At 44.2% G+C, this 264,269-nt stretch overlaps 17 protein-coding genes across 37 annotated transcripts in view; 14 read left to right on the top strand and 3 right to left on the bottom strand.

Annotated features, from left to right (window-relative positions):
- The window catches only part of LOC133113933 (phospholipid phosphatase-related protein type 5-like), a 43,733-nt gene extending 28,304 nt beyond the window's left edge, over positions 1 to 15,429 (top strand). For 2 of the 4 annotated variants that reach the window (XM_061223094.1, XM_061223096.1), the window contains 5 exons: positions 7,011 to 7,131; positions 8,593 to 8,843; positions 10,236 to 10,412; positions 11,061 to 11,204; positions 11,690 to 15,429. In XM_061223094.1, the coding sequence (XP_061079078.1) occupies positions 7,011 to 7,131; positions 8,593 to 8,843; positions 10,236 to 10,412; positions 11,061 to 11,204; positions 11,690 to 11,731 (735 nt within the window). In that variant the 3' untranslated portion in view covers positions 11,732 to 15,429. The remainder of the gene's footprint in view (positions 1 to 7,010; positions 7,132 to 8,592; positions 8,844 to 10,235; positions 10,413 to 11,060; positions 11,205 to 11,689) is intronic. The other 2 variants (XM_061223093.1, XM_061223095.1) reach the window with 2 other exon arrangements.
- Positions 15,430 to 41,579: 26,150 nt separating this feature from the next.
- LOC133114662 (TLC domain-containing protein 4-B-like) lies at positions 41,580 to 73,539 on the top strand. 2 transcript variants are annotated; one of them, XM_061224220.1, is made up of 7 exons: positions 41,580 to 41,716; positions 55,853 to 56,005; positions 60,185 to 60,274; positions 67,759 to 67,817; positions 68,981 to 69,075; positions 69,498 to 69,571; positions 70,268 to 73,539. In XM_061224220.1, exons 2-7 carry the CDS (start codon positions 55,860 to 55,862, stop codon positions 70,596 to 70,598), a joined length of 795 nt encoding a protein of 264 aa, XP_061080204.1. In that variant the 5' UTR covers positions 41,580 to 41,716; positions 55,853 to 55,859; the 3' UTR covers positions 70,599 to 73,539. The 2 variants fall into 2 exon arrangements, with proteins under 2 accessions (XP_061080204.1, XP_061080203.1); XM_061224219.1 differs by lacking the exon at positions 41,580 to 41,716 and adding an exon at positions 51,450 to 51,805.
- A 5,236-nt stretch (positions 73,540 to 78,775) lies between these two features.
- On the top strand, positions 78,776 to 92,018 carry LOC133114603 (calponin-1-like). Of its 2 annotated transcripts, none has more exons than XM_061224130.1 (7): positions 78,776 to 78,993; positions 85,282 to 85,403; positions 85,711 to 85,777; positions 86,171 to 86,308; positions 87,054 to 87,170; positions 88,055 to 88,201; positions 89,177 to 92,018. In XM_061224130.1, the coding sequence occupies exons 1-7, from the start codon at positions 78,934 to 78,936 to the stop codon at positions 89,435 to 89,437; spliced, it is 912 nt and encodes a 303-aa protein (XP_061080114.1). In that variant the 5' UTR covers positions 78,776 to 78,933; the 3' UTR covers positions 89,438 to 92,018. The 2 variants fall into 2 exon arrangements, with proteins under 2 accessions (XP_061080114.1, XP_061080115.1); XM_061224131.1 differs by lacking the exon at positions 78,776 to 78,993 and adding an exon at positions 85,000 to 85,080.
- Positions 92,019 to 94,701: 2,683 nt separating this feature from the next.
- Positions 94,702 to 97,472, top strand: tmem205 (transmembrane protein 205). 3 transcript variants are annotated; one of them, XM_061224545.1, is made up of 4 exons: positions 94,702 to 94,849; positions 95,630 to 95,735; positions 95,855 to 96,018; positions 96,476 to 97,472. In XM_061224545.1, exons 2-4 carry the CDS (start codon positions 95,636 to 95,638, stop codon positions 96,776 to 96,778), a joined length of 567 nt encoding a protein of 188 aa, XP_061080529.1. In that variant the 5' UTR covers positions 94,702 to 94,849; positions 95,630 to 95,635; the 3' UTR covers positions 96,779 to 97,472. The 3 variants fall into 3 exon arrangements, with proteins under 3 accessions (XP_061080529.1, XP_061080531.1, XP_061080530.1); XM_061224547.1 differs by having other exon boundaries at positions 94,733 to 94,762; XM_061224546.1 differs by having other exon boundaries at positions 94,734 to 94,849; positions 95,580 to 95,735.
- A 2,332-nt stretch (positions 97,473 to 99,804) lies between these two features.
- Positions 99,805 to 112,669, top strand: rab3db (RAB3D, member RAS oncogene family, b). Of its 2 annotated transcripts, XR_009705571.1 has the most exons (6): positions 99,805 to 100,442; positions 103,498 to 103,734; positions 106,856 to 106,974; positions 107,460 to 107,584; positions 109,002 to 109,530; positions 111,425 to 112,669. XR_009705571.1 is itself a non-coding variant. In XM_061224282.1 (5 exons), exons 2-5 carry the CDS (start codon positions 103,498 to 103,500, stop codon positions 109,181 to 109,183), a joined length of 663 nt encoding a protein of 220 aa, XP_061080266.1. In that variant the 5' UTR covers positions 99,805 to 100,442; the 3' UTR covers positions 109,184 to 112,669. The 2 variants fall into 2 exon arrangements, 1 of the variants encoding a protein (XP_061080266.1); XM_061224282.1 differs by having other exon boundaries at positions 109,002 to 112,669.
- Positions 112,670 to 113,762: 1,093 nt separating this feature from the next.
- LOC133114854 (erythropoietin receptor-like) lies at positions 113,763 to 121,040 on the top strand. Of its 3 annotated transcripts, none has more exons than XM_061224529.1 (9): positions 113,763 to 114,028; positions 114,445 to 114,548; positions 114,823 to 114,989; positions 115,633 to 115,784; positions 116,556 to 116,712; positions 117,095 to 117,182; positions 117,923 to 118,010; positions 118,274 to 118,934; positions 120,229 to 121,040. In XM_061224529.1, exons 2-9 carry the CDS (start codon positions 114,472 to 114,474, stop codon positions 120,594 to 120,596), a joined length of 1,758 nt encoding a protein of 585 aa, XP_061080513.1. In that variant the 5' UTR covers positions 113,763 to 114,028; positions 114,445 to 114,471; the 3' UTR covers positions 120,597 to 121,040. The 3 variants fall into 3 exon arrangements, with proteins under 3 accessions (XP_061080513.1, XP_061080512.1, XP_061080514.1); XM_061224528.1 differs by having other exon boundaries at positions 113,764 to 114,028; positions 114,419 to 114,548; XM_061224530.1 differs by lacking the exon at positions 113,763 to 114,028 and having other exon boundaries at positions 114,532 to 114,668.
- Positions 121,041 to 121,468: 428 nt separating this feature from the next.
- znf653 (zinc finger protein 653) lies at positions 121,469 to 129,178 on the top strand. Its single transcript, XM_061223237.1, has 10 exons — positions 121,469 to 122,261; positions 122,815 to 122,855; positions 123,123 to 123,437; positions 123,642 to 124,192; positions 124,316 to 124,499; positions 125,217 to 125,304; positions 125,507 to 125,618; positions 125,855 to 125,969; positions 126,414 to 126,513; positions 127,639 to 129,178. Exons 1-10 carry the CDS (start codon positions 121,873 to 121,875, stop codon positions 127,814 to 127,816), a joined length of 2,073 nt encoding a protein of 690 aa, XP_061079221.1. The 5' UTR covers positions 121,469 to 121,872; the 3' UTR covers positions 127,817 to 129,178.
- A 615-nt stretch (positions 129,179 to 129,793) lies between these two features.
- On the top strand, positions 129,794 to 141,830 carry LOC133114843 (tetraspanin-1-like). Of its 4 annotated transcripts, none has more exons than XM_061224521.1 (9): positions 129,794 to 129,996; positions 130,877 to 131,042; positions 136,355 to 136,428; positions 137,009 to 137,224; positions 137,697 to 137,771; positions 138,055 to 138,162; positions 138,868 to 138,993; positions 139,206 to 139,298; positions 140,279 to 141,830. In XM_061224521.1, exons 3-9 carry the CDS (start codon positions 136,372 to 136,374, stop codon positions 140,327 to 140,329), a joined length of 726 nt encoding a protein of 241 aa, XP_061080505.1. In that variant the 5' UTR covers positions 129,794 to 129,996; positions 130,877 to 131,042; positions 136,355 to 136,371; the 3' UTR covers positions 140,330 to 141,830. The 4 variants fall into 4 exon arrangements, with proteins under 4 accessions (XP_061080505.1, XP_061080504.1, XP_061080501.1 ...); XM_061224520.1 differs by having other exon boundaries at positions 129,795 to 129,996; positions 130,827 to 131,009; positions 140,279 to 141,829; XM_061224517.1 differs by having other exon boundaries at positions 129,795 to 129,996; positions 130,877 to 131,009; positions 140,279 to 141,829.
- A 6,806-nt stretch (positions 141,831 to 148,636) lies between these two features.
- On the top strand, positions 148,637 to 164,868 carry LOC133114592 (tetratricopeptide repeat protein 39A-like). The gene is made up of 18 exons (XM_061224112.1): positions 148,637 to 149,215; positions 150,892 to 150,996; positions 151,869 to 152,000; positions 153,690 to 153,748; positions 154,659 to 154,726; positions 155,337 to 155,401; positions 155,722 to 155,821; positions 156,069 to 156,134; positions 157,333 to 157,441; positions 157,769 to 157,836; positions 158,634 to 158,693; positions 159,135 to 159,296; positions 159,776 to 159,867; positions 160,650 to 160,770; positions 161,020 to 161,131; positions 161,705 to 161,819; positions 162,994 to 163,110; positions 164,075 to 164,868. The coding sequence occupies exons 1-18, from the start codon at positions 149,178 to 149,180 to the stop codon at positions 164,184 to 164,186; spliced, it is 1,701 nt and encodes a 566-aa protein (XP_061080096.1). The 5' UTR covers positions 148,637 to 149,177; the 3' UTR covers positions 164,187 to 164,868.
- A 649-nt stretch (positions 164,869 to 165,517) lies between these two features.
- gadd45gip1 (growth arrest and DNA-damage-inducible, gamma interacting protein 1) lies at positions 165,518 to 167,541 on the bottom strand. The gene is made up of 2 exons (XM_061224113.1): positions 167,066 to 167,541; positions 165,518 to 165,925 (listed from the first exon to the last, which is right to left on the bottom strand). The coding sequence occupies exons 1-2, from the start codon at positions 167,461 to 167,463 to the stop codon at positions 165,634 to 165,636; spliced, it is 690 nt and encodes a 229-aa protein (XP_061080097.1). The 5' UTR covers positions 167,464 to 167,541; the 3' UTR covers positions 165,518 to 165,633.
- Positions 167,542 to 170,810: 3,269 nt separating this feature from the next.
- On the top strand, positions 170,811 to 174,361 carry pdap1b (pdgfa associated protein 1b). Of its 5 annotated transcripts, none has more exons than XM_061224325.1 (7): positions 170,811 to 170,828; positions 171,359 to 171,389; positions 171,816 to 171,907; positions 172,688 to 172,789; positions 172,888 to 173,006; positions 173,388 to 173,539; positions 173,761 to 174,361. In XM_061224325.1, exons 1-7 carry the CDS (start codon positions 170,826 to 170,828, stop codon positions 173,814 to 173,816), a joined length of 555 nt encoding a protein of 184 aa, XP_061080309.1. In that variant the 5' UTR covers positions 170,811 to 170,825; the 3' UTR covers positions 173,817 to 174,361. The 5 variants fall into 5 exon arrangements, with proteins under 5 accessions (XP_061080309.1, XP_061080310.1, XP_061080312.1 ...); XM_061224326.1 differs by having other exon boundaries at positions 172,691 to 172,789; XM_061224329.1 differs by lacking the exon at positions 170,811 to 170,828 and adding an exon at positions 171,074 to 171,193.
- Positions 174,362 to 180,006: 5,645 nt separating this feature from the next.
- LOC133114042 (uncharacterized) lies at positions 180,007 to 187,141 on the top strand. The gene is made up of 7 exons (XM_061223238.1): positions 180,007 to 180,131; positions 184,881 to 185,305; positions 185,443 to 185,502; positions 185,638 to 185,883; positions 186,496 to 186,540; positions 186,722 to 186,778; positions 187,098 to 187,141. The coding sequence occupies exons 1-7, from the start codon at positions 180,088 to 180,090 to the stop codon at positions 187,139 to 187,141; spliced, it is 921 nt and encodes a 306-aa protein (XP_061079222.1). The 5' UTR covers positions 180,007 to 180,087.
- Positions 187,142 to 190,603: 3,462 nt separating this feature from the next.
- On the top strand, positions 190,604 to 202,012 carry shmt1 (serine hydroxymethyltransferase 1 (soluble)). 3 transcript variants are annotated; one of them, XM_061223187.1, is made up of 12 exons: positions 190,604 to 190,729; positions 191,621 to 191,760; positions 192,550 to 192,695; positions 194,057 to 194,172; positions 195,248 to 195,408; positions 195,708 to 195,789; positions 196,047 to 196,259; positions 196,514 to 196,630; positions 198,033 to 198,155; positions 198,934 to 199,050; positions 200,154 to 200,264; positions 200,382 to 202,012. In XM_061223187.1, exons 2-12 carry the CDS (start codon positions 191,668 to 191,670, stop codon positions 200,552 to 200,554), a joined length of 1,452 nt encoding a protein of 483 aa, XP_061079171.1. In that variant the 5' UTR covers positions 190,604 to 190,729; positions 191,621 to 191,667; the 3' UTR covers positions 200,555 to 202,012. The 3 variants fall into 3 exon arrangements, with proteins under 3 accessions (XP_061079171.1, XP_061079170.1, XP_061079169.1); XM_061223186.1 differs by having other exon boundaries at positions 190,657 to 190,781; XM_061223185.1 differs by having other exon boundaries at positions 190,720 to 190,832.
- Positions 201,654 to 208,140, bottom strand: smcr8a (Smith-Magenis syndrome chromosome region, candidate 8a). Its single transcript, XM_061223184.1, has 2 exons — positions 205,397 to 208,140; positions 201,654 to 204,435 (listed from the first exon to the last, which is right to left on the bottom strand). Exons 1-2 carry the CDS (start codon positions 207,664 to 207,666, stop codon positions 203,979 to 203,981), a joined length of 2,727 nt encoding a protein of 908 aa, XP_061079168.1. The 5' UTR covers positions 207,667 to 208,140; the 3' UTR covers positions 201,654 to 203,978.
- A 148-nt stretch (positions 208,141 to 208,288) lies between these two features.
- top3a (DNA topoisomerase III alpha) lies at positions 208,289 to 220,186 on the top strand. 2 transcript variants are annotated; one of them, XM_061223182.1, is made up of 19 exons: positions 208,289 to 209,141; positions 209,368 to 209,427; positions 209,979 to 210,052; positions 210,155 to 210,230; positions 210,489 to 210,597; positions 210,830 to 210,973; positions 211,413 to 211,583; positions 211,727 to 211,827; positions 214,196 to 214,270; positions 214,378 to 214,460; positions 214,553 to 214,760; positions 214,916 to 215,101; positions 215,496 to 215,625; positions 216,464 to 216,577; positions 217,301 to 217,466; positions 217,725 to 217,871; positions 218,459 to 218,581; positions 218,703 to 219,379; positions 219,830 to 220,186. In XM_061223182.1, the coding sequence occupies exons 1-19, from the start codon at positions 208,953 to 208,955 to the stop codon at positions 219,985 to 219,987; spliced, it is 2,991 nt and encodes a 996-aa protein (XP_061079166.1). In that variant the 5' UTR covers positions 208,289 to 208,952; the 3' UTR covers positions 219,988 to 220,186. The 2 variants fall into 2 exon arrangements, with proteins under 2 accessions (XP_061079166.1, XP_061079167.1); XM_061223183.1 differs by having other exon boundaries at positions 208,290 to 209,141; positions 219,833 to 220,186.
- Positions 220,187 to 221,405: 1,219 nt separating this feature from the next.
- flii (FLII actin remodeling protein) lies at positions 221,406 to 238,878 on the top strand. Its single transcript, XM_061224502.1, has 30 exons — positions 221,406 to 221,526; positions 222,469 to 222,579; positions 222,761 to 222,832; positions 223,120 to 223,200; positions 223,747 to 223,832; positions 223,977 to 224,138; positions 224,468 to 224,571; positions 225,078 to 225,253; positions 225,755 to 225,912; positions 226,017 to 226,101; positions 226,262 to 226,409; positions 227,482 to 227,618; positions 228,137 to 228,349; positions 228,467 to 228,646; positions 229,529 to 229,611; positions 230,280 to 230,354; positions 231,216 to 231,299; positions 232,218 to 232,389; positions 233,053 to 233,157; positions 233,375 to 233,566; positions 234,487 to 234,675; positions 235,056 to 235,195; positions 235,617 to 235,842; positions 236,334 to 236,488; positions 236,733 to 236,793; positions 237,115 to 237,243; positions 237,334 to 237,440; positions 237,760 to 237,865; positions 237,998 to 238,063; positions 238,715 to 238,878. The coding sequence occupies exons 1-30, from the start codon at positions 221,464 to 221,466 to the stop codon at positions 238,847 to 238,849; spliced, it is 3,801 nt and encodes a 1,266-aa protein (XP_061080486.1). The 5' UTR covers positions 221,406 to 221,463; the 3' UTR covers positions 238,850 to 238,878.
- A 14,550-nt stretch (positions 238,879 to 253,428) lies between these two features.
- Positions 253,429 to 264,269, bottom strand: part of LOC133114043 (ubiquitin carboxyl-terminal hydrolase 43-like) — a 70,623-nt gene continuing 59,782 nt past the window's right edge. Inside the window, exons 9-15 of the mRNA XM_061223239.1 lie at positions 261,642 to 261,745; positions 260,128 to 260,205; positions 259,598 to 259,727; positions 256,955 to 257,285; positions 256,206 to 256,364; positions 255,650 to 255,811; positions 253,429 to 254,297 (exon numbers count right to left, since the gene is read on the bottom strand). Coding sequence (XP_061079223.1) covers positions 253,429 to 254,297; positions 255,650 to 255,811; positions 256,206 to 256,364; positions 256,955 to 257,285; positions 259,598 to 259,727; positions 260,128 to 260,205; positions 261,642 to 261,745 — 1,833 coding nt within the window. The remainder of the gene's footprint in view (positions 254,298 to 255,649; positions 255,812 to 256,205; positions 256,365 to 256,954; positions 257,286 to 259,597; positions 259,728 to 260,127; positions 260,206 to 261,641; positions 261,746 to 264,269) is intronic.

Here is a 264,269-nt window from a genome sequence, read left to right on the forward strand (position 1 = left end):
CAGATGGGGCAGTCTAGGATGGATTAATGCCGCAGAAAAGGCTTGTTGTCCCGCACTCAGTGAAATGGACTGGTTCCTCAGATGTTCGTTAGCTCCCTATATCCTGAAAGGTGACGTTGCTAAAGTCTGCCGTCTCCTACATGCCAGTCGTCCACAGCAGGTGCCACTTTTACAGAACAATGTTATGCACTTTTAGCTAACTACTTCAGGTCAGTCTACCGTTTATCCATTAAAAGCTTCATAGTCGGCTGCTGTCCCCCACCCAATGAAATCAGAGGGGGCGTCAGTGCTTGCCGCTGGGGGACATCATCTGCGTGTAGTTGCTAGGGGACATCATTGGTGTGTAGTTGCTAGGGGACATCATCTGCGTGTAGTTGCTGGGGGACATCATCTGCGTGTAGTTTCTGGGGGACATCATCTGCGTGTAGTTGCTGGGGGACATCATCTGCGTGTAGTTGCTGGTGTGCAGGCCAAGGGGGTAACGGGAGAACAGAAGCTCTCAGTCTGTGCTCCTTCCTCCATGTCCATCTGAGTTTCTCTCACATACACAGCAGAATGTTCAGTGTTAAATAAGGGTAGATTTTACTCTGATGGAGTATTGTTGATCCCCTTATAAACTCACAACTGTATTAATACTGAGTCAGCTGTATTAATTCCCAACATGTTTCTATAGGGTACCCCAATCTATCTTCTCATGGACCTCATCTCTTATTTCAATACTTTTAATCAGTTCTTGACTTCCACACACTCCGCCTAATCTCCTCTGCTGCCTCCTATTTTCTCTTTCAAAGTGGAAAAGTCCAACCAACGGATTCATTTTCTGTGAAATGACAGGAAGGTTTGCGAGGACTGCAAGTTCCGTGAACTTCTGACGCAAGGCGACTTGAATCGCTAGAGTTCAACCGACGGAACACATTTCATGTGTCAGTGGGTGCGCGTGGACGTGTCTCACTCGATCCGGTTCAGTAAACTGAAACGTTGTATCAGGGATGAGCCCCACACTCTTAGAAAATACCAAACTGATGGCGCTGATTAATATAAGTGAAGCATCCCTGGGGAAATGTACTCTAATTTCCATATGATTTTTACAAAATTGTAAGTTATGGTGAATGAGAAAATATATTTCCATGGCACCTTAAATCGGGCGTTATCAAACGGTCTTTATGCTTTGGGGCAGAATGGGTGTTCAGGGCTGGTTAGTATGCTAGCAGCCGCAGCTGCTCTAGCAGCCAGTAATCTCGTCCTCACGTGGACGGGTCAACTGAGTGGGCGCTGGACGGTCCACTGCGCATCCGAACAGGGGCATGCGTTTATGCTCGTAATCACGTCGGTGCGCCGGTCCGGATCGATGTCTCCTGGAGCCGCTGTGGAGGCGTAGTCACAATTACAGCCAACGTTTTCGCTGTTACAGCCAACGTTTTCGTTGTTCCCGTGCTTGTTATTGCGTTTGTCATTATTGCGCTGCTCGTTACTGAGGTAGCCTATGTCATCTGAGTGATGATTCAATTACAAGTGAATAAATGTTCGTTATTTTTATTAATCCGTGTTATCTATCCATGTATTTTTTGTTTAGCTCTCTCCTGTTTTCTCCTTTATCTCAGCTTCAGATTGTGGTGTTAGGAATATCTCTCGTGTATTTATAAACACGCTGGCATGCGCACACACGCTGAGCGCTGCCCTATCGCTCAGACCTGCTCACTGACTCACTGTTAGACGAGTGAAGAGCCGGGGAACTTCTCCCACTCGCGTCGCCGTCTCCATGCAACGCTCCGCCGCATGTTGGCCTGTGTGATTGGGTCAGGTTATTAATAGCTCCGCAGGACTAACGCCGGGGCTCCCATAACGGGCGCGGATGACAGCTAGACTGGGGAACAGAAACACAGGGAGAGTACTTGGATGGAGAGTGTCGATACGGACATTGTTCTGTGCGCCCACATACAGGCGCCGCAGTGATAAGCACTGTGAGTTTACAGCATCCTTGCCAAATTCCAGCGATCTGCTAAATGTCTGACGGCCAATTCCATTTCAATTCAGCCGTTTCAGGAAATTAACTGGAATTCAACCAGCGAGATGAAAAATGGACATAACATTCTAATGTGGTTTTCAATTCATGAATTACAATTAATTTTCTGAAAATTGTTGACCGACTTTGAACTGACCCAAAATCCTTATTTTGCGGAGTGCTTACAACTCAATGTAAAGCTTTAAGCCCTAATTACATATTTATGCTGAACACCAATGCAAGGGTGAAATACATGCAGTGATTTTGTTTGTTTGTGTGTACATGGTGGTAGTGTTGTGTTATTAAGAGAATGTTTCCATTGTTAATATACTGTACCTTCATTTCCTCAAATAAAAAATGAGGAACACTCCTATAATAATTGATGAAGAATGACATAGGCAGGAGACAGTGACATGTGTGTGCCCAATGACTAATCCAATAATGCTCAATTGGCCATTCTAAATGTGATCCGTGAATAACAGATATTAACTTTAGAGGAAAACCGGCAAACAATCTGTCATTCAAACTTTACAAAATATTATTTAGGATTCTTCATAGGAGCTGGAATCCTGTTTTATAATCTTTTTCTTTTTAATAACAGGCCAAAAACTTGTTTAAGTAAATTTATTGTAGTAACAGATTGTGTTTTGTGAATTTTGGTGAGCAGTGTTGCATTATCCATGAATACAACCAGCACATTCACAATGCATGCATAGTGCTAAGTGCACTATGTCGTTCCAAAATACGACCACTTTAAAGTACAGCCTTGCAGGCAGGGGATTTGCCTCATGCGGGATTCAGACTGGTAAACCCGGAGCTGAGGAGAGGCTCCCATGCATTAACCGGTGCATGGAATGTTTATTCCTTCAGAATTCCAAGTCTGTGTTCTACATTTTTACATTTTACATTTTAGTCATTTGGCAGACGCTTTTAATCCAAAGCGACTTACAAGTGCATAGGTTCTACCACAAGTCAAAGCATCACATCCAGAACAAGAAAAATACACCTGGACTGCTGTTCTAAACATATAGTCGTCATTATAAGTGCAATTTTTTTTTTTTTTTTTTTTTTTTTTTTTTTTTTTGGGGGGGGGGGTTAGACAGGGATAGGGGTATCAGAAGGGGGGGGCGGTAGCTTCCAATTAGCAGTCGTGATTGTGACATCAACTTTAGAATGTTCGGTGAAGAAGAACATTCTAATCGCATATATGTGACATCCCACCTTTAATGGCACATTAGCACCGCATCTGGGATGTAGTGCCTGTGTTTGTAGTGGTGACGAATGTAAATAATTGAGAAGCTGTGAGACAGGACCATGCTAACAGGGGTACCGGGTGAATAATTCATCCGCACTCTTTCTCTCCCCCCCCCCCCATTGTTTGGCAGGGGCGCAGTCCTAGTCCTGTCTTTAGTGATGTAAGATCAGTGATTAACAGTGTGGAAACGTGCTGAGCGAAGCACACTCGCGTACAGTATGCAGCGCTGTAGCTTTTTCCTTTCCGCAACATTAATCCCTCCCAATGTGCTAACGTAACCGACCTTGATGCAGGCTTCAGTTCATTGCAGTTGCACACCGAGGACCGGGGTTCACGTCGGTCTAAAGCCGAGGTTGGCTGGCACACGGAGAGGGGCTCGGCAGGGGCTGTAGGATCACCGTATACAGTAGAGCCCTGATTGCACTCGAAGTCACGGTCGCGGGAAGTTGCGGCTTATAGAAGGCGTATCGTTCTGTCCGGATCTTGAATCTCGGGAAGCGACAGGGCAATTGGAATAGTGCAATTGGCTGCCAAATTGGGAGAAAACGGGAAAAGTCAGAAACCAAAAAAAAAAGTTTCAGTGTTTCATGGTTTGCGTTTTTTCTGCTTTCCATTCTTATGACCCTGGTCCTTGAACATGTGTGAGGAGTTTCATATTTGAATGACTGTTGGGCTCTTGTAAACACTGGGCCTTGGGGGTATCGGTGCCATCCTGGTGCAGTGTGCTGCAGTGGTTGAGCTGGAGCTTGAGTAAGTTTGAGAATCTCTGGGGAAGATCCCTTTTTAAAATGGGTGTCAGGAGGGCACTTACTTTTTGTGGGGCAGAGCTATGGCAGGCATCCGGTGTATTTTTAGTTCAAACGTAGGAGGATAAATTAATGAGGCCTCAGACTGTGAGGAAGAAGCCCTCTCCCCGCAATTCTGAAAGTCTCACAAAGCCTACGGCCATGGCCTCCGTGTGGTCTGGAGCACTGTTAACATAGGACTATATTTCCCACAAGGTATTTGACTAATTGCCCACCTCAATCCCATATGAATTCCCCAGTCAGAGTGTGTTTTTGTTTTTGAGGCTTTTACTTTGACAATCAAATTAACTTTGTATGCAGAGGAATTTTTTTTTTTTAACAACTGTAAATAAATAGGTGTGAACATAACAAATGGAGTTTTGTTCAGTGCAATATCTTTCAGATGTAAAGATTGCCCAGTGATTTCTTTCCTGCGTGTTGTACATTACTGTATTGTTCCATTTATTGTCATCAGTGGGTACGTGTGACCAGCCATTAAATTAAACAGTCAGAATATGAAAGCCTGCAATTATGTGTAGACCACTGCGTATGAGTCATTCTTACTGAAAAGCTGCCATTTTAACAATATTATTAATTATGTAGATGGTACACACTTGTTCGGTCCACACATTTAGAAACATTTAGGCTGCATCCAAAATTGAATACTACACACTACACACTTTACATGTATACTATCATTTGGTGTACAAAAGGCGGTTTTATGTATACTACTAAAAAAGTATGATGGATTTTCGGACACACTACATAGTCATTGAATGCTTTAAACACAGTGCGCGTTGATGACGGCAGCTAGTTGATGTGACTTTGTGTAAAGAACACAGAAAAAAAAGATTTAAAATGTAATTATATACATTGATTTTAACTACGTTCCGCTAAGCGAAGTTAAAGGTAGTACTTGCGTTTAAATTGTTTAACTCTTTGACTGCTTTGGTTTGAACACTGCCCTTCTGTTTGCTCGGGGCTTGACCTAGAGCAATGCACTGTGGGATACCCGTTCAAGTGTTCGCACACTTTGATATGTCGCCGAATGTAGTGTGCCATGTGGGTAGCTTTAGCACACTCATTTATACTGCTATGGTTTCAGACATACTAATACTAATAAATGCTATATAAAATACTAAGTAATAAGATTTTGGATGCTGACTGCATTCCTTGGGGGTTGCCATCAAATATATTTTGACATCACCCAAAAACAGGTAATGATAACAGTCCTAGGTGTCTTTTTAACAGTGTACTGCAATGTGAACTTAAATGTATTGTTCCATATCTTTCTATCTGATCGCTTGGATGCAAATCTTGTTGAGGCACCTACAGCACAGTATCTGTATAGCACAGTCTCCATACAGCACAATCTCCCTGTAGCACAGCCTCCCTACAGCACAGTCTCTCTGTAGCACAGTATCCATACAGCACAGTCTCTCTGTAGCACAGTATCCATACAGCACAGTCTCTCCGTAGCACAGTCTCCCTACAGCAGTCTCTCTGTAGCACAGTATCCATATGGCACAGTCTCTCTGTAGCACAGTATCCATACAGCACAGTCTCTCCGTAGCACAGTCTCCCTACAGCATAGTCTCTCTGTAGCACAGTATCCATATGGCACAGTCTCTCTGTAGCACAGTCTCCCTACAGGTGTGGCGCAAATTTAATGAATTAAAGTTTAAGGTGGGCTGCAAATGTAATTAATAATAAACCAGCATGGCAGGATAAGCATAGTCGATCTGCAAAATCTTAAGTCCTGTGCCTGACACAGCTACTGTGGACCCCATGAATATTTCATCCCCCTGTAAACCCCCATTGATGGCGTTTCAGTGCTGAGGTGGCAGTTCCTACTTTACGGTATGTGACACACGCATTACCTCTGAGGACCTTAGTGTTGTTATTCAGTTGGACAGCTTTCTTTCTGCTTTCAGAGACAACACTCTAGACTCCCGTCCTTTTCCAGAGACCGCGTTGTTTAAGACACCCTTACTTGCCCTACCCGTATTTGATTTTGTGCTGTCACCGGATGTGAAGTTCTCAGTTACCTCGACACAGCACCCCTGACAAACATGGCACCTGTGGACCAGTGGGGCATGTTTCCATGCTCCCATACTAGACTCTGGCCTGTATGGAGACACAATGTTCGGTGAGGCTGGGCAGAGAGAGAGATATGTTTCCTTTGTAATTGATGTGAGGCGAATGCTGTGCTCTAAAGTTAGTCTCACTGGAACATTAAATGCTTGTGTCCGTTTCTCATGCCATACGTCCATAGCAGATTATTAGAAGAAAATTTACATTAATACAAATTTATATTATTTACATTATCTTATTTTTTTTATTATTAGTCCACATGTCGAGGAGCAGCATCCGTTTATTTTTCAGTTCTGTTTTTATTGAACATTTTATCTAAATTAAGAGCTCACAATCCATTAAAAGTTATATTTACGCATGTGAAGTGGTAATAATGATTATCCATTTTTTTGTTGACACTCTTATAGTGCAATTTTGATTTGGTAAAAAATTCTCAGAAAATATTTGTTTTTTATTATTAGCATTGTAGCAACAACAACGTACATTTCCAGAAGCCCTTCACTTCCCATAGGAAGTCCTGTCCCTCAAACCCAGTTCCCTTGCTGGATGAGTGAAGGTAGAGATTGGCCTCCCTTGGAGTGACCAAAATGGCGGCATGGTTGGCTTTCTTGTCAGTCTTTTGGGTGGCCTGTAGCGTAGTGGTTAAGGTACATGACTGGGACCTGCAAGGTCAGTGGTTCGATCCCCAGTGTAGCCACAATAAGATCCGTACAGCCGTTGGGCCCTTGAACAAGGCCCTTAACCCTGCATTGCTCCAGGGGAGCATTGTCTCCTGCTTAGTCTCATCAACTGTACGTCGCTCTGGATAAGAGCCTCTGCCAAATGCCATTAATGTAATGTAATGTAATGTCTTTTTGTTTGGTCGTTTCCCCAGATTCTGATCGGCGAGCTCATGGCCTTCTTCATGAAGGCGGAAGGGACCCAGGAGAAGACCATCGTGGCGGCTGACTGCTGCTTCTTCAACCCCTTACTGCGGCGAATCGTCCGTTTCCTTGGTAACCGCCCACCGCTCGGCTCAGACCGCGAGGGTTTTGGCAGACTGTTGGAAAGCTGGAATTGTCAATGGGGGGAAAATGTGGGAAACGCACTGGCCTACTGGTGTCTTGTTTCCGCCCTCCTGAATCAATAGCGACGTGTTCACAATTGTACTTCGGCATTGTGTTGAAAAGCTGCGGCAACGTGGAAAAAATAGTTTTTTTCTCAGTGCTGCTACAATTAGTCAGTCCCATTTCTGAAGGGCTACGATTACAATACGCAAGGTCCCCAGCTCTTTTTAAACGCCGCCTAAGAACAGTGGAGAGAGTGAACAATCCATCTTGTTTCAGTCAAGACAATGGGCTATATTCAGTTAACATTTGTCATTAACTTTATGTTATGACTTGCAGATAAGACCAAAACACTTTAACATAGAAATGAATGCAATAAATTGCTTTGTTGATTATTTAGCTCATCAAACTGTTAGCGAAAATTGTACACTTGTATGTAGTTGTGAGTCAAAGTTGAGGACAAAGATATTTTGGATGGATTAGCACTCTGTGGCTTTCCATAGCCAGGGTTTAGTTGTCTCACCAGGATAGGCGATTTGGCTGGATTAAAGCTGTCTCATCCCTGATTTTCACGGCAGATTTCAGTTCACCTTTCATCTGCTTTTTTATTTACAGGAGCAAACTACCAACCATTAATAGTTTTTTAAATAATTACTTATTTTTCCTCCTAATTTGGAATGTCCTGTCCTATTTTAACAGCATTCGTTACCATAATCTCTCCTATTGATTCATGAGAGCACAAAGAAACATGAGCTGTCCTCCAAACCTCACTATGGCAGCTGTTGCTTCTTACCACACTCCAGTGTGCAAGTCAGGCTCACACAGACGTGAGTCAGAGGAAGTCCGTTACTATGTGTGCAGCTAAACGGCAGACTCGCGGGCACCTTATCACCCAGCAGGGGTCACTGCTGGGCAATGAGATGTTGTCACCGCAGGTGACTGAAACCCTCTCAGCCCTGGGTGATGCTAGAGCCACCCCGCAGGGCTGCTGTCTGCCGTTAGTGGGGGCACCGTCTGTTTTCGGTACCAGACTGTGGGGCCTGGTGGGTCCTATCTGTACACAGTGCCTTAGCAGGATAAGCCACCTGGCAGTCCTAGTAATTATGTTTATTTCATAATATTAGGGGTTTTACGATTTATCTGCTTGATTTGACTTGAGTTTTTATCCATTATATATTAATTTATTAGTTAGTGTCTTGTAATGTGATCTTGTTTTATGTGCTACGCGAGTGGTCTTCTTTTGGGACTACCCATGAAGAACTGGCTGTTGCTGGCGCATTTCACTCAGTGTGCAAACTGCATCATTAGATGTGTAAACTCTCCTCTCCGCCATCCTATTTCATGCTTCATCCCTTTCTTCTTTTCCTCCCTCACATCCTCCACCCTTTTCCCCACTTTCCCCACTCCCAGGGGTCTATTCGTTCGGCATCTTCACCACCACCATCTTTGCCAACGCTGGGCAGGTAGTCACAGGAAACCAAACTCCCCACTTCCTGTCCACCTGTCGGCCCAACTACACTGCCCTGGGCTGCCAGTCCGCCATGCATTACATCACCGAGCGCCGTGCGTGCACTGGAAACCCCCTCCTCGTCGTGTCCGCCCGCAAATCCTTCCCCTCCAAGGATGCTGCCCTCAGCGTCTACTCTGCTGTCTACACTGTGGTAGGAACCTTTGTTGAGGGACCGCCGGGTCAGATTTTAAGCGATGCACATATGCACACATGTACAAATGATATAGGTTACAAACAATGTACAAACAATGTACAAATTATGTAGGGTACAAACAATGTACAAACCATGTACAAATAATGTACAAATGATGTAGGGTACAAACGATGTACAAACGAAGTACCAACAATGTACAAAAGATGTAGAGTACAAACGATGTGAAAATAATGTGCAAATGTTGTAGGGTACAAATGATGTACAAACAATGTACAAACAGTGTACAAATGATGTACAAACAGTGTACAAATAATGTAGGGTACAAACAATGTACAAACAATGTACAAATGATGTACAAACAGTGTACAAATGATGTAGGGTACAAACGATGTACAAACGATGTACAAACGATGTACAAATGATGTACAAATGATGTACTTGATCACCGATGGCTGAACCTGCTGGCAGAACATACTCACTCCAGAAAAAATAGCTACCACAACTTTTTTCTTTAATTGTTCATTGGTTATTAATCACGGATAAATAAGTACAACGAGCCAGGAAAACCCTTGTTCGAATAAAAAAAAAAGCCAGCCTGTTTTCACGCAAGCATTGCTCATTGCTAAGTAACCTGCTCAGAATCCATAGTGTCGACATCATCTCCTCTTTTTACCACTGAATCCCTATTCAGTGCTCTTTGTAGATGTATGTGGTGTATAGGGAGGGAGTGAATGAGTGTGGCATTCCAAATGCAGCCCCAATATTCTTTGACCCACATCCACCTGGTAGTGAGACAAAAAACACAGACCATAATATTCTCCACACATTAAGTATATCATTTTTTTGTGAGATTGGGGATATCATGCGATAAGTGTTTGCCATATGTTCAGGATGGGCCTTATGTTATTTGGCAGATATGTTTGTGCAGTTTATAGCAGTGGGACACTTCTGGGCTTGTTCTGCTGGGGGAAGGGTGGGTTCGAGCCAGCAGGAGTTCCTCACATTACTGCTGTGTTTGATCTCAGCCGTGCACTAAATGAAGCATATAATTGGTACAGCTTTGGATAAATCTGTGGTTAAATTCCATAAGTGTGTGTGTGTGTGTGTGTGTGTGTGTGTGTGTGTGTGTGCACGCTTGCATGTGTGTATGGCAGCAGGCCAATGTATAAAATCATGCAGATACGGGTCAGGAACTTCAGGTAATGTTCTCATCAAGCATCAGAATGGGGAAAAAATGTGATCTAAGTGACTTTGACTGTGGAATGATTGTTGATGCCAGACAATGGTTTGAGTATCTCAGAAACTGTGTGTGTATGTGATGTGCGTGTGTGTGGTCCGTGTGCGTGCGGGGTGTATCTAAGCGCACGCGTGTGTGTGTTTGTGTTGCAGATGTACGTAACTCTGGTGTTTCGGACGAAGGGCACACGGCTGGCCAAACCCACGCTATGCCTGGCGCTGCTCTCCCTGGCCGTGCTGGTGGGCGTGGTCAGAGTCGCCGAGTACCGCAACCACTGGGCCGATGTGCTGGCCGGATACTTCACCGGAGCCGCCACCGCCGTCTTCCTGGTGGGGTCAGGGGTCAGGCTGAGAGCGGCGGGGTCAGGGGGTCAGCCAGGGGTCAGGCTGAGAGCGGCGGGGTCAGGGGTCAGCCAGGGGTCAGGCTGAGAGCGGCAGGGTCAGGGGTCAGCCAGGGGTCAGGCTGAGAGCGGCAGGGTCAGGGGTCAGGCTGAGAGCGGCAGGATCAGGGATCAGCCAGGGGTCAGGCTGAGAGCGGCAAGGTCAGGGATCAGCCAGGGGTCAGGCTGAGAGCGGCGGGGTCAGGCTGAGAGCGGCGGGGTCAGGGGTCAGCCAGGGGTCAGGCTGAGAGCGGCAAGGGTCAGCAGCCAGCCTGAGAGAGTGCAGGATGGAATTGGATGACAAATGCTAGAGATCCACAGTCCAGCTGGGAGGGGGTGGGGGTGTTTCACCAGCAGACAAATCAAACCTGTAATGCTAAGGGACTCCTGGACCCTGTTTCATGAAGCAGGAATATGGAATTAGTTTGATAACTACCCTGAGTAAACCCCAGTAAAAGTAAAAAGGGCGGTCCAGGGTTTTACATTGCAGATATCCAGCTTAGAACTTAGAAACCCTGAAGTCCTTTATAAACAGTTTGTTTGTCTCCATATATATATTTTTTTTTGCCTAAATGTCACCTCCCTGTCCCTGCTCCAGGTGACCTGTGTGGTGAACAACTTCCAGTGGGCACAGCCTGCCCCTGTGCCCGTGCGGGCCCAGCGCCCTGACTCTGTGCTGGGCATGCCCATGACGGCGCTGCCCTGTGTGGAGAGTCCACTCGAAAAGTTAAGTGGCCCTCAGGTAAGGGGTGAGCAGGAGGGAGTGATGACTGTCCCCCTGAACATGTCCCCTAACACACCCCAACCCCCACTGTCCCCCAGTGCAGTATTTACCCTTCAGTAGTTAAGTGCCCTGAATCAGCAGTGAAACTAATGGCCAATGTTTCTCCCTCACTGTTACTCTCTCTGCCCCCTCACCCCTACCACTCTCTCCTCCCTCACTCTCTCCTCTACCTCCCGCTTCCTCCCTCACTCTCTCCTCTACCTCCCTCACTCTCTCCCTCACTCTCTCCTCTACCTCCCTCTACCTCCCTCACTCTCTCCCTCACTCTCTCCTCTACCTCCCTCACTCTCTCCCTCACTCTCTCCTCTACCTCCCTCTGCCTCTCTCACTCTCTCCCTCACTCTCTCCTCTACCTCCCTCTTCCTCCCTCACTCTCTCCTCTACCTCCCTCTACCTCCCTCACTCTCTCCCTCACTCTCCTCTACCTTTCTCCTCATCCCCAGCTTCCCACCTTCCCTCCTCACTTCTCTCATCCTCTTCCCTGATTTCTGTGAAACATTTAATATTCTCTCTCCTCTCTTTCTCTTTCCATGTCCTCCCTTCCTAATTTCCCCTTTACTCCCTCTCTTTTTCTTCTTCTAATCCGCCTACCTTCCGCCATGCTCATTCACTGGCTCTCTCACTCTTGGTTTCTGTTTTTCTCCCCACTCCATTTCTCTCTCTTTCTCTTTCTCTTTCTCTCTCTCTTCTTCTCTCTTGCTCTCTTGCTCTCTTTCTCTCTCTCTCTTTCTCTTTCTCATTCTTTCTCTCGCTCAATCTCTCTTGTTCTCTCTCGCTCTCTCTCTTTCGCTCTCTCTCACTCTTTCTCTCACTCACTCTCTCTCAATCTCTCTTGCTCTCTCTCGGTGTCTCTCTCTCTCTCTCTCCTCTCTCTCTTTCTGGCCCCTCTCCAGACTCCGGGATCTCCGTTCACTGAGATCACATGACCATCAGCCTTACCGGTTCCCCGCCACTCCAGATGTCCTCATACCGTCTCACTCCATCTCCAGCGAAGTCTAGACCAGCCGCCCGACCACGCCCACCACTGCGCCGCCCACCCCGCCGGGCGACACCCCCTCTACCGCTCGTACTCCACCCAGGTCTAGAGGCCCCGCCCCCCTCCCTCCATCCCTCACTCCTCTCGGCATTTTTCCTGAGGCAACTTCTCAGTGTCGTGAAGCGTAAATTGTGTCTTTCTCACAACGATCTCGGTTTTCAAGCAACATCTCTGCCCCCACCCACACATCTGCCTGTTCTTTCATCTGTAAGGGGCGGAAAGTGGTTCTAACATGTTGCCGAGATGCACTCACCCCGCCCCCTCCCACCCCATTGCTCTTCCTGTCATTTTGAGTGGCAGGTCTGTCAGAAGTCCCACCCACTCAGTAGCTCCGTTGTATAAATTGCCAGAAGAACTGTTTGAGGCAGCCAATAGAAACCAAGGGTTCAACATCCTACTGCTGTGTGGGCATTCCAAGAAACACGGGACAACACAAACCTCTCTTCTCTCATTCTCTAGCTCTCTCTCAATCCATCTATCACTTCAATAAAATGAAAACATGTAGAGATGAAAAGTACAATGCTGCAGGTATCAACAAAAAAAACATGTTTTGAAAAGTATTTTTCCTTATCACTCAGGAACTGAGTCAAAGTTTCATAAAATTTCAACCACTTCATCCAACAAAAAAAGAGCACCAAAAAGCAACCTTGTGAGAGTTTGGGTTCCAGTGGGAGCAGTGACACTATCAGTAGTGATCAGTGATGTTCCTCTCTATTTGCGTTGAAAGTCACATCCTTACTTTGTCTAACCTTGGGCTCTGGTGAAAGCAGGTGCATATGAATATTTATTACTCAATTTATTTTCCAAATCACTATGGGTGTGTGTGTGTGTCAAATCAGTCAAACAAGTCATTTGGAACCACAATATGTTCCCAGTCCACCTGATCATGAATATTCATGTAGACTGGCCATCAGAGGAGCTCTTAAGTCACAGCAGGAACTCTTTAGCTGGGACAGGAAGGAATATGATGTGTGGAGTCTTGGAAGAGATCACGTTTCTTTGGTAAAGTCCTGTATATTCTAAAGGGTGGTACTTTTTATAGTGCTTGCTCCGTGTTGGCATGTGGGGACCTTTGAAATGATCCCATCATTGTTGTTGGGATGTACCTTGATTTTCAGTAAACTCCGCGATACCGCCATTGAGCCAGATCCATGGCACGTTCCTCTGAGTTCAACTCTGCTGGTACTGAACAGTGTGGACTTCAACATGAGACTAAGCCAAGATTTTTTTACATTTCCTTTCCTTCTGAATTGGTTCTGTTTCCTGCCATCTTATCAAATGGTCCATTTTACAATGTTTACATATTTATTGTCTTATATATTCTCTTGTTTATCAGACATGTACATAAGAAATTTGTGCTGTGGCACTCACCTTTACGTGGCATGACAGTTTTGCTGGTTTTGATTTGCACAAAACCCCTGGAGTCCCACTCTGTCCACTTCCTGTCCACTCTGTTCACTTCCTGTCCACTTCCTGTCCAATCTGTTCACTTCCTGTCCACTCTGTCCACTTCCTGTCCATTCTGTTCACTTCATACACTGCGTCCCCCTCTTCTTTCCGCATTTGTAAGTTTTTTGTTTTGCTGGATTCTGTGTTTTCCTGTGCTGTACCAGGGCTGAAGCTTCACTGTGCCAAGCAACTTTTTCTCTCACCTGTTTCCTCCATACCCATCCACCCAAGTCCCTCCCCCTGACCCCCTTCTAAACCATGACTGCCCCCAACCAAATCTTCCTTTTTCTTACACTAAGACTTGTTTCTATCTTCATGTAAATAGTTCTTTTTGTATCAAAAGTGGTTTTACACATTTGCACACACCAGGCACGTGCACACATACACATACTACAGCTGTTATCAGAAAAGAGTAAGAATCATTTATTTATTTGTTTGTTTGTTTGTTTGTTTGTTTGTTTGTTGGTGACTCGATCCTGCGTTCCTGATAAACATTGTGTTGAGTCTCTGTCACTGGTACCTAGTATGTTAACACTCACCATGTACATATTGTGTCAAAAATCAACAAGATGCGTGACATTATATATGTTGTATAATAAAATTTTCAAAAGAAATGGATCTATTTTCTCTATATGGGGTACAGTCTGGCTTGTTCACTGACAGATTCACAGTAGATGAGTACAGAAAGCTGTGGGTTTGATCTCAGTGGGAGTACTCAACATACGCTCAAGAGGCAAACCATTGGGCAAATCGCATGCGTCCAGGCATCCAAATATACAGTTTTCCTGGGGTTCATTGTGGACTATGCTCATGGTCAAATGTATGCTCCCCATTGAGAGAGCTTAGTGTTTTTTTCTACAGGAGAAATTATCTTTAAAGATGTCGTCTGGTTCACACATTTCTGCCGTCTGCTTTTCCACCAGACAGTAAAGTCTGATCTCACCTCTAAAAATGGCATGAAAAGTGAGGAATCTGCCACATTTATTAGCCTAAGATAAACCCATGGACTTGCTTTCCAATGACATGCACATAAAAGATCTTTAAGAGGTCATACACATTATATCAAGATTATTATTATTTTTTGTATCCAGACGGTGGATGCTTACAGTTTTATAAATAGCCATTTATGGATATTGGCTGAACTGACTCAACCTGCTACTAAACTGATCATTAACCCTTTGAAGACTGTGTTCAGGGTTCCATCTGTGTTTGGCCCAAGAATAGATGAGTTCCAAAAATATATTCTAGATACTAAACAGGCATTCATGTCCTAGAAGAACGGTAACTGATAAGAAATCTTAACTTCATGCAAGTTATTTATTTGCCATACATAATTTCCACAGAACTGAAATCTTATGATTCCGTAACCCGCAGCCCTTGCCAGTAGGGTACATGAATATATACATTGTTTTGTTGATTTGTCCTTGTAACATATCCTTCCAAGGGTCAGCCTTTTCCATTAATATTAAAGGGGTCTGTCGGACGTGCAGCAGGTATCAAGTCAGAACACTTGTTATGGTGGCATCTTTTGGCATCTTTGTTCTGCCCATTTTTAATTGATATGACAAAAACAATATTCTGAAATTGATACCGTTTTCTTTTGATGTTTTTGGAAAGTATGATGTTACATAAAGATGTGTCTGATGAGGAATTAAATAGGTACATGTTGCAATAAACGATGCTTCCTTTTGTACCATATGAATAGTTGGTAATAATTCGTTCATCTCAAGTTCGCCTGATCCTTTATTACATAATGACGACACAGCCACAGCAAATCTCCTTTGACAAGAACAATACGAATTACCCATAAATGGGATTATACTACCCCATTGTGGTGTGTGTGTAACAGGACAAGAAGAGCGCGTCATTAAAGGTACGGTGATACATCATGAAATCGTCAACGTGTAATGTATGTTATTTTTTAACTTTAGTTCCAGCTTTCAATGATTTTAGATAGTTTCGAGGAACTATAGTTTAGAATGACTGACGACGGTTCTGAAGCAGATGGAATTCAACAGGGAGCCAACATTTTTACAGTGCTTTGTTTATGAACTCCCGTGCGCAATGTTTGAAAAATGTTCGGTTGTTTGGCTAGACCGTTACCCCGTAGAAAATTAGCGCCGTATCACTCTGAACATGGGTAGGCCTACTGCTCCGTATGAGAATGCTTAGCAATTGGCTTGTTTTCCCCTTTACCATGAAAAATATAAACACCGAATGTGCGCCTTTTCAATTTTTTCTAATCGGACCGTGCCATTGCCTATCCTCTGCAACGCGAGAGAACACCGGCAGCAAATGTATACACTCAGTGAGCACTTCATTAGGAATTTACTAGACTTATTTTATAGATTTATGGGGCTTCTGCTGCTGTAGCCTATCCACTTAAGAGATTTGACGCGTTCAAAGATGCTCGTCTGCATATCACTGTAATGTGTGGTTATTTGAGTTGCTGTCACCTTCCCCGGTTTGACTAGTCTGGCCATTCTCCACTGACCTCTCTCATTAACAAGGCGTTTTTGCCCGCAGAACCGCTGCTCACTGGGTGAGCGAACTCTCAAACTCTAGAGACTGTTTGCGTGAAAATCCCAGGAGATCAGCAGTTTCTGAGATACTACATCCACCCTGTAGGATGTAGTATCATTCTGCAGTCAAAGTCACTTAGATCACGTTTCTTCCCGATTCTGACATTTGGTCTAGAAAAACAGCTGAACCTCTTGACCACGTCTGCATGCTTTTATGCATTTAGTTGCTGCCACGTGGTTGGCTGATTAAATATTTGCATTAACAAGCTGGTGTACAGGTCTACCTAATAAAGTGATCACTGAGTGTATATTTTATATGAAGCATACCTTTAATCTCGACGGGACTTTTATTTTGACACTTTCTTATGGTTCTTGTGGTTTTTATTTTAACAGACCGCGTGGGCAATAAACTTTGTGAACGGGATTTAAAACCTAACGATTCCTTCCAATTTTTAGCACATGGCTGAAATGTAAACAAGGTAATGCATTTTTAATTGATTTATTATTTATGGAAAGGTTTACTATTATTATTTTTTTGAGCGTATATTTTTCACCTGTGTCTTTCGTAAATTTCCGTACGCTATACCTGTTTGTTTGTTATGCGATTCGCGTCTACGTTCTCCGATTTGCCTTTCCACGGTTGGTACATCCTCTTGAACGGTTAATATTAAAATTGTATTGGTTACAATTATTTTAGCTCAATTCATGTCAAGCAAAGCGTGAATGTTTGTGTAGTTATCCAGCAGTCATGTTTTAAACTTACCAAATTAGGCACTTTATTTTACTTTAACTTGAACTGCTATATTTGTGTTCTTTCGCATATACCAGGGGTGCACAACAAGGACCGATCCATTTCAGGATTTTGTGCCCACCTTCTGGTCTTAATTATTTAATTGACTTAATCATATCTTATCTATCAGGTAGTAATCTGAATTCCTGCCTTCCGCCCAATGTATGCTGGGATAGGCTCCAGCCCCCTTACGACCCTGTTCAGGATAAGCGGGTTAAGATAATGGATGGATGGATATCTTATCTATGTGTATGAATACCGGCTCCAGCTGAAGACTGCAAGGGTATCCGAATGATTTTACTGTGTTCAGGTACAGGCTTGAACCAGGGTAATGTATAGAGCTGTCAAAAAATTCAAAACAAAGCAATTGGATGGAACAAAAACCAGTTCGCTGACCTGCCCACGGGGACCGGAGTTGTGCACCCCTGGTATATGCACTGCCGCTTGACTTATTGAAGCATAGGCCTACTTAAGTTAAGTTTAATATTTTAATGTGAAACTGGTTATGGAAAAATGTGGTATTTTTATTATTGCTCACGGGAAATTGATCACATTGTAAGAGCCTTTATTAGCTCTTACGATGTGTTTCCTGACATCTTTAACGCAGTGAAAGTTTTATAAATCATTTCCTGAGTTTTCTATTATTCAGCTGAGTTGCTACATGAAGTAGCTCAAATTTATGTCTGCTGGAGCGACTTGTAGACTTGTTCTAGACTTATCTAAGCGGCGGGTGACATCATGTGCGCTTGGAAGAGAGCACATCTTGTCTGTGTGTCTAAAATCAATAGTGAGATCGCGGCAATGAGCAGTGATGAATACGACTGGGCGTTCCCAACCGGGAGATAGCGTTACATCATTTTTTTGTACAATTGGCATACTCTGGAAATGTACTTAATGGTGTTGCATGGATAATTAAGTCTCTTTGTGCATGCATGGATAATGTTGCATACATACATCTCTGAACTTTAATCTAAATCGCTATTCAAAAGTTTATAGACTGAACTCCGTATTCTTCTTGTAAGCATAGATAGTTCTTTCCACTAGGTGGCGACATTCCTCTTTGGTGTATAGGCCTGCGTGCGTGCGTGTGTGTGTGTGTGTGTGTGATAAGCAAATAATGACATCTCTGAAATAACTCTGACATCTAGGCCCATTGCTAATGCCACAGTCTGCTTTTAGAAAACAAGAATTGTCTGATAATATGTTGCCTGAGTTGGATTTTACAGAACTAACAAAATTGCAAATTGTATTGGTGTCAGGGGAGCTGCATGCATGCATCTGATCTCACTGATTGAACTGTCAAAATGCATTTCTGGTATGAAAAATTGGAAATGTTTCCAGTTATTGCTTTTGGCATCAAGGTACTTTAACTATCAAATTCTTTTTACATACCAAGTTATTTTCTTATAATTGTATTTGACTTCTGTCAGAATCCTCATTATCTGTGCGAGTAAGGAGGTGGTGATTTGAAGAAATACAGTAGCTGTCTCCCTGGACGCAGTATGAACCCACATACGTTTTAAATCGGCAAGTTATATAAAGAGTCTATTTTCCGGACTGCTGAACTGGCGCCCTTCTATCACAAACCCGCTCGGAACGTCCTGCGTCTTGTTTAGGCAATGCAGGGTCACCTCTCTCGCTCTCGTTCTTCAATTCGGTTTTTAAGTGTCACCCGTCTTACAGCCCTGCTCTGAGCATTCGGCAGTGTTTTCTGCCAATACTTTGAGGTTTTAAAGCCCTACGCCTCTGCCTCTGGGGGGTAATAAATGTGCATGTAAACATAGAGGGCTGTGGGGTTTCTGTTGTGGGATGGATGGCAGTTGATGACCGCATGAGGGCGGCGACCACCGGGCGTTGAGTACCCTGATCCGTCTACAGAGCAGGTTTTCTTCTTCAGCCTACTGTCTTCTGTTTCCGCGCAAACAAAAACAACAGCCGCTGAGCAAAAGGAGAAACTCCACAGAAAGCAGGCCTCGCAGAAGTAAATAAAAACCATGTATTAGCTTACGTATAAAACCCTAATTAAAGAGGTCTTAGCTTAATATTTAGTTTATATTAGCTTATTGTTGAGTAGTGACACGGTAGGAATGTGGTGCGATGAGACACACTTTAAACGCACACTTCACACAGCAGCCCCCCCCGCGTCTGATGACTGTCAGGCCCATCGACACCTAACCCATTTCCCCTATTGGCGTCGTTGTATTGGTTCATATAATTACACTGTTCCAAGTCTCCACTGTGTGGAAGTGCCTTTCATCTCCTTCATGAAAAGCTCGGTGCCTCAACGCAGTATGTGGTTGGTGACAAGGTGAACGCGTGCGAGAGAAGAAAGAACTACGGCTCATTCCGGCAAACAGCAAAACTACGAGGGTAAATGATAACGATACTCCCGCACTGCTTTTATCCTGCTTTCCACCAAAGAAAATTTCTGTCACACGCTTGCCAAACAATTTGCGAAATAGTACACCAAAAGGTTCGGTTCTTGTAATGAAGTCTCCTTGCCCCTAAGTACATGTCACATATCGCTGCTAATGAATTACTGTTTGTGCCAATTGTGCTCGGGGCTCTGGTGGAAAAAAACTTGGCAACATTTAAAAAAAACTATTTGAGAACCTAAAGGGTGAGAGAGAAGACGGCGTGGCGCACGGCGTGAGGACCTGGCGTCTCCCTGATGTGCGCGCCCCGCTCAGTGGGGCTTGCGCTCCTCCGAACGCTCGACACTTACCGTCACGCAAACGACTGCCCAGAGAGACCGGCTGTCGTATCCGGGGCCTGTGCGTCCCAGCTCAATTAGGGCAACGCAGGCCTTCTGCTCGTTTACCCAGCCCCGCTCCTGGCTCCCGGCCTCCCGTCTTTACCGACCGATGTTACGCGGCTTTGCTGAATGCTCCATTCCGATTGGTCGCTACTGCTAGCCGGGTATTAACTTCTGATGACTGCCGCCGTGTGTAACGGACCACTTTTGCTTAGAAACATTTTCGTATCACTCCGCAGAAAGAAGTCCTGCTGTCACTTTAAGAAGACCGATACGTCCGCTGTCATGAAATCCACGTGGCTCCACCCACCTGACTTTGCCTGAACATGTGTGGTTAACATTCTGATATCATTTGAATATCAATACGGCCCTGGAGCAGATGCACGGTTGGGCTCCTGATGCCAGCGATGACAACCCCCCTGATGCGGGTGTGTTCTTCCGCCTCACCGTCACCACCGGGAGGGCCCAGGGGCTCCACCTTCTCCCCCAAACTTCATCCCATCTCTGCTCGCTGTGCCAGGGGCAGCCGCTGGGACTCCCTGTCCCACGCAGCTGTGCTTGTGCTGATGGGGTGCTGGGTATTTGGGTTCCTGTGAACTCGCTGTCACTGGCTACGATCAGAACTGCCATGACTCCCATGGGTTGTACTGCCCATGACTGAGTCCGCCAGTGCTGCACTGGGAGAGTTCTTCTATTCCAGCTAGCGATTCCCTGGAGCTGCGCCTGGTGCTGGCATGACGGGTCGCATGGACATGGCTGTTGGGGGCGGGTTGGAGCAGGTGCTGAGGTCATAGTGCCCATGGTTACTCCCCACAGACACACACAGGCAGCCTTGTGGTCAATTTTTACGGTGACATCACGATAGTAGCCAAACAGCATGGCACAGAGCATGCCTAGCTTTTTGGTGGCTAGCTTGGTAACTACTTTAGCCATTGCTAGAATATAAACACATGAGTAATCTTTGTGTAACAAAACTGTGTAGCAACATTGTCTATTTAATGGGATTTTAAGGTCTACTGACTCAGGCTCTGTTATTGCAGACTGCCGCTCTTGCCTTCATCAGTGAGAGACGACATTGGTGTCCAATACAACGTCTTCATTCCAATGTGGGGACCTCGCTGCACATACCATACATGTGGATTGAATCCTACTCCTTTGGATGTTCCTTTAGGGTCGTCAGGGTTGGTGGCTTGTCTCATGATCTTCACCTTTCTACTGGTGTACCCCAAGGCCCTGCACTTGGCCCCTTTCCTTTTCGCCCTTTACATGCAATCTCTTGGGCCTGTCATCTCCTCCCATGGTTTTTTTTCTCCTTCAATAAACAACATATTGCTCTGGATGGCAGACTTGTTTTAAGCTTGGCTTAGCTTAGACCGAGGTACTCTGCATTCCGTCAGGTTCTTCTTTGCATCATCTATGTCCTCTCTCTCTTATTAATGTCTTGTTCAATGTCTTAAGCTCATTATAATTAGCAGGCCTATTTTGTTATTTATATTTCTGTTCTCATCGCCATATCATATCTGTTGGGTGATTCTGTCACAAATAACTGTTATAATCCGGTTCAAATAATCAGTGAATTTTAATTTATTATTTATTTATTAACTTTTATTTGTACAGGGTAGGTTGAGGTTACCCCCCAAGTAGCCTAACCTGCATGCCTTTGTATTTGAATTATTGTTTTGAATTATAACAAATACATGACCTAATAGTTTAATAGATGTATGGCATTTAGGAATCTTGTTGCTTGTTTGGTTTTGTTATCTTTCAGAGAAATCAGCAGTTAATCTGTTGCCACACGCTAAATTCTGATAATACTTGCATGAAAAAACATATCTTTAATGACATACCATATGGTGACCTATGCAAATATGTATCCACCAAAGTCTTGAAATTCATTGGGGCTTGAACTGAAAAAGTCAATAAGTATCTCCAGATGAAACCTTAGAGCAGTGATTGGTTTAACATGCTGGGTGCACTGTCAGTGGATCTGAGAGGAGAGTCCCCTGATAATGGAAACATTAAGTATTTATGAAGTGATAAAACTCAGACATAGCCTTAAATTGACAACAGCAATACAACACACTGAGCAAACTGGCAGCCTCTCACACACACACACACACACACACACACACACATACAATGCACACACTGACACACACAGTCACCCAGAATCACAAACAGACACTCACACACACACGCACAAGCACACAAACGCACACACTCACACAGATGCACACATACACGCACAAGCACACAGAAACGCACACACTGACACACGCACACATACATGCACAAGCACACAAACGCGCACACTCACACACAGACACACAACGCACACACTGACACACACACACACAGTCATCCAGAATCACAAGCAGACACTCACACACACACATAGACAGGGACACACACACTCACAAACTCACACTCACACACCCACGCATGCACACATACAAGCACTAGCACGAAAATGCGCACACTCTCACACATGTACACATACACGCACAAGGACACATACACGCACAAGCACACAAATGAGCACACTAACACACAGACTAAGCTCAACTCTTGCTCGTGCACTTCTGTTTCCCGGAAATTGTGTTTGCAGCGTAGTTGCTGCTACGGTACATTATGAAAAGAGAGCAGTGCGCTTTAACCTTTTTAAAAAGCCATTAGTGAAGTCACCCCCCCCCCCCCCCCCCCCCCCCCCCACAGCTTCACTCATTTATTTGCATTGAGGGCGGGGGGGGCCAGTGTCCGGGTGGGGCGTGAGGGCTGGGTCCAGTGCTGAGGACTCTCCCCGGTCCGATGGAACTCAATCCTTATAAAGCAAATACAGAAAGTGGCCTATGGCAATCACCCAGACCTCTCACAAACCAAATACAGGCAGTCGTCCTTTGTCTATCCGCGTGGCGTGACTGGGGCTGGTCCCTGCCGATCAGGATCTGATTACCCCCGGACCCCGGAGAGCGTTTTTCCTCCCGGATCGGCGGGAGAGGCGGGAACGTTAGAGGAATCCGAGGCAGGCCAGATGCGCAGAGGCACACAGGGTGTAAATCCAATCACAAAAGCCCGGTTCTGGGAAGCAAGCTTAGAGCTGAGCCCAGAATAACCAGAGACGGAGAGAGCTGGAGCTGCCTGCCTGCCCTGTCCTGCCCTGCTCTGCCCTACCCTGTCCTGCCCTGCCCTGCCCTGCCCTGCCCTGCCCTGCTCTGCCCTGCCCTGCCCTGTCTGCTCTGCCCTGCCCTGCCCTGTCTGCTCTGCCCTGCCCTGCCCTGCCCTGCTCTGCTCTGCCCTGCCCTGTCTGCTCTGCCCTGCCTGCCTGCTCTGCCCTGCCCTGCCCTGCGCTGCCCTGCCCTGCCCTGCCCTGCCTGCTCTGCCCTACTCTGCCCTACTCTGCCCTGCTCTGCCCTGTCCTGTCCTGCCTACTCTGCTCTGCTCTGCCATGCCCTGCCCTGTGTGCCCTGCCCTGTCTGCTCTGCCCTGCCCTGCCCTGCCCTGCCCTGCCCTGCTCTGCTCTGCTCTGCCCTGTCTGCTCTGCTCTGCTCTGCTCTGCCCTGCCCTGCCCTGCCCAGCCCTGCCCAGCCCAGCCCTGCCCTGCCCTGCTCTGCTCTGCCCTGTCTGCTCTGCTCTGCGCTGCCCTGCCCTGTCTGCTCTGCCCTGCCCTGCCCTGCCCTGCCCTGCTCTGCCCTGCCCTGTCTGCTCTGCTCTGCCCTGCCCTGCTCTGCTCTGCCCTGTCTGCTCTGCTCTGCTCTACGCTGCCCTGCCCTGCCCTGTCTGCTCTGCCCTGCCCTGCCCTGCCCTGCCCTGCCCTGCCCTGCTCTGCCCTGCCCTGCCCTGCCCTGCCCTGTCTGCTCTGCTCTGCCCTGCCCTGCCTGCTCCACATCTCAGCTACTGAGATCTCTCTCCCTTTCCCTGTCCCGCTGGCCGCTGTTCTCCCTCTCCTGCCGTCCTCAGTCATGTCCCTTTCTGTCATATTGTCATCTGTTCTCTCTCTCATTTCTTTGTGATATTTATTATAAGGGACTGCTGGGTGACTCATCCTGTTCAGCCAGTGTTCTAGTACAGCGGTTTGGAAACCTAGCCTGGTGGCCAAGGTGCTCGATTGGGACCTGTATGGTTGGAGGTTCAAGCATTTAGGAGTATTGTGCAGTTGTTGGCCAGGAAGGATTGGCCCCTGCTTAGTCTAATGTGTAAATCTCTTTGGATGAATGCTGACCCCTGTAAGCGACTGTCATTTTATTGTAAACCTCTATTCAGGATCCAGGTATTTTATGTGTTATTTTATTCACTGATCAAGCTGATGGTTATTTACGTCAGATGTGCTTGAGATGGAACCCGTCAAATCCCTGAATCTGCCTGGGGGAACCCAGGGAGAGGACTGGGACCACTGTTCTGGTGTGTGGATGGTCCCCCTGGTCTGAAATCTGTGCCAGCAGCTCCATATGGTGACGTGTAATTGGCCTTACCCTGCTGACAAGTGGTTTTTGATTTTCAGTCTCTACGAGTTTCCCGCCCGAAAAGGTTCACGAACACCTTATTCTGTTGGATGATCAAGTCGGGGAAAATCGGGATTCTGGACGCAACAGGAATTGGCAGAGTTGTGACATACTCTGTCTTGCCAACATGGTCTAACATAACAGAGTCCTCCGTGAACCGTGAGAAATGTCACACAACAAAGCCAAGTGAACCACCGCTACAAGCTGAAAACAAACAGACACTCTTTGATGACTATAGTACCGCAGTTTTCCGTTCCGTGTGATATTTGCGTTCTTAACCCCCTGGAATAGCCTGGCATTGAGCGTAGCTGGTCGATTGCTCGTCTAGAATGTAAGCGGTCCTGACAAACAGGAGCTGACACACATAATCTTTCTTTCTCTTTTCTTTCAATTGTCCGAACACTGCTTGTACATGGACACAGTGCCAACACTATCAGTGTGTGTCTGTGTGTGCACGTGTGCGCGCGCAAGTGTGTGTGTGTGTGTGTGTGTGTTTATGATTTATTGTAAATGAAAAACAATTAAAAAAGGCAATCCCTTTAAATGAATGCTCAGCCACCCAGCCTTGACTCATTTTCCCCTGATAAGAGGAGAGAACCCCCCCCCCCCCCCCCAGCGTCACCAGCCCCCCGAAGGCCCAGAGGACTGCTTTGGCTGTCTCAGACCATGGTCATAGTCCTCCCCTTCTCCCCACGCACACCTCCTCTTTTCCGCCCCCGCCCTACAGTGACACCCAACCCCTGACAGACACCAGGCGATCGATGCGCTTACATCACCATGCTGCCCAGACGGCGTGAGACAGCAGGGCCCTCAGGTGCTGCGGCTACAAATCAGAGAACATCTTCACATCCCGCCCCACTGCTGTCTGTGTGTCTGTCTGTCTGTCTCACCGGAGCTGGAGAGTGCTGCTGCTACAAATCAGAGAACATCTTCACATCCCGCCCCACTGCTGTCTGTCTGTCTGTGTGTCTGTCTGTGTGTCTCACCGGAGCTGGAGAGTGCTGCTGCTACAAATCAGAGAACATCTTTACATCCCGCCCCACTGCTGTCTGTCTGTCTGTCCGTCTGTGTGTCTGTCTGTCTGTCTCACCGGAGCTGGAGAGTGCTGCTGCTACAAATCAGAGAACATCTTCACATCCCGCCCCACTGCTGTGTGTCCGTCTGTGTGTGTGTGTGTGTGTGTGTGTCTGTCTGTCTCAGCGGGGCCGGAGGGTCACCATGAACCATGAATAGGCGCAAGCTCCACAGGCCAACACCGGACACTGGTGGCAGAACGGGAAAGAAAAAACTTCAAGTCTTATACTGAGACTTAAAATCTTATTTTGCTAAATAAGATTAAAATATTGCCAATGAAGTAAAGACATTTTGTCTCATTTCAAGATTTGCCAATGGAATAAGAAAATCTAATTTTAGCAAACTAGCATTAACTTGAAACGAGCTAATATCTTCTACTTAAAGATTTAAAAAATTGTGCATATTATTACAAGATTAAAACGCTCGTTTAGACAGTCACTGTTTGCAGTGAAGGCGGTGTGTTCACTCGAGCTGAAGGTTTATAGCTTTTCAGCTGAACACCTGCAGCCTCCTCCCAAACAGGGAGGCAGAAATCCACAGGAGCGGACCTTCACCACGCTCCTGTTTGATTTGCTCACATCTCGTCTCACAGTTCCTCAATGAGAGTAACAAACAGTGCCCATTTTAATACAGTATTTACAGTTTATTACGTATCCTGAATTAGAGCAGTGTTTATCGCTTAGTTCACTTGCTTGTCCATCACTTCTGTGTGCAGTCATCTCTGCACGGACATTCTGGAGTCTCTGAATTAAGTGAACGCTGTTTGTTTTATTAAACAGATCATTCTTTGCTCTGCGTTCAATTCCCAGGAAACAAAGAAGTGGGAAAAAATGAAAGAAAAAAAGAAAAAAATGTAAAAATCCAGATACAATCAAGGAGTCCCGGCAGAACGCTCAGGCCTAATGAGGCCCGGGTGGGCCTGTGTTTGTGCGGCTGTCAGTGCTGCTCTCCTCCTCCCCCCTTCAGTCATCCCACACGCTCACACCTGTCCGCCAGGCCCAGACTGCTGCCCTGCCTCTCTCTCAGGCTCTCAGACAAACTCTTACCCCGGGCCGTTTGGCGTTGTGTACGGGTGGGCAGAAAGGCAGGGTGCCACTGGCCTGCTTCTTCTCACGCCGCTAAGGCATATGCGCAGCATTGGCAGGCAGACCGCAGGTGTCCAGTCCACCAGTAGGGGTCACTGGAGAACACAAGCCCCTGCCTGACTGGACCCTGCCATCCCTGACCATGCCAGCTGGGCTGCTGGCCCTTTTCAGCCCTGGTACAGTCCAGATTCAACCTGTGACCATGTTACATTACATTACATTACATTAATGGCATTTGGCAGACGCTCTTATCCAGAGTGACATACAACAAAGTGCGAAGTGCATACCCATAACCCAGGGATAAGTGCGCTGAAAGACCCTAGAGGGAAGTACAATTTCAACTGCTACCTGTACAAGAAAGATAAGGACCTGTACAACTGTGCCTTAACCAGGTGAGCCACCCAGCTTTCCAAGCTTTCCAAAATGGGGGTTTTTCCCCCATTTTGAAAAATGGGGGAAAGTAACCCACAGGATAAAAACTGGCTGAAAAAACTAAATGTGTCCGTTAACATGGTGCCTTCACCTAAACCTGGAATGTCTAAGGTTGTGAGTGGGGTCGAAGGAATGGAAAGCCAGGGGTCCATCCCAGGGTTGTGATTGGCCAGTTCTACACTGCGAAGCATTGCTGTCATTCAATCATATTCGCAGCTGTTTGTCATGCTGTGTCTTATTCCCATCACACCAGTGTGTCACACTGTATCTCACTCCCATCACACCAGTGCATCATGCTGTCTCATTCCCATCACACCAGTGCATCATGCTGTGTCTCCCATCACGCAAGTGCATCATGCTGTGTCTCACTCCCATCACACCAGTGCATCATGCTGTGTCTCATTCCCATCATACCAGTGCATCATGCTGTGTCTCATTCCCATCACACCAGTGCGTCATGCTGTCTCATTCCCATCACACCAGTGCATCATGCTGTGTCTCCGATCACACCAGTGCATCATGTTGTGTCTCATTCCCATCACACCAGTGCATCATGCTGTGTCTCCCATCACACCAGTGCATTATGTTGTGTCTCATTCCCATCACACCAGTGCATCATGCTGTGTCTCCCATCACACCAGTGCATCATGTTGTGTCTCATTCCATCACACCAGGGCATCATGCTGTGTCTCCCATCACACCAGTGCTTCATGCTGTGTCTCATTCCCATCACACCAGTGCATCATGCTGTGTCTCCCATCACACCAGTGCATCATGTTGTGTCTCATTCCCATCACAACAGTGCATCATGCTGTGTCTCCCATCACACCAGTGCATCATGCTGTCTCATTCCCATCACACCAGTGCATCATGCTGTCTCATTCCCATCACACCAGTGCATCATGCTGTCTCATTCCCATCACACCAGTGCATCATGCTGTCTCATTCCCATCACACCAGTGCATCATGCTGTGTCTCCCATCACACCAGTGCATCATGTTGTCTCATTCCCATCACACCAGTGCATCATGCTGTGTCTCCCATCACACCAGTGCATCATGTTGTGTCTCATTCCCATCACACCAGTGCATCATGCTGTGTCTCCCATCACGCAAGTGCATCATGCTATGTCTCATTCCCATCACACCAGTGCATCATGTTGTGTCTCCCATCACACCAGTGCATCATGTTGTGTCTCATTCCCATCACACCAGTGCATCATGCTGTGTCTCCCATCACACCAGTGCTTCATGCTGTGTCTCATTCCCATCACACCAGTGCATCATGCTGTGTCTCCCATCACACCAGTGCATCATGTTGTGTCTCATTCCCATCACGCCAGTGCATCATGCTGTGTCTCTCATCACACCAGTGCTTCATGCTGTGTCTCATTCCCATCACACCAGTGCATCATGCTGTGTCTCCCATCACACCAGTGCATCATGTTGTGTCTCATTCCCATCACACCAGTGCATCATGCTGTCTCATTCCCATCACACCAGTGCATCATGCTGTCTCATCCCATTCCCCCCTCCTGCACAGTCCTGCTCCTGCACAGTCCTGCTCTGGCACACGCCATCGGCGTGGGCGTTACCGCAGGAAGTGTGTTCCTGGCTGTCGAGAGAGAGAGAGAGAGAGAGAGGGCTAGAGAGGAGAAAATAAAACCATTAAAGGCATGTGATATTTCTCCCACACTGTGGCTTTCACTCATTTATAATTTACCATTTCAAATGGGAAACGTACTAATTTGTGTTTTTAAACTTTTTTTATTGAGATTTAATAATTCCAGGAAATCCACCTGCTTACACTTGAGCGGCGAGTGCCAGATCGTGGACAGAAGAGAGTGTTGTGCTGGCCTGGTCTGCTGGCTGCTGGGAGAATGCGGATTACTGCGGCTCTCGTACAGGTCCGTCACAGAAAGAGTACACTTGACAGTGAGCTCCCAGATCAGCAGATGGTGCCATTAGTGATTTGGCAAACCTCTCTGGTTTCAAGTCGGCACAGTTTTATTTCGCAGAAACATATAATGTGTTCGGCGTTTGTTTTGCTTGCTTTTGAACCGAGACCAGTGGGCTGGAAGGGCTTGCAGAGCTGTGTTTAAGCCTGGGAGGGAGAGTAGAGATGGCCAAAGTGGCAGTACCTCAGCATAGTGACCTGGCCTGGATTCAGTCCTGCCTTCCATTCAGTCACATTTCCCTTAACGTTTTTACCTAAAAGATGCCGTCTGGTGCGAACGTTTTGGTTGTGGGGCTTGCCAAACTCAAACTGCGTGAGGAGAAAACCTAACACATTTATCTGTGAGTTAGTTAAGGACGAATGTTGGGTGAATTGGGCTCTGGCATGCCCGTCTCTATTAGGATGGTGGTGACATTCTGCACACCACGGCACCTTATGTGTGTGTACATGTTTGTGCTTGCATGCCTGTGTGTGTGTTTGTGTGTGTGTGTGTGCGTGAGCATATGTGTGTGCATGTGTGTGCTTCTGAGTGATCTTGAGATAAGACAGAGAGGGAGAGAGGGGGTGAGGGAGAAAGACAGTGAGGGAGAGAAGGAGTGAGAGAGAGGGAGAGAGGGTGTGGAGAGAGTGAGGGAGAGGGAGAGGGAGTGAGAGAGAGAGGGACAGAGGGGGGTAAGAGAGAGAGAGGGTGTGGAGAAAAAGAGAGGGAGAGAAAGGGGGGTATTCTCTAGTATTCTCTGTTTTGTAATGCCCTATTTGTGCTCTCCGTTTTGGGATCAGCAGCTGTGCCTATTGAGTCTCTGCTCTGTTCCCCTCACCCACTGAAGGTGCACTCCTCTGCCACGTCCAGCCATACTCCCGCTCAGCACTGAGCCAGCACAGACCGTGGAGCTGTCTGGACACTGGGCCAGGTAATTGGTTGGAACGAAAAGCAGCGCTCAGACCGGCCCTCCAGGACCAGAGTTGGGCAGCCCGCCGGAACGGGGCGGGGGAGAGGTCCGTGACAACGCTGCTGACAGGGCCCATCAAACATCTGATCGCCACCGCTGACTGGAGGCTATATTAAGGCTGACAGCTACCATCCACAACTGCCAAAAAGCCACGGAAGGCACTAGAAATAGCGGGAGTCACCAATGGAAACGCAAAAATCACGGAATCTGTGACACGGAAACGCGGACGGCGGTGAGAAAAGTGGCTGATAGGCTGAAGACCACCCAAAGGACAGCCACACAGTCTCTGTTCTGGGAGTCTCCTGAGTTCAGTCCTTGTCTCCCGCGCTCCCGGGAATCATATGAAATCTCTGGAAATGGAAACATTTCGCTGTCACGCAGCACCTCAGTTTTATTGAAATCTCCTGATTGATTCACTGGTTTGTGCGGTTCAGTGTCACACAACACCTCTGTTATATTGAAATCCTGAAAGATTTGGTGGTTCTCTGACAGCACCCCCCCCTCCCCCGCCCACCCAATCTGCCGAAACGCCGGCTCCCCAGACCTCTCATTGAAATGCTCCGCTGTGTCTCCCAGAAATCAATTTCACCGGGCTGGCCGACCTGCAGTCACTCTCAGAAACAAATACATTATTAACTTCTATTTTATTTATTCAGCTGCTTAATAAAGTATTTGCTTTTGAGAGTGTGCGCGCACTGCCTTCAGTGAAACGTTCATACTTTTAGGGCAGAATCCACTGTTGGCTGTTTGGGAGCAACTCCACTTTTTAGTTTGTTTGTAAAATGAGTTTCTGTTGTTGTTTCTGGCTAGTGGTGCAAGCCTCCATGGACAGAGGGTGAAAATGAGAGAAAGTGTCAGGCATACAGGCTCAGGGCTTCTCTGAGGGCCTCCTGGATTTGGCAGGAGGCACGCGTCTCTGGTTCAGAGGGTTGTTTGGCTTGCCTGGGCTCCAGAACATATTGCCGTATCTGAGAGACTTCTGTCTTTTACACCAAGAATATATGCCATCCTGCCTCAGCCAAGCATGGCCCTGAAGGCCTTTCCTGACCATCCTTGCCAGAAAAAAACTTTCACAATGTTCTGTAAATATCACAGTCTCCATTTTCCTTCGCAAATACCTGTATCCAAGGCAACCTTTGCTGCTTTTATGTTTGTACTATGTACCAATTTACACGCTGTGGGATGAAGGCATACAATCCAGTTTGTTCTGGTCTGTGTTAACTTGGGGTTTTAAGCTTAAAAAATACTTGTAGCTTAACAAATTAAATCATAGCTTAAAAAATTAAATTGTCCTCACTTTCTGCTTTGCCAATGCTACTCATTTTCATCTATTTGTGCACCTTAATCTGTCCTAAGATTATGATTGTTTTGTGCCTCGCTCAAAGAAAGATGCTACTGCACTGTGGACCTGGAACGTACAAACTTCTCAAACATCTCATCCCTCTTCTGATGCCCAACATCGCAACCCGAAATCTAAAGTCTGATTCCTGTTCCCAGAGAGCCCAATGGCTGGTGTATTAGCATGGCATTGAGCAGGTCTTCAGGAGTGAGTGTGGCAGAGGTGAGGAGAAAGGCTTTTAGGACGGGGGCGTGCTGGGTGAAGAGGCTGCCTGTCTTGCGTGGGCCAGGAAAGGAGATTTGGGATTTGGTGATATGGGAAGTGAGCGTCCCATTGGGAGTGCTGCTCCTGGACGTCCCGTGAGATTGGTTAGGGGGCTCTGCCGGGGGGGGGTTGGACAGCTCCTCCAAAACCCACTGCCTCTGTGGTGTACCGGCTCCGGGCCTTCTGTCCAATCGCTGTCCGGAGAGTCCAGCCCCACTGGAGTCATCTCCAAACCAGGCCTTTTCCAACGTTCTCATTGGACGGCCCCTTTCAATGATCTTCCTGTGCGAGCATTTGAGAGGTTTACCACACACCTACAGTGGGCTGTATTCCAGCATGTAGTTCATGAAGTAGCACACCACAGCATGTCTAAACATTGTTTACAAATACATACAGGAATGCGTTACTATGTTCACCATATATTTAACTAAGAATTTATAAATCTGACTTTATTTTATGTAGTTTCTTTATCTCATTTAATCTTATCTGAATTATATAGGATGTGGATGTAAATCTTTTTTTTTTTTTAACATTTTCTCTCATAATGGTCCATTTAAAAGATGTGTGAAAAGGTTCATATTTGTACCAGCCACAATTCAACAAATAAAATAATTGATTTCAACATTTATGCAGATATCTTTTTTGTGTTATGCATTTAAAATTTCACCCACAGTGAGTCATCAGTCACAATAAATACGCATTTTTTCATCTGGATGTTTTGAATGACTTGCGCACACTGTCTATTTTGAGAACATATTTGTACTATAACAAAAAAAGAGGGGAAATCGCTCTGGGAGCGGAAGCCAGGAGACAGAACGGCACATGCACACTTTCAGTCGCCTTTTCTCTTCTTTTTCTTTTCTTTTCACACTTCTGTCACTTTTCAGTCCAAAACGTTCACTATGCTATTCCTGAACCTGAAAATGATACCCACTGCAATTAAAAAAGTTCGATAAAAGTATTCAACACTAATAGTTGATGTAAATGACAGAAGCCCAACGTTTCCGTATAGTGTCCTCTGTGCTGGCGCAAAGTTTGTATCTGAATGTTTTTTGTATTTTCTGTGGTAGCAGGCAATTGATTCTACCACTTAACCTGACAAAGGGCTACTTGAATCCACATTGTCACGAAATCTGGGAGCATGTAATATAGGCCCGTACATACTGTATGTATATGTGTAAAAAAAAAAAAGCTGTGTATACCTAAGAAGACAACGTCTGCACCTGAACTTTCTACACACTCAGGTAACACTCCTCCTTAAAATGAGATTGATGTCTGTCGTATTGGCCATTCAGTTATTTAGGCAGAACTGGAATATGTCACACTCATTTGCTTCATTTCTCTTCTCAATATTCAGAAAAGGCCTAGAATTGAGTGTCGGGCTGTAGCCTATAAAAATCAATGGAACACAAATGCTGTGTAGACTGAGCGTGAGTGTGAGGTGAGGTTTGTGTGAAATGAAGATTAGGTTCATACATTTGATGTGACATCATTATTAGTCTGAAGAGTCTTATGCACGTTTAAAGTGCAAGTAGTCATAAATGCAGGAGGTAGTATTCAAACACGATGGCAGTTGGTTCGATAACTTGTCTTCTAATTATTCTGTGAGCTGGAGTCATTTGGTAGTGCAGTCTATTCCCTTATATTAGCAGAGATTAATGGCTGCCTGATGGCCACTGTTATTAATCTGTTGTGATTGTAATTTCCAGGTACTAAGGCATTTTGAATACACTACATTGGTTTTATATCATTTTTATCATTCCACTGTGAACTCTAGGAACTAAAAGTGCTCAATACTTTTAGCTAACTAATATGCTATTCCTGAATCTGAAAATGATACCCACTGCAATTTAAAAGGTTTGATAAAAGTATTCACCACTAAAAGTTGACACAAATGACAGAAGCCCAGCATTTCCATATAGTGTCCTCTGTGCTGGTGCAAAAGGTGTATCTGAAGGGTTAATTTATTCAATGCAGTTGAATGCGGGTATTTTCTGTGGTAGCAGACAATTGATTCTACCATTAGTTGTAAAATTATACAAATAAATAACATTATTATTAAGTGTGATGGTGATGATTAAGTTTTTGTATAAGATGTAGGAGTGCTATTAAATTACCAATCTTCTGGAGCAAATTATTAATCATCTGAGTTGTTGGGCCCTTGAGCAAGGCCCTCAACACCATATTCCTCCATGGGGGGATTGGCCCCTGCTTAGTCTAATCAACTGTAAGTCGTTTTGGATAAACGCCACAGCTAAATAACTTTAATGTGAATAACTGTAACATAATCAATGGCATTCAACATTTAATTCCCCTTGAATGTTCATAATTCAAATTGACAAAGTGGCATATGCACCCAGCAAGCGTTTCAGTTATTAAAAGGCTAAAAGTATCAGTAACATCATCATCGTTCTTATCGCAGTGAACTCGATTTTCCGACTCCATCTCGATGCTTGGTGTAAACGACGCGCAGTCGACTCCGCCGCCCCATTTGCAGTACATTCTCCACAAGAGGCCGAGATGGTGAAACGTGTTACCGCTGGAGTGTGTGTGTGTGTGTGTGTGTGTGTGCGTGCGTGCGCGCGCGCGCGCTCACGCAGGAGATGGAGGCAGGATAAAGACAGAGACGGGGATCTAACGGCGGATAAGGGTGGGTGGGTGCGCGCGCGCGGCTCGTCACAGTTTAGTCTTTTTTCATATCCTTTTCATTGTATTTCTATCTGAGAAGAAGGAGCGGCTCCAAGCAAAGGGAAATACTGGTGCGAGCGAGAGGGGGGAGAGGAGGGGGAGCGAGGGAGGGGAGGGGGGGGGGCGTTTCCCCGTGGTTTTATTACTACTATTTTTTCCAATACTCTGTCAGATTTGTGTCATCGTGCGTATTATTTGAGACAATGGCAGAACACCAGACAACGGGTGAGTTCTTAAATATATATTTATTAACATTTTCAAATACGTCTCGGAATCAGTGAATTTTCTTTTTGTTGTTCCGATCTCTTGCACACAATCAATACACCGGTGCAGAATCGTTACAAGAACTGCTCTCGGTTTTATTTTTTAAAGCTTTCCCTCCACAAAAGCGTAGTATTTGTCAGGTGTGGTTTACGCGGTCCGTGCCGTTCTGCTTTCCGCGGCTGTCCATTCATTTGTGTAACTGTGCGAACACAGAGTGCAAGTGATTCTTTATAAGCGCTGCTGCATGATAAATAAATTCGATTGACAACATCCAGATACTGGCTTCTACCCTAGGGGTGTTCAGCTTCTAAGCGGACGACTCTGTGCCTCGTGTCGCTTCCGCGTCGATTCATCTACATTTCAACAGATTGTTTGTAAATTTCAAGCCTTGTTGCTTTTTTTTTTTGCTTTTTTTTTTTTTTTCGTTTGGCCGCGGTGGGTTAACCCCACCTTTCTGCCGTAGTCAGGCGTCTTTCTTTCTGCTAGTTGCTAACAGCGTTTTAGACGCGTTCTGGGCCCCCTCAAAGCAAGCTCGCTTTACGTGGTTAAAACGGAGTGACTTCCATTCCGTGATGTCCGTCGTTCCCAGAAAGGAACTGGGAGTACTGACTCAAGCCAACGGTAGGCGGAACAATTAATGGTAATGATAGCTATATAATCTTTTAGCCGCTAGCTCACTTTTTTTCACATTTCAATGAATATTTATTTATTTATTTATTTATAGATGTATTCATTTTTTTATTTATTTGCTCGCTCACTTTGCTTTAGATCAAATAGTTTCCATTCAGCTGGAACTTTAAATCCCAGTCTTAAAAGTTAATGACTTCTTAAATCTTTAAGATTCTGTCTGAGGTAATATATCACTGTATTAAAATGTTTCTGTTTATGTGTTGCTAACAGTGAAAATAATGTGAACATAACGCAATATCTGACCATGGTGATATCAACAGTTGTGCAGACACTTGTGTACTTGTGGTCAAATTTATACTTGTGGTTACATCAGGATTTCAGCACCACCTATCAAAACATTGGTGGTCAGTGCTATATGTGTGGTATAAAATGTGACAGTCATGGATACTGTTAAAAGAACAACAGTTCCGTTGACATCCATTATTAAGGAATATGCTACTGGGTGTGTGTACAGGTATGGTTTGAGAAGGAGAAAAATGAATATGGGGTCAACAGCAAATAGGAGCTTCAGCTTCAGCCAAAGAGAGCCTTTGGATTTAGAAGTTCCTTTATTGTGCACACATAAACTAATGCACACAGTCAAATGCGCATTAAACCAAACCTTATCATATCCACCCCAAAGCTTCCACCTCCGTACCGTTCAGATCCCTCTTTACTCAAACTCCAAAATGACAGCGAATGAGAGAGAGCGATGGAGAGCAGGAAGAGGAAGCGTGGAGTTTACACTGGACGCAGTTTTCAAGCCTGGTGTGCCGTCAGGCGAGGTCTGGCGTGCCATGTGAAAAAGCCTTTTAACAGAATTTATAATGAATTAAAAAAAACTTAAAATGAGAAGAGCCGGAGAAAAAAAAAGAAAAGCCAGAATAGATGTTATTAAGATGCATATTGCTTAATTCAAGCCCCAAGAGAACATTTAGGCCTAGTGTTGACGTGTCATGTCAGTGCCGGTGTGTCGCTCCTTGCCTGGAGACTAGGACAGGCTGTGCTGGATGGAGTGAGAGCATTCAGGGAGGAGTGAGAGTGTTGAGGGAGGAGTGGAAGTGTTGAGGGAGGAGTGGGAGCGTTCAGGGAGGGCTTAGAGTGTTCAGGGAGGGGTTAGATTATTCAGGGAGGGGTTAGAGTGTTCAGGGAGGGGTTAGAGTATTCAGGGAGGAGTGAGAGTGTTCAGGGAGGAGTGGGAGTGTTCAGGGAGGGGTTAGAGTGTTCAGGGAGGGGTTAGAGTGTTCAGGGTGGAGTGAGAGTGTTCAGGGAGGAGTGGGAGCGTTCAGGGAGGAGTGAGAGTGTTCAGGGAGGAGTGGGAGCGTTCAGGGAGGGGTTAGAGTGTTCAGGGAGGGGTTAGAGTGTTCAGGGAGGCGTGAGAGTGTTCAGGGAGGAGTGAGAGTGTTCAGGGAGGGGCTGGAGTGTTCAGGGAGGAGTGAGAGTGTTCAGGGAGGGGCTGGAGTGTTCAGGGAGGAGTGAGAGTGTTCATGGAGGAGTGAGAGTGTTCATGGAGGAGTGAGAGTGTTCAGGGAGGGGCTGGAGTGTTCAGGGAGGGGCTGGAGTGTTCAGGGAGGAGTGAGAGTGTTCATGGAGGAGTGAGAGTGTTCAGGGAGGAGTGAGAGTGTTCAGGGAGGAGTGAGAGTGTTCAGGGAGGAGTGGGACACGCCACAGTCCCGTCGCGATGCTTTACTGTGCAGATGTGCCTTAAACTACAGCCACAGGTTCAGCACTTTAGTCTGTATCCTGCTCCTGAAATCTCAGCCACACCACCCCCAGCCTTTCAGCTCAGCTTGTGTGACTACAGGCCTCTGTATGCACCGCATAACCTCATCTTTATTCCTTCATGTTTCTGCCCATTTTGAATAGGGTTTTTAAATATATATATATATAAATTGATTGCCGCATATTTTGAGGGCCGGTAATCGATACGCCCTGCTTTGTTTAGAGACAGCCGGCGAGCTGGCTTAGATCTATGCTTTCACCCTGTAACCTGTACTTTCAGCACGGTGTGGGTGTCCACATTACGGCAATGATGGGGAATGAACTGCCTCTAAACACAGTTGTTAAGTCTATTGAATAGCTGACAAAACTATCATTATTAGGCTTGTGTGTGTGCTCGCCCGTTTGCGTGTGTTTGCGTGTGAGTGAGTGGGAGTGAGCGTGCGTGTGTGCGTGTGTGGATATGTATGCGTGTCTGATCTGCTTGTGGGTGTGAGACATGGGTCAAAGTCACTGAACTCTATTTCTGTCTATTATAATCATATTGATTAAGGAAGAGAGAGAGAGAGAGTTTAGTCCCATGTGAATGAGACTGGAGGATACTGGTCACATTTACAGCCAACAGAGCAATCTGAGGCACTATGCATTCAAATAACTGAAGTGAGAGAGAGATAAGGAGACAGATAAAGAGACGGAGAGAGAGAGAGACAGACAGAGAGAGAGGCAGAGAGAGAGAGACAGAGAGAAACAGAGGGAGAGACAGACAGAGAGAGAGAGAAAGACAGACACAGAGAAGGAGATAGATAAAGAGACAGAGTGAGAGACAGACAGAGAGAGAGAGAGACAGGGAGATGGAGTGTGGCAGACAGACAGAGAGAGAGACAGAGGGAGAGAAAGACAGACAGAGAGAGAGAGAGGGGATGAGCCAGTCTAGGAAATGTGTATGAGAGGACCAGGGAAGGGTGGAGGAAAGCAAGGGAATCGCTACATGACTGAAGGAAGGTGCTGATGTAAGTCAAGGGAGGAGAGGAGAGGGGGGAAGAAGGGAGAGAAATGTAAAGGGACTGAGAGAAAAGTCTGCGGGCAGTGGGGAAGAATGCTGAGCTGTGGCTATGGCTAGAGCTGGGAGCTGGGAGCTGGGGGCTGGAGCTGGGGCTGTGGCTGTGGCTGTGGCTGGAGGCTGGGAGCCGGGGCCGGGGCTGTGGCTAGAGTTAGAGCTGGGGGCTGTGGCTGTGGCTGTGGCTAGAGCTGGGGGCTGTGGCTGGAGGCTGGAGGCTGGGGGCTGGGGGCTGGAGGCTGGTAGCTGGAGGCTGGGGGCAGGTAGCTGGAGGCTGGGAGCTGGAGGCTGGGAGCTGGGAGCTGGAGCTGGTAGCTGGGATCAGGGAGCTGGAGCTGGGAGCTGGGGCAGGGAGCTGTCTGTGGTGCTGAGTCTTGCCCTCCCTGCCCTGCAGATCAGCGTCTCCACAGAGGGAGGGGGAGGTGCAGGGGGAGGGGGAGCACAGCACTCTGTCATACTGTAATGGGACTGCCTGGGAGGGGGGGAGGGAGGGGAAGGGAAAAGCAAAACATCTGTTTGGTAATTGGGCTCCCTTTAGTATTGTACCATACACACAGACATCTGTTTCATAGAGGGCCTTCCTGGCCCGTTTTGTGCTAAGCGCCCCATGTGGGGTGAAAACAACAGGGGGATGAGGAAGTGGGGTGTGCTGGGAAATGAAGTTTATTTTAAAATATCTCTGTAAAGGATGATGGATTTATGTTTTATATTATTTATCGGTTCTTTTTTCAGCATCCATTCGGAGTGGGTGGAGGTGCACTGTGGTTGTGGGGGGTCGGAATAGGAATACGACTCACAGTAGTCACAGCCCATAAAAACACTTTTGGAGCCTGTTGCCAAATCACTGTTGCCTGCTCTAGCTGTTGAATGAGGTGTGCTTTGTTAGGGTTGGAGTGAATACCTACAGGACGGTAGATCTCCAGGAACAGGGTTGGGCAGCCCTGCTCTAGCTGTTGAATGAGGTGTGCTTTGTTAGGGTTGGAGTGAAAACCTACAGGATGGTAGATCTCCAGGAACAGGGTTGGGCAGCCCTGCTCTAGCTGTTGAATGAGGTGAGCTTTGTTAGGGTTGGAGTGAAAACCTACAGCACGGTAGGTCTCCAGGAACAGGGTTGGGCAGCCCTGCTCTAGCTGTTGAATGAGGTGTGGTTTGTTAGGGTTGGAGTGAAAACCTACAGGACGGTAGATCTCCAGGAACAGGGTTGGGCAGCCCTGCTCTAGCTGTTGAATGAGGTGAGCTTTGTTAGGGTTGGAGTGAATACCTACAGGACGGTAGATCTCCAGGAACAGGGTTGGGCAGCCCTGCTCTAGCTGTTGAATGAGGTGTGCTTTGTTAGGGTTGGAGTGAAAACCTACAGGATGGTAGATCTCCAGGAACAGGGTTGGGCAGCCCTGCTCTAGCTGTTGAATGAGGTGAGCTTTGTTAGGGTTGGAGTGAAAACCTACAGCACGGTAGGTCTCCAGGAACAGGGTTGGGCAGCCCTGCTCTAGCTGTTGAATGAGGTGTGGTTTGTTAGGGTTGGAGTGAAAACCTACAGGACGGTAGATCTCCAGGAACAGGGTTGGGCAGCCCTGCTCTAGCTGTTGAATGAGGTGAGCTTTGTTCGGGTTGGAGTGAATACCTACAGGACGGTAGATCTCCAGGAACAGGGTTGGGCAGCCCTGCTCTAGCTGTTGAATGAGGTGAGCTTTGTTAGGGTTGGAGTGAATACCTACAGGACAGTAGATCTCCAGGAACAGGGTTGGGCAGCCCTGCTCTAGCTGTTGAATGAGGTGAGCTTTGTTAGGGTTGGAGTGAATACCTACAGGACGGTAGATCTCCAGGAACAGGGTTGGGCAGCCCTGCTCTAGCTGTTGAATGAGGTGTGCTTTGTTACGGTTGGAGTGAAAACCTACAGGACGGTAGATCTCCAGGAACAGGGTTGGGCAGCCCTGCTCTAGCTGTTGAATGAGGTATGGTTTGTTAGGGTTGGAGTGAAAACCTACAGGACGGTAGATCTCCAGGAATAGGGTTGGGCAGCCCTGGCTTTTGCAGTGGGATTTCTGCTCAAGAAGAGTGGCATTCTCAGTCCCACTGTTTTCCACTAAATTAATTTGGGGGGGCGCTTTCTATTGTATTCCCCCTCCCCCTTGATCAAGAATCAACAGCTGTTATAACAATTATTAATACCATATGGTAGTTGAAAATCGTATTTTCTACCCATCTCCTGGCACACAGACACACCGACCACTGACCAGTGTGTGCGTGGAGGAGGGTAGAAAATAACGACCTGGACGGGGAAGAGGTCGAAACTAACCCCCCCCATCACCGTGTACAACCTGCGTCCGCTCTCGGGAGCCAGAGCAAACGGTGGCAGTTTGAGTCTCTTCCTCCTCGTGGCCTGCTGTAAGGAGCCCGCTCTCCTCCTCCCCCACACATTCTGTTCAGCGCTGGGGCCCACTGCGCTGGGTGCGTAGGTCACGGCTCACACCCGGCAGGTTTCCGCACCTTCTGAGGACCGTGTTCAGCAGGCCCGGGCGGAGACGGGGCACGGGCACCGGCACCTCCGAGTCACTGGTCCCCAGCCAAACCCAGAGCTCTGCTTTCCTTCTTCACAGCATTTTCTTCATAGCGCAAAAACTCACGATTTGACACATAATACTTGACACGTTGTGGATATTTCAGATGAAATAAAACTGGCCACCTTTCCACATTTCTGCTAATAACGCAATCATTGGACAGCACATTTATTGCATATTTACAATGTACTGAAATTATTTCTGGTATAAGATCTATGGTACTCCGTTAATATGACTTATTGTGTTTAGTTGTTATTGTATTGTAGCCTGTAGTGGTTGTTAGAGGTGAACAAAAGGGGTAGACCGTGAGCAGCGTTATGGAGGTGGAGGGGCCCTAATCTTGGGGGGAATTGGGGTGTAAAAGATTGGGGGACGGGGGTGTGTGCTGTGGGGTTTGGGGGGGGGGGGGGGTCCTGGGAGGGGGGGGCTGAAATTGAAGTGTGTTTTTAGTCGTAGTTGGGCTTTACTGCCCTCAGTGATTAAATACTTTTCAAAGAACGTAGAGGAATGTGAGTGAATTCAGAGGAAATGTAGCAGAGAGCAAACACGCGCAGGGTTTGTGGATAGTGATCTGTGCAGGTTGATGGAGCAGACATTTTGTTTGTTTAATGACGCACGGCTCCTGCAGAAACGTGCTGCGGAGAAACGGCCCTGCTGAGACGTTCGAATATTGAGAATATTGAATAACCGGATATTAAGTCGGCTGAGATTAGTTATACAGCATTATACAATATTGCATTTTCCGTGTGGCGTGGTTTTAAAGCTCGTTCTCCTACAGGCGCTCAGCGAATGAAACGTGGCCTGTGTGTATCATTTTTTTTATGTTTTCTTAATTTGTTGCTTTCCTCAAAAGGACAGTTTGACAGCTAATTATTTGTAACTTTACAACATTGCGATGAGTTTAATGACTTCCCCGCTATTGAACAGGGCTAATAACGGCGGGTTTGAGGTTTGAAGTGAAGCGGGGAAAGGACAGGAGAGCTCCGATTCCCCCGGCGTCACCACGCGCTCTTTCTTTTCCAGGCTGACGATCCTGACTGATCCCCGGACCTCCGCATCCCGCCACCTCTCTCCCGGCGCGGGGGGACCGCCGTGAAAAGCCAGGGAAGGAGAGAGAGAGCGAGAGGAAGGTGCTCCCGGCTCGGTCACGGGTATTCTCGGGTTATAATACAGATGTGGATGTTATTGCTTGAGAATACGCGTAGCTGAGGGGACGCTGCTAGCAGCGCGGAGAGGAAACACGTCGAACCCCTGTCCTCCGCCCCGAACGGGGGACGGGGAGGGTCGCTTCCTGTTCCCCGCTCCTCTCCGTGACGCGGGCAGGGGGGGGGAGGCGGAACCCCAGGGCTCTGACATACCCCCGGGTAAGAAGCTCTTTAAAACGACATTATGTGCCTTCTGCGTTCGCTGCTGTTCTTCTTATTGCTCCTGCTTCATCTGCGAGACAGATACTCTTAACTTGCATTGTGGGTAGCACGAATCTCACGAAGGGTTACGTAAGAGTGGATCCTGAGCCAAGCGAGGAGTTAATGTGACTTGTGGCGTGAGCCAGGCTAATTCGCCAGCGAAGTGGATACGAGCTGGAGCAGGAAGACGGCGGAGCGGAGGATAAATCTTGTTGAGGACCGCGGGGGGGGGAGGTGACTGCACAGAGCCGTATTGATCTGAGGAGGGGCAGGGCTGCGTTGCTCTGCGCCCGTCTGCAGACCGCATGAAGCCGGAGATTTCAGAGTCAAGAGTTCAGCGCTTCTCTGCGCTGCGCATGGAGCGCACGGACAGACGCGTCCGGTTATGTCGAAAACGGCCGGCTGCGTGCCGGTCGGAAGACGGGAGCGGTTTGAGCATTTTCACACGGACCGTTTCAACGTGCGGGTGGAGCCAAACGGTCAGGTGTCACATCCCCACCAACCGGTGCCTAGTATGACTGGCAGCCCCGTAGGGCGATGCGTGATTGGTGGAAGGGTGGCCTTGGATGGCCTTGTCGTATGACACACCAGTGACCCCTTAGAGGTTAATTGGGTGACCACGGTCTGTAGGGTCACATGGAATATGCACTCGCAATTCTCAATGCGGAGAACTGCTGGTTTTCCACCCTCCCTTTACCTGTGAGTCCGGTGTGAGGATAGTCTGACCAGTCAGTAGCACTAATTGTTCAGTTAAAAGCAGGGCCGGATTTGGATTTGATGATCCCTGCTGTAGATGAAGCGTGTGCGTCAGACTCGACTGGTGGACTGCAGAGTGTACAGGAGCAGGGTCTCAGTGGCTCAGAGGATAGAGCGAGCGTATCCGGGCTCTCCACAATCGATGACAGCGACAAAGATGGCTGCTGAATACAGTTGGGAGGAAAGCTGGGAAAAGCAAGAAGAAGAAGAAGAAGAAGAAGAAGAAGAAGTGAAAATGTGTGATTTGTGTCTGTAGGCTGGATTTGGCAGTGAGAGGTCTGTTGTTTGCTGGGTTCCAGGGAAAAATAAAACGCTGTATCTGAAGAGCCGCACGTAGCAGGGAAATGCACAGTCACACAGCCCACAGGGAGAAGATGTTATAGCCCAGGGAAAAGGGGTGGGGGGGGGGTCAAATTATTTATTAATCCCATTATTTAATTTTATAACCCCTGGTTTATAGTTCAGTCCTTTTAAAATGGGGCTTAACCAGATTATGCAAATCCCCTCATTTCACAGTTGAAGACACGGGTTTGATCCACGTACGGTACTCGCCAAGAGCCTGACTTTAGCCGTCTCACCCCCTCTCCCCAACACCAGCACCCCCCCTCCCCCACCCCCTCTCCCCAACACCAGCACCCCCCCTCCCCCACCCCCTCTCCCCAACACCAGCACCCCCCCTCCCCCACCCCCTCTCCCCAACACCAGCACCCCCCCTCCCCCACCCCCTCTCCCCAACGCCAGCACCCCCCCTCCCCCACCCCCTCTCCCCAACGCCAGCAGATCACCCTCCACACCAGCAGATCACCCCCCACACCAGCAGATCACCCCCCACACCAGCAGATCACCCTCCACACCAGCAGATCTCCCCCCACACCAGCAGATCACCCCCCACACCAGCAGATCACCCCCCACACCAGCAGCCCCCCCACTGGTCTCCTGTGGAGTGCATAGAAATGTCTCACTGACACACACACCCCCCTTCACCAACATCACCAACTCCCAGCCAGCCGGGACACCTGCAGAGTGTGTTAAAGCCAACTGTAGTCTTGCAGCAGTAGGGAAGCACACAGACAAGGTGTGTGTATGTTTGTGTGTGTGTGCGTGTGTGTGCACGTGGAGTGGGGGGGGTCATTGGGTGTACTTGTGTAGGTGTGTGTGTGTGTGTGTGTGTGCATGTGTGTGCACGTGGAGTGGGGAGGGGGGTCGTTGGGTGCACTTGTGAGTGAGTGTGTGTGTGCATGTGGGTGTGTGTGCGCGCATGCAAACACGTGTGTATGTGTCGAGGGAAATGTGCTTATGAGCAGTATGACCTGCCTTGCTCTCAGCCTCTTCATCTTCATCCACCAACTCCTTCAAGAAATCTCCAACTTGCCTTTCACACTGGCCCCTCCAGATCCACCATGCTTTCTGCATAGCCAGCCCTCTGCTTATTCATATTGCAGTGAGCTACACTCAATCTCTTCTCTGGCTGCTGCCACACTGCTGCCAGACACAGCCCCCCCACTTTATATGAGTAACTTGTCATAGGCCAGAAGTGGAGCTGAATATGAGGCAAACTTATCCCTGGGCAGCCCATCTTTAAAGAAGCACACACACGAGGAGGCAGAATCTTCCCTGCCAGAGACGTGCCATGGCACTGTGTGCTATAATAAGTTTTCCAAAGTATAACACGTACAGAGGAAAGTACATGTCAAAAATATAGTTGGTTTCATATATTTCTCTTGAACCAATCAGTTATTGTTACATTAGAAATTGTTTATTGTTTGATTGTCCTTGTAGCCATTTTCACGTCCACGTGTCCAGCTGACCTTACCCAGATGCGTCCCAAACGCAAAACCTTCTCACGATGTGGCTGCGACGCAGCGCCAATGTTATAACACTGAGAAAACGTTCAAATAATATTTCGAGAATATTTCATGTTATCCGGGAAGTTCTTCGCTCAGGAACGAACGCGTTCGGTAACGCGTGCATCAACCGGCACGCGTGAGCGATTGGCTTTGACGCGTTCAGTCGCGTTGGTGAGATGCGCTGCTCGGCTTGTGCGCGCTGTACGTTTCCATAGGGACCGGCGCGGGCCTCTCGCTGCCGAGCGGAGCGAGATGTGAATGAACGAGAGCGTTCCGATGCGTCACCGTCGCCGCGCTTCCACTCCTTCCATTCTCATTTTTCTCCCCGTTTTTTCCGGCGCGGAGCCGTTGTCTGGGGAGCCGGGGGGACGGTGATTAACTCTCGTAATTGAATTGTGTCCAAAGACCTGAAAAATATGCAAACATGCGATGAGTTGTGGCAGATGAGCGGGGGAATGAGAGGAGCTGGAGGGATGAGTTATGCTGCCATCGCCGTTATCATAGCCATCTATTAGTCTCTCAACCTGATGCTCTTTCACACGTGATGTGTGTGTGTGTGTGTGTGCTGTACACAAACGCACACACACACATACACACACACACCATACATATCCATGGGCGTACACATGCACACACACACACGCGCGCACACACACACGCATGGATAAGCAAACACACACACACACACCACACACGCGCATGCGCGCACACATGCACACACACCATACATATCCACGCGCGTACACATGCACACCCAACACACGCGCGAACACACATGTGTGGATACGCAAACACACACACACCACACACGCATGCGTGCACACATACACACACACACACACCATACATTTCCACGCGCATACACATGCACACACACAAACACACATGCATGCATACACACACACACGCATGCACACACAGGTGCACACAGACACACACCATACGTATGCACACACGTACACATGCACACACACACACGCACACACACGGATATAAGTGTATATGTGTCATGTGCGTTCTGTATTAAACCATGGAAACAGTGATATTTTATGATATATAACATGCTCTTGCTTGTTCATTATTAGGCGTATGCCTTGAGAATAAATAGATAAAGATAGAAATAAATAAATAACAATCACGCACATAGCTCTGGGTGCCTAGCAACTGAATCCCTTGGTTGCCCAGGCAACGGTTGCTGCAGAATGGGAGGTGATTGGCAACCGTGACAATGAGGAGGGAATGACATTTGACCCTGCATGCAGCCTGAGGGAGAGCTGTGAAAGGAGATACTAATTAATAATCTCTAATTAATAATCATTTACATCTTATCTTCAGACTCCTCCTTCCTCATACACCGCCCTGATTTCTTCCTGTCAACCACACACACTCACTGTCAACACACGCACGCAAACATGCATGTACATAATCATACATACACAAATATGCACACACACACACACACGCATGGACGCGTATATACCACCCGCATATATGAATGCACATTCATATAAGCACTTACACACACACATGCACACACACTCACAAACACACACACACAGGCACACACAAGCAGGTGTAGACCGCAAGCATAATAAAGCATCCTTGAATCAGTCTTGAAGGCATTGTTTTATTCACATGCTCGATAAAACAGGCTTGAAGCAGCCAAGCCAGGAGGGTCTCTTACTCACTCTGGCTTCTTTAATATGTGTGTGATTAATGGGCCACTAATTGCTGTGTAATCTTAACTAATTGGCTTCACGGCTCTTATGGGTGGCGAGGGTCCCTCAGACTGAGGGACGCAGAGGGAGATAAAACGTGAAGGTGCTTGTACGCCAATCAATACCATGAAGGCCTGGTACACCTCAGCCTGTTTACATACAAGTGCAGCCAATTATGTCAATACTGAAGCACTTTCCATTACCTATTCAGTTAATTCCTTTAATTATTTTCTTTTTTTAATATCAGTCATTTTTTATTTGCTGTATTTGAATAATTAAGCCAATAATAATAATAATAGTAACTTTATTTATATAAATGGTTTGCAAAACCTCACAGATAAGCACATTCATGGATAGAACTAAACTAAAACTAGAAGAAATAAATAATATAGAAGTAAAACCAGATATTTTTGACATAATTAATAAATCATTTCTGTTATGCAGGAGAGATCAGTCAGGTGATGTCACCCCGTGGAGCTTCAGGAAGAGTGCGATTGGTTCTGTAGGCTGGTGACCTTTGCCCTTTCGCTCAGTGAAGTAACTGTGTCTCTTGCTGTGTGATATGCCCAGTGAGGGCTGTGGTTCTTGTGCCTGCTGCAGGCCTGCCTCCCGGTTACAGAAGTCCCTCTGCACGTCTCGTTCATTGACATTCGCTGGAAAAAGAATCTGCTACAAATTGTTCAACAGAAGGGCTGGCACCCAAAAATGATAAATTACACTTTATTTTTCGCTATTTTTCTGGTGTGTGATTGGACATTGGGGGTTGCTGTTAAACCCCTCCCTTCCCTAATTGGCTGTGACCATGCACTCTTGACTTTTGACACCCCCACACACAGAATCCAAGATAAGATGAAACCATTAGTCAACAGAATATTCCCAGCGCAATAGCAACCATCCATTTTGCGCTATACTGTATAAGATGCTACAGTACCTGAGAGCCACAGATTTATTTTCTATTTGTTCACCACCCTGACCCTTGAATTCATAATCATCATAATTCTCTATTTTATTGTTCTTTTTGTATTTCATGATTGTTTTATCTTCATCAATTTTATTACTGGCGGCACGGATGGTGCAGTGGGTAGCACTGCCGCCTCACAGCAAGGAGGTCCTGGGTTCGAATCCCCGTTGGCCAGGGCCTCTCTGTGTGGAGTTTGTATGTTCTCCTCGTGTCTACGTGGGTTTCCTCCGGGTATTCCGGTTTCCTCCCACAGTCCAAAGACATGCAGATTAGGCTCCCTGGTGCTGTAGAGGAGGCGCACAGCTCCTCGGGTCCCTGGTGTTGTAGAGGAGGCACACAGCTCCTCAGGTCCCTGGTGTTGTAGAGGAGGCGCACAGCTCCTCAGGTCCCTGGTGTTGTAGAGGAGGCGCACGGCTCCTCAGCTCCCTGGTGCTGTAGAGGAGGCGCACAGCTCCTCAGGTCCCTGGTGTTGTAGAGGAGGCGCACGGCTCCTCAGGTCCCTGGTGTTGTAGAGGAGGCGCACAGCTCAGGTCCCTGGTGTTGTATAGGAGGCGCACAGCTCCTCAGGTCCCTGGTGTTGTAGAGGAGGCGCACAGCTCCTCAGGTCCCTGGTGTTGTAGAGGAGGCGCACAGCTCCTCAGGTCCCTGGTGTTGTATAGGAGGCGCACAGCTCAGGTCCCTGGTGTTGTATAGGAGGCGCACAGCTCCTCAGGTCCCTGGTGTTGTAGAGGAGGCGCACAGCTCCTCAGGTCCCTGGTGTTGTATAGGAGGCGCACAGCTCCTCAGGTCCCTGGTGTTGTAGAGGAGGCGCACAGCTCAGGTCCCTGGTGTTGTAGAGGAGGCGCACAGCTCAGGTCCCTGGTGTTGTAGAGGAGGCGCACAGCTCAGGTCCCTGGTGTTGTATAGGAGGCGCACAGCTCCTCAGGTTGCTGGTGTTGTAGAGGAGGCGCACAGCTCAGGTCCCTGGTGTTGTATAGGAGGCACACAGCTCCTCAGGTCCCTGGTGTTGTAGAGGAGGCGCACAGCTCAGGTCCCTGGTGTTGTAGAGGAGGCGCACAGCTCCTCGCCGTTGTTACCGTTGTAGTGTTCTGGTCTCGCTCAGACACTGAAAGCGCTGTAATACTGTTCATTTGTGCTTCCTGGGGGAGCTGTCCACACTGCAGGTGTGAAGGGGGGGTCGGAAACCCTGCCGGCTGTGCGTCTGAGAGAGAGCACACTGCACACTGCACACTGCACAGTCACATTTCCATTACTCTGTGCTACGACTATCTACTGTTTTTATATTCATTTTATATGAACATGAGGTGCCAGTGACTGGTGGATAAAAGCCTTTATTTTCCTGGGCCCAGTATTTCAAAAGTTATTTGGATAGGATTTTGGTAATCGGATAAGATTAAATCTTAAATTTGGGCATTTCAAAACTAGAATCTGTGATAATTGTGATAAGGATTTTGTAATCCAGTCCTACCTAGAATCTAGATCAAATGTTGGTTTTGGGTATTTCAAAATTCTCAGGTGGATATTTGGATGGATTTGATACTGAAGATCTGGATGATCTTGACCCCACTGAAACAGGATTCAAGATTGAAGTAGGGACATGTGGGACACATCTTTAATCTTTAATTAATTATTTACTGTGTAAATACAGTATGTTCACCCATGTCGCCCCCTTGGGCTGCAAGGTTGTGTGTTCGATTAGGCATGCAGGAATTGACCCTACAATCTACTGGGGCCATACCCCCCAGTAGTTTATCAAAGAGTTCCGGGTGGTCCTTAGCAAAATGGGGAGAAATTGTGTTTCCCTTTTAAATTAAATATGGGATTATAAACAATAAAATGGCTTTGTATTTTAGACATGCTTCCATGTACTGGCCTGTAGCATGTGTCCTATAAAGATATCAGCCATTAACCCGTTTTTTTATTTATTTTGTTTTGTTTTTATTTTAATGAACCATTTTATAGAAAGAAAATGGGTATTCCTTCAGCATTACAATTGCATAATGCTTTAATATAAAGTTTTGATGGCAAACTAAATGAATATTCATACATACAAGTTCTAATTACAATTATTAGTATAATTATTGATATTATTGTTATTTTTATTATTATGACTACTACTACCACTTCATTTAAATGCCTTGGGTGTGTTTCGCACAATTTCGATTTGCATGTGGTCTTCTTAATGCTAAATGATCCGGCTCCCTTGAACTGAGTGTTCACACATACGAGATAAGAATAACTTCCTTTAAAAAGAAAAAAACCGCCTCTCTGAAACGCTTACTCTCAACAAGTCTGTAGGGTACAATATAGTTATGTGTTGACTGAGTATGCCAAAGACAGTTTTTTTGTGTGTTTTTTGTTTTTCTGAAGAACCCACTCTTGCTAAAACAAAATGAACCCATTTTCTCCTTTGAACTATCAAGCATTAGCAGTACAGCGAATCAGTCAGAATTTGTGAACATTCCAGTGCCGGTCTGGTACAACTAATCAGCTGCTATTTTTAAATTGATCCGTTTCTGAGAGTCTGAGGGTTTATATGATGTCATTCAACAAATTAATTCTGACCGTAGCTACATGACATATACAGAATGTTTGGTTGGGTGCTGTATACTTTCTCATCAGTCTTGTGCAGGGTTAGCTTTCTATATTTTATACTTCTGGGGGCTTTGTTTTGCTGTAAAATAAATCATAAAAAATAAGTAAATGAGCAGTAATCGTGCGCAAACGGTTTCGCTAGATGGCGCTATACTTCATACAATTTAGCGTAGGCCGACTTCATTCATGTCTAATATATTTCAGAAAGTATGTCCTTTTAAAAACGGATTACATGTTTATTATGTATAACTCTGGCCAAGCGGGTAAATAAATCGAGTCGTTGATGGGCTTGTGGTGACAAAAGTATGGTGGCGTGGTGACATAATTTGCTGGGCGTAGGCTACAATGCCGTCACATATAAACATCGATCTTTGATTCTGCGGACACACTGTGCAACATTGATCAGGCTATAAATAATCGCAAAGCCATCACGTGGTACAGGTGAGCTTTCGCTCTGTAGCAATGTCCATAGGTTCGCTGCCAACGTCACTGTTTATTCCATTCTAAATCAAATGTGAATCGCATTTTGACGGTAAAATACTTCTTTCTCTTATCATATTGTGAATATAATTTCCCCAAAAATTATTTAATATACTAGATTGTACTTTTTATAATGTTGAGATTACAGTTAGATTAAGTAGTTGACAAGTGTGTAGGTGTAATTATATTTTGTTTTTATAGCTAATTTTGTGACTTTTCTTTATTTAACTAAAACTACATTGTGTTCCATGTGGTGTTATTAAATTGAAAATAAGCTTTGACATTTTGTGTGCTTTCAAAAGTGTTTTTTTTTTCTCTCTCTCTCTTATGTTCAGTTCTGGAACTGCCAAAACATCAGCAAATTGTTTCATCAATTGTTTAACAAAGATACAAAAAAAGTATTCTCCTGCTGTTGTAAGTAATAAAGCCCTTGGTATGTGGAGATTTTCTTCCTCATTCCATTGTCACGTATAGCACAGGGCAGGGCAGGGATTCTGAACCCTGGTCCTACAATTACAATCACAGAATTTTATAATGATGTGCTTTTCAAGTTTTGAGGGATTATTTACCCTCTTAAGCTGCATTATGTGGAAAAAAAATAGCTAAGCATGCCATGAACAATAAATGCCCCATATTCGTATTATTCACGTTAAGGGTCACATTTATTTTAACTTGATTTAATTAAAGACTGAGGTGAATTATTATTTTGACAAAGCAAATGATAATGAGCCGGGGGGGGGGGGGGGGGGGGTATTAAAGAACTTAAACAACTGTGCTCAACAACCTTAATTGAGCAAGAAATTGGCTGTAATGAACTGGGGCCCTAGGACGGAGTTTTAGCATTGGGGACCGTTTTTCCGAGGAAATCAAGGCATTCCACAAAGATCTGTTCCTGCAGGGAGGAGACGAAGATAGACAGATTATTAATCTTTTTCCGTGTCCATTTTACAAAATAATCTTTGTTTTAAGCAAGGGTCCAATTGGTCCATGTACAAACTGTTTTATTTCAGAGAAAAGCTTAAACATAATCATGGGCATATTACAGCACACGATTCTCCTGTGCAAGCTGTTCTGTAAATATTAATTCAAGGACAAAACGGTGCATCTCTGTGCTCAGGCATACGTCAAAAGGCATATCCTATGTCTGTTTTACAATCACCTAGCCCGCATCCACCTGCAAACCCACAGACGAAGCTGAATACAGAAATGTATCTCGTCTTGGGAATTGAGATGAATCCTGAGGAAAGACGTGGCCAGAGGCAGTGGGCGTGTGTTAGAAGCGAGGGTGGTTCCTGCGCCTTCGCGTCATAGGTCAGTCAGCTGTCAGTGCCGAAATAAAAAGCAGTTGGTACTTTAATTTTTAATCAAGAAAGCATTCAGGGATTTGGAAATGTGCATAGAAAGAATCGTGTTCGCAACTCGGCAGCCAGTTCTAAGTGGCTTCGAAAACTAAATAGGTAGTATCCCCAGTTTGTTGATAAAATATCACGGGACGTTGCATTAGCTAGCTACAGAGCCCGCTAGCTAACTTACCTCCACTGTGGTTTTGCAGACTGGGCAGCTAGCTAGCCAACTTTAGTGAAGTGAGCCAGGGAGATAGCTAGTTGGCTAGCTAGATAGTTGGCTTGCTGGCAAACGAAGACGGCTGCACGGAAGTCTCCGCAGTTTAGACCTATGCGACTGTTATCAGGTATGTTCCTACATTTAACGTTAAAACAAAATTGTATCCTTCATTTAGTCAGCATATCATTATATAAACCTTGTGATTGCAACATGACCCTGGTAGCTACATATGATACTGTGATTACAGCAGCATGGAAATTGCATGGAAATGATCCATTCTCGCTAGCTGCAGTCCTGATGGACCTTTGTTGCGATTCATTAGCCGGCCAATTACATTGGTTTTGCAGTGTCATCGAGATTTAGCCAAGGATTGATACGTTACTTGCACCAGGAGTTGTCTCAGCTAGATGGTTAAGTGTCGTTTTGGCTGCTCCACTTGCTGGAAACGTTCATGCTATCCCTAACTCGCAGACAGTCGAACTAACGGCCAGTGTTGATGGGCGATATTGTCTGCCAAACGAATGAAGGTGAGCGAATGGGACGAAAATAAGAAAGGGTAACACTGGGCTCTAAGAAATTTAAAGTGTGGTGGGAAAGATACTATTCGTTAAATTTGTGGGAAAAGTTGCCCATCTGCATTGCCTCACGTGTAGCCTGTGTATCATGGTCTTTACAATGAGAGTATTTTGTGAAGAGGCAATGCAGAGTAACGCTTAAAAATGTTACGTTAAATATCCAGTGGAATGTTTCAGACTTGGAGCGTGTTCTTCGTTTTCAGAATGCAAAGTTATTCATTTCTTTTAGTGCCAGTGAAATGGCCATAGAGTGAGTTGTGGGGAACTGACTATTTACTTTAACTTTGATCTTGCTACCTAGTGACAGTTTGTCTTTTGAATCCGAGTTAGCTATTCGAGTTACTCTTGTGAAACTGTACATTTGAATCTTTGAGTATGACTGCAAACAATATTGTAGATATGTGCGTGGATTTAGTGTAAATGTCCATTCCATTTCATTGTCAATTTTCTTGACGCACAACATTCTGTATTGCTGATTCTAACCTATAATCAGATTAGCAAATATGCCTCATAATGCATTTTGATGTAAAGTATCCCTCAAGGAAATGAATAAAAAAAATAAATACAAAATACTAGTTACAAAAATATCAAATTAAGTGACACAATCTGTTTTTTAAAGTTTCAAAAAGTATTTTTGAGAGTGCAAAAACAAATACATTTTTATAAATAAATATGTTGCATAAATATTTGCCATGCTGGTCACATGGGAGAAAAGTTAAGGATGCTTCTGCAGTCCCTAACTACCCTTGTGTCATTGCAAAGTTTGGACTTAACAGTGGTCTACAAGCACACATGTATTTACTGCAGTTAAACAAGGCTCTTCCTCTGTTGTAACATAAATAATCATAAATAATATTGATAAGGGGGAGCAGAGTTTCCAATAACTGTTATAGCACTAGTCAATCAGAGCTCTTCAGTCAACAGGCCAAGATATTTGCTCCTGTTTTTTATTTATTTAATGTATTTATTATGCAAGTCACAAACATGTCTCATTTAATGTTTTTTTAAACATTTATTGATACAAGATGTACAGTCTAAAGTAAAACATTTTAAGCCAGTAATTGGGTAAATCAATAAAATGCAACATAATAAATATAGGCTATAACTGAAAATCCCAAAAGGTACAAAACACCAATGGGTTTAGATAAGAGATTGAAGGCAGATTGTTGAGGGTGGCTGCGGAACATCAAGGCAGTATTTAAACCATGATGATAAATTGCTAGGAGGATACATGTTATTGAAATGCTGGCCATTCCTTCTTATGGCGTTTCTGACACAATGCCAGGCCATTGAAAGTGCTCACATATGCAGGGATGAGACCAGAGCGATGTACAGTTGATTAGACTAAGCAGGAGACAATCCGCCCCTGGAGCAATGCAGGGTTAAGGGCCTTGCTCAAGGGCCCAACGGCGGGTCTTATTGTGGCTACACCGGGATTAGAACTACCGACCCTGCGTGTCCCAGTTATTTACCTTAACCACTACGCTACAGGCTAGCTAGCATGATACTCGCAAGTGTACTTCAGTTAGCAGTTACACTGCAGCTCCTTGCATTTGGTGGTATTCCTGGCAGGTGCACAATGGACCCAAAATGCAGATCCATCGACACTGCCAGTTTGTGTCGTCATCCTGTCAGCCGGACACCATTGTTCCCCGCCCTGCTTGTTATAAGTTAAGGGCAACAGAGCTGGCTGGGTGACGATATTTCATGATAATCACATATCTTGAAAAGCATCATCAGAATTTCAGGATGGTGAAGTGTTAAAAATACCTGTAGGTGCAACAGGTATTCAACAGTGGTGATTTTATAGAACCAGACTTGATCAGGTTAGACCAGTTTTTCAGGTTTGTTTTTCAAAAGTATTAACCAGCATGTAATGCGTTAAGGGGTATTAAGCAAAATGGGGTGGTTAAAATGGGGGATAGTAGTTGCGGTGTTGACAGGGATTTGAGTACTCACTCTAGTGACAGTGACAGCCTGGTTCTGTCATTTGACATGGCATTTATGAACCTTGATGTCACTCCATTAAGTGTTGTGATTTTGTGTTTTTTTTCAGTAGTTGGAGGGAGGGGAAGAATGTGAAGAGAGAGCGGTTTAGTTCCCTCCGGTCTGTTTGGTTCAGACCTTTACGTTCGAGGTCAGCTCTTGTGTTAACGCTATTGAGCTGGTTAGAGCCCATTTGCACCATATCATTGATTCGTCAGAAGAAGTGCTTGACCATTGATTTATTAGCCTAGCCTGGAATATGGGCGGAATGTGTGATCTCACGTCGAAGCACCAGACGGGATAGGCTCAAGGTGCAGATGAAGAAAATGACATGAAAGGGTTGCTGAATACATTTCCAACCTGTAGCTATTATTTAGCTATCTCTCTCACTCTCCCTCCCTGTTTCACTCTCCCTCCCTCCCTCTCTCCCTCTCTCACTCACTCTCACTCACTCTCACTCACTCTCACTCACTCATTCACTCTCACACTCTCACACTCACACACTCACTCACTCACTCACTCACTCACTCACTCACACACTCACACACACTCACACATTCACACTCACTCACTCACACACTCGCACACTCACTCACACTCACTCATTCTCCGTCCTTCCCTCCCTCCCTCTCACTCCCCCTCCCTCCCTCTCTCTCACTTCCCCTCTCTCTCTCTCTCTCTCTCTCTCTCTCTCTCCCTCTCTCCCTCCCTCCCTCGCTCAGCAGTAGGCCTATATAGTGCTAGCTGTATGCAGCCGTGAAGGGAAATGTTAAGCGTATAAATAGCACAGCTGTACAAGCTTTGAGTTCCATGTGGGACAAAGGGGTTTGAAATGGGGCCGATGTTTCTGATGAATGTCAACAGGCTGCTCATCTGCCTGTCATTCCCCCCCACCCCACCCCCCCACCCCCCGTGTTTAAGTCTCTTCTTATATCGCATCCGCTTCATCAAAAGCTCCTGGGTTTTTAGAAAGGCACTGCCAGGCCCACTGCGGTGGTTGATTGATTGATTGGTTGATTGATTGATTGATTGGTTGATTGATTGATTGATTGATTGATTGATTGATTGATTGATTGATTGATTGATTGATTGATTGATTGATTGATTGATTGATTGATTGATTGATTGATTGAGAGTTCTTACAGCATTGTAGCATTTTTTTTGCAAAAAGACGTAATCGTACTGTATGAAATTGAGGGGCCTTCATATGCTGTCATTGGGTCTCATGAGTGAGAAGGGGGTTAAACTGAAGCATTAGACGTATGCTAATCTTTCTCAAGCTGCTTTTGATTTGTTGGTGATTTCCTCTCACTCATGTAAACAGGAAGTTCCTGTGTTTGATTAGAATGTGCTCAAGTTGAGCAGCTTCAGGGTGAAGAGGCCTGTGAGACGTTGACCTTTTCCCCATGACCGAAGCAACAGCCCACGCCATCTGAACGCTCTCTCGTTCTCCATCTCACTGCATTGGGATAATCCTCTTTGCATTTTTTCTTAAAACCATTTCTCAGTTTTAGCTGTGCTCTTGTGTACTTCCACCCTCCGCAGGGGTGTTCCCTTCCTACCTCTCTCACCCCCCCCCCCCCCCCCCCTTCCTGTCTCCCCTGGCGACGCAGGTTAGTGATGGAGCTGAGAGAGGTTACCGTGGTGAGCGGCAGCTTCGTTGGGTTCCAGCTGCTGTTCTCGGTGGCCAGCCCACTGCTCTCATCTGCCTTCACCACGGGCTACGGCCGCCTGCCCTCCGCCAAGCACACCGAGTGGCACTCCAGGTACAGTAAGCCCCAAACCGCCAAACACACAGAGTGGCACTCCAGGTACAGTAAGCCCCAAACCGCCAGACACACAGAGTGGCACTCCAGGTACAGTAAGCCCCAAACCGCCAGACACACAGAGTGGCACTCCAGGTACAGTAAGCCCCACACCGCCAAACACACCGAGTGGCACTCCAGGTACAGTAAGCCCCAAACCGCCAAACACACCGAGTGGCACTCCAGGTACAGTAAGCCCCACACCGCCAAGCACACCGAGTGGCACTCCAGGTACAGTAAGCCCCAAACCGCCAGACACACTGAGTGGCACTCCAGGTACAGTAAGCCCCAAACCGCCAAACACACAGAGTGGCACTCCAGGTACAGTAAGCCCCAAACCGCCAGACACACCGAGTGACACTCCAGGTACAGTAAGCCCCAAACCGCCAAACACACTGAGTGGCACTCCAGGTACAGTAAGCCCCAAACCGCCAAACACACTGAGTGGCACTCCAGGTACAGTAAGCCCCAAACCGCCAGACACACTGAGTGACACTCCAGGTACAGTATGCCCCAAACCGCCAGGCACACTGAGTGGCACTTCAGGTACAGTAAGCCCCAAACCGCCAAACACACTGAGTGGCACTCCAGGTACAGTAAGCCCCAAACCGCCAAACACACTGAGTGGCACTCCAGGTACAGTAAGCCCCAAAACGCCAGACACACTGAGTGACACTCCAGGTACAGTATGCCCCAAACCGCCAAACACACAGAGTGGCACTTCAGGTACAGTAAGCCCCAAACCGCCAGACACACCGAGTGACACTCCAGGTACAGTAAGCCCCAAACCGCCAAACACTGAGTGGCACTCCAGGTAAGTGACACAAACAATCAAACGCACAGAGTGGCACTCCAGGTAAGTGATACAGTTTCTCCCACTGAAGGGGAAGTGGCTCCACCACAATGCACTGGATTTGAATAGCAAATCAAAGGAGGTGATGCGTCCCTTTGATTTTCCATTGTAGGCACATTTATTTTTGTATATACTGATGATAAATTCCTGATGTCCTGCAAATGAGGAAAGAAAAAGCAAATCACCTGGCCTGCTTAGATTCAGTATGCTGGTAAAGAGAGGGTTATGGACAAACGATGCTTGAGTCTAGACCTTAGCCACTGCCGTTTCTATCTTTAAGGAAATAGTTGCATTTCAATTGAGATTTTAATTAAATTGCAGTAATTACACTGCTCCACTGCGCGTTGACTAATTTGCAGTGACTCCCACTCTGCTGCTCATTGCAGGCAGGATGGGAGCAGTGTTTACCTGGCTGTGTTATGAAGATTTAAGTCTCTGAGAAGTCTCTTTACCTCACAGTTTCCCGTAGCTGTTCTGGCTGGCTGATTCCAGCCCACGCCATCTTTTCTGTCTGGCCGACGAGCCTCTTGGTTTTCCTGTTTTTCTTGTTGTCGGTGTAATTACTGCGCGTCAAAATGGTGTGAGAATAATTGACCGTGCATGTCCCGCTGTGCCGTTCCCTTACGTATGGCGCCTCAGACATTTTACACGGTTAGGAATGTATTCCTACATATGTTACATAAAAAAGAAATATAAAAATATAAAGTTCTGATTTTTCATATAGTGTTCTTTTGTCGGATTGTTTAAAAGCTGTATACAATACTGGCTTCATCATGTGCCTGTGTGTACATACACATATTGTGTGTAGTGCGTGTGTGAAGTTGTGCATCAGATGATAAACACGGAGTTGGTGCATACTTGGGGACACCCTGGTGCTCCCATCCCTGTTCAGTGTCCTGTGACACAGTTCACCCGTTACTGCCGTGGTGATGTCATACGGCCCCTGGCCCTTTGGGGGCGTGTTTCTCCAGTATCCCTGTTATATTATGTGATCAATCCTATATTCTCAGCAAGGAAGAAAGGCATGGGTAAGGAGATTAGTGCGGGTGTAAAGTTGGGTTTATACTCCGTCGGGCTGGTTTATACTCCCTCAGGCTGGTTTATACTCCCTCAGGCTTGTTTATACTCCCTCAGGCTGGTTTATACTCCCTCAGGCTGGTTTATTCTCCCTCAGGCTTGTTTATACTCCCTCAGGCTGGTTTATACTCCCTCAGGCTGGTTTATACTCCCTCAGGCTGGTTTATACTCCGTCAGGCTGGTTTATACTCCCTCAGGCTGGTTTATTCTCCCTCAGGCTGGTTTATTCTCCCTCAGACTTGTTTATACTCCCTCAGGCTGGTTTATACTCCGTCAGGCTGTTCAGTGACATCCGGGTTATACTTCATAAATGAAATGAAACAGCCATAGTCAATGTCCGGCGACGTTTGAACTTTCTTGAACGTTCTGTGATTTCAGTCGCGCGACAGTGTGAACCAGTAATTCCTTGTCCACTTAATGATCGCAGGGCAAAAAAACAACAACATTAAACTCAAAACTCGCCTAAATACGACTACAGAGTGCAAGCAGGCGTACGTGGGCAGGGGCGCAGCTTTTCTGTGTACATCGTGTTTGGTGTTTTTTTTAACAGCACCCCTACCTAGAAATGCGTTGTTAAAAAGAAGCTGAAAGGCTTTCACTGCAGTGCATTGTCTTGTGTTTCCGTGCCTTCGCTTCAGATAATGCACGTTTTCCATTGTGCTCGTCAGAATGCGGTTGTGCATTTTCAGTCAAGCATAAACTACTCTGGAGGGGTTATCAGGGCTGCCTGTGTAATCTTGTGCAGCAGTTCTGTTTCTCAGAACTCGTCGTACGTTTTAGTTTGTCGGTCAAAGGACACTAGTCAAATCCAGCGTAATCTTGATCCTTAGTGCCACGTACCAAATCTTACGTTGTGAAAGTGGCGTTCTTGACCCGACGTTAACCACTTACCGCAAGTAAACAGGGTCTTTACCGCTGAGACTCGTGCAGGGATTTGCATATTGGTCTTAGCTGGATGTGAGCGCATAATCGGTCTTAATAATGGGAGCACACACTGATTGCTGCTCAGTCGTGCTTTATAAAAGGGCATTGTATTTTTTTCTTTTACATCGGACGTGTTTCTGGCTGTTGGGTGGGAAGGGCGGCTTTGAAGCTGAACTGTGTAGCAGATTGTGTGCCGGAGGCGTCAGTCCACACCAGCGAGAATCACGAAAAAGGAAACGTGAAAACCGCAGACCACAGAAGATGGCCCCTCGCACATTAGCTGCTACATTTGCCAGATTGCCACGTCTCTACTACCAAGCCTCGGAGTTTAATGTTTTTTGAGCAGTAATTCCTTGTCCACTTAATGATGTGTTTATGATTAATAAACAGCTACAGATGGTGTTGGTAAAAACAAAATGGCCTCTGAATATTCTGAGTAAGTGATAAGGTTCCTCCGATCGCTTTTAGCCCACCCAGATAAGGGTTCCAAAGTTCTCTGGGATCAAGGTTCTGCCTTCATACGGACTCTCCTTCAGGGATGGTGTCCTTTGTGTTCTGTTGGCAGACAGGGCACTATTACAGAATAGGGTTAATGGTCGTGGTAGTAGATGAATGAGAGTGGCTGGGAGTGCTGGCTGGCTGCATTTGCATAGGATTGTGTTAATTTACATTCAATTTTATTTGTATTGCCCATTTCTCAGAAAACGGTCCCAAAGTGGCTCTACAGAGCAACAGATGGGAAGAAAAAGCGGAAGAATCAGCCCAGAGCCCTTAGCCCCCAAATTGTACAGGAGGGGAACAACTCCCTTATGTGGAGAAAAACCCTCAAACGGTGCAGAGAAAGAACTCCCTGATGGGAAGAGATCTTGGGAGGAACCCAAACCCAGCGATGGGGGGCCATGTCCATCCTCCGCTGGCCTATAGGTTGAGATGGTAGCGCTTGATACATTACACACTAGCAGGTGAACTAGAAAATCCCTAGGGAGGGATGTAGAGTCTGGAGTTCAGAGGGGAGGAGATGAATCTGTAGCTCCTGGATGTGTTGAAGTGTGGGCCGGACCAGGGGAGGAGAAGGAAGGAAAGAAGAAGGAGAAAGAAACAAAGGAGGATGTTCGGCACTACATCACATTACATTAATGGCATTTGGCAGACGCTCTCATGCACTAAAATGTATTAGCACATAGAATAACATTTCCTCATGCGCAGAACAGAACGCACCCACGAGCGGTTGGGAAAGGGGCCTGAGATTTGTGCTCTCCACTCACTGGCTGTGTTTGTGTCCTCAGGTTCGTGTCCACCATCCACGCGCTGATCGTGGGGCTGTTCTGCGTCTACATCCTGTGGTTCGATGACGCCGTCAACGCAGACCCGGTCTGGTAAGGGCAGCCAGGGCGGAGCCCCTGCGGGGGGAGATTCAGGGGGAAACGATTTAAAGACGAACCATGATCGAAGCATTGCAGAACTCTCCGGCCCCTCCCGTGTAACTGCGTACCGCTAGTTCCCTCTTCTTCTTTGGTTTTGTGTCTTACCTCTAGTCTTTGAAACGTGGGTGGAATTGGTGGCTGGAAAAGGAATATTACATGTTCTGTACGTTTGGCTGGTCCTGAAGGGGGAAGTCTGAGCAGACAGGAGGTAGGATGGGTTTTGTAGTTCATTGATCAGGCGCATGTTAGCGTGGTGATGTCACCCCTGCTGAGGGAGGAGAGGTGGCGGCATTAGTGTTAGCATAGTGTTCTGTGAAGCGCGGTAATGGGCTTTCATTGTGATACAGGATGGAGGACCATGGTACTCAGAAGCACTAAAGCAGCACGCATAGAGAGCTATTTTATTTCTCTCTCCCTCCCTCCCTCCCTCCCTCCCTCTCTTTCTTTTCTCTCTCTCTCTGGATCTTGCCATCACTCCTTTTGTCTCTTCCTTCTCCTTGCAACTGCCTCTCAATCTCTCTCAAACCACAGGGTGCCAAGAAAGGGAGAATGATTCCAAGTTGCATTCCTAGTTTGCTTATGGCCCTCTCTCGTTCTGAAATGCAGAATGTTTTGCTGAAACACACTGCTGAAACGCACTGCTGAAACACACACACTGCTGAAACGCACTGCTGAAACACACACACTGCTGAAACGCACTGCTGAAACACACACACTGATGAAACGCACTGCTGAAACACACACACTGCTGAAACACACTCACTGCTGAAACACTGCCAAAACTGAAAGTGGTCAGAAAGTGATAAATACATGGCCAACGGTTTATAACTCTGATATGCAAAAAAAAATAAAAACATGACATCTATGATTACTACTGCTATTAGCACTAAAGTGTATAAAAATCTTTATATGTTGTGATTATTTTTGCAGCCTCTTTTATCTAGTCTTCTGCTGCGCACTCTCCCTCTTTTTTGGGCTCTGAAACAAGGCCCTCTTTCATGGTAAACAACAGCAGCCCAGTCTCCTACCCCCTCCTTCCCATCCCCCCATTTCTCCCTCCGATCAATACCCAGCTCCCTCTCCCATTGTCTCCTCCATACAGGGCCCTGATTGGAGGAGGAGGAGGAGGAAAGGGGAAATCCTCTCTCTCTTTCTCTCTCACTCACTTTCTTTCTCTCCTTTTCTTTCCACCCTGTGGTATTTATCGCATTTCATTAGTGTCTTTCTCTCCCTCTGTCTCACTCACTTGTTCTCGTACTCTCACTCACACTTCCTCATACACACACACACACACACACACACTCCCACTCACACACTCCCTCATGCACTCACACACACACACACACACACACACACTCCCTCATGCACTCACACACACACACACACACACTCCCTCATGCACTCCCACACACACACACACTCCCTCATGCACTCACACACACACGCACACACTCCCTCATGCACTCACACACACACACTCCCTCATGCACTCACACACACACACACACACACACACACACTCACACACTCCCTCATGCACTCACACACACACACACACACACACACTCCCTCATGCACTCACACACACGCACACACACTCCCTCATGCACTCACACACACACACACACACACTCCCTCATGCACTCACACGCACACACACACTCCCTCATGCACTCACACACACACACACTCCCTCATGCACTCTCTCACACACACACACACACTCACACACTCCCTCATGCACTCACACACACACACACACACACACACTCCCTCATGCACTCACACACACACTCCCTCATGCACTCACACACACACACTCCCTCATGCACTCACACACACACACTCCCTCATGCACTCACACACACACACTCCCTCATGCACTCACACACACACACACACACTCCCTCATGCACTCACACACACACACACACACACTCCCTCATGCACTCACACACACACACACACTCCCTCATGCACTCACACACACACACACACACACACTCACACACTCCCTCATGCACTCACACACACGCACACACACTCCCTCATGCACTCACACACACACACACACACACACACTCCCTCATGCACTCACACACACACACACACTCCCTCATGCACTCACACACACACACACTCCCTCATGCACTCTCTCACACACACACACACACACACACACTCACACACTCCCTCATGCACTCACACACACACACACACACACACACACTCCCTCATGCACTCACACACACACTCCCTCATGCACTCACACACACACACTCCCTCATGCACTCACACACACACACTCCCTCATGCACTCACACACACACACACACACACACACACTCCCTCATGCACTCACACACACACACTCCCTCATGCACTCACACACACACACTCCCTCATGCACACACACACACACTCCCTCATGCACTCACACACACACACACACACACACTCCCTCATGCACTCACACACGCTTCCTCCGCACTTGTTTGGACGTTTTCTTGAAGAGTACACAGAGGCGCTCGAGTTGCAAGTTTGAGCTCGCGCTGTGTCATTGGCCTGCTGTGATTGGTTAGCCTTTGTCAGCAGTGAGGCGGGCTCCGCTCATCCAATCACAGCGCATGGTGCACTGACCCTTGTGCAGGTGTAGGGGGGGGATCTTCTGCTGCAGTCGGCAGATGTATAGTGTGGCGTTGGGCAACATCCGCAAAGCACCTTGATCTTGATCGGGTTACACTCACCTGCCAATGCAAAGTGCATGTCCTTTAAATGTCAGCTTCTGCAGTCGAAAAATTCAGAGTCTAAAAGTAAGGGCTGCCATTATTTAAAAATTTTGGTTTCTCCTAAATCAGCAGGTTGGGAGCTACTTCTAGCCTTTGATGAGAACACAGTCCCTGATTCTCTCTAGTTGCAGTCTTTTTCCCCCTATTTACCCCAAATTCCCATTGGTCTCATTCCCATCCACTCATTGGATAAATATAAGGGTTAGGAAGCCTTTGCAGTCCTGAGTGGTATTGGCTCACCGCACATCGACGCCACTAAGAACCGGTCACACGGCAGCGCTATAGACGGCTTTAGTGAATTAAGGACCCCAAACCCCCTCATGTGACAGCTTATGGGGGTTGCTACATCTCGCTGTGTTTACAGCACCACACTGACATTGTTCAGGAGGTCTCAGAAGCGGAATTAGCGGGGGTGCTGCTCCCATACGGGCGGACGTGGGGACCCTCTGAGTAGACGAACATAGACGCTATTGTAGTCCGATTCCCGAAACGCATTGGTAAATGGTCTGCGTTTATATAGCGCCCTTATGTGCAATTGATGCTTCTCATTCACGCATCCATACACACTCATGGCGATTGGCTGCCATGCAAGGCACCAACCAGCTCGTCAGGTCTCTTGCTCAGGGAGTAAATAAATGCTGACCAGTAACATTTCCTATTGCTTACTGGCGACGGTATCTTTGAAATTAACTCGCTTTTTTATTTGCCTTGTTCTAAGCAGGATGGAACACTGTAAAGATCTGAGGCTGTATATATCGTTGTACTGTTGCCGTGCGATAAATAGGGAGTAAGCCTCCCTGTTGATAGCCTGATGTAATTGATATATTTTAGAATTGAGACTGAGCAGTCGCCTATTGGTATATAATCAAAGCCTAGACGTTCTGACAAAATGAACCCCGTATAAAAGTTGTGATCACATTGTAAGGTTTCCCTTATCGGCCCATGTTTTTTCAGGTAGGCGAAGGGGGGAGGGGCCCTCTGATTGTGCCTCGCCCACACGCGTATGACAGGCTAGCTCTGTCACTGGTGGGCCTCCGTAGCTCTTTGAATTCAGTCCTCCTGTAACCGCACGGCTGCCCGATGATTGGTCTGATGTGACGTGATTGTCAGGATGCTCTCGTATGTGGTCCGTTTCTCTTTGCGACGTTGTCCGAACACTGACCGTGTCTGTAGAGCGTAGGTATATGTGTTTGCCGACCAGGCCGAGTTAATGGCGATACGCGTTTGCATACACAGGCATGGGGGCGTGAGTTTTGGCGCGTGAAATTGGTGTCATCAGGGGTTAATCAGGTGAGGGCCTTCTCTTTTCATTCTTTAACTTTACAGTCATCCGAGCAAAACCGCTTTAGCCCGTAAAACTCTACTGTAGAGGCAGAGGAATTATCCCTGTCTCCACTACTGCATGTTGAACCGGGACGGAAATGATAATGAAGTCTTAGAGTCGGCAGAGTTGGGATTTGATCAGAAGGAAATCCATTGGCCAAAACCTAGAGGCCTTGAGCAGCCTTGAGGCTCAGACTCTGATTTGTGGTTTGAGAGAAGGTTAGCTGAATGATGTTTTATCTAGTTTGTCTAGATTTTATTCGACCGGACGGTCTAGAGCAGTGGTCTCCAACCCTGGTCCTGGAGAGCTACTGGGTCTGCTGGTTTTCGTTCTTACCCTGCAATTAACTATAATCAACTGCTCTAATTTAATGAATTAACTCACCTCACCTGGTTACCTGGGTCTCAACAGGTGCTGATTTTAAGGTGAAAACAAAAACCAGCAGACCCAGTAGCTCTCCAGGACCAGGGTTGGAGAGGGAGAGAGAGGTCCGCTGGATTCAGGCCCCTCATGTCACCGGTGGCAGTGAACTCTACCACCTACACCACGATCAATTCTGCTCCATAGGCCTGTGAATGGGTGTGGCTGAGATGGCTCTCACTCATCTGCTGTCCATGACCTGTGAGGTGTCCCAAGTACGAGATGGAGACAACACCAAGTGATTACTGGAGTGTAGAAATGTGTTTGGCGGACATATTTGGGTGTGGTTTAGGGAAATTGCTTTTGCATTTGAGCGTCAAATATGTTATGATGCTGTAAAGATGCAGGTGGATGGAAAAGCCAGATGGAAATAAATAAGAAAGGGGCCAAAACAAGCTTGTGTGCATTTCAGCCTTTGGACAGAAGGCTGGATTAAATCATGGGCGCAGTCCTGTGTCTGTCTGCTCCTAACAAAAGCAGAACATCCCATCACTTTTGTACCAACGCATTTCCCCGATGGCCCAGGGAGTAGAATCCTAATATAGCACACAAATTACGGCTAACAAACGCTTGGGCTGGATGCCTGGAGCTGAACGCCTGACTGAAAGTTCAGATTACATTCAGCAGTCCACGAGGTCACTGAACTTCCACAGCTCGTCCATGAACTCTGCCTGGCCTGGGTCAGGGCCGGGCGGCCATGTTTCATTAAAATTCCCTTCGTCATGCGGGTGTGTTCACACACGCACTGCGAGTGTGAGGCGTGAGTGCGTAGTATATGAAATTTGTTTTAGGTGTAAATCGTATTCACAACCTGATGAGAGACAGGAGTATTATACCATCAAAATAGATTTTCCAATTCATTTACGACAGAGTAAATAGTGGCTTGTGTATGTGTCCTATGAAAGGCCGTATTTATGGCAGACTTGGTTTGTGCATTTCTCTGGATGCAGATGACTGTGCTCTCGGTGTGCCCCAGGACTTCAGTGCTGGGATGTGGACAGGGTTGGTCGGGTCGGGGCTGGGATATGGACGGGGCTGGTCGGGTCCGGGCGGAGCTGGGATTTTGTTTTGCATCCCCATTAGCTCCAGCAGAATCGGCGGCTGTTCTTCCTGGGGTCCGCACAGAACACAGCGTTAAGTACATACAGAAGAACATTATCATACTAAACATCAAGACAACAAGCACAGGAAGCCAATCATTGCTTCACTAAAACCAGCAAAAGGCTTTTCACAGAGAGAAACATTAAAGCCATTCACTGCCGAAATTTGTCATGGCTAAACTTCAAAAACATTATTACATCTGTTACCGACAAGTGGTTGTATTCTCGCTATCCAACTAGCCATACTATATATCACTGTAATAACCATAATGAGTAATAAAAAATACAATACTAATAGCCACAATATTAGAAATTGCATGACAATTCATTAATTGACTAAAGACCACCCTTCTAGGTAGTATTTACTGCATCTCATATCATTGAAAAGAGCATCTCTGCTCTATCCTGTGACACGGGCCGCTGCCCGGATGGGGTGGGGATGTGCGGAGGTGTTGGGGTGCGGGTGAAAGGGTGCTGGTAGTGGGGGGCTGACGGCAGGTGGGGGACCCCGGAGGTCAGGCCAGTGTGTGGTTTCACACAGACGCTCCTTACGAACCCTACACCTGCAGGGCGTGTCTGGGATATGGGTTTCTCATATCACTTTCTCACACACACACACACACACACACACACACACACACACACACGCACACAGATGCACATACACACATACATGTGCACTTACACACACACACAGATACACATACACGCATACATGTGCACTTACACACACACACACACACACAGATACACATACTCGCATACATGTGCACTTACGCACACATACACATACACGCATACCTGTGCACTTACACACACAAGCACGCACCAACTCGTACCCGCATACAAGCATTCTCGGGCACTCATGCATGCATACACACACACAAGCACGCACACAATCCTACATGCATGCTTACACACACATACATACGTACATACATACACACCAGCACACATACACACACCCAATCCTACATGCTGGCTTACACACTCCCACATACATGCGTGCACACACACACACACACACACACATGCATGCACACTTGTGCGCACACACACACACACAGATGCATGTACACACAAAAATGCAATCTGTGCAACATGTGCAACCTCTTTGTGTGTACTTGTGTGGGTAAGAAACTTGGATAGTTCAGAATGTAAACTGTTTATTGAATGCTGAAACTAGATCAGCTGTTATGTAAATGTAGTATAGCACTTGATTGACTTTCTGTACCCACGACAACACAGTAGTGTTTCATGTCACAAGTCAGTGGGCCATTTGCCATTATGCTTGTGGAAGACTACATTACCCAGAGGGACCATGTGCAGGTTGTGGGATGGGACTGTTCTGCAAGCAGACAGGAGCTCCATCTGCTATCTTTAATAAAAGGGCATTTGACCACAGACAAATAAACCAAACATAAACTGGTGTAGTATTGACTGAGCTTGAAAGTACTGCAGTTGCAATTTATATTAAGTGGCCAATTTACCAAAGTAATTACACTGTAGTTAAATCACCAAGTGCTGTTTAACTGCCAGCAAGTGGCCATTTGCGTTCCCCATGAAAACTCTACTGGCTGGAGAACCATAAAAAATTAAAAAGTACTCGCACTTGAATAGACGGCGGGGGAAAGTGTCTGTTTTTCCGGTACGTATGGGAGTACTGGTGTGGGTTTTATGGGTGACTGTATTTGTGTAAATGAATGAGCGCTCGCAGTCTTGAGCGTATGTGTGTATTGACGTGCCTCTGCCCGTGTCTATATTCGTGCGGTATAAACTAATGCATTTCTTCTGCTTGTGTAGGGGGGACCCTGGCCTGGTGAAGCTGAATGTAGCGATAACCTGCGGCTACCTCCTCTATGGTGAGTGTGCAGCCTGCATAGGGTTTAATTAGCATTGCGGCAGCAGCCTGGAACCCTACCCCCCTGTCCTGCTGCATTATTCAGTCACTAAGCAGACCGCGGCAGCCTGCAGACCTCTGGGCTCCTCACACAGCGCGCTCTGGCGGGTGAGCTCCGGTTCTAGGGGGCACGCCGTTCACCTTTCCCGCTGGCGTGAGGGCGGCATCCTGCCGGGAGGACGCGAACCCACACCCTTCCGTATGCATTGACAACTGGCCCGCTCAGTGTGCTGCCCCAAACACCGGCCAGAACCGCTTAATCGCCTGCAGTCAGACATCTTACAGATGTGTGCAGCCTGAGTGCTGAAACCAGATGGTCAGCTGCTGCTGCTGCACTCTGTCATTGTGCTGCTCCAGTGTGTGAGTGTGTGTGAGTGTGTGTGAGTGTGTGTGAGTGTGTGTGAGTGTGTGTGAGTGCTGGGCTCTGTTCCCGACTGTTATTCTGCCCTCATTTTCTAAACTCCTGTAATCTTTGTTTACTTCCACCAGGAATAGATGTTATAGTCTCAGAAATGTCCAAACAAATAAAATATTGAGCTAATTAGATAAACAAAATAGTTCCCAAGAAATCCTGATTTCCACAGACAAAGCAATTCAGAGGCCGTTAGGTCTGTTTTTAATTGTACTTTGTGTCCACTACAAACTTTGTACTCTTGCACTTGTATAAACTGTTGTGTTAATGGCTTATCTTGACTGCGGAACTTTGATCCGGGTCTAAAGTAAATCTAGTCCCTCTAATCCTGTGCGACAGGGTGGTGTTCGAACCGGTGTTATCTGCATGCAATGCTTCATTGCAAATACTCATCTGTAACATTATATCACCAAATAAAGAATGTTTCATAATGCTGACGGCTTACCTTTTTGAAATCTGGGGGAAGGGGATAAGGAATCGTCTTGTACTGTTTTTACGAGCTTGATCGCATTTTCTTATTTATGGGAAGAGGCCCGGTTTCTGGGCATGCAGTCAAGTGCTATAGTCACAAATAAGGAATGGCTCAGACTAAGCAGGGTTTTGGGGGGGGGGTTTTTTGGGGGGGGTTGGTGTTGTAAAGGTGCAGTTACATATAGTGGCCAGTAGAGGGAAATGACCTGCTGCTTACTCCAATCTCTCTCTTTCCCCAACAGACCTTGTGCTGCTGGCCCGTAACTGGGGTACGATGGGCGACAGCTTTTTCGTCTGCCACCACTTGGCGGCGCTGTACGCATACGGATATGTCCTGGTAGGGATCAGTGCATTAACACAAACTTACTTCGCGTTGTACTGCAGGACTCTCGAATCCAAATCCGTCCCTGGTTTTCCATTCTCCCGGTGAATTAACTGAACAATTAGTGCCACTGATTGGCTAGACTGCCTTCAGGGCTGACGCCCAGGTAAAGGGAGGGTGGAAAACCAGCAGTACTCGGCCTTCCAGGACCGTGATTTGACGTTTCCTGGTATACAGTATATAACCAGGGGCCTACGATCTTCTATTAATGTTAATATTGTTGTTATTCCCAGCACATGACTGTAGGGATGTTGTTGTACTGCATTAATAGCTATGTGGATTCGGCTCCAGTACATTGAGTTGGTTAACCTATACATACACCGGTATAGTCTGATATTAGTAGTCTACCTACAAATATTTTTTCCTGTGTTTTGCAGACACAGGGCGTGCTTCCGTATTTTGCCAACTTTCGTCTCATTTCAGAGCTGTCCACACCATTTGTCAACCAGAGGTAAGCCTTGGTGCTGTCTGTGTGTGATCTCTGTACTGTCAATGTTTCCCATGTTTACCTGTGATCTCCCTCCCAACTGAAAACATAGCCGTAGCATTATCGATAGCATTGAGTATTAGAGCTAATATCATTTTATCGTACTACAGCGATTGTTGTTTATAATTTCACTGTAAAGGCAGCCTGCTCTCACTTTACAATAATGGACATGAATTGGCTTCGACGTATGTAGTTGTTAACATGATTTAACATACAAGTGCATTAATAAAGCATAAAATTAACTTTTCATTCGATTATGTACTTGTTACATTAATATTTATACATTAGTAAACCATAGGTTAAATGTTTAGGTTAACAATTCACAAAAATGTTTGCATTTTTTCTTGACATTGACCTTTTCCACTCTTCCTTCCTCTTTCTCCTCTTCCTTTTTCTCTTTCCTTCCTGCTCTCTCACTCTTACCCTCATTCCCTATTCCTCTCTCTCTCTCTCTCTCCCTCCCTCTCTCTCTCTCTGTCTCTCTCTCTCTCTCTCTCTCTCACTCTGTCTCTCTCTCTCTCTCCCCCTCTCCCTCTCTCTCCCTCTCTCTCTCTCTCTCTCTCTCTCTCCCTCTCTCTCTCCCTCTCTCTCCCTCTCTCTCCCTCTCTCTCCCTCTCTCTCCCTCTCTCTCTCTCTCTCTCTCCCTCCCTCTCTCTGTAGGTGGTTCTTTGAAGCTCTGTCGTACCCGCGCTCTGACCGGCTGGTGGTGTTGAACGGCGTTGCCATGGCGGTGGTGTTCTTCCTGGTGCGCATCGCGGTGATGCCTCCGTACTACAGGCGGGTGGTGTCCACGTTCGGCACGCCGGCCTTCGAGAGGCTGGGCCTGGGGCCGCAGGTGGCCTGGATCTCCTCCTGCATCTGCCTGGACATCCTCAACACCATCTGGATGTACAAAATCGCGCGCGGCTGCTACAAGGTCCTGGTGGGCGCGGGCAGGAAGGCCAAGCTGAGCGCCCAGGACGGCACCCACACCAACAACCACCGAGACTGAGCGCGCGGGCCGGGACCACGGACCAATCACGGCGTTTCTTCCTTTCCTGTTTCTTTGTGTTTTAAATCCGCTTCCGGAAGAGAAAGTGGGGCTCTAGAGAAGCGCCTAGCAGCCGATCCGCAGGCCTGGCTCGCCAGAGTGCCTTTCCGGACTCGGGAAACGCGGGCCCTGGTTCTGGTCGTCTGTGATCTCATCTGCCCCCCGCCCCCCAAAGCCCCCCAAAGCCCCCTCCAGGATCCAATCAGTCAAGAATGTCTCAAAGCTGCTAACAACGGAATCACCTCACCCTCTCCCGGCATTACCACCTCCTCATGAAGACTTCAGCGCGCCTGCTTACTGAAGCAGCCACAGAGCCGTCCGCCAGAGACCCGCCCATCAACTCCTCCCTCCATTTCGTGTCTTCTTCTCCTTCCCGCTCGACGGCCCTCTGCCTTACTTCACTTCTGGGAGCCTCTAGCCAAGATGGCCGCCGAACAAAGCCTTCAGCCGCGTTGTGTGTCAAAAAAAAATCCCGCTCCATCCGTCCAGTTTGAGATTCAGTTTGAATGCGGTTCCAGTGCCTCCGCACCGCTTCCTCTCTGTCCTGTCCCCGTTACAAACAGGGGGGGCTCACTGTCTCCAGGGTGTGCTCTGCGGGACTCCATCACCGTGTCCCACGTGTTCGTGACACAAAACATACCGGTAGACGTCCGTCGCTACTCTACTTTTCTTTCAGTCTTTGCAGGTAACACCGCTGTCGTTTCAGGCAGCTGTTCACAGAGCAAACACTAACACTAACTGCCCACTTAAGTCCCCTTCAGCTTCCTGTTTCAGAGCAGAATTCACAGTTTGGTCGGTTTGAGCTGTAAAATTCATACCAAAGAGCCCTGGTCCCTTGGACACCGTAAAGTACTTATCTCTCTCTTCTGTCTGTAACAGAAAACCCAAATCCAAATCGCGTGATTTTAGCTAGCCTCACGGTTCCAGAAATGATATTTGTAGTTGACCGATCGCTCAGTAGAAAGGTGGATTTTGTTCAATATATAAGGTGCAATAGGATGTGCAGTTAGTAGCCTAACAGTTTTCTTAAAGCACTGTTAGCCTTAACACACCCTTAAACTAGTTATTTCACATTTTCCAGTTAATCCACATCTCCAACCTTTTAGAAAAAGCTGTGCTCTTGAGTTTTTACTAAGAAATCGTGGAATTTCAGCAACGTAATTTAAATCAATCAGATTTATTTATTCTGTGGTTTTTTTTTTTTTTTTAGGAAAGGGTACATGATTGGTTTGTACCAGTCAATCTGATGACTCAGTTGCAGGTGTAACACCCAGAAAGGCTGTGGATCGCAAAACAAAACCGCAGAACAAGCCAGACCGGGACCAGTTTTCCCGAAGCACTGTTTTCCGGAGAGTCCTTTCATTTTTCAAGCTGTGAGAAATATTTACTGCATTTCTGGAAATGGCCTAATGGACAAAATATTGATAAAACATTAAGCACAATGGTCCTGTGTAAACGGCCAGCGGGTAAACACTGTGAGTTTATTAAACACCACACCCGCTGTGTGTCCGGGCAGTGTTTCCCTGTCTGGAACTGCATTTAAAACCAACACCCCAATAATACAGACATTATATTTATAGATGTATTCTGTTGAGCTCCAGGTACATAAGGATTTTAAGCTGCAAAAGAGCCCTATGTGCCTTTTTAAATCATGCTTGGGTAATCACTGTTTAGACGGTGTCCTCATTGAGGCTGTGTTCAAATCTGCTTACTTGCCTACTGTTGAGTATGCAACTTGCATACTCAATAGTACGCAATAGTGTAAGCTGTTTGGGACAAGCCCTGGGTCTTCTATGAAGCACTATGTACCTTACATGGTGTGTAAGGCTTACCAGCAGGTAGACCTTTCTCAAACCCTGCATCCTCCACAGGGGTGCTCACAAGTACAGTCGGGTTATACCGCCACCTGGAGGTTGCATAAAGCACTGCACAAGGGTCAGGCAAGTTAGTGCTGGGATTGTGAGGTTTCAGGGATCATGGGCTGTAGATCATGGGCTTGTTTGAACCAATCAAAAAGTCTTTGCTTTCCACAACCAAGGCATTTTATTGGTTCAAATTAGCGAGTGACTAACTGCACGTTGTTCCGCCCATTTCAGGCGTAATGACATCATTCGTCGCCATAGCCCCTTCTCAACGTGCAGCGTAAACGGTTCGTGATTCATATGAAGCCTCTGCGATTGTTAGTGTAGTCATAAAATGAAGTGTGTCTGGGAAATTTGAAAAAGTATTGCAATTATGAAATGTTAATCCTATGCAGGGTAATGTTATTAAAACATTGGCTGCAAAGCTGATATTCGTCAGAGAAGATTTTAGCCATTATGTATAGTAAAAAGATACTGTAATGCTATGTTGTATCTCCTTTATGACAGAATATATACTGAGTCCCTTGTATCTGTTAGAACGTGTACTTAATCGGTACTATATGAACAGGGGTATTGCCTGTGACCTGAGTAATTGATAATGTATTGTATGAGATTGATGCCATCTGGGGCCGTTCGTTCTAATACCAGACTGGATCAGTTTTGAGGATGCGAGCCTCGAATCGTCTAGGTTTGATGAAGTTTTGTAAAGTACGAAAGGTCTGCGAAGTGACGCCTTAAAATAATAACTGTGACAATGGAGAGGGGAAATGCGTAAAATAAGCACAAAACTACAAGCGAAGATCGAATGTCTTGTTTGGTTGTTTATTAGTTTGATTTGTTCTTTTAAAGCAATGCAATTTATCTCTGTCGTTACCACCATTGTCATTATCTGTATTAATGTGAAGTGAACAAAGCCGTCTCGAGGCCACATGACTTAGACTGTTGTGCACAACAACTTTCACTAATGTTGTAGTGGTAGCACTCAAAGGGTAAGACTTACTTGAAAGTATTTTGCTTCAATAAATTTGAAGACAAAATTAGTTTCTGTCTTGTTTCCTTGTCTTTAATGTATTCTGCGTTCCTTCGTTTCAATAGTACCGTAATCGGAATGGGAACAGTTTTACTCTGTTAATTGTGTGATATACTGCCATTCACTATTAATGCAATATTGGATATACTGCTTTGGGTGCTGTCTCAAGTCTGTTTAGGAGGGCCACACTACTATATTATTTTGTTGCGCAAGTCATGGATTGACTACATCGTCCAGGCACTTCGTTTCGGAGGCCCACATTGGCCGTTTAATTCAAAACCACGAAACTCTTCTGATACTGATGCCTCTCTCCCAGGACTGGAGTTCCAGATGCAGAATCTACTTATTTATTTGGTTTCATTTCTCATTTGAGGGTGTGGCTATCACCCTTTTTAAATATTTGTAAATGCACTCACAGAAAGTATGGTCCATTTATCCAGATAAGCGTTCTATAATCAAAGAGAAAGAACGCAGAGCTACCCTGACGCCTCCAAAAAGACGTGCCAACTCAGCAAGCGCATCTCCTGGTTTTGTAACTCCGAAAAAAGACAAGCGGGGGCCGTTCCATTCTGAGTGAATCCAGCTCTCCTCTGTTACACTACGGGACGGTGCGAGGCGAATGACTGTTCCTGCAGTGTTTTCTTTACCAAACATGGGCACGTAAGTAAGTATAGATGGACGAAATCCCCCTGTTACACACTCATAGACACATCAGCTGGCTGTTCTCAGCCTAATAAAAAGCAGTTCTAGCTTTGCAGTGTTGCGTCCGATGTGGATTCCGCTTCCCGCTGCCGTTCTGCAATTGATGCGTGCTTAAGATGCAGCTACAGAGAAAGTAGTTTGCAATAAAACTCGCCTTGAAAGTAAATTTCCGAATCAAGTGTGTCTTGGCAGTTTGCACGCTCTTATGTCATTCTGGAATCATTTTTTAAAAGTGAAGTGGCCCCGTTGCGTTACACAAAAGAAACATTTAGGTGGCGGTGTAGGCTCATTTGTGTTAGATCTCTGGAGCCCGCACCACTGGTTCTTGAAGGCATAGGTCACTTTAGGTTTTATTTATTTATTTATTTACACATTTGAAGAGTAAACAGTGCATCCGATGCATTACTTAGTCTAAAATCTTCGTCTCACCCGAAAACTGGCGGATCTTTTGGAACATAACATGCAATATAAAAAAATAAAATAAAAAGTGAACGCCTTAACTGTTCAGACGCTGAAAAACTTGAGGGCCCATGCATTTCGGCGTCCGTTATCCATAACCTGACTAGGCACAAATGGCACAAATGCAATACAGTGAGTAGCCTAGGGGCAATTCCCATGTTTTTCCGGACAGAAAATTGACCATTCCTAAGGAAAAAGAAAAGACTGATTTAAAGAGGTTTAGTGGATATAAGTGTTGAAAAATATTCAATGGTGTGTCTATCACTCGAAATAGAGAGGGACCCTTCTTCTGCTGGCTGCTGAGTAAAGTAGGGATCGAATGGATGTAGCATGAATTTAGGTACCCTCTGCGTGTGTTTATAGTCCTTAAATTTGGGTTTCAAAATATACAGTTGACGGCCCGACACTCTGTACCAAAACATTGTATAACTGTATTGTAGTTCAAGCTCATTGGTTGATTGGTTCCAATTGCCACAGCCAATGGGATTTCAACGTCAGCACGTTTACAGAGAAGGGGAAGGGATAAACAGTGTTGTGGTTTGTTGCTGCTATTCCTCTCTTGACCGTTAAAAGTCCGAAATTACCTATTGTACCTTTCATAATGGGTCTATCGCAGCAAATAATGGAGTGGGTTGAGCAGGTTACAGCGGAGGTTTACGGATTACGGTAAACCGGCCGGTAGAGTAAAAATGAAGGGATGTGTCGTACGACATTCATAGGACAGGGCAATTCATCTTGGGCTTTAACCTGGGGAGGGACAGAGCAGGAGCGGCCCCCGAGCTGAGCGCTCCGCACACGCAGAGTGAAGGAAGGGCAGGGGCCCCGGGAAAAACGGGAGAAAGGCTGGATAAATAACTGATACCCCATGGCTTTAATAAGCTTTGTTCTTTCGTGACTAGGGCAGCTTCTCACACTTACAGTACTAATGTGTAAAAGTAACAACTATACATAGGCTCAGAATAATTCAGATTTATGCTCCCTTTCTCTCTCGCCCACTGTGCACCAAGGTCTAGCCTCCTGAGTGCTTCCCTGTCTCTTCGGTTAGAGAAGGCTTCTTCCATAAATAGGCAGGCAGCTGGACTGAGGCATACTGGACACGAGGGGCTGAAGCTTTGGGAGTGACCCCTCCTCCTCGTATATTTCTCTCTCTCTCTCTCTCTCTCTCTCTCTCTCTCTCTCTCTCTCTCTCTCTCTCTCTCTCTCTCTCTCTCTCTCTCTCTCTCTCTCTCTCTCTCTCTCTCTCTCTCTCTCTCTCTCTCTCTCTCTCTCTCTCTCTCTCTCTCTCTCTCTCTCTCTCCAATTTGTATTGTCAGTGTTTTAGAACTAAAAATGAGAACATTTAGACTAAAAGCAAATATTACTGCCCCTTAGCCTACTCGATTAGCCATTACCCTTAAATCAATTGAGTACGAATACATCGGAAGAGATGCTTAATAAATGCTTCCCGTCTGGTTGCGTGTCACTCGTTTTCTAGTGTCAGTTTTAAAAATGTAAAATGTAAAAACAATGTATTTCATTCGAATGGTTTATTACCATGTTGTATTACAAAAATTTTGAAGCCCCCTCCTTTGTTATTTTAAAACCCTTTTTTTCTATTTCCCCGAGATTATGCGTGTGGAGTCATTCATCAATGCTTAAACCAACAACACGGCAAAATGCCTACGGAGCACCCAGCGGTGGTGAATAAATTATACATTATTTCCGTTTGTACTTCCACTGTAGTCTTTGACGAGGAAGCAAAATATGTAGGCTATATACATGCAGTGGATCAAGTAGGCCTAGACGGAGTCTCCAAGCAAGTGCGTTCTGTGCATATATTTGCTTAAGCAACTTGTATTTTATATAATTAACTTCACAACCATTTAAGCCCGAAGCATGTACAGTCTCGGAACAGATGGGTTCCCCGGAGCTATGTCCATTTAGGATTATTTGAGTCTACACACCGGTAGCGATGCGATCCAACTTTGGCTTCCGTTTCTATAGTCACCTAGGACTTTTCTGCGCGCTCTCATGCCCAAATAAAGCATCGGCATTCCTTCTGTCACTCTCTCTCTTTGAGATGTTTACAAGACCTCTGCTTGGTCCTTTCTCTGTCTTCTCGCTACCTCACTGCTACTGCGTTTTGATGATCGAGTCCTTTCTAATACTGTCCGTGATATCATCGCATCACTTCTTCACTCTACCTTAATGCGGATTTTTTTTGTGCAAGGGCCAGCAAGTTCATATGCTACTTAAACAACGCTGCGATACCTTCTTAGGGCAACTTGACACGCATTCTCCTGTTAATCTTGCATTTTTATCTGCATCTTTTGTTTCCGAATTATTAAATGTATTCTTAATATTCAGAAATTATTAAAAACGGAACCGCTTTTAACTGAATCCGTAATTATTTTAATAACAAACTTGTTTTACGCATTGAGTGCTTGGCTGCTGTTTAGTTTTGGTATCTAGTCTTTTGTAATACTGACAGGAATTGTCGTTTTGACATACACAAACTAAGTCTGTTAATAGATGTCAGTTAGCCAAAAGCCAAAAGTAGTAAAATGCATCAACCACAGTTTTACCCTTTCAGAATCATTAATCGGGCCCTAGATACACCGATGTCTTGCAAAATGGCTCCCCTGATTCTACTCCTCGCTGTCTCACCCTGTGTCCTATGGATATCTCCAACTCATCTCTGGAAATGTCTCCTAACGTCGGTTAATAGCCTTCTGGTAGGCCTAACCCCAGAGACATGTGGATCCGTCTATCAAGGGGGCTGTAGTGTCTCTCCCCCCCCCCCCCCCCCCCCTCAAATGGCAGCCATTTACCCTGCATTCCATTCCTTTGTTCTGCACCATCGGCACGGTGACACGCAGGCGGGCTAATGGGAAAATGGACTCATTGCTCCCGGCGTTCCTGGTGACATCAGGGCTCTGAGTCGGAGCTCACAGTAATGATCACATCAAACGCATTGGGAATGGGGCAGGGATATTGGGTGAGAGCCTCCGCAGAGGGCCTCGGGTCTTTGATAGTTCTCTGGGGTACAGGGATGCTGTTGATAATTTTAGTGTTGTACGTCGCTCTGGATAAGAGCGTCTGCTAAATGCCACGTAATGTAATGTAATGTAGTTTAGGAAAATGACTGGTAATCAATAACTACTACGTGGCACGATGACTTTCACTACAGTCACAACGCTGCTTCTAAAAAAAAGAACAGAAAAGTTGTGATAGCGCGACAATTAGCACATTAAATATCCAATTATACATGTAAACATTGGTACAAGATAGCCGCCAACAAGATTGCTGTGAAAGGAAAACTTTCGAGGAAGTAATTCACAATATCAACTAACTTTATGGAAGCCTATCAAAAGATAAAGCTAAATTAAATAATACAACTTACAGCAGTTTATGCCTTGGCGAGACTCAATATTTAAAATTACGACCAATAAAATACAAAATCAGAATGATGATGCAAATGAAAGCTATACTGTTACGATAAAATAGCAGGATATAAATTCTTTAAAGGCCTATAAATTGTCAATCACTTTACAACTACGGCAATGCGTAAGCAGTAAATGATGATTAAAAGAGTAAGCAAAGTACTGTAATGTAACTATCAAAGAAATCGCGTTTCTGTGAGGGGGCACAAGATAACAAATGCATTTTGGGTCAATTAAGAGTCAGAAATAAGATTATATTTAATGGCAGTATACACCGTATAAACTCAACTCAACTTTAATGTAGTCAAATAACTGGATTTCCAAGTGATCATGAAGCTGAGATTACATACATTCAATAGTTGGCATGTATAAAAGATTAATCGTAGTAATTTGTTTGAAAGGGAATGCAAGTTGCGATTAGATGAGCAATACAAATCTGACACACATGAAAAGCATCCATTTATTAATCTGATCTGAAGGTGGTGGAAAAACTGACACGACTCGGGGCTAATGCCATGCCGCTGACATCACTGAGAGTAAGAGACAACGTCGTGATTGGACGGTGGCCCTGGTCAATCATTCCACGCTCTGGGCACGCACAGATGGGAAGAGTTTAAAAAAGATTGCGATTGAGAAAAGTTCTGCGAAGTGGTCCAAGCTCACTCCAAGTGAAGCGAAAAGGGGACAGGAACGTGACACATATGTACTATCGTCATCTTTGTCTTTTCCACAGCTGTTCGTAGGAATTTACATCGATTTTCTGCTTTTCAGCCTGCGTTATTGCTAGTTTAATAATCAATTGTTAACGATCAAAGAGCACAATGACAACCCATTTCAGTAGAGGACCTTCTTTTGGAATGTCAGCAGAAGTCAAAATCAAGGTAGGTTGACGAAGAGACGCGAAACCACGCTGAAAACACTGTTTTGCCAAGCCTGGGGCAGCTCAAGAGGATGCTGCGCTAGCCTGCGCAAACCACGCGTCCTCCCTTGGTGCTTTGACGTTAAGCCTTTTCTCAATTCAGGAACCTTTCGCTGAAGAGGCGCACAAGCAAAGTGTAAATGAAATGAAAACCTAACAAATTTGCTACATGTGTTCACAGTTTAAACGTGTGAGAAATAAGATGCCACCAGTTCAAGTGAAGTGCAGGATAACAGTTTAGCTGTTATGTAGTGGCCTGTAACAATATTACTTCGTGAAATGCATCAAGTGACGCATGTCGCAGCAAGTGGAATTGAAAAAGAATCAGATTGTAGTGCTGTAAAATAGGCCGGGAATAATTTGTCATCTGCCAAAATGAATAGCAATTGACAGTGGGCAAACGAGACCACTCCAGAAACGGGTAGAACCAAGCTTTGCCCAGGCCTCTGTAATTTTGAGTACTGTTTATATTCTTGCTGTTATCGGGGCTTTGAATTCTGCGTTCTCGGTGTACTCGGACTGGGCCTAAATGGATAAACCTGATTGAAAGTATTGCTCAAAACAAAACAAAAAAATAAGGTACTACCTAAATACTTAGCAACACGATTGCGCAGCTCATACATGCAGTTTAATTTACTGTGAATATTCATATTCATTTGGAACAGACTTTCAATGCAGTCATGTATCCTGATGCAAAGTCCTCCTGAGTGAGTGAGAGAGGGAGGGTGGGAATCTGCAGGTTGTTCACTGTCTCTTTCCTCAATAGGGGGGCTCCTCTGGTAGATTGGGGGGGTCTGTCTGTGCCAACTGTGTGCCGAGTGTCCAGTGGCACAGTGACTTTGCTGGGTCCAGTGATGCAGTGACTGTCCAGTTGCACTGTGATTGCTGGATTCAGTGACACAGTGACTGTGTCCAGTGGCGCAGTGACTGTGCTGTGTCCAGTTGCACTGTTACTGTGTCTAGTGACTGCTGTGTCCAGTTGTGCTGCGACTCAGTCCAGTGGCTGCCGGGTCCAGTGACGCAGTGACTGTGTCCAGTTGCACTGTGTCTGTGTCCAGTGACGCAGTGACTGTGTCCAGTTGCACTGTGTCTGTGTCCAGTGACGCAGTGACTGGGTCCAGTTGCGCACTGACTGTGCAGCACTGATGGTTGGCTGCAGAGCTAAAGAGGCTGCAGCTTGAGCTCTGGGAGACACACTGAAACCTGTTCTGTCCAATTTAATGGGGCAGCGATGAGGCAGGCCTACAAATAGAATCAACTATTACAGATTTTAAAGTCACTTAGTTCACATTTATTCCCCATTCTGACATTTGGTCTGAAAAACAGTTGAACCTCTTGACCATGTCTGCATGATTTTAGGCATTTAGTTGCTGCCATCTCAGCAGTCATATTGGCTGATTAAATATCTGCATTAACCTGCTGGTGTACAGGTCTACCTAATAAAGTGCTCACTGAGTGTATTACACTTTATTAAGTATTTATTAGACTTATATTTTTAGACTTATTAAGTCTTCTGCTGCTGTAGCCTATCCACTTAGAGTTTTGAAGCGTTGTGTGTTCAGAGATGCATACCACTGTTGTAATGTGTGGTTATTTGCGTTACTGTCACATTCCTATCAGCTTTGACCAGTCTGGCCATTCTCCTCGTACCTCTCTCTTTAAAAAGAATTTCTGCTCGTAGAACTGCTGCTCACTGGATGTTTTTTGTTTTTCATACCATTCTCTGCAAACTCTGGAGACTAGTGTGCCTGAAACTCCCAGGAGATCAGCAGTTTCTGAGATACACTAAATCACCCTGTCTGGCACCAACAATCATTACATGGTCAAAGTCACTTCGATCACATTTCTTCTCAATTCTGATGGTTGATGTGAAGATTACCCGAAGCCATCATTATCCTGACCCATATCTGAATTATTTAATACATTGCACTGCTGCCATATGATTGGCTGTTTAGATAATCACATGAATAAGTAGGTGTGCTAAAGTGCTCAGTGCGTGTATACTAGATGAGCTCACTATTAATCCTATTTTAACCCTAAAGAATGTGCTTTGTGCTATTAGACGGTCACAGGCAGGTAAAATGGGGTGCTCTTCTCTGATCTATGAAATTAATATTGACTGTGCTTTTCTTTCCATCTTGGCAATGTTTGTGCTGTTGCCTGTGAGGGATGGAGTGAAGACTGAGGGAGACCGGCAATAAAAACACACAGATGGCAGCCGCTGTTTAATAACAGCCGTTTCACGTTTCTTATCGACACTTTTCTTTTTTAATTCCCTCTGATACTTCAAGTGCTCTTGCTTCCAAGAGCCTGCCTTTTTATTTTATTTTTATTTGACCTTTTACAGTTTTAACATTTTGAAAGTGTTCCTATACTCTCTCCTTCTGTTGTTCCCTTTTCGCCATTAGTCAGCCTGTCAGAATGTGTCTGTTGCTGATGCACGTTGTGCGGTGGGCCTGATCTCCGTAACTCGCAAGCGCAATCTTTATCCTCGCGTGGAGAATTATTATTGCCAATCCGTGACTATAAAAACACGGTTATTACGTAACTTTATTTTAGCCATCAACTTCATCCTAGGCGGATGGGTTTTTAAGTAATTTTTATAGCGGTCCCCGCAAATGGTGCACGAAGTGCTTGGGTGGCCCACATAAAATGTAGCCGCGTTATCTGACAGGAATAGTTTTTGAGGGGGGGGGGGGGTGAGTTCTGGTACACACTGCCAGGGAAGCCCCTGTCGGGCGGGGGGAGATTGTTCAGCCGTTTCCGCATGACGGCACGGCACAATAAGCCCTTCTTTCAGCAGGAATGTCTGAATCATATGAGCTGACAGCCTTTGTGCGGATCGGTGCTTCTTTTCCCGCCTGTCACTCCGGGGAGAACTTTCTAGAACCCCTGTTTCTTGTCTTGTCACGGGACAATGTGGTCCTCATCGTTAATCTCACGTGCGGTTTTTGCAATTTGGATGTGTGTGAAGTGGGTTAAAAAAAAAAATAGGAAAGGAAAGACTGAGGGTTAAAGAGAGGGAATTGTAATACTTTTTTATGGAAGTAACAGTAGATGTGATAGTCTCTTAGATATAGTTAAAATAACAAGACTTTTGGTTTTCAGTACACGGGAGGGGGAAAATCAAACAGCCACCTTACAGGTCTATATAAATACACATCCATGTATGGTTAGTACTAGCATTGTGAGAACAGATCTTGCAATGTTATGTTAAAAAAAGATTGTGTACCTTTTATTGTGCATTTTAATGAAATGGTTACATGATGTAACATTACAACTTTTCATTGTGCAAGTATAGCATCCCAACTAACCATCTTTGGTTCCCTGAACACCGAACAATGGTGTTACAAGGCAAATTACAAGATTTAATTTCATGTGAAATGTTAGCAATGCTAAACAAATCCTCCATTTCAGGATTTTAATTTAGAACATTTGTAATGATGTGTATCCTGATTTGTAGCATCGATGATGTTTTTTTCAGGACTATATGATAACTATGAGTTACTTGAGTATTTTTCTATGACTGCAAGAGAACTTGAAGAGAAAAATGCTCTTAAGACTGCGTCAAAATGTTATCTCGCAGTCAAATGGGAACTTAACTGCGGCCTTTCCCGGCATTCTGGAGACGTTTCGAGTCGGCAGGGACTCCTCTTTAGCTTGATGAGACGGCCGGGTTTGTGCGGTGGCCGGCAGTGCAGACGCACTTGTTCTGCAGTGAGGTGGTATGTCGTGATGTTGTGCGGTAGAAGAACCGCCCACACTCTGTCTGCTCCCGGAGCCCTCAGTGAGGCATTCACAGATCTATTCCACAGAAACGGCGCTCAGTCACTGGGAAGAAAACGCATGAGAAAGCCTGTGAGAGAAAGGGGGCCTTGTTGCCTCCGTTTCATTTACTTTACATTAGATTACATTACATTACATTATTGGCATTTGGCAGACGCTCTTATCCAGACGCTCAAGGGCCCAACGGCTGTGCGGATCTTATTGTGGCTACACCGGGGATCGAACCACCGACCTTGCAGGTCCCAGTCCTTTACCTTAACCACTACGCTACAGGCCGCCCTTTTACTTTTACATTTTCTTCCTTGGTGATCTCCACACGTGTGTTCATCGAGGGATAGCATAGGATGGAGACGGGCCCACAGATAAGGGGGCTCAACTGGGGCACTGTCCCGGACCTAAGGGGAGCCCAGGGTATGGGGTCTTAACTATTTTTACGTTGCTAGAAAATATATTGAGGTGCGGGGGGGGGACAAGTAAATACTGTGATCTGTACAGGGACTGTGTGTGTCCCACTACAGACCGGATACTAAATAATGACTACGATTTCTTTAAGAAGGTGTACTATATGTACATAGATATAGTAATAATGCATCTTTTTCATACCTTGTTTTATAAGTAGCTTGTGGAGGCTATTTGGTGTATATGCATCACTTTTTCAAAAGACTTTGGCCTTTCAGGAAGAAGCAGTTAAAGAATTCTGGCATCTCATTGGCTGCTACAGCACCGGAGCTACCCAATGCCGATTTTCTTCTAGACGGTTCTCTCAGCTGCTGGATCTGCCATGGTGATGCTTACCAGGCAGGCAGGTGACTTCTGCCTCCTTTTATGGAGTCCTTGCCTCCCTGTGGCATGCGGCTCTGAGGAGGAGGGGGGGGGGGGCCCTGGAGAACGTGCGTCTGAGAGAGAGAGAGAGAGAGAGAGAGAGGGAGGGAGAGAGAGAGAGGGAGGGAGGGAGAGAGAGTGAGAGAGAGAGAGGGAGAGGGAGAGGGAGAGAGAGGGAGGGAAGGAGAGAGAGAGAGAGAGAGAGAACAGAGAGGACAGCCAGCAGCGAGCGCTCGTGCCGTCACAACGGAGCGATTGATTGTGGAAAAAGCAACGCTCGCGGGGCTTTTCATCTTTTCCATCGCTCTTTTCTTTCCCTTTTTCTTCCTTCCAGCTACTCTTAATTTATTTTTGTTTTGAAATCTCGTATGTGGGACGGAGCGATTGGGGGGGGGGTGCAGGCCGATTTCGGTTCTTTGGGCCGGATTTGTGAAGTGGATTTTTTTTCGGAGCGTATTTTCTAGCTCTCTGGCGTTGCCTTCGCTGCCCTGACTCTGCGGGCAGCCTGGCGGGAGGAGGGGGGTTCTGGCAGAGGCCTTGTTGATGACTCGCACACGCACACACACACACACACAAAAACACAAACAACCCTGCAATAAAAAAGTAATAACTCCATGGCAGACCGCAGCTACCGACAGGCCCGGCGGCCTCTGGAGCAGACCCGCTCGGCTTTTCTGCTCGGCTTTCCGACTGTGGCCCGGGCCAAGGAGGGAGCCAGAGATTTCTCCCAAGTTTGGTGTGCTGTACTGGAATGGAACATGAGCCCAAATATCTGTTTGTGTTGGCTCCCCATCACTCTCCCTCTGTTTGCAACCAGAATAATTTCTTGAAAGGAGAGGGAGCAAGCAGAAAGGGGGGGGGGGGGGGATTGCTGAGAATGTCATTTGGGGAGGGATAGCTTTGGGCGGGGCGGGGGGGGTGGGGCTTGCCATGGCATTTCCAACATGAATTCTAATTTCTTCATGCTGCAGTTTCCCAATGACTTTTACCCCTTGTGTGCACTTATTTGTTGCTGGACTTGGGATTTGAACGTAAGGCGTTCCCATGCTCATGTCAGGGCCCAGGGCTGGTGCTGGTTGCTGACAGGCTGTCACGCCACAGGTGTGCAGTGCACACACTATCCACAGGGAGGAGCTGACGAGCACACTACAGCGTAGACGGAATCACCTGCACCTTTCACAGACGATGAGAGAGCTTTATTATCCCAAAGGAAATTGCAATGCATTACATAGTTTTATTCCATTACATTATAATTCCTTATTATAATGGAATTATAATAACAACAAAATCACTCTTTGCAAAAAGGGTTTCTTCATAATAGACAGCTATGTTAACGGACTATAAAACTTTGAATGAGAATGGAATTAAAGCTTAATAAAAGTTTTCAGTGAAATTACTACTTTAAAGTTCAACTGTGAAGATTTATATTTCATCATATGCGGTGAGTTGGCATTTGCGTTGATACAGTAATTATTTTTATCTAATTCCGTGGAATGTAAACATGGCCGCTCCCAAACTACACTCGTCTGTGAGACCGTAAAAAGAGCACCTGCCTTCGGGAAATCGGGGAATGCGAACGGGATTTGAGTGGCGATGCCACGCAACCTTTAACCTTTGACCTCCCTCTGCCCCCTTTGTTCAGCTGGCACAGAAGTATGACCCCCGCAAGGAAGAGGAGCTGAGGCTGTGGATCCAGGAAGTGACCGGCCGCAGGGTTGGTGACCCTTTCATGGAGGGGCTAAAAGATGGTGTCATCCTGTGCGAGTGAGTGACATCACGGCGCCGGAAACTTCTCTCTCCGTTCAGACTCCGTCTCGCGTTCTCACACTACCCAAACACATCAAATGCCAAACGCTACATTTGATTAACTGAAACGAAATGAAATTGGTGACAGGAACCACTCCCACTCCTGTTTGTTTTGATTGATAACGGTATCACCGGTGCAGAGTAATGATGTCATCTTTGGCCGACCGTACAGCTGGCAGTGATGACCCGTCGGCCTGGCTCGGGTCCAGTCCTGTAAATCCATTCTTGCTGTTGTTCTGTTTTTTTTGTTTTTTTTTCCTTCTAGATTAATTAACAAGCTTCAGCCCGGATCTGTGAAAAAGATCAGCAACTCCCCACAGAACTGGCACCAGGTGATCTGCCTCCCGAAACAAACCTGACTGTTTACACTGGGCTTAGAAACATCCTGTCTTCATCGTAATTAGATGGGCCTTACATACCGCCTCTGTCTCAACAATGCTCAGTTCCTCCTTGTGTCGCTTGTCAATCTTAACCCTGCTGGATAGGATAGAATTTTACTTCCAAGCCTGCCTCTGTTTGGTTTGGAGTTACAAATCAATGATCGTTGAAACCAGTGAGTTTTGCTTAGCAACAGGGGGTGTCAGGTGAGGGTACCAAGCAGCATAGTTCATAGTTTTTTATCTCAAAGAATCAGCGGTTCTTAACCTTCAACTGCAGAGAAATGCTGTCTGTCGAGAGACCCATCGAGAGACCCATTTGACGTCATGTCTTTGTCTCCTTTACAGTTAGAAAACATCGGGAACTTCGTCAGAGCCATCACGGAGTACGGACTGAAGCCTCATGACATCTTTGAAGCCAACGATCTGTTCGAGAACATGAACCACACCCAGGTCCAGAGCACCCTCATCACCCTGGCTGGGATGGTGAGCCTAGAGCTGACCGTCTGACTCTTAGAGCTGACCGTCTGAAGCTTAGAGCTGACCGTCTGATGCTTAGAGTTGACCGTCTGAAGCTTAGAGCTGACCGTCTGATGCTTGGAACTGACCGTCCGATGCTTAGAGCTGACCGTCTGACTCTTAGAGCTGACCGTCTGACTCTTAGAGCTGACCGTCTGAAGCTTAGAGCTGACCGTCTGATGCTTAGAGCTGACCGTCTGACTCTTAGAGCTGACCGTCTGAAGCTTAGAGCTGACCGTCTGAAACTTAGAGCTGACCGTCTGATGCTTGGAACTGACCGTCCGATGCTTGGAACTGACCGTCTGATGCTTAGAGCTGACCGTCTGAAGCTTAGAGCTGACCGTCTGACTCTTAGAGCTTACCATCTGATGCTTGGAACTGACCGCCTGAAGCTTAGAGCTGACCGTCTGACTCTCAGAGCTGACCTTCTGACTCTCAGAGCTGACCTTCTGACTCTTAGAGCTGACAGTGTGACGCTTAGAGCTGTCTAACCACATTTTGACCATGTTTGTTCATCTTCACCCTATTTGTAAAGTTCAGCTGATATTGTGATGTGACTCATCATTAGCAGAGATTGAGCAGAATCTGTATCTGTCAGTTCTCTTGCGTTGTGTATGTCTGTGTGTAGTATTATCTCTTTGTGTATATGTCTATACAGGCTTTTAAAAAGCACGAAGCCTGATAACTTTGCTGGCTTTCACTGTGTCTCCAGGCTAAGTCCAAAGGTTATCACTGTAAATATGACATTGGGGTGAAGTATGCTGAGAAGCAGCAGCGGCAGTTCAACCCTTCGCAGCTGAAGGAGGGCCGCAACATCATTGGGCTGCAGGTCAGTGACGTGGATTAATCCAGAGTGAAACCAATTCACTACACGTACGGGTCCATGATACAATGCCATCATTTACTCGTATGTCTATGTACTACACAGTGTGCCGGTTGTTGGGAAAAAAAAGTGTCATAACATTTTTGTCATTACAATTTTATATAGTTTCAATTTCATGAAGCACAAAAGACTATAATTTGTTAGCATAATATTCACAATGCTCGAGAACTATTGTTGAGAGAACCATACATACGGAAATAATACAGGAAAAACAAAGCCACGTTAAAAAATAAACTTTAACTTGAAAACTTAAAAATAAATGTTGATCCACCATGCACATACCGTCCCAAAACTGGGAACAAGCCAGCAGTGCTCTGTGGAATGCTCACTATCGCAAAATATTAACGTTTTCATAAGATGAGGTTTCTCAGCCATAGTTTAGTGGAATTACGGGTGTTTAGTGGTCTCGGGGCCGTGGTTGCGCACAGCTGAAGTAACGGACCTTGATGCAGGCATCAGTTTGTTACAGTTGCACACCGAGGACCGGGGTTCGATTCCCGGTCCTGTGAAAAGCTGAGTTTGACCAGCTCTCATGGAGCAGCATAATTGGCTCGCTGCTCCGAGCGAGGGACTCTGCAGGGACTTGTAGGGATCGCTGTGTGCATGCACCGCGGTGCGCCTCGGAATTACGGTTGCAGGCTGTGAGACGAGACGGCTTGAAGAAGGCGTGTTGTTCTCCCTCTGGGCCGCCGAAGGGACGGGGCCGTAAGCGGTGTATCCCCAGCTAACACTAATTGGATTAGATACCAAATTGGGAGAAAAAGGGAAAAGATTTATTTCAAAAACTATACTAACTGATAAATTCCACTGTTTATCACCTTTCAACCCAGATGGGCACTAATAAGTTTGCCAGTCAGAAAGGCATGACCTCATATGGCACACGACGCCACCTGTACGATCCAAAAGCGGGCATGGACAATCCCCTGGACCAATCAACTATCAGTCTACAGATGGGCACCAACAAGGGAGCCAATCAGGTTGGGAGCATCTTCATGGTTTCCATGTCTACACAGTTCTTAATATGTAAAATCTATACTTATTTGTTTCATCTGTATAATGATAGAAAGTTTTTTTTTTCCCAGTGTTTTGAATTTTTTTTTGCTTCAACTGAGGCCAGAGGAGAGGCCACTTTTCCACTTATACATTATATTAATTTATGTACACAGAAATACATATGTGGGGAGTGAAGTCTACTTTACTGGAGGAAAAGATTATTTATTTCTCTTACAATGATTTATGACCACTCGTGTATATAGTTAGAATGACAATTTGGGCTTTTTAATAAGAATTGCCATTAACTAATGTAGTTGTTAACATGACCTAGAATTGCATTATTTGAGCATGAAATGAACGTTCCATTAGTGTATGTATTAGTGACAGGAATATTTATACATTTATGGCATGGTTTTAAAAAAAGCAGCGCCCTCTAGATGATCTCAGGTTGTATTCCTAGTCTCAGCTCTGTTTGGCAGTTTCCACGTCTTCCACTCACAGACATGCGCAAGCGCCTGTCCTGAAACTGACATCATGCAGATCTGCTCAATTTGGTCAAGTTTTCCTGCCAAAAAAACCCTTAACAACTCCCGTATCTTTGAAATCAAGTTCTCTATCACTATATAATGCATAAAATGTACAGTGTGCATTTATAGTGAGGTTTCCCTCTGAGGGAGAGCCACAGTGGATCGGGACAGAATCGTGTGCGTCCCATATGGATCGAGTCGAACAGGGAAAAGGTGCTTGGTCATGAATGCTCGCACCAGGACAGACTGAAACCTGTATACCAGGGATCAGCAAATGATACTTCTCCAGGGGCTGGGAACCGCTGCTTTTCCACCCTCCCTTTACCTGGGAGTCGGGTGTGGAGATCAGTAGCACTAATTACCCAGGAGAAGGGAGAACCGGGGCTGGGTTTGGAGGTGTTGATGCCCGCTGTGCCTGCTCCTCTGCCCCAGGCCGGGATGACAGCCCCGGGTACGAAGAGGCAGATCTTCGATAAGAAGCTGGACATGGAGTCGTGCGACACGGCCACGGTCTCCCTGCAGATGGGCACCAACAAGGTGGCGTCCCAGACGGGCATGACGGTGTACGGCCTCCCGCGCCAGGTGTACGACAGCAAGTACTGCGTCAACCCCCACGAGCAGGCGGGCGGCGAGGACGCCGGCGAGGACCACGGCTACGGGAGCCAGCAGAACTACCACAACTACTCTGACTAACACCCGCGCCGCCCGCCCGCCCACCATCGCCGGCTCTCCGGCCCCGTTACCGCCGCTGGGGTGGCCCGTACCTCTTCGTTTCATTTCTAAATTCGAGTAATCAGAGCCTTTAATTCCCTACATTTTTCTTATTCCATCCTTCACCTCACTGGGGTGTGGAGGGGGTTATGGGTAAGCCAGGGTTGTTGTTGTTGTTGTTTTTTTCTTCTTTAAAAAAAAAAAATTCTTATTTTAATTATTATTAGAATTTAATTATTTTTAAGGACTGATGAGACAAAGTATTTATGACCCATTCCATATATAAACACAATGTCAGGGTTGTTTGTTTTATTGAACAGTATTATCAATGTTTCATCACCCCAAGAACAAACGGAGAAAAACCCTGGACTCTCCACCTGGAGAGAACATCAAGATGAATTTGGTGAGGGAATTGTTTTTTTTATCTCCTTGATCTGGACTGTGAATTTCTCACTGTTCTGTACTGTTGACCTTTCACCCCTGAGGAAACCAGTAGCTGGAGCACATATCTGCAGACTTTAGGAATCAGGAGAATCCCACACGCTCAGTTTTCTGCCTGGGGATGGCGGCTTACCTGTGTAATGCTGTTCCCTTCCCTGCCGTTTTGAGCAGGGAAAGGCGTGAATCCGGTAGAGATCCTATTACACTCACAGCTGTTGCATGTGTAGTTTTATTAGTCTTCTCACTCGTAGTGATGTAGGCCAGTGCTTCTCCAACTCGGTCCTGGGGTCCTGCTGAGTGCTGCTTTTCATTCCAACATCGCAATCCCAGCATTTCAACAAGCTGTTATTTTTTTAATGAGGTTTTACAGGGATTGTTTACCCTCTCAAGCCACATCATATCAGAAATGATTATGCATGTAGGATAAGCGTACCAGCATACATGGGGGGGGGGGTAAAGTTTGGGAAGCACAGGCCTACCTATTACATTATTACATGTTTTGTGTGTGCAATATCTTGTCTTGGAACAATTTCATATTTAATGCTTATGATTGAGTATGATTGATCAGTGAAACATCTTAACAATGGGATTGCAATGCCACTGGAACTATATGAGCCACAGTTATGTATTTCTTGCCTATGGAATTAATATTTAGGTTGTGGCCCCCCCACCATACATGTGAGCGGAGTTATCAGGGAAAAGCATATCCATAAAGTATATAGTCGGGATATTGCCCAGTGGTATATGAATTCATGCAGTGCTATTGGCTTTGCCACCTGGGGATTTGCTGTTTAGTGCTGGTAGATGTAAGCTTTTGTAGATTTTTTTTTTGTAGAAAGAACATTTCAAAAGGGTTTGCTAATCTGACACGAGGATATATCGTTTATAATGAAGTATGATTGACTAAATAATAAGAAAAATAATAATACCAACCACCATACTAATACTTGGAATAATAACAATAAGTGCATATGTATGTATTACAATTCATATGTTTATGACATTATTATTATTATTATTATTATTATTAAGCTGTCTGACAGGTAAAATTCCTGTGCATTGTGATGTTTAAGGTAGGAGCGAGTAAGTGTCTAACAGACTTGAAATGGTGAAAATCATTTCAGTGGCATCTGTCTGCTGTGTGATAGGTAAAGAAATGGTGTTTACATACAAATCACGATACAATACTGCTAATGCCATTTAGTCTGTACCAAGTAATTTATTACGTGTATGTCCATTACTTAAAGGAGAACTTTAAAAAATGAAATGAGAAGGTTTATGAAATGTATGAAGTATACTATTTATATGTCTGACAGTTGAGACTTAACTCTTATGCGGCCAGGTTTGACTAATTAAGCCAGATAGTCTTATGCAGACCTGGGTCCAATATTTATTTGAAATATACGGTACTTTAGTCCTTTAGACACCAACATAATCCCTGCATATTACAATTCTAAAATAAAGATCTATTTCAGTGATATTAAAATTTAAATTGATGTTCGAAAACAAAATTCTCCTATTTTTTGTATTGTAGAATGTGGTTTTTTTTAATCACAGAAATCTGCAGGCGTGTTTAATTGTGTTGGTGCTTGTTTCTCAAATCCATGTTTTACAGCTCTCTTCTGGGGAAATGGCAGGGGAGGGGCACTTTTGAATTGTAATGCATGTTGGTGTTTGATTAAAATCATAAAACTAATCAAATTTCTATTTTCTATTTTTCAAAGTCCACAAACGTGATTGATCTTTTTAAGTTTGTAAGGAGAGCCGATCGGAACCACGCGCATACACTAAGATGGAGTAAATAACAGCCTTTAATCAGAGTGAACGGAAACGGGTCAATGTGCAGCACTCCGAGTAATACAGGTTACGCAGAATCGTAGTCAAGTCCAGCAGGCAGGGCTCAAGGTCCAAGCAAACCAGAGCAGTACGGAGAAGGCAGGGCAAAGTCCAGGAACAGGCAGAGGTTGGAACTGGGAGATCAGTCAGTGGGACAGGAGAACAGGAGCAGGGCTTGGACAGAGACAGGTCAGGCAGGCAGGAGAGCTGGAGCAGGGTGGGATGACACAGGACTGGAGATAAGCACTCGGGACAGGTAAGGAGCAAGCACGAATAATGGACCATAATGGTCACAAACACGAATGCAGGGCACAAGACAATCTGGGTGAAAAGAAGGCAACAGAGACAATGTACCAATGTTGTCTGTCTCCCGTCAGAACTCAAGTCCTAATGATCAGTAGTTGAGTCTCAGGGCGTCTGTTCAGAATGCTGAACACAGCCAACAATATATGTAAACAATCTACCAGTGGAGGGATCAAAAAATATAGTAACATGGAATTATTGGTGTGGATTCCCTTTAAAAGAATGCTTTCTCACCTTTTGAGTTGTGTGTTCCAAAAGTTTACAACAGTAAAGAGAAATATAATGTAAGCTTCTGACAGTTAGCTGCATGTAGTTCTAACTGAAATTGAATTTTTCAATCTGTTCAAAACAGATTTTACACTTCATGGAATTTAACTAATTCTATGGCTTTGATTTTTTTTTTTAAGCACCAGGTCCCCAAGATATTTCCATTGTATTGATGAAAAAGTGCAATAAAAACACATCAGATGCCAAAAAACTAAATGTGGTTTCATATTCATTTCTGCAAGTACTCTCTTTTCTCTTGCGTTGTCTTTGCAAAAGGGCGACAAGGTTTACTAGCCTACACAGCAGCGATATCAGCACATCAAGTTCTGCCAAAACGCAGAAGCTGAAGGCTGCTGTTGACAGTGGTGGCCAGTAGGTGACAGCAGTGGGCAGAACTGTGCCATCTTTCTGGTGAGACATTAACTTGAGGTCCTGACTCTATTTTAGAGAATATCTTCATTCTCAAATAACAGAGACACCATTATTTCCATGATCAGAGTGTGCAATTTTGGGAACAGGATTTTGTTATATTCCAGCACTAAAGCTACTCATTTAAACTAATCGGGGTATTGCAGAACACAAGGTTTTGTATATTATTGGAATTGTAGGGTGAACTACACCCCCTGACAAACACTGCACCACCCTTTAAGACACTGTGCCACCCTTTAAGACAAACACTGCATTACCCTTTAAGAAAAACACTGTGCCACCCTTTAAGACACTGCACCACCCTTTAAGACAAACACTGCACCGCCCTTTAAAACAAACACTGTGCCACCCTTTAAGACACTGCACCACCCTTTAAGACAAACACTGCATTACCCTTTAAGAAAAACACGGTGCCACCCTTTAAGACACTGCACCACCCTTTAAGACAAACACTGCACCACCCTTTAAGACAAACACTCTGCCACCCTTTAAGACTAACAACAACACTTTTGGTCTAGTAGGAATCAAGATCTTGGAGGAGGACGATGAATGGAAACATCCTTCCTTGTTTTATCTTGACTAGTTCAATTGGTTAACATGGGTGAACACACAAATGTATTTATTTAATCATTGAAACCGGAAAAAATGCATTTGTGTATTGTACGGACATACTAAATCAACCAGTCTCTTCTAAGAAGAGGAAATATCTGGAAACATATCTGAACATACTATGGTTTTGCATGTTTGACATGCATGTGTGTCACAACGCAGTGCTTTGTATACAGAACCTTTCCAGAACACTCTCACGCTTACATTGGTAGCTTGCCAATTATATGTGCGACCACACAGAGAAAACATCCAGTCTGTACATTATTCTCTAGTCTAAATATTAGATGTCACAATAAAACTAAAATGGTGATATGAAACCAATATATTATACCTTCAGCTAAGGATTGTCTGTGAGCTAACCTCTACTGAACATCATCATTGCATACTAGGAGCAAGCATTGAATAACATATTACATATTATCATCCTTTCCACAATTATAAATCTTAATCATACTTTTTAAACATATGCATGAAATAACGATTTCTTGCCCCTATATTTTTGTAATTTTTCCACTACATATTTGCATGGTTTCTTATGACTACAGTGAACTGTGTGTTCAAGATTCTGGCCATCTTTTTGAGAGAAATTTGACATCTCAACATTATACAAATTTGGATAAATATCTACTGTCAAATTTGGAAGTGGGTCATTGATGTACAGTCTCCAGACTTAAATCCCATCAATAAGCGCAAACCAGTATATCAATGATTCTGAAATGTTCTTAATGGAGGTCAAAAATCCCTCCAAATCTGTTCTCTAACCTTATCACAAATTATGGGAAAAGACTTGTGGCTCGTCATCTTTGCCCGGGGTGTTTGCACAAAGTATACAGCATTTCTTGTGCATATTTATCAAAGGTGACAATAATTCTGGAGCCCTCTGTATATGCAGGACTGGAATATGATTTCATAGAAATATTAGATCTGGTCAAAGTGATTATTTGATTTGGGAAATATAATATATATAAATGTAAATTTGAATACTAAACTGCCCTGTTTAATACAATCTTTTAACATTATGTGAAATCTTTGAAACTAATGGACTAATAGACTATAAACAATTATTGTCTAATATCTTCTTTTGTTCCTTGGGGTTATCTCCTGGTAGTTTTGTACCTCTACAGTAATCGATTACATTGTTTTATGTTGCCAAAATAATTATTTTTGTCTTGCTGTATTTTTCTTGTTTCCTGATAATACCCCTGTTTTCGTACATTTGTATGCTAAAAAATATATAAATAAAACCACTTGAAAGTGTATATCGCCACCTACTGTAGAGGGGAGGGTGCAGAAAACCCCTTCGCACACTCTTTATAGATTATGATTGGTTTGATCAGAAAATTCAAATAATTTATTCAAGGGTTTGAAAGGAGATTTGTGGTTTTGGCCAAGGAGGCGGTACATAGAGGGGACGTGAAACAAGTAACGTACTTTCCCATTTATGCTTGCAAGCGCTGGCTGTAACATTTTATATTCGTTGATTGTTTGTGACCCAGTGGCTCTTACAACGTAAGTGACTATTTTGCGATACCGATGTTTTGTTGCACAATTTGGTTGCAGAGTTAGTTAGAGCTCGCTAAGTTACTAGCTAGTAAATTAATCGTTAAATGTGCTGATGGTGACGGTAAGGTTTAATGACACTTCGTGAGCTTTCGCGATATTATTTGCCAGTTAGCTAGCTAATTATGTGCTTGCTAGAATAAGTGCGACTCAAAAGCATTGCTAGTTTGTTAGCTAGTCCCTTAGCTAGCTAGGTAGGTTAGGTAAGAATGTCTAACAGTTAGATGCTAACTAGATAGCTAGCTAACATACTTAAGTTAGGTGAGACATGGAAGGACGATGTCTGTCTGCATTGACATAGACAAGTTAGTCATAAGTAGCTAGTCTGGCCTAAAGTCAACGCTACTGCCAACTACCTGGCGAGTCGTAACCTATTGCCATCTTGCCTGTCAAACTTTAACAGTTAACGTTGCGAGTGTAATACAGCTAGCTTGCTAGCTATGGTTAGTTTTTTTTGCATCTACCACGGTTTGGGTTTTGTGGTTGTTTCTTATCGTAGGAAGCCACTGTCATCTGTTGCCTTACGATGTACGAAACTGGGATGAACGTTAGCTATGTAGCCGACCGTCTTATGCCGAATCCTTGTTAGCTATAACTAGCTAACGTTAGCGCGTGTCTTCACTGAGACTGAGAGGCAAGACGTTACATGTGACAGTTTGGACGTTTTCTGCTTGCCCAGTTTGGAGTCAACCAAAGCAAGAATACACTGTCATTTTTATCCCCTTGGAGGTTGCCATGCCCACTGAAGGCGAACCTATGGATTTGGTGAAGGTGCTGCACTTGCTGGTGATGTCCTTCGCCTGGGGTACACAGGTGTGGGTGTCCTTCATAGGAGGTAAGACTGACAGTGTTGACAAAAATAAAACTGCTTAAGTCAGTGTTGTGTTGCACGTACAGTCTAAATAATAGCTATTTCTCTCTCTCTCCTTCCCTCCCTCCCTGTCCACAAACAAGGGTTTGTCCTGGTGTTCCAGGTGACGAGGCACACTTTTGGCTTGGTGCAGGGCAAGCTGTTCCCAGTGTACTTCCACTGTCTCCTGGCCAGTAATTTCGTCAGTCTGGCTGTGTTTGCTGTGTACCACCCCCGTGAGCTGCTGGACTGGCACGAGTCTGTGCAGGTCTGTTTCAGGGCACATTTCACAATTCTCAGCCAAAGTGACCTTTAATCATTTGGCACAGAAGGGAAAACCCACAGGAATAAACATATCCGGTGGCTTATTACAGTAAACTTAACGTCTCAATTTGACACAGGTGTGGCCATGTCAAGTTACGAAATTAGTATTTTAGTCTAAATGTAGCAGCTCTATTTAGACAACATGAATGTAGGGAGCCGTGACACTAGCAAAGCTCACTATTGAGTTTTTCAAGTTGGAATCTTCCTTGTTCCTTGTTCAAAAGGGCACAACCACAGTCCCCCACCTGGAACAGGAACTCAGCTTCCTGAGTTTCAGCCGAATCCTTTAACCGCTGCAGTACGGCCACGTGGGTGGGGAAATGTCACCAGCGAGTGTGTGTGCGTGTGTGTGTGTGTGTGTGGCTGTAGTAAATGCAGATTGGGCCTTTCTCCTCCCGTAGATGTGCCTGTACTTCGCGGCGGTGGTTCTGGCCGGACTGAACGCGCAGTGGTTTGGGCCTACCGTGTCTGAAGCCGTGGCCAGCATGCACGGGGTGGAGCGGGAGCACGGGCTGGGCGGAGACGTGGGGATGGTCTCCAGGAAGGAGGCCTACGTCAAGCTGCGGGAACAGGACCCCAAGTACAAGGCCTCCGTCACCAACTTCAACCGCTACCACCACCTGTCCCAGCTCTGCAACCTGCTGGGGTTCATATGTAGCACGGTCAATATGGTCTACGCTGGGCTCCACCTGCAAACCATTTAAAAAGGGAAGAACAAAGCATGGTTGTGTCCGATATGGCTCACTATTCACTAAATGGTAAACTAGATTGGCCATCAGCCATCTTGTTCTAGTGTCCGAATTCACTGTTTAATTAGTAAACTATATTGTGCTCTAGATGGGGATTAGTAATTAGTGAATAGTGAGTCATTTCGGACACAGCCGTTGTCTTTCTCTTTCCTTGTTCCTTGCACTAGAAATTAAATGCTTTTTGTTTTGGCTTATCGTTTAAAGCTTGCACGCTACACTAGGTCTGTAGCTTCAAGATTTATTCACCATTTACTTTATGGGTGAACACCAGTAAGTGTTTGACATTGAACCCCAGGGAAAGTTGTTTGGCCATGTCCAAAAGGGAAAGCTCCAAATATATAAATGCCTGGCATGTCTAAACAGAATTCCCAAGTGATTCTTTCTTTAATTATCTAAGCACTTAATGTTTAGCGATTTAATGAATGTCTTTTTTTCCACTATTGCGGGATGAAGCTTAGCTCCTTTTATAGATATTAATATTCATCACCATTGGATAGGCCTTGGATGATGATAATTGACAACAATAAGAATGTTCATCTTATTAATGACAACTATTTCAAAAATACCTGAATCTTACATTCCCTTTACCGCACAGTTATTATAATTCTATATTTTTGTACAATAAATGAAGTGTTTTTCCTTTGTTGAAGCTGGTTGCTTCTTGTCTTTTTTCGCCTCGTGTTTTTGTGATAACCTTTCTTAAAACTGTTTTAAAGTTTTATTTTATTTTACTTGTTTTCAGCTAGACTTGTAGTTGGATGTTCTCCTCCACTAGAGGGTACTGTTCTTGCAGGACATCTGTTTTTCAACAGGTTATTTAGCATGTTGATTATGGTGAACAAAGAAATGAATCTTTACACCATAGGCTACGTCATTATTGATTCGTGCTACACCCGACATACCCACCAAATGTGTTTTTTCGTGCAGAGTTCAAGGTCTTTTGATTGGCTCACACATCTGTGATTGACAGAACTTGGTTCCACCTACTCTGGGGTTCAGGAACTGTAGGCATTCATCACAGCACAACCCTCCAATCAAATGTCTACCTTGAAGATAATTGTGCTAGGTGCGAACAGGGGTTTTCTGGTTATGAGCTATGAGCTCAAACGGTGAAGCGGCAAACCGTGTTGCTTCTCAGCAATCTGTCTTTTTGCAGGAGAGGAAACCAGTTGGGTTTAGACTGCCACTCGGTCAGGTGGTCTTGGCTGCTTAGTCACATCCAAAGCTTGCCGGAGCAAGCTCCTGGAAGCTAAAGGGTTTTTCCTTCTTTCCCCCCCACTGTGTTATTCATAAAAGCCCTGGAGGGGAGGACATGGGGTGGGTGGGGGAGCTCTCTCTCTCTCTCTCTCTCTCTCGGTCTATCTCTCTCACTCTCCCATTCTTTCTCTCCTACTCTCTCTCTCTCCCGCTCTCCCTCTCTTCACTCTTGATAAAGACTTTGATGTATGCAGGACAGTGTCCAAGCCTGAAATGTGATCAGAGAGTGGTGGGGGTGTTTGGGCTGGGATGATGGAGCAGAGCGAGTCCCACACATTTTAGGGTTCGGGTAGGATTGTGAAGCCTAAAATCATATCTTACTGTTACATCACCTGTTGTAAGTGTGACACGGAAAGATTCAAACTTTTTTTTTCTTGTCCCTACGCGGCACAGTGCAATCACAAACTGCTTCTGGATGGATTTTTGTACTGTTGGATGTCAAAACACAAACACTGAATAAATGACCAGCATCTAAAGTTTATGCAGCAAGAAAATATAGGCTGCTGATGGTTGACCAGTTTATTTTCCATTTCTTCCTCAGTTCCAGAAACTTTGGGCTGACTACCAAAAATGGACCCCTCAAAACAGCGGTCTGTGTGAAATCACAATACATAGGCTATTTGATTAGCATACGTCTGTTCCCAAGGCTAACCGTCTCTTGCTTATTTATATTACATCCCATACTGGGGATGTAATATAAATACTACCAAACAGCTGACTTTACTCATGAGCACAATGTCTCCCACATAGCTTTAACAAATGTAGCAAATATTTGTTAATGCAAATATTTAATCAGCCATGTGATTAAATATTTACATTAACAAATATTTGCTACAGCAAATAAATGCATAAAATGCTACAGCAACTAAATGCATAAAAGCATGCAGACATGGTCAAGGGGTTCAGCTGTGTTTCAGAACAAATGTCAGAATGGGGAAGAAATGTGATCTTAGTGACTTTAACCATGGAATGATTATTGGTGCCAGACAGGGTGGTTTGAGTATCTTCGAAACTGCTGATCTCCTTGGATGAGGGAAGGGTCAAAGCTGACAGGAAGGTGACAGTAATGCAAATAACCACACATTACAAAAGTGGTATGCAGAAGAGCATCTCTGAACATACAACATATCAAACCTCTTAAGTGGATAGGCTACAGCAGCAAAGACCAATAAGTAAAAAATAAATTTAAAAGTCTAATAAATACCTAATAAAGTGCACAGTGGGTTTATAATGAGCAAGTCTATAGGCCAGAGGTGCCTTGAGTTGGTCTTGCATTTTGGAGTGGACAGGCCACATACAGTGTTGCCAGATTGAGGAATATTCAATATACTTTGTGTCATATTCACATGGTAAGTATGTATGGAATTGAATGATAGTGGATTTATTGGGAAATAGTCTGTAAAACTTGTATGGAAGTCAGTTCACACATGACAAGGTACAGCATTAACTTTAAAGCCTCGGTATATTACATGCTGACTGTTACATCACCCAATTTATGAATGTCAAAGCAATGTTTATTGTAAGAAACAGTTTTACTCATGGTAAATAACTTACTGATGTAGGTTCCACTGTGTGATCCATTATATGGTTATCATTTTTGTCAATGCAGTGTTAAAAAAAAAAGTAATTCTGCATCTCCGAAGAGGTTCGATTATAAATCATGTGCTTTAATATATGCTGTTGTTTACAGAGCGCGCACGCGCGGACCACACCCGCATGTGCCCCAAAGCCAGCGGCTTCAAGCTCTATGCTTTTCACAAACTTATAAGATTCTTTTTCTGGTGTGCAGAACCATTTCCTGGGATTAGGAAAGGAACAACCTGAATGTAAACTAACTTGTTTATCAGCACCCACCTCTCCCACTCCAGCCATATGCCGCTTAGTTTTTTTTATTGTTCCAGAGGGAGGCTGGTTCAGTGCTACGTAATTAGCTGTATTGATTTGGCTCACGGCGGTCTGAATTCTGAATCCGCCGAAGCAGCAATAACAACAACTGTTGTTTGTAATTGTGTTGTACGCTAGCCTTCTAGCATCTATCTGTACGTCTGGTTTGTATAACTCTTTTTCAGTGGCACAGGGATCCATTTCTTGGGAATGTCGCACTGATTGGGTTCCTCAGATGAAGTTGTAGGAAATCCGGGAACGCACTGTACCACCTTCTCCGCACATCTCAGCGGAAAAGGAGCGTGCGACGCAGTGTGGTCTATAGACAGCGAATGGGAGAGAGTGAGTGAGTGAGACAGACCAAGGTGGCTACTGGCTAGGAAGCAGAGACTCACTGCCTAAAAACAAGCACTTTTGAAGTACATAAGCCTCTCATAAGTTACTAGCGTCAGAAACAGCGATTACATCTCGACCCAAGGTACGTGTTTGTTTGTTTGTTTTTACCTCAAAGTTTTGTTTGTTTTCATTTTTATTATGGAGTATTTAATTATCGTAGGTGTATTTTGTTGGCAACAAAAGCTTATTTTTGTCCGGATGGACTAGCTAGCTTGCGAAAGCAACATAGTAGGTGCAAGTAGCTTGCTAGCAAGATGGCTATAATCATAGTTTGTGATAGATTAATTTTATTTACATTATTAGTTCAACAAGCTATAGGTTAACATCATTTTACGTGTAATGTAGGGGAAAATTCTTTCCTAGACACGACAGTAACTATAGCCTGCATATGTTTCTGTCAAAGGACTACCCAGGTTGCATCCGCTTTTAATTTGTCATTTGCACACTGGGCTGTCTTTATTTCAATATACAGCTATTTTAAATACTTTATAACCTTAGTACAGTAGTATAGTAGTAGGAGCTTAGTCTCACATCACTTTCTCTTGTCTTGCACTCCGCCTGCACAAAATGAAAATACAGTAGGCTAACTGTTACATGACAAACATCTCACTGGTCCAAATAAATATTTTGACAAGAGCACGAACTCCGATACCTTTTTAAGTACCAGTTCACTACAAGCGATTCATACAGGATAATTTACAGACTGCTGATACAATGCTACATTCATCATATTATGCCACATGTCCTTTGCAACGGGGCTAATTCTGTAAAAAGAAGTTGACTTTTGAAGGTATTGCCTAAATTGGAGTGTTCTCGGCTCATCCTCTTTTTTTTCTGAGTAAACTCACGTGTCCTACAAAATCGGCTGCAATGATCTCTGACTGAAACCAGTGTAGAGAGTCATAGCACAATAAGTAGTCTAAACATGTGATTTAACACACTGTTTTTTATGATTGGGATAGACATTGCAATAATAGCCAGCTCACTTCACCCACATCTTGACAACAATAACTGATTGTGAAGGAGGTGGTGACTATGTTAAACCCACATCAAAATTGCAAAATAGTTGTGTGTTGAAATATGTTCATGTGTGGTCATGTTCATTTCAAAACCTGACTTTTTGTTGTAACTTTTAAAATGTAAATGTGGCCTTATTCTTCTGCTACAAACCATCCCTTTGCAGTGGTCAATGAAAATTAGCCCTCCGTTCTTTGTTTAATTGGACATTTTGTGTGTCAGGCACATAATGAAATTAGTAGAGACAGAAAGCAATACACAGTTACAGAAAACGCATGTGCACCTTTAATATGTTGCCAATAAGGCACTTTGAGAGTAAAAGGTGTTTTTTATTGTTCTGTAATGTTTGCTGTTGTAGCACTCTTCACCTTGCTTAGTGTAACTATGTCGTTAGGTCATATACATAGGCATAACAACATAGTTACACTAAGCAAGCATACAGTAATAATAATTAAACATGGGGGCACCCCTGAATAGTGTGTCCGCAGTGGCCATTTGTGTGGGATAATGTGTTTTACCACTTAGTATGTATGTTCTACAGATCTGCAGACTCACGGGCAGAGAAAGGCTGCATTCGGTCTGACATGTGACCTGGCTTTTCAGCAGGCTTACAGTTTAAAGTAGGAGAGAAGAAGCAGCTTGTGATCCTTCCCTGGGCAGTGTGTGGAATGGGGCCAGACCATTAGCACACACCCTGCAGGGAAATACGCTGACTAGAATGGCTCTGCTCATTGGATGCCATGCTGGCCATACTGGCCCAGAAGTACATTCTGATCAAATTAGCATATAGTGCCTTGATAGAAGCTGCTAATGCAATAGTATAGTTGTCCACTGTCTGTGTGTGTGTGTGTGTGTGTGTGTGTGTGTGTTTGTGTGGGTCCGCACATGCTCATGTATGTTGATGCAAGATCTTTCTAAAATGTCCAGATACAAATCAATTTGGTCTGTGTTTGTGCGACCAAATGACTGCATTTCTCACGCCCCTTGAGTGTGAGATTGGAACCTCTTTGAAGATGTGGTTTCAAAACTTGTGTAAGACTTGCACATGCCTTAGCACTGTTTCAAAACCAACAGTACGTGGTAGCATAAGCATTACATTCACTCTACAAACAAGACCCGTGGTTTTATAGAAAGCTCTGGACAAAACAAAATCTGCCAACGATTTTCTGACAAAGAAATAAAAAGTTCAAACATGATTTGTTAGAAAACGAACAAAAATAATATATTATCAAAATTCTTTGCTGCTTCTTCGTATAGATGTTTTAGTCTTGAGATGCTGGTGAATTTTCCTGCCTGCCTCTGCCTAGCTCACAGGGGAGCTTCAAATGATTGTTTTTGCATAAATATTTATTCACTTTTGCCTGGGACAAGATAATGAATTCTCATATTGCCAAAATCAAGGGCCTTTCCTCTTTCCTCTGCTGGTTCCTAAGTGCTGTGGGGCTGGGTGTGTTGTTCAGGATCTCAGATTGTGAGTGCTGACTGCATCCTTTGAGCAGACCGGCTAATGGGCTGGATGCCTCATTCTGGGCTGCTGTCCAGCCTGTCAGTCCTCACCAGGGGGGAGTGGGATCAGACACCTCTGATTTATCACCTGGGCCAGGGAGGGGGGGGTAGAGGTGGAGGCGGGGTTACGCCTCTCTTTTCACCCCTCTGATTGGTCCAGCGCTCACTGGGGCTCCTCGAAGAAATGACTCAATTTACTGGAACACATGGGTTGTGTTCCAAGCATATGCATGCTTTACTGGCATACGTATGTGTCAGCATGTTTAGCTCCCCCCAGTTACCCTTGCTCAATAAACTAACTGCCCCTATATACCAATGCTGGCTCACTTATAGATCAAACCACAGTGAAACATTTCATATAGTGGTACAAGGGTCTTATCAGTAGATTCATCTGAAGTGTTACTGCAAAAGTCAAACAACAGATACTGCCCTCTTTGCCCACCACCACACTTGAACACCCTATGGGTCCCAACTTCTCCTACAGGGACCTGACAGGGTTTTCTATGCATTAGCCGTGGCAGTCTTTAGACCAGCCATCTCACCATTATCGGAGGCCTGGCGTGCTAATAACCCGCCCTCCTCTTCGCATCGTCCTGCCGTGCCTCTCCCACTAGATGGCGTCAGCGAGCGATGCCCGCCAGCCGCAGCAGGCCCAGAAGGACGCGGCGGACCAGAACTTCGACTACATGTTCAAGCTCCTGATCATCGGCAACAGCAGCGTGGGCAAGACCAGCTTCCTGTTCCGCTACGCCGACGACTCCTTCACCTCCGCCTTCGTCAGCACCGTGGGCATCGACTTCAAGGTCAAGACCGTCTTTCGAAACGACAAGAGGGTCAAGCTGCAGATCTGGGTGAGTGGGGGGGGGGGCGGGAGAACAGATGCGGCGGGGAGCGGGGAGCAGGTATGGGCCGGGAGATGATGGAGTCACGAGCAGGTTTGTTTTCACGGCCCACCCGCGTACTGTGGACCTGTGTGCTGCAGTGTTGAAAATGTGACTGCTCTTAGACATCACTGTGATGGTAGTAATAGTGCCAAAACAACGCTGTCACAAAATGATGAAAACATAGGACTTATGGCACAGGGGGTTGGGGTCATATTTGCATCTCCAGGGGCGACATGGCTCAGGCGGTAAGAGCAGTCGTCTGGCAGTCGGAGGGTTGCCGGTTCGATCCCCCGCCCGGGCTGTGTCGAAGTGTCCCTGAGCAAGACACCTAACCCGCAAATGCTCCTGACGAGCTGGTCGGGGCCTTGCATGGCAGCCAATCGCTGTTGGTGTGTGAGTGTGTGTATGAATGAGTGAATGGAGAAGCATCAATTGTACAGCGCTTTGGATAAATGCCGGCCATTTACCATTTACCATTCACACGGCACATTACTTCTGGAGTGTGTATCTTTAAGAGAAGTTGACCCTAGGAGGTGAGGAACCAGGAAGCCGTCATTGAGGAGGGGAGACTTTTTTATTGTTGCAAATTAGTTGAATGTGTGTTAGTCGAGTGTAGCACAAAAATAATATTTGAAAATGAATAGCTGAACTCTCATAAGGAAGAGTGGGGAAAAATGAGCAGCATGTTCCAATTAATTTAAAAAGAAAGACCATCTGGAATGGTCCATTAACTAATAGCCAACCATAGCGAATTAGCAGATAGCTAAATCACTACTTCCTCATCTATGTAGGGAGCTATTGTACCAGTGAAAGGCTTGCCTCTGAGCACCTTGTCTGGCAGGTCTGCAAGTGCCTTTTATACTTTTGCTCTTAATTAGTCTGGTTAATCAGGCGTTTCACAGGGTGTTTTTCTCCTTTCTCTCTTAAGCTCTGTATGACACCAGTGCTGCTTACTTTATTTACTTGCCAGAGTGGGAATTGTCATGTTCATTGAACTATAAGTGAATGAACTTATAGTTAAGCCTTTTGGCCTGGGACACCAGTGATGTGTGTGTCATCGGAAGGGTGTTCGTATTATATTAGGCGAAAGCAATATAATATAATAATTGAGCAAGACACCTAACCCCTAATTTCTCCAAATGAGCTGGTTGGTGCCTTGCATGGTTGCCTTCCTTCATTAGTGTTTGAGTGTGTGTGTGTGTGTGTGTGTGTGTGTGTGTGTGTGAGTGTGAGAATGGGTGAATGAGAGGCATTAATTACAAGGCGCTTTGTGTAGCTGAAAGCCGGTACTTGCTGGACAAAGTACTGTGTGAACGCGGGTCATTTATCATTTATATTGAAAAGGATGTCATACCAAATGGAATATACTGTTACGAGAGTTTTGCCTCTCATAACCAGTAAACCCTCATTTGGCCATACCCCTGCTTACTGGTGTTGCACAGAGGGAGTGTAAACGGATGACTGGTCTCTGATTGGATGAGTGCCTGGTTAGTGGTGGGTGACCCCTGCTGGGTGACACCTGGGCAGCCTTTTGGCTGGGGGGTGGGGGTGAAGAGGCTTGGTGTATATTTAAGCTACCAATGGAACATTCAGAGAGACATGGTGTGGTAAAAAATTAACAATAGAGTAATTTGTAGACATTATCTTGTACAAACATCAGCGGCACTGAAATTAGACAGTAATTTCCTCTGAACTCCAATTGCAAATTGAGGGACCAGGATATTGCGCCTTTTTATAACATACGTAATTTTGTGGAGCCTACCCCATTGTATTCGCATATGAACAATCGCAACATCAGATGCTCCTGTTTACCGTTGTCAGGATCGCTGTTCCTCCCGGTTGTCAGACTTCTAGTTCACTCCCATTCATTTTCTGGTCCTCCCCAAAATTAATAGCTAGGACCTGTATAATTCAAAATTCAGAACTCAGCATTAAGGCCAAAGTGTTTTGCAGGTATACACCACATAATGTCTCATAGAAGAGTAGATTTGAGAGTCAGCTTAGAGTAAAGGCAGAGGAAATTCATGCACCCATATAAACAGAGTTCAATTAACTCTCAATATTTTCCTGTGTAATTTGACCTGGGCCTAAATAATTCATCTAGAACGATAAGCCACACACACACACAAATACTGAGAGAGAGCGAGAGCGAGAGGGAGAGGGAGAGGGAGAGAGAGAGGGAGAGAGAGAGAGAGAGAGAGAGAGAGAGAGAGAGAGAGAGAGAGAGAGAGAGAGAGAGAGAGAGAGAGAGAGAGAGAGAGAGAGAGAGAGAGAGAGAGAGAGAGAGAGAGAGAGAGAGAGAGAGAGAGAGAGAGAGAGAGAGAGAGTTGTCTCTATTGTTGACTCGGAAAACAGCTGCAATTCACCTTCAGTGCCTAAATTGCTCACACACTCATGGCTATAATGGAAAATAATCACATGGAACCCAAGTGACCCACTGTTACCTGGGCAACCCCCCAGTGATGTCAAAGCTCTCAATGCAAATTAGGGACTCAGCCCCCTGTTACCGGGCGACCACGAGTGGTGTCTGGGATAGTTGCCATGTCAACACAATACACTCACCTTTTGTTGCTGTTTGATATTTTTCGTCTTTTTGATAGAGTTTTTATGCCACTGTCGACAAAGAGGCGCTGCAGAAGTAGATAGATAGATTTATTTAGGTAGTCGTCCCTTCAATCTACCCTAAACACCGTCTGCAAGGAATCAACAGAATGAACAAAAAAGAAGAAATTAAAAAGCAAAAAGCAAAGAAACATAGCCTTTCATTTCACATTCTAAATCCCTCACCACTTTCATTTACAATTCTCCCCCAGTCAATGAACACCTCCCCCCCCCTCCCCCCAATTCCTGACACTGTTAATGAACACACCACCCCCCCAATTCCCCACACAGTTAATGAACACAGCCCCCCCAAATCCTCCCCCAGTTAATGAATACCCCCCCCCCCCCCCCATTCCCCACACAGTTTCAAACTCAAATTGCTGTGTAAGCTTTTAATACGTGTATACGTTTAGATAGATAGATGGGAGGCTGGGTTTTGCATTGTTTGAGGTGAGTGCGATGTAATGGCAGGCTCTGTGTGTGGCAGGACACAGCAGGACAGGAGAGGTACAGGACGATCACGACTGCGTACTACAGAGGAGCCATGGGCTTCATCCTCATGTACGACATCACCAGCCAGGACTCCTTCAACGCCGTGCGGGACTGGTAAGGGGAAGGGAAACAGGGGAGCCTACACTAAAAAAAAGTATTACTTGTTGAAATTATTGATGGTGGTTCCACACACTATTGAGTATACGGCACTTCAACTTGCCGTATACTCACTTAATAATTTAATCAGTTGTCTGATATACTTCACAATATTGTGCGCACCACTGGCCATAATGATCTCATATTTTAAGTATATTCAATTATTCATTTTTTGGGGTGAGAGAGCAGTTGTCACAATGTTATATTGCCCCCTGCCTGTCCGATTGTCTGTCTGTCCGCCCGCCTGTCTGAATGATTATCCCTTTTTCTTGCCCTATTTTCTGGTTTTGTGTTATATACTTTATCTGTCCCCTTTAGTGTTGCCCTCTTTTCCTCTCTCTGCCCCCATCTTTATTTATCTCCTTTCCTCCCTCTGTCTCTTTCTCTTTTTCTTTCTCATGTAATTACGGTTGGCCTCTTTCGTTTTTAAAACCTTCCCTCAGGGCCACTCAGATAAAGACGTATTCGTGGGACAACGCCCAGGTCATCCTGGTGGGGAACAAGTGTGACCTGGAGGAAGAGAGGCTGGTCCCCACAGAAGACAGCCAGCGACTGGCAGATGAGCTGGGTACGTATGTACCTTCATCATACACACTGATGCATAAATATATACACACCGATGTATAGACCACTATACACATATACACACTGCTACACAGACCAGTATAAACATATACACACTGCTACACAGACCACTATAAACATATACACTGCTACATAGACCACTATAAACATAAGCACTCACAACATACACCATTACAAACAGAACATGACATAGACCACTATAAACTATGAAATACATACAGTACACATAACATGGAACACAATGAGCATATACATGCATAGCTTGCATTCCTTTTATATGTATTGTATGTAGCTCTGGATAAGAGTGTCTGCTAGATGGCTAATATGAGACTGCCGGGTGCTGAAATCCAGGCTTGTCGGAGTGCCAGATACTCTCTAATGCGCGGGTGAGTGGCTCCATGCAGTTTTCTGCCCTCAACAGCACCCTGGGGGCAGACGGCCGTGTTGTGCTTGATCTTTCTACCGTACACCGTTCTACCGTCTAAACTTGCTCCAATGGACCAATTGCAGTTAAGATTGCCGTTTCCCCAATCCCCCTGGCCTGAGCTGAAAAATATACTTTGCTATATTGTATCATTCTTTTAAAGAAATTAGTAAAACAAAGAGGAAAAAAACTAAATCACAGGAAGCCATTGCTGCCTTTTCGGTCTTCTCTTTTAAAAATATTCCCCTGATTAAACACAGGTGTGAGATTAGAGTGCCAGACAACTTTTTTGAAAGAGCACCCCAGGGTGCTGCTGAGGGCAAAAATATGGCTAATCGGGTGAATGGTAAATATATAATTAACCGGGTGAATAGTAAATATATAATTAACCGGGTGAATAGTAAATATATAATTAACCGGGTAAATGGTAAATATATAATTAACCTGGTGAATGGTAAATATATAATTAACCGGGTGAATGGTAAATATATAATTAACCGGGTGAATGGTAAATATATAATTAACCGGGTGAATGGTAAATATATAATTAACCGGGTGAATGGTAAATATATAGCTAACCGGGTGAATGGCAAGTGCAACACACACTAGATTGCAGATAAAAAGCTGAGCAACCTTGATGCTGGTTCTTATCATCATTACATGTTCTTATTTCCCTAAGTGTCTCACTCCACCCCTTTTTCTATGTAATGTGTGAGTGATTCTGAATTTGCTGGATTGCAGTTAATAATTGAAACTGCTATTAATAATTGAATAAGCCCCATTCATGTGAGCTGGCACTCTCTCTACAGTAACTGATGATTTATAAGCTTGTGAGGGACAGCTGAGGACTGCCCTTATGTCCTTGTGTGAACCTCTTTACTGCGGCCCGATCGGGAGGCGAAACACCCCTGTCCACCGGCTCCCCAGCGCTGACGGAAAGTGCTCTGCGCTGACCGCCCTCTCCCCCCGCCCGCAGGGTATCACTTCTTCGAGGCCAGCGCCAAGGACAACGTGAACGTGAAGCAGGTGTTCGAGCGTCTGGTGGACGTCATCTGCGAGAAGATGAGCGAGAGCGTGGACGGAGAGCTGAGCCCTTCCGGCAAGAGCGCCGCCCTGCAGGACGCGCCCCCCCACAACCAGGGCGGCTGCGCCTGCTAGCCGCTGTGCACCCTGGGACTGCACCGCCCGGTGACCTCCGCCCGCTCTACCCCACCTCAATGGAGCCCGTGTCCCAGCACCCCGCAGTTCCCCCCCCAACACAGCCTCGTAATCCCGCATTAACGCACAGCTTTGCTAAGATATGCTGTGACTCCGCCCCCCCCAAGTCACATCTTATTGCGCAAAGTCACACGGAACAACTGGCACCTTCTCTGTGTACTCCTCCAAACCCCCGAGACCGTTCTTCAGCAACTGTTCCTGAATTTACATTCACCCTGTTGGCCGTCTCTGCCTGCTCCCCACTGCCTGTAGCGTAGTGGTTGTGGTACATGACTGGGACCCAAAAGGTCGGTGGTTCGATCCCCAGTGTGGCCACAATAAGATCCGCTCAGCCGTTGGGCCCTTGAGCAAGGCCCTTAACCCTGCATTGCCCCAGGGGAGGATTGTCTCCTGCTTAGTCTAATCAACTGTATGTCTCTCTGGATAAGAGCATCTGCCAAATGCCATTAATGTAATGTCATGTAATCCAGTCTTGTCAGCAACTTCTCTCCCTCCCCCCCGCTCACTGTTGTTTCTGCTGTCTATCGCTCGATCTTTCCTTTATTTTTGCCATCTAAGCCTTTCCAATGTGGTGGCTTCTTTTTAGTTTTAAAAACGGATGAGCTTCTAGTTTTGGCCAGATATTAAGTCCAGTACTTGAAAATATTTCTATATTTTGGACATCGGTAAGATATATTGATTCTAGTCCATCAAAGTGTTGGCATGTCAAAACATATCTTTTAAATAATTCTGACATCAGAAAGTATTCAGACCCCTTCACTTTTTGCACACTTTATGATGTAGATTTAATTTTAAATGTATACAATTGCTGTTTTTGCCCATCAATCTACACTCATAATAACCCATAATGATTTTTTGCAAATTTATGAAAAATCAGAGACTGAAATCTCCACTGAAATTTATCCATTTAAAATTAAATCTAAAACACAATAAAGTGTGCAGAAATGTGAAGGGGTCAGAATAATTTCTGAAGCCACTGTATGTACTGAATATAAAGTCTTATGCCATAGTCATTCATAACTCATGTTCACTACTTTTTTAAAGAGTGTTTAGCCAAATGACAAGCTTAGCCTACATATTCCTCCCTCACTATGACCTATTGTAGAACCTCCCTATAGAGTCCCAACTGATTGCTGATTGCTTATGTGTGGAAATCAAGCAGCCAAAACCAGGCTTCAGGTTTTGAAGCTCATTTCCTGGTCTTATCCAGAGATGCTGCTCACTAGCGCCACTGTGGTTGGCTATAGTATAGGTGTTTCAGCCACCCTTTCAATGTATGTCAATGGTAACAATATGGTAAAAATACAAAGTCACATTTCTTTTTTTTCCCCACAAGAAAATGTCGGTGCAATCTCTGTTTTTCTTCTTCTTCTTTTTTTTCTTCATCTAATGTATCCCCATGTGCCGATTTTCCTCAAGTTGTTGTTTTATTAGGACAATACAGTAATTATTTTTGGAGGAATCAGGGATGCTTAGTGGAGCAGCCACACTCACCAGACTTCATGCCCACATATGGGTTGCCCGTCTCCCTACTGTGCAGTCTCTGGCTCCGAATTATACAACATTGCGGTGCCCGAGAACTTCACTTGCAAGCTTTCAAAGCGCTTGTCATGAGCCCATGGATAGTCAGTGGGTGAAGTCACTAGCACTCGGTCCATATTTGTTCTACAGTCCGTGGGGGAAATATGCAGGGTTGTGTGCCTAAAGCACGTCACGCTTGTTTCAGCTATGTGACACTCATGTACCTCAACATTTCTTCCAAGAGGAAAGTCACCAATCCCTGTAGGAACGTTTAGGAGCATTGCTATTTTTTAAAATATATTTCTGTCATTTGCTCACTAATATCCTCTCCCACATGACCGCACCCATAAACACTGTCTATTACCAAGGCCCAATCCCCACCATTGTACAATAGTTATTATTTTCCCCTCTGTTTGTTTTCAAGGGCAGTGCAAAGCTGAACTAACCAGTGTGTAAGGACGTGACATCATGACCGTAAACTGTGTTTAGCCGTTTTTCAACCCTCATCTCCCCAGACCCGCAGTCAGTGTTCAAACAGTTTCCCATTAATAATGGGTGGAGGCCATGTGTTTTGTTAAAAGTGTCACTTTTGGCTGACTAAGGCTTTTTTCCTAGCCTGGTCCATTTGGCTCTGTCAAATTATTCATTTTTTTCCAACAGGTCAGCATTAATCGGGATCTAATTCCCGGCTGCAGCCTGCCCGTAGAAGGATGTGTATCGGGGACGAGTCGCAGGCGCACCGACGCACGTAATCGCATGCCTGTAAAAGTGGTTTGATGAAATGCCGGGCTTTGACAGTGGTAGGTCTGGAGTGTCGTTCAGCGGTGTGCCCATTCTCAGGCTCAGAGACCGCAAAATGGGGCGATATGCGACGCATCTGTACTGACTGCCTTATTAAGGCCAAATGAAATGGTCCGTGTCTGTAAGAGGGTGTTTGTATTTCAAACACATATTAATATGCTACTGTAAGGGCTGGAGCATGTGAATGGGGGTTAACTGAGCTCTTCTGCCTGAAGGGGGTCTATCTGGGGCTTCGGGAAAAGCCATTCTTCTGCCAGAGCCATTTTCACCGTAACGTGTAGGTTGAAAATACTGAATTATTGGAGTGCACCCACTTCTCTCTCTCTCTCTTCCCTGTCTTTCATATGGACATGGGTGCTTTTCAGTCACAGTTACCGCTGTATGTGTCCATGGTGACAGAGGTGTGTGATGTTCTGCCAAATCTAGGCAATTGGGCCATGCCTGCCTTAAAGACAGACAGAGAGAGAGAGAGAGAGAGATACTATTAAGTGCCATGTGTAAGCAAGATGAAGCTTATACTGTCTTATACTGTTCTGCCTGGTGTACTGTAAGGATGACCTTTTAGGCTGTTATGTAATTCTGTCAGAGACTGTAAATAAACTGCTGTTCATGTTGGGAATGAATAAGGCACAAATGTACTGTTATCTGTGTTGGGGTCCTGCACATAATTAGTGAAGTTCTTGTACTGAGTGAGTCCTTGATCTTTTGGGGGATGGGCACAGGGGAGTGAATAAGGAATGTGTGCATTTGTCTCTCTGTATACACACGCACACCCGCGCACACACCAAGTAAACCCTTTTCCATACTTGAAGCCTCCTATTTGAAGAGGATGTAATATTTAAATGTATTTATCATGAATTAATTGTTGGATTTTGTTTATCTGTTATGTTTGGTGTGTAGTGTTTATGATGTATATGTTATACTTCTTTTGAGAATGGCTAAAATAACAAGGGAAAATCGATCGTTTTGTATCTTATGTCATTCATGCTTCATTTTGATTTAGGGTGCTTAATTTAGGATGTGTATTTGTTCATAAAGCATGAAAGAAACAAATCATGACATTCGTTTTGGAGAAATAAAGATAGCGTTCATGAAAATGCTCAATTGCATGTCATCATTCTCATTGTATACGATTGAGACAGAGGTTTCTGGAGATAGTCTGGCAGTGGAACGTTGGTTTTAATTTCAGCCAAACTTGTGATCAGTTAAGTTTCTACAGAAAACACTTGCCTGTGTTTTATTATTATTATTTTTTTTTTTGCTTGAACATATTGGCACAATGCAAGTGTGACAATTACCATTTGCTTCCTCTTTGAGCGACTCCACAAATTGTTCAGTTTCAGTGACTAAGTGCTCCACAGCCAATCCCTTAAAATGCTACTTTCTGTTTCCACAGCAGATTACAGGGAAATGAAAGTAGCCTATTAGTTGCGAGAGGACCGTTTCCAAAAAGTATTTCGATTGATTGGGAATATGTCTTTTTTTGTAGCAGGAATATAGCTGGCATAATCATTCAGAGTGCAGATACCTCTAAATATCTTATTTTAAACAATTAAAACGCTATAATTCAGTTGTTACTCTCCCATACGAAAACGCAACATGTTGAAATATTTAATATTTCAGCATAGCCTAGAGTGTACATTTGACAATAAGACAATCTAGTCTAAATATCGTTGTGATAAAGTAGCCTAGGCTACATAAAAATGGACTACTGTTGTTTTTGTAACGCAAAATGAACAATGTCAATCTATTCTAACTGGCCTCTGGTAACCTACACCGTCGGTTTAGCCTTTTGTCAGGATATGTTGAGAGGGATGGGGCTGAAAGCAGGCTATCTCACGTGCCAGGGAAACGACAACCTGCACTACTACTGATAACGTCAGCATTACGCAAAACCATGCTGGTGCGACTCCCTGATAAATGACCGTTTGATTAATGTTAACCGCATAATTCAGATTCGCTCTATAATTTGCACAACTATTTTATAAGCACAGCAGATTCCATTTTATTTCTTATTTCGTACATTAACAACCATTGGTATTGTATATGTATATAGTATTATTGTGCCACGCCGCGAATTGACCAATTCACTCAAAACGAATTCATATAACAAAGTTATAATCAATTAACAAGTTGACTTCCACACCCTGAATGCCGTAAACACGTGGTAGGCTACGGTTCCTACAGAACAGTTTGCGGGTTCACTGTTTAGTTTATCTTCTGTGATGCATGTGTCAAAGAGCAACGTTATCGCCTCTTCGTGAGACACAGAATTGTAACGGTGTGCTGTGCTGCTTTAGACTCGTTCTTTGCGGCAAAATAGAGGGATCAATATGTTTTTTGTTCTCAGTTATGACTAAAATATGACCAAAATCAAAACAACAATGCTTAAGAGATTGTTGGCATTTCTTTTTTTTCAAAGGACTTTCTTCGTGAAGGGGGTTCGGGACTTTGAAACCAAAGGTAAAACCATTTATGTTATGTTAAATGACAAAATCGGTTTACTTTAATCTGTCCTGAACATCAGACCCTTGATTGCAGAATTTTGTTTCTTCCGTTTTTCTAAATGCATACGCACGTGCCCTTTATATTGCCCAGACCAATTATTGAAACAAACTAACCTAAGTGTATTTGAAAGCTGTCTGTTGACATTGTAAGTTTCAAAATGTATTTAATCCGTGAAATAAGTAGAAACTTTTTCCTCAGTGATGACTGTCAATGACCAGTAGCTTTCCCATATGTAAGAGATATTATGGCTCAACCTAGTATATGTAATATTGAGCACTTGTAATGTACGTAGCCTAACCATATAATTTTAGCAAGCCATTTTGGTAACTGATTTTGTTCCCTAAGTGGCGCTATTGACCGCTGTTGAGCAGGAGAACCCTAAATGCTTCGCAGAAGGGATGTTGGACCTCACATGCTTTTGGGAGGAAGACAGCCGCAGTGCCCCTGGCCAGTACACATTCATATACAAATACCAGTGAGTGGCACTGCTTTCTCTGGGTGGAAGGCCATAGCCTGGATCATTCAAAAAACAGCAACCCTGAACATCTTAAAATGATTAATTAATTTGAAGACACTGCAGCATCCTTACAAATATGTAAGAACACAAGAGCTAAAATAACTGTTATGCATCTGCTAAGCTTTTATTTATTTTGTAATAAGTTCTATCTATACTCATTCCTCAGTTTTCAGCAGCCCAGTTAATGGGAATTTGCTTTTGTGGGGGAATAAAATGATCATTTCTTCTCCAGGAATGAGAACAGCACTGCTTGTGCTGTGGCATCCCAGTCAGCAGGGGGCGGTAGGACAAGGTATTTCTGTAAGCTGTCCAAGGTCAAGCACTTCGTTTCCTTGGATCTGCAAGTGTTCCAGAATGGAGCACCACTCCACAACCGCAGCCTTTCCATTGACCTTGTGTGTAAGTGTGAGGGAAAAGCTTCATAATGGCTCGTTTGTCAGATTGATTTTAAATGTATTATATATATAATGTATGTATATAATGTATTATATAAAGAAATGCATTTGTCAGGAATGCATTTGCATATCGTAAGAGCAGTGACAGCATGTGCACAGGTTAGGAAGCTATGCTGGTAACTGGTAGCCATGTCACACGATAACATATTGTATGCATTAGGTACTCTTATGCAAACAAGTATTACTGGGGAACCCATTCCTAAATTGCAGGGGCACACAACAAGAATGAGTCCAAGCAAAAACGAATTGGGCCATTTTAAAGTGCCCATGTCCTTGGTAAAAATGTTTTACTGGTGTTTAATATTGGAGGGAACAAGCACTGGTGTGTCCAACTCTATGGAAAACTAAGAGAGAATATTTGGTTGAAAGAAACAAGAACAAAAGGGCGCACCAGCAAAGAAATGCCAACCATTCTAAGCAGGGCCAGAGACTGGGGGGGGCCCAGGATGTGGGGTGTAACTATTTTTAATTTGTTACCCTCCCAATGTATTTTATCCCCGGGCTGAGGATTGATACAGTAGCTGCAATGCTGACTCTGACTCTTGAGCGACGCACTCTCTGAACATCCGCATCTTGACTTTACTCAGTTCTGCTGGATCCCCCCGCCAACCTGACGGTCAGGAGGACTGAGCAGAGGGGCCAGCTGAGGCTGCGCTGGCTGCCCCCCTCCCTGAAGTACATGGCCGAGAGCATGATGTACGAGGTCCGCTACGCCCTGGCGGGCAGTCCCGCGCGAAAGGTACGGTGCACCTGCAGCGGCCGCTACGAGCGTGCTGCCTTTCAATCAATCCATCTCCATTCTGCACTCACTGGTTTCAAGTGATGCCATTTACTGATGTATTTGGAACTTCTTAAGATCGACAATAAAGGTTTACTCGAGCCGAGCCCGAATGTAGTTCATGTGCAATTGCCCTGTGCAATCAAAAAAATTCATATTATTCATATTATACGTAAGAAAATGAAAATTATAATAATATTATATTAAGTCTCTTATTTAGCCAAGATTTTACTGCCTGACACAGATTAAGTTTAGTCCTCCACTAAAATTATGGAGAATACTCATTCAAAATTCACTTTAGTCTAGGAATAGGCTTAAAGGTACAATAGGTAATATTTTTGTGTTAAAACATTGTTACAAGACCAAGCCCTTCCTATCATTGAAAAAGGCTCACTGACATGTTGACTCACTCTCTGCCTGTATTTATAGTCCTTAAATTCGGGTTTCAAAATATGCAGTTGACGGGCTTGCACTCTGTACCAAAACATCATATAGCTATACAATAATTCAAGATCATTGGTTGAAAATTCGTTCTAATTTCCACAGCCAATGGCGTTTCAACATCAGCGCGTTCACAGAGAAGGGGTGGGATAAACAGTGTTGTGGTTTGAGTGTGTTTGTTGCTGCAATTCCTCTCCTGACCGTTACAAGTCTGAAATTACCTATTATACCTTTAATCTGTGTCTGTGAAACCAGCCCTAAATTAACTCACTAAGTGCTCCTTAACCTCAGCTGGAGGTGGTGCGTGGCAACACAGAGTTCATACTGCGCAGCCTGAATGCTGGCACCAGGTACGAAGTGTGGGTCCGTGCCAAGCCTGACGGCCTCACCTACAACGGCTACTGGAGTGCTTGGACGCCCTCGGTCTCCATGGAAACTCCTCCCAGCGGTGATAAGTTTCTCCAGTTGCCCCCCTTAAAGACCAGTCCACTCCAGGCATCTTCATACTGTAGTTCTGAGAATTGTCAGACCAAAATTGTCCTGTATAGATGCAATGCTAACTGTAGCTAACCGATGAGCCAAACTCAATACAGAGCAGCTACACCTAAATTCAGATCTTTTCTGGCTATTATTTTAGTAATGTTGATTTTCACTTGAGTCAAGATGTGATGGCTTCTTTTTTAAACCTTTAAGGTATAAGACCATGAATATTGGATGAGAATGTTCTTAAGTGAATGATGTAACAATCACAATCACATTGAAAGCAGATCTAGAACTGATTTAACTGTCCCATAAAAGTGTTAAAAGGTGGTCTCCTCCTCCCCAAACAGACCTGGACCCACTCGTGATTGGGCTCTGCCTGGTCATTTCTCTAATCCTGACCCTGCTGTCTCTCATGGCGTTCCTGTCCCATCGCAGGTAAGTCTCCACCCTCTCACAGTCCCTTCGGGCCTGCTCACCTCAGGAGCATTCAGCCCTCCTGCATGTTTGTGGCTTGTAGCCATGAGATGGTCACAAAGCTGCATATACTCAGTACCTTTGAGGCCTTCATTACCACACACATTAGAATCATCTGCCTGACATCTTGTTGTGAACTGGGAGGTGCACAACTTTATTTGCTGTAGGCTTCGACGTTTCTCACTCTTACCCATTGCTCTTGCCAACTTTTCTTTTCTACACAAAACTTTACTTTTTGTTTTCACAGAGAGGAATTCCAACTTTTGTTGTTGGTATTTTTGTTTCCAAGCAATCGATTCAGCAGGATGGTAAATGTATCATGGTTTTGCAGGAAAAGGATATCCCTGCTGAATTATGCCCTCCCATCTTGGATGATACGATAGCTCATTTCTGTGCGGATCATAGTTGGAACTAGTAGTATGGGAAGATTTTGATACCAGACCATGGGGTGTATCATTATATCAAAACAAGTGCTTTAGTAGGATCTGACAGTCCTTAAATTGGTTTTACTGAGCATTTGGTCACAAAAGTGAATATATTAGTCAAATAATTATTAGTCCCTTTCAGACAGAAAAGTTTATGACCAACCTCCCCTCTTCTTAGAATGTGCCACTTTCAGATCTTATGAGTTTTTTTTAATAGGATTTTGAGAGAATATTATTTCTCACCTTTGACTGAACACATCTGCTCCTTGACTTCAGGTACTTATGGAAGATATGGCCTGTCCATATTCCCAGTCCAGAAAACCAGTTTCCAGGTCTCTTCACGGTGTATGGAGGTGACTTTCTGGTAAGTGGGAATGCCACTCAGGCTGTATTCTGACCCTATGACCTGCATGCAGCAAAACTCCATAATACGACTTTGTAATACAAGATTTGTGCACTGAGTGCCCTCAATCAGCAGGATCAATCTTGCACTCAGGATGCTCATCTACATCTATTAAAACCTTGACAGCTCAAAGTGCTTTTAATGGAGAGTACTGTTATATTCCTGGCTATGCATTTGTTCCATTCTGTATCTGGACTCTGAAGTCTCTTCCATCTTATTCTAAGGAGTGGCTGGGCCAAAGCAGTGGATGGTTGCAACTGAGGCCTAGCCTCTTCTACCAGGAAGCAATGTCAGGCCCATTGGAGGTGCTGTCCGAGGCCAGTAATGGGCCCCTCAGCCCTGGTCTCACCCTGCTCCCCAGGGCATCCGGCATGCAGCAGGGGGTGAGTGAGGAAGAGGAGGAAGAAGATGACGGGAGTGTGAAACTGGGCTCCACTTCCATGGAAAGGTCGAAGACACCCTCCTATGAGTGCTGGCTGATGGATCAACTCCAGACTCTGCAGAAGCAGCCCATCCCCAGCCCCTGGCCCTCCCTCCTGCAGTCCCAGGATGCTTATGTGACTCTAGACCAGATCTCCCAGCCTGGCAGCAGAGACGGCGTGCCTTCCCCGCCCTTAATACTAGACGATGTTTCTGAAGAGTTGCACGTCCTCGTCGCAGCCCCCGGGAACGCCACGTCCCGCTCCGAACTCGGGGCCCCTTGCCAGGGTTTCAGATCGGGCAGACTGTCCTCCCATTCTGGCTTTGAGTACCCCCAAAATCCCTGGCTGTCCAAGGGACCTGGGTCGCCCTACCTGGCCGTGGCTGATTCGGGCGTCTCCATGGACTACAGCCCCATGAGTTCCAGTACGACTCGATCGGGTGGGGCTGGAAGCCTCTATGCTAGTGAGTACAAGAACTTACCCCAGCACAAGCAGCATTCCAATGGAGAACCCATCCCCACAAGGGGTTGACTGCTAATTTGCAAGCTGTCATGAGGGATTATGAATGAGGAAGAACTTAAAACATACTCACCTTCATGACATCTATGTGGTAGGTAGACAGGAAACTTACAAGTACCATAGACTGAGTGGAACACAAAACAAGATCTTGTAGTCTCCGTTAATGTGTGCGAATCAGATGGAAGGGCCATCTGTTATATTTAAATAATGTAACACAATCCAAATCTGATATGTAAATATACATGTAACTGTAAGTTTTACACAAGTTTTACATGTACATTTAAGTGTCATGTGGGTAAAGGAAGAAATGTGTGGTAGCTCATAACCGTGTTAAATAATTATGAAAGTCTTAAACCTAAGTGTGTCAAAAATACATTTGAAAAGTTCACTCCAGTTCTTGCTGTAGGCTCTTAGCAGGCCAGTGCTGTTTTTGAAGTGAAGGCATGTTTCCAAGCTGCGCAACTCAGAACATTGGGTTAGCCAAGAAAGCAATTTCTTGCAAGTAAATTTACTTGTTAGCATTTTCTGTCAGAGGGGGATTAAGTTGGCAGAAAAGCCAAAGAAAAGAGTTGGACAGCACTGCTCTGCAGTGTTTGGGTTTGTTATAGTAAAGTTTTACTTTTCCTTCCAAGTTTAGGATTTACTTTCAGTATTACATATTGTGAGCTGCATTCCGGTAAGTACGAACACTGTCAAAGTTATCTTGACTCAAACAGGCTGCAGGGGGCATCTCAACCCATATAACCAAGAGGAGTTTTCATGTGTTCATCACCATCAGGTTATAACTACAGACTGTGGCCTCTCAACATTGACAACAAAAATGTCTGTCTCCTCCTCCCACTCCACTCTTGATACTCCTTTTTCAGAGGATTATGTGTTTACTGACCACATAATATTTGATTCTGTGAAGATTTCACACCTGTTGTGTTGTCAAAACCTGTTCAAAATCTCCACATGCTGAAAACTTGTTGCAACCATTTTTAATCACCACGGTTCTTTCATAAAGGTAATGTCTGCCCATTAAGTCAAAATGTACATTCTAGTTTATTGGATTTGACTGGAAGTATTTTTCCATGGTTCCATGGGTCTTTTTTTATTTTTATTTTTTATAATGTACATATAAATATACTTTATACATTCAGTTGAAACGGGTGCTATGCAGAGCATCCCCCTGGGTCATTCGGTAGTGTATGAGTGTTCATTCCATGGACGCCCATTCTTTTGCTCGGTTCTCTCAGCTGACCAACGAGAACTCCACTGCACCATTTTGGCGAACTTCCAATCGCCACTGCCGTCCGAGTATCGGGCCTTCTCCCTTACCGGCGGCGTGGGTGGCGGTGACGCCCGCACCGGAGAAGTAGATCTGCCAAGCGGCCCCCGGCTCCCCGGCAGTGCCGGGAAGGGCGCAGCTCCAGTCCCGGTCGAGGGTACCCCGTACGGGGAAGTAGCGGTCGAGGACGGAGAGGACGGGATCTGGAGCCGGCAGCTCGCTGCCCGCGTGCCCCTGCCTGCCGGTGTCGAAAGAGACGATGACCCGACAGGGAGCGCAGGCCCCGCCCCTCTCCTCCAGCTTCCCGGTGAGGAAGGCCGCCGTGTCGGCCAATAGGGCCGCGATGTGGGCGGCGGCCAGCTGCTCCTCCGTCTCAGGCCCCGCCCCCGCACCCAGGTAGCGCTCCAGCCCGTCCAAGATGAGCAGGGAGGCGGGGGCGGCGGGCCCACAGGCAGACTCATGCAGCGAGGCCACGTCCTGCAGCAGCTCCTCCCGAGACCTGGGGTACATGAACTTTATTTTCTGGGGGAGGGAAAAAAGCCCAAAATGTCTGTCAGTTCATGAACCATATGATCAAATAAGAAAACTAACTTACTTACAACTTGTTGTTTACTTGCTTGGAGCATTCATTTTCAAGAGGCAACTTAAAACATTTTACAGATATTTTTAGTTTATTCATCTTGATTGTTACTGCTCTAATATGGGATGGCAGTGTTTGATTCTGGGGTGCTGTTGTGCCCTTGTGCTGAATTGCTTCAATAAAATATCCATTTGTATAAATGGGTTGTGTAATCTGTGAATAAGTGTCTGCAAAAAGCCTTTAATATGCTACACAAATATCCTACATAATTATACCTGGCTATTTAATCAGTGTAAAAGTACATTTTACAGAAATTGTGACAATGTCCACGCCTGTATCTGCAGTCAGCAACTCCCACTGATGACAGACCACTTGTAATATAAACAGTAACTTCAAATGGCACCAATACAACATAGTTTAGTAGGCACATATTTTAAGAGGGTATATACAAACATGTAGAATACGTCTTATACGTAGCCTAAATTTTTTCATGAACAGTACTCCGAAACCATATGCACCATTTGAAAAGGAATTTGGTTTTGTCTCTAGGAAAGATAAAAAGACAGCGACCCCTTTTGGGGTGTACAGAGTATGTACCCAAAGTGTGGTTGGGAGGGGACATGGCCACTTTTACCTTCAGACCATCGGGATTCAAGTTGGCGAGCGAGTCTTGAAGCGGTCCGGGGAGTTTCTGGATTGGTGTCGGAGTGAGAAACAGCACTTTCACCCCTAACTCCGACGCAGCTGTAACTGCGGCCAAGAACAAAAGCGACGTTTTAACGCCACAGCGCTCCCCCACAATCATACATGGCGATGTATTCCAGCCAGTAGCAGAGGTGAAACTGAAGTTCTCTAAATCCTGGGGTCGTGCACTATTAAGCTTCAAAACGAGTGCTAAAATATCGGCCATTTTGTGCTAGCTATAGCAACAAAAACGTCGTCCACATATTTCACAAATGTTTAATTTCACTGATAGTGATAACCTAACCGACGACTAGTAGTTTCCCGCGAGGAAATTATATTCGATATTCTATGGTAAATTATGCTCAACTTCCTGGAAGGTACATCTATCAACTTCCGGTAAGGTCAAATCTCTTACCACAACAACAGACAGCTGTTATCAAGATGGCGGACGCTTATAGCGAAGAGACGAGTACCCTGGACAGTGGAGAAGCCGGGGAACAGATTTCGGCTATACTGAGGCGATGCAGAGGTCGCCCTCGGCTCACTGACACCGATCGGGCGAAGAGACGACTGGAGTCGCGGAAAAAGTATGATGTGAGGCGCGTGTACCTCGGGGAGTCGCACAAGGTCTGGAGCGAACTGAGACGGCGGACCAGCTTGAGTGACGCTGGACTCGCTGAGTACTTAATCTTGTTGCACTCAACATACGGGGAGAGGCATCAGCACAAACATATCGGGTAGGTGCATTCAATTTAAATGTGTTAAAGAGAGCTGTGTGTGATGAAATCTTGAGAAGTGGATGTTTAAATGCCATACTATCTCGCTCGATAAGTTGCTAACTAGCTAGTTGGCCAACGTTATTAGTTTCTGATCGACTGTCGTCTTGATAGATGTCCTGCAGACAGTTTTAAGCTTGCCATCTGTCTCGGAAAGAAATGTAAGAGGGCTGGCGTCCACAATGTGTATTTGCAACAATTTACTTCTAGTCGTCAGCCGACTTCTAGTCGATTGGCTGAGGCGGTAAGGATTGCCGGTTCGATCCCCCGCCCGGGCTGTGTCGAAGTGTCCCTGAGCAAGAAATGCTCCTGACGAGCTGGTTGGTGCCTTGCATGGCAGCCAATCGCCGTGGGTATGAATGGCTGAATGAGAAGCATAAATTGTACAGCGCTTTAGTACATGCATTGTTATTAACTGTGATATGGTTGCCAGCTAAGTTCCTGAAGGGTCCCTTCTAAGGAGCTGTTGGATATTAGACGCGCTGTGATTCAAATCTCTATTTCTGCATTCTAGGAAGAAAACGACAGCAGAGCTGTGTATCAAACAAAAAAGTGGTGAGTGGGGTGCTTTTGTAGTTTAGTTGTTATTTTAGCCCACTGACTTTAATTTCAGAGCAAAATGCCTGGCTTCAGTCAGCCCGAATGTGCAGACAAATAACACCCATATCTTTTATGTTTAATGAGGATGCACAGATTTATGCAGGGGAAAAAATTTATATTAATTCGCTTTGCATAATGAGTCTATGAAGCACAATCTCTCTCTGTCTGTATCTGTGCCATGTTGCTTTCTGGTTTTCAAACAGTAGCTATCTTGCTCTGCAGAAAAGAGGGGTGAGGCGAGCAGCCTCCGAAGCCTTGTGCAGTGGTACCAGGATCACACCCGCTCCTGTCCGCATGAACCCCGGCTGCAGGGCCTGGAGCCGGCCCTCGGCCTCTCCACCGCCGCGGTGTGGCAGTGCGATGCGGGCCACTCTTTCGTGCAGCGCTTCCCATCGCCAGCAGCATGCGCCAGCGAGTCTGAGACCGAGGGCGAGGTGGAGGGCAGCGGGCGGGCGCTCGCGCAGACGAGAGGCGTCAGGACGCGGGCGAGGCGGAAGAGGAGGACGGCGGGATCCACCGCTTCCAACCAATTTACAGGTCTGTAGTTTTTTTCAGTCATTTCATTCATAAGTGTAGTGCTGCTTTAGCCACTTCGTTACTCCATTGTTCACCTGTGTGCTTTCCGTGGGATTGAAAACGGCTTGTCAGAATTGCGTTAGGTTGACTGTAGAAAGAGCTGGCCTGCTGCTCTGGCCCCATTGTCCTCTTCCTCTCTGCTTCATTGTGCTCCCTACTTGGCAGACCCTGGCGAGGAGTCAGAGGAGGCTGGTGTGCAGGACGCTGAGGTAACCCTGAACCACGTGGGCAAGGCCACCACCTCGAAGCTGCTTCCAGGCCCCACGTCCCGGAAAGATTCCCCGTCCACCGAGCTCTCCATGGGGGAGCAGTCCATCTGGGAGATGGAGGTGGTGATGGAGGGGGCCAAGTGTTTGGCGCAGGAGTCGGAGAGCGAGGGGCTGTGCCAAGGCGTAGTGATGGAGAATGACACCACGGAGGATGAGAAGGGGGCGCAGGAGGTGCTGGGGAGGTGTGGGGTCCAGGGAGGGGGCACAGCCTTGGGGCAGGGTCAGGAGGGGTACGAGTGTGTGGTGGTGACGGCGGCCATGACGGACCGGCTAGAGAACGGGGATGCGGATGTGCTGAGCAACCACGTCGCCAACGGCAACCATCAGCCCCACCCACCGCCAGCCCCTCCCACCATACAGGGAGACATTTTCGAACCCCAGACTCTGCAGACAGTGGTGGCCAGCTGCCAGATCCCAGATGGGAGGGGGACTTTAGAGGGATCACAGGTAAACAAAAATGCAATGCACAATAAGCTAGCTGGATCAAGCTAGTTGTGGCTGTGGTTTTCTAGGAAGCTCTGGCTTAGCAGAAATGCTCATTGTACTGCGATGCTATTGCCCCCCCTGCAGCAGGTTATCATCATCACTGGCCCTGGGTACGAGGCCCTGACATCAGAGGGCATCCAGCTGAACATGGCTGGTGCGGGCGGGGATGAAGTAACCTGCACCTTTATTGAGGGCGTGGCCTACAATCAGGTGTGCCCAACAGAGGCTGCTCTCAAGGCCCCGGTCCCAGACACAGACGGCATCAGGGGTATGGTTCTCCACTCTCACCACCTTTTATCACACTTTCAGCCGCGTCTACCTGCTGTGTGTTTCCACATTGCACTGGTCCTGCAGTTTGTGATGGTAACATTTTAGGAAATATACTTTCTTATGAAACTATATTATTGCCACTGAGTTGGAAGACAATTTTAATCCATGGTGGTGACTTTGACGCTAATAGTGGTTAGTGGTTACAGCTGCCGTGAGTAAGTCCTGTTTATGGTTATATCTGCAGTGTAACTGCTGTTAGTGGTTATACATGCAGTGTAAGTGCTGTTAGTGGTTATACCTGCAGTGTAAGTGTTGTTAGTGGTTATATCTGCAGTGTGTAATTGCTGTTACTGGTTATACCTGCAATGTAAGTGTTGTTAGTGGTTATATCTGCAGTGAGTAAGTCCTGTTTATGGTTATATCTGCAGTGTAAGTGCTGTTAGTGGTTATACATGCAGTGTAAGTGCTGTTAGTGGTTATACCTGCAGTGTAAGTGTTGTTAGTGGTTATATCTGCAGTGTGTAATTGCTGTTACTGGTTATACCTGCAGTGTAAGTGTTGTTAGTGGTTATATCTGCAGTGTGTAATTGCTGTTAGTGGCTATATCTGCAGTGTAAGTGTTGTTAGTGGTTATATATTCAGTGTAAGTGCTGTTAATGTTTATATCTGCAGTGTGAGTGCTGTAAGTTGCCATTTCTGTTCCTTAACCCCACAGAACTGGGAAACAAACAGCTGCTGCAGCCCAGTGTGGGGCCCCACAGACCTGAGGCCTCTGAGAGGGAGAACCAGAGGAGCCTCAGCAGGTGTGTGAGAGATTGTTCAGCCTACAGGACACAGAGGACCTGTAGTCCTGTTTTAGGTGGGTGGGTGGGTGGATTGATGGGTGGATGGGTGGATGGGTGGGTGGATGGATTGATAGGTGGGTGGATGGATTGATAGGTGGATGGATGGAGTGAGGGTTGGTTTTTGGGGCAGACCATGGCCATCAGCGTTCTGTGTGTTTAGATCCAGGCGGAGCCGGCGGGGTCCAGTGGTGGAGGCGGACGGGATGCTGAAGATGTTCCACTGTCCGTACGAGGGCTGCAGCCAGGTGTACGTGGCCATCAGCAGTTTTCAGGTGAGTAATGGCGCCCCCTGCTGCACACTGCTTGCCATTGACACAATGACATGATTGATCATCTTTCATCTTGTACATGTATATTCTTAAAAGATTAAAGGATTTGTTGTTATTGTACGAATGCCCTCGGACATTAATATCTTGGCCACGTGTTGTTTCGTGTGACTAGGCAGGCACAGGAAGTACTTGGTGTTGTGTTTCTGAGTGCCGGTGTATATGTGTGTCCTCTCCTGCAGAATCACGTGAATCTGGTCCACAGGAAGGGCAGGACTAAGGTGTGCCCTCATCCTGGCTGCGGAAAGAAGTTCTACCTCTCCAACCACCTGCATCGTCACATGATCATCCACTCGGGTACATGCACGCACACACTCTCTCAAACGCACATTTCTGTACTCTGTAGACCCAGTTCCACACATCCACCCTCACTATTCCACACATACTTATTTCTTAGACTGCACCAGCAGGTCATGGGGCACACTGTGGGGCGACATGGCTCAGGCAGTAAGAGCAGTCGTCTGCCGGTTCGATCCCCCGCCCGGGGTGTGTCGAAGTGTCCCTGAGCAAGACACCTAACCGCCAAATGCTCCTGACGAGCTGGTCGGCGCCTTGCATGGCAGCCAATCGCCGTCGGTATGTGAGTGTGTGTATGAATGAGTGAATGAGAAGCATCAATTGTACAGCGCTTTGGATAAAGGCGCTATATAAATTCCAACCATTTACCATTTTACCATTTACACTGTGTATTGACACTGCCTCTCATTCCTGCACCCTGCATTTCCCTCCTCTTGTTGACAGGTGTGCGGGACTTTATCTGTGAGACGTGCGGGAAGTCTTTCAAACGCAAGAATCACCTGGAGGTTCATCGGCGCACGCACACCGGCGAGACACCCCTGCAGTAAGCTCACCACCCCAGATGCTCAAACCCAGGGAAACCACTTGGTTGGCCATGGAGGCTCACTTATTTTCTGTGTTCAACTAAAACCTTTCCCTGGGTTTCTCCAGTTTTGTTATTATGTGGCTTCTTAGGATTGCTCTGAATATATTACTCATTTCATTCACCTTTCAGCAGAAGTGTTCCTGTAATGGTCATGAATGTTGGCTAGATACTATCTAAATGTCTGATCAAAACAACTAACTCACTTTGTGTATAAAGGCGTTACCTACCTGTATAAAAGAGACCATAACTTGGTGAATAACTTAACTCAATGTATACATTAATAATAGAATACTATATAGTAATACACATAACCTTTATAGCATAAATATTTGCTATTCAAGTTATATAAATCAGGGGTGTCAAGTCTTATCTGAAAAAGGGCAGATCAAAAATCTATTATCCGAATTCTCTTTAGCAAGATCTTGATTGAACACTTGATTGCAAAAGCTTTGCAGGTCATTCTGGATAAGAGCCTCCCCTGAAATGCATGTAATGTGATGTAAATACCATGATTAATGAGTTAATTAGTTGAACCAGGGAGGTATTTCATGCAGCAGGATCACTGAGTTAACTAAGCTGTATGAAAGCCATAACAGCACCTTTTTACTTCATGTTTCAGATTTTTAAGGGTCCCGGGTTTCACTCAGTGCCATTATCCAGCTAACTCTGTAATCCTACGTTGTGAAATACCCCCCAGGTGTCATAATACTGGGCAACATTGGCTCAGTAGGTAAGAGCAGTCATCTGGCAGTCGGAGGGTTGCCAGTTCGATTCCTCCCTGTGTGTGTCAAAGTGTCCTTGAGCAAAACACCCCCAAATGCTCCTGACGAACTAGCCACTTGCCGTGCCTTGCATGGCAGCCAATCGCCCTTGGTGTGTGAGTGTGTGGGTGAATGAGTGAATGAGAAGCATCAATTGGATGATTGGATAAAGGTGCTCTATAACCGCCAACCATTTACCATTTATAATGGGCTGAAGCTGAAACAGGAAGCAGGCCCACAATCAGGCCTGTTTGGATGCTTCTGGGCACCCCTGGCATAGATGTTCGTGATTGTGTTCATATTGCGTTCTCCTCCGCTGCAGGTGCGAGATCTGCGGGTACCAGTGCCGCCAGCGGGCCTCGCTCAACTGGCACATGAAGAAGCACACTCCAGAGGCCCTGTACAACTTCACCTGCGAGCACTGCGGCAAGAGGTTCGAGAAGCTGGACAGCGTCAAATTCCACAAACTCAAGAGCCACCCCGACAAGCAGGCCGCCTGAGAGCGGTGCGGCCGGGTCTGCGGAAGCCAACGGAAAGTTCAAACGAGGGAGTAACCAAGGAATGAAGGAGAAGAGAGGATGGGACCGAGATGAAGTGGGATTAAGATGGAGCTCCGTTGGCGTTGGACGGACGTTAAGCCCGCCGCTGTTGGTGGCAAAGCCAGCGAGACTCGTTCGCCGTCAAACCTGCCCCCGAACAAGCCGGGACGAACAATTAACCGCCAGATAACATGAGCCCTGAAGAGGGTCTGTTTGTGTGCACATTTTCCCATGTACTACACTGTACTGTTCCTCTCCTTGAACTTCCAAAGCCCTTTTCAAAGAAAGGGCACAGTTTTCAGTTTGTTGTTTTGATAATAGATATGTGTTGTCTTTGTTACAAATTTGAGAGCAATACCCAAAAACATGTCTAGGAAGGGAGACTTTTTGTAGCCTGGGTGAACACTAACTAACGACTACTACCTTGGTCGACCAGGCTACTGTGCAGTCGCTTCAGCAGCGGAACTGACGATGGCCCGTGCGGTGGAAAGGAAGTGGTTGGCTGCGCCGTTTCGCAGACGGCAAGTGGCTAGTCTGCGGTCCTCCCGAACTGACAGAATGTTGCAGTGATTCGTCAGTGGGACTAGCGATTATGAAAAAAAAAAAAAAAAAAAAAAGCGAAATAATGGTTCTCAAATAATGGGTGCTTGGTGACGTTTTCAGTTTCGTTGCCATGGAAACGTATCGTCTGTGATATTTCACTTACAAATGAGATAAATATTTGCACATTCCACAGTAAAACTAACCATGAATGTGAAACTACGCTGCAGAAGTACGGCCCTTCTGCATAGTGACATGTATCTATTTGCGTGCGTTTCGGGATGATTAGCGAAGGGGCAAAATCATGAATTTCGAAGAGTTATTGTTTTTGAGGTGATCACCCCTTAAATTCTTATCGTAAACGAGCTTTGAAACGCCACGTTTTGCAGAAACGGGTCCTGTCACTCCACACGTGTTGCCATAATGCCTGCTTTCGGACACGGACGCGCTCGAAATCAGGAGAGGAACATTTATCTCAGGAAAGATGCATTAATTTAAATAAATGTTTTTGTTCCAGGCCTGTATGCGTTGAGCACAGTAAATGAGTTTTTACGGTGATTACATTTGCCGATAGCAGTCTATTTGTGAATAATTTTGGGGGAAATATTATGTGGGAGTAGCACTAATGGAACATCATAGCATATATTGCATTTCCCGTTGTTCTTCATGTATCATAGATATTATGAATGTACAATTTGTGAATATGAAATTGAGTCTGTACATAATGCTGAATATGACAAATGTGAAACACATGTACAATAAATAATGTCTTTAGTCGCTAAATGCTGTTCCGAGAAGTTTAAATGAATCCACTGGAGACCGGATTGTATAAAACAATAAATACATAAAATGTTATTTATCTAACTGCTCCCTAGAACGACCATCCTTTTGCTTAGGAGCCCCACCTCCTTCCTGTGGCTACTTTGCAGCGGCAATTTAACACCCCAGGTATTAAGTGTGTTATGCATTTTTGATGTATAGAACAATGGTCACAATATTAGCAAGGATGATAAATCAGGTTCATTTCATCTGAAAGATCTGTAATTCTAAAGTATATAAGTATTAAAAAGTCGAAAGAAAATTCTGTAAGGGAAAAAGAAAAAGATCTCATTTATCTGGGGATTTCTGGGACCTTGGTCTGGAAACCTCTATGCATTCAAATTAAGTAATACATTATTGAATATGAATGTGTCCAACGGAGGAGTAATTTGCAACGGCTTTTGATAGGTATTATCAATTAGGCATTCTTAACCCACTTCACCACCGCCAATACTTAGTAGACGTCGGAGTTATTTTCGGCTAGTTTTGGTGAAAAGTCTTCCGTTTCATGCTTGCAAGGATTGTTGCCTGTAATGTGATGTAAATGTGACCATGTGACCATGATTAATGAGTTAATTAGTTGAACCAGGGAGGTATTTCATGCAGCAGGATCACTGAGTTAGCTAGGCTGTATGAAACCCAGAACATATATGTTGTGAGATTTGTTGCCAGGGCATTGTGGTTAAAGCTGTCTCCTGTTCAGGAGTCCTTCCCATCTTTGCGTTATCAATGAAAAAAAAAACCTATTGGACGGTTGGGTTGCAGACGAGCGACAATGACAGGTATTCGAAACGGCCACAAAATGTCTGGGATGTGAATTTAAGCGAGTCCTCAATTGTTACCGAAAACCACACTCGTGTTTTTCCGCCAATTAGCCACCAGGAGGGATTTTAAGTTAAAGTTTTACCCACTGAGCCTGATTTGTGGCGTTATTGCCCCGGTTAGCGAGTCCATTGTTGTAAATATGACCCATAGTCTTTACTCACTTTTGTTAAAGTGCGAGGCTATAGTAAGCCTACAGACGCGATGTGAATAATATGTTGCTTATTATTACGCTCAACAAACTCTAGAGGTTATTAGGTATCCATGGCGAGATGAGTTCCTTTCAAATAACCTCAGTTTTGGCCATGTTGGCAATGCCTGCGGTCTTTGGTTATTTAAAGTGTATCTACACTGAAAATGAAATGAACAATGACAAATAAATGTAAATATCAGGTGCTGTGGTGTTAAGTCAATTAGTCATATTCTCAATTGGCAACTCTCAATTTAAGATATGCACTATAAAAAAACAAAAATGTATCCTTTGACGTTCATTTTTTCAGCATAGAATATTCATTTTAGTGATCGCATCTAAACGTTTGGAATGTTCAACTATATTTTCCTGGGTTCAATGTCCTTGGAGCTCTTTTTGTTTTTGTTTGTGGAGATTACAGTTGGTAAGTGTGGAGAGAGATTAATCACCACACCGGTGTACACATGTGTTGGTGTGTATGCCCTTAACATTTCTGTTTGTTACAGGCAGCGAATGCACTCCCCCAGTTGGGAGTAGTTCCCCAGGGAAGAGCTCACTGTCTTTGAAGCTGAGCACTCCCACTTTGTTTCGTTTCTATAGTTTTCCCCTTCCTCCCTCCCTCTCTCTCTATAAAACTGTCGCGCACCAAGGAGACGCACAGGAAGAGGGAAGCACAGCCCGTGCTGGTCACACCCAGAGGAAACAAGAGAACAGGTGTGCTTCTCACAGGCCCACTCTCACGCTCGCTCGGTCACCAGGCACTTTCCGCTGCACCTGGGGAAGGTAAGCGGGCTCTCTCTGCGACATCTGGGGCAGGTAAGGGAGCCATCTCTGTTGTTTTTCTTCATAGTGATATAAGATGAATGGAAGGGTCTTGAGCCCTCCGTTTCTCACCCACCCTTGAAATTGGGCCACAGAGAAACTTTGAATGCAGTGACCGATTGTTGTATTCATTGCCAGGAGACGCAAGTATCTGTGAGTTCTCCCACGTGATGGTTCCCTGTTTTCTGCCCTCTCTCACTCACTCACTCTCTCTCTCTCTCTCCGAGATCCATAGAACACCTTGTTCGTTCGTTAAATAACTGACATGTTACACTTGGGAATCTCTATGCTCTCCTCTTGACTGGAAATTGGAGAGGTTCGTAGTTCAGAATGAGTTTTTATTTTTATTTTTTATTGTTAACACACCCTGTTAAACTGTCTTTGTCTATGGGAGTATTGTCCCTGCTGTCTGTCCTTGAAATGCGTTTGCTCCCATTTGACAGTGATTGTTTTGGTGCCTGTTTAGTTGTTGAGTTGAAGTTCTAAGTCTGTAGTAATAATACCCCCCAGTGCAGTTAGCTGAGCACTAGGAAGCACTGACTGCTGGGCTGTAAACCTGGGGTCCTGGGCCTCTCCTGTGTATTCTGGTTTTCATTCCAACTACAACTGCAATCCCCGATGCAAGCAGTTGATTTTATTTTTCATGTTCAGAGGGATTATTTATTCATCCTCTGCAGCCATGGCTATGCATGTCAAGTAGAATAATAGTCCCATGCTTATATTGTTCTTATTGTGCTATATTGCAATGCTGATGAAAATAAAGACTGAGGCATATCACAGGTTGAACAGTTGAGAACGCGTTCATGTTCTTTCTTCATGTTGTTCTTGAACGTATTGGCACAATACACGCCGTATCATTATCAACTGCTTTATCTTTCATTCAAATGGTTAGTAGAGGCCATACAGTGTGGTGCAAAAATGTGGGCGTCCCCTGGTTTAAAATGTCTGTTACAATGAATCTGTATGTGATTGAAAGCAAACTTGAACTCTAAATGTTAAACATAAGACCTTTCTTCTGAATTCTTTACTGTTAATAAATTATTTTATTTATTATAAGGAGAAAAAAAAAAAGGAAAAGGGCCCTGTGCCAAAGATTGGGAACTCTTTTGGATTATTTTTATAAGGCCCAGACCCAAGTGATTTAATCATTAGGGTAAAAATGGTGAAGCCTTTGTTGAGAAGAACACCTTGCCAACTGTGAAGCATAGAGGTGGATCCATTATGCTTTGGGGTTGTGTGGCAGCTGGGGGCACAGGAAATATTGTGCAAGTGGAAGAAAGAATGGATTACACCAAATATCAAGAAATTCTAGAGGCTAATGTTCAAAGGTCAGTCCAGACATAGAAGTTGAAGAGAGGTTCAATATTCCAGCAAGACAATGATCAAAGCAAACCTCGAAATCAACCATGAAGTACTTCCAGGAAAGACAGATGAAGGTTTTGGAATGGCCACCACAGTCCCCAGACTTGAATATTATTGAAAATCTGTGGAGAGATCTCATCATGCCATACATGCAAGGAGGCCAAATAATATTTCTGAGCTAGAGGTGTGCTGTCAGGAAGAGAATTGAAAGACTCTTAGCTGGCTACAGGAAGCGTTTACAAGCTGTTATAGTTGCCCGAGGAGGAGTTATAAAGTACTAACTGACAGGGGTCCCAAACTTTTGCAGAGTGCCTCTTTACTATTTTTGTATTATTTATTTTGAAACTGTAGGAAATTGAAATAAAGTAATCTTGCTTTAAAATGTGAAGAAATGTTTAACATTGTACGATTTAGAGGTCAGGTTTGTTTCTGTTCACTTAAATATTAATTGTGAAAGGCTTTTTGAGCAGGGGTGCCCACATTTTTGCACATTACTGTTTGTCCACAACTGGAGCCTGTTTCAGCTCAGGCTTTGATTTGATCATCTAAATATTTTTTACCTCTCTTTTTGTAATGGTTTGCAATAATGTGATTATTGGCTGTTTTAACAATGTGGTTAAGAGGGTAAATAGTCCCTCTAAACATGAAACGTACCTAATTAAGAAAAAAAAACCAGCTTGTTCAAATTCTTGGATTGCAATTGTGGTTGGAACGAAAACCAGTTTGAGAACCACTGCTTTAAACAGTCATCCATGGCCTAGTAACACCTGTAATCCATTAACTGGCTTACTGGTAATGATGTAGAAATGGTAAGGATATACACATGTGTAGTATGCAATAATATAATTGTATAACAAACTAATATAAACTAAACCGAGCCAAACTGCCAAATTTACCCTGAAGCCAAAATTAGCTAAGTTTTTACAAGATATAAGAAATAAGAAAAACTGCCATATAAAAACCTTCAACAAGCAATAAAAACAACCATAATGATCAATGATCAATAAAAAAAACTATAAAACCAGTAAAAACAATAACCATGAAACCAATACATTTAATTAAATCAATAAATCAAACAAGATAAATGGCAGTAAAGCAAGTATAAGACATAAAACTACAGCATAGTCAGTACTGCATCAGGCCTGGCCTAGAATCCCATCAGACTCTGTGCTTCGACCAAAATGCTCTTGCTCGTGAGGTTTCCTGCATGGTAAAAATGGTTGGTAAATGGTTGGCATTTATATAGCGCCTTTATCCAAAGCGCTGTACAATTGATGCTTCTCATTCACCCATTCATACACACACACACACACACACACACACACACACACACCAACAGCGATTGGCTGCTATGCAACCAGCTCGTCAGGAGCATTTAGGGGTTAGGTGTCTTGCTCAGGGACACTTCGACACAGCCCGGGAGGGAGATCGAACCGGCAACCCTCCGACTGCCAGACGACTGCTCTTACTGCCTGAGCCATGTCGCCCCAAATGCTCCATGCGTGCATGCTCTTGCTAGTGAAACGTTTCCTGCAGGCTCTTGCTAGTGAAACGTTTCCTGCAGGCTCTTGCTAGTGAAAGGTTTCCTGCAGGCTCTTGCTATTGAAACGTTTCCTACAGGCGTTGGGGCCCGTACGATGACATGGAGATGGCAGTGAAACAGAAAGCCACCTCCCTGTGGTCACACACAGAAAGCCAAAGTCCCTGGAGAGCTTATGGAAAGTGGAGCAGCTTCACAGTGATTTCAGATCACGTTGTGTTCATGCGTTTATTGTCCAGTATTCCCCGGCTGACATGGTGCTTCCTGTTCAGGGGTGACGGTCATGGGGCTATTTCCCAGGTAAAAATATACCCAATCACTTTTTAAGGGCGGCACGGATGGTGCAGTGGGTAGCACTGCCGCCTCACAGCAAGGAGGTCCTGGGTTTGAATCCCGGTCAGCCGGGCCCTCTCTGTGTGGAGTTTGCATGTTCTCCCCGTGTTTGTGTGGGTTTCCTCTGGGTACTCCGGTTTCCTCCCACAGTCCACAGACATGCAGGTTAGGCTGAATGGAGAGTCTAAATTGCCCGTGGGTATGAGTGTATAAGTGTATGAGTGTGTGAGTGAATGGTCTGTGTGCCCTGCGATGGACTGTCCCAGTGTATGCTGGGATAGGCTCCAGCCCCCTTGCGACCCTGTTCAGGATAAGCGGGTTAAGATAATGGATGGATGGATGGATGGATGTATCTATTTACTAGTGGATTGATTGATCGAGAAGTAGAACCTTTGTGAAAGATGTCTGCTGTGGGTGTTTGGATGTCACTTGTCTTGTTATTTGTTTCATATAATTGCACAGATGCCATGAAGAAATGGGCACTATTTAGGGTTTAAATGCCCTCAGGCAATCTGGAGATTCTCCTGAGGTTGCAGAGTGCTGTTGAGTCCAGGGTTGCCAGGCGATGCAATGTTTCACCACACATAGTCATTTGTTTAAAAAAACATAATGGGGAAATATTCAAAGTAAAAATATATGCAAATCGGTGGCATTTTGGGGGAAAACGGTTGAAGGTTTAAACGGGATCTAATCTGAGATTTGGAGGGGTAAATTTGTATGTTGCCAAGTATTTCGCAACAATGGTTCTCGACTCATTTTCATGTTAGCCGAGAGAGCAGCATGCAGAAACTGGCCTGCTTCTCACCTAATAAATTTGCTTATGCATCTGCCTTTTTCGGTTACATTGGTAGCCTTCGTAGCCTATTTGGTTTCTATTTGAATGTGGTCACTTCTGTATGTTTGGATTTGCTTATTATTATGAAAACAGGATACTTCTCATACTGTGTATAAGGAACTACAATAGAGAGATGTTTTCTTTTGGGGGGGGGGGGGTAAGAGGGGAACGGAACAAGGAAGAGAGAGAAGACATGCTTCTATGAACCATGACCGTGTTCTTCTGAACCCAAACCCCCCCGACACACCACTTCTCTGGGCAGCAATTATATAATCAAATATATAATCACCAGGTAACCAAGCAAGAGCACGCAGTATCTTCTACAGTGGCCTTGTTAATCTGTCACCTGATTACCTGAATATGAAAATGATTCCTCATAGCTGCTGCCTTCAGAGAGCGAAGAGAGAGAGACTTCATGTTTGACCAGGAGAGGGGAATGAGGTTTTAAACCTTGTCATGATGCATGGACTGATGTGAGGTCTCTTGATTACTGGAAGTCCTGTTGAATGTTCTTATGTTTCTATTGTCCTGTTGTTAATTAGTTCCTTTCGTTCTTGGATTGATGGGAAGTTAGTTATTAATGCAGGAAGGGCTCACAGGGCTTAGTGCAATCAGCAGCTGGGTGCTGGTGGGGGTTCAGGTTAATGGGGAACTATAGCATGTCCGTATTTGTCACACCAAATTTCTGAGGTCAAATGACTTTGGGTAAAGAAATAATGAAAAAAAAAAAAAAATTACTAGTTCATACCAGATGCTTGTAATTGCCTCAGCTTCTTAAGTTATTTTAGTTTTTATATTTTCTTCCACATATGAATAGTGAATTCAATGGTTGTGATTGGAATTGGAAGATAAAATGGTCATAGTTTTATTGATCTAAATTCAGTATATGCAGATTTTTTTTTTTTTCCAAATGGAGAATGTTCATTCCCAGTTTTGCATGAAGTAGGCCTTTGTAATGGAAACTAGTCCTTCTGTACATCATTTTAACATTTGCTGCATTGAAAAAGTGATACCACTTTACCAATAAAAAAATGTTGATTGGTGTTAAAAGTGATTGAAGGTAAATTCTGTACAGAATTAAACATATCTACTGGCAAAGGAGGAAAAAGTATGGTGGTTTGGTTCAATCCAAGCTCTAGTTTCATCAGTCGCTTTGATGGAGCAGCTATCCTCAATGCGCAATTTCATCAACTGTGGATCCATACTGTATATCCTCACAATTTCCCCTTTTTTCAGGTCTGTAAAATAGCAAAATGGGCTGCTTCAAGATTCTCAAAACCATAATGTTCCTTTTCAATGGGATCATCGTTGTAAGTAGGAGTTGCTTTTGTTGTTATGTGGGGGTGGGGGGTGGGGGGTGGGGAAGTAAATGAGTGAAAAATGTCAATGTGTGTTGCCCAGCCCAGTCTATTGACACTGTATTATCCATAGTATGTCTTGATAGTATGATTTTTTAACAAATGGTAATACCGCAAGCTTATACTGCCTTGGCAGTGGCCTGAGAGATGGGGCATAGCCAAACAAGACGGAATTAATTCAGTTATTTCACTGCTCAAATGTAACAAAGATGCTGATCCTGGATCAGTGAAATGTGACTGCAACATCCATGGCCACAAAAATAAAGAAAAAACCAATCAAACTTTGCGGGAAAGAAAATAATGAGTTTTATCATTTGGATTATCTGTGCCAGGAGGGTGCATTTCATGCTGATTTTTAGATCAGGGTGAAGGTGTTTAATGTCCCCCTCTCTCACTCCCTCTCTCTCCTTCCCTCCCTTTCTCCCCCACTCTCTCTCCCTTTCCCTCTCTCTCTCCCTCTCTCTCTCCCTTCCTCCTCTCTCTCCCTCTTTCTCCCCCTCTCTCTTTCTCTCCCTCTCCCCCTCTCCCTCAGGTGGCAGGTGGGGCGATCCTGGGCGTGGGTGTGTGGGTGAAGGTGGACAGCGGCTCTCTCCTGGGCTTCCTGGGCAGCATTAAAAACGCTCCGGGGGAGCTCAGCCAGGTGCTGAACGTGGGCTACCTGCTGATCGCCGTGGGAGCAGTGCTGCTGCTCATCGGCTTCCTGGGCTGCTGTGGAGCGGCCAAGGAGAGCAAGTGCATGCTCCTGCTGGTGAGGCCACAGGCTGAGCCACAGCCACATCAACACCCTGTCACAGAAAGATGGCCACAGCCACATCAACACCCTGTCACAGAAAGAGGGCCACACCCACATCAACACCCTGTCACAGAAAGGGACGGGACACCACCATGACAACAGCCTAGCTGCATATCAACAGTCTCTCTTTGTCTCCTTGCCTTGTTTCCTTATTCCCTAGAGGGGACTGGCTGCCTTCATGGAGACCTCGTTAAATACATCTCTTGGGGAATAAAAAGCTTGTTAAATATCTTGAAAAGGAAGCCTACACATTCGGTGGGAAGAAACTGTCAGAAGGCTAGGATGACGATTAGAAGCCAGGTCTTCTAATGCTGAAGTGCACATAAATCAAATGTTTGTGCAAATACTGCATGTTGAGATTTTCCGAAATGAACAAGGAAATAATTGCCAGTCATAAATGTATTCGTCTCCCCTCCCTTTCTCCCAGTTCTTCGTCATCGTGCTCATCATCTTCATCGCAGAAGTGGCGGGGGCCATTGCAGTCCTGATCTTCAAACCCCTGGTGAGGGATGAAAGGAGGAAAAGCGAATGACCCAAATGCTAATGGCGGAGATTCAGGAGCCAGAGCCATTTTGTGAATGCGTCTTTAGCCGCCCATCTAGATGCACAGCAGTGCTGACATAGTGCAGTGTGGTTACTTTCATGCCTTTGTGTGCGAGTGTGTGGGTAACTGTGTGTGTGCGGGTGTGTGGGTGTGTGTGTGTGTGTGTGTATGTATGCGTGTGTGCGTGTGCGGGGGGTGGTTTCGGGTACTTTACGGCTGAACTCTGCCTTGTGTCTTACAGGTGGCAGGCCTCATTAACTCCGTTGGTGAAGACGCCGTTAAAAGCATTAAGAGAATCTATGATTCAGACTCCGATTTCACTGCGCTTTTAAACACCACCATGTATGGGGTATGTATCTGCTGCATCATGTCTTCTGGCACTATGCTTAGTAAGTGCACTGTACGTTGACATTATAGAGTACAATGTCAATCCGCAATATATTCTATATTTCTTTAATGTTTGATATTTGATAATATTGTCACCTGATGAGGAGAAACTGTTGCTCACTCCACTCTCCCAGTGCAATGGCTGGGTTGTTACCAGCTTATTGGCTGGCTGGGTTGTCATCATATATGCTAAGCAAACGAAGGCCAGCATATTCAACTGTTCCAGCTCGATTCGCGCATTTCTGGTGTCAAGCAAAGGCAAAAGTTCCCAAACTACTGTTGTTTAATTGCAAATCAAACGCATCTCTTAGTCCTAACTGTATATCTAATGTTGGCTGGTGGTGTCTGTCTTAGCAATAGGAGTCATAGCCAGGAGTAACAGCAAGAGCTGTAGGGGTGGTAGTAGTAGTGTAGTAGTAATGGTTATGTGTTTGCAGCAAAAGCTGAAAGAGGAGCAAAACCTCAGGAGCACGAGGCCTGCCATACAAGCTTTCAAAATAACTGTCATAAAATGGAAAATGCGTTATAAAGGTTGACCCAGTGTGGTCACTGTGGAAGTTTTGTGTTCTCATTAGATGCTCACTCTCGCTCTCCCTCCTCCTTCCCTCTCTCTTTCTCTCTCTCTCCCTCTCTCCCTCACTTCCTCCTCTCCCTGTACCTGTCCCAGCTGACGTGCTGTGGGTTCTATGGCTACTCTGACTTCACAGGTTCTCCATTCACCAATAGGACCCAGCAGTACCCAGGACCCTGCTGCAACGGGTCACTTTGCGACCAAGAAGAAGCACGTGGAATGGTAACAAACCCCTTACCTCGCTCCTCCTTGTCAGACAAGCCATTCTTGCAGTTGATTCATACGCATTGTCCAATTATCATTCAGACTTAGTTAATTTCTTGCCATCGTATTGGTTCTATCTGGTTCAAAATTATTGTAAGACATCTCTGTTTATGTCTGTCCCACATGTACACAAAGATGGAATTTGAACTTTGAACTTGTGTCTCCCCCAGAACGTGACCGGGTGCCTCGGCAGGGTGGGGGAGCTGATCGAGGAGAACGCGGTGGTCCTGGGTGGAGTGGCACTCGGGATCGGTGCTCTCGAGGTACAAATGAAAGCTATATCTCTCTCCGCTCTTTTAGGTTTACGTTTTTCTGCATTAGATTGCATTTAAACTGATGCCATTTCTCTTAGGCCCTTATTTGGTAAATGGTTTATCCAAAGCGCTGTACAATTGATGCTTCTCATTCACCCTGTCATACACACTCGCCCACCAACGGCGATTGGCTGCCATACAAGACACCAACCAGCTCGTCAGGTGTCTTGCTCAGGGACACTTCGACACACCCAGGGCGGGATCGAACTGGCAGCCCACCAAATTCTTGCCCCCTCATTTTGATTCACAACTGGCACTCGTAAAAGACATCTACTCCTTCATATTTATTTGAGATTTTTGAAAGCGCTGAAGGAGCAGAAGATTGAGTGAGAAGGGACAGGGGATTTTGGGTAGATGAGTTCCTGGTGCATATGTTTGTTGATATGTTCTGTGGTTATTTGCTGGATGCCTGTGAGGTGCTGTTTACAATTTCAAATACAAGCATTTGGTTGAAGGATGGCAGAAATACTGCACACTTCCTGTACTTGTACATAACCATTTCCACAAGCAAGATAAAGCATGTAAATACATATGCAAATACCTGACACGTATAGGTCTCTACCTAAGAAACATAGTAGGCTTTTTAATAGTTGTATTGTATCTCTCAGATGTTGGGTGTGTTTCTTTGCCCATTGTGTGTGTGGTGAATGTTTACATGTATTTATTTATGTGCTTGTTTGTGTGAGCATTTTTGTTTGTTTTGTATTGGGTTAGTGTTTGTGTGTGTTTTTGTGCATTTGTGTTATGTTGGGCTGAGTGTTTCTGTGTGTTTCTGTGCATTTGTGTTATGTTTAGCTGAGTTTTTGTGTGGCAGCACTGGCCATGTACCCAGCTGTTCCCTGTAGGGGAAAAATGTTGAGGCAAACGTATAATTTCACACATTCTGTCTGTTCAGTTGCGCAGTCATAACCAGCTCTCTGTGCCATCAGATTGCTGCGATGGTCGTAGCCATGACCCTGTACTGTAAGATTGGCAAGTGAAGATCGGAGGCCCTGAGGCACACGGACACAGCGGCCAGCCCCATCCCAGCCAAGCCCAAATCCAGACATCCTCTGATCCAGATGCCCCTTGTGTACCCAAATCCAGACATCCTCTGACCCAGACGCCCTTTGTGTACCCAAATCCAGATGCCCATCCAGACACCCCAGTCAACCCCAAAATTCAGTCCCGGTCGTGTTACGCATACGGAAGACTGGTGCAAGTCTGATGATGTTGTGTTAAAGAACACCCTTTATTCCCTCTCATTTTCGTCATACCTGTTCTTTAAGTGACCAAGAAAACAAAGGACATTGCATCTATGCTCTGTAAGATGAAGAAATATCCCTCTATCTCCGGCCTTTTTATGAACGTGATATATTATACATCTATAATTCAAAATTATTTTATAAAATGCTGTCACATGCCTGGTCTTCAAAGTAATTCATTTAAATTTTTACTTGGAAAAAGTGCACATCATATTTTTCTTTTTACAATACAAATATGATATGATCAGATGTGGTTTTATATGGGCAGATAGGATACTGCTTTTTTTATATAAATATAATTGTTTGTTTTGGATGTAGATTTTGTTATATTAGTGCCTTTATCCAAACGTGCGTTCAAGATGGCAAACATTAGCTAACGTTCGCCAACACATTTAAACTAAATAAATAAAGTCTGTTCGCCGCCGCCGCCAAAGTTAGCTTACGTTAGCGAACAGTTTGAAAAGGTAGCTAGTGCAACAAAAATATCTGCTGATTGAGAAAACAGCGATCAAAAGTTGACAATTATTTGGCTGTTACACGTTAATCATTGTAATATTGGTTCTTACCTTAAAAATAAATCACAGGTAAGCGAAGAATCACCTAGCTGGCATTGTTTGACCCAAGTCGCATCCATCTGTATTAGAAAGTCGTTGGAGATTAACTTTTTAAATCGTTCAAGAGTAATGCAGCGAACATGTGCTGTCTTGAACCCACGTCGGGTACCAGGTAATCTGAACTTCTTTATTAAATATGCTACGGAAAATTGTATTTCTGGGTAAAAACAGAAGGTATGTAAAGAGAAACTGCAAGCAATCAAGAGCCAGAAGAGTACACAGTAAAATGTGCAGTGTTACTTCAACTCTAACAGTGTTTTTGAGTCCATGAGGGACCACATTTACTGGGTAAGAGTTGTTTTAACTGAATATTTTATTGTGTAAACAGACATATTGCAGACATGACATTGTCAGGGACTGAAGAATTGTTTTTAAGGATAATTTTAAAATGAGTTTTTGTCTGTTTTTCCACATTAATTTCTTAATAGAAAATAAAATGCACTATTTACAAGGTACTGTTTTTATAACTGGAATGATTTATTTTGACAAGAATTGCTTGGATTCGTTCAAAAGCTCTAAGGTGACAGAAGCAAGAATTTTTACAGTGACATTTTCTGAAAATGAATAGGTTTGTTTGCTGTGGCTCGACATTTTCAAAATGTATGAGAAATGCTAATTATCACATTAAAAATATGCCCTGGTATTCATATTCCCATTTGAATGTTGTTTTCTTTAACTAATGCCACCTCATCATGCAGGCTAAACCTGTTTATGGTTTGCCTGTACTGTTTAATAGTATGGTATTGCTAACAGTTGGATGATTTTGAACAATCGAACAGTTAGATTTAGATCTGTAGATTTTCCCCTGGCTCTCACTGGATTTTAAACTGTCAGGTTGAAATTGTCAGTGCACATTAACAATTGGTCTGTCTTTTATGGAAATTAGGGGATGAGTATGCACAGGCAGGCACTTCCCCCGATACTCTCTGCCACTTCCTCAGAAGCCACACATTTACCGCCATTACAGATGTTCACTTTACTCTATTTACGACATTAATTAACGCAACAATGATAAAATGCAAAACACCTCTGTCAAACTGCATGGAATTGTGGTGCTCAGAACGTTGGTTACAGTGCAGTTCTACAGCATTGTGATGCCACTGGAGCACTGCTACAGGATACCAGCTCTGTGTTCTGTCAGTGTTTAATACAGTACTGTTACAGGATACCAGTGTCAATGCACAGTATAAAAACAGCTGCAAGCTCTGCGTTCTGTCAGTGTTTAATACAGTACTGTTACAGGATACCAGTGTCAACAGCTGCAAGCTCTGCGTTCTGTCAGTGTTTAATACAGTACTGTTACAGGATACCAGTGTCAGTGTTTAATACAGTACTGTTACAGGATACCAGTGTCAGTGTTTAATAAAGTACTGTGATGACTGAGTCTGACAGAAGGAGAAGCATAATGGCGGAGCGAGACTTCTGTTTTGCCGATGACTCTGAATGCGACAGGAAGTGGAGCCTGCGGCTAGACGTGGCAGGAGGGAGCGTCAGCGGCTCCGAATTTGACACGGACCTCTCTGACAGAGGCGGGGTTGGCAGGGGCCCCTCACCCGAAACAGAAACTGAAGAAGAAGCAGCTCTGAGGAGGAGCATACCTGTGCAGTTCACCGTGGGCGACGCGGTCTCCGTGGGCGTGGCCTGGACCGGCAGACACGGGGAGGAGGTGGAGTGGAGTGGAGCGGATTGGGCCCAGCAGGCCACCGTATCGGCGCTGCAGGAGGAGACGCACGAGCTGGTGGCCGCTAACTGGGAGCTGTGGGAGGTGCTGGAGCGGGAGAGGAGTGGGAGAGAGGGCCGTCTGCGGGAGGTGCTGCAGGAGCTGAGTGACGCGTGCGGGGAGCTGTCTGAGACGGGGGCCCTGCTGGAGGCCAGCGTGCGGCGGTGTGAGGAGATCCAGGCCAAGGGCCTGAGCGTGACGCGGGGCCCCCAGGGGCTCAGGGGCCAGCTGTGGGAGCCCCAGCCCAGGCTCCGCACGGCGGACACGGAGAGCAAGGCCGGCAGCGTCGCTGAGCAGCTGGAGGCCACCGCGCGGGAGCTGAAATCCCAGAATGCCCAGCTGCGGGTCCAAGCCGGAGGCCTGAGTCGGATGATCGCAGCGCTCTGGGGGGAGGAAGGGGGCGTTCCCGCGGTGACGAGTGACCCGGCGGAGCGGCAGGATCGGGAGGGACGAAACTCGCCAAACCTCCCGCTGCAGCCAGAGAGAGGGGGGACTGCACAGGGCGAGCGAGGACCAGCCGGGGAGGCCCCGCAGGGTCAGACTGAGCATGTGCAAAACAAGCCCCGGGACGAGCCGGGGCTGGAGCAGGAGCGAGCGCTGTCCCCCGGCCGGTCTCCGACCGAGGAGGCCGCAGAGCTCCGCACGCTCCTGGAGCAGGAGAGGAGGGCAGGGGAGCTGCGGGTCCTCCAGCTGGGCCAGCAGCAGGCCGACGCCCGGCGGGAGGCGGAGTCTCTGGCCGCCCGGCTGCGGGAGAGCGAGGCGCAGCGGGAGCAGGCGCGCCGTTGCCTGGGCGACGCCGCGGGGAGGCTGTCGGAGGCCGTGTCGTCGGCCGCGCGGGGGGAGCAGGCCGCCCGGCGCCTGGAGGAGTGCGTGCGCGCGCTGCAGCAGGAGAACCGGGCGCTGGCCCGCCGCGAGCGGGAGAAGGACGCCACGGTGCGCCGGGAGTGGGAGCGAGCGCAGCGGCTGCAGCAGGCCCTGTGGGAGGAGCTGGACCGGCACTGTGACACGCACGGCCAGCGCCCAATGGAGCGTGTGGGGGGGCGGGGCCAGGCGGACGCGGACACGCAGAGCGGGTGCCCAATGGAGCGTGTGGGGGGGCGGGGCCAGGCGGACGCGGACACGCAGAGCGAGCGCCCAATGGGGCGTGTGGGGGGGCGGGGCCAGGCAGACACGCAGAGCGAGCGCCCAATGGAGCGCGTGGGGGGGCGGGGCCAGGCGGACGCGGACACGCAGAGCGGGCGCCCAATGGAGCGCGTGGGGGGGCGGGGCCAGGCGGACACGCAGAGCGAGTGCCCAATGGAGCGTGTGGGGGGGCGGGGCCAGGCGGACGCAGACACGCAGAGCGAGCGCCCAATGGAGCGCGTGGGGGGGCGGGTCCAGGCGGATGCGGGAGAGGCCCTGGAGGTCTGGCTGTCCCAGGAGGCCGCGGGGAGCAGCGACCTAAAGAGGGAGCTACAGCGCTTGCTGGCCCTGACGCAGCCGAAAGAGGCGGAGCTCTCCCTGCGCACCCACAATGCACCACTGCAGGTGGACAAATGCATCCGCGCCACCGGCCAAGCTGGAGGGCTGGAATTCCGGCTGGTGCAGCTCTACCACTCTGCCACGAAGGGGCGCCAGCCTACAGCCTGTAAATACTCCTGAATGGAGTAGATTTAGTGTGAGATATTGTGTGTGTGATTTCTGCACTTGACTGAAGCCATCTTAATCCATCACCTTTGTATTTTGCATATGTCACCATATAGAGTGGCATGAGCATGGATGTACACTATGCTTAATTTAATTATGAAATAAAAATCGACCAAAATCGAAGTTTTAAACTATTCTGGACTGGGCTTATCATTATTTATATTTCATTGCCGAAACTTAATTCTAAATGGACAGTCTTCTGCTTCAAATTGATTGTTTTTGTACCTGGGACAAAATAACTACCCTCAGGACAAAAGTAAAAACACGTGATACTTGGTGGCAGAAGCTGTCCACTGTGGGTAATTTTTCCCAAAGCTGCTGGGTCAGACTGAAGGTTCAGTAACAGTACCATGCAATTCTATGTGCACGGTCAAGCTGCGTTGAAAACATACAATAAATGGGAGATGAGAAATTCTGCCAGTCCAGGGATTGAAAAAGCCAACGTGCCCTCAGGGAAATAGCATGGCCCTCCAAATGTATTCACATCCTTGATAGAGATGATGAAAAACACTGTAAAGAATAAATAAGGACCAAACTGTCTTCATTTTCAGCCTCGAGGGTGAGTGCATTTTGTATAGGAGGGTGCAAGATTATTTTTATAGTGTCTCCAGTGATGACTCAAAGCGCTTTGCAGTGATGAGCGGGAACTCACCTCAACCACCACCAATGTGTAACGCCCACCTGGGTGATGCAACGGCAGCCATTTTGTGGCAGAATGCTCACCACACATCAATCTCGGTGGAGAGATTAATCCAGGGGATGATTAGGTGGCAGGTTGAAAGAGCCAGGTTGGGAATTTAGCCAGGACACTGGGGAACCCTGTACTTGTTGCAAAGTGTGTCATGGGATCTTTAATGACCACTGTGAGTCAGGGCCTCAGTTTAACGTCTCGGCCACGACTGTTTTCTACAGCACAGCGTCTCCCTCTCTACAGTGATGCATTGGGGCATTGGGCTTATTTGACCAACGGGAAGATTTCTCCCTCCAGGCCTACCAACACCGCTTCCAGCAGCAACTTAGTTTTCCCAGGAGGTCTCCCATCCAAGTACTACCCAAGCCCATTTGGCAGGAGCAGAGAGCATGTTGGTGTAGCTGCTGGCTAAATGTACCTGCATGTTTTCCTTTTTCTGTTGCCATTGTCATATTAATATTAAGGCCACAAAATGAAGATCATGTCATATATTCTCCACTAGATGACTGTTGAATGCAAAACACAACATGAAACCTAGAGTACAGGGTGTAATTTTGTGTTCTTTAAAATTATTTTGCCCCTGTTTTATCAGTAATGGAGAATGAAGGCAACAGGGACATACAACTATTTGAACTGCCTAAATCCGTGTTTGTCTTTGTATTTATCTTTTGCCAAGTGTCCCACACATACAGAGGTTTGGTGGTTTGGTATAATTACATGAGCATTGCTTTCCTTTTAAAAAAGAATTCAGATGTGTTTTTGGATGGTGTTGATGTAATATGTAAGTTATTTTGAAAGAAGACATACTAGCAGTTTTCATATAACTAAGTAAAAGAAAATTATTCAAATGTACGTACAAATATAATTTCAAAGATCTACTTGTATTGCTATTATTATTTAGTGAAATATTACAGTAGATCCTAAATTCTGTAAGGAACGTAGGCCAGTTTCTGTCGGAAACTTTGTTATTGGATGTTATCTGATTATAGACATTATAGACATTATAGACATCTCCCAAATGACAAGCTAAGTGAAATAAAAATTGGGATGAAACTTTGTTCTGTAAAACTAAACTGCAATAAGCTATTTCAGGAGATTTCACTGGCCTTTGTTCATGGCTTAATAAGCCATAGATTGTTCTCATTGGCTTAAATCCATCTGTCAGTCGAGAGATTTCACGGTCTTTGTCGATGACTTAATAAATCATAGATTATTCTCATTGGCTTAAATCCATCTGTCAGTCTAGAGATTTCTTTGGTCTTTGCTGATGACTCTATCTCAGCATCCTCTGTGTCTGATGTTCAGAAACTAGTCCATGATTTAATCCCGCCATGCCTTGATTAATGTAATGCTCTCCTTGAGTTCCATCCAGACTCCATTTAGTGCTACAGGTAAATGGTTATGGTAAATGGTTGGCATTCATATAGCGCCTTTATCCAAAGCGCTGTACAATTGATGCTTCTCATTCACCCATTCATACACACACTCACACACCAACGGCGACTGGCTGCCATGCAAGGCTCATCAGGACCAGCTCATCAGGAGCATTTGGGGGTTAGGTGTTTTGCTCAGGGACACTTCGACACAGCCCGGGCGGGGATCGAACCGGCAACCCTCCGACTGCGAGACGACTGCTCTTACCGCCTGAGCCATGTCGCCCCAGGTAGTACGAAATTCAGCTCCCAGAGTTCTCTCCTGCACTTCTGATAAAGATCACGCTCTTGTTTAACATTTACTGGCTTCCTATAAGTGACTTTGGGATCTTCTTACTCACATATAAGGGAAGTGCCTTCCAAAGGTATGGTAATGGTAAATAGAATTTGGTAAGAGCCTCAGAATGATTGGCACCCTTAATACAAATTAAGCCAAAAGGCTGCATATAGTGCATTTTATTTCAAAATATTTCCTCTCATGTTTTTCTATGTCCTTTTTTTCTGAAAACCATAGGTTTCATGTATCAAACAAAAATATATCTTGATTTAGTTAATCTCAGTCTAAAGGAACTATATTCTGTCATTCCATTACTTCCTGCTATGCTCGAGTATAAAAATTAGGTAACAGGCATACAAAATCCTGCTGTCATAAATCAGCATGGGAAAAACTGTCCATTCAGAAGAGACAGATGGTAATTGACTGTCACAAGTCTGGTATCAGCTCAGAAGCTGAGAGTTGGTCACAACTTAGCTTTAGATGAAATACCATAGCTTATGTATCATGGTATTTACATATGTATATGTTTTACCATTTTATAGAAACCGCTGTTTCTGTGTTGAATCCCCCCACAAATTTCACTCTACGATTCCCATATTTTAGTAGGACACTGCAATGCTTACCCAGACAACATCGGACAACTCCAAGGTCGCCATATCCTGGTCTGGACTGTAAGTTCCTGTGAGCACAGGATGCTTGATGTGCCCACCACTATAATGCACCCTATGGGTAACTGCCTTCTTCCTCAGAGAACCCTCATTTATCTAATACCCTGCCCGTGCAGATTAGGAAATCTAACTCCCATCCATCCATCCATTATCTTAACCCGCTTATCCTGAACAGGGTCGCAGTGGGGCTGGAGCCTATCCCAGCATACATTGGGTAAAAGGCAGGAATACACCCTGGACAGGTGGCCAGTCCATCGCAGGGCACACACACCATTCACTCACATACTCACAATCAGTTTTAATAAGACTGCATCATGTCCATCCATTTTTTCTTTCAGTTTATTATTTTCTTTTTCCTTGTGTGCTACCATATGGTAGACTTTATCTTGTAGCCGATGCTTTCAAAAAGGCATTTGTGGTCCAATTAACCTGTTCCTCCTTAGTTACACAATATTCAGAAAATATTCATTTTGTAGCCTACAGTATATCTTGTTTTCGCTAATTCCTGGCCCAATGAATGCAAATAGTTTTTGATTATTGTGTATTAGATCATTAATTAATGTTTCTGAATTTTAATCGTATCGACGAATTTGATTTGTAATTATGCAATTAGGCTATGCTGTCTTTTATTGTTTAGGGTGTACTAATCCCGGGAAACACACCAAGCAAATGTATGATGATGGTGAGTTATTCATGTATTTATTTTTTTATTTCTATTTGTTTATTCCTTTGTTTATTTATTTGATTTATTTTATAGTGAACTGAGCTACAGCTAATTATTCATGTCCTCAAATAGAACATGAAAGTCGATCAGGAACGCACAGACAGTAACTCGGATTGCTTTTACAAAATATGCAAACTATAGTGGTTGGCGTGCTAACCCATGTGATAATTCTGGGCCAATAATAAACAATTCCAAATTGTGCACGTGGAGATATCCAAACTGTAGCTATCTCCCCAGTTCAGAGGCGCGTTGTCACCGCGGAAAACAACCCCGATCTGAACAGAAAGTAACCAAGTGAACTGAATTGGCAGCTGCCTGATATAAATAATTATTCAAACTATTGAAACGCAAAAAACATCAGATAAAACTAGTGGGTTGTTGGTTGTCTGCGTGGCAGTATTCCTGCGTTGATTAGTAAGGTGGAGTCAACTCCTTGCCCACTGCAAGGGCTCACTCCCCTAAGGAAGTGGCTGGTTCGGTAGTTTCTGCGTGCAAGTTCTTCATTTGGATACCGCAGTATTTAATTTGATCAAATTTCACAGATTAATGCACACGTCTCTGACAAAGCCAGATTTCAGCAACGGTGGATTCCAGTTTTTGGGAAAACTATTTCTGTTGGCCGACTTAAAAAAGACTTAATGCTAATTAAAATTAAGCATTTTTGGGATTACTTTGGCTTACGACGGGTTTTATTTATTTTACTTTTCGCCTTGGCTGTCCCCTGCGCCTTTCTGGTACGTGTTTGGACAAAGTCGCAGGAAAAAGAAAGAAATGTCCCATAACGGAAAAGATGCACCTGCTCCCGATGAGTAAGTAGCAATTGGCGAACATATGGGACTGCTTTGAGTAGATCCATATTCTCATGTTACTAACGACGAGCTGGTTAAATTATCAGTGTTAAACTACATGGTTGATTTCTGGAAGCTATTGTTAATTCTTTAACGTAGATTTAACCAAAATATTTTATATTTTTATATTAAAAATACGACAAAAATGACCCATCTTGGCTTAGAATTCCACTGCGTTTATTAGGCCGAACACTACGTTTGTGATCAGATTTTATGTTAGATGTAGCAAGATATGTGCTTTAATTCTGACATTGTCTTTCATAGCCTCAAATGTTTTTTTTTCACTAGAAACGTTCAAGAAACTATGCTTCAAGTTTTATTGAATTTTAATCTTCATTTTAACATCACCTTCCTGTACGTCCGTGTCCGCGATACGTTTACTGTGAAAGAATTCTGCTGTCAAAGGTGTGTTAGTCCTACTTTATCTTAAGACACTTATGGAACAAGAAAATAGAGCAGGTGTTTAACATAATTGCCTCACTATGCGGTGGCCTGTACAAATTACGACTTTTTTACCCGGTCAAATTGAGTCCAGCCTATATTAAGAATTACAAATGAGCAACATTTACTGAATGAAATGTATTTACTTCCATTATTTTACCTACATGTTTCATGCGCAAAGTATCTGTAACTGTGCGCTGCTGTACAATCCCTCTGTGCCAGCTTGACCAGCATAAAAAAAAAAAAATTGAGCTGGTCTAGCTTGGTATGAGCTGAGTTGGCTAAGTTGGTCATAAAGCTGGGTTTCTGTGCCAGACCAGCACAGTCGTGATTAGATTTCCCCTGCCCCAGGGCCCACTTCAGCGATGTCTGAGCCTCTGAACAGTTCACGGTTCAGTGTCTGTGAAATGTCATCTGTGCCAGGTGTCCAGTGCATTCCCCGCTCAAGTGCACCTAGAATTTTACTGATGAACATATATGTAGCATGTACCTTGCAGCATGTGCCAATGCAAGCATTCAGGCCTATGTGTGGTTACTTCATGCTACGTCCTTTTACAAATATCCAGTCCCATGTTGCATGGGATTTTGGGTTTGTTTGGACTACAGATCCCATGATGCTTTTGTGATAGGGTGGCCTGTACCGTAGTGGTCGGTGGTCGGTGGTTTGAGCCGGTGTAGCCACAATAAGATCCACACAGCCATTGGGCCCTTGAGCAAGGCATAATTTTGCATTGCTCCAGGGGAGGATTGTCTCCTGCTTAGTCTAAAATCAAATAAGTCGCTTTGGATGAAAGCGTCAGCCAAATAATATGTAATATAAGACGGTACTTCCTGTGATGCCTTGGGGACGTTGTAGCTGATATTGTAAACTGATTCTGCTCATGTCGCCTTGGGGCGACATGACTCAGGCAGTAAGAGCAGTCGTCTGGCAGTTGGAGGGTTGCCGGTTCGATCCCCCGCCCGGGCTGTGTCGAAGTGTCCCTGAGTAAGACGCCTAACCCCCAAATGACGAGCTGGTCGGCGCCTTGCATGGCAGCCAATTGCCGTCGGTGTGTGAGTGTGTGTATGAATGGGTGAATGAGAAGCATCAATTGTACAGCGCTTTGGATGAAGGCGCTATATAAATGCCAACAATTTACCATTTAGGTATAGAGTGCTATCAGACATCAGGAGGTATAGAGTTGTCTCCTCTACAGCTCCTCACAGATCAGCCTGCAGGCCTGTCTGGAAGAATGCATGGAGGCGGTGGATCTCTTCCTCAACAATCACTTCTCTGAGAGTCTGGACAAGCTACGGCCTCGGTGAGAGCAACCCCCCCGTACTCTTCATCTCCTCAAATCTCCTCTCCCCTTTCCCAACATCCATCCCTGCATAATGGGTATGATAAATTCATTACACGACATTTGACGGTGACCGTGGGAAATGTAGTCCGCAACATTGACTTTGCAACGGTTCACATTGAGAGCACATGCACAGACATCGCTCAAGCTGAAGTTCCTGCACTCCTGAGACGCCACTCATCAGGGAGCCTAGGAACACTTCTACACTGCAGCATACTCCGGGAGAGCTTGCGATGTGTGCCGTTTGGTGTGTGACTCCTGTTAGGTGTGTGTATGGTGTGTAGTGTTCGGTGTGTGTGTGTGTGTGTGTGTAGAGAAAGAGAGAGAAATTGCGGCCTGCTCCCTCCTGTCATCCAGGACCAGGATGTGGCTTGTTTGCCCAAGCTGACGCCCAGTGGCCCAGTTTACACTAGGGTGGAACTGAGAGAAGGAGAGAGAGGGAAACAGAGGGAGAGGGAGTGACAGGGTGATGAAGGCCACCTGGGGGTGGTGTCGAAATGAAGCAGGAGGGGAGATGTGTGGAAGGAGGAGAGGCAGGGCAAAATAAGGGATGGGGGGGGGGAGATTAAAATGTTTTCTCTCTTCTTCAATGCTTAAGTGCATCATCTTTCCTTCAGCATAGCGCACGGTGTGTGGCAGCACTTTAACCTCTTCTGAGCTACACTGAAAGCACGGAGGGCCCTGGCACCATGATCTTTGTGTACTACCAAAAACCAGATGTCAGTTTATCGTTGATGTCCAATCCACTCACAGTATTGTTGTGCTGTTATACCATCATAGCACAAACCTGTAGTTTGCTTCAGAGATGAACGCGTGCGTTCGCCTTGTTTCAGTGTGAACGAGAGCATGTACCATGCGCTCATATACGCCACGGTGCTGGAGATGCAGGCCATGATGACGTTCCAGCACGATGACATCGTCCAGGCTGGGAACACCATGAAGAGTGCCCAGGAGGTCTGCCAGAGGTGGGACCAGCTTCACACACACGCTCAACACACACACCTATACGTGCTGACGCGCATTCAGTTCAGTGGGTGCCCATACACACATGCACACAAACACACACAACCCTTGGATAAATGCAGGGGACTGAGAGGAAAATGGAGTTGACCAGTGTCTGTGGTATAATTCCATTGTTGGAAAATGAAACCGTTGTATTGAATGGGCTCTAAATGCATATCTCTCAGAATTAGCCAGCTTTACACTGCTGGCGTGAAGCCTGCCGAACAGGGTCCTGGTGAGGTTATTGCACCACCCATAGACCACACTTTCAAAATGCAACGGAGTGTTCTGCGTATTGGGCAAACCCCGTGAGAAGGGTTTGCTCATTTCAAGGGGAAAAAAAAACAAGGTCCCACAGACCATGTGGTTCTCCAGGACCAGGCTTCTTACCAACCCCCCTGTAGCCCCCCAATGAGTGCAGAAGCCACTGAGAGAACCACATAAAAACTCCCAAGCCCTTGCCTGTGGTTTTGTGGTGTTTGTTCTAGTGTGTCTATTTGCTTTCACAGTCCTATCAGTGTTGGTCACATGGTGTGGAAGCTGGGAGAATGATTCATACCCGGGCCCTGTGTCTTCTCTGCATTCTTTAGCCTTAGCATCCACCACTCGTGTGTTCGTGCAGTCCTCTGTTCAGTACACAATGCGGGTGTCATGTTTCAAGGCTGTACAGTCTGTCTCTGTGTACCATCCGCCCAGCTCTGAGCCACACATATCCTGTTCCGCCATTTCATGAATGTGAACATGCCATGAACATGTTTATCAGGGTCCGGTTGCTGAACTCTTATTGTGGAATTTGAGATGAAATTGGTGCTCTTGCCAAGGGCCATCATGGTTTACAGCGGGGATGACTAGCACTGCTCCCTGAAGACCCACAGGGTCTACTGGGCTTTGTTATTACCAGTGGCGGCTGGTCCGTTGAACTTCGCCTTCACACACCGGTTTGGTTGTTCACTTTTTAACCCCCCCCTCCCTTTTCTTAATTTGAAATGCCAAATCATCATGGTCACACTATGATCCTCATCCCACAAGTACGCGCTCTTCACCAAAGCATGTGATGTCACTGCCACTCCTTCTCATACTGTGGTTAAGACGGGCTGTCACAGATATAGAGGTGAAGGTACTTCTTGTGCAGCTCAGCGGGCGTACTGCAAACATCTGATCTGCCAATGGGTTTCATCACTGGTGTGGGATGGGTCATTGTCATCCTAGCCAACTGAGACACACTAGTGGTACTTCTAATACCAGACCATGGGGTCAATCCATGCTGGGGAACAGAGCTTTACCAGGATGAGCCTTCCGGCAGGCCGAGGTAGCCATTTCCGTTTGTACGTTGTTTTCCTCCAATGTATACAAACTATAGCAGGGCACATTCTTTGTGTTGAAAGTCTTGTAAAAGAATGGCAAACTCCTGTACTTCCAGTTTCCTTACCATCCTTTAGCAAACACCCATCTCCCAAGACTTTGAAGACTTTGACCGTATAGGAGTAGTGGCCTGTTGCCCCCTGATTAACCCATATTTTATTTTTATTTTTAATGTATTTCTTTTTTGCTGTTTTTTTTTTTTTTGTGTACCCTCTTGCACTGAGGTGGTAAGTCATGTCACAGACCCTAATTAACATTTCCGCCAATGTGGTGTGTTTGTGTTTCTCCAGGTTCAGGAGGAAGTCCCTGAGCTTGTCCAGTAAATCATCTGCAGACGCCCTCACAGAAGGTAGAGATTGCGTAGCTGGGTAGTCACTGCTCAGCACTGCTGGAGCCTGCATGTATTCTTAGGCTGAAGTAGCAGAGGTGCATTGTGGATAATAGCATTGTCATTGATACCAGCCCGTACATCCAGCCCGTTTAATTCATTATATTCCAGCACCCTGGGGATGTCAGGTGGTGCATGCACCTAAATCCCCTGTTCCTGTGACGCTCCCCACAGTCTGGAGTAAAAGCATGCCCGGCCCGGGCCAGTGCTATGGCCTCCTGCCAGGCCCTGGGAGTGTTTCAGCTTCCTGTGTCACTGCTCATTCGGCTGACGCTTTTATCCAAAGCGACTTACAGTTGATGAGACTAAGCAGGAGACAATCCTCCCCTGGTGCAATGCGGGGTTAAGGGCCCTTGCTCAAGGGCCCAACGGCTGTGCGGATCTTATTGTGGCTACACCGGGGATCGAACCGCCAACCTCGTGGGGCCCAGTGATGTACCTTAACCAGTACGCTACAGACTGCCCTGCTCAAGAGTGACCCCTGTGGTGGGCTGGGGTCCTGCAGTCAGCTGTGGGAGGACTGTTGTCCTCTGGGCCAATGGGTGGGCAGCTCGGGGGACTGCAGTGGGATGAAGCAGCAGTTTGCTCCCTGCTTTTCAGAGTCTGCACGCCTGCAGATATGATTATGCATTACAAAATGGGGGAGGAACAACATTTTTTTTAACATTAATTTCAATTTAGACGTGTATTTATCCTTGTGGGTTGTTCGATCATGTTTTTGATTTGTGTGTGTGTGTGTGGGTATGTATGTGTGTGTGTGTGTGTGTGTGTGGGTATGGGTATGTGTGTATATATATGTGTGTGTGTGTGTGTGTGTGTGTGTGTGTGTGTGTGTGTGTGTTTGTGTGTGTGTGTGTGTCCTCCCTCACAGAGCAGCTTCATGCTGAAGTGTGCTATGCCGAGTGCTTACTCCATAGAGCCGCCCTCACGTTTTTGCAGGTGAGTTGAAATGAAATGAGAGCTGTTACACCACAGAGGTGGACCCATAGCAATGCGTGAGATACCCCTGCTTATCGGTTTGCATTTCTCACACTGAGGCAGATCTCCTGGCCAGCTCTTTGGATCAAACTCAGGGTTGGGCAGTGTGGGTTAATGTACTGAGGGATTAAGCCGCAGATTCGGTTAGTGACAGATTTAAAGCAAAGGGCCTCTGAAGTGACTTTAACTCCAAAAGATTATTTCAATTAGGCAATTAAGGGTCAAGGTACGAGAACGCCAACGGACCCTGCGGCTCTTGAGGATGGGAAGTGTTCCTTCCCTCTGTCTAACTGGACAGTAATTCAACAATACGTGGAAACGGTCAATGGGAAACCGTTCAGACTCTTTACTGGGATGAACATGGCACACCTTATCCTTGAAGGAAAGGTCTAGAAATGTTTTCTCCGTCTCACCGAGCACTTCTTGTCTCTGTGTTTGAGCAATGCTGTTCATTTACCTTCTATGCATGTAAGGCTAGATTTGGCTTCTTAGCGAAATTGATGAAACAACTTTTTTTTTTCTCTCTCTTTCACAACAAGTCTTCCTTAGATTGTTTTATTTCTTCCTTCAGGATGAAAACATGGTGAATTTCATTAAAGGAGGAATCAAAATACGCAGCAGCTACCTGATTTATAAGTACGAGTCCAGGAATGAGAGCCTGCAATGGCTGGAGTCAAAAACAGACTGCCTTTGTTTGTGAGGGCCGGTGACCAATGGTTGGGGAAAAAAACAAACAAAAAAAACCTTTTCAATAGAATTTATTTAATGAAAAAACACATGTCAAGATCACAGCGAAGTGCAAATCTACAGTATTTGCTGGCCCTGGTTGTGGACTTTTCTGACACAAATGGTTTAATCCAGTTTTTAATCATTGTTTTAGAATGATTACCTGCTGTGTGCTGCTGGTGTTTGCTTTGACATTTTGACCTTTTGTCTCCTGTGGGGTTTTTTTTCAGGGAGCTCCACGCTTTAATTCAGGCTCACCACTCACTCAGAGGACCCAACCACCTTCACTTGGAGGGAGGGGTGTCCTTCGGGATTGGAGCTTTCAACTTGGTATGCCCCAGAAGTACATTAATACAGTATTTTAATGTGTATTACATTACATTACATTACAGGCATTTGGCAGACGCTCTTATCCAGAGCGACGTACTGTTTATTAGACTAAGCAGGAGACAATTCTCCCCTAGAGCAATGCAGGGTTAAGGGTACGGGTTACTGTATGAACTTTAGAACTTCATTCTGTATTGGGGGTCTGTGGTCAGTCAGACTCCCATAATTCATCACTTTTGTATTCTCCCAGACTCTGTCTCTGTTTCCTCCCCGGATTCTCAGACTTCTGGAGTTTGCTGGATTCTCTGGAGATAAGGTATGCTACTGAATCCCAATCAGTATGGACCTGTATCTATGTACAGGAGTGTGGCCTCTTACAGCCAACCAAGTCCGGTCAACCTGACAGGGTATGGAATCGGAAGTATTCCATTAATATAAAATGGCCACTGCAAAACGCAAACGAGTGACACTAAAAAAAATGTTTTAATGATTTGAAAGGTTTAAGGAACTTAGCAACTGCAGAGTAGCCTACCAAGAAAGCACCAGGACAAAATTCCCTGTTGGATGGAAGTGAGAAGCAGACAAATAATTTTAAATCCAGCAAAGGTCACTGGTTCTGTGAAGTTCTACTGTATAGGATTATATACACTCACTGAGCACTTTATTTGGTATTTATTAGACTTATTTTTATTTTTAGACTTATTAGACTTATTGGTCTTCTGCTGCTGTAGCCTATCCAAAGGCATCTGTAGCTGTTTTGCACTATTCTCTGCAAACCCTAGAGACTGTTGTGCATGTAAATCACAGGAAATCAGCAGTTTCTGAGATACTCAAACTACCCTCTCTGCCACCAACAATCATTCCACGGTCAAAGTAATTTATTCCCCATTCTGACATTTGGTCTGAACAACAGCTGAACCTCTTGACCATATCGGTATGCTTTTATTCATTTAGTTGCTGCCTCATGATTGGCTGAATAAATATTTGCATTAACAACCTGGTGTACTGGTCTACCTAATAAAGTTCCCACTGAGTGTATATTTATAGCACTTTGTTCTCTTATACCGACCCAGTTTGTAGAAATGTTCGGTCTTATAGACAGGATGTGCCCTTGTACATTTTACATGATATCTTTGCCCAAGAAAATATTCTCTGTTCATGCACTTCCTTGTGTGCATGCCATTGGGCAGCATGGTGGCGCTGTGGGTAGCGCTGTCATAAGGAGGAGGTTGTGGGGTCGACTCCCAGCCGGCCCAATCCTCTCTGCGTGGAGGTTGCATGTTCACCCCGTGTTCACATGGGTTCCTCTGGGTGCTCCGGATTCCTCCCACAAACAAAACATGTAGCCCAGGGACTACAGATGAAAACTAGCCTTCCCCCGCAACTCTGGCACATATACACAAATGTTGTTTGTGACGAAATGATGCGCGTTGTCCCTGCAATGTAAACAAATAAAATGAAATACAAATTGTGCATCATTTTGAGCGCACAATTTTCTGCCTCTCCCTGTGCAGGAATACGGGCTGTCTCAGCTGCAGGAGGGAGCCACTTCTCTGAACCTGCGCTCCATGCTGTGTGCCCTACTGCTCCTGTGTCACTACACCTTCCTGTCCTTCATCCTGGGTAATGTCCCACAGGCCACTCCAACCCCAATGCATCTCACAAAGACACAACACCGCCATTGTGGTATCGTGTGTTAACCCCAATGCATCTCACAAAGACACAACACCGCCATTGTGGTATCGTGTGTTAACCCCAATGCATCTCACAAAGACACAACACCGCCATTGTGGTATCGTGTGTTAACCCCCATACATCTCACAAAAAAAATGCACACTTCCCTTATGTGTGGGATACATGTCATCTTACTGTGCCGTTGGTGACATTAACGGAAGGACCCTGAGTTATGTGCTGAAGCTGACCCTGTGTTTTCTCCTCTCTCCCCCGTAGGGACCGGTGAGGGGGAAGTGACTGACGCAGAGAGGCTGCTGAAGCCATTCCGGGTCCGATACCCGCACGTGCGTGACATCACCGTCTGCTGCACACACACACACACACACACGCGCACACATACACGCACACACGCACGCACGCACACACACACACACACACACACACACGCACTCATACCCGCACATACGTACAAGCACACACACACACGCACACACACACACGCACACACGCATACCGGCACATACGTACAAGCACACACACACACACACACACACACACCCACACATACCCGCACATGCGTACAAGCACACCCGCACATACATACAAGCACACACACACACACGGGCATACACATACCTGTGCTCTTACAAACACACACACGTACACTCTCACATGAATACATACACACAAACATCACATGACATTAATGGCATTTGGCAGACACTCTTATCCAAAGCAATGCACAGTTGATTAGACTAAGCAGGAGACAATCCTCCCCTGGAGCAATGCTCGGTTAAGGGCCAACAGCTGTGCGGATCTTATTGTGGCTACACCAGGGATCGAACCACTGACCTTGCGGGTCCCAGTCAGTTAACCACTACGCTACAGGCGGTCCTACAGACATACTGTACACAAGCACACTCACACAACCAAGAACATGGTTCTGCTGAATTCACCCAGTGGCAGAAAGTCTATGCTACTGCCCTACCTTTGAGCTTGGACATACACCAGGCATCCATTATGCACACAGCTGTGCTTTTGGGCAGTGTGTGTGTGTAAACTTAGACAACATAGATCTGCCAGGAAAACTGGCGCAGCGAAACACATTGGTGATTAATACAAGGTCTCTGCCCCCCCGCAGGGTGCTATATTCCTGTTCTTTGCAGGACGGGCGGAGGAGATCAAAGGGAACATTGACGAGGTGAGCCTCACAGTTTGGTTCAGTTGTTCAGTTTCAGTAAGAGCTACATCTATTGCTCATGCTGCTAGTCAGTTTTCTCTCCAGGACTTCTGTGGAACTATGCTGAGAAATACACTTGTGACTTGACTGTGAGCTTTCTCCAAGGCAATAGCCACTTTTAAGGCCTAATAAAAATAATATAGGAGCTTACTAAATGTGTTGCTATACTGTAAGTCAAAATGTATGAGGACATTTGTACATGATGTCTTACAGAAGTATTTTGTAGCAGTAGTTCAATTAATTTTGTTTTCCATGTGTATGTTTTTATATCCTTCAAAATTGTATTAAATGGAAAATGTTTTTATGTAATAGTCCCTGTATACACATGCACACAGGGGTAAATGAGTCTTATCTGTCTGCGAGACTTTTCCTGTGTAGTGATGCCATGGCCCTTCCTTCCAGGCGGTGGCGCTGTTTGAAGATGGCTGCAGGGCCCAGCAGGCCTGGAAGCAGTTCCACCACATGTGCTACTGGGAGCTGATGTGGTGCTTCACTTACAAACGCATCTGGAAGATGGCCTACTTCTACGCAGACCTGCTCAGCCAGGAGAGCCGTTGGTCCAAGGTGAGGGTTGGCTGCAGTGGATACTGAATGTAGGAAGTGTCACACGACCAGTGATGATACATTCTGGGTGCTCTTCAGGGGGAAATAAGTAAAATCCGTATAGCATTGATCCGTGACAGATGGCTTTTACGACTTTGAAAATTAACCTTACCAAAAATTAAACCAACAAATTTGTGGGAGCCGTCAACACAGATTCTTGACTGGATATCTGATTGACATCTGTATGACACAGAGGTACCCTGAAATCACATTAGGGCAGGGCCAATATAGCATTATAAAGTAGATATACCATTATGAAGCAGGCATACAAACACATTTACAGATGATCTCGACTGTAATTGCACTTTAAAGGGTTAAGTTGGGTGGTGACTGTAATGCTCCTCTGGCTGGTGGAGAGGACACGTGTGCTAGCCTGGTTTGAGAGCAGACGTGGCAGGGATGTATGTGTGCATGCGTATGCGTGTGTGTCTTTCCTCCAGGCCATGTACGTGTACATGAAGGCCGCCTTCCTCAGCATGCTGCCACCGGAGGAGGCCCGGCCGTTTGGAGACAATGAGGTGGAGCTCTTCAGGTGTGCTACCCACCGGAGTGACTCTGAGACCCCACCGCGGGGCTGTGTGCGAGTATTAGGGGAGTGTTGGTAATAGGGGAGTATTAGAGTACAGAGTATTGGTATTAGGAGTATAGAGTATTGGGATTAGGGGAGTATAAGAGTACTGGTATTAGGAGTATAGAGTAGAGTATTGGTATTAGGGGAGTATTAGAGTATTGGTATTATGGGAGTATTAGAGTATTGGTATTAGGAAAGTATAGAGTAATGGTATTAGGTGAGTATAGATTATAGAGTATTAGAGTATTGGTATTAATAGTCTCCAGCCAAAAACGAGATGAGACGAACGACTTGAGGAGAAAGTTTTATCAGTGTGAACTGTTCAGTTTTAGAACAGCGTTTCGAAAACTGAGCATGTCAAGTCTTAAGCCCAGAGTTTTAGAACAATTACCGATTTCACGTTAGATAACTGGTTGTCGTGGAAACGGTCGTTTATTTGTTTACTCTGCGTTTTGGTGTGGACTGCCTAGTCCATACCTGCGGACGTTCCGAGATTTAAACATGGACGTTCTGAGATTTCTATAGTCCTGTCTCATATCGTCTCAGCTGTTTGGTGGAGACTGGGCTTTAGGGGCGTATTAGAGTATTGGTATTAGGGGAGTGCATGAGGCGTGTGTGTTTGGATGGGGTGGGGTGTACATGGTTGGTTTGTGTGTGAAAGGGCGTGTGTGGGGTGTACATGGCAGTGCGTGTGGAACAGTATTGTGTGTAGGATGTGTTTGGAGTAAGCTTCTGCCCTTCAGACGGGTGCCCTCCTTCAAGCAGAAGATCGCCGGGAAGTCTCCTCCCACGGAGAAGTTTGCCATCCGCAAGGCCAGGCGCTACAAGGCCTCCAGCCCCGTCAGGCTCCCGGTGCCTGTGCTGGTACGACTGCTCTCCACACTGAGCCAGCGGCTCAAAGCCGGCCTCCGTCGCCTGTTCATAAGACCACAGCACGTTTCCAGTTTCACACTTTATTCGATAGATAGATTGATACTTTATTCATCCCGAGGAAATTTAATTCACATTCTTTCATGAACAATTGACCACACTTTCATTCAATTCCAAACAAAAATATTGTCATGTAGAGTTTGGGGCAGGTCTGACTGCTTGTGGAATGTGTCCACACTGCAGGAAATGATGTACATGTGGAACGGTTTCACCATGATAAGCAAGAGGCCTGAGCTGACCATGGGAATGATGGAGACTCTGGTGGAAGCAGAGCGCACCCTGCATGATAACCCCGGTACTGCACCCTGAAGGCATCTCCTGTTGAAAACTTCCAGCCTGACCGCGGGACTGACTCGCCACTGCTTTACACACAGCCATTTTCAGTCAAATTACTCTGCTACAGGAAGTGACCTGCTTAATTTTAGTTCTCCTTCCTGTTTCACTCAGGGTCATTCTGTGATAAATCAACCAGAGGTGGTGAGGGGGGGGGGGGGGGAGGAGAGGGGGTGACAAATTCAGTTTTGCTCAAACTTTGTGTTAATGTTCTTTCTATATTCAATTGAGAACATGCACAACATTAGCCTCATTGCTCATTGGATTTGCCCTTCTAGAGTTATTGGCTCTTAGAAAAGGGGGGGAGGCGGCACCCAAAAACTTGCGACTGGAAATTGGAACTTGTGTCGATTTTGGAGCATCATCTTTGTTATTTAACACAAGCTTCTGTCTAATTTCAGATTATGAACTCTGATTTTCAAAATACTGTTCAGAAAAAAATTGATGGTCATTCAAAAATGCTAAATCATGCCGCTTGCCAATTCCTTTTCAATATTTCATGGCTGTCATATACTGACCGCTGTTTCCCCCACAGTGAATGAGTATAACGTAGATGACCACTGTGTGATTCAGCTGTTGAAGGGACTGTGCCTAAAAAATCAGGGGCAGACTCAGGCAGCAGAGGACTGCTTCGACAAGGTGTACAGAAGGTGAGGGGATCAACATTTACAACCGTTCTTTATGATACTCCACTGCAAACAACATGGCCGCCAGTCCCCAGCAATGAGTTAGTCACAATGAAATGCATGACCTTGCAATTACTGGCAGTCCCTGAGGCTTTGAGACTTGGAACTGCCAGTCCACAAGCTGAAAAATCGTAAGGTCCCCTATTTAATAGTATTTGCTGCTTTGCATCTGTTGTATCTGAATTTATTTCTCACGACTGTCGTATCCAACTCAATGCTTCTTTTCCACACTTTTTCAGAATCGTATGTCAGTCCTGCTAAAATACTCATTGCTTCAATATTACTATAAAGGAAGTGATTTCCTCTTTTAATTTCATTTCTGCCTACAACCACAAGCTTTCATGCAGATTAATAGATTCTACATTGTGTCTTGGCAGTATGTATTTTAGTATTATATATCGTGGTGGGTCTATAAAAAAATAAATAAAAAGATGTACTGGAAAAAGAGAAGCCAGGACAACACAAAGTACACATAAGCCAACATTGTGCCACCATAATATGTTTTCTAATATTGTGATCAGTTTTTGTGTACGTTTTCAATTGGCCTAGACGGTTCTTGTGGGCAATGATGAATATATTAGATTGTCAGAAAAATTGCTGGTATAGGACAATCACGGGCTTGTGGTGTAAAGCAAAAAACCTTTCATTACATTTTAAAAAAAAAAATTCCTTTCATCAATCTGTACACTGAAAATGTAAACTGAAACTCTCTACAACTCCAGCGAACGATCCCTTTAACAATGTGTTTACATGTCTGCAAATGAAGCTCATCCCTGATACTGCCATTACATCAAATGAAGGGTTGATTCAATCAAACTGCAGTATAGGAGGGGCGTGCAGGGTTATTTAGGTATCTGCTCTTTCCTTTGTCCTGCCACTTTTCACAAAATGGAGTAATGCTACTGTGGTATGCATTCATATTTATATGAACATTTCCAATTCTCTTAATAGTGCACAAACTTGCATTTAAACACAATTCAAATGCAAGTAAAAAATAATAAATGTATAATATATAAACCCGTTTTTTTACATACGCATTCTTTTGTAGAGCGAGCAGACAGGTGTGTATTGCAGTATTCATTTCTTTCTGATTTGAAAGGATTGCTTGTGATGAGCGGTTTCCCTTCCCCCTCTGCAGTGAGAAGAAGATTAGGTTTGACCACTACCTGGTGCCCAACGCCCTGCTGGAGCTCAGCCTGCTATACATAGACCAGGGCCGCAGGGAGCAGGCTGTCAAACTGCTGCAGAAAGCCAAGTGAGTCCTGCCTACAGCGCCCTCGTCTGGCCGCATCCACAACATGCACTTTCGCAGTCAGAGAGGACTGGGGGAACGGAGAATACATTTTTATTAGTACTGGGATGTACCCTGGGTCGGCTCTGACTGCAGAAGCGCATGTTGTGGATGCGGCCAAAGGGATTTTTTTTTTTTTTTTTTGGTATTGGGCCCTAGTGGGTCCAGTATAGGTCATTCAGACACGTTTTTTAATGTAAAGTCAATGGTACAATTGCAGTCAAAATGGGAAGTAAATAAAATAATAATTAAAATGTATATATATTTTTTGCCATCCATGTGCCGATGTTCTTGTGTTATTAGGGTAATGCAGCAATACTTTGTATGAATCAGGGTCAGATTACACGCTTAGTGGTGGAGCCGAATCAGCTTCCCTTTTCACGAGCCCATGCATAGGGGGGGAGAGCGAGCATCTCCTAAGCCTGCTGAGTGTCTTATTGTGCTCAGTCAGTCTGCAAAAGCACAGCCAGCTCCACACAGCCACACAAGTCTGGACTGTTGCTGCATATGTTGTCGTCTGCATGGGGGGGGGGGTGATTCCATTTAAATTAATTTCAATGTCCAATAAACCCCAAGCCTGTCATGTACCATCATGGGGCGACATGGCTCCGGCAGTAAGAGCTGTCGTCTGGCAGTCGGAGGGTTGCCGGTTCAACGCCCCGCCCGGGCTGTGTCGAAGTGTCCCTGAGCAAGACTCCTAACCCCCAAATGCTCCTGACGAGCTGGTCGGAGCCTTGCTTGGCAGCCAATCGCCGTCGGTGTGTGAGTGTTTGTATGAATGGGTGAATGAGAAGCATCAATTGTACAGCGCTTTGGATAAAGGTGCTATATAAATGCGAACCATTTACCATTTTACCATTTACATACCCCATTCCCAATGATTTATGGACCATAGATCAACTGCCTCAATTCCCCCCCCCCACTCCAGGAACAGCTACAAGGAGTACTCCATGGAGTCGCGCACCCAGTTCAGAATCCATGCCGCTCTCTCCAAGCTACAGGCTGACACCACCGACACAGATGAGGGCACATACCTGTGATGAACGTCCGCCCTGAGACCCAACCCACATCACAGCCCCCGGGCGACTCTCAGCACTGCCCAGCACACTTCCAGTGACTGACACAACTGTGCCCAATGAGAGACTGCCACAGAAACAGAACAGCTTGCGTTTCAAAGCCACAGCCACTGTACGGACAGCCATTCCGGTGCACCAACACTTTGTTGCTCATAGTTAATCAGATTTTTATTTTTTTTGTTGGTCCAATTGTAATTCATGGAAAGCACATGTAACCGTTATGTTTGAGGTTACGGTCAGTTAATTTCTTTAAAATTGCAGACTTTTGTTCCAAGTTCTTAATCATACACATTACACAGAACCATATGCAGGGACTAACTAATCGGTCTTGGGATAAACAGCAGTGAAAATATGGCAGTGTGCTTGCACTGTACTGAATACCATTAGTGGCCTGAAAATACTACTTTGCTATTATTTGAAGGATGTTCCATTAATTCACCTAAGGTGCTAGTAAATAATCATGTTTCTATGATGGCATACTGAAGGTATGATGGAATAATGTGGAAGTAGCCCAGTTCTTGTCATTTTATATTAATATTTATTCATGATCTTTTATCTACATAACACAGTGAGCGAGAAAAAAATCTTAATTCCTTGTTTGTATAATAAATTCATCTGTGTGTTATGTACACAGAATTAACTTGTATCTGTCTCTGTTGTTCATTTATAGATGCAACGGCTATACACTTCAGCACTTATTACTGTACAGTATATCTGTGCATGCATTTGCTATTACAGACTGTTGAGGGGCAGATTTATGTTTATCTAATCAGATGGTAAGCCCTGTATCCATGATATTGAGAGCAGTGTTTGGCCCCATCATAAAATAAGCAAGCAGAGCAAGAACATCGTATCTTGATCTGACATTTGCATGAACACCAACTACGCCTGCAGACTGCAAGGGTAGGCGACCTGAAGATCTTCATATACAGGACTGGACCAATATGGATTTTAGAGTTGTTGGAAAACTAACACCAAGGTAATTGGAACAAAAACCACATGCAGACCAGACCTCCAGGACCAGAGTTGAGCACTGCTTCAACCGCTCGATTACTTAAATCACTTGTGGTGAAACGAACTGAAAACCACCAGTGCTGCCCTCCAGAACTGATGTTTCACACACTTGGAAGTAAGGATTTGGGTTTCCTCAAGAGATCAATTCAAGTTCAAATTAATTGTAGCTTTGAGGTTGAGAAACTGAACAATATGACATTACGCTAGTGATTATTAAACCCAGTACTAAGGACAGCCCTGATGCAAGGGTGTTTCAACAGGGAGTTGTTGAAATGGAAGGAGAAAGTGAAGTATACTTTAATTACATGTATATAAAGAAACATGACAATGATGGGGTTTTTTTTTTTTTTTTTTACAAAACCCTTCCCAAGTCATCTCAATCGTATCTATATTAACACTAGGTTGTAGGAGCAGCCGTAACGGTTGCCGCAGCCCGTTGCTCTTCTTTCTTCCTGCGTTTTAGTACTTTCCTTTTCTTTGCGTCCTCCTTTTCGATTTCACTCAGCATCTCCTTGAATTTGGTACTACGCGGGTCCAACGCGTAGCCGTAACGCGCTCTGGCCTCAGCGAGCAGCAAGTCCCGTCGGGCTTTCTCTTCTTTCTTCTTCGCTTTCACTTCGCTTTTTTCCCGCCGCCAAGCCGCCACCATCTTGGGCATGTTTGCCATATTAGTGGCAATCCGTTTCTCTCTGAAATACAGTGGAAGCAGCCAGCTGCATGTAAGCGAATTGAGCAGGGATATGCAGGATATCCATACCATGTACATAGCCAGTTAAAACTCAGACTGACATAGTAAGTTCATTTAAACCAACATCATAGCACAGGAAAGCGAAGGGCATCACAACTATAACCCCGTGGACCGTTGTTAATACAGGTCACAAATCATGCGACCTTTACTCATCCGCTATGCTGGAGGACAACCAGTCAGATGCAACTTCATGTGTTTTTCCGCCCAAACCAAAAGTATTGTTTCTTTAAATCTCATGTCAGCTACAACGCATATAAATACAGCGATAATACAGAATCATTATGCTTAATTTCTGTGCAGTTCAGGGCTGCTCAAATCAAGCTGATCTGGAGAGAAGTCATTTTTTTGTTTGCCAAAAATTACCCGGCATCCGAGAGAAGAAACACAAAGACTGAGCAAGGTGGATTTACAATATTAGTAGGCTCGGATCACTGTCACTGGTAAGTTTTTCCATCATATGATCTCATATTCAAACTAGCATGAGCCAGTGAGCTGAGAAATCCCAAGGTCCAGTTTTAGAAAATGTAAAGTCCAAACTTGAGGCTTAGTGACTACCGACGAGACACTTCACAACAAAATCACATAATAAATGTTGTGGCACCATACTTATACATCCTAATTGGTGTAAAGTAGTAAAGTAATAATTCCTTCCCTTTTCATAAAAACTTGGTACGAGTCAAACGATCCATTTCAGCATACAGTGACATTCTGGTTGAGAACCTATTGCTGACGCAGTCACGGTCGAACACAGGGACGCTGTGCACTTATTTGTCGTTTTCTCTATAAATATTGGTCTATGTCACATCAATGTTTTAGTATCTGAGCTAGTCAATAAGCAACCATAATCATAAAGCTCCACAGGAGGTAAATCTACCATTGAACGGACGTCAACTTCTGGTGGAAGTGGCTGCTTCCCCGTGTTCTGTTCGAAACACGGCGAGTTTAACGTTACGTTGGTTAAAATAAAAAAGTTGAATGGCTAACGTTGACTTGCAACCAAACAAGGAATTCTCAACAGATTCATGAGCTACAACAACAAATATGATGCCCGCTGCCAAGTAACACTGCGTTACTCTGTTACCTGATCAGACGTTTCTTCTCCTCCTCATTTTTCTTTGCGGTTACGTTCGCCAATATTTCCTCCAGTGACGGATGCCATTCTTTCTCCTCAGCAATCAACGCTCCCAACTCACCCGACCTAGGCCATAATTTTGCTGTATCAATTCCGGAGGCCGAACCGTACCGTCCGAACAGCTTGCGGTCATATCGAGTTGTCTTTTGCCATTCTGGAGTCTTCTCGCTCCCCTTGTCTGGGATGTAAAGATCATTAAGATTTAATTTTAGAGGCTTTGGGTTGTAGTTTGCAGTCTGTAATAAGGAGCCACATTGTGATATACCAGGACTTAAGGATTTCGTGACAGAAACCCCTCTGAGAACCCCAGACAATGCCAACCTCCTGCAAAGGACGGAGGCCGCCATTTTTCCTCGGTCGTGTGGGGCCTGTCAGTTAAAGGACCCCTTCTGTTGTCATAGGCGGCCAATGTATCGCCAGTTTGTTTTTTCTTCAAAGCTCTGTTCCCCTACAGTAGCTATCTGAATGAGCCTTTATTTATTTATTTATTTTTACTGAGCACTTTCTCTCTCACAATTGGCCGTTACGTCAAACTAAAACGTGACGACATCATGTTTTTGTGTGTTTGCAAGATAAAACATGCATTAAATCCAATGTGCTGGCATTGCAAGAACAGGGAGAAATTTGATGGAATACGGATGGTGTACTTGCATGCATTATAAGAGTATTAATAGGCCTATGTAGTATTACAGGAAGAGCACGAATATGTGGAAAACACTTGTCATAAAATGTCCCAAGTAAAAAAAATGCATGAAAAAACAATACTATCCTATGAGTTACGTTATATGAATAACTATTGAGAGAATTAGAAATTTAAGGATGTTTTATATTGATAAGTCATTAAATAGGAAGTGTCATCATAAAGACACTTCTGTGGTAAAAGTCTGTTAAAATGTTTTTTATTTTGCCTTTTTACTTACGGGTACACTGTCGCAAAATCGTGTCATACTGGATATACCTAAAAAGCATTTGAAGGTTCTTAATTTAAAATGATTTACCAACAGTGTGGTGCAATGTACTAGAAAGCATTTTCAGACATTTTCCAGACTGGAAGACACGTTTTATGGAAGAGACTTGAACACATTGACTAGTAATCTACAGCAAGTGCAATTTTAAAAAAATTAAATAAATAGTAGTACATGTTTTATTTCCTGAGCACTACATACCTGTTTAGTATCAACTAGTTACTGAGTGGTAATAAAAGCAAAAAAAGAAATATTTTGAAAATGCATCTGTTATCCCGTATGACATTTGTGACTGATGTCATCGTATGATTCCTAATTAAAATATATAAATAAAATTTGCTGAAAATAAATATGTTAGAAATGACAAAATATAATTCTAAAGAAGGTAAAAAAAAACAACTAACAAACTGCTTTTATTCGTATTTTAAACTTTTTTTTTTTTCCTAAACTAATCCCTTATTTTTCATTGAGCCACATGTTGCATCCCACTTTCTATGCTTCTCTCCCTGTTACTCACCAGTCTGGAATGCACACATGTTAATCAGCCACCTTTGCTACAACCGTGGCAACACACTGGGGAGAGCGCGGATAAACACACAATCTCATACAAGCCATGGAATGTCACACATCACTCCAAAGTTCACAAGTCTCACACAGTGAGTTGACGCTATGTAGCTCAGTAGGCAGAATTGCCTAAATGGTAATTATTGTAGGCAGGTGCCTATTCGACCTGTAGGGGGTCACTGATGTGTGATGAGAGCCAACGGAACCAACAAACCATAATATGTAATTATATGAAACAAAAATCCAAAACACAGAAACCACTCTTGTCAAGAATGTATAACATCCATCCATCCATTATCTGAACCCGCTTATCCTGAACAGGGTCGCAGGGGGCTGGAGCCTATCCCAGCATACATTGGGCGAAAGGCAGGAATACACCCTGGACAGGTCGCCAGTCCATCGCAGGGCACACACACCATTCACTCACACACCAATGGGCAATTTAGACTCTCCAATCAGCCTAACCTGTATGTCTTTGGACTGTGGGAGAAAACCGGAGTACCCAGAGGAAACCCACGCAGACACGGGGAGAACATGCAAACTCCACACAGAGAGGCCCCGGCTGACGGGGATTCGAACCCAGGACCTCCTTGCTGTGAGGCGGCAGTGCTACCCACTGCACCATCCATGCCGCCCAGATTGTATAACAGCACAATTGTATTCAAAACGATTAAGCACAACATAACAAAATTTGTCTACAGCACGCAAAGTTTAAAAGCATCAATCTCATTAGTGAGGTTCAAATTCAAAATGCATTTAAAATGGGAATCAGTGTGCACTTAAAATCTGGAATGATACGAACCCAAGTATGGGTACAAGATTTCTTCAAAACATTCGGTAATGAGCCCTGATGTTCCATAAAAGGCTAAAATAAATAATTCAATAATCCTTCCCTGTTGGGGAAGAAAACACAGTCCTTATGTAGCAGAGAAAAAAAAGAAAAAAGAAAAAAAGTTTACAGTTTTTAGTTATCTCACAACACTAAGAGCAGCACCAAAAGTCAGGATAATCACTTTCTAGCCACCTAAGTTTAGTGGTTCATGATAATTAATTAGAAAATTACCTTGCCAACCTGTATGGTAAGTAAACAATTTTTGTTCTTACTCCCTGCTGAAAGAAAAAAACGCTAAAGCTATGTTTTGAAACAGCTGGTAGCTGGTTAACCAGTTCCACCAGCTCAAGCTACATTCTGACATGTAGCTTGAGCTGGTCCAACTATGTTTTGAACAGCTGGTATTTCAAGCTAGTTTTAGCTGGATTTTACACCAGGACTAAGAAACAAAGTTAATATGTCTGGACTTTCTGTGTGAAAATCGCTCCACTTTAGGCTTGCTTTTAAGAACTCTGCAAATACAGCTTGTTTCAAAGTTGGTATCTCGATGTTTTGATATTCTGTGTATAAGTGTATATGTCATTGTGATAGAGGGCTTGTGAATAAAGCGACTGACTTGCGGGAGCGCCTATAACACACAACTGCAGACTTCATGGTAGACAGGCGGGCTTAGTTCACCTCTGAACAGGTCAAATATATACGGCTTATTTGGTGATGCAACCAGACGATTGGCCATTGCGACTCTACTTTGCGTTTCCCTTCGTGTGGTTCTGTTTCAGCTGACGAATGAATGAAACTACCATGTTTATTATAAACAACCAGTATGAATTAATTAACTTAACAACTGATGTCTGACTTAAACGAGGCATATCTGATTACTGCATGTGTTTGAAATATCCACATGAATTTATTTGCTGGAAGAGCTTGCAATAGCTTCCAAGCTACCGAACTCGCAAACGCATTTTTTTGTCATGTTCATCCAGAGTGGGCTTTATTAGTTCCCACCCGTCTGGAGGATCCTTTCTGCTCCTTCTAATGTTTGGCATCGTTTTGAATACAGTTATAGCACATATCATAAAGGCAGGATCCTCGGGATCGTTTCGTTGTTTGTTTCGTGTCTTGTTATTAGTCGGTTGCTTATGTCGTCATCCAAATATAAATAGGGTCTTTTATGGTGTATATTCGTCTCAAACAAAATACGTAATTAACCAGAATTTGAGGTTCGATTTAACTTTTACATCAGTGGGCCGTGACTGATAATGCAGATTTAATTTGAATGACAAAAAATGTATTTGTTAATTCTTTCAACTTTGTTGTGCGTTCTTTACCATCAGTGTTTCACTGGGAAATGGTGTGTTGCTCATAGTCTTGTTGGATTGCATCAGGCTAGTTAACCAAGATATTGCCTGATAAATATTGAATATTGTTTGCTTACATGTACTATTAGGTGCAATATTATGACATGTTGTTAAGGTTAGACGTTTATTTTAAAACGCAAGCATATATTGTTATTATTTATTTTATCCATAGATAAAACATAAGTTTTATTATTAATAAGGATAGCTAGTGGGCAGCTTTAGAACGTTGCGTATGTGGGTTCTCCGGCTGATGAGCTATACTTGGGCAGTGAAAAGTAGTTGGGTATATTTACCCTTTTTTGTTATATTTTTCGCTAATAGTGGTTAAAAGGAAAATTCATTACAATGCCTAAGGGAGGTAAGTGTTTATAATCAGTGAGACGTTATCTTCAGTCAACTTTGGAAATGTTGCACTAATGTTGGTCTAAAGTTAGCTAAGTTCGCTAAATTGCCAAATGTCTGAGTGGCTGTTTAAATAAAATACCATCTGTCTACAGCCAGCTAACTAGTTTCAACGTTTCAGCATCTCGGAGTAGGAAAGCAGCATGAAACACGTGAGCACAGAACTGTATTAACGTTACAACATAGACTGGATCATATATAGTGCTTATTTCCAAATTTGGGTAGCTGTTGTTGTTGTAATTGAGTAAACTGGTTTAGGGTTTGAAACCTGAGGTTGAAACTCCAAACCAAACACGCTGCAATTGACGCATAATGTTTTGCAGGAGGTGGTAGCTGGTTGTATTGTACATATAACGTCACGTAACGTAACTAAGTTAGATTAACTATAAATTGGCCACTGAAGCCACCTGAATCCAGCTTCTAACACTGTTCTAACACAAGTTCAGCTATGTCAATCCTAGCTACTTGATAATGTTCGCGACAGTATCATACTGATATAGAAGTTTATATTGTTAATATTACTAGAAGCTTTTTAACGTTTGTACCAAGCAAACCGCTGTTCCAATATACTGTTTCAGGTAGAAAGGGGGGTCACAAGGGACGGATGAGGACATACACAAGCCCGGAAGAGATAGATGCACAAATGAAAGCCGAGAAAGAACGAAAGAAGGTGATATTGAAGTTCATGTTTGAACTGTATGTTTGAACTGAATCGCAGTAGTTCTGCCAAGACGAGTTGGCTATAATTCCTCCACAATGATGAGAAGGACTTATATCAAATTATAGGAAAGGTTTGGTTGGAAATATTGTGGCTAAAAGTGGTGCAACCACTTATTAAGTTTAATGGGGCTTTCACTTTTTTCATGAAATAAATGGTAATTACTCTGGTTCCATTTGTCTGATATTAGAGTTTGTATAAAGATCTTTAACCATTCAGTGTGACAAATGTGCAGTAATAGAGGAAATCAGGGACGGGGTAAATACTTTATCATGGCACTGTAATTTAACGTACACTGACACTGTTATGCCATCTCGTGACAACTGTTATGCCATGTGTATGACAGTGTTATCTCAGCCTTACGTCAAAAGTTTTACCGAATACTCAAATGTAACCAAATGACAAATGAAACCAAAGCTTCATGAAGCTGCTGTACCCACACATTTTCCTACAGCAGAGATTCAGCATTTATCATGCTTGAATAGCTATACAAGTAATACAAAACAGGTGGTTATTTATTTTATGATCTGATTCTTAATGTGTAATTCATCTAATGGCGTCACTGTACTCTGCTATTATTAAATGTACGACCTTATTTATGGACAGGAAGTTATTCCACACTTCCTAGCATTTTATTTCCTCTGCTAACATTAAAAAAAAATCCATCTGGGAAATATCTACTGTGCAGTGGTATGCACCATGCTGAGACTGACTGACTGCTTTGGTCTAAAGCAGGAGGAAGAGGAAGGGGCCGCATTGAACGATAGTCAGGTTGAGGAGAAAATTGAGGAGGCCAAATCCGACTCCGAAGACAGCGATGAGGACAGCTCTCAGGTAACTCCAAAATTGACAATTTATTTTTTAATAATGGCTGGCCGAAAAGTGAAGGTTGAATGTAAGTCTATTTGTGGATTTTACCCTGTCTTCTACAGAAGAGAAAAGGTGTGGAGGGATTGATAGACATTGAGAACCCAAATCGAGTTGTGCAGAAAACAAAGAAAGTGACGGAATTAGAATTGGAGGGACCCCAACCGCTTTCCAGGAGAGAAAGGTACTGTAAGTCTCACAGGAGTGCCACGGTTAGCATTTAGACTTGTATAGTCCCACCAAGCGCTAGCGTTGATAGTTGTTGGTGGGAATTGAGAATATTTGTGCTACAACACTGAATATAAAGTGGCCAGGCTGCTAAACTCAACTCTACCTGTTGATTAACCCACCTTCCAGCTCAGTTCTTCCAGTTGGGAAGGCAACTGAAATTTCCACGTCATGATTATTTGTAACTGAAGGTTAGATGCCTGGATGTAGGCTAATGAAAGCTCACCGTCACAGTAGAGCCCTGTAGGTCCTGGGTTCAAGCAGGCTTGATTTTTATTTTGCACTTGTCCTCTGTTCTAGTGCTGTACATGAATTCAGAACTTGCTTTTTTCGACAGAGAAGAAATTGAAAAGCAGAAGGCCAAAGAGAGATACATGAAAATGCATTTAGCTGGGAAAACAGATCAGGCCAAAGCAGACCTTGCACGATTAGCAATAATCAAAAAACAGCGGGAGGATGCAGCCCGGAAAAAGGAGGAAGAGAGGAAAGGTGGGTGCTTTGCTCTTGCAATTCTCAGACTATTATTCCCCCATACATCAACACCCATTGTTTATTTTCTGAAATGTCAATGAAATTATTTGTGTAAGAGTGACAGATTTTTAAATTGTTGTTCAACTGGTATTTTACTTGAATCTAAGACTGACAGACTGGCTTAGGGTTAGGCTTGTCTGATGCTTGTGTTTAACACGGCCATTATCCATTCTTTACAGCGAAAGAGGCCGCAGCAGCAGCAGCAAAAGGACTCCACACGCTGTCTCTGAAATGATGAATAATTTATTGGGAGACGTGTATTCCCGGACATATGGACTAATGCGAAATGAATTTGTTCACCTTACTATTTTTAAAAAGAGATAATTTATGAAGGTTTCACTTGTATTATAATTTATGTTCATTTGGACATGGGAGAAATATTGAGCAGTGTGAATTTAAAAGATTCAAAAGGCAGTCATTCTCTCTTCCAGGACAGTGCCTTGAAGGGGCCTTTGAGATCTGCTAAAGTAGTTTTCCATGAATAATGCCCCATTCTCCTCCTGTAAATACTAATGCACATATATTTCTTAATATATCAGTGTTCTATATTTACATTATTTTCTTTTGAGGTCATCCTGAGAAAGTGACAACATTTTTAAATTTTGCACGTTACATTTGTCATATCACAAAAGTGCTGGCGTGCAGTACAAAAAGATAATTTGTATTCTTTTGTGTTATGCCATTTGCTCATGATGAAGGAACTCAAAATCCTTTTCTTTACTTCTCCAAATTCACAGCCATGTGATATTCCTGTTGAATAAATTGGGGAATGTGAGTGTATTTTGGTTAGCACGACATGTTGATGGTTTACATCTTTGTCTGGTGTCTTGCACAGAAAAACATGGACTGTCCTTTCAGTTAAGTCCATGTGAGGTACGTGTGCATTCATGATACTGATATGATGTAGTTCTGTTCCAAATATTATGTTCCTGATTGTGTAATATGCCAAACTGTTTCATTCAAAAAAAGGTGTTTGTATTGTACATTACATACATGTGCTCATTGAAACATTTTTTAAATTACTTTTATCAATATCTAAATAATAGTACTTAAAACACCATATAAGTACTGGAAGTGAACCATGTGCACATGAAAAAGAAAGCTTGTAGTAGTACCCAGTAAAGTCCCCCCCCCCATTTTAGGTGACCATAACTAATTGGACAGTTGGCTTCTCAGTTCTCATTAGTCAGGTGTACTCAATCGCTTCCCTAGTGCAAGTATAAGAAAGCTTTCGGTATCTAGTCTTGATTCTAGGCTTTTGATTGCCTTTGGAGCCTTATTGGTGTGAGGACCAGAGGTGACAATCCCAATGACAGTCACGGAAGCCAGTATGAGGCTGAGAAATAAGAAACAAAGCCGAGATATTGGCCAAACAATGGGCTTACTAAAATAAACTGTTTGGAACCTCATTAAGAAGAAAGACAGCACTGGTGTCTTGCAAGGGGACAGGTAGACCAAGGAAGACCTCAACAGTAGTGAAGAAAAAACCCCAATCACCTGTGACCGATCAGAAACACTCTTCAGGAGGCAGGTGTGGATGTGTCAGTGACTACTGTCCGCATACAACTTTACAAACCCATCTACAGAGGCTACACTAGAAGATGCAAACCACTAGTTGGATACAAAACTGAATGGCCAGGTCACAGTTATACATAAGTTATGCAGAAATACGTAAAAGTGCCTGCTGAGTTCCTGAAAAAGGTCTTCTGGACATAATGACCAAGATTGACTTGTATCAGAGTGATGGCAAGAGCATTGTAGAGGCTAAAAGGAATGTCCAAAGAACCAAAGCCTTCTCTGGTAGCACTTCCCATGCAGTATTAAACTTTACAACCTTTTTTGTCCATCACGCCCTGAAAAATTTTTCCCTGCAGGAACTAGATTTACAGAATGTTTCTGTGAAATCTGATAATACACACAAAATCTGGGCTGGGAAAACAGACCTGACGCATTTCACTCTGAGTGGTTCTGCTGCAGAAATTTCCAATGGCCACTAGATATACTGTCAGGGAGATTCTGCCTCCTTGACGACGGACATCATGTAGAGGATGTATTGAGGGTAGTGATTGATCTTCTCTAGGGTTGAAAGTGAGTCCCTTAAAAATGAACCTCCTGTAGTCTCTCAACCAAGAGAAGGCACTCTCAACCAAAAATTGAAAACATTTTATGGTCTCCATCTCAACAATGTCCATCATGATGTCCAGGGTAGACAAAGTAGGCAATGCAACAGGTGCGTAAAATCTAAATATTGCCAAGCTTCTGATATAGAAACTTGGATGTCTGAAAACTTCCTCCACTGGAACCAAGACAAAACCGACATTTTAGCATTTGGGGCAAAGAAAAGGCCATATTGTTGAATTATGAAGATATGAAAATGCATGTAATATGAATTATATACAATATGTGGAGGGAACTGAGTTCGGTTTGAATTTGGCAATCTGATCCTAGGCATAACATTTTAACATAATGGGAGGCTTCGTTCAGGCGTGGGCTGAATATACCTCCGTAATGGGATTGGATGAAAGTTTTTGCGGTACATATTTATTGTTGGAACTCAACCCAGCACGGTGGATAACGGTGGATGTGCAAGTTGTGCTCGTTTGCTAGCTAGCTATCGCTGAAGGCGTCAACAGGGTAGCTTTGTTTTTTGTATCACTCCGTAGGCTACATTTACAACGATTGGGTGGAACATTACTTCCAGTATCACAAGACACTGCTTAATGTTAACTTGTTTGCAAAAGGAAATTACATTACAAAATAGTTATCAGGCTACATTTTCCCATGAACACTTTCATGCTACACTGCATCTAAAACGGTTGTCTATGGCAAGTCAGATAATACTAGGGAGGGCAAAGTGGAGCTTTAGAATGTAGACCGCTGTGTGTGCACGTGAGTTCTGTTGAGGAAATATTTTGTGTTGCTTTTCCTCCTCGTCCCTTTTTACGTGGGTGAAGTTGTATAGGCAGTAATAAGGGGCGACATGGCTCAGGCCATAAGAGTAATCGTCTGGCAGTCGGAGGGTTGCCGGTTTGATCCCCCGTCCGGGCTGTGTCACTGAGCAAGACACCTAACCCCCGAATGCTCCTGACAAGCTGGTTGGCGCCTTGCATGGCAGCCAATTGCCGTTGGTGTGTGAGTGTGTGTATGAATGGGTGAATGAGAAGCATCAATTGTACAGTGCTTTGGATAAAGGCGCTATATAAATGCCAACCATTTACCATTTACCAATTACATATTAAGAGTCAATAGTTGCTCATTACAAATCTTTAGTTTAAAATAAAACAGATTAATCTGGGGAGTCTGTGTGCTACAGAGAACTTCCAGAGCTTCCAGAGACCAGAGAATTCCAAAGTAATAGTAGGAAGTATCCTAGTCTTTATACATTATAGCTAACCAATCATTTGTCATATAACATCACATTGTCTCTCTTAACCCGCCTTAATATTTTCTGTCACTCTATGAAAGCTGAGCTGTCTTAACCTTTCTGTCACGTTTCTTGTTTGTCATGTCATGTTTTATGTTTAGTTATTGTCTTGGTTATGTTATTGTCATGTCACATATTATGTTAGTCTAGTCTCACCACGTTTTTATGTTTCATGTCATGTTATGTTTCAGGTTTAGTTGTTACGATTTAATTGTTAGTCTTGCCATGTCATGTTATATAGTTTATTGTCATTGTTTTGCAAACTGGTTATGTCACAATTTATGTTTCATGTTATGTTGTACTGTTCATTGATTTAGCATACACTTTTTCGTGTCTTTCTGCAAACCTTGCATTCCTGCTTTCTCTCTCCCTTTCTGTCCCTGACACCCTAATTGTAATCTAACCTACTAATGCTAGATCAGGATTGGGTAATACTAACATTCTAATCATGTGTTCATGTTACCTTACGTTTCTTGTGCATGTCATTTACTAATTTACTAATGCTAGGGCAGGATAGGTTTATTACTAACGATTACTAATTACCTTGTTAACTTGTCAATCCTCCACACCTGATTTCCATTCTCTTGCTGCTCTCAAACTAATTGTCTACACCTGTCTACACCTGCATATAAGCTCAGTTTCATGTCATGTTTGTGCGAAATTGTTTGCCTCCTGTTCGTCCTGAGCAGTTATACCAAGCCATTGTCTACCTGTTACGAGCCGTTACAATTGACCATTGTTTATTGACTTCTGTTTTGTTGACCATCGCTGCCTGTACCACGACTTTGCCTGCTGTTTTTGTGCTTTTACCCCGCGGAGCAGACTTCGGTCTTGACTCTTGCACCGTCATTGACCCGGAGCCTGCCTACCGTCCGCCTGTACTTCTGCCCCACTGACAGCTTTCCTGGCTACCAGACTTCCCGCATGGTGTACCGACTACAAAACTGCCTTCTCCCTCAGTTGTTGAAATTATATATTCATGTGATTATTTAATTATTAATTGCTTATCATATTATTAATTGCTTATCCTTTACTAATTGCTTGTACTATTATTGGTTGCTTATGCTGGGGTGATCGAGAGCATACACACTTATTAAAGTATCATAACTTGCTTTGTGCTAATGAATATTATTTTCTGTAACTGAATTGAGATGTCTCTCCCTTTCTGTACTGTTGGCCTCCAAGGCTACGGCAAAACTGTGTTCTGCATTTTCTCGTCTTGGTGCCTGAGAGCCTACGGTAGCAAAAACATAAGTCCTCGCCATGGAGGCTACCGTGGAGATTGTCCTCCCCCTAGACATCGGGAGTTAAAACAACATAAGATACATTTCTCACGTGTAGGGAATGCGCAGGTGCGCAGGCCCCTGCGTATCCATCGTGGGAACGTTTTTGAGGACACATATCTGCATAAGCAGTACCTTGAAGGGGGTAGATATGAATAAACTAACTGTTGTAAGGAGAAGAGTGGTGGATTGTCTTTGAATATTGATAATTGGGAATGTTTAATCATTTTGGGGCGTACATTTGTTGCGCTCCACGCATACATATATCCAGACAAAGGAGTGAAACCTCTGTCCTTGTCTTTGCATGTAACTTGGACCCGATGCGCATCGTAAAGATTGGATTTTATTTACTGTCTCTGTCTCTGAGTGTTTTCTTACAGGAATAAATTAAAATTCCCACCATACCGTAGGGGATGCCGAATGGAGGTTCGAGCAGGGGAAGGACCCAGACCTACAGCCTGTCCTGCAGTGGGTGGAGGCCCAGAGGCGTTCCCCGTGGGAGGAGGTGGCGCCCCTCTCCAAGACCACCAAAATACTGTGGTCCATGTTTGATTCGCTGCGGCTGACCGGAGGGGTGTTGCAGCGGGCGTTCAAGGTAGCAGCTACCGGGGAGGAACAGTGGCAGGTGGTGGTCCCAAAGGGCCTTCAAGAGGCAGTGCTGAAAGCCATGCATGGGGTAGAAGGGTCAGGGCACTTCGGGGTTACTAAGACTCTTCGCCGCCTCCGACAAAGCTTTCACTGGGGGCGTCAAAAGAGAGACGTCGACGACTTCTGCCGCCGCTGCGACATCTGTGTGGCACGCAAAGGGCCAACCAGGCGCTCGCATGCTCCACTCCAACAGTTCCCCGTAGGGTGCCCCATGGAAAGGGTTGCGGTGGACATTGTGGGGGGGGGGGGGATTGGGGGATTGGGGGCCAGCGGGATTGGGACCAACACCTGCCCATGGTGCTTATGGCGTGCCGCTCCGCTGTACAGGAGTCCACGGAGTGCACTACGCCAGGAAGCTGCAGGACCGCCTCGACTCGGCCCACAGCTTCGCCCGGGGTCGGCTGGAGGAGGCCGGCATGAAGCAAAAACGCAACTACGCCGTAAAGACTCGGGGCCGGAACCTTGCACCGGGAGAACTGGTCTGGGTCTACGACCCAAAACGAAAGAAGGGTCAGTCCCCTAAACTCGACAGCAAGTGGACGGGGCCCTGCAAGGTACTGGAGAAACTGGGAGAGGTCGTATACCGTGTGCAGATGCCTCCTCGGGGAAGGAAGGTGGCGCTCCATAGGGACAGACTGGCCCCCTACCGGGGGGGCCCCCCTCTCCCTGACATGGGTGCACAGGTAGCCTCTCCCTCCCCTCAGGGCGCTCCGCCCCCATCCGATTCCCTGCGTGTGCCACAAGGGGTGTACATACCCGGGTCCCCCTCCCAGTCCCCCTGTCTCCCAGGGGGCCCCAGTCGAGGAGGAGGGTGCTGGACTGGAAGAAACTATGTGAAAATAGTCTGTCTGTTGTAAAAAAAAAAAAAACATTCCCGTTATGGGCTATTCCTTGAGGTCGAGGAACTTTGTACGGGGGGGGGGGGGTAGTGTAGCATCCCTGTTTGGGAGTGACGTAGGTCATGTGGGTCGGGGAAGAGAGCGCGTGCGTGGGTGAGGGGATGTGTTTCCGGGTCGGACCGAGTTGTTCTTCTGGGTGACCACGAGTGTGCTTCTCGACAATACTGTTCTTAAAGATAAGCTGACGTCTCTGCCTCCGTTTAAACCGGACCGTTACAGTATACTGCTTCAGCCTTTGGCAAGCTACTCAGAATGTTCATATTTTTGTTCTCCTGTGAACAACGGACTGAATGGAGGTAATAACTGAAATCGTCTCTGTTACATCATGTCAGAAATGTAGCTCCCGTTGTTTCCTCCAATTTAAACAAACGCACAATTACAGTTTTTACATTTATGTTGGCAATGTACCAGTTTTACCAAGGAAGATATCGCAAGTGTCTTTTGGTTTTCAGATGACAGGAGAATATTTAAGTTTTACTTTAAGTGAACATGGCTGCTGATGCCTACGGTGTAAAGATAGTTTCCTTCAATGTTAATGGAATTAACTCTTCAAGCAGCACCTCTCCCCATCCCTCCCTACCTCCCTGTGAACCTTAATTGTTGTGTCTGTGACTTGCATTGTGTATTGGTATTCTTAGTTGGCTAGGTAAGCAGTGTTTGGATAGTTAACTTTGGTCACTTTTGCTCTGTTTGTTTGTTTCTTTGTTCTCAAAAAAAAAAAAAAAGGCCCTCGTCCTTATCTTTGTTGTACAGGTAGCAATTGAAATTGTACTTCCCTCTAGGGTCTTTCAGCAAACTTATCCCTGGTTATGGGTATGCACTTTGTTGTACGTCGCTCTGGATAAGAGCGTCTGCAAAATGCCAATAATGTAATGTAATGTAAAATTAAGTTGAAAAGAGATCAGGTACAAATCGCGTATCTTCAAGAATCGCATTTAAATTACGTGGAACATGTTAAACTTAAAAGAATGGCATTCACAAACATCTTTTCGTCTTATCGACCTGGTCATAGGAGGGGGGTTGCAATACTAATATCTAACAAAGTAACATTTGAATATTTATCTGAAATGAAGGATAAAGAAGGCTGTTTTGTCTTGGTAAAGGAGAAAATCAATGGAAACCTTGTAACTTTATTTAATATTTACGCACCCCCCGGAAGTAATATACAGTTTTTCAAGAGGGTATTCGACTTGATCACCTCTGAAACTCAGGGAATATTAATTTGCGGAGGAGATTTTAATGTTCATTTACAGCCTAAGCTCGATGTATCAAAGAATAATATTAGACAGGTAGGGACATTGCATAAGAAAATATGCACATCGATGGGGGATACTGGCATCGTGGATGTTTGGAGAGATCTCTACCCTTCTGGTCGTGATTATACACACTTCTCTGCCCCACACTCGGTCTATACAAGAATAGACTATTTTTATATATTTAACAGGGATAGACACAGGGTGAAAGTCTGTGATATAGGAACAATAGACCTATCAGACAATGCCCCCATTTATTTATCCCTACATTTAGAAAATAGGCCAAATAATAATTTATGGAAATTAAATTCTAGCCTAATTAATGATCCAACCTTTAAAGAAAGTATGAAACAGGAAATTTGGATATATCTGGAAGAAAATGATAATGGGGAGGTGTCCCGTCCAATTTTACGGGATGCTGCAAAAGCAGTACTTAGAGGTAAAATAATCGCAACAACATCAATGAAGAAAAGGCTAAGACAAGAAAAACTAAAAGAATTACAAAATCAGCGTAAAATTCTAGAAAAAACTCATAAGGAAAATCTAGACCCTAATAACTGAGAGGAAAAAAAAAAGATTAATATTATTTATACCCAAGAAACTGAGAAGAGGATGTTGTTCACTAAGCAGAGGTACTATGAATCTGGCCCAAGGTCTATGAAGTTATTAACAAGAAGGCTACAGAAACAACAAGCAGATAGCACAATATATAAAATAAGGGACACAAGAATAAATATAATACATGATAAATTAGTGGGCTTTTGAGTCATTCTATAAGAAATTATACTCTTGATCAAAAACTGAAAATGAACAACAAATAGAACATTTTTTGGACTCTCTAAACTTACCCTTGGTCACTGAGGAACAGAACATTGCACTGACCTCAGAAATAACAGCTGAAGAGTTAAATGCTGCAATTACTAGACTAAAGGCAAACAAATCACCTGGTACAGATGGCTTTAGCTCAGAATCATATCAGGCATTTAGAACAGAACTACTCCCTAGTTTGCTCACTACCTGTAATTGGGCCTTGCATAATGCAGAGACTCCACCCTCATGGAAAGGAGCTATAGTTTCTGTTATCCCTAAAGAAGGTAAAAATAGATCAGAGTGTGGTTCATATAGGCCGGTATCGGTCCTTAATGTGGACTATAAATTATATACATCTATTATGGCTAAAAGGATGGAAAATATACTACCCCAATTAATACATTATGATCAGACAGGCTTCATACGACACCGACAGACCCAAGACAATATTAGACGTACATTACTTATCTTGAGCCATATAAGAAGGAATAAACTAGAGGCAATTTAAATTAGTTTAGACTCTGAAAAACCTTTTGATTCCGTCAGCTGGATATACTTCTACAAGGTTTTGTATAAATTTGGAGATCATAAAAAGTATTCAGGCATTATACAATAAACCCAATGCTGGAATAAAAATAAATGGCCACTTGTCAGACCCCATTGAGTTGGAGAGAGGCACACGTCAAGGGTGTCCATGGTCCCCACTGCTCTTTGCCTTATATATTGAGCCCTTAGCCCAAGACATAAGACAAAACAGGAGAATTAAGGGTATTAATATGGACGATGCCGAGTAGAAAATAGCACTTTACGCAGATGATGTCTTGATATTTTTAGAAGATCCCTCCACTGCCTTTCTAAAGTTGATGACAAAGCTGGAAGAATTTGGCCGCTTATCGGGGTACAAATTGAATGTTAAAAAAACCCAACTAATGACATATAATTATAATCCTCCAAATACAATTAAAAGTAAGTATCCACTGAAGTGGCACACAGAGTCAATAAGATATCTGGGAGTATCACTACCTAAAGACATTTCAAAACTATCTGAGATCAACTATGGCCCCATGAACTCCAAAATCAAAGCTGATATAATGAGATGGAACCTAATCCTTTTTTTGAGTTTGAGTTCTAGAATTGAATCAATAAAAATGAATATTCTACCTATACTTTTATTCCAAACACTCCCAGTTGAGGTCCCCCTGAAACAGTTTTTGGAATGGGACAAGATGCTATCTAGATTTGTTTGGCAGGGGAAGAAACCCAGGGTAAAATTCAAAACATTGCAGCTACCTAAAGGGGGGAGGGCTAGCTTTACCGTGTCTGAAAGACTATTATTATGCTGCTCAGATTAGAACTCCGATTTTCTGGTGTAACCCACATTATAGTGCCAGATGAAAGGATATCGAGAGCAAAACAATAGGCAATACACCTTTACAGGCAATAATAGCTGATAAAGAACTCCCTAGATATATTACCAATATTGATAACCCTTGGATAAAACTACCACTGCAAAATATGGAAAGACATCATTAAAGAATATAAACTAGACAATAATGTAGGAATATTAAAATGGTGCGCTTTTGACTCAGCATTTACGCCTAATAAATCTGATGGTAGATTCAAGGTTTTTGTAATATAAAAGGGATCTTCATAGCTTTCAAATGTTAAAAGAAAAATATGCTCTGGGAAATCACGATTTTTACAGGTATCTTCAAATGAGACACTTTTTTGACCAGCATATTAAGAATAGGGGTGATGATAACAATGGAAATGAAATAGTGGAGACCTTCACAAAAGCTTATAAAGCAGAAAAACTGGGATTATTTCAAGACTATATAGAGGACTCCTAAAATTAAAACAACATTCAACACTATATATACGGGATAAATGGGAAGGAGATGGTGAGATGGAGATCTCCGATGAGGAATGGTTGGGCATCTGTGGCTTTCAATGGGCTTCTACTAGATCCCTGACTTGGCGGGAATTCTGCTGGAAAAATGTTATTAGATATTTCACCACCCCTGTACAAAAGGCCCATTTCTCTACCGAGGCCCCAATGTGCTGGAGACAGTACAGCATGATTGCTGATCACCACCACATATTTTGGTCTTGCCTCAAAATTAAAGAATACTGGGAAGAGATACGAGAAGCCCTTCAAAATATATTTATGATGAAAGTACCCTTTGAAAGCAAAGCTCTATACTTGGGGACTTGGGGAATCCCTTGGTTTGGGGAGTAAAGATAAATATTTAATGGGCATACTTTTAGCAGCAAGTAAAAAAGCAGTGACACGGAAATGGTTACTTCCTGAAAGGCCTAATATTGATAACTAGCTAGATATTGTAATAGAAATGTATGTGATGGAAAAGATCACTTTCTCAGTAAATTTACAAATTGACAAATTTTTGAAATGCTGGGAAAGGTGGGTTGACTATGTGATCCCTTTAAGAGAAGATTTTGTACCAATATGAATGGATGGAAACTGTATGTAACAGCAACTGAATTCATAAAAGCATGCTGAAGTGGTCAAGAGGTTCAGCTGTTTTTCAGATCAAATGACAGAATGGGGGGGAAAAGTGATCAAAGTGACTTTGACCATGGAATGATTGTTGGTGCCTGACAGGGTGGTTTCAGTATCTTAGAAACTGCTGATCTCCTGGGATCTTCACGCACAGAGAGAATGTAGCAGTTCTGTAGGCAGAAATGTGTTGTTAATGAGAGGGGTCAGAGGAGAAAGGCCACACTAGTCAAAGCTGACAGGAAGGTGACAGTAACGCAAATAACCACACAGTACAACAGTGGTACGCAGAAGAGAATCTCTGAACACACAACGCATCATAACTAAGTGGATAGGCTCCAGCAGCATTGTGTAAATAAATTGTTTTGTGTGGTGTCTGAAGACCAAATGCTTTCACAGATTTTTTTTTTTGGGGGGGGAGAAGTAACGTTCCTTGCTATTTTTATCTGTCTCCTAAAACTCAGCGGTGAGAGACCCAGGCCCTGGTCCGGCCCGTCACACAGCTGTCCTGAACCAACTGATGAGAAAGAGATGACCAAGGCTCATATTCAGGACGAAGATTTCACCATTGTGGAGACAACGGAGGAGGTAGAGCCAGGAGAGACGGAGGGTGAAGCTGAGGAGACGGAGGGTGAAGAAGTGGAATCGGGGGTCCAGGAAGCTCCGGAAAACTCCCAGTCTGAGCCTGCGTCACAGCCTTCGCCTCAAGAGGAGGTCCTGCAAATGGAAGTTCTGCTCCTTGCCACCCACACAGACGCGACTGCGGGGCAGGAGAAGGTGTCCTCCAGGAAGAGGCGGAACGTAAAACCTGGAGATCCTGCAAGCACCCAACGCACTGCGCCCCCGTTGCGCCTGCAGGACTTCAGCTTCAAAATAGCAACAAGATATTGTGAGATTTTGTTTTTTGCACGTTTTATTTATTTTGGTAGTTTTTATCTGTAAGCAAGTGCACAGGACATTTCGGCATGCATATCAGTAATGATTCTCAGTGACTGACATTCCAATACAACTTTTATTTTTCTACAGACATCGCCCTCCTGTTCCTGTTATTGGTATCTACCGTTAACTCCAATCCGATCCCTGCAAGTATGTGTACATTTACATTAAATTTTAGTCATTTGGCAGATGCTTTGAATCCAAAGCAATTTACAAGTGCATGTGTAACCCTGCTCTTTTCGCTCGTGTCAACACGTGAACCCCTTCTCTGTTTCTGTGTCTCAGGGCAGTGTGCACTCTGCCTGAACTCTGCCTGCGCAACACATATCCTCAGAATATGCAAAGGTGATGACTTCATATGGCTGAAGGGAACATCGGAAATCGAAAACTGCTTCAAGGACAGCCTGAAGTCAGATGAGCCGTGTCAGCTGCTGAATGGAAGCCTTGTGGTACAGTCTGACCAGCCCATTTCCTTTGAAGGGAAAGCCAGCCTTTCAGGTGGCATGGAGGCTTTCCTCTCTGCGAATGTGTGTGAGTATTCCTGTACTTGATCCAGTTTGTGTGTTGTGCTGTTGTGGTGTAGAGTCGAGATGGTGGGACAGTAGGATATGGAAATCTGGCAGATGATTCTGTTGTAAAAATTGAGAATGCTGAACTATTCATACATTGTTCATCATTTAAAATGCCCCAGGCAGCTTTTCTGTTATTTATTAATTTTTTTCCTCAGTTTATTTCATTTTTTTGCAATCATTGCACGACTTTCATGAAGGGAGATTTAATTTAATGCGGTTTCCCCATCTGTCGGACTGTGTGTAGTGTTGTGGACATGTGTGCGATCATATGTCAGTTGTGTAATCATGACCGGGGCAACATTGGCTCAGCAGGTAAGAGTAGTGGTCTGGCAGTTGGACGGTTGCTGGTTTGATCCCGCCTGGGTGTGTCGAATTGTGTGTGTCGCCTAACCCTCAAATGCTCCCGATAAGCTGGTTGGTGCCTTGCGTGGCAGCCAATCAACATCTGTGTGTGTGTGTGTGTGTGTGTGTGTTTCATCAATTTTACAGTGCTTTGGATAAAGGCTCTATATAAATGCACACACATAGAGATCAAATCCTAACCATTTACCATTTCTGACCTCTTCTGCAGCCTGCGCTGATCTTGACCTGCTTCCCGGACCCAAGTCTCTCCCCAGTAAGCGCTCTCTGTGAGCTGGAAGATCAGTGATTGACATGCATGCACTCACACATAGAGATCATTTTGGAGCACCATAGAGGCTGTCTGTAGATCTTTACCTATAACCCTCTCTGCTTTCTACGGTGTTGGGACAGCATGTACAGAGTTTTTATTTTTGTCATTTTTATCTGTTACACAGCCTCATTGGTGAACACTACCACCAGCACCACAACCGCAGAGACCGGGCCTCCGTCTGGTAAGTTCTGAGCAAAAGGAAAGGAAACTGAAGGAAGGAATCTCTCTGCTGATCTCATTCAGAAATCAACCATTTCATCTATTCTTTCTGTCATTTTCAGATCGTGCTGAAATTATTGGGGGCATTTCAGGAGGTAATGTGAAGTTTCCTACAGCTACTATGTATGCAGGATTCAAGCTGGCAACCTCCATGTCTGTAGCAGGCAGTGCAAGGGGAAGGGGAGAGGGAACATGCCTTTTTGCACTGAACCCTGAGTTATGATTCTTATGATTCCCTGTTGACAAAGGTGTCCATTAACTGATTGTTCTTGTGCTTATAGGTGTCGTTGCTATTGGTGTCGTCGTTGCCATCGTTTTCATATAGAAGAATAGAACAAGGGGTATGTGGTTTCCAAAAAGAATTGTTAAACTGAATTGGGGGTGTGTGAGTGTGTACATTTGGTGTAATGGTGTGTACCATATGTAGTGTATGGATCAGGGGTGGGCGAAGAGGGCGGAATCCGATCCTCGGTTTCATGACAACACCAGCTCTTAATGGCTGAACTGGCCTGCTAAGCTGGTGCAGCTGTGCCATAGTCTCTTCTACAAGTGAAACTGTCCGTGTAATGCAGGGTGCCCCTCCGTTTCACAACTTTGTGCCGACTTAATATTTTAATCCGTCATATGTTCATCTGAGATTTGAGATCAAGCATATGCATCTGCTACAGCCACAGTATGCAAGCGTTTCCTAAAGATTTTACCGTGCTCATGTAGAGGATAGAACAAGTGTGTCTTATGGAGCGGTCACAAAACTAAATCCTGAGGTACATTGTGCACCCCTGGTGCAACAGCTAAGTAAGGCAGGAAGCAAAAGCCTGCAGAGGCCACAGGAGCATAGCTACTCGGCTCTCACGCGGACCAACAGGGCCGGATTATTCCGTGTGTGAAGAGCTTTGCGTCTTAAGGTTGTCTTGGATTCCAATCAATAGTCCAATGACGTCAAACTTTAACGGCACCAGCATGTATTTCACAGATGTACCCTCTTGCTTTGCTTATTCTAACTGCAGTTAACTCCGTCTGGACTAACCGAACCGCACTGAGCTGTACAATAACCAATCAGAGGGGAGTGTCTGCATGTTCCCAAAGATGATTTGCTATTTTTTTGTGTTGCTGAAAACTGCACAGGGCTGCGCCTCCTGATGGGGACGCTGGGAATGAGTCTTCTTCAAAGTCAAGCGAATGGAAATGTCACTCAGGGGCCTGGAAACAATGGGGAATCGGCCATGTGACACCAGGATCAGGGACCATCGGTGTCATGTTCTATAAGAACTGTGTTTATGTTTGACGCCCCTCTAGTGGTCTCAGGGGTCATTGCTTCCTTTGTTTTCATTTCTCATGTTGTCGAGGACCAGGCCCTAGGCCCCCCTGATGAGAGATTGAGGGGGGATGGGTTTGGAAGGAATGCATTTTTAACCCCTCGCACACGCCATCGAGGTGGTAGTAAGAACGCCCGTAAGAAGAAAAATATGTGGTTCAGAGATAATGAGCAGACATACTTGTCAGTAGAGGAGTCTGAAGTCGGGGGACTTAGATTTAGGGTTTAAGGAGCAAGGTTAAAGTTCTGACTGAGAATACCCCAACCCTACAGGGGAGGGGCACAATGCCTGGCTAAAGAAAAAAAATAAGGAAAACGGAAGGGATGTCAATACCGAAAGAATATTAAGAGGCTTCAAAGGCCTTCCTGATTATAGCACAAATAATTTATCGGATAGATTCAAAGGACTAACAGTGGAAGAGTTGGAGGATGATTTACACTCAGCTATTGGCTGGATGTCCTTTGTAGATCCCTTAAGGTGCCGCGGAGAGGGGCACCTGAAGAGTGTGTTGAGATGGTGGAGGGCACTAACTTCTGGCTTGTATGAAGTCAAAGTTTGGTTTTCCATGAATAATGCCCCATCCTCCTCCTGTAAATACTAATGCACATATATTTCTTAATATATCAGTGTTCTATATTTACATTATTTCTGAGAAAGTGACAACATTTTTTAAGTTTGCACATTACATTTGTCATATCACAAAAGTGCTGGCATGCAGTACAAAAAGATAATTTGTATTCTTTTGTGTTATGCCATTTGCTCATGATGAAGGAACTCAAAATCCTTTTCTTTACTTCTACAAATTCACAGCCATGTGATATTCCTGTTGAATAAATTGGGGAATGTGAGTCTGTATTTTGGTTAGCACGACATGTTGATGGTTTGCATCTTTGTCTGGTGTCTTGCACAGAAAAACATGGACTGTCCTTTCAGTTAAGTCCATGTGAGGTACGTGTGCATTCATGATGCTGATATGATGTAGTTCTGTGGTTCCAAATATTATGTTCCTGATTGTAGGATATGCCAAACCTTTTTCATTCAAAAAAAGGTGTTTGTATTGTACATGACATACCTGTGCTCATTGAAACATTTTTTAAATTACTTTTATCAATATCTAAATAATAGTACTTAAAACACCATATAAGTACTGGAAGTGAACCATGTGCACATGAAAAAGAAAGCTTGTAGTAGTACCCAGTAAAGTCCCCCCCCATTTTAGGCGACCATAACTAATTGGACAGTTGGCTTCTTAGTTGTTTCCCATTAGTCAGGTGTACTCAATCGCTTCCCTAGTGCAAGTATAAGAAAGATTCCGGTATCTAGTCTTGATTCTAGGCTTTTGATTGCCTTTGGAGCCTTATTGGTGTGAGGACCAGAGGTGACAATCCCAATGACAGTCACGGAAGCCAGTATGAGGCTGAGAAATAAGAAACAAAGCCGAGATATTGGCCAAACAATGGGCTTACTAAAATAAACTTTTGGAACCTCATTAAGAAGAAAGACAGCACTGGTGTCTTGCAAGGGGACAGGTAGGCCAAGGAAGACCTCAACAGTAGTGAAGAAAATAACCCAATCGCCTCTCTGACTGATCAGAAACACTCTTCGGGAGGCAGGTGTGGATGTGTCAGTGACTACTGTCCGCATACAACTTTACAAACCCATCTACAGAGGCTACACTAGAAGATGCAAACCACTAGTTGGATACAAAACTGAATGGCCAGGTCACAGTTATACATAAGTTATGCAGAAATACGTAAAAGTGCCTGCTGAGCTCCTGAAAAAGGTCTCCTGGACAGCAGTGACCAAGATTGACTTGTATCAGAGTGATGGCAGGAGCATTGTAGAGGCTAAAAGGAATGTCCAAAGACCCAAAGCCTTTTTCGAGTGATTCTGGTAGCACTTCCCATGCAGTATTAAACTTTACAACCTTTTTTGTCCATCACGCCCTGAAAAGTTTTTCCCCGCAGGAACTAGATTTACAGAAGTAATGTTTCTGTGAAATCTGATAACACACACGAAATCTGGGCTGGGAAAACAGACCTGACGCATTTCACTTTGAGTGCTTCTGCCGCCCCTTGAAAATGAACCTCCTGTAGTCTCTCAACCAAGAGAAGGCACTCTCAACTCGAAAACATTTTATGGTCTCCATCTCAACAATGTCCATCATGATGTCCAGGGTAGACAAAGTAGGCAATGCAACAGGTGCGTGAAATCTAAATATTGCCAAGCTTCTGATATAGAAGCTTGGATGTCTGAAAACTTCCTCCACTGGAACCAAGACAAAACCGACATTTTAGCATTTGGGGCAAAGAAAAGGCCATATTGTCGAATTATGAAGATATGAAAATGCATGTAATACGAATTATATACAATATGTGGAGGGAACTGAGTTCGGTTTGAATTTGGCAATCTGATCCTAGGCATAACATTTTAACATAATGGGAGGCTTCGTTCAGGCGTGGCCTGAATATGCCTCCGTAATGGGATTGGATGAAAGTTTTCGCGGTACATATTTATTGATGGAACTCAACCCAGCACGGCGGATAACGGCCGATGTGCTCGTTTGCTAGCTAGCTATCGCTGAAGGCGTCAACAGGGTAGGTTAAATATTTGTATTCCTTCGAGCTCACGGAGTACTTTAACTGTCAAGTAAGTTTCCAGTCCTATATCACTGCCTGTTGACTCGAGTAACTTATTGCTGTAAGTTACCTAATGAAGTTGGCGTTTGTTGCGTTCTATAAATAGTGCTTTACGTTATGTCTACGGTAAACTGAACTAAAAAAAGCGTTGCTAATTTATGTGGTTAGCTAGCTGACTACTAGTTGTTTAGTTTCTTTGGCTTAGAATGTTTTTTTGTACCACTCCGTAGGCTACATTTACAATGATTGGGTGGAACATTACTTCCAGTATCACAAGACACTGCTTAACGTTAACTTGTTTGCAAAAGGAAATTACATTAGCGCGGAAAATATCCGAGTTATGCGTGAACTTACCAACACAAGCTTGCGTGAATTCTGTGAAAATAACGTTGCTTGATTGATTTTAAGACTTATTTTGTAGTTGGCAGTCATGCAATTTTACCAGCTTCCCGTGTGCGTACACTGGCTGGATCATACGAGGTTAACATGTCACGTGGATGCCTTGCCTGCATAAAATGCGAATTGAACTTTGAGAGTGAGCAGATTTGATGTGGAATCTATTTATTTATTTTGTTTTTTGTTTGTTTTTTCCACCTTACAGCCGATTCGTGTGCACAAATCCATGGCTGAAAATGTGTATAACGTAACCCCATTACCTCAAGTGTTTATCAACCGTTTTGCAATTTTTGGTTGACTACGCTGATATTGACCTGATTGTTTTGGCAAAACCTAGCTGGATCACCTCATGACTAATCGTTTGAAATTGGGAGATGATTAAAGTTGGGGTGTGACTTCCAAAGATGCTTTATTTTAGTTAGGCTAATTACAATATACTGATATTTTTGACAGCCCCTCTTGATTGGAGTAAATTCAAAGCACAAAGAAAATAGGCAGCTATGGCCCTCAGTAACGGCACTCACCTGAGCAAGGAGACATGGAAATCTCATAACCAAATGATGCTTGAACCTCTCAGTACCAATGATGCGGAGGTAAGATCTTCTGAGGAGATTTGTGCCAAGTGCCCCATGAGGCATCTATGTCTTGCTCATTGTGAGCTTTATTGGGTATTTTTTCAGACTTATTGATCTTCTGCTTCTGTAGCCGTTTGACGCAAACTTAGAGGTTTGACGCATTGTGTGTTCAGAGATGCTCTTCTGCATACTACTGTTGTAATGTGTGGATATTGGCGTTACTGTCACCTTCCTGTCAGTTTTGACCAGTCTGGCCCTTCTCCACTAACCTCTCATTAACAAGGCATTTTTGCCTGTAGAACAGTTGCTCACTGGATGTTTTGTTTCTCACCATTCTCTGCTAATTCTAGAGACGTGTGTGTGTGTGTGTGTGTGTGTGTGTGTGTGTGTGTGTGTGTGTGTGTGTGTGTGTGTGTGTGTGTGTGTGTGTGTGTGTGTGTGTGTGTGTGTGTCCCAGGAGATCAGCAGTTTCTGAGATATTCAAACCATTCTGTCTGGTACTAACAATCTTTCCACAGTCAGTCACTTGGATCATATTTCCTCATTATGACATTTGGTCTGAAAAACAGCTTAACCTCTTGACCATGTCTATGCTTTTATGCATGTAGTTGCTGCCACATTATTGGCTGATTAGACATTTGTGTTAAAAAGCTGGTCTACAGGTCTACCTAAAGGAGCTCACTGGCAAATGGGAACAGTTGGGGTGGGGGGTGCCACATGCTATGTTTGTTTTGTATTTCTTGTTTGTCCCCATGTGGGGTTAGGGGCCTTGCTCAAGGGCTGAACTTCTGCGCGGGTCTTCTGCAGGTATATGAAATTATCAAGAAAGAGAAGAAAAGGCAGAAGTATGGTTTGGAGCTGATTGCCTCTGAGAACTTTGCGAGCCGGGCGGTCCTGGAAGCCCTGGGCTCTTGCATGAATAACAAGTACTCTGAGGGGTACCCTGGTCAAAGGTGAGTGAGCTGTGCTGTCAGGGCCCACCGTTAAAAGCTGCATACCATTTTATGCCTATAATTGCAACGCTGGCTTTTGCACTTATCTTTGAATAAAACCTGTTGGCAATTGTTTATTTGCCTTTTTTTAATGCTTTAAAAAAAAATATTTTTCCCCACTTTATTTTTCCTGCAACCTTCAAATGTATAATATTCCTCTTTAATATAAGCAGTGGAAAAAGCTTCCTACTTAATGTTTGTCAAACTTGTTTGTACCATAAGGGAATGTTTCTGGTGTGTCGCTGCCAGAATTGTTTTTACTGAATTCCAGCTAGACTGCTGAAGGTCATTGGGGAACTTGTGCGTGACCTTGGACATTGCCTGTGTTACTTTGTTTACTTCTCCATGGAGAGATCTGGATGGCATTTCGTCATGAGAATTTTTTTTTTTCCTAAATGAATAAAAACACTGTAGGAGTATGCCATAATTAGTTGGCTTTCGAGAATGGATAGTGGGTGGTTGTGACTTGTAACTTTCCTTGAGCTACTGTGTCACAGGGTTGAAATTAATCTGGAATTAACACCCTAAACAAACCGTATTTCACTTCATGTACCGCATATATTTTTGTTGGCAGATAAGTTGTGGGAATGACGGTGCTAAAATTGTAGTCTGCCGTCATCATTTTGTGTACTTGGCGCTACCTTACTGGTCTGGCCCCAACACTAACCCTCCCGCTCCAAACATTCCGATTGCCGGGCGAGAGGAGTCCGTGCAGTCATGTTTGTTTGTTTTAAATTGAGGATGTTAATCAATTTAATTGTTAATAACAACTTTGTTCAGTTTTAGTTTTTTTTTTATTTAAACATTAACATTTCAGTGAACCAATGACCGAACATTGGCACTGACATTTTGAATTGGGGAATTTCTCTGGCTTTGGACACATGCCCTGGACTGGTGGGAAGTTGAGTCGCTGTTCCCTGGACCAAAAGCATTACCAAAAGTATATTTAACCGTTCCTGGAACATGGGTGCCATCTGAGCATGTCCCTACCCTCCTCTTTTTCTCAGTCTGAACCCTCAGTTTCTTGCCGTTATTGTCATTGCAAATACACAATGCGAATCCTGTTTTAACGATTGTGTCTTAATAAAACGCCTCTATATACAACTCTGTAATGGGTCGGCCTATTTGGAGTCATTCTTTTTATAGGCCATAAAGTGGACTTCTATCGAGATCTTTATTGCCGACAATCAATCGATTAAAACGATCGCGCAAAATTGCCTCCCTAGTTTAAATGTTAAATGCGTTGAAATGCGTTTAACATTTAGTGAGCTTGTTCCTTCCTAAAAGTTTTTTTTTTTTGCCTGTGCCTCTCCTTTGTTCAGATATTATGGTGGGACGGAGTGTGTTGATGATCTGGAGAGGCTATGTCAGAACAGAGCCCTCGAGGTGTTCCGCCTGGACCCGGCCAAGTGGGGCGTCAACGTGCAGCCATATTCCGGTAACCACACCAAGGCTGTGTCTGGAACCGCTTGCTTTCTTACCTTTCAGTATACAACTTGCCTATGTAGGCTGTGAAGCATGCCAAGACTGTCTGAAACTGCTTGCTTGCTATTGAGCGTACAAGCAAGCTTGTATACGGAAATGGGGTCATCCCTGGTCAAAAAGCATTTTACAATTAATATCCAAGGGAACAGAAGTGAACCTGACCTCTAAACCTTTAACATTACTAATTTCTTCAAGTTGTAAAAGTTTTAAAGCAAGATTACTTTTTATTTCAATTTATGACGGTTTCAAAATAATAAAAAGTAAAGAAAAAGGCCCTGTGCAAACATTACTGCTTCAACTCCTCCTCGGGCAACTAACCACCTGACAATTCCTTCTGGCAACTCTACCGTGTAGGTTTTTTAAATTTTTTTTTTTTTTTTTTTTTTAGCATTTCTCACCAGGTCTCGGGCCATTCTATCTTAAATCTTTTTTGGCCTTGCCTTGACTTTAACTGTTTCATTTATCTTACATTTTCTAATAATGTTTCTGACAGTGAAAATGGGTAGTTTGAAACAATGACAGTTTTTGTAGCCTTGGTGGCGTTACTTCAGAATAAAAAGTTCAGCCCTGGAATTATACTGACCTGATTAATTGAAGCCCTAACGAGTAAATCACCTGAATCTGGGCCTTAGTAATTATCTTTAAAAAAACTATTGCCCAGGACCCTTTTCCTTTTTATTATTATTATTATTATTTTATTTTTTTGTAAAATGAAATAAAAAATAAAAAAAAGAAAGAAAATAAAGCAATCTTGTTTTCAAATTTGCAGAAAGGTGTCATATTTTACCATTTGGAGTTTACTGAGCCAGTACAGGAGTGAACCAGTGTAGTTTATAGACCGGTCAGAAAACAAAAATTAAGGTGACTGGTTGGCATGTAGATCGGCCCTGTGCACCCCTGCTCCAGGGTCTTTCAGCACACTTGTCTCTGGTTATGTTTATGCACTTTGTGTACTTTGCTCTGGATAAGAGCGTCTGCCAAACGCCTGTAATATAATGTAGCGACACTGCATCTGTTGGCTCTTGCAGGCAGCCCGGCTAACTTTGCCGTGTACACCGCGATCGTGGGGAGCCACGGCCGGATCATGGGTCTGGACCTCCCGGATGGGGGTCACCTGAGCCACGGTTTCATGACCAACAAGAAGAAAATCTCTGCGTCCTCCGTCTTCTTTGAGTCCATGCCATATAGGGTAATGACGAAACTTCTCAGCTACTATGGTTGTCCAATAAGAAGGATCCTTTATCCCATCCAGATGACCTGGGTGGTTTGGCAGATTTTTTTTGGACTTTACTCCCTTGTCTTCGCGTAACCTGTTCCTATCTTTTTGAGAATTGACCACTTGAAAGACTTTCATTTCGCGGATGCTTTTATCCATAGTCACTTGATCACAGATTATTACTTTGGTCATTCAATGCCTGTTCTATGTCTTGTAAGGCCTAGTGCACGACCGAGTACAACATCCCCCCCCCCCCTCTTTTCTGGTTTTAGGTAAACCCAGACACTGGTTTAATTGACTATGATCGGCTGGAGGAGAATGCTCGCCTGTTCCACCCCAAGTTGATCATTGCTGGTGCGTAAAGTTACATTTTTATGCTTAAGCCTGATTAATTCTCTCTGGGAGAGGATATCACATTCCTTGTTTTCAGAAATGTGTCCTCTGTCTATCCAAGAGATAAGTCTCATTTTCTGGCACAAGGACACAGGGTCATGTGTCTAAGGTATTTTAATGGTGACCGTGGTGCTGTAATGGTGGTGTTAAGGTATTTTATGGCTGAATTTCGCATCCAAGGTCGCTGAGTTTCTTTCCTTTCCTGTGAACTTTCCCAGGTGCCAGCTGTTACGCCCGTACCATTGACCACAGCAGACTGCGCAAGATCGCAGACGAGAACGAGGCGTTCCTCATGTCAGACATGGCCCACGTCGCCGGAATGGTGGCTGGCGGGGTGATGGAGTCTCCGTTCGACCATGCCGACGTGGTCACCACCACTACCCACAAGACCTTGAGGGGCTGTAGGTCTGGTCTCATATTTTACAGAAAAGGTTGGTTTCCCTTGTTTCTAGAATGCAGTCTCACTGTGCTGCATGATTGTGCGAGAGCTGGGTCAATTATATAATTGTTTGGATTCAAATACATTTCCGTGCTTGATTTTCACACGAGATAAGTAAAGCGTAGAAGACTGTGAATCTAAAACAATTCTGTACTTGACCCGGGTCTGGATTGTGCACATTTGGGCTTTTCAGCTTCTCCTGTGCATTGATGGCTCTTTTTCTATTTTTATTTTAATTTTATTTAGGGGTGCGCAGTGTTGATCCAAAAACTGGTAAGGAGACCCTGTACGACCTGGAGAATCCAATCAACCAGGCTGTGTTCCCAGGCCTGCAAGGGGGACCACACAACCATGCCATTGCAGGTGAGCCTTCCTCACCCTTAGTACTTTTGCTTTACAACTGTCAACTACAATGAAGGGAGCAAATATCCATTACATGTTGATTAGACTGGAGCAATGCAGGGTTAAGGGCCTTGCTCAGGGACCACGGCTGTGGATCTTACTGTGGCTACACCGGGGATCGAACCACTGACCTTGTGTGTCCCAGTCATTAAATTACATTAAGAGCGACGTACAACAATGTGCAATGTGCATACCCATATCAGGGATAAGTGTGCTGAAAGACCCTAAAGGGAAGTACAATTTCAACGGCTACCTGTACAACAAAGATAAGGATCAGTGCCTATTTGATCATAAGATTAATTAATTATTTGAAATTTTTTATAATGCCTCAACACGCATATGTATGAATAAACTGTTTACCTTGCCAAACAGAACTAGCAAAGGTAATGTCCTAATACACAAGTAAAAAAACAGAGGTAAAGACAACAGTTAAGGTTTACAGGGAGGTAGGAAGGGACGGGGAGAGGTGCAGCTTGAAGAGATGCGTCTTCAGTCTGCGCTTGAAGATGACCGAAGAGATTCTGCTGTTCTGACCTCCACGGGGAGTTCCTTCTACCACCGTGGAGCTAGAACAGACGGTTATGTACTTTAACCACTGCGCTACAGGCCGCCCTACAGATACAAATATCCTAATGATCTTCTGCAGAAGACCTGAGGAGGATTGTCTCTTCACTGTATATGAGCAACGCACTGCTCTAGCTCTCCTTGTTTATTCAAGTGGGCCACCTTGGAGTTACCCACTTTAGCATCCCTTTCTATTTGTGCTTATCCTGGCTAAGCACCATTTTATTCCCCTACAACAGCTGGGCAGAAGTGTCAGTTGGTGACACTGTCGAACACTTGGTGGAACCTAAACGTCTGATCATAAATTACTTCTGAATAGTAAAAGCTCATTGAACCTACAAATCTGATCTTTTTATTTATTAGACATGTAAACACACTGTAGATGTATGTATGATCTCATTAAATATTTTCATTTATCTCTGGATAAGAGTGTCTGCTAAATGCCTTTAATGTAATGTACTCTAGCCTAGTGGTTAAGGTAAATGACTGGGACCCGCAAGGTTGGTGGTTCGAATCCCGGTGTAGCCGCAATAAGATCCATACAGTCGTTGGGCCCTTGAGCAAGGCCCTTAACCCTGCATTGCTCCAGGGGAGGATTGTCTCCTGCTTAGTCTAATCAACTGTACGTCGCTCTGGATAAGAGCGTCAGCCAAATGGCAGTAATGTAATGTAATATACTCTCCCTGTCCTTGGTGGTGACCCCATAGAATCATTTATGTGGATGCATTTTACTCTTGTGTCGATGAGTGAAATGATGATGGCAAAACATTCAGAAATTAACATGTTCTCTGTGATCCAGGAATTGCTGTAGCTCTGAAGCAGGCACTGACTCCTGAATTCAAAGCGTATCAGGCCCAAATTCTGGCCAACTGCAAAGCCCTGGCAGCTGCAATGCTAGAGAAGGGTTATAAGCTTGTCACAGGTGAGTTGCCAGCATTTATTCTGCACTTCGTCTTACATTTCTTCCACATTTGCTTTTGAGGACGTCAATTCATGTTGATGAACTTTAAGGTTGTGTTCCACCGAAAATGCATCTTTGGTCTCCCAGACCATCCCAGAAGTACATATTGCAATTATCATGAGGTATGGACATGAAAAGATGCATTTTGACAAAATATGCAAATGAGACCATTTGCATACTTTATTCAACATGGCGGAAATGGCAATGTAGCAGTCTATAATCTGAACCAAGTAGGAACCATATCATTATAATTCTTTCAGATTCTAAAGACATTTTTGAAGATTGTTTTGAGCCATTCTTTTATCAGCATTATCCAATAGTAATTTTTCTAAAACATTTTCCTGATTTATAACAAAATGATTTCCTCAAAAGTTTCATGATAGGATGACTATGCCTATGACTATGAGAAATGTCCTGTAATATCGTCCAAAATCAGGATGAGAAAATTGACTCCAAAAATAGGAATGGTAAATAATTATACTAATTTAACCATACATATGGTGTAATCATTCAAAAGGAGGTATTATCCTGAAAGCTGGAATAGTTGAGGGATGATTTGCTGCAGTAAACAGAAAAAGGTCAATTTGACAATTAGATTTTTTTCAGTGGAACAGAACCTTTAGAGCGCAGCATGTTAGTGCTGAAATTCGTGCTCAGATCATCGTCCAAATGTCTTGTGCTGACAAAAGTGAAACTGCTGATTGCTGATACTCACGACAGTGTGTTTTCTGTTATACAGGGGGCTCTGACAATCACCTCATCCTAATTGACTTCCGTACACAGGGAACTGATGGTGGCAGGGTGGAGAAGGTTTTGGAGGCCTGCGCTATTGCCTGCAACAAAAACACCTGCCCAGGTACCGGTGCCATACGTTCTCACAGAGCGTAACCATTTGTGACCCGCTCTGTCATAATCAGTTGGAAGTCACGACGGCCAATTTCACACACACAAAAATATTTTTGGAACTCTTTTGAAAAGTCCTATACAAACATTATTCATTCATTAGAATTAATTTACTATTTACTATTTTATTTATTATTATTTTTATTATTATTATTATTCAGGGATCTCCACAAAGAACATAACCGTGCTGGTGTGCCAGTCTTTGAGCCATTTTCGGGTGAACCCCATCCGTTTGTCAAAACATCCATCAACCTAGACCTCTTGATTCCGCCTTTTGCTGACTGAGTTTAAATTGACTTGGTGATGCGGTAGCATTTGTCATCAGTATGTTTGCATTATTTTCAGTTGTTGCCATGTTTCGTTTGACAGGTTATTGAATTTAAATTGCTTTACAGGGTTGCGTTAGTGTGTGAAAGAGGCTCTCGCGAGACGCTTGTCACACCAAATGAGGCCGAAACTTAAAATGCTGCTCCCTCGTTAAACAAAATCTCAAGATTATCAGCTCACAGGACAAAGTCCTTTTTTGCAGTATGGCAAACTGAGATTTAACGCTAGATATTGCCTCTGATACTTCCAACTACCAGAAGCAACACAGGTCTTCCAATACTTATACCTGGCTTGGATGTTGTAGGTGTCAGAAGTTGTCCTCATTCCTTTTTGGTTAGTTGTCATTTTTCAGACTTCTGAATAAAAAAAAATAATAATAATAAAATAAAATGCTGTCTTTGGGAGAAATTAATGCAGTTTTCCTAATTCCTTTTAAATAAATGACATTTGGAGGTTGGTTTCTTAAGTCATTGTTTGCAAGCATTTCTTACGTGTGTGTTTAAGGATAATGCAGTTGTGCAGTGTGAATGCAGTTGAATCATTTTAAGGTGGTGTAAAAATGCAGAGTGCAGGGGCCTGAGAGCCACTCCTTTTTAAAAAGCTCTGGGGTGAATCCTATAATTGACTCATCTGCCAGCAATACGTTTACAGCTTTCATTTACACTTCAGAAGTGAGTTCAGTGTTTTGTTGACATGAGTTGTGACTCTGCCTGTGCTGCACAAACGCAGGAGATAAAAGTGCCCTTCGCCCCAGTGGCATTCGTTTGGGAACGCCGGCACTCACCTCCAGAGGACTTCTGGAAGACGATTTCCGTAAGGTCGCCGAGTACATCCACAGAGGTGAGGAGGGTGGAGGGTGGGGATTAAATTAATGTGGTAGACCTCAAAGCCCATGTTTCTCTGGTCCCCGAGCAATTTTAGTGGAAACTGAATCTGCAAGTTGTCATTGGGTTTCAGGTATTGCGCTGACGTTGGAGTTTCAGTTGAACCTGAGCCCCAAGGCTACTCTAAAGGAGTTCAAGGAAAAGCTGGTGCAAGATGAGAAATGGCAAATGAAGATTAAGGAAATCCGAGAGGAGGTCGAAGCCTTTTCCGCAAAATTCCCCATACCTGGACTTCCAGAACTCTAACACTCAAGATGGATGCTGACCTCACCTGAAAAAAGCCAGAACTGCTTCACTGATTGTTTATGAGTTATGATTAAATCGGGTTAAACCTGGCTCCAAACCTTAAATTGACCTGGATTTGGTGGAGCCAATCAATTCATATTGAAACATAATTTAATTTCTGTTTAATATTTTATGAGCACATGTTACATTTTGTTAAAAAAAAAGTAACGGTTAAACGAATGTTACATCAAAATTATTTTTACAAGATTGAACAGGTTGGAATTGATGAATGAATACAATTTCGTTTTTTTTTTTTCATTTTATTTAATTAAAAAAAAAAAAATAATAATTTGTGTACCCTGTTGAGCTGCAAGCAGAAAACTTGGAGAAAACATAGCAACTGGTAGTTCTTGAAGGCATAATTTCCGTATTGGGGCTCAACGCCCTTTCCGTACTGCATTGTCCGTTTTCAGAACGGATGATTCAGCACTTTCGGGGCACAGCAAAATATTTATTTGGGCTTGTGGTGTAAGGCCTGGTTGGAGCATTCATTTCAGACTAATTAATTAATCTCTGACTAATTAAGGGACTAGATGGACATTTCCAGTTTCTGACATGACAGAAATGACAGGGATGCCTCCTTGCCTAGTAATGATATGGAATTGATCTAGATGTTAAAACTCATTGGGAGTTGGTTTCCCAGGCTAGTCCAAGACCCAAGTTAGGATTTTCAGTGGCAATCTCCAGTGAGGAAATGTATTTAGTCAAAGACTAAGCTTAATCCTTGTCTGGGTCCATGATGCATTTTTAGAGAAATGTATTTTCTCTCGCAAAATTTCACTTGCTACATTTAAGTACATGACCAAAAATGCCATGTAAGATTTATGAACGTATACCTGAAGACACTGAAATATTGAGTAAATCATAGCTACAACAACAAAATGACAATGACATTTCTTTCAATGTTTTACTGGTTCAATATGCATTTATCAAGAAGGTTATTCAGTCGATTTCTGAGAGAAAATATTTGAACTTCGCCTGTATCTGGAAAGATTCCATTCCTTACATTGTTTAAACAAAAACTTTCAAATGGCAAATAAATATGACTGGGAGAGTGAGCCAGTTTTAATTATTTTATTATACGATCAAAATACGGATCCCCCCCACCTAGCGTTTACAACATTTTCAGCAGAACACATACATACTAAAGTTTAAGATCAAATGATTAAAACAACCCTGTTCCCTATGAAACATCGCTAAATCAAATTGTGACTGCATTCACACAGACTACGCAAAACAGGACTTCATGCTGTACAGAGATTGCAGAAATCAGCTTGCTGCTTTACATAATGATGAATGGGAGTGTAAAGAACAGTAAATTAAAACATTTTTCTTGAGTAATGTTTTTGGAGGCAAAATATTTGCCTCAGGCATGTTTATTGAAAAAAAACTAAACAATAAAAACTGCAATTAGTCCGAGTCAAGTTCCACATTCAGGATTCATTATTCCCCATAATCAAGGATAGAGTAACATGAGGTTTGTCAAGTAATATTTCCAATAAATGTGAAAATATGCTTCACAGTTTTACCACAATGGGTAAAATGGCACACTTTCCTACCACACATTACTGTCAAAAAAGGACGAACTACAATATATGGCTTATCCGAAATTACATTCAGAACTGGTTATGTCATCACAATGCCTGTAGACTGAGCACGCCATCAGCAGAAAGGAGATGAGAGAAATCGGCTGGTCTGAAAGGAACTTCATGGTCTGCTGGGTTTATGTTGGGACAATCGTTGTGTTCGAGTGTAGACGCATCCACAACAGGACGAACAACAATTAATGGCTACAACTACTGTGGAATAGCAAAATGTTTAATTTAGCAGAGTTCTCGCAGCAGTAATCCCCAGTATACCATGAAAAAAAAAAATCACCAGCCGTTTATTGCAATCATCCATCTTTAAAACTGGCCGTTAGATTTATGGAAACGTACTAAAGCAAGGCTAGATCAATAAGCTTATACTGGGACAGTCGACAAACAAAACGCAATGATCTGCCACTAAAAACCTACAGCTACATACACTGACGCACTTTCACAAACAGACAGCAGCAATATCGTTAACACCTAAATATTTTTACTGAACATGATCTACAACACTGGCCCTTTACAATCGAGCCGTGGACAGGAAGGGTGCTTAAGTGTGCATGTAAACATGAAAACTGACATTTTGAAGCAAAGCTATACATTACACCATTTGTAGCATGCATAACATTCAAGGGCCCTGAACTTTAATCTGAAGCGAAGGTGACAGAACCTGATTACTTTTAAGTTGCTTATATAAATGGGAGGGGAAAAAAACACTTTGGCAACAGGGAGTTTCCTGACTGTACCAAGGGATGGATGTAAAACACACAGGCATGCCAAACAGTCAGTCAAAGCTCCACATTGGGCAATATACAATCATTGTGTTTTGATATTCTCTGAAATGGAAAAAGGATACTAGGATAACTGAATTGTACTTTTAAAGTGGTGCCATGAAAGATACTTTTAAAGTGGTGCCATTTCTTTAAAAATATTGCATTTACAAGATAAACTGTAAAAGATTGCATGTAGTTGTGCATAGATTAAGGGTTGATAGAATGGTCAGTAAAAACATGATTGGGATTGAAGAGATGAATATCCTGACCATTTTCTGTTCTTACATTGTACTTAAGATTTTGCAGTGAAGACAAGTGTATGTTAGAAACACGTCCTTTAAATCATAATGATGAACAGAACAGACTTGAAGCAGATATTTTTTGCTTTTTTAGTTCACTCTAAACTACAACCATATTTTCTTTACATGACAGATTCAAAAAGCATGGCTGCTGGTTTAAAATTGTAGATGGCAGTATTAAGTTGGTCACACACAAAGTTCAAGCTCCGCTAACATATGCCAGTGGGCAGTAAGTACACCATAACGTTACATATGTTTATATAGAGTATATGTAGATTTAGATTACAAAACTTCCATCGTTGTGCTTTTGGTCCTATTTTCCGCTCCTACGGAGTCCACAATGCACTGCAACACATTGCCACTATCCGATTAATATAAATTGTTTTTTTATTGACATTTGCGTAGACAGAAAATGTGCTGGACACTTTTAAATAATTAATCCTAGACTTGAGATTCTGTCACTTTTCTTCTGCCTATCATTTAGTTTTGTGTATATTTTCAGACCCAATTACATATAACGTTTACATAGCAATGACAAACATCCATCCCCAACTACCACTCCAAATCCACAAATTAGGAATTCCGAACTTATTGGCTGCATTGCAATGCTTACCACGGGTGAATAATGAAAATAACTTGGTCTCCCATTTTTCGCCAGGGTAAGTCCACAACAAATCCTTACAACAAAATTTAAATTACAATCCAGTGTGTGAAGCATTCCAGCCTAAATTTTGTGCACGAAGCTGGGAATGTAGCTGAAGCAAAATCCCGGTGGGTGGACCATTCTGCCAGGCCCCTGAAGGTAGGACTGTTTTATCAGCTCTGAGAGGAACTGGATCATCTTGCTGTCCTCCTCGTTGTAGCCCAATTGCTGGTGCAGAAAGCTGGACCTGCGGGAAGCCACAGTTTCTTGGTCCTCGCTGAGGCTTATGGGAAGGTGGAGGTGGTGGCAGAAAGTGTAGAGAAAAGCCTTGGAATAGAGTTGAGTCAGCATGCACTGCACATGCATGAAGTACGTGCTCCCGCGCTTGATCTGAGTCCGGTGGTTTGCCATGTTGCCAATCAGGGAGCCCCTGTAAGGCGGGCAGCGGAGCGTCTTTTGGTCGGCATCCAGCACGCCAATGTAGCGGGCGTAGCGGTTCAGCGAGTGGAGCATGCTGGAACCAGTGGGAGAAGCCATCCTGGCAGAACACACAGATGGAACACTGAGCCGTGTTTTAGGCATTTCAGGCATTCAAATGGACAACAACAGCTGGTGCTGTCCCCGCTGTTAGCCTGCATGGCACCGTGGGTGACCAACTGACATTTGCTGATTCAGGCTGAATCAACTGAAGGGATTTCTCAGGACTATTTTGATCCAAACAGAAGTAGCAATGCTTAACATCTCTGAATACTCATGGACTCAATGGAAAAGTGCTGATCGTGGAGGGTGGGTATCAATCCGTGTAGCGTAATGGGTATGGGACACTTGAAAACAATACTTAGCCCCAAATTGCTTCTGTATGTATCCTTTGTATAAATTGATGCAATGTAGATGCAATGTAAATGCTATGTAAAATGTTGTGTGTAAGTCCCTCTGCTAAATGTAATCTAATGTAATATTCAGACTGAGTAAAGTCCTTGAGATATTCCACAGCCCTGAAAGGCTTCCTTTGACTGCACTGTGTTGCTGGCTTCAGTGACAGGCTTAGCACAGCTGAACATCAGTTCTGTGAAAGAAATGCAAACTATTCGAAAAATCATAATGGGAGTCTATGACTCAACAGTATTGAAATGTAGTAATACTTGCAGATGTAAGATGTTTTCAAATCAGATTTCAACTCGGAACAAAATACATTTGTAATCTTGTTTGTTTGTAAAGTATTGTAGAAATAAAATTAAGTATTAAAAGCTAATTGAATAACATAACACTTGAGAAACTATGTAATGCACTTACGTACTTCACTTCACTTCACTTGCACATGATATGAGTAAATGTGAGATGAATCTCAGACCTGGAGGTCGAAGAGATAAACAAGCAGTAAAAACTCACCTATGGAAGCTGAACCTCTGACTGAATATGAATCATTTCTAATTAATAAGCTCATGCTCTCAATTTCAACACTTAATTTGCATTATGCAACTTTTTAAATATTACTGTACCTGTGAAGGCCAATGATCTTCCAGTTCTGCAGATCGGTCAGTTGGAAAGGACAGGAAAGCCAAGGTTGGACCGTTTCACCATATTTGCCGAGATTGGGAACAAAGATAGATAAGGCGTTTACCAGCTTTCTCACGGTCCTTTCATCAGCTCCCAGGACCACCAGGGTCCTTCCGGTCAGGACACAGAATATAGCTTGCTGGGAAAATGGGTATTGTCTTATGAACCTCAGAGCATTCTGTCCAGCCCTTTTCTTTTGTTTCAAAGTAACAGGGTTGCTATAGTGACAGGGAGACGACAACCTGTCGGAATTAGTAGAGGCGCTCATGAAGCTGGTAGCGTCAGAGAGGTCGTCCAGATTCATCCTGAACATGTCATCCGAGAGGCCGTCAGAGTTCAGTGCGTTAGGCACAGCCGGGGAGTCTTCAGCGGTCACTGCCTTACCGAGAGTGAGGTCCCCCTGCAGGCAAGACTGGGGTTCCCGCTTGACGACTCTATCAGGAAAGCCATTCTCTGCCAGCTCAGGGGAAGGCTCTTCGTACTGGAGCTTCTCCTGCCCCATGCAGCATGAGGCATCTGCTTGGACCATTGTGCTCGCTTGTAAAACACTGTCACCAGTCAAGTCCAGGTCCTGTGTAAGGCCAGGGGATTTCGGTTCGTCACCGCCCATGTCACCGTCGACCTTCACAGAAGGTTCCTGCTCATGAATGGCACTTTGGTAAGATGCTCGGTTATGCTCAGGCGAAGGTGAATCGGTGGCGCTTACCCGCTCATCGTTGTCCTCCCCATCATCCACCGTGCCCGCTGCATTGCCCTCGACAACGTCGGGACAGAACGCCTGAGGGACTGCTTCAGCTTCAGAGTGTTTCTCAGGTCTCTCAGGACCGGCTGCATCCACACTCTCGCCACTGCTCCCACTGCTCACCTTCATCTCCGCATCAGTGCCTTCGTCAGAATTCTCCTGGGTGAGGTCACTGGGGCTGGACTCGGTCAACTCCGCTTCCTGAGGTTTTTCCACACTAGTCTCTGCGTCCAGGTCAGCGTGCACAGCCTCTGGGCTCTGCGGTGCCCCCAACAGGAGAGGGGTGGGAGGAGGCAGATTCCCCGCAAAGGACGGTTTTGAAACGGCCTCATCCTCCCAATCGTTGTACACTTCATAGAGGAAGTTTGTGATTTTCTGCTTCTTCAGCAAGGCCTGGCTAATCTGATTGGTGTAAATGTGACACAGGTCTCCCCGGAATGCACTCTCTATTAGTCTCAGCTGTTCCATTGTCTGGTGGAAGAAGTATGAATCGCAGAGCTCCTCGAGCGTTTTCAGCCTCTTATCGAAGCACTTGGCAGACTTTCCTTTTATAAGCTGAGGGGTATAAGAGGGTCTGCGTTTGCCAGTAATGGCCTCTGGAGAAACCTCGGGGGAACATTCTGTGGGGGTGGCTTTCTTGTCCATTTCGGCTGAGGTGGCAGGGTCGTCTGACTCCTGAGGAAACTCACAGTCTATCCTCTTCCTGCTTGGATAGGATGTGATCTGCCTCAAAAGATCTTTGTGTTCATATATGGATTTTTCAACATTTGCCAGCTCGTTGGCTTTATCAATCACCTGTGTTGAGTAGCAGCCACTGTTCTTCTTCTGCAGCTCAGTCTCCTTGTGCAACACAGTTCTGGTGTATTCAAGGTCCTTCAGTTTCTTGATCAGCTCACTTGCAAATGCTTTCCGATTTCCTGTTTTCAACCACTCCGAGGCCTTGGAGAACTCAGTGGAGAGCTGTTGAAATTGCTGCATAATTTTGCTCTCGTCAGCTGAAATGTAAGCCATGCAAAAAGGCCGAACAAAACCACGGGCCTCCAGGTCATAGAGGGTGAGGTGATGGACGTACGCAAATGCCCCTTCTTTCGAATCGCCAAGCACAACTTTTGAGTCCTCCACAAAATTGAGTTTTGGGTAGTTGCACCCCGGAGGGTGTCCGACAAAAGAGGCCTGGTAATCCACAGACATGATCCGGAGAGAGAAATAGTTCAGATCAAACGTTCCGCACACTTTGGATTCATCTGGGATGGTGAGTAAGGGCTGTGGACCAACTTGTTCTGAAAACTCAGATATGAGAATAAAATCCCGGGCAAATTTAGCATAGGAAGTCTTTGACCAAGGGTTGGAATTTCCAGCGTGTGTGAATAGAGGCACTGAAAACTCATCTGGGAGTAAGCAGGGGTCCACATCTGTTTCCCCAAAATCGTCATCTTTGGTAAATGCCACCAAATCAGGTGAGCCAATCATATTGCCTGTATTTTACAAATAACATGAGAAAAAAGCTACCATTCTACTTCTGGAGTCTGTCTTGACATTTTTTTTTTTTTTGCTGGTAATACAAATACCCATTTAGCTAGCTTATCTAACATTGATATAAACGTTCGCTTGTAATCTATCGGTTAACATTATTATAACGCGCCATTTCCGTCAGTCAATGTTGCATATAATGTCAAAATCTATAATAAAAGTAGTTATGGTTTCAAAGCCGAATACATTCCTATTCATTATGAACGGCTGTACACTGCAAATCAAAGCAAGCTCATCATGGATAACACAAGCAGCAGCTAGCAAGCCAGCTAACGTTAGCCAGGCAATTTCTTAATCAGTCATTCACTTGAAGACGCTTTTGTCCCACGAATAAATCTGGCATTTCGGGTTTACCGTAGTGTATCAGTGCGAGTAAACAGGTAAAGCCACACGTAAGTCAATGCAGGTTTGACAGTAAGTAGCAATAGGAAAAGCGGCCATACTTGTACGTCAGTGTTTTGCTCACTGCCCACGTGACTGTTTCTATCGTTACGACAAGGAAGAAACTAAACTCGAATGGCATTAAACTATTCCAGACATACGATTATTATATATTTTCTTCATATGGCGTGTTGACAAATCCCATTTAATTTATTTGTAGTTATGTTGAGACATTTCCAAACTATTACGTATTGATTGGGACTGATAGTTTTACACTTAGCTTAGACTGCTTTCCGACAGGCTTTTGCGACAATCCTTTCAGGCGCTGAATTTGTAATGTTAAACCGTACAAAGTCATGTGTTTAGCAGAAAGCTACTGTAATTCCAAAGCTAGGTAGCTAACAAACCTTGGCTTTAGGCCGATAGATAAACAATTGTTGTTTACGTTTTATTAATACATCGCTTATTGTCAGCTAGCCTGTACATCACGTATTGCTGCCACTTTTTGAGCTAGCGCAGTTGAAATAACCTGCAATAAGCAAACTAGCTAAGTAACTTGTTAGCAGGCCAGTGTTAAGGGAAGTTAGCCCATCATCGTTTTATCCAAATTAATTGAGCATTAACGGTATACCAGCTAGGGAGAAGGCTCGAAAAATGTCAGCAATATTTTGCACTGAAAACATGACTAACGTTAGCTAGCCAATTGACGTTATCTTGTTTGGATGTGATGTAAATTAGCTAGCAAACTAGCTAAAATTCATGAGATTAACATTACGGAATTGAAGGCATGGCATTACTGCGTATCGCATATCGAGATTACTTGCAAAACGAGCGTGTAGATTAGGATGATCGACATATTTGAGAGATCACTTCTTTTACTTGGATTAAGATTGACAGTTGAGAACAGGTTTTGCAGACGTTATTCTGCTGTCATGATCCGGAGAGCTCAGATTAAGAAAGTCCTCTGCGTGGCAGAGAAAAATGATGCTGCCAAAGGGATATCAGAGATCATGTCAAACGGGAGAGCACAGAGGGTCAGTATTGGAGTTGCTTCCTAGCGGGGATAACTGTCTACATTGAACTTGTAACTTCTAATTGTTTTAAGGGCACATACACATTATTTCTATTTGCAAGGTGAAAACAAGTATCTTGCTTATTTTATGAAATATTAATAAGAACACGAATATTTCAAAAGAATACTAAAACATTATTCACTTGAATCGACTTTGAATTAATTTAATTAAATCCTTCATTTTTCAGAGAGAGGGGCTTTCAGTGTATAATAAAATTTACCAATTTGAATATCACCTCTTTGGACAGGTATGTTTATTTTAAATATTCAAGTCTGTTTTATCTTTAAACAAATACTGTGTTGTAGAAGTGAAGAAGGCCAAGTGATGAAAAATTGCTCATGAAAAAAATAATTCTTCCTGATTCATGTCTGTCGTTGTCTTCTGACTTTTTGATTCTCCTGAAATGTTATTAATTTGTTTGTGGCAATAATGCAGTTATAACAACAAGTTAACATTGTTACAAGTTAAAAGGTTCATAGCTAGGCTAATTCCCAGCCCCTGTCCATAGTTAGGGTTTTGTGTGGCCTAAAGATATTCTTACAGAGGAAGGACTTTTTACAATTTCTCATCAAAAACAAAATCACTCATTTTGTACTGGGTGATTGTTCAGATGCGTGTCGAATACATATCCATTTATTGTATAATTTCTGTGCCACATTATCTTCGTGGAAGCACCCCCTTTCATTGTTGTTGTTCTTTCTTACAGTAATGGTCTGTTGTTTCATGTGGTATACGTCATTATTGCCACAGAAACAGTGCTGTAGTTTCACTCGGTATGCTGCTTCATTATTGCTACAGGATCTGACCGTTTCTATGACATCTGTCTCCGGGCATCTCCTAGGACTGGAGTTCAAATCTCCTTTTCAGAAATGGTGCGTTGCTATTGTTTGCAAACACAATTGGCCTTATCGCCTATTTCTCCTTATAGTGATGTATCAGTGTTGTAAATTGCACCTCTGTTTCTCCTGTTTTAGGCACAGTTGTAGCCCAGTTCTCTTGTTTGATGCAGAAGTGGAGAAGATTTGCCCTGAAAACTCTGTCCAGATTAAGGTGTTTTTCTGTTTTGCCATATGATATATTTATTGATATTCGTTTCTGGAGTATGCACAGGCAATATCAAGTGCACAAACAATGCTTTTGTTTGAGTGTGATGCTCATTAATTATAACCTGTGCTTAATTTACTCCAGATCAATTACAAAGACACTCTTGGAGGGGAAAAAAGAGAACTTGAAAAGGATGAATTCCAAAATGAAGTGTGTTGACCTGTGCTGTGCTTTCTTTCTGGGCGTTGTGTGAATATGCTGTAGAGGACGCTTGAGAGAGAGATTCGTCAGTGTCAGGCTCTTGTCATCTGGACCGACTGTGACCGAGAGGGAGAAAACATCGGCTTTGAAGTCATTGATGTCTGTAAAGCAGGTAACTGTTGCATTTTGGGATCTACCCGTAATAGATTTAGACCATACAATTCTAATGTAAGAATGATACTTTATCGGTAACATTTTGAAATTAAATGCTTCTCACAACAGAACTGACACAGAAACCCAACAGTAGTTAACTTTTATCTCCTTAGGTCAAAAACACACACGGTTTTGCTTGTTTGTCCGAGTGGCTGGACGCTTCTTGAAAATGTTCCGTTTCTTCATTTCAGTGCGACCGAACATTCAAGTGTTCAGGGCGCGGTTTTCGGAAATCACTCCAAACTCCATCCGGAGAGCGTGCGAGTCCCTGACAGCCCCGGACGTGAACGTCAGCGATGCCGTGGATGTGCGACAGGAGCTCGACCTTCGCATCGGTGAAGAGCTGAAGAGCTTACATTACATTACATTAATGGCATTTGGCAGACGCTCTTATCCAGAGCGACGTACAGTTGATTAGACTAAGCAGGAGACAATCCTCCCCTGGAGCAATGCAGGGTTCAGGGCCTTGATCAAGGCCCCAACGGCTGTGCGGCTACACTGGGATTCGAACCACCAACCTTGCCTGCCCCAGTCATTTACCTTAACCACTACGCTACAACTAAGCTATACGCTTATGCATTTCATCTTTGCGAGCTTATTTTTAAAGTAATGAGTATGCAAAAGAAAATGAGAGAGCCAAATGTGCAGATGTTTTGGTCCAATGGATGACCATCATTCCTCCATCTACAAATTTCTTCATATATAAAAATTGTGCGTGTATTTATTTGAAATGGTAGGGAGTTTCTGGAAATAACTGGGTTTTTTCTCATCCAGGAGCGTCATTTACCAGGTTCCAGACTCTGCGTCTGCAGAAGATATTCCCCGCATCCCTGGCCAACCAGCTTATCAGCTACGGCAGCTGTCAGTTTCCAACTTTGGGATTTGTGGTGGAGAGATTTAAAGCCATCCAGGCCTTTATTCCTGAGACCTTCTTCAAAATCAAAGGTGATGCGTGTGGTAGCGATGGGCTTCCTGTGCTGTGCGAATGCAAACGCAGACCTGTGTGCCGGTTCCATGGCTGACGTCATGTGCCGTGTGTCATGTGTCACTCAGACTCTGCATGTCTTTGAAACTCCTGTTTCCTGCAGTGACCCATGAGATGGGCGAAGATGAGGTGGAATTCGGCTGGAAAAGACACCGCCTGTTTCATCACACAGCCTGTCTCGTCCTCTACCAGATTTGTATGGAGGTATGGGCCTGCCTGAAATATAGTTTCTAGTTAAAATCTATAGTAATAATTATAATATACATAATACAGTAATAATTCTGTTTTGTAAAAAAACACACACGTGGGTTTTCTGGGTGGCTCATCCTGTTAAGACACTGTTCCAGTGTGTGGGTGTCCTCATAGTCTGGTATCTGTTTAGGCACTGTTTCAGCGGGTAGATGACCTCATAGTCTGGTATCTGTTTAGGCACTGTTTCAATGGGTAGATGGCCCCATAGTCTGGTATCTGTTTAGGCACTGTTTCAATGGGTAGATGGCCCCATAGTCTGGTATCTATTAAGAACTGTTCCAGTGCGTGGATGGCTTCACGTACTGGTATAATAGAAAAAAATGTACAAATATCCAAGATAACATGAGCCAGTATTATTTTTTTTAATATTATTTTGTTTAAGGTCAATGTATTATTTTATTTCAGAAGATGTAAAAAAAAGTCTTAAATTGGTTGATCTTTGTTGTGCAACCCCAGCAGTCCCTGCTTTATCTTCAGTGGAAACATGCCATTCTGTCAGGTGGCAGTGGTGTGATAGTCTGAGAAGTTTGAGTGCATTTGTGTTAAAATTACCTTGGCTGCTGTGTACTTTGACCTCTTGCGTATTGGAAAGGGAAAGTTTTGTTTAATCATTAAGCTGAGTCATGAGTTCTGCTGTAATCGGACAAGTTTACAACGGAGTTAGTTAAGTCTATGCAAATGGATGAGCAACTTTAATAGATAAATATTGTAAATAATTGAGTGTATCAAATGTATAAATAATTGAATATCTCAAATGCAAAGGCTGAAACAGAAATGGCCATTTTAATTAATTGTGTGACGTGTGAAATTTTAATTGGTCTTGGATATTTTTATATTTATTTTTTTGTTTTCTGCATTAGTGTGTCAAAAGAGGACATTTGAGATTTCCAAACTTTCATTTTCCAACAAATTAAATGTTACATTAACATTTTTGTATTTTGTTAAATAAAGTAGCACATTATTAAGTAATAGACCACTTTTCAGATAAAAACTTGATTGAGGCTGTCTGGGATTACCTGGATAGACAGATACAAGCGAGACGGCCAAAGTCTGCAGAAGAACTATGGCAATTTTTCCAATATGCTTACCAGCCAATTTTCTTATAAAACTGCAGGACAGTTTGCCCACAAGAATGGGTGACTAAAGGGGAAGGGTTGTCACAACAAATATTGATTTGATTTGATTTGATTTGATTTGATTTGATTTGATTTAATTTAATTTAATTTAATTTAATTTAATTTAATTTAATTTAATTTAATTTAATTTAATTTAACGGTTTGCTGCTCTTTATAGTAATTTATTTTGTATTTAAAACAATTAATTTCATTTTTTTTTTTGCACTTATGTATATGTGAATCTAAGGTAGGGGTGTCAAACTCCAGTCCTGGAGGGCCGCAGTGTCTGCAGGTATTTGTGGTTTCCTTTCAATCAGCAATCGGCCTTGAGAAGGAGGTGTGTGGACTCTTTAGCCAATTAAAGACTTTGAAATTCATCTCTCGTGCTGAAACACACCAACAACCAGCAGACACTGCGACCCTCCAGGACTGGAATTTGACACCCCTGATCTAAGGGAAACTTTGGTATTGCTATCAACTAATTGCCTTCAGGGAAGCAAGTGAAAGATATGCCTATATGTCTTCAAACGCAATGTACTCTACTGTCTCTGAAAGGATCATAGCATGTTTCATATTTTTAAGAATATTTTAAATGCACAAAAGTAATACTGCATTTGAAGCTTTTAAAACAGTGTTGTCAACATTGCCATCTACTGGCAATGAATATACATCCTTAGTTTTCAATCGTCTGTTTAAAATGTGTAATCAATGAATTATTGCAGAAGTATTCATTTAATTCAGTTGTAACATGCATTTTGCATCTCAGGTGACCATGTCAGTGGTGAATGTGTGTGAATTTTATTTTTCAATCATGAAATTAATTTGAATAATTTACCTTGTACATTAATTCCAGCAACATTTTGTGTTCATATGGGATGTTATCTGTGAACTGCAATATTGGATGGGCTTTGATATCCAGCAAAAAGGCAGCGACCCATTAGGAAAAATGTGTACTTTTAAATCTCGTAAAAAGGAAGGGTTGCATTTCAGTTCATTGTTAAGGTCACATTACTTCTGTGCGCTGAAGAAAAAGATACGCTTTCATCATACATGCTTATGATGCTGTTGGATGAGGTTATGCAAATAGATGCGCAAGTTTGTGCACATTGTGCCTCCAGTGTAACCCGATACAGTGGGAATGCCTTCTGTCATTCCTGGTACTGGGGCTCAGTTCTACAGTTTGACAATATTATTCTCATTTCCAGGATCCCACCGCCACCGTTGTGTCTGTGACAAGTAAACCAAAAAGCAAGTGGCGACCTTTGCCTCTTGATACTGTAGTAAGTACAAATTAAATGCAAAGCTGTTCAGGTGGTATCATTTTTATTCCAACTAATGAATATGGTCATACTTTGAGAAATTATTTTTGTCTTTCTTTTTTACATAGGAACTTGAGAAATTGGCCTCCCGTAAACTGAGAATCAGTGCTAAAGAGACGATGAAAATAGCTGAAAAACTGTACACTCAGGGGTAAGGTGTGCTTCTTCCTCAGTTCATGGTGTTCCAGAGGAGCAGAACGTGGGTGTGATTTTTATCCCGTGGTCCTGCTCGTTGTGCGACAGATTCATCAGTTATCCCCGAACGGAAACCAATATGTTTCCAAACACCCTGAACCTGAGCCCCCTGGTGGAGCAGCAGACGCAGGACCCTGACTGGGGGACGTTCGCCAGGGGCATCCTGCAGCGGGGCGGCCCCACTCCCCGAAACGGCAACAAGACCGACCAGGCCCATCCTCCCATTCACCCCACCAAATATACACACAGTCTGCAGGTGATTTTCATCATCCCTTGTCAGATATCGAGTACGGCCTTCCTTCGAGAGAGACAATGTAACTGGATCGGGCAAACTTGTTGATGGTGGATACAGTATTGTTGCTGTAGCTTTGGTTACGGAGGCTCATTGTAAGGCTGTTTGTCCTCCAACAGGGTAATGAGCAGCGCTTGTACGAGTTCATCGTACGCCACTTCCTGGCCTGCTGCTCCCAGGATGCAGTGGGACAGGAGACCACGGTCGACATCGACATTGCTCGGGAGAAGTTTGCAGCTCATGGGCTGATGATCATCGCCAGGAACTACCTGGACGTTTACCCTTATGATAAATGGTCTGCCAAGGTACAGTTAGCCATTTTAAGTCCAAAGACTCTAAAGATGCCATGGCAACCCAACAGGAAGATTCAATTTGCTTACTAGACATTGTGTTTCCTGTGAAAAGAAAGTGAACTACCGAAGGTAGTTGTCAATGCATGCAACAGTGCGCACTGGCCAGTGTGCTGTTAAAATCCAGGCTTGACTTGACTGGGTAAATGATTCTAGGTAGGCGGAATGGCCTGATTACTTAATGATATATTCTTGTGGTCTTATCTCGTCCAGTAAAGTCGTTCTGGGTCAAACATCAAGCGTGTCTACATTCTGCTGTGGCGGTATGCAGTCTGCTCGCCTGCAGATATGAGGCTTACACACAACACTTTTGATCTGATGTGGGCATATGTCATATCCATGTACGCAGGTCATACCCACGTATGAGCAAGGCTCCCAGTTTCAGCCCACCGCCATAGAGATGGTGGACAGTCAGACCAGCCCTCCTCAGCTGCTCACCGAGGCTGACCTCATCGCCCTGATGGAGAAGCACGGCATCGGTGTGGTGCCACCTTTTTAAAATTCTTTAATAATAACTTGTGGTTATTCTTTAAGACCATTTAAAGGTTTATGTTGTCATTCAGGGTGCAGTATGTCTCATTTCATGTTCACTGTAAGCCTGTTAGAAGCTTTCAGTTTTTGAAACAAGGTTTAGTGAAGGGCCAGTTTTCAAGAAACTGGTTCTGCAACCTGGTGCTACAAGGCCAACTCCTTAACCAACAGGGGAAATAGGTGAAATAATTATTTGCAGTTCGATAACCCTAACAATAATACTCATGAAGAGTAATACATTTTAAAAGAACACCTGTTTCTACTACCATTCAGAAAAATAATCGGCATAGTCATATGGCTTTACATTTTGTTTTACATTTTACATTTTTGTCATTTGGCAGACGCTTTTAATCCAAAGCAACTTACAAGTGCTTTATTTGATTCATAACCTGACAAAATAGTCAGGGATCTGTGAAAACTTTGCCAGTGTTCAGAGAGTTAAAGTATTTGAAATGCATACTGTATGTGTCCCAGGTCTTACCACTAGACCACATTGCAACAACATTACACCGGGGGTTTCCTTTAGTAGAGAAATATGCAGTTGTGATGATGCAGGTGTGGTTGTGTGGTTGTGATGATGCAGTTGTGCTTGTGTGGTTGTGATGATGCAGTTGTGCTTGTGTGGTTGTGATGGTGCAGTTGTTATGCGGTTGTGATGATGCAGTTGTTATGTGGTTGCGATGATGCAGTTGTGATGATGCGGTTGTGCTTATGTGGTTGTGATGATGCGGTTCTGCTTATGTGGTTATGATGATGCATCATGTCTGAATTTGCATTGGTCTTCAGGCACCGATGCCACGCACGCTGAGCACATAGAGACCATTAAGAAGCGCATGTATGTGGGACTGACTGCTGATCAGAGGTTCCTCCCTGGAGAGCTGGGCATGGGCCTGGTGGAAGGTAAGGGACATCAGGGATCCTCGAATCAAAATAACAATAATAATTTGTGATTTACTGATGCTTTTATCCAAAGCGATGTACAGTTGATTAGACTAAGCAGGGGAAACCCCCCCCCCCCCCCCCCCCAGATCAATGCGGGGTTAAGGGCCTTGCTCAAGGGCCCAACAGCTGTGCCGATCTTATGTGGCTACACGGGCTTGAACCACCAACCATCCAGGTCCCAGTCAAGCACCTTAACCACTAGGCTAAACAATTAGTTGGCCAGACTGGTTCACACCTGACTCCCAGGTAAAGGAAAGTGCAAAGGCAGCAGTTATCAGCCCCTGAGGACCATGATTTGTGGAACAGGGTTGAACATGTGTAGTAGCCGTTTGAGAAGGTGGGAAGACTGAATTGCCTTTATCGTGGGATATTCCATTACATCAAGCACTTTGATCTTGCACTTGTATCTTCATCTTGATATTGTAGCTTTTTATCATATCTCTTTTAATCATGTCTCGCATCTAGTTTATGACTTTCCATAACTTTACTGACACAGGCAATGTTTACCATGTCAACGAGACTTGATGATCATAGCTATGCATAACAGATATGTTATGCGAATAATACCTTATCTGACCTGTGTTCTGTAGTTGTTCGAACGACCTTCGGTATGCGCTTATTGTACGTCGCTTTGGATAAAAGCGGCTGCCAGATAAAACGTAATTGCACGATTGTCTGCAGGTTACAACTCAATGGGCTATGAGATGTCCAAGCCTGATTTGAGAGCAGAACTGGAGGCTGACCTCAAGCTGATCTGTGAGGGCAGGAAGGAGAAGACTGCCGTGCTCCGGCATCACGTGAAGAAGTACAAGGATGTCTTCATAGAGTCTGTGAGGAAGGCCAAGAAGTGAGTGAGCCTACTGAACGAGTGTCGGGGAGACGGCAGAGTCGTGAGAGAGGGAGAAAGAGGGGAAGGAGGAGAGAAAGCAGCCAGAGTGGGGAAGGTGGACATGGAGATGGAGAGAGAGAGATGAGGAAAAAGAGTGAATGAGAGAGAGAATGAGAAAGAAGAGTTAAATAGTTAAATGGTTTTTGATAATGCAGATGGATTTGTAGCCCCACACAGCCTGTAGTCTGCCTCAGGTGGAGACTCTGTGCTCCACAGGCTGGATGAGGCCCTCTCCGCTTACCTGGGCCAGGCTCAGGAGTACACAGCCCAGGACGAGGAGCAGATGGAGGTGCCCTTACCTGTCCGGAAATGCCCTCAGTGCAGCAGGGAAATGGTGCTGAAGAAGAAGAAGGATGGTGTCGGGTAGGGGTGCAGCGCAGTCATGGGTTCAACTACTATCAGGATTTACAGTGCACTGTGAAAATCCCCAAAAAATGTGTAAAACTTTAAACTTGAAAAAGTTAGTGTCCGGGCTGCCTTAAAATGTTAAGTTAAGTGAACATGCAAACGCACATGTTCCAGTTCACTTAATTTAAAATGTTAAGGCAGTTCAAACGGGACGTTTTATTTTTTATTTTTATTTTTTTTTTTTACACTATCTAAGAATTGTATGGTTCCTCAGTTTCCAGTGGGGACCCTCCTGTCGTATGCAGGACAAGGTACTCTTAATGGCTCAAGAAATATGGTAATTATAGGTTTTTTTAAAAGTGTGTTATGCAAGTCAAACACTGGATAATAGACTAAGGACATAAGCAAGTATGGAAAACAAATACATTAAAAACATGAACAGTAGTGAAACTATCTGATTGGACAACTGAAGCCCAGATCAAACCAAGAGGTACAAAGCTATTACAAATCCCCCCCCCCCTTTTTATTTATTTATTATGTGCAAAAAGTGTATGCGGTGATAGTGATCGTCAAACCTGATGCCGTTCTCTCTCGATCTTCAGGAAGTTCCTGACGTGCATGGGTTACCCAGACTGCAAGTCCGCAGTGTGGTTCCCCGATTCGGTCCAGGAGGTCAGCAGAGACGAAAGCGTCTGCCCCACCTGTCGCCCGAGCCCCGTGCACATGTGCGTGTTACACTGCTCTGGCTGCCGCCGGAGCAGCGTCATCCTGACCTCTTTTTCTGTCTCAGTGGGCTCAGCGTGCAGTGTTGTGAGCTCAGCGTTGTGTTGTGTGTATTGGGCACAGGCTGAAGTTCAAGTTCAAGAGGGGGAGCCTGCCTCCCACCATGCCGCTGGAGTTCGTGGGCTGCATCGGCGGCTGTGACGACACGCTCAGGGAGGTGCTGAACCTCAAGTACCTGAGAGGAGGAAGTGACACGGCCAGGCAGCCGCCCGGTGGCGTGCCCGGGGCTCAGACGAGGCCCCGCCCGCAGCCCAGAGCGGAGGGTACCAGACCGCCGGCCCCCGCGGCCCCCCCTGCGTGGGCGGCCCGGCCCCCAGCGCCGGCCTCCGGCGGTGGTGCGACTGTGTGTAACTGCGGGCAGGACGCCGTCCTCCTGACCGTGCGCAAGGAGGGGCCCAACCAGGGCCGGCAGTTCTACAAGTGCAGCGCGGGGAGCTGCCAGTTCTTCCTGTGGGCCGACCAGCCCAGCGAGCAGCCCGCTCCTCCCAGGACCTCTGTGAGCTTTGGGGGGAGAACGCAGTCGAACAGCGGCGGCGTGGCCGGCGGCGTTAGACCCCTGGGCGGCGGCAGGACTCCCGCCGGGGACGGAGGGCCCACCATGTGCAACTGCAACGAGCCGGCCGTGACCCGCACCGTGGGGAAGGACGGGCCCAACAAGGGCCGCAGGTTCCACACCTGCGGCAAACTGCAGGAGCAGCAGTGCGGCTTCTTCCAGTGGGCCGATGAGAACGATCCTCCAGGTGCCTCTCCTGTTCACTTCTTTAAGGCCTTTCGTGTCCTTTACCTCCCAGTCACGCCTGTCGCAGCCTCCTGACTTCAGAGAGCGCAGAAAGGCATGGGCTGCTATCCCGTTAAACACATCATGTCAGCTCCTGCATCTTGTCACACCACAGTTCACAAGGCAGGTTCCCACAGACATGAGTCGGGGGAAGATGCCTCGTATACAGCTTGACAGATGGTCGCGGGTTAAAGCCCATTTTGTGCTGCCCTGCTGGGCTGCCAGCCACAAATGGCATTGGCATGGTCTGAAGTCATTACCAAACCGCGGGGCCAATGCGCTTTTAGCAATGCCTTAGCATTGATGGAAATGCCTTGTATTAGTTCGGAACAGCATTTCAAAGGAAAGACTGATTGAATATCTGTGTAGGAAATGCACGTGTTGTCAAATGTATGTATGTTTTCTGTTGAAGTAGATGCCGGAGGTTTTGGAGGAGGAGCTGGGGGTGTCACTGGGAGGAGGAAGGCCGGGACCACTTCAGACAAGGCACCAGCACCCAAGCGGACGAGAACGTGTGGCCTGTGTCATGAGCCTGGCCACACACGGACCACATGCCCACTGGCCCAATGAGAATGGGCCCCGTGGACACCCAGAGGACCTGTGATCTGACTTAACCAGTCCTCGAGACAGACTGAGCTAAAGGCAGTTAACTGCTGTATAGCCCCGTCACATGAATATTGATCAAACGTTGTTAATATTTACCCAAATGATTTCAAGATTTGTATTATAAGCTTTAAATAATAAATAAAACATATATTTCTTAACATTTCATGAGATTTTTTCTAATTTTCTTGAAAGGTGTAGAAGTGTATCTGTTGTTACTAATGCATTTACTACAATAAGTGCATGCTGCAAGGTGGAGCAACTCCATAAGAACCCCTCTTCACATGCGTATCTCCGACATATCGATAGCTGGTTTTTTTTATTTGGTGCCCAATGTGGAGCTGTATCCAGTTACCCACCCCAAATTGGAATGTCCATTTTTGTCCATTCATGGGCCTACCCCACCCACAGCTTTCCTCTGAACGTACACACAGAGCGGAGTCAAAACAAGACCACTCATATGCAGCCCGCATGTCAGCAGGGTCCAAGACTGTGGCATTCATCAACAGGAGCGAGACACCTAACCCTGATCTGTGTGTGTGTGTGTGTCTGTGTGTGTGTGTGTGTGTGAATGGGTGAATTGTAAAGCTCTTTGGATATGGCTAGGGCTTGAAGCAGGGGAAAGGAGGGAGCTGGATCAGTCTGTGAAGTCATGGTGGGGGAAAGGGGCAGGGAAGAGAACAGAAATGTAAATTTGTTAGGAACAAGATGATCACAATTTTAAGTATTGCACCAATAGATGCCTGAGTGTAATAAGGAAAAGCCCCAGGGTTCTTTGCGATGGCAGAATATTGCCTGAATTAGTAAAAAGGTACACACACACACACACACACAATCATCAGTGATCCCGGACAGACAGCACTGCACATGCAGTAACAGCAGACCAGAGTATCCTCATATCTATATATACTGTACCCATGGGTGCGTGTCTGCCTGGCCAATGATGGGGTATTGATCTTAAAATAGCCATGGTGTTTCAGAACCTATTATTCTGACAGTGATGGCCCTCTGGTGGATGCAGCCACTGCTGCCGATTTTGCTCTGGTTTTATTTTTAAATGAAACTAAGGTTAATTTCTTAGGATACGATTCTAGCCTACAAAAATGTGACATGGCTGATAATTACCATTAAATAAAAGTACTATTATGAAATCAGAAGTGCTGCCATGAAATGAAAAAAGGAAAAGGTGAAAAAAGCTCATTGGAAATGTGCCATTTTAAGAACTTCTTCAAAAAAGCCATTTTTAAATAAAAACCATTATGTGGAAAAATGTGTAAATTGAAATGACTGTTTTCTTGCGAAATCTTAAAACGTTTATCTGGAGGGTTATACCATTTTTTGCCAGAAGGGGTGCTTACGCAGCAGTGCTGTGTGTTCTCTAGTCTCCTGCCTGTCAGCAACCCACCCAAAAATAGACAGGAACTTACTCATTAACCGTCCGCAATGGCTGCCACCGGAGTCCTTCCCTTCATTCGAGGGGTAGACCTAAGTGGAAATGATTTTAAAGTAACTATTATTTTTTGTATATTACATTACCCTGGATAGTTATTGTTAAACATGGATTGACATTTCATTTTATACGTTCGCTGGCTTGCTGTGACAGTTATTACTTATGTGTGTGACAGCCATTAGAAAGTTCTTCGATAGCTAAATCGCTAGCTAGCTAACGTTAACTAGGTAGCTTGTTCGCTAGCTAGCTACTGACTTCGTCATTAAGTTAACGGTTAGCTAGCGTTTCCTATATTGTGATTGTGTTGTCGTGGAAAACTAACCACGACGCCTGCAACTATCTAGCTAGTGCTATCTATGTTTTGTATGTTTGTTACTGGGTACATTGCTAGCTAACGTTGATATATTGCTATCTCGATAGCTAGCACCTGGCTTTACTTTAGAGCTGGAGGAAAACGTTGACAAACTAGTCAAGCTTGCTAAATTCGAACAGTTGTTGGCTAGCAAGCTGGCTCTTGTACATGCTAACCCAGCCCCTCCTCGGGTGCCTCGGAAATGGCTTGCTAGGCTAGCTAGCTAGCTAGTATAGCTAATGTTGTCTTGTAAGAAAAGTGTACATTTAATGCGCCACCGCATGGTATCAAACAGATCTACATCAACTTAAATTAGATGCCATATAATAACGTTAACTATATTTATGTTACTTGCTAGCTAGACTACCTGCGTCATCAAACTACGTTTGTCAGCTGTCGAGCAAACGTTAGCTTGTTGTTTTACTTGGCACAATAGCTAACTTAACTTAATAATTTAGTTAGTTTGCTATTCAATAAAGTAAAGGTTTGGAATATTAAATTAAACTACTTGTCTGTGTCTTGACCACCAATTGATTTTGGTTTCAACACATGTATGGTGACAAATCCGTTGTTTTTCCCAGGCATTTTGATATGATTCCTCCAGCCTATAAATTGTTTTGACGTTACCATATTGGTTTGTTTCCAGGGAGGTTATTTTCCTGAACATGTCAAATCCATGTCCAGCCTCCGATGGCTGAAGCTGAACAGAACGGGCCTCTGTTATCTTCCAGAGGAGCTGGCCTCACTCCAGAAACTGGTGAGAAGCTTGAAGGCCAACTGGCCCCTAACGTTAGCTGGGAACGTTGGGCTGTTGGTTTGATGCCATGTCGGAACCAGTGCTGTAATGATGTCACCTAGATTAATTTGTCCTGAGTGAAGTTCATTCAACTGTACAGTACATTAGATTCATTTGTTTGCTGTTTCTTTCCTTAATACAGGAGCATTTGTCAGTGAGCCACAACAGCCTGACAACTTTACATGGTGAACTTTCCAGTCTTCCGTGCCTCAGGGTAAGCAGAGTGGACATTTTCAGATCGGTATCACCATATTCTCACTATATACTCTGCAGTATTGACTATCTTAGAGAGCCCTCCTTACTGCGTGTCTCTAGATCAGGGCAGAGGGCCGGTGTTTTTGCAGGTTTTTGTTCTCGCCAATTACGTTGTTTCGCTTGTAGATCAGATCACACTAAAAGGTTTCGCATAGAGACGCAAAAACAGTCTTTGGCTATCATTCATACTCTTATCAAGACATGTAGCTAAAAACTCACTGAGATGTATTGTTCTTTCTCCTCAAGGCAATCGTGGCCCGAGCAAACAGCCTAAAGAACTCGGGTGTTCCAGATGACATTTTCCAATTGGATGACCTCTCGGTGCTGGTATGTAATGGGATTGCTCATGTAAATGGTTGGCATTTATATTGTGCCTTTATCCATTGCGCTGTACAATCAATCATCCATTCTTGCGCACACTCACACACAAGGCACCAACCTGCTCGTCAGGAGCATTTGGGTTAGATGTCTTCCTCAAGGACACTTCGACACACCCAGGGTGAGATCGAACCGGATCGACCCATCCGGGTCATTGCCCTCCCCTCCCCATCTCCCAAGCTCGTTCATTTTCATTACTGTTCCTGCCGTTTCTATGAACGAGAGCAAAGTCATCCGACTGTGTCCACACATCAAAGGGAATTCTTTCTCTGAGCCCCATTGGACTTGGACATCTGTTTTAGATGGTTATTTTGGAGCAGCTTCTGCACCTTTGGGGGTGTTCAGGACCAGTTTTGACACAGTGCTTGACGCGTTTTCTCTGTGGCGTAAACAAATAATGAGGCTAGATGGGTCTTTTGTCATCTGGAGGCATTCTTATGTCCGTTTGTGTTGTCTCCTTGTTACTCACGTGTGTGCCGTGTGTTGACCAACCAGGATCTGAGCTACAACCAGCTGACTGAAATTCCCAGAGACCTTGAAAACTCGAGGAACATGCTTGTCCTCAACCTCAGCCACAACAGGTGAGGCCTTCTCCTTTATGGGAACGTGTCTGGCCTCCCTTAGCCATTTGCAGGGGTGCAGCTTAGTCACTTTATCTCTGATCTCAGTTCAGTTCAGTTCGGTGACAGTGGTGGTCATACTGTTGTTTCCTTTTTTCTTTTCAGTATTGACAACATACCCAACCAGCTGTTTATTAACCTCACGGACCTGCTGTACCTGGATGTGAGCGACAATAAGCTGGACAGCCTTCCCCCTCAGATGAGACGCCTGGTCCACTTACAGACCTTGATACTGAACAACAACCCCCTCATGCATGCCCAGTTACGGTAAGACGTATACTTCCTTCTGCAAGACCAGAGGTCTGCAGGTTTTTGTTTTTACTCTTACTGGAAGTAATCAATTAGAGCAGTTGATGGCACAATTGACTAACTTCACCTGGTTACTAGTTGTCTGAATTGAGTGCTGATCTTGAGGTGAAAACCAGCTGAGCTTATGAGTCTCTGGGACCATGGTTTCAGACCCCAGTCCGACCATGAAAACCAATGAAATGCATTTGCTTTTTCATTGGCAAAAGTGACCATAAAGGCCATTGAGTATGTGCTATCATTGGATGAGATCCCAACACATTGTTGGTGTTGTTCATTTGACTGAGCAGGCAGCTCCCCGCTATGGTGGCTCTACAAACTCTACACCTGAGAAACACACAGCGCACCCAGAGCAACTTGCCCACAAGCATGGAGGGCCTCACCAATCTGGCAGGTACGCACCATCCCTAACAGCCGCCATTACAGGGAGCACTGGGGAAGAACATCACTACTGCCATTCTCGTTTATCACTGTTATGTTCTGATCTCGGTGGACAGATTGGATTAAAATTAGCCCATTGGATCAGTGTGCTAATTATTTCAAATCCTATTTCCAACTATGCTCTTTGCACCAGCCAGGGAAGACCTCGTGTGCAGTCTTCTCTATTTTTGGTATCATGTTTGATACAGTTTTTGGCTTTGAAGGCGTCACGTGCTTACACAGTTCATCTATGAGGAAATAATTATATATTATCTTAAACATTTAAAAAGTATTTATGTCTACGATGTAAGAAGATGTAAGAAGAAGTACCTCCAAGCATTCGGTCATTGGCAGCTTCTCCCAGCCTTCGCATATCCAGCAGTGTTGGGGTGGGGGGATCATCATAAAATGAATGTATTTTCAGGTACCTTAAGGTCAATGAAAGAAGTCTAATAACTGCAACAATTTCTCATTTGGCAGATGTGGACCTATCTTGCAATGACCTGACCAGGGTGCCAGAGTGCCTTTACACTCTGTCCAACCTGAAGAGGCTGAATCTGAGCAGCAACCAGATCTCGGAGCTGTCGCTCTGCATCGATCAGTGGACACAGATGGAGACCCTCAACCTCTCCCGCAACCAGCTGACCTCCCTGCCTGTAAGACCGCAGCTGTTGGGTAGCTCTGGGAGTGTTTAGCTTTTACAGGAAGTGCAGCTGTTTGGTGGCTCTGGGGGTGTTTACCTTTTACAGGAAGTGAAGCTGCTTGGTATCTCTGGGAACATTTCAGTTTTACAGGAACTGCTGTGTATTATCCAATTTGCTTGTGTGAGGGCTTCAAATGATCAGTTGTCAAATTAGCAGTAAGATTCCTATTAGCAGTGAGAATGATTTATTTAATTATAAATTATTTTAATTGTTAGTTTCAACAGATTATTACAAAATAGGTTTTTTTTCCTGTAATTTTGTTATCCCTCCTAATGCATGAACTTCCAAATGATCCAGATCGAGAAATACTTATGTGATTCATTATTGATGTGGTATTGATACCATTTGCAATTTGCCACCTTTTGTTAAAAATATAGACCACAAGCTGTTTTGGCTATGATGTCACTGTCATGTGGAAGGAATCAACATCTCCTTTCGATGTGTTATTTTCAGTCCACCATCTGCAAGCTGGCCAAGCTGAAGAAGCTGTATTTGAACTCAAACAAACTGGATTTCGATGGCATCCCGTCTGGGGTCGGCAAGCTGTCCTGCCTGGTGGAGTTCATGGCAGCCAATAACAACCTGGAGCTTATCCCCGAAGGCCTATGCAGGTGCCTGCGCCTGACTGTTTCTCTCTCCACTGGCACATTAAGGGGGAAGTACAGCTGCTAGCAGTGAGCTACAGTGCTCATTTTGTGCCTTTTACTTATTTTAGGTGTGGGAAACTGAAGAAGCTGGTCTTGAATAAAAACCGCCTTGTAACTTTGCCAGAGGCAGTCCATTTCCTCACAGATCTGGAGGTAAACCTGGTGCTGCTGTCGTGCATGCATTTCTTTGGTCTGTATAATATTGTAATAAAAGCGTTTGTTGTTTTAAGGCAAGGAAACTAATGTGTGGGTGCTTAATCCGCGATGTTTTGATTTGTGAGCTGATGGCTGATTTTGACCTTTGACCTTCCAGGTCCTTGACGTGCGGGATAACCCCAACATGGTGATGCCCCCGAAGCCCGTGGACCGAACGGCCGAGTGGTACAACATCGACTTCTCTCTGCAGAACCAGCTCCGCCTGGCCGGGGCTTCCCCTGCCACAGTGGCTGCGGCTGGTGGAGGTACTGCCCATTACTGCCCATTACTGCTCATACTTGCTCATACCTGCTCATACCTGCTCATACCTGCTCATCCCTGCTCATCCCTGCTCATCCCTGCTCATCACTGCCCATCACTGCCCATCACTGCCCATCACTGCTCATACTTGCTCATACTTGCTCATACCTGCTCATACCTGCTCATACCTGCTCATCCCTGGCCATCCCTGGCCATCCCTGGCCATCACTGCCCATCACTGCCCATCACTGCCCATCACTGCCCATCACTGCTCATACCTGCTCATACCTGCTCATACCTGCTCATCCCTGGCCATCCCTGGCCATCCCTGGCCATCCCTGCTCATCCCTGCCCATTACTGCCCGTTTCAGGTCCAGCCCGAGCAGCCCCAGATAAAGGGCTCACATGCCACCTTCTGAGTAGGGTTTCTGGAATGTTTGGAACGGTTTTTAGATTTTTTTTCAAATGTTTGTTTAAGGATTATGCCTAGTCCTGGGCTAAAAATATTTCTCCAAAGAAACATTGAAAAAGAAAGCTGCAGTGCACAATTTCTTTCAGTTGCCAGTTGTGATTGTTACATCAGCATTATAATCTAGTTCTGATCACATATTTGTGATCTTACACATTAAAGTGATAAGGAATGGCACTGCAGAAAACTAAAAAAATGTATATTGAGATTTAAAACTCTTATTTCTGCAATTTTTCTGCAAAATAAGACAAATATTATTTTGCCAGTGGGTTGAGAGAGTTGGAATCATTTCAAGATTTGCCAATGGGGTAAGAAAATGTCACTTGTCAGGCAAACAGTAACTTAAAACAAGCTGATATTTTCTACTTAGAAAAAAAAAAAAAAAAAAGATGACAGTGAGGGAAGAAATCTTTATACAGTGACATGCATAACCATGTTTACTGTAGAACAGCGCTAGGCATAACATAGAATGTGCAAGTTATGCTCTGAATCGACACGGTGAATAAGTGCGTCACGTTGGTCATGCTCACAGTTTTTTCAGGCAGCGAGATTGGTCACACGTTGAGCAGCCTGCACATTTCCTGCATTTTTATTGGTTCCCCCCGTAGGTAACAGCCCCAGAGACCCAATGGCCAGGAAGATGAGGCTGAGGAGGCAGAGGAAGGACTCGGCCCAGGACGACCAGGCCAAGCAGGTTCTGAAGGGCATGTCAGACGTGGCCCAGGAGAAGAACAAGTCCATTGAGGTAAAGGAACAAAAGTGATTAAAGGTATAGAAGGTATAAAAGTCATATAAACCATCTGAGCAGCACTGAGCAGTGAATTCTCTGTGTGGATTGTTGACATGATGCTGCAGCTCTAGGCTAACGGTTTTTTCCAAGCAGCACATGAACCCTTAGGTTTGAGAATTTAGGAGCAGTCTAATAAATCCCATGTAGTAGATATGCTAAATTATTTTCCAGTTAATACATTTGTACACTCGGGAGGAAGTGCCACTAAAGCCCTGATGTATCATGTAGACCTGTAGTTCTGTGAAGCTGTACGCCATTTTGCATTATTTACATAGTTTAGCGTGTCCATATTTTCCCCTCTCCCCTCGTATATGTAAACTTGCATATTTACAGAAGCGGTTTAGATTAGTAGGCACAATGCGTTGGAATGAGTTTGAAAGCCCTTGGGTGAATAGGCCTGTTGTTGAATTGTGTAAGTTGAGTGGTTTTGAGGTCGACGCGTTTGCCCCACGTCGGTCGGTTTGTCCCGCCAGGAGAACGGCGATCTGCGGTACTCGGACCTGAAGGTCCGGCGGTGGGACAAGAGCCTGGAGAAGCCTCCGCTGGATTACTCAGAGTTTTTCCAGGAAGACGTGGGCCAGATTCCCGGCCTCTCCGTGTGGCAGATCGAGAACTTCATCCCCATGCAGGTGGACGAAGCCTTCCTCGGGAAGTTCTACGAGGCCGACTGCTACATCGTGCTAAAGGCGAGGAGGATCTGCACCTTCATTCGGACGATTGCTCAAATATGACCAAATATTTAATCCTTGTCGTACGTCGTTATTTTTTGGAATTTAATGAGAGCGATGCTTGTGATCCGGCAGACCTTCCTGGATGAAAACGGCGCGCTGACCTGGCAGATCTTCTACTGGATCGGCCAGGAGGCAACGCTGGACAAGAAGGCAGGCTCCGCCATCCACGCTGTCAACCTGCGCAACTACCTGGGGGCAGAGTGCCGGACCATCCGGGAGGAGATGGGCGACGAGTCGGAGGAGTTCAGCGCGGTAAGTCATCGGACCGGGGTCATAGGAGCTGGGTGGGAAGTACGGTTGTGTCAGGAGACCACGGATGTGTTTAACCCTTTCAGTCCATGGCCCTCTCGACCGTATTCCTTTTCTACCAATCAAAATGACCGCTGTACTCTTGTTTTGAGCCCTTATTAAAACCCAACTAAATGTTCTCAACTTTCTCAATTTTCTCAGCCAAAGCCAAAACCTCTTTTTGGGTGGAGCCACTTGGTCCTTTGGCCTTGGGACTGAAAGTTAATGTTGTCAATGAAACCTCTAAGCAAGTGGTAACCAGCTGATAACCAGCTATGTTCCTGGTGATCTACAGTCCTGTAGGTTTTCGCTCCAACCCTAACAAAGTGCACCTCATTCAACAGCTGGAGATCTCTTTTCGCTGCCAGTTAGGGTTGAAATGAAAACATACAGGATGGTAGATCTCCAGGAAAATGGTTGCTTACCATTGCTCTAAACATGGCATGACTGGGAAGATATTATTATCTAACCCCCAGCAGTAGCAGTAGTAGCGTGACTGTAGAGAAAGAAGGAAGGAAGTTTATGACAGAGACATTGCGCCACCACGTTTAGTTAAAAATGGCAGTGTGAGAAAAAAGCTGCCTCTTTCTTATTTGTAACTCAATCTGTTGGATTTTTGGATTGTAGCATATTCATATTCAAACATATGCAGTGCAGTCCATAAGTATTTGGTCAGTGACACCCCCTAAAAGTCTGCACTTTAGCCACATAGCTGTTTCATTTCAACTGTTTGTTTGTTGGTGTATAGAGTGAAAACAACAACAACATAAAAATGGTCACTGTCCAAATTCTTATGGACTGCACTGTATGTTCTTTGGCATAACATCCCAATGTTCCTCTCATTAGGTCTTTGATAGTGAGATCTCTTACATTGAGGGAGGAACTGCCAGTGGATTCTACACTGTGGAAGATTCGCAGTATGTGACGAGGTAAGATGTGCTCTATTGTATTGATTTGTTTGTAACCGGTGTGTGCGTGCGTGCGTGCGTGCGCGTGTACATACACACGTGTGTTGGAGAGTGAGAAACTTCTCTAGTATTTGGCTGTTTCTTAGAAAGTGCACTGTAGTATTGGTATGTTAACGTGCAGTAACACAATAAGGTTACATGGATTGGCATTGACTAATGTTGTTGTTAACAAACCACTGGGAAGTCAATCTGTATGTTTCTTTATGTATTTGGACAACATTCATTCATGTAAACTAATCTAGTTTATGCCACTTCATATTGGAATGAAAAGAACTGTTAATGTATTTGCTAATGATTGCTAATGATTAACCTAATTAACCTAACTAATGTAATTAAGAATTACATTAGTTAGTAGTTAAGAAATTAGATTGGCCCATGAAAAGGTAATGTCATGCTTAATGCATTTGTACATCAATTAATTCATATTAACAACTGCATTAGTTCATTCCAATTCATTTACCGTATAAAGTGTGACCTAAACTGCTCTTGGTGTTTTGGTGCTTGCACATGTGAAAATAAACAATATTTGTTATGAGAATATGCGTAATTTATGTTAAACACAACTGTCTATGTGGCTCTATTGCTTGTGCGTGCATGCAGAAAAACCTGAGCTCTTTGTCTGTGAATAGGCTGTACCGGGTTTATGGTAAGAAGAACATAAAGCTGGAATCTGTTCCTCTGAGGGCTCCGTCCCTGGACCCACGGTGAGTTTCTGATCACGCCTACACTGTGCCACCACCAGCCCTGTCATATACCATCCAGCCACTCTCTCACACATACCACCAGCCCTGTCATATACCATCCAGCCACTCTCTCACACATACCACCAGCCCTGTCATATACCATCCAGCCACTCTCTCACACATACCACCAGCCCTGTCATATACCATCCAGCCACTCTCTCACACATACCACCAGCCCTGTCATATACCATCCAGCCACTCTCTCACACATACCACCAGCCCTGTCATATACCATCCAGCCACTCCTCACACATACCACCAGCACTTTGCGTTTCAGCGCGTAGCGGTTAAGGTGCATGACTGGGACCCGCAAGGTCGGTGGTTTGATCCACCCGTTTAGCCACGACATTGCATTGCTCCAGGGGAGGATTGTCTCCTGCTTAGTCTAATCAACTGTACGTCGCTCTCGATAAGTGCGTCTGCCAAATGCCATTAATGTAATGTGAAAATCGCTCTTCACCAACTCCCGCCGGGCGGTTGAGCTCCCGTGGACGGCATGCCGAAAGCCACAGGCGGGGGGGCGTCGTCTCCCGCCTCTGTGAGCTTGGCTGCGGGACGGGGCGTGAGACGAAGCAGGCTGGCGACACCGCGTGTTTCAGAGGGGCACTGTGGATGTCTTCACGCTCCCGATTCAGCAGTGGCATTCGCTCATGAACGTGGCTACAGATAATTCATTGGATATTACAAATTCGGGAGGGCATTGGGAATGTTCGTCCACACATTGAGCGACAAATTTGCATTTAAAAAATGTCCGGCGATACCCTTTACCTGAGTTTTCACTGACGTACTGATTTATTGTTCTTTGATGTCTGTTTGCTCTAGTTTTGTCTTCTTGCTGGATGCTGGTTTGGTGATTTATGTGTGGAGAGGAGCAAACGCCACTCTGAGTGCCACTACCAAAGCCAGGTATGTCACTGAATCTCAATGCACAAGTTTGGCATCTCTGCACCTTCTGTTGATTTCTGTCCTGGAAAGTGTAGAAGCACTCTATACTTTATTACTGTCCAGAAATGTCAAGGTAAATAAATGTGAAAGGTACAATTACTAACGGTGTGAGTTCTCTCTCTTTTATAGTCTTTTATAGTGTCTAAATTCTTTTCTGGAAACTCAAGTGTCTTGGGCTTCTCGTATTAACGAAATGAATGAGTCAGCCATCCAGAAATTCAGTTTGACAAACACAAATGACTAGGTCTCAAGAGAAATCCCCAAACCCGAAGTCTTCATTCTACCCAGTTCTATTACTACTGCTCTTAAAAGATCATCCTTTCGCTTTTGCATTTGCTTTTTTCTTGTCAAGGTTAACAGAGTTCTTCAGTTTTGTTTTCAGAATACTAAAGATTATGAGGGATTAAAAGGGAATTATTCCAATAGTATCTTAGCTTTTCATTTGAATTTAAACCTAAATATGGAGCTAAGGAGTGCCTTACTGTTACTTGTCAGTTTAACAATCTCCTAATTTGGCTGTACATCTACAGGGGAACTGTCCTTCATCTGGCTGAATTTAGAAGCCATTACATGTCAGATGTGCTTGTTCTATTAAATCTTAATGTAAATTCACAATGTACATTATTAAAGAATTTGTTGTTGAAATTGTTAAAGAACACCGATAGTAACTGAATTTGGTGACATGGTTCAACGCTAAAAAAACTGGTCACATCAGTTACAAACCAAGTAGCAAGTGAAGCACTTTCATGCTCTTAACTTCTTTGGGCAGTGCATTAATTAATGCATATCCCTGAATATAACAGTCACGACGGACTACTTTAATACGGAAAAATATGTCCCGTATTCATCCTGCAGTAATCCATGTGTGCTTTCTGGCAGGTTGTTTGCTGAGAAGATTAATAAGAATGAGAGGAAGGGCAAAGCGGAGATAACCTCGCTATTCCAGAACCAGGAACCTCCGGAATTCTGGGAAGTTCTCGGGGGCCAGCCTGAGGAGATCCGGAAACATGTGCCCGATGACTTCTCTCCTGTTCGGCCAAAACTCTACAAGGTACGAGAGGCCACCGCCAATGCCCTCCCTGTGCAGTCGGTAGACATTGTCTGGGACTATATAAAGCATGTTTCTGTGTAGAAACCCAGTCTTTTGTCTATAGCCTGGATTCAGTCTTTAGTTTTGACATACGAGTACCTGCAAGCAAATACATGGAAGTGCGGATGTGTAAGGGAGGGGGGAGGTGCCCTGGGGTAGCAGAACAGAGTTCTGGGGGGTGTTGTATATTCTGATGGCCTTTTGCGGACATACGGGAGCTGTGCCTTTAGCTGCCCAATTGGCTAGCACCCAGGTTTGTATTTGATGCTAGCTATTATCGATAGCCAGTGGACAGAGATAACAAGGAGAGTGACATGGCAGAGTTTGGGGAGGTTATAGATAAGGCGAGCATCCACATTCTGGATGAGTTGCTCAGGTGTGTTGGTGGAGGCTGGGAGACCAGCAAAGAGAGAGTTGGGAGTAGAGAGCAGCAGTAGTCCAGGTGGGAGATGACCAGCATCTGGACTAAGACCTGGGTTGTGTTGGTGCTGAAAAAGGAGCAGAATAAAAAGCCATATGCTGCATGCAGTCAGGATGTGAGGATTCTCGTGAGCGAGTTTCCTGCAGACCGGAGGGTTTTAGGTTGATGATCAGCTCCTTTCTTCCTGTTCCTCTTGCGTGTAGGTGGGGCTTGGTCTGGGCTACCTGGAGCTTCCTCAGATCAACTACAAGCTGTCCGTGGAGCACAAGGACAAACTGAAGTTGGACGTTCTCCCAGAGCTGAGACTGGTAACTGTCCTGCCTGAGAACTTTGCATACTGGAATGCTGACTTTATGTAGTTGGGTCCCTACACAAAAAGGAAGAGGGGTTGACCTTCCTTGGTTAAATAAAAGATAAAAAAATAAAATAAAAACCTTACTGCCCTGTTACCCAACATAAACCTCTCACTTCCTGACTGAATCATTGGACGGGGGGAAAAAAAAGTTTGTCACTTCCTGTGTGCAGCTGCAGAGCCTGCTGGACACCAAAGGCGTGTACATCCTGGACTGCTGGTCGGACGTGTTCATCTGGATCGGGCGCAAGTCTCCCCGGCTGGTGAGGGCAGCCGCCCTGAAGCTGGGCCAGGAGGTGTGCAGCATGCTGCACCGGCCCAAACACGCCGTGGTCATCCGCAACCTGGAGGGCACCGAGTGCCAGGTACTGCTCGCTGTGCACCCGGGCTCGGACCTCACCTACTGTTTTAGAATAGGTCATTTCGGACTTCTAACGGTCAAGAGAGGAGTAGCAGCAATAAACACCTTCAAACCACAAGGTTGTTTATCCCTCCCCCTTCTCTGTAAACGCGCTGATGTTGAAACGCCATTGGCTGTGCCAGGTAAAACCAATTTTCAACCAATGAGCTTGAATTAGTGGACAGTTATACAATGTTTTAGTACAGAGTGTCGGGCCGTTTTGAAACCCGAATTTAAGGGCTATAAACACAGGCAGAGGGTGAGTCAACATGTCAGCAACATTTTCAATGATAGGAAGGGATTGACAATGGTCTTGTAACAATGTTTTAACACGCACATCTTGCCTATTGACGGGGCTAGCGGTGTTTCTTCAGCGTTGTTTGACTTTGCTTTCTTTGCTTTGCTGCCATTCAGCAGATGTTATTTGTGGGAGCGGGGGGCTGCTACAGTTAGGGAAAACATTAGATTTTGCCAATGCTACTGCGAAAATAATGCTTTTAATATGGTACTCATACCGGTGCCTGAACCAATACCTTCTTTAAAATTGAGCAAACAACCACATTAAATAACAGCTTTTTTATTGCAAAGGCAAAGAAATTGAACACTATATTAACTGTTTAAATTGTACTTCTATGTAAATAAATACACTATGATTAGATATTTTTGATTTTGACTGAGGGAGTGTGACATTAGCTAGTGAAAGTGCGTGGCAGGGGTTCGCCTGAGCGATCCTTACATTGCCGGTAGCCATTTTGTTCCATCGGTGGACTGTGGAAAACTGGATATAATAGACCGGACAGTTTATAGGATTGCACTCTTGTTTTTTTTTTTTTTTTTTTTTTTTGTATCATAACCCCTCTCTTCCTTCTTGTTTGGACCCTCCAGGTCCTCAAGTCCAAGTTCAAGAACTGGGATGACGTGCTGAAGGTGGACTACACGCGGAACGCAGAGACGGTTTCTCAGAACGTGGGCCTTTCCGGGAAGGTGAAGAAGGACTCGGAGAAGAAGGATCAGATGAAGGCCGACCTGACCGCTCTCTTCCTCCCCCGGCAGCCGCCCATGCCCCTCGCTGAGGTCAGGGGTCACTCCGCCTCCTTTGTGTTTTATTCCGAATTATAACCAATTCCTTATTTTAGCTGACGCTTTCATCCAAAGCGACTTGCAGTTGATTAAACTAAGCTGGGGACAATCCACCCCCCACCCCGGAGCAATGATGGATTAAGGGCCTTGCTCAAGGGCCCAAGAGCTGTGGAGATGTCATTATGGCAACACCGGGGCTTGAACCACCAACCTCCCGGGTCCCAGTCATATACCTTAACCACTAGGCTACAGGCTGTTCTTGTGTAACCACTCATTAAATCTGAATATCTTCTGTCCAGTCAAGCCTGGTCAGTTTCTTGCTTGGAGGTTTTGCTGAACCTTCGTACCGGGGCACTCTTCTTCTGTTCCGGCAGGCAGAGCAAATGATGGAGGGGTGGAATGAGGACCTGGACGGGATGGAAGGATTTGTTTTGGTGGGGAAGAAGTTTGCCCGTTTGCCCGAAGAAGAGTTTGGCCACTTCCACACGCAGGACTGCTACGTGTTCCTCTGCAGGTATGTCACGTCAGTTAAGCTTTATTATAGTCACGCCCAGGCAGGGATCACCGACTGAGCGGATTGGACAGGTGCCGTAGTGGCGCCATACTGGGACTCCTACGTTTGAGTACAGGATCTAATTTTTCCACTTCAGGAACTTGCATGTGATTGTGGGGGTCCAAAACAAAATTAGTACATAGGGCCGCCATTTTATGCCCAGTAACACGGTAACACAGGAGGTGAGAGACAAAATATAGCCCTGCAAAAGAAACCTTATACCATTGGCTACTATCTAGCTGACTTGCATTCTGGCATGTCGGCTAACCCAAATCTCAGAATGAGATTAATGAAAGGCAGTATAACATAGCTAGTTAGGTGGCTAGTACATATTGGTGATCTCTCAGCCAGGACTGAAACCGCTTTACTGTGTGTGCTGCAGGTACTGGCTGCCGGTTGAGTATGAGGATGATGAGGAGAACAAGGGTAAGGGTAAGGACAAGGCGAAGGACGAAGAGGATGGCGAGGATGAGGAGAAGCAGGCGGAGGAGGACTTCCAGTGTGTGGTGTACTTCTGGCAGGGGCGCGAGGCCTCCAACATGGGCTGGCTCACCTTCACCTTCAGCCTGCAGAAGAAGTTTGAGAGCCTCTTCCCTGGCAAACTGGAGGCATGTACTTCAACACGTTCTCAACTGATTGGATGAGCTATGTGCTGTTTGTATGTGACAATGGAAAGATTTTACCATACAGCATTTTAATATAGTAATACATTTTTTGGATCCTTCACATTTCTTAACAATGGGAAGTCATAAGGGACTCATAACTTGTGATTTCCGAACGCTAAGGGCTGTTTTGTGCTGTTGATGAAAGGAGGTGATTTTGGAACGCTAAGGGCTGTTTTGTGCTGTTGATGTTGAAGGTGATTTTGGAACGCTAAGGGCTGTTTTGTGCTGTTGATGTTGAAGGTGATTTTGGAACGCTAAGGGCTGTTTTGTGCTGTTGATGAAAGGAGGTGATTTAAGGGCTGTTTTGTGCTGTTGATGTTGAAGGTAGTGATTTAACAGCTGTTTTGTGCTGTTGATGTTGAGGGTGGTGATTTAAGGGCTGTTGATGTTGAATGTGGTGATTTAACGGCTGTTTTGTGCTGTTGATGTTGAAGGTGGTGCGCATGACTCAGCAGCAGGAGAATCTGATGTTCCTCTCCCACTTCAAGAGGAAGTTCATCATCCACAAGGGCAAGAGGAAGCAAAAGGATGACAGTGTGCAGCCCAGCCTCTATCACATCAGGACTAACGGCAGTGCCCTTTGCACCAGGTACGAGTATTGCCCCGAGTACTGCCCCAGGTACTGCCCCGAATACTGCCCCAGGTACTCCCACATGCGCGAATATTGCCCCAGGCGTATGGCCTGATAGTAGGACTGCTCTGCACACCTCTCCAGAAGCCTCTAGAATGCATCATTCAGACCTCGTTTCTTCCTTCAGCAGTTTAAAATAGAGGTTTGTCATCTTGTGAATTCTTTGGAAGCAAAGTCTTATTAATATCATCTCTTTTTTTAGGACAATCCAGATCACCACAGACTCCAGCAACCTCAACTCTGAATTCTGTTACATATTAAAGGTAAAACAGTTTCTCCATGTGTTACGCAACGTGTCTGTTTTTCATCCTCTCTCTGTGAAGCGTGCACATTCTCCCCGTGTCCGTATGGGTTTCTGACAGACATGCATGAGACCTGAGCCAAGTGCCTTGGCCATTACCCTTGACCCAAGGCACTGGGCTCAGAACTGGAGTTGGTTCCCAGGCGCTGCACTTATTTACTTCTCCAAAGCGTATCTTCTATCTTCCTCTTATCGTCTGTGAGAGCCCTGACATGTCCTGGCTGGTGTTCATAGTCCCGTGGGCAACACTGTGAGACCCCTGACGTGTCCTGGCTGGTTTCAGGTGCCCTTTGAGAGCACGGATAATCAGGGGATCGTCTATACGTGGGTGGGAAGAGCTGCCGACCCAGACGAAGCCAAGCTCGCCGAGGACATCATGAACTCCATGTTTGACGACACCTACAGCAAACAGGTGGGCACTTCATACCGAAACGCTGATACCGTGTTTGAATACGGGTGATCTGTCAATGCCAACGGGGGCTGAGTGAGGCTTCTCTCGCAGGTGATCAACGAGGGTGAGGAGCCTGAGAACTTCTTCTGGGTAGGGATTGGCTCTCAGAAGCCCTATGACGAGGATGCGGATTACATGAAGTATGCACGGCTTTTCAGGTGAGGGCGTTCTCCGTCAACCGTTTTATTTAAACCCGTGTTTTTACCTGGAAATACTTTGAGATAAGGTTGCCCAGGGACATTTGTGCATCACCCAAGGGGACTATGGGAAAATGCAATTGTTCTAAGCCCTGTGGACAGCCTTGGAATATTTGATCTGGACTTTTTAACAACACTCACATATATGTACTTTCTATATATGAAATTAAAAAAAGATTCTTCAAATTTGAAGTTTCACCAGTTGTGGAAGAACTCTGAGAATGGTCTATTTAGTCAAACTTTGTGGTCTCTTGCAATGGGAAATGTGCTTCTGTTTCAGGTGCTCCAATGAGAAGGGATATTTCGCAGTTTCTGAGAAGTGCTCAGATTTCTGTCAGGATGACCTTGCTGATGATGACATCATGCTTCTGGACAATGGAAAAGAGGTGAAGTCTTGGATCCATTTTGACAACCACATTCCTCCGTAATGAGATCATTATATGCCTGCTGAATCACAAGAATTTTGTGCGACATTGATTCTTCTTTTGAAGTTGTGCTTTTTGGTTTTTAAATTCCAGGTGTACATGTGGGTGGGCACTCAGACCAGCCAGGTGGAAATCAAACTGAGCTTGAAAGCTTGTCAGGTGAGACTTATTCATTATAAAATGAGACAATGAGGCAATAATGTTGCATACAATAAATAATATCGATAATGAGCTATAGTGTATGCTCTCAAACAACTCAATATACTTTCATTGTAATTCTAAAACATATTGCTTTATTGAGTAATACTTTTTATCTCGGAAACATTGTTGTCATAATTATTGCCCTCCGCAAAAAGATTTGAAATGGTCAAAAATAAATGAGCACAACTTTATTGCGTATTTAAGTTCATCTCAGTCTTGTGGTGCTGCATTGCGGGCCTCCATCACTGTTTAATAAGGGTATGAAAAGTGGGTGACGTGCATGTAAAAAAAGTCCATGAGGAATAATAAAACACTTACAATGGTTAAGGTAAATGACTGGGACACGCAAGGTCGGTGGTTCTAATCCTGGGGTAGCCACAATAAGATCCGCACAGCCGTTGGGCCCTTGAGCAAGGCCCTTAAACCCGCATTGCCCCAGGGGAGTCTGCTTAGTCTCCTGCTTAGTCTAATCAACTGTACGTCGCTCTGGATAAGAGCGTCTGCCAAATGCCAATAATGGAAGAACCTTTGTACTTGTAAATCGCTTTGGATTAAAAGTGTCTGCCGAATGACTAAAATGTAAAATGTAATGTGTAATGTTTGTCACAGGTGTACATCCAGCACATGAGGTCTAAGGAGAAGGAGCAGCCCAGAAAGCTGCGTCTGGTGCGCAAGGGCAACGAACCCCACTGCTTCTTCCGCTGCTTCCACGCCTGGGGCGCCTTCAAGAAGCCGCCAGCGTAGGGAGTCCCCTGGGGGCGGGGCCAGGCCGGGGGGAGGGGCCTCTGGGCTGGGGGAGGAGCCTCGGGGCACCGGGGAGGGGCCTTTGAGAAGGGGGGCGGGGCTCCATGCCAACCCCTGCTGAGCCTGAACCCTCCCGACACACAACATTGCACATCACTGGCAAAAAAAAAAACGGCTAGCACCATGTGCTCAAAGGAGAGCGCTGCAATACATGATTATATACTCATTTAAAGATTTTATACATTTGCTGTTGGGTAGAGCTATATTCAGCTTATTTTTTGTTTTCCCTCTGTTGGATATTACGTCGTAGCTCAGACAGCATTTTAAGAATCGCTATTTTAGATGAATAAGAGAATAAAATTATGCTTATATGTACAAAAGGGCTGTATTACACTCAAAATATATCCGGAACATATCTGTTCATCGCACAGGACGGTTAGTTCTAAAGGAGGTGTCATTTGGAAAGGCATTACAGAAACACTTAAAAGACCGGTAACCAAGTCAGCTAATAATGAGCATGGGTTCTCAATCATTTTGCTTTATAATGCTGAATAAGTCTTGTCATGAATTCAAATGCATTGGTTTCATATTTATTTAGATTTACTGTAAAAGCTTGTACGTGGTGTGACCATACAGGCCTTTTGTATCTCGTCAGGAAAGGTAGTACATTTTCTTTAGCTGTGGCTGCGTTAACGGTCGTGAGCTGGGCATGTAGTTCCTGATCGACTTTCTTTATTGAAAGGATGTCACCGTCGCCTGCTCTATTGGTGACTCTGGGCAGAATCAAATTCATTCTTCTCTTAAGTTTCACAATGTCTGATATTGGTTCCTGCCACCCACCAGAACTGTTACAAAATAATTGATGGATTTTATATGCCCTTACATGCCTTTATACAAGCATGTTCAAAACACTGATGTTTACTGTGCCTGGGCCTTTTTGTTATAAGTACGTTTTGTTGATGGCCAAGTAGCTTCTTCAACACAGAGCTGGTGGGAGGGGAGTGTTTTGTGTGGGCGATATGGAGTTAACGGAACGGAAATTTTTTGTATGAATGGACACTGAGAATAGAGTGCACCTGGGCGTGGTGTGTTGGTGAAAAGACAGGTTTGTTGTTCACTGTTGGAAAGACACGCCTTTGAAACTGGTGGGGAGGGGCTCATTGCAGCTCTGCACCGATGTTTGCCATAACCTGAGGTCTCCTGTGTTATGTTTGCAGATTTATCTACACTTTATGTTTTCTGCATTTGGCACTCATGCGTTCTCTCATTATCTCTCACAGTTTCACATTTTTGTTGTTTTTTTTATATTTTTCTTGTGTTAATGTATCCATGGGTTCTTCCTGCTACTTGCCACTGATCTGCAGTGCAGTCCGTATGTATTTGGGCAGTTGGTGCAATTTCTATTCTTTTGGTTCTTCAGTCCAGCACAGTGAATTTGAAATTAAACAATAATTAAAATGTGGGGCTAAGGTGCGGACTGTCCCCTTTAATTTGATCCATATTGCGTAATGCGTGTATGAATCCCATCCCTTTATATACATAGCCTCCCATTTTAGTGGACCAAAAGTAATTTGAAGGTTGGCTTCTCAGCTGCTTTTGAAGCCAAAATAAACTGGAACGTCATTAAGAAGAGAGCACTGGTGTATGTTTGGGATCATTGCCTTGCTGGGAGATCAAGCACCGTCCAATGAGTTTGGAGGCATTTGATTGAACTTGAGCAGATAAGATGCTTCTGTACACTTCAGAATGCATTCTGCTGCTGCTATCGGCAGTTACATTATCAGTGAAGGCAAATTAATCAAATGAATCAAAAAAGCAGCCATACATGCCCAAAAAACCCCCGACCCCATGTTTCATGAGGGGTGGTGCTTTGGTCTTGCCATCACTCTGATACAAGTCAATCTTGGTCTCATCTGTCCACAAGAACTTCTTCCAGAACTCTGCTATCCTGGCCGTCCTGTTTTGCCGATGGAAATGCCCTCAAATTAAAGGGGACAGTATTAATTCATTATCATTTCAAATCCCATGTGCTGGACTACAGTGCTAAAAGGACAGAAATTGTACCAACTGTCCAAATACCTACGGACTGCACTGGTTATATTTTAATATATACAGATGAATATATACAGCTTTGAGAACCCAACCTTTGTTTGGACTATTTGCTCGTATTCCGTATGGTCACAGAAAATGGCGTCTGGGGCAATGAGGTGTGAAACTGCTGTATTTATGGATTTTTCTATTAAAATAAAACTTTACATCACTGCTTATCATGGTCTCCTCTGACTGTTTCTTTTGAGCACAAGGTATCATATAGGGGTTTTGGACAGAAATGCATACATACCATGCAAACTTAAACCCGTTTTTTTCAGGATTAAACTTGTCCATAAACATTACATGATATGATATGTGTACTTATATAAGCAGATAATGATAAGTGAATTGCTTTCAAATGTTTTAATTCTTAAATGAAAATGGAAATCTTGTAAGCTCATTGGGAGGGAGGGAGGGGGGGGGTTCATTGTTTTGTTATTTAAATATCTTGGTACGTACTGGTGTTCATGACCACGTCTACATTACATTACATTATTGGCATTTGGCAGACGCTCTTATCCAGAGCGACGTACATTTTATTCAACTAAGCAGGAGACAATCCTCTCCTGGAGCAATGCTGGGTTAAGGGCCTTGCTCAAGGGCCCAACGGCTGTGCGGATCTTATTGTGGCTACACCGGGATTAGAACCACCGACCTTGCGTGTCCCAGTCATTTACCTTAACCACTATGCTACAGGCCGCTCTTTATCTTTAACTGATGCGCCAGGACCAGAATTTTTCATATATATATATATATATACACATACATACATACATACATACATATATATACATACACAAACACGTGCTATATTTCAAAATGCATGGGATCTATTCCTACATGAGTTTAACCACATGCAGTACCATGTAATTCCAATGGAGGGAAGAAGGGTGAAGCCCGGCTTGTTTTAGCAAACCATCAACTTTACCACACAGAATAGGTATGTTTACTCTTGCAATAGCCTACCACAAAACCGTGAAGTAGATATTTAATGTATAAACTTATACATTAAACAGGCTATTGTTCATGTTCAATTGAACTCTTATGCTCAGTAATATTATTTGCAGAGATTTGGATTTGGATTATTTGCAGAGAAGCCAGAATTGGATTTGAGATCTGGATTTGATTATTATTGCATTAGACATTTGCATTTGGTATTCATCAAAATAAAGTGATTACAAATGGGAATATCAACCAAAGAAGTGGAAGGGTCAATATAATGCCCCCAATCGGCATGGCTCTGATTACCAGGACCACGATTGCAGTTTCTGCTTGGCACCATTTTTGGATCAGTTTTTCCAATAGATTTTTTTAAAAACAAGTTTGAGTTTTTTTTAACAGGTTTGATTCATTATTTAATAGTTCTTTTTTAAACTGGTTAATTTGTAATTTTTAGTTTTTGTTCATGTTTAGTCTTTGTTTTTCATAAGCTAGTTTTGTGTTTAGTTTTTAGTGTTTTTCATAAACTACTATAGTTCTGTTTTTAATGAACTAGTTTAGTTTTATTTGTAGTTTGTTTTTCATGAGCTAGTTAAATTGTTGTGGTTTTATAAACATTATTTGTGTTTTTATGAACGATTTTAGTTTTTGCACTTTTAAAAAACTAGTTTAGTTTTCGGCTTCTTATGAACTAGTTTAGTTTTGTGTGTTTAGTTTGTTATTCATAAGCTAGAGTAGTTTTTGTGTTTATCATAATCTAGTTGTTTTTGTCTTCTATGAACTAGTTCAGTTTTTGTGTTTTTTATAAACTTGTTTAGTTTTGGCTTCTTATACACTAATTTAGTTTTGTTTAGTTAGTTTTTTTGAACTAGTTTAGTTTTTGTGTTTTTTAATAAGCTAGTTTAGTTTTAGTTTATGAACTAGTTTAGGTTTTGTGTTTTTTAAATAAGCTAGTTAAGTGTTTTTTAAGCTATTTGTTTTTTGTGTTTTTAATAAACTAGTTTAGTTTTGTGTTTAGTTTGTTTTTTAATGCTAGTTTAGTTGCAATGTTGAAAGACAAATGGGCACATTCCACATCCCACCTTTTGGTAAAATCACAAATTCATTTTTCAGGCATTTTCTTTTTCAGATTTTGGACATTTCAGTATTTATATATATATATATATATATATATATATATATATATATATATATATATATATATATATAGTTTAATGTATTTTAATGATTTTCTGGAAATTTTCTGGAACAATATCTTTGTCAAAAATGTTGAAAAACTAATGGGATTTAATTTATTTCTCCATATATAGCATGTAACACATTCCACATCCCACCTTTTGGTAAAATCACAAATTCATTTTTCAGGCACTTTCTTTTTAAGATTTTGGACATAAGACATATATATAGTTTTATGTATTTTAATGATTTTCTGGAAATTTTCTGGAACAATCTTTTTGTCAAAAACGTTCAAATATGGCATGTAACATTCCACAACCCACATTTTGGTAAAATGACAAATTCATTTTTCAAGCATCTTTTTCAGTATTTGGACATATGACTGCATTTTCATGATTTTCTGGAACAATATTTTTGTCAATAAATGTTAAAAAATTAATGGGATTCAATTTATTTCTCCATATATGGCATGTAACACATTCCACATCCAACCTTTTGGTAAAATCATAAATTGATTTTTCAAGCATTAATTTCAGTATTTCGACTGCATTTTCATGATTTTCTGGAACAATGTATTTGTCAATAAATGTTGAAAAACTAATGGGATTGAATTTATTTCTCCATATATAGCATGTAACACATTCCACATCCCACCTTTTGGTAAAATCACAAATTCATTTTTCAAGCATTTTATTTTTCAGATTTTGGACATAAGACATATATATATATATATGTATTTTTATATTTTAGTATATTTTTATATATATTTTTAATATAGTTTTATGTATTTTAATGATTTTCTGGAAATTATTATTTATATTTTTGTCAATAAAGGTTTAAAAATAAATGGAATTCAATTTATTTCTCCATATATAGCATGTAAAACATTCCACATCCCACCTTTTGGTAAAATCACAAATTCATTTTTCAGGCATTTTCTTTTTCAGATTTTGGACATAAGATATATATATATATATATATATATATATATATATATATATATATATATATCTGTATGTATTTTTATATTTTACTATATTTTTATATATATATTTTATATCGTTTTATGTATTTTAATGATTTTCTGGAAATGTTAATTTTTTTGTCAATAAATGTTTCAAAATAAATGGGATTCAATTTATTTCTCCATATATGGCATGTAACATTCTACATCCAACATTTTGGTAAAATCATCAAAATCATTTCAAGGTTTTTTTTTCAGTATCTGGACATAAGACTGCATTTTCATGATTTTCTGGAACAATCTTTTTGTCAAAAATGTTGAAAAATGTATGGGATTCAATTAATTTCTACATAATTATTTAATCTAACACATTCCACATTGTTCTTTTTGGTAAAATCACAAATTCATTTTTCAAGCTTTATTTATTTATTTTTTTCAGTTTTTGGACAGAAGACATATATATATGTATTTTTATATTTTTATATATTTTTATATATATATTTTATATAGTTTTATGTATTTTAATGATTTTCTGGAAATGTTTATTTATTTTTTTGTCAATAAATGTTTCAAAATAAATGGGATTTAATTTATTTCTCCATATATGTATGGCATGTAACATTCTACATCCAACATTTTGGTAAAATCATAAATAGATTTTTCAAAGATTTTTTTTCAGTATCTGGATATAAGACTGCATTTTCATGATTTTCTGGAACAATCTTTTTGTCAGAAATGTTGAAAAAAGTATGGGATTCAATTTATTTCTACATAATTATTTAATCTAAAACATTCCACATTCTTTTGGTAAAATCATAAAATCATTTTTCAGGCGTTTTCAATTTTTCTTTCTTTTTTTCAGTTTTTGGACATAAGACATATATATATAGTTTTATGTATTTTAATGATTTTCTGGAAATTTTCTGGAACAATCTTTTTGTCAAAACTGTTGAAAAACCAATGGGATTTAATTTATTTCTACATATATAGCATGTAACACATTCACATCCAACCTTTCGGCAAAACCACAAATTCATTTTTCAAGAATTTATTTCAGTATTTCCACATAAGACTGCATTTTCATGATTTTCTGGAACAAAGTATTTGTCAATAAATGTTGAAAAATAAATGGGATTCAATTTATTTCTACATAATTATTCAATCTAACACATTCCACATTCTTCCAAATCACAAATTCATTTTTCAAGTTTTTTTTCAGTTTTTGGAGATAAGACATATATATATATATATATATATAGTCTTATGTATTTTAATGGAATTTTTTTTTTTTTGTCAATAAATGTTTCAAAATAAATGGGATTCAATTTATTTCTCCATATATGCCATGTAACATTCTACATCCGACATTCTGGTAAAATCATAGATTTTTCAAGCATTTATTTCAGCTTTTGGACATAAGACTATGTATTTTCATGATATTCTGGAACAATTTTTTTGTCAATAAAAAACAAATGGGATTTAATTTTTTTCCCCATCTATGACATGTAACACAAAATCACAAATTGATTTTTCAAGAATTTATGGGATTTGAAAAATGTATGGGATTCAATTTATTGCTACATAATTGTTCTACATAACACATTCCACATTCTTCCTTTTGGTAAAATCACAAATTCATTTTTCAAGAATTTATTTCAACTTTTGGACATGACTGCATTTTCATGATTTCCTGGAACAATATTTTTGTCAATAAATGTTGAAAAAGAAATGGCATTTAATTTATTTCTCCATATATAGCATGTAACACATTCCACATCCCACCTTTTGGTGAAATCACAAATTCATTTTTCAGTATGTGGACATGACAGCATTTTCATGATTTTCTGGAACAATCTTTTTCTCAAAAATGTTTAAAAATGAATGGGATTCTATTTATTTCTACATAATTATTTAATCTAACACATTCTACATTCTTATGTATTTTAATGATTTAATGATTAATGATTTTCTGGAAAAAAAATGTTTTGAATTGCTAAGTAGACAAACTGTATTTGCAAAGAAATGTCAGAGACCCAGCAAATTATTTTTAATTTCATATTCATATTCAAAAAACATTCCTGCACAAATTAAATAAAAATACATTTACAAATACATACATTTAATCTACCACATTCATAACTGTACACATACATGTACACACATTACAACAATATTCTTGCTTCTCCATCAGTTTATCTCAGCTCAACATAAAAATGCCATACTGTAAATGACAATAAAAAGCTTAACAGAGAAAAGAAATCTTTAGTATTTACATTTTCTTTTACATGATACAAGTGCCTTGGTAGACAAAAGCATGTTGCAGTGCAAATATTTTCTAATATTTAATTATTGAATTAACTCAAAACTTCTGGGAAGGATATGTGCCTGGTACATTTAAGTTACAAACAAATGTGGCATGAGCAGAACTGAAGCTGATCTCTCCCTTCCAGAGGCTTTTATTTGAGAACATGTCCTCAATCACAGCAATTGGTACAACGAGAATTAAAGGTATTTATTCAGTATAAATAGCAAGCCATGGCACAGTAAGGTCCTTAATCGCACCGTTTGGCCGGTTGGCCGTCTCAGCACAATGGCAGAGGCCACATAACTACTCCTCTCATTCCAGAGCTTTGGTCTCTGCAGCCACGCCCTGCCTGATCCACCAGCCCCCGAGCTTCCCCTGGGAAAAGAAGGTCCGAGCAGAATTAAACGCAACGCTCAATAGTTTTGAGGTTGACTCTGGAGAGTGTTGCCTAAAGACTTTATTTACATGATATTTTTCCTCATGGGTCAGTGGTAGTTACGAAGCAATTTCACAACAATAAACTAAATGAATAATTCAGGTTGTTATATTTAGGGGTCACAAAATATGTATTCCAGTTTCAAATGTAAAAATGTTCAATTCTTTGGCAAAAACAGACGAGTATTCATAGATATATTTACAGATTGTTTGCCACCTCAGTGCCAAATACATGAGTTTAGCATTGAAATATACAAAAAAAATTGCATTTGCAAAACATGAACAGACAATGACAGGCTTTTTGACCGCGTTAACATCTTAGCATCTGCTGCCATCTAGTGTGCATTTCACGCAATGACAAGTGTGTCTTGTGTATTTTCTGGTTCTGCCTGAAGTGAGATTTATGCCCAGGCACTCATACTCTGCTGGTGGGAGGCTGGCTGCCTGGACTTAAAAACCACACACAGGTCCAGAGGAATTCACCCAACACATATCAACACTGTGTTGATCGAAATACCCGGGACGCTATCTATTCCAATTATCGATGTTAGCAGAGGATACGCCGTCTGGATGGATCTCATGATCCTGAGAACGCCACGCCTTCCTGTGAGCAGCAATCCTCTGAACCCCTGCAAGTCCCTCTCTTGGAGCGGCGAGCCAATTACGTAACTCCACGTGAGCCGGCCAAACTCAGCTTTGGAATCGAACCCCGGTCCTGGGCGTGCAACTGTAACAAACTGATGCCTGCATCAAGGTCTGTTACTTTAGCTGTGCGCCGCCTTCGCTCCCCGATTTAAGGGATTTCTTCAGGATTACCATTTTATTTGTTTTCCTGTAGATTCCTGGCAATAGATGGGAAAATGTGTGAATTTCTAAGATTAGAGGCATCAGTAGGCCATCACTAAAAGCACACATTCACTTTCAACAGGCATCATTCTGGGCCTGTTTGGTATCCAAATATTATTGATGCTTTTTAAGCTCCCATTTGTAGAGGACTTATATATTCAAAATTGTCAAGGAAAGGACTACTGTGATAAGACACTATTTCACACAGCATGGATAGAATTCACAATACATCAGCACAGTGCATTCTCTGAAACAAAGCAAGCTCTCTGGTGTATATACTGTACACTCTGTTTTACATCAAAAGCTTTGGAAGTGTTAAGGCAGTCATTCACCATTGTGCCAACTCAAGCAGAGCAGCAGTGTTAAAAAGAAAATTTGGTTAGTTGGAAGTTCGACATTTGATTAATTGAATTACCACTGGATAAGAATGCACATGGAGCCCATAGATCAAATTTATTTTGAGAAATTTGATACTGAAAACACAAACTTCTCCAAATTATCCGCCATGGAAAAACATCCAACTCTTGGGAAGGACAATTCACCAAAATATGCAAGTCTGCCACAGCCTGAGAGACATTTCATGTCTAAACTCAGTGAGCACTTTATTAGGTAGACCTGTACACCAGCTGGTTAACGCAGATATTTCATCAGCCAAAAACATCCAGTTCTGCAGGCAGAAACACCTAGGTCAGTAGAGAAGGGCCAGACTGGTCAAAGCTGACAGGAAGGTGACAGTAAAACAAATAACCATGCATTACAACAATCGTATGCAGAAGAGCATCTTTGAACTTACAACCTCTAAGTGGATAGGCTACGAATTAAGTATAAAAACAGTCTAATAAATATCTAATAAGGTGCTTACTGAGTGTACATATACATTAGCAAACTACATAAGATTTGGGACAGATATTATTATTATTTTTTCTTGATTTGGTTCTGTACTACTTTTAAAGCGTATTTTTATACATTTTGGTTTCACGACATAGAAATGACAACGGTGTCACGATTTCAGTGCACCATAATATTACGGACAAACAGCTTCCTTCAGTCTTCATTTTAAGCTTTTGATTGCCTTTGTAGTTATTGGTGTTTTTCCAAAATGATGACCAAAATTGTGCCAAAGAAATACAAGGAAGCAATTGAGGCTGAGAAATAACAAAAAACTAAAACAGTCAGAGACATAGGCCAAACAATAACCGTACGAAAAGAAGCTGCACACTTTCACAAGTATCACACCAACTCACGTGAACCCCGACTTCATGCTTGTTTTCTTAAAACTCTAGCGTAGCGAAAGCTGAGAATTAGTGAGTTAGTCGTAGGAAAAAGGCAATAATCGGGGAAAAGGACAAGAAACCATAATCCAAAAGTGCACAGAAAACAAAAAAGAACGGCGGGTGGGCCCAAAATAGCAAACAGAAACACGGAGAAGGCCAGCCTGCCATAGGCCGTCGGGTACACTCCTCCATATAAAATAACGAAAGAGAAACGTTCAAAAGAATCCCCAAACAAACAGGGAGCAACGCCTAGCAACATTTTACCACAAACTAATGGCATACCTTTTGGGCTATTTACAAAGTGTACAGGCCGTTTCCACCTCTCTCTACAGCTTATTCCGCAAACAAACAAAATAATATTCAAGTAACGCGCGGCTCGCACACCTGACCATTACGTCATGTCCGTCCAAATTTTCTCAAACCCTTTCATTTGCAACACTTGGGATTTTTTTCGAGAAGCCCATTGTCACGCACCCCAGGACTTAAAAAATACAATATTGACCTGCTCGTGCATTCATAATAATTAGTTGTATAATGTGATGAAAATTTGTTTTGCGTTCTGTTTTTAAGTGGTCTTTAAAATCATTAGACCTTCTACTTCGTTTTGGCCAAGATGGGTGTTCTGTGCTTATTGCTGTGACCATGTTTTGATTATTCATAGATATATTTTATAAGTACAGGGTATTGTATGACAGGTGGGCAACAATATTTCTATAGCAAAATAGATTGATAATTTGAATGCGTTTCAGATCTATAAAGAATGGTCTTAATACTTGAAATTAGATTGTTTTTCTTTTGGAAAATAATTCCCGATTTTAGATTTTCATTCTATGGTATATGTAGTATTTTATGCTCTGATTTAAGTGTAATTTCCCCCACTGATGCCCACATCACTTTCAAACTCCTGCTCCATGAAGCAGTCAGAGCAGGGAATCAGAGCAGAAATCGTTAAAACCCAGAGAAGATTATACTGATTGGGGTTAGAGCTGCTGATTGTAGTTGTATACAGTTTATTCCAGGAGTTCTTTCACATTGTGCTCAGTATCTTAACATACAGCTAGCTCCAGGATGATTGGCAACTTTGATAAAAAATAAAAAAGGCTGCATATCATAAACAACACACATTATAATCTATATGCTGTGTTCAAACATATGGGAAGAATATATACTATGTATATTGCAATACATTTACTCTCATGTAAAATTTTCTTTTATTAAGTAACGTTATAGGTGTCAAAATGATTGGCACCACTAACAATTATTGTAAACAAGATCAAATTGCCAATAAAATTTAAATTTTATCTAGCTCATCTCAGTCTATAGGAACTATATTGTGTTCTTCCATCACTTCCTGTTTCACTAGACTAGAGTGAAATAATGATGTAACAAGCCTGCAAAATCCCTTTGGCTTTTCCCATGCTGATGCAAAACAAAGAACTGCCAATTCAAAAGAGACAATTAAAGAGAGGTAATTGGGTAATTGACCGTCACAAGTCAGGTAATGGGTACAAAAACAGACATAAACGGTTAAACATAAATTTTAGCACTATACGGGTAATAATAATTTGAAAAGTGAAACACACGGAATGGTTGCAAACTTAACTGGAAGAGGACGAAAATGCACATCCTCCTCTCACAGATTATGAGAGTGATCATAAGGAAGCTAAGGACAGCGGTTTAAGAGCTGCAGAAATTGGTTGTATCTTGGAGTCGCCAAGTCTCAAAAAGAACCATAAAATGACACCTCCATACTAACAAACTCTTAGGAAGGGTGGCGTGAAGAAAGTCCTTTCTGAGCACAATAAACAAACTCATGCATCTGGAGTTTGCCAAACGTCATTGGAATTATGACTCTTAAGAGGGCACTTGGGTCAGATGTTACAAAATTGGACCTTTTGGCTGTACGCACATCGTCATGTTTCGTGGTAGAAGAGGAATGCATACGAGGAGAAGCACCTCATACCTACAGTCAAATCTGGAGACGGGTCAGGTGGGTCACTGATGTTCTGGAGATGTTTTGCTGCCAGTGGTCCAGGAACATTTGAAAGCCCACACACACGGTTTTCATGTTTCTGAGCTTTTTCTATCATCCTGGAGCATTCAATTTGTGTTCCATACTGATCCAAGTTAAACAATTGCAATTCTGGTATAAGGATGCATATTTTATGGTCTAACTGCTATTTTTCTGAGCTGTATGTAAAACTATTTTGTGGCTGTTTTAGACAGCAGGAAGAGAAACGCTGATGCATGTGGGCCTTTAAAATCAATGGCGCAATGAATTCAACAAAGTACTAGGAACTTTTGCCAGGAAATCTTCTAAGAAGCTGAGACTTGGTCATTGTCCGGCAGGAAAATGGTTAAGTGAAAACAATGTTCTGCAATGGCCATATCTGTCCCCACACTTAAATCCCATCAAAAACCTGTGGTCTGAATTAAAGAGGGCAATCCATAAGTGCAAACCCAAACATGTCAATGAGCTTGAAAGGTTCTGCATGGAGGAATAGGTCAAGAATCCCTCCAAATGTGCTCTCTAACCATATCACAAATTATGGGGAAAAAAACTCAAAGTGGTCCTCTTTGCCAGGGGTGGTTACACAAAGTATTAAACCAGGGGTGCCAATAATTGGAAACCTGTTTATTGGGGAAATAAAGTTTTTATTTGAAAAATGTGAGACTTTGGTTGATTCAATTAAATCATTAATATAGCACAATACTTCACACATGTTGGAAAATAAAGTTAGTCAAGAACGATATTCTTTTTTAGTTTAGTATTTTTTGTGCATATTTATCAAAGATGCCCATAATTCTGCACATGAGTGTATGTATTAAGGTACATAAAAGGTTACCATTTTTCTACTTACAGAGAATAGCATGTATTTTTAATTTACCTTTATTTAAACAGTAGTTTAAATACATGCTCATGTAGTTTAAATACAGCAATGCCCTGTAAATTCCCTCCAAGTAGCCTAACCTGCATGTCTTTGAGGAGAGGGAGACCAGAGCACCCGGAGGAAACCCACATGAGAACATGCAAACTTCATCAGCTGCACTGATCGTTTATACAGTAAACTCGAAGAAGAGATGTGTGATTCCTAACACACTCAAGAGTGTGCTCAGGCATGCTGTGTTGATTTTGACACAGTAAACGTTTAAGCCATTCATTTGAATGACTGTGACTGTGAAGGTCTGCCGCTTTTTAAAACTTTTTTATTTTAATTGGAAAATATATTTTTCATCCACTCAAAGTACACATTAAATGCAAATGCAAATGCAAAAGAATTACTCGCATATAGATATTAACACAACCCGTGTCAAAGCACTCTTGACACAGGATATGTGTAGAAAAAAATGACACATCTGTTCTTAGAGTATATTTGCCTGCTGTGCATAATTCAATATTAGTCCTTCTAAATGGGCCCATTACATTAATCCTTATTAGTGCATAATTAAAATGGATGTGTTGCAAAGAACTCAATATTTTAATGATGTACTTATAATTGCTATAATGCTGCCACTGAGAATGGCTCAGTTTGAATAGTGCAGAGAGGGTAAATGGAAAGAGATGTTGCTTTAAAGAGAATGTAAAGCGATCAGTGGGCTCACAACATAACATACAGTACAATGCAGCATTCAAAGAATCATGACAGATTAACATATATTTTGCAGCATAAACTGACAATAATTTAAAAATCAATAGATTCCTCTTAATGTGCTGATCAGATAAATAACACAGTGACTCTGCAATATAAAACACAATATTCAGTGCATCTCTGGTTCTGTATATTATCTGCATAGGATTTTTCATTTGCACATTTGCACACTGCTTGTGTTTGAAAAGGAGAGGATTCAATCCATGTTATATGCGTTTTTTTGTTCAATGCAAGTGGCATTATGAAATTTGGCAGTCACATAATTTAGTAACAGGCATGTAAACAGCAAAAAAAAAAACATTTACTGGCCAACAGATAAAGGTGGACTGAACTGGCCCATCTATATGTGAAAACAGGATGGCAGAATATTTTTCAAGTTTTCATTATCATAGCATCCCCAACATGGCCACCTAGTTGCAACCTGTTGGTTCTGAGAATCAGCTCAGATCTTTTATTTTTATTTTTATTGTTCCTGTTGCTGTTCCATCTGATGTTTGGTGGGTATACCCCTGCTCTGGGGCCACAGGTGAGCACAGTGCTGTGTGTCTGTCAGTGTTCAAACATGTGCGGCACACCTCCAGGGTCTCAAAAAACAAAATCATCATTTACAGAGGCACTTAAATGTAATGGACAACAAAAAAAAACATTCATCAAGTTGAATAGTTCCAGTTGGCTGAGTGCCCGATTCAGGAAATCGAATGATGACTGATTTCACGATTTTAGCAGAATCAGGTCTTTTAATGGTGGGCTGAATCAGAAGCCAGCACCCAAGACATCTCTTGTCAGAAAAGCTTCTCTGATGTGCTTCTTGAAGAAGCTTTTCGAATAAGCTTCTTGGATACCCTTCTTGGACACCCTTGGCTGGGTGGAAGGGCTGTGGGGCTCACGCGGCCCCTCTCTCAGAAGCGGGACTCAGAGACGAGCCTCTTCCTGCCCAGGGAGGTGGTGCTGTGGCAGGGCCTCAGCAGGGGGGCGTGGGCGGGGATTTGGGGGGGCGGGTGTTTGCCCTGCGGGGGGGCGGAGCCGTGCGGTCTGGCGTGGATGTTGGACGAGCTCTGGCAGCGGCGCATGTCCGCGGAGCCCCGCCCCAGCCTGCCGTTGGCCAGCTCCTCGCAGTCCCTCCCTCCTCTGGGGGCGCCATTGGGCTTCCCCTCAGCGGGACCCCCGTGCAGCTCCCCGTTGGAGAGGGTGAGCCGGGCCGGGCCCTCGCGGGCGTGTCTCTGGGCGTCCCGTTTCAGGAAGCCGGGACGGAGGAAGGACAGCAGGCCGTCCTGCCCCCCCTTCCCCCTCCCCCCTTCGCTGCCTCCGGCCCTGGGGTTGGGCCACTCCCTTTTCACTTTGGACTCACCGAGCCAGTCCCCCATGCCAAAATCCCTGCTCCCATCCTGGTCCTGCTCGGTGCTTTCGGGACCCCTACCCCAGGGGGGCGTGCCGTCGTGCGTAAGGCCACTGCCCCTCTCCAGGGGGGGTCTGCACTGGCCCGTGGGCACTCTGACGGACCCTGAGGGGTCCTCTGGCTCCTCGGGGGGGCTGGTCATCAGCGGGATGATGGATTCGTTGGTGCGGCGTGGGCGTCGCCCTGACTCCAGGTACTCCACCAGTTCACCGGAGGCCAGGGGCGAGGCAGGGGCAGGGTCAGGGGCGGGGTCAGGGGCGGACCTGTGCCGGACCTGTGCCCGCGAGGGCGGGGCTGTGCTCTTGGTGGGCGTTCCCGTGCCCACACATCTGCTCTGAACCCCCCGAACCAGCGGCCTCCTCTCGAACCCTCCTGCACAGAGTCATAATAATAACAAGAATAATAACAGCAATAAAAATAATCGTAATCATAATAACAACAACAATAATAATAACAATAACAATAACAATAATCATAACAATAACAATAACAATAACAATAACAATAATCATAATCATAATAATACCAATACTATTAGTACTAACAATAATAATAACAATAATCATAATCATAACAATAACAATAACAATAATAGCACCAATACTAATACTACTAACAATAATGACAATAATCATAATAATATGAATATAACAATAACAATAAACCTAACAATAATAATAATAATAACACTAATAATAATACTAATCATCACAAAGGAAATGGTAAACATGTTGTCACCACCTCTGATTTCTGATTTCAATGTCGGTAGTATGAATACAGTTAAGCTAAGCTTTTAATGGATAAACAATAGACTAAGCCCTTTAGCAAACAGCCCTGACCAGAACAACTTTCAATGTAAGTACAGTGTACAATGTAAGTAGGTCTAGATGCATTCGTCAATTTTTCCTGATATGAGCAATACAGGAAATAACATTCCCATACTGGCATGTAAGGAAGCAGGGAGTAACGTTAAAACACCAGTTGTACATAAACTATCGTAACTAACCAAGAACCAAAGTATTATATGGATTATAATGTACATTGAAGAATACTGGTTTGGCACTTTTAGGATATTTAGCAAAGCATAAGAAATCCACTTAATTGGTGCCGTTTTTCTAAAGCCTAAAAAAAGCTCAACCTGTTGATTAAGATGATGCTTGTGTCTCGTTTCTTGTCAGAAGAACAAAGATGGAATAAAGAGAGACATGCACACGAGTCGTGGAAAATCCATTTTTTATACTATATTACCAAAGTCCAATATGTCCAATGTACAATACCCCAAGGACATTTTAAAACTAGCTAGCTAGTGAGCTAACTATAATTTGAGAATGGTAGTAGCCAACATCTTGCTCTTATAAACCAGTTTATTTGTGATGTAACTACTTTGGTAACTAGCACTAGCATTGGTAATGAACACACAAAGCAAAATTGTAAAATTGCTGTAACTACAAGCATTACGCTTCATAAGCTAGCAATGAAGTCAAGAAAAATTATCTGGCTGTGCCACGCCTCTTCTTGACTTGCATAGTCCACTAATGAATAAATTAATGACTTACCATACTACATGCTAGATGGAGAGTGATGGAGACTCCAAATATCTAGTTACAATAACTTAAAACCAGGGCAACACCAAGTCCCTCTACCCTCTAATACCTTGGCCACACACCCCACCCATTCATCAGGAGTGAGAGAAAGAGAGATCTGAGGTGGGGGGTGAAGCTGACCTCTCTCTGCCTCGGGGGGGTTGTGGTGGAAAACGGGGGACACTTGGGAGGGGAGCGCGTGGGTAGGGCAGGCGCTAGATGTCCTGGAGGCCAGACTACCCCGCTTGCTGCTCCCTGTAAGCCGAACCAGCCAGTGATCTGATGCGGAGGAGCTGGTGGAACCTGAAAATGGAGGGACTCAAATCAATCCATAGGGCTATGCTAGCAGGCTAACGTACATGACTCTACACAGAGCTATGCTAGCAGGCTAACGTACATGACTCTACACAGAGCTATGCTAACAGGCTAATGTATACCACTCTACACAGAGCTATGCTAACAGGCTAATGTATATCACTGTACACACAGCTATGTAAACAGGCTAATGTATATCACTCCGCACAGGGCTATGCTAAAAGGTAAGTGTGAAACCACTATGCCAAGCTATCATGGACATGTCTTCAGATTAAACAGTCAGGTGTCTGACATCACCCTAAACAGCCCTGCACACTTGGCAGGTAGGCTAATTCCTGCCATTTCTGCATGCCATTGCTGTGTGGGTGTGCAACAGACCCACCTCTGTGAGAGCAGCTGGCAGACCACGGTGGGATGGTGTTACATCTCTGGTAGAAGAGGATGTAAGCCCCCCTTGTGCAGAGCTCCCCCTCTGGTAGGAGGTCCACATTGCTGTCATCGTAACTGTACCACTGCCCATCTATAGAGTTCCTGCAGTACGCTACTCAAGCACACACACACACACAAACACATAGCATATGTTAACACGCACACATGTACATACATACAGTATACACACACACAAGCGCACACAAGCATATATTCATATACACATACACATACATACATACCAGACACACAGCAAATACAGGACCGTTTTAGTCTTTAAAATGCACGTTTCTGTGGCCACAGGCAGTTCAGGGTTCTACTATTCCGTCACACTGTTGCTATGACTAGATACCTTATTTAAATGTACCCAGACAATACACACACTTCACTACTAGCTTGTAGTCGGCTTTCTGTACCTGTGTAGATAGCAGTCTCTCTGTACTTGTGTAGGTAGTGGTCTCTCTCTACCTGTGTAGGTAGTGGTCTCTCTCTACCTGTGTAGGTAGTGGTCTCTCTGTACCTGTGTAGATAGCGGTCTCTCTGTACCTGTGTAGGTAGTGGTCTCTCTGTACCTGTGTAAATCGTGGTCTCTCTGTACCTGTGTAGGTAGCGGTCTCTCTGTACCTGTGTAGGTAGTGGTCTCTCTGTACCTGTGTAGATAGCGGTCTCTCTGTACCTGTGTAGGTAGCGGTCTCTCTGTACCTGTGTAGTGCCCACCATGCATGCCCCCGTGGTGGTTGCAGACTGCGTAGAGGTCGTACAGGAAGTCCGGGTGCAAGACGGGCCCGGGTGGGTGGGGCTGCTTCCAGGCGGCGGGGGGCCAGGGGCCCCTCTTGACGGCGTGGGGCCCCATGTCCAGGCCAGAGGAAGGGAAGCGCACCAGCGTGGAGAGCTTGTGGCGGCGCTCCCCTGCCTGCCGGAAGCGCTTCAGATGCAGGACGAGGATGTCGGGCAGGGTCCACAGACTCATCTTCACCCGGCCCTGCTGCAGCTGCAGGCAGTGCGGACACTTCCACGCGTCGTCCGGAGCCAGCTGCGCACGCACGGAGCAATTAGTTAAATTGTAACGCGCATTTCACAAACAGTCCTCACAACACGTTTCGCAGAAAACCCTGGCCTAAACTCCCCGCAAGTGCAGGTTTATGTGCGCACAATCACCCCCCACTATCATCCCGTGAGTCTCTCCTCCTACCCCAGGGTACCTCCCCAAAAGTGGTCAAGAATCTTGCATGTAAAGTTTCAAACAGTTTCAACCAGTTTAATATGTCCGGGAGATGGTGTGAAGAAAATAGATTTTTTGTTTGGAGATATTTTAACTGAATGAAATGATTGAAGTGTATATTTAAGTTTATTACAGAACTTTCCACATTGAAAACCGTGCACTTTTTGAAGGGTTTTCAAGGGCCTGTGGGAACCCTGAGGACCATAAACGGCCCACGGGCTGTCCTTGTAAAAATGAGCTGTGGCTCCCATTAAGAGTGGCTTACAACAGCACTTAACATGCACAATCAAATGTTTTTATTTCAACTCCCAGGTCCATAAGAATGGTGCTTTCAGGCTGCAAGCCACTGAGCCCAGCCCCTCTGAGTACAGCAAAAAGGCTTCATTTTACTTAAGAAATGCATTCAATATTGAAGCCTTTTGAAGAGTAGGTTATTTGGAATCTATTTTCAACATTCTAAGTTAGTGTTCTAGAACCCCATTGTTTTCCATTACCAGTAGTTACATCAGCATTGGAATGTTCAGTTAAAGGCATTCTAATCACATGACTTTGACCTCATATCAAAGTAATCAGTGTATTCTCAGTAGAGCATGATGAACAGCATGCACACTAACAGCAAACATTGGGGTGTGTGTGGTAAACAGCATCAGGTTTGCATGGTACTGTCAGGAACGTACGGTCAGTAATGCACCACCCCGTCCACCACCCCAGACACTCTATAAAAACTCCCTCCATTACTCCCCACCCGGGCTGGCCTCCCATAAACATTTCACACTTTCACAAGTTTGGCCTTCCGGTTAAAAGTGCCACAATTATCTCAAAGAGAAGAGACGGACCAAAGAGACGAGGTAAATGTGTTGGACCAACTGGTCATGAATTGTTAAATGTCAAGTTTTTTTCCAGCAAATAACTTGATGGTAAATTAACTTTTCATCAGATCAGTAAAAAGGAAGGCCTAAGCTAGGCCACACCATCTCCTATTGTCGTTAAACTTCCCTTCTCTTTAAATTCTCCAAAGTAGGCCTTGGCAGTGCTCATTACAGACCCGCTCTATGGTCTCCTAATGGACATTTAGCCACCCCCGCTCTCCAGGGAGGGTCATTACGCCTCACAAGAGAAGAGAGAAAAATAAATAACCCAGGCCGAAAGACAGCAGCTTAAGAGGGAGAAATTAAACGGGTCATGATATAACAGATCCCTGCAGTCAGCGCCCCGCTTTAATGTGCTGTTTTTATGTGCTTTTATCAGCCCTGCCCAGAGCACCGATAAAGCCTATCTGCAGCAGATCTGTTGAGTTTGTCAGAATCTCTCCGTGTGTCGGACGGGATGAGACAGCAAGTTTTGCTTTGGTGGAGGCTTCCGGAAGGGCAGGTGGTGAGTCCAGGAGGGTAAAGGTCGAAGGTGGAGGAAGGGGAATGGAGAATTGGGGTGGGACAGATGGTGAGGGTCAGATTGGGGTGGGACAGATTGGGGTGGGACAGATGGTGAGGGTCAGATTGGGGTGGGACAGATTGAGGTGGGACAGATGGTGAGGGTCAGATTAGTAGGGTGGTGTGTGCCGTGATTTGTGGAGCAGGGTGGGCAGTGGGTCGGGTTTAGTAGGGTGGTGCACAGTCATTGGTGGAGCACGGTGGGTAGTGGGTGGGGTTTAGTAGGGTGGTGTGTGCAGTGATTGGTGGAACAGGGTCGGGTTTAGTAGGGTGGTGTGTGCAGTGATTGGTGGAGGAGGGTGAGGTTTTGTAGGGTGGTGTGTGCAGTGATTGGTGGAGCAGGGTGGGTAGTGGGTGGGGTTTAGTAGGGTGGTGTGTGCAGTGATTGGTGGAGCAGGGTGGGTAGTGGGTGGGGTTTAGTAGGGTGGTGTGCGCAGTGATTGGTGGAGCAGGGTGGGTAGTGGGTGGGGTTTAGTAGGGTGGTGTGTGCAGTGATTGGTGGAGCAGGGTGGGTAGTGGGTGGGGTTTAGTAGGGTGGTGTGTGCAGTGATTGGTGGAGCAGGGTGGGTAGTGGGTGGGGTTCAGTAGGGTGGTGTGTGCAGTGATTGGTGGAGCAGGGTGGGTAGTGGGTGGGGTTTAGTAGGGTGGTGTGCGCAGTGATTGGTGGAGCAGTGGGAGGAGTTTGTGCGTCACCTGTTCCTCTTTGGTGTAGAGCTGGAAGCACTCGTCCAGTGTACAGCTGGGCTGCTGCAGATGCTGCTCGTGCTGCGATCTCACACTCTCTGCGTCCAGAACCACCTCTTCCTGCAGGTTCCCAAACACGCTGCACACACACACACACACACACACACACACACATACAGACACACATACAGACACACACACACACACACACACACAGACAGACACACACACAAATAAGGGAAAAAACACATGCGCACACACATGCACGCACACGCACACAGACATACACACATAGACACACACACACAAACATGGGAAAAAACAAATGCACACACACACACACACACACACACAGGCATACTCACACACACACACACACACACACACACACACACACAGGAAAACACACGTACGTGCAAATGTTCACATACTGACCTGACAACAATGCTACAAATCACAGTTAGAATGTGGAAGCACTGTGGAACACTTTGTTCTCATGATCAGAAGCAGAGGGAAACTGGGGGCTTGTGGGGTCTAACCGTTCTTTGATCATGGGGTCCCACTCCACGATGAGCTTCACATGAGGAGGTCCGCCAGGCCTGCAGAACTTCAGCGCTCTGCAGACAGAGGGGCGCAGAGCACGGTAGTAACCACGAGGGGATGCACTTCCTTCAAAAACGGAATACCTTCACACATTCTTACACACAGGCACCGGCAGGAACACCCACGCACATACACACAACACATTGCAGAAGTAAACAAAAGAATTAGAAGGTGCACTTGAGTGAGTATAATAAACTCACCCGCAAAAGTACAAGGGTACAACCGATCCCTATTATTTCATTGATGGCTCATAAGAAAAGAAAAGGTATTGTGAGAACAAATGAATGTTCAGCTATCCATTGTTCTTTGAGTTTGTGTGTGTGTGTGTGTATGTGTGTGTGTGTTAACTTGGAATCACTAACTGTGCTTCTGGAGCTTGCAATCTAAAGTGATGAAAATGGGTGAAATCTCAAAGGGCAGTGTCCACTCCAAACTGCACTCTTTCAGCCCACACATCAGGCATAAAGGCTGACATGGACATGATCAATGGGGAGAACAGGCATGGAGCTGAAATGAGAAAAACATAAACTGGGATGGAGGCTGATCTGTACGCGCTGGGCTGTGTGAACACATAGCCTCGATTTGGGCCAGAACCAGTCCCTCGGACCGCTCCTCTGTTTCCCACCAGATGCAATTTAATTAAATCTGCTGGAGGCAATATAAAGGATATAAATGAGCGCAATTTCCTGCCTCATCATATGCCAGTTACTAACCAGCCTTATAAAGCAGGCTGTGCCTTTAATTCTCAGCGCCTCCTCGTCAGCCTCTGCCTCTGCCTACTACCGTTTATGACATCACTACACTGCCCACTACCGTTTATGACATCACTGCACTGCTTAATGCCATTTATGACATCACTGCACTGCTTACTACTGTTTATGACATCACTGCACTGCAAAATACTGTTTATCACATCATTGCACTGCTTACTACCATTTATGACATCACTGCACTGCCCACTACCGTTTATGACATCACTGCACTGCTTACTACCGTTTATGACATCACTGCACTGCCCACTACCGTTTATGACATCACTGCACTGCTTACTACCGTTTATGACATCACTGCACTGCCCACTACCGTTTATGACATCACTGCACTGCCCAATACTATTTATGATATTGCATCCTGACACAGAATTTGGTAAGCAAAAACAACTTCCATGTTCTGCAATAGTCATCTCAGAAATCTTAGATTTCACATGCTCACATAGTAACTCACATAGAATGCATTTCAATTTGAGCTTATTTGTGGCAGGATACTGTCTGTCTAGATCTAGAAGGGGCTTCCTCTCACTAGCAATGAGAAGCTGCATTAAAAAGCATGGAAACTCACTGGCCACAGAGCTGATCTTGAATAGAGTACTGAGACTCCCGCAAGCAAATTGGGTCATGCCTGTGGCCAGTAGAGGCAACAGGCAGCAGTGTGCACACACAGAGAGCCTCACCTGTCCACGGCAGAGTGGTGGAGCGGTCGTCCATCTTGAGGGGACAGGTAGCTGCATGTAGCAGATCCTCCAACCACACGAATCTTAAAGAGCAGTCCTGCATTCTGTAAACACACACACACACACACACACATTTCTTACACAGCATCCATTTCATACAGCTGGATATACACTCAGTGAGCACTTTATTATGTATTTATTACACATATTTTTTAGACTTATTAGTCCTCTATTAACTCTAGAGACTGTCGTGAAACTACCAGGAGATGGTAGTTTCTGAGATACTCAAACCACCCTGTCAGGGTCAAAGTCACTTAGATCACATATTTTCCCCATTCTGACATTTGGTCTGAAAAACAGCTGAACCTCTTGACCATGCTTTTATGCATTTAGTTGCTGCCACCTGATTGGCTGATGAAATATTTGCATTAACAAGCTGGTGTACAGGTCTACCTAATAAATTGCTCACTGGGTGTATACTGAGGCAATGCTTAACCACCTTATGCAAGGGTATAAAGACAGTGTTCTACCTGGGTACTGAACAGACAACACACACACTCACGCACACACACACATACACACACACACACACATACACACACACACACGCGCACGCACACACACACATGCTCACACACACACACACACACGCAAAATTTGAGTGTGCCCAGGAGCACAGTGGCCTCAATAATTGTGACAAGGAAGAAGTTTAGAACTACCAGGACTCTTCCTAGAGTTGGCCGTCTGGCTAAACTGAACAACCAGGCAAGCAGGCCCTTGGTTAGGGAGGTGACCAAGAACCCAAAAGTCACTCGAACAGAGCTTCGGAAGTCCTCTGTAGAGATGGGAGAACCTGCCGGAAAGACGACCATCTCAGCAGCACTCCATCAATCTCTTCAGTAAAAGGCATATGACAGCCCGCTTGGAGTTTGCCAAACAGCATTTAAAGGACTCTGAGAGCATGAGGAAAAAGATTCTCTGGTCTGATGAGACAAAAATTGAACACTTTGGGCAGAAGTCAAAGCACTATGTCCAGCGAACACCAGGCACTGCTCATCACCTGGCTAATAGGGTGAAGCACGGTGGTGGCCAAGGGAGAGGGAGACTTGTCAGAAATGAGGGATGAATGCAGCCAAATACAGGTCGTTAAAGAAAACCTGCTCCAGAGTGCATGCAACCTCAGACTGGGGTGACGGTTCACTTGTCAGCACGGCATTGACCTGAAGCACACAGCCAAGACAACGCTGGAGTGGCTTTGGGACAAGTCTCTGACTATTCTTGTGATATTATCCAAGATGTTACCTTTTGGTCTCAGGCCAAATTAATATACCCTCATTTTCAAATATATCATGAAATAATTACTCTCAAATGTATGGTTCCATGGTTGTCAAAAGGAGAAGCAAAGAAGAAAATTTGTTTTTTTTATGCCTCAGAGGACAAGAGCACAAATTATTAGGGAACAACTAAAAGAACCTTGTTTCTAATTTGTTTGTTTTAAACACTATCACCGGAGAGCCAAGCTGCAGCCATGCATTGAGGGAAGTAAATGAAGAAGTTATTAAGCCCTAACCACCAAACGAAAGCAAAAGTGTCTTTCATTTGAAAAAGTTTGTTCCTACATATCATTTTTAATGTACCTTTACTCTTCTAATAGACATTATCGACCGAGCCTAGTAAACAAAGCAAGTCCATGACAAGTACAGCATGATCACACAACAATCACTTAAAGTTCAGTTCACTAATGTCTATTCCACATCCTTTTGACCTGTCCACTGGTGCTCTGCAGAAACCAACCAGAGCCACAAGATGACCATGGTACCGGCTATACTTGGGCACACTATAAAACGGTTCTTTGGCTTGTGACCATAGTGGAACCCTTTTTAGTTCTTTACGGAAACCTCTATCATAGGCATGACGTGTGAAAGCTCCCAGACAAAGAACCATTTTGCCTGACAAAGAGAATCTAGAAACGGCCCCTCGATAGACTCACAGGGCTCCTTTTGGAAGCGTTTTTCTGAGACTGTACATCAGACGGGGATGGGTGTGCATCAGTGACTAAGAGCCTCAGACCTGCCCCTTAGAGGGGCTGAGTGCTCAGCCTTGCATAACCGCATTTCCGCTAAAAAATTCAAGCTTTCTGTTGACAGAAATTTCATCCCCTTCCGTTTCATTTGGGTGCATATGAAATAAGTAATCCGATTTTCTTATGTTTTTTTTCTTTTTCAATCTCTCCATTTCTTCCTCTTGTTTTCTCTGAACTTTTTGTATTTTCCAATAGCAACCTTCAGGCCTGTCCTCACAGAGTAGAGATTCACCCCAAAACTGTGAGCTTTTCTGTCACACCCTCAAGGCCGTGTGCAATGGCATTCTATTTAATGGAACACGCACTGAAGGCAGAACATTCCCAAACCCGACTCATCTCCCAGGAGCGAGCTTGCTCTTGGGTTAAGGGAAGGCCTGAGCGTGAGAAATTTCCTGTTTGTTTGTTGGCTAATTTTCAGGACAGGCAGCGACTGGAAACTAACAAGTCAATCCTAAAAACACATCCGTCATCAACAATAATAATAATTAATATCAATAATCAGAATGGATAGATTATGCAAAATAAACTGTATAAAATACACAAAA

Source organism: Conger conger, chromosome 16, assembly GCF_963514075.1.
Source record: "Conger conger chromosome 16, fConCon1.1, whole genome shotgun sequence".
Lineage (NCBI taxonomy): Eukaryota > Metazoa > Chordata > Actinopteri > Anguilliformes > Congridae > Conger > Conger conger.

Coding starts and splice junctions, on each gene's coding strand:
- tmem205 (XM_061224545.1), top strand. CDS start 95,636: ATGCCCACTGAAGGCGAACCTATGGATTTGGTGAAGGTGCTGCACTTG. Junction 95,736..95,854: donor GTGGGTGTCCTTCATAGGAG/GTAAGACTGACA, acceptor TCCACAAACAAG/GGTTTGTCCTGGTGTTCCAG. Junction 96,019..96,475: donor ACTGGCACGAGTCTGTGCAG/GTCTGTTTCAGG, acceptor CTCCTCCCGTAG/ATGTGCCTGTACTTCGCGGC.
- LOC133114603 (XM_061224130.1), top strand. CDS start 78,934: ATGACAACCCATTTCAGTAGAGGACCTTCTTTTGGAATGTCAGCAGAA. Junction 85,778..86,170: donor CCCCACAGAACTGGCACCAG/GTGATCTGCCTC, acceptor TCTCCTTTACAG/TTAGAAAACATCGGGAACTT. Junction 88,202..89,176: donor CCAACAAGGGAGCCAATCAG/GTTGGGAGCATC, acceptor CCTCTGCCCCAG/GCCGGGATGACAGCCCCGGG.
- rab3db (XM_061224282.1), top strand. CDS start 103,498: ATGGCGTCAGCGAGCGATGCCCGCCAGCCGCAGCAGGCCCAGAAGGAC. Junction 103,735..106,855: donor GGGTCAAGCTGCAGATCTGG/GTGAGTGGGGGG, acceptor TGTGTGTGGCAG/GACACAGCAGGACAGGAGAG. Junction 106,975..107,459: donor TTCAACGCCGTGCGGGACTG/GTAAGGGGAAGG, acceptor ACCTTCCCTCAG/GGCCACTCAGATAAAGACGT.
- LOC133114662 (XM_061224220.1), top strand. CDS start 55,860: ATGGAGCTGAGAGAGGTTACCGTGGTGAGCGGCAGCTTCGTTGGGTTC. Junction 60,275..67,758: donor GTCAACGCAGACCCGGTCTG/GTAAGGGCAGCC, acceptor CTGCTTGTGTAG/GGGGGACCCTGGCCTGGTGA. Junction 69,076..69,497: donor ACGCATACGGATATGTCCTG/GTAGGGATCAGT, acceptor TGTGTTTTGCAG/ACACAGGGCGTGCTTCCGTA.
- shmt1 (XM_061223187.1), top strand. CDS start 191,668: ATGGCCCTCAGTAACGGCACTCACCTGAGCAAGGAGACATGGAAATCT. Junction 191,761..192,549: donor TCAGTACCAATGATGCGGAG/GTAAGATCTTCT, acceptor GGTCTTCTGCAG/GTATATGAAATTATCAAGAA. Junction 198,156..198,933: donor GGGTTATAAGCTTGTCACAG/GTGAGTTGCCAG, acceptor TCTGTTATACAG/GGGGCTCTGACAATCACCTC.
- top3a (XM_061223182.1), top strand. CDS start 208,953: ATGATCGACATATTTGAGAGATCACTTCTTTTACTTGGATTAAGATTG. Junction 215,626..216,463: donor GATGGAGAAGCACGGCATCG/GTGTGGTGCCAC, acceptor ATTGGTCTTCAG/GCACCGATGCCACGCACGCT. Junction 219,380..219,829: donor CGATGAGAACGATCCTCCAG/GTGCCTCTCCTG, acceptor TTTCTGTTGAAG/TAGATGCCGGAGGTTTTGGA.
- pdap1b (XM_061224325.1), top strand. Junction 172,790..172,887: donor GCGATGAGGACAGCTCTCAG/GTAACTCCAAAA, acceptor TGTCTTCTACAG/AAGAGAAAAGGTGTGGAGGG. Junction 173,007..173,387: donor CCGCTTTCCAGGAGAGAAAG/GTACTGTAAGTC, acceptor TTTTTTCGACAG/AGAAGAAATTGAAAAGCAGA.
- LOC133114854 (XM_061224528.1), top strand. CDS start 113,929: ATGACCAAAATCAAAACAACAATGCTTAAGAGATTGTTGGCATTTCTT. Junction 114,029..114,418: donor TCGGGACTTTGAAACCAAAG/GTAAAACCATTT, acceptor TTGTTCCCTAAG/TGGCGCTATTGACCGCTGTT. Junction 114,990..115,632: donor CCTTTCCATTGACCTTGTGT/GTAAGTGTGAGG, acceptor GACTTTACTCAG/TTCTGCTGGATCCCCCCGCC.
- flii (XM_061224502.1), top strand. CDS start 221,464: ATGGCTGCCACCGGAGTCCTTCCCTTCATTCGAGGGGTAGACCTAAGT. Junction 223,833..223,976: donor CTCAACCTCAGCCACAACAG/GTGAGGCCTTCT, acceptor TTTTCTTTTCAG/TATTGACAACATACCCAACC. Junction 235,843..236,333: donor TCTTCCCTGGCAAACTGGAG/GCATGTACTTCA, acceptor TTGATGTTGAAG/GTGGTGCGCATGACTCAGCA.
- smcr8a (XM_061223184.1), bottom strand. CDS start 207,666: ATGATTGGCTCACCTGATTTGGTGGCATTTACCAAAGATGACGATTTT. Junction 204,436..205,396: donor AAGATCATTGGCCTTCACAG/GTACAGTAATAT, acceptor GTGTTCTGCCAG/GATGGCTTCTCCCACTGGTT.
- LOC133114592 (XM_061224112.1), top strand. CDS start 149,178: ATGTCCCATAACGGAAAAGATGCACCTGCTCCCGATGA. Junction 154,727..155,336: donor CCGCCCTCACGTTTTTGCAG/GTGAGTTGAAAT, acceptor TTCTTCCTTCAG/GATGAAAACATGGTGAATTT. Junction 155,822..156,068: donor GGATTGGAGCTTTCAACTTG/GTATGCCCCAGA, acceptor GTATTCTCCCAG/ACTCTGTCTCTGTTTCCTCC.
- LOC133114042 (XM_061223238.1), top strand. CDS start 180,088: ATGTTCATATTTTTGTTCTCCTGTGAACAACGGACTGAATGGAG. Junction 180,132..184,880: donor GAACAACGGACTGAATGGAG/GTAATAACTGAA, acceptor CCTAAAACTCAG/CGGTGAGAGACCCAGGCCCT. Junction 185,306..185,442: donor CAAAATAGCAACAAGATATT/GTGAGATTTTGT, acceptor ATTTTTCTACAG/ACATCGCCCTCCTGTTCCTG.
- gadd45gip1 (XM_061224113.1), bottom strand. CDS start 167,463: ATGGCGGCCTCCGTCCTTTGCAGGAGGTTGGCATTGTCTGGGGTTCTC. Junction 165,926..167,065: donor GAGAAGAAACGTCTGATCAG/GTAACAGAGTAA, acceptor ACTGTATTTCAG/AGAGAAACGGATTGCCACTA.
- znf653 (XM_061223237.1), top strand. CDS start 121,873: ATGGTAAATTATGCTCAACTTCCTGGAAGGTACATCTATCAACTTCCG. Junction 122,262..122,814: donor CATCAGCACAAACATATCGG/GTAGGTGCATTC, acceptor TCTGCATTCTAG/GAAGAAAACGACAGCAGAGC. Junction 125,970..126,413: donor TCACATGATCATCCACTCGG/GTACATGCACGC, acceptor TCTTGTTGACAG/GTGTGCGGGACTTTATCTGT.
- LOC133114843 (XM_061224521.1), top strand. CDS start 136,372: ATGGGCTGCTTCAAGATTCTCAAAACCATAATGTTCCTTTTCAATGGG. Junction 137,772..138,054: donor TCCTGATCTTCAAACCCCTG/GTGAGGGATGAA, acceptor TGTGTCTTACAG/GTGGCAGGCCTCATTAACTC. Junction 138,994..139,205: donor AAGAAGAAGCACGTGGAATG/GTAACAAACCCC, acceptor TGTCTCCCCCAG/AACGTGACCGGGTGCCTCGG.